Source organism: Stegodyphus dumicola, chromosome 8 (genome assembly GCF_044657685.1).
Source record: "Stegodyphus dumicola isolate Sdum_Otavi_A_Nest chromosome 8, ASM4465768v1".
In the NCBI taxonomy this organism is placed as follows: Eukaryota; Metazoa; Arthropoda; class Arachnida; order Araneae; family Eresidae; genus Stegodyphus; species Stegodyphus dumicola.
The window spans coordinates 68586720-68820270 of record NC_140775.1 but is presented as its reverse complement, the minus strand read 5'-3'; the positions used below and the strand labels follow the sequence as shown (position 1 = coordinate 68820270).

The 233551-nt window shown below is 30.9% G+C and overlaps 3 protein-coding genes, 1 long non-coding RNA gene and 1 pseudogene across 11 annotated transcripts; 1 reads left to right on the top strand and 4 right to left on the bottom strand.

Moving 5' to 3' along the window:
• Positions 1-5723: 5723 nt before the first annotated feature.
• Positions 5724-71722, bottom strand: LOC118198382 (renalase-like). 3 transcript variants are annotated; one of them, XM_035370045.2, is made up of 8 exons: positions 71490-71680; positions 69141-69225; positions 62754-62859; positions 61116-61261; positions 32916-33083; positions 29701-29865; positions 14879-15054; positions 5724-14266 (listed from the first exon to the last, which is right to left on the bottom strand). In XM_035370045.2, exons 1-8 carry the CDS (start codon positions 71535-71537, stop codon positions 14057-14059), a joined length of 1104 nt encoding a protein of 367 aa, XP_035225936.1. In that variant the 5' UTR covers positions 71538-71680; the 3' UTR covers positions 5724-14056. The 3 variants fall into 3 exon arrangements, with proteins under 3 accessions (XP_035225936.1, XP_085678087.1, XP_035225937.1); XM_085821961.1 differs by having other exon boundaries at positions 69141-69220; positions 71490-71555; XM_035370046.2 differs by lacking the exon at positions 69141-69225 and having other exon boundaries at positions 71490-71722.
• A 223-nt stretch (positions 71723-71945) lies between these two features.
• On the top strand, positions 71946-164591 carry LOC118198381 (uncharacterized). 5 transcript variants are annotated; one of them, XM_085821958.1, is made up of 11 exons: positions 71946-72183; positions 74087-74135; positions 83310-83330; positions 86491-86513; positions 94706-94793; positions 94920-95071; positions 105028-105071; positions 115057-115146; positions 122648-122777; positions 147860-147982; positions 149376-164591. In XM_085821958.1, the coding sequence occupies exons 1-10, from the start codon at positions 72137-72139 to the stop codon at positions 147957-147959; spliced, it is 744 nt and encodes a 247-aa protein (XP_085678084.1). In that variant the 5' UTR covers positions 71946-72136; the 3' UTR covers positions 147960-147982; positions 149376-164591. The 5 variants fall into 5 exon arrangements, with proteins under 5 accessions (XP_085678084.1, XP_085678083.1, XP_085678085.1 ...); XM_085821957.1 differs by lacking the exon at positions 147860-147982; XM_085821959.1 differs by lacking the exons at positions 94706-94793; positions 147860-147982 and adding an exon at positions 91325-91358.
• Positions 126472-128847, bottom strand: LOC118198384 (uncharacterized). Of its 2 annotated transcripts, none has more exons than XR_004759752.2 (2): positions 128831-128847; positions 126472-126696 (listed from the first exon to the last, which is right to left on the bottom strand). It is a non-coding gene; the product is annotated as an uncharacterized LOC118198384 (long non-coding RNA). The 2 variants fall into 2 exon arrangements; XR_015042848.1 differs by lacking the exon at positions 128831-128847 and adding an exon at positions 128023-128297.
• Positions 164592-172432: 7841 nt separating the features above from the next.
• Positions 172433-229891, bottom strand: LOC118196957 (SPARC-like). The gene is made up of 8 exons (XM_035368425.2): positions 229734-229891; positions 205955-206067; positions 203108-203252; positions 197326-197441; positions 191157-191295; positions 188368-188578; positions 186119-186267; positions 172433-172699 (listed from the first exon to the last, which is right to left on the bottom strand). The coding sequence occupies exons 2-8, from the start codon at positions 206033-206035 to the stop codon at positions 172653-172655; spliced, it is 888 nt and encodes a 295-aa protein (XP_035224316.1). The 5' UTR covers positions 206036-206067; positions 229734-229891; the 3' UTR covers positions 172433-172652.
• Positions 222741-223202, bottom strand: LOC146995868 (uncharacterized; annotated as a pseudogene).
• Positions 229892-233551: the final 3660 nt, after the last annotated feature.

Here is a 233551-nt window from a genome sequence, read left to right as displayed (position 1 = left end):
ATACAGTTTCAACATAAGAAAAATAATCCCCTTTATCAGTTTTATCCAAGTAGTGAAAATAAAATGCAATAAGAGCATCCCACAGATCTTTGATTCTTTCTAAAACACATAAAATGTACACCCACCTATGGTCTGGTCTCTTCAAGGGCTAAAGTTTTTTAATGGCAAGGGATTCACAGATTTTGAAAAAATTTTCTCTTTTACTGCAGCTTTTCATATCAAAATAGATGTCATCAAACAAATCTAAGTATCTATCAAAACATGAAGCAATTTTTTTTGCACAGTTATTAGCTGTGTGACATGTGTCACCATCAATATCTAATAAGTGGGGTGCTTTGTTTGATCGTAGTCTGGTTTCAACACCCTTTTTTTTTTCCACGCATGGTGTTACATGAGTCCATTAATACACTAATTAAGTTTGCCCATGGAATATTATTATCTTAAATAGTATTAACTGCTTTAAAAACAGCTTCTGAATTGCAAGATTCCATCTTTAGAGATGCAAAATGATGAACTACAACTTCATTTTGATTGTTGTCATAAAACTGCACCAATATTGCCAGTATACTTTCTTGAGCATTGCTAGTACTTTCATCCAAATTTAGAGAAAATGGAGTCTCCTTTAAAGTTTTAATGATATTTTCCTTAATAGTTTTTGCGAGCCCATATTTCATCTTGTAACATGCAATAGTCCTGGACATTTCCAACAAGTTTAGTGCCGTCTGATCACAGCTCAACTGTTTGCAGAGTTTAATTAAATTGGAAGAAAGAGATTCTTGGCAATAAACGGTTAATAATAACGATAAACGGCGGTTATTAATACCTCTTGGCGTGCTTTTCTTGTCACTATATCCAATGGCCGAGCATCAGTCTCCAGCAAGTCATCAGTATTTTTTGAATTAGCATAATTACTTAAAGTCATTGAATGTCTAATGCACTTTGAATATTTTATGTGCGTCACAGTTTTAGAATGATTTGTGAAAGCCTTGAATCCTTCCCCACCATACTTCAGCAGTGAGTTACAAAAAACACAATATGCTTGTCCAGCAACATTTATTTTCTTGCACCATGTGCCGATGGTATCCCCATTACCATCTCTCCGTTCAATCCAATTCCACCTAAATGCATTCCGGACACCTTCTAATTGTATAATATCACTATTTATATCGAGAAATTTCATAGTGAAATTCTCTTGCGTACATAAATAAATATATTTCAATAAACGAAACGAAAAATTTACACGTGCATCAATAAATGAAACGAAAATTTTACACAGCGGAGGAAAAAAAGTTGAGAAGCAATCAATGACAAATAGCTAATACGGCGAAAAATCCCCTTCTCTACTTATTGGCGCCACGCCAGGAGAGATAAGACCTTTGTACCCAGAGTCACGTGATCGCACATCTGGTCGAACGAAGTCTCTCCCTTTTTTTTATGCCGCGCCTACTTGCCGAAAAGAATCTAGAAGAGAATGTCCGAGAACCGGAGGAATGAGTCATAACTCGCAATAAGGAAAGAACAAAAAAAGAAGTTTTTTCCCCCTTTTCACGCATTATCACTGCCTTTGGAGAAAGAAAGGAAAAGTTTTCACCACACACACTGACCTTGCGTTTTCTGCTTTCAAAGCAAACAAAATTACCCAGATCAAAATAAATAATTCATTATTATTCCTACTTCCTTTTGAAGGACGATCCCCGGAGCACAAACACCCCTGTTCCTCACATCACGAGGAATGTACTTGACTACCATAACTCTTCTATGCTATCCAAGAATTATATATATATATGTAAAGAGCTTCTCGTAATTGTAATAAATATGTTTTTGAGTTCTGAGAATTATGCAACCTTACAAACTCATTCCTCCTTTCTTACTACAAAATTATCTAAAATGTAAGCTTTTTGGAATAGGCACAATTAACATTCCAACTTGATTGTGGCCGCAACAAGCTAGCTGAAATAAAAAAATGAAGATTTAATCTGCCTTCGCCTCCAATTTCCTGTTCATTATGGATCAACACTTCTACGCCATCAAATTTCTGCTAGTCTTCATTTCTGACTTTGTATTTAATTTCACTGCATACTGCATGACTTTAATAATTTATTATCTTGATTTGTAATTTCTAAACTTTTGTTTATATATATGCACACACACAAATCTTTATAAACTTATTTACATAATAGGTTAGCAATATGTTAAAATTTTTCCTCATTATATAATGTTTTTTAGCATATGATAATAAAGTGCTGTAATAGTTTTGTTTACAATTTAAAATAAAACAGGAATTTTTTATGCAAATTTCTTTATTGAATATTGTGATCATATTGCACAATACAAAAATTCTAAAAATAACATAGTTATTTTTTAAATGTGTCTATTGTCTGCAGGCAGTTAATTACAGTAAGAATATTCTCTTTCTATGACATCAATCAGTTTTTAAAAAGTAAATCTAGTATATTATAATAACTTTTACAGATTACTAAATTTCTGTATTTTTTCCAAAGATTTTATAGGCACATCTATGAGTATGCTAAAATAATTAAGACAATCGTTTACACATCTTTCTTTAATTATGTTAAAATCTACTTTTATAATAAAAACTACCACAAAAAATTCTGCATTAAATTGCTCTATATTTAATTATGCAAAATATCAGAGAATTTTCTGCTACAGATTTATCTATAAAAGTATAGTTGATCTTAAAAGAGCTTTACTTATGTATATCAAATGTTGCTGCATCAATCAAGTATTTTATATAGGTGTTCTACAAATATATAACAAATTTAATTATTTAAATACTGGATTTCCAGAAATTGATACTCATAATTGAACCAATGAGTTATTACAAAAAGTATTTTCAAATATGTAAAAAGCATCACAACAAAAATTTTTATTAACAATTTGAATTATGAAAGATGATTTTAAGATTTTTAAATATTAAGGTGGTTGTTCACTAGAAGATTATAATATAATACATATATAAAATGAAATTACATCATCAAACATGTATTATGCTTTTAGTATGCATTTCAATGTCGTGTAACTACCTCAAAATCTTTGTTTTCATTGCATTTTTATGTATAAACATTACAAATATTACATAAATGAAAAGCTCATTCATTAAGTACTTATTTCTGCTTAAACACATTATGGAATATTAAAAAAAGGCACTTATTAAAAAAGCAAGCATATTACAATTGCATATTTCAGTAAGTATTTTTTATATATGGGAAAACACAAATTGTACAAATATAATTAAAAACACATTTTCTCCCTTAAATAATTCAGTCAATATTAAGTATTAATTGTGAATAGCATTACATGTACATGAATGCTTGCACAAACAATAAATAGTAAGAAATAACTATCACATTGGCATCTGCTGAAATTTTAAAAATATACATCAACAGCCAAATTATCATGAATTTAAAATAAATAATAATATATTAACAGCTACATACGGCATCTCATTTAAATGAATTTTACTAACATAACACTAATTATATTTAACTATCACATTGGCATCTGCTGAAATTTTAAAAATATACATCAACAGCCAAATTATCATGAATTTAAAATAAATAATAATATATTAACAGCTACATACGGCATCTCATTTAAATGAATTTTACTAACATAATACTAATTACATTTAACAAACATGGAAAAATAATAACACTTTTGGTTTTTCAGTTTTATACCATATTTATTTACATAATTCATGGCCAAGAATTTTTATCATAAAAGGATCTATATATTTAAATACTTTATATATACTTAATATTTCAAAAGTCTTTCATAAAATTAGCAAGCACTATATTGATACTTGAATAGCCTTTCAAGTATCATACATATTGAATTGTGATTATACAAATAGCTTTGAAATTTTCTTAAAAAGAAATACATATATTCTAAACTTTTATAAATACTATTCTGATCTTTGAGTCATCCTTCTTTAAGGTTACTTCTAGTAAAAAAGGGCAAGAATTATGCAAGTAAATGTGCTATATTAAAAATAACAATTTTCTAAATTTACTGATTTAAGACTAACTGCAGATAATTCTATTTTCATTTAACAGAATATAAATCATGACTAGAGTTATTAAGGCAATGTTTCATTACCTGTGCCAAAAATCCAGTAATATAATTTGGATTCCAGTTGATGAATAGTCCAAGTATATTAATGGAACTGATTAGAAATCAAAATACAGGGTTTTTCAGTAGGTGCTTGCTTCCCTTACAAACTGCCCACCACTAACAGCATGCATAAAGGCTATTGCACACTGATAGTTTCTCCTATGCTTAAGTGCCAGCACATTGACTAGCAGCATGAAATTCTTATGTCCTCAACATGTGCAATGCAAAAGTGAACCAATCTGCATTGCACCAATTAACTAACCCACTGAAACCTTCATAATTAACACATCCATACATAAAAGTGACACAATTCACAATAACTGTATTTTATTAAATGTAGCAACATTTATAAAAAAAGGCTTGAGATGCTCATTCTGGCATCCAAACTCATTTCAATGTGGTACTCCACATTATAAAACCTTTTACAGCATGTTCTGAACAACAATGCAATCAGCTTCATTTATGTTATCTTTTAAATCTTCCAGAAGATAAAGCTTATTATAAATAAAATAACTCAATCCTTATCATAAATACAGTGTTATTTTCAATAAGTAAATCAGTTTCTACTATGTATATGTAAATATCGTTATTTCATTTAAATTAACACTAAGTATTCATTTATAATTATTTCACTAATTTTAGGTATGCGCTGTATATGCATGTTATAGGTAAATAAAGTATATTAATAAGCAGTTACTTATTAAACTATTTTATTGATTCACATGTTTACTGCACTTCACACCACCTAATTTTTAATGCAATTTATCATAGAAATGTATGAATTATGGATGAGAAGCAACATATAATTAGGGAAAATACAAAAGAAAATACATTTAACTGGCATCTTTGAAATATATAATACAATATTATTAGCATTTTCTCATGAATTACTTTTTTATTTAATAATTAATTAAATTCTTTTTTTAATCACACAACGATATGCATTGACCAACTTTCTGTGGATTTTCTAACTAAAAATAAAATAAAAGAAGGTAAATATGCAAGTACATATATGTGTCTTTTTTTTAATGTGGATTTCTGATTAATATTCACAAAAATCAACAGTTTCTGATTGTCTGCATTGAGTTTTATAAGGCTCATAGTCAATTAAAAATAAAATTTGACACTTCTAAGTAGTGTATGAGGGAACTCTTTGAAAACACTATAAAAACTATGTTGTTGTCTTGTCAATATTACATGGAACAGTAGTTGCAAGAGCCTACTCCTAAGAGAGGTTGGACTTCTGTTTAGAAAACTATAAAAATTATAAGTGAATAATAAATTAAGAAGCCTTTTTAAAATACAAATAAATATTTATTTTCCAAGAATATGCAATAATGGTAAATAAAGAAAAATACAAAACTAAATACTTATTTTCTGAAGAAATTTAATTATGGAGATTGACTAATAATAATCCATATGAATGTATATTTTTATGTAGTGTAGAAAAAAAGTTTACTTTCTTTGGGACAATAAAGAAATCTAGAAAAACACCCAGTACTTATAAGAAAATGGTAATTATTACTGAATAATTTAAAAAAAATCAAGAGACTTGTTTTTAAACATGCTAAATATTTTTAGCAGAAAACAAAAATGCAATCATGGTAAACTCAGTAATGATACTGTATAGTTTCCCCCCCCCCTCACATGATCAACTTATGTGAAATATGTAAAATTTATTTTATTCACTTAATACATAGGTACAGAAAATCAACAGGCATAAATTAAGGAAAAACCTCACAAAAATAGCTCTTATACATGTATTAATATACTATCAGCAATCCAAGACAGCACAGCTAAAAATTCTTAAGTCCCAAATTTTATGGTAGAAAACATGAGAAAAGAAATAAGTACAGCTAAATGGAATCTTTTTTTTAATGCAGATTTTTATGATTGTAAACAAATTTTTAAAATAATGGCTTTTAGTTCCATGCCATTAATTAATAAATAAAAAACAAACTGTTTTACCAAATTTTTAGAGATATCAGATGATGTATAGAATTTGAATATTTTAAATAAAAAATTTAATATATTCTATAACAAAAACAACCTCAATTTATTTAACAATGATAAAAATTAAATGAAGAGCTATTAAGAAATATTATCTCATACTAGGAAGCAGGTCTGTTCAATTTAGTTTCATTATCATTATCATACTAAAATAGTTTTATTCATTTAAATACTTGATAATCTTTGAAGTACAATAACATTTTTCATACTAGTTCTTGATCTTGCTTAAGCAGCTGGTAGACAACTGGGTAAAACTTTTGATTATCAGTAATTTATCTAGCAAACTGAATGGCTATCTATATGAATTTCATGGTTCTCACCTTGTATAATGTGAATAGAAGCCAATTTCTCTTCTAAGGCAGACAGCCCTTAAAATGCTTTATCATAACAATTTTGCATTACATGAGTTTTTTTTTTTTTTTTTTTTTTAAAGAATCCAATTACTATTGCATGAAGACTATATAACCAGTTTACTGCATATATAAATATATGAAATACAGTTTTTGTTATAAAAATCTAGTACTGGAAAGACTTATTTTACTTTAAAATATATTTAATACAAAATTCTGGCTTAAAAATACAAAGCAGGAATAAGATATTGTTAATTGATTTTAAAACACAGTTGCTATTGTTTATTGCTTTTATGGTCCCATGATTTAATGATGCACATACAGGAAATTTTTTACATTCCTAAAAACTTTGATGTGGATTAAAATCTTTGTATAAAATCTGAATAAAGGGAGCACATTTATCTTCAGTTAAAAAATTCGATTTTATTACAAAATATGAAATATGTTAATAGCAACTTAGAGAGAAAAGGTTCTATTATCTCCTTAAAATGTAGAATAAAGCGGGGAATTATTTTCTGTTGATTTTTTTGAGGGTCTTAAATCTAGAAATATATTTTCACAATTTAAAATTATACCTAAACTTCCAGACCTTTTTATATATAGGTATGATATTGCTTTCTCTCTCTCTATATATATTTATATACTGAATAAAAATGCCGATTATCATATTATGAAATACTTTTAAAATATCAATATGAATATTACATACATTATTTCTAAGAATATATACATTAATGTTTAGTATTTTCCTAATATTAAATCTATTAATATAAAAAAAAACTACTATAAAATCGCCCTAAATATATTTGACAGAAATAGACATATATATAAAATTGTGATTTGCAGCATCAGAAAACAAAAAGCAGAGCTTATGCTTTAAAAACTGGAAATAAAAATCATATTTATTTATAGTCATAATTAATTTTCCCATTAAATATCTATCTGACTGCCTCTAAGTCAAAAATAGCGTATCATGTAAAACATTTTAATTATTAAATGGAACATGATCAATTCTTTAAAAAGAACAATTTTTGCATAGTATTATTGCATTTTTTTCATAGTAATACAGTTTTCTTAAACTTTACTAAAAATATAATCAAGCTTCTTTCAAAAAATAATATTTTGTACTTTGTTAGAAATGCAGTTAAAAAAAAAAAAATTAAAAGTACACATGTAAAAGTTCTCTCATAAAAAATTCCAAAATTTCACAAATTAAATTAACAAAAACTGCATACAATGGAAGACTATATTATTTCAAATACACAAGTTGAAAATTTAGCACAAAACAATAATATTCAAAAAGTGCAAATCAAAAATACAATATCCCACCAACATGGCACATAACATACTGCATTTAACTATCCTATATATTAAATACAATACAAGCTCTTAAATTTTATGCAAATTACAAACAGAATGAGGAGGGGGGAAGTATCAGAGTAGTTATTTCTTAACTGTTCAGCCTATGAAAACACTCTGCTTTGAAAAAAATATTTATAATAAATTTGTTTAAAAAATATATATAATAAATTTGTTTAAACATTTTTAATACAAATTTAACAAAAACTTAATAAAACACTCAGGAATACATTTTATTCAAGAATGTGATGACATCTGTATGTTAATAAAAAGTTCTATTTATGTAAGGGCATATATTCACAAGAGCGCAAAAACTATACAATCATTACATATATATGTGATTAACATATACAATCTAATACAGACTTTAATAATCTAAAATTTTCTCTTACAAAAATATGAATACACTTGAACAACAAAATTTGATATTTAATTGTTTAACAATATTTCATGACGATTAATTCAGGAAAAATTTAACCCATTAATTTGAAAGTAGGCTATAGCAATCCCTTAACAATATTTCTCAAATTGGATTACATTTCTATCAAATACATAAAACATTAGATAAAAACTTCTATACAGCACATTTTGTATTAAATTAAATCATTCAAAAGTCGATAATGAATAAACTATTAAAACATGTAAAATTTTATTTCATAATAACAATTAAAACCCCAGCTGGATAAACATATGAGAAGGTAAAGCCCGACATAACACTTATACTGATTAAAAGTAGTTTAAACTAAAATACAAAACTATGAGATCATATGAAAATATATATGACCTATAAAGCACAAAGTAAAGTTATCAGAGAGATCACATGGGATTAAATAAGGATATGTGACCTTATTTTAAAGGTAAAATTTATATTTCAGAAGTTTACTAAAACATCTTCCTTTGTATGTTTTGTGATTTATAAAACTTCCATATTTCATAATATTATTAAGTAGTTATATTTAAAAAAATCATTCACTGTTTATTATGGGACTTTAAAAAATATATTATAAATATATTAATGTTCTGTAACATAAGCAATATAAAAATATTAGAGAAATAAAAAAGATAACAGATATATTATGATATATGATAAAAGAAATATTATGATAAAAGAAATTCAAAAATATACCAATATTTCTATTACATAAATGCTAAAAAAAAATCAACAAACATTTTATGCATTGCAAAAAAATTATATATGTAAATTTACAATGTGTAATTAAAAATGTCATAAAATGTATCATACATACGAGGGCCATCCAGGAAGTAGATTACGTTTCCGTCTGTGTCCGCTAGGGGCGGGGCTAGCGCGGCCATCTTGGGGTCAGAGCGTTGCGCAGCTCAGTCTGCATCTAGCCGTGCTAGTGAGAGGTTCGTGCTGTGCTCCGTTCAGATACTGTGACGGTTTGAAATGTCTGCGTTAATTGAAAATCCCGCGAGCTGCGAGGTGCGCTGAGTAATAAGGTTTCTGACTGCAAAAAACTGTAAACCGATAGAAATCTATCGGCAGCTTCGTGAAGTGTATGGGGACAACATTATCACTGAAGGTGGAGTGCGTCAGTGGGTCATAAGATTTCAAAATGGCCGAACCAATGTTCACGACGAAGATCGAAGTGGGAGACCCAGCATAGTGACCGCCGAACTTCTCGAAAAAGTCGATGCTAAAGTCCGTGAAAATCGAAATCGTACAGTCCCGACCTGGCAACGAGCGACTTCCACCTATTCCCAGCAATGAAGAAGTGGCTGGCTATGCAGCGTTTTGATGACGACGCACAGCTGCAAGAAGAGGTAACGAAGTGGTTGAAGGCGCAGGCGGCCGAATTTTTCGACGAAGGAATTTCCAAGCTCGTACATCGCTACGATAAATGCCTTAATTTGTATGGTGACTATGTAGAAAAGTAGTATTTGAGTGTGGCTTTCATCTGTATATAATAAAATTTGTTTCCTATACTTTGTTTATTTTTTTATTCCAAAACGTAATCTACTTTCTGGATAGCCCTCGTATAAGACCCTTAGCAAGCATTTCTAATTAAAAGTATGTATGATATCTTATTTATTTTGCAGTTATAGCTACATAATTTGAAAGATAAAAGCAATGATTAATCAACTCAACTTCACTTTAGCAGAGAAAGTACAATTTATCTAATATTTAAAACAGTTATGCACACAACAATTATTAATTTTAAACAATTTTACAAAATATTAATGCAAGTGCATGTAAATTAAATAGAAAACTATTTAATTCAAAGTAACCTTGTGTGTTAATATTTCTTAAATAAATTTCATACATTTTTTGTACAATTACAATTTGAGCCCTAGTTATGCACTGCACATATTTGATTCATAATGTATCAAAATTTCCCTTTATTAATCATCAAAGCACAGTTCTGTAAGATAATGCTAGTGACAAAACTGTTTTCTGCAACTTCCTTTTTTTTTTTTTTTTTTTTTTAGCTAGAAGTTTATTTTGCTATGAATTTCAGTTATATTTTAAGCTACATATAACAGACATATGTTAAAGTATATTCATAGTCCCTTTAAGACTTGGGTGAAGGGGATAATGAAAAAGGAAGAAGGGGGGAAAAAGAGGAATATTTTTAAAGGTCAATTATTTAGGTTAAAGAAATCATCTTTAATTACTTAGAACTTCTATCGTTTTTATGGTTGAATACTTTGAACCTACATCAGGAAAGTAATCAATGTAACACAATCGGAAGATATACATACTCTAACGAAAAAAAACATAAATAAATAAAATAAAAATTTGTCTAATAATTTATTTAACCCTTTCTTGGTAGTCATCGGAACTCATACGTTCAGCGTTTTTGTGCCCGTAAGGTTGGCGCCACATGCCATGAGATGAAGTGAAAAATTCGATCCTTGAGACTGAATTCATCACTACTCATACGTCACTTTAAATTCCGTGATTATTTTTGTATTTTTTAATATTGCTAAGAGATAATGCAACTAGTCCTAGTTTCTTCACAATTTTTGCTGTGAGATTTCTTGCCTTGATTATCTGTTATTGAGTATTCGCGTGATATCTGTTAGAATTTAAACTAAAAAAAAACATTTGAAACATTTTGGATATTTATAGCCAATTTTTTGGATAAAGTAAGCCCCCCAGCAAAAAAAAAAAAAAGATTTTTTTTTTTTTTTTTTTTTTTTTTTTTTTTGATTAAATAAATGATTTTGGCTTTGTGATAAATGTGGATTTTTTTTTGCTCCGATGTCCAAGGCAGGTTGTAAAGCTGTTTTAACGGTATGGCTGGAAATCCATTTTCTAAAGCATTTTTATGCAATTTTAATAATTATTTTGATGTACATATTTATATTAAACACATCAAAACAATAAAGTTAATAAATATAGTATCACATTGTATTTTTTTTTCTTTAATTTAAAATTTGGGTACATTGCAGAGAAAACTGGAGATCAGTGGATTGGATATCACATATTTGATCACTCGTAGGTCCATCGAAAGCTGCTTACTGTCAAAAATATTTTGCATTTTTGAATTTAGGATAGAACATATATTAATTTTTAGCAATAAGAAAAATTTTTTTTGGGGGTCAGAAATTTGAAAAAAAAAAAAAATCTTACCAAGAAAGGATTAAAATATCTAATTTTATTTAAGTCCTTTTTTAGGTTAGGCACTGAAAACAATTTTTCTTAGATTCTTTTAATAAACTGAAAACAAAACACATTCCTAGTTATAGAAAATTTGGATTTTTCAAGAAATCTGATGTTCGCTCTCCTCTAATTTTATGTTTTTAGAGTTTGTTGCAACTTTCCGAGCACAAATTTCACTGGGATGCCTCGTTCTAGAGAATTTTTGTCTTTTGCAGATAGTGAAACATCTGAAATTGGCATGTATAAAACATAATGTTGCATTATTAGCAGTCTGCACCATTTGTTTCATTCATTCCTTTTTTTTTTTTTTCTTTAGAGAGGCAAAGGACAAATTGATATATAAAAATGAAAGTCAATGATTAACTAATATGGTTGATCTTTACAATATGGTAACTGGTAGTTTGGCGATATTTTGGAGGCGATAAAGGTTACTACCTGGGACTTTGGTAATAATGTGAGCAGTACTCAGTTCCAATTACGCATTATTTTGTGTGAGCGAAATGAGAGATCATGGGATATGTCATGTGATATTAATGGACGAATTACGGTTCTTTAATCGGAAAAGGGGGGAAATCGGGAAAAAATCTGGAAATTTTGTATTTGGCTTTATTCTGTGCTGTGTGAAACAGTGTTCGTGAATTTCTGGATCCCATGGCCGTAACTAAAGTGAATTCGAAATGGGTATTTATATATGTATTAATTTAATGTATGTGCTCATTTATATTTTAAGTAGTGTTTTTGAATTTAATTATATTTTAATTAAATGATAGTTATTTTGTGAATTTTATGTTTGTAGGAATTTGGTATACGTTTTAGTTGAAGTAAACGTGCATGGAAATAATTTAAATATCTGACACTAAGTATTTGTAATGGTTGCGGTATGAATTCGTTGGTGATGTGTATAATGTAATAGATGATTTAGAGGTAAAAGTTTTTGGATATTTTATTTATTTTATATGTGGAAATGTTCATATTTGGAAAGGGTAAATACTTTTTCGCGATCAGGTAATTTCATGTATGTTCTTTTTACCGGGTTTAAAGATTGAGAAAATTGTCATGTATTTTCGTGAAATTTTTCTAATTTATGAGAAAAAAGCAGTGTATATGGATATAGTGAAGAGTGTGCGCAATGCCATTTTTGTGCAATTCTGGGATGTTTTTTTAAGTAAAAATAAGTCGGCGTGTACATGGTTTAGTGATATTTTAATTAAATGATAATTATTTTGTGAATTTTATGTTTGTAGGAATTTGGTATACGTTTAAGTTGAAGTAAACATGCATGGAAATAATTTAAATATTTGATACTAAGTATTTGTAATGCTTGCGGTTACGAATTCGTTGGTGACGTGTATAATGTAATAGATGATTTAGAGGTAAACATTTTTGGATATTTTATTTATTTTATATGTGGAAATGTTCATATTTGGAAAGGGTAAATACTTTTTCGCGATCAGGTAATTTCATATATGTTCTTTTTACCGGGTTTAAAGATTGAGAAAATTGTCATGTATTTTCGTGAAATTTTTCTAATTTATGAGAAAAAAGCAGTGTACATGGATATAGTGAAGAGTGTGAGCAATGCCATTTTTGTGCAATTCTGGGATGTTTTTTTAAGTAAAAATAAGTCGGCGTGTACATGGTTTATGTGTATGTGTTATTTTGAAAAACGCGTAAGGAGTATGGTATTATGCACTTTTTCCCAATTTTGCAGTGAATATTTGTCATGATTAAGCAGTTTTGTTAGGTAAAATTTCTAGCATAAGTGTAATTCAGCTAGTAGATCGTTGGAAGAAGTGTTCAGTAGATAAAAAGAAAAGAAACATGTCTTTACTTCGTGAAGACAAAATGGCGGCGGGAACAAAAAAAAAAAGGGTTGCTGTAGGAGAGTTGGTCGCCAAATTTTCGCCAAAAAAACGCCAAGTTACCATAATGTAAAGATCAACCACTAATATTTCAACACACAGTTTCTGGAAGATGAATGAAAATTTTAAAGATTCTAAACCCAAATTTTAATTGTTTAGAAGCCTCTAAATTTCTTATTAACATGAAATAATCTTCTTCACAACATGTCATGAGGAATGGTTATCTATAAAACAATAAGGGGAACTACTATTTTAATTAAATAGACTATTTCAATTTGTAACAATACTGCTGTATATTATTATTGCATATTATGATGTATTTAAAATTTAAATAAACTTTAATCCAAACTAAAAGATTTAAGATTTGTTATATGAATTTTTCCCAATCTTACAAATTATAATTTAAAAAAATACACCCTTTCTAAAAATACATTTTTCATCAAGAATGCTAATTTTTATTTAAAATGAATCGAATACACACTTGCACATATTTCGAACAATGATGCAAAAGAAAAATATTTTTCATTTTCCCTCTTTCCTAAAAACAGTATGTATTTTATAAGGTGAGAAAAGAGATAAATCACATATTAATCATTTAATATAAGAAAAAATAAATAAAAAAAGACATGTCATAAAAACAATTATACAACCAACCAAATTCAATTATAAGTGTGACTACACCATATACTTAAACAAAGATCAATTAAAATATTTCAAACATCATTAGCAGTTGCATGACCTCTCTTGTGGTTTTTCCCAGACTTGGCAATTGTGACATATTTTAGAAGCTCTTCAACGATTCTCAAAGCAGATGTTAAACAGCCATTAAAATTAGATTCTGTAAAACCATCACCCCCACAAATAAGACATGGATGGTCACTTAAGATGATGCAGCCAGGATTATCTAGGTAAGCATCAACAACCTGAAATAAAAATTTATATACATGTGAATAAAGATATGGATTAAGAATGAACATAGCATATAGATAAAAATGATATGAAGATCAACACCCATAATAAAAAACACCTAAGAAATGAGAAATTACGAAAATCATGGAAAAAGTCTCCGATTGAGTATAATCATGCAATACATTTCCATAAGCTATCGCTTCTCAATATACAGCCCATTTACACTGAAACAAGCAAAAACTTTAGACTTTCCTTCTGACTTTTAGATGATCCTAATCATACTATTTATTAGATGTTATTTACTATATGTATCTACAAATGCTTTACTAGCTTAAATACAGTACTGCTGCTTGTTTAAGGAGTTTACCTGCATTATAAGCAATGGTACAAGTTTATAATGTTTTTTGAACAAATAAAATATACTACACAAGACAAAAGAAAACTAAGGACTTACAAAGCTCAGTATTAATTAATGCCTAGCAGAAAATGAAATTTAGAAAACAGCTAAATTATACTAGTGAGTATAGTTAATATTATCTACAATAAATTAAAATATATTCTGTAAATGAAACTACTGAATTCATATGATGCTTTACATCTTCCAGTCATTATTACAAATTAATTACTTGTGAATATGTCCACTTGATACATTTAATAAAAGAAGGCTCTGGTAAATCTGGTACAAGGCACTTAAAATGAGTAAGAATTTCTTTCTGGGCTTCATCATCACCAAGATCACATTTTTTCTGACAGTATTTAGTAGTAGTGTGTATCAAAACAGCAGGAGGATCTTTAGGTTTCCCTGGAAGAAGAAAAATGGATAAAGTAAATTATGCAAAGCCAACAGCCTGAAAATGAAAAACATTTATTTCAGAGCAAATTACACTACAATTTAAAATTATTTTGTGCACACATAACATAAAATAGCCACTTAATAAGAGAACTATAATAATTCTTGGTCAGAGAGTAAATTCCATTTTTAATGATACTTTTCCATATTTTTGAGTTTTTCATTTTTACAATGATATAATTCCTTACTATAACTCAAGTTTTAAAGTTAGCAAAATTAAAATTGAAGTTGAAATTTATTTCATTTCCTCTAATTTTTTAACATTTGTAATTTGTATTATTTAACAGGTTTAGAAATTATTATTATTATTTTTTTTTTTTTGAACAAGCTCTTTTTTTATCCCCCATATTAAATGCTTCTTAACAAAATATGCATTGATCTTTTATTTTCTGACTGAATACCGAATCAAAGCTACGTACATAACCTGCAGTTTCCTCCATATTCAACATACAAGAGCGCAGAGTATATTAATTTTATCTGCTACTGGATGGATACCTGCACATATCATTTACTTACGGATATATTACCAACTATAGGATAAAAATACGATGAACAGGAATTCACAAAGACTCAAGCTATTTGTTAACTCACTTAGAATTATTAGCTAGTTACCATTTATATTTAGAATTCTTGGTTCCAAATCATAATCTAGCATTTGACCTTTTTAGTAGAAAACTTAGAATGTATGCTATAAAAAAAAATTAAGCACCAAGAAAGGCAGTTCCAACAGCCTTTCTTGGTGCTTAATTTTTTTTTCAACTGGTATTTTTATTAACAATATAGAGAAATAAGCAGATCTTAAACACACAGTGATCCAATACATGACATAGAAGAAATCATATGCCAGTAGAACATAGGACAGTATGGCATCACTTGACATATGCCTAGATAAAAACTGAGATCTGACATGCATTACAATATATACAGTATTTACTCAAAAATAAGGCACTCGTTTTTACTATAATTTAGTTTTAAAATTTGGTAAGATCTTATAAATGACATATGATAAATGAAATTGTAGAATGAGAGAAGGAAGTTTAATTATCATATTATATAGAATAATTACCCTGTTTAAATACTAAATAAACCACATAGGTAATTACTGTATGCATATACAGTGGATGGACAAAAATATGGAAACACCTTGTGAAATGCATTTTTGAAAAGAAAGACTAATTTTAATGAAATATGTAGGTGGCACTAGTGCTTTTGACTACTGACGCCACCTATACAACTTCGTAAATGTGCTAAACAGTTCAGTTGTTGTCGGAGTACTGTTATGTTAGGTTGTCGTTGCATTATGTCAGAGTTAACAGACTTTGAACGTGGGCAAATTGTTGGAGCTTGTATGGTAGGTGCTTCCGTAAGCAAGGTAGCCGAGGTGTTTAGTGTTTCAAGAGGTACTGTATCGAAGATTTATTCCGCATATTTGAAAAGCGGAAAAACATCATCTGCTAAATCACAGCGCAGACGAAAGTGTGTCCTGAGTGATCACAACAGACGATCATCAAGGGCAATTGTGACGAAAAATAAGAAGACCACAGCTGCAAAAGTTACTGCTCAAATGAATGTTGTGTTACTGAACCCTGTGAGTACCAAAACAATTAGAAGGGAGCTTTATAAACAGGGAATTGCTGGCCGTGCTGCAATTGAGAAGCCACTCATCAGTGATGCTAATGCCTGTAACAGGAAAAGGTGGTGTTTAAGTCATAAAGCCTGCACTATAGAGCAGTGGAAGCGAGTAATATGATCTGACGAGTCTTCTTTCACATTGTTTCCCACTTCTGGCCGAGTTTACGTCTGGAGAACGCCATCTCAAGCCTATAATACAGACTGCTTGTTGCCAAGAGTGAAACATGGCGGGGGGTTCTGTTATGGTTTGGGCAGCCATATCGTGCTTCTCTGCTAGCCCCATGATAACTGTGTCAGGGCACATGACTGCCAAGACTTATGTGAATATTTTGGCCGATCAAGTTCATCCCATGGTGCAAACTTTGTTCCCCGATGGTGATGATGTCTTCCAAGACGACAAAGCCCCTGTTCACACAGATCACATTGTCCAGGACTGGTTTTCTGAGCACGAGGATGAGTTGTCCCATCTCCCCTGGCCACTACAGTCACCAGACCTGAATATTATCGAACCTTTGTGGTCTACATTGGAACGGAAAGTGCGTTCTCGTTATCCACCGCCAACATCGTTATCTGAACTTGCCACCGTTTTGCAGGAAGAATGGTATAATATTCCCTTGGCAAACATACAGGAACTGTATTTATCCATTCCGAGAAGACTGCAAGCTGTTTTGGATGCCAACGGGTTTCCTACACCATATTAAGCAAAGAAACATGTTTTTTAAAGGTGTTTCCATATTTTTGTCCAATCCCTGTATGTAAGAAACTTAATATGAGGCTGAAAATTAAAAAAACAAACATTTTATACTTGTCCTGCGCTATAGTTGCAGGATTGATGTATAATAAACTTAAAGCATTTAAATTTAAAAGTAAATTGGAGTCAAAGCATGGCAATTTCTCAACAATATTAATAATTGCAACCATGCATAAGAGGTAATTGGGTACCAACCAATTTTTGAGGGTTCTTTAAATGACAATTTGGTCTAAAGTTTATTTGTATTTGCTTTTGAATTTTGGATTCACATATAATGATTTTAGACCAATTTGATTTTTATGAATGGTCATTTTACATAATGTAAAAATTTAAAGTATTTTGAGTAGTCAATTTGACACAACATTGTGTTTTATTCTTTTTCCAAATGTTTCAAAGGCACGTATGGAAAATCCCGGTATATTTGAGATTCGATTTTTCTGTTTTATATGAATTTTCATGTCTTAAATGAAAATTTAATTGATTCTTTTTTTGGTTTTTGATCTCAAATGAACCAGGAGAATGAAACACGTTTAGGCGACATGTTAATCAACTTTTATGAAACTTTAGTTCATTTTCCCCTGATGAATTCTGAATTAGAATTTCAGTAAAAGGAGATTAATTTTTAAATTGTATTATCTTATATATTTTTCCCTTTTGCACTCTTTTTATTTAGCGAATTTGTACTACTATGTATTCTTATTTTAATTTTCATTTGTTTAGATCTTGTGTTAAAACTTTTACACACGGTTGCAATTACTAATATTGTTGAGGAATTGCTTTGACTCCAATTTACTTTTAACTTTAAATGCTTTAAGTCTCTCTGTCTCTCTCTCTCTCTATATATATATACATACTGCATAATTACCATTAACCATTTAACTGTCATGCCCGAGATCACTGGTGTTCGAAAATGTCACGCCCGAGTATTACTCAGGGCAATTTTTTTTTTTTTTTTGAGTGCATCATATTGTTATACCCGAATATATATTGGGAGACGTTTATTTCGGCTTCATCTCTTTGTCAAACCCGACTGTATCTCGGTAAAAGTTAATGTGCGCTCAATTTAATAGATGACAGCACTTTACTGAAGATTTCAATGATTAGAGGTTATAAGTTCTTTGGTTCAAAGTGCACGGGATCTTTTTGTTGTAAAATGGCGTCCAGTTCTTTGAAACATTAGTTATATAGATGATTTAGATTATTCAACCGAAGATGAAGGATGTGTGTTTGATGAGCAATATTCATGATACTTCCATGTTCAGCCTCAAAAATAAAAAAAAATGAAGATATACTCAAGCCGAAGATTGTTTCTGACTACAGTCTAACTATGGGTGGTGTAGATCGGTGTGATCAGGAAATATCCTTTCATCCAACAATCTGAAAACGTCAGAAAAAATATTATAAAAAGATATTTTTACATTTACTAGACAAGGTACTCTGGAACTCATATTTGCTCTATAAAAATGTAGTTGGGAAATGTATATAACATTAGTTATATAGATGATTTAGATTATTCAACCGAAGATGAAGGATGTGTGTTTGATGAGCAATATTCATGATACTTCCATGTTCAGCCTCAAAAATAAAAAAAAATGAAGATATACTCAAGCTGAATATTGTTTCTGACTACAGTCTAACTATGGGTGGTGTAGATCGCTGTGATCAGGAAATATCCTTTCATCCAACAATCTGAAAACGTCAGAAAAAATATTATAAAAAGATATTTTTACATTTACTAGACAAGGTACTCTGGAACTCATATTTGCTCTATAAAAATGTAGTTGGGAAATGTATTACATTTTTAGAATTTTGAATCCAAGTTGTAGAAGAGCTTTTACATAAATATGATGATGCAGCTTCTGGACAAAAGAATGCTGGCAGACCACCTACAATAGATAACCCTGCCTGTCTTACTGAACAACATTTTATTTCCCATATTCCTCCTACTCCTGCGAAATCTGAGCCTACAAGACAGTGCAAAATGTGTTGTTCGAAAAAGGATAAAAATGGGAAAAAGATAAGGAAGGAAACATGGTTCTGGTGTAATGATTGTGGAGTTGGTTTGTGCTTGGAAAAGTGTTTCCAGTTGTACCACACAAGACTGAATTACTGAACTACTAATAGGTATTCACTTTTATTTATTTATTTATTTTCATTTATTTATTTTTTAGAAAATAATTAATTTTTTTCATTTTTTAGAAAATAATGCTCCACTAGAAGCGAACTTTACAACTGCCATGTTGAGTGGCAGCCACCTCAAGCAAATATGCAGTGGCTACAAAACTTTAAAAATTTTACCCATGTACTTCAAAATATCAGTTTTTAACTACTTAAGTATATTTTATTTTGTACTAAACATTTGATTTTTCCAATAAAAAAATTGACAATTTGTGTACCCAAATCATTAAAATAACTTGACAGTTAAAGGGTTAATTATAATAGCAATTATAATAGCTATGTCTAGTTGAGTAAAAAAATCCTTGGGTCACAGCTAATGGTAATGTTACTTCAAGAAAATTCAAAATAAAGGAAAAAAAGCTAAGCTGTTTCTTTTTTTTTTTTTTTTTTTCTTTTTCTTCAAAATAACTGCACAAAAATATACATTTACATATTTATTTCTTAATTTATCTTAAAATGTAAGGGTCTTATTTTCAAGTAAATACCATATGTCCCATATGGGGGACTGAAAGATAATATGCCAAAGAAATCCAGATGATAAGCTAAGCTGTGATCTTAGTAAGAAAAAGGTCACAACTTATGAAGCAACTAGAGGCTGAGTCTTTCTGTCTGTCCACCATTTCACATGATCATTCTTGCAGCTGATCATGCAGGATCATATGTTTTTTGTTAAGTTTTAATTTTGTCAGAGTAATATGTTATTAATATTTGATCATTGGTGTGTGTTAAATTGAGATCCACTTTAGTTGGAAAAATAGATGATGTAAGTGTTTATCAGTTTTTGAATGAAAAGAATATGGTAATCTTCCACTATCCTTAACATCAAAAATTTAAGTGCATTATTTAGATATTATAAAAAACACAATTTTAAGAAATATTTTTGCTAAATACACTCTGTTGCAAAAAAATATATCCACCCAGAAAAAACTGAGCTACAACTATGAAACGTGGCATGCAAATGTGGTTTAGCGAGTTGCATAAATGATCAATCAGCATTGTGAAGTGATGCAACGTGAAGCTGAAGTGTGCAGTTGGTAGAATGTAAAAGGACAGGTGCTAAGAGAGATGGACATTTAAAAACCACACTGACGGATTGGCTACATGACATTATAATGAAAGATTTTTTAAGACATACTCGACGGCATTACAATCAATTGTCAGATTTTGAGAAGAGTTGCATCACAGGGTTAAAAGATGCCAGTTGGTTGAATAGGCAGATTGGCCAGTATATAAGTCAAAGGAATAAAGTCATCGCATGTCACTGTATTGTTAGAACCAGTGGCTCAGGACATCCCTGGTCTACCAATGTGTGAGATGATCGTGCAATTAGAAGAGCTATCACATTGGCACAAACAGTTATGCTATCATCAATTCAATGGCATTTGCCAACTCACAAGGACCCTAGAATATGATTCACAGAAGGCTATGTAATGCTGGCTTCAGATCTCGAAACACACTAAGACATTTCCTACCAACACTCCACCATGAGCAGTGTTGTCTTGCACAGTGCCACTCCCATTCAAGCCAGACAGCGTACGATCAGAGAAATGTGATCTTCAGCGACAAATCACACTTTTCTCTTAATGCTGATGACCACTACATACGAATCTGGAGATGGAGAAGTGATCGGTTCAATGTAACATTTGTTACCAAGTCAAACAGAGCCAGAACACAGGATGTTACAGTCTGAGAAGCAATCAGCTGCGACAGCCATTCACCATTATTCGTACTATGAGGTACTTTGATGACATTTTGCAGCTGATCATATTGCCTATGCTAGCAGGTCATTTTAGGTTCTGTTTTCCAGCAGGACAATGGTTAGCTATATACAGCACAAGTTTCCCAAAAAGGTCATTGACTGGCCTGCCAGATCTTCAGACCTATCACCTATCAAACATGACATACTTTTACATGGCCAGACAAATTCAGCCATGTAAAAATATGTTTAGACTCACTAACCGGTTGCTCCATTTATATCACAATCTACTATAGAGTGGCAGTGGCAACTTAACAGAATCTAATCCCACAGAGTATCGGTTTGTATAGCTGCCAAGGGTGGCTTTGCCATCTACCGATTTGTCACATTCTTTGTATTGGGACTTGTAAATAAAGCACTTTCCTCACCACAGTTTTTGATCATTTGTTTATCTACTTGAACACAATACTGCTGCCAAGTTTTGTAGTTGTGTTTCAAATCCTTCTGGGTGTATATATTTTTTGCAATAGTATACAGAGTGCTTCAAACGTTAACACTTTAAAATTTCCTGTAGCCAAAGGAGTAATGTTACAAAGTAACAAAGTACATCATTTTTTTCAACAACACTCATTTTACAAACACTATACGTGGAATTCATTTGTGATCCTACAAATATCAACATGATAATCTAACTTTTGCCACACACAGCCCAAAGTGTCTTCCAAGACTGTGGCTGCTACTTGTTCAATTTTCCTTTTCAATTCCATGACATCACCTGGAAGAGGAGGAACATAAACAAGGTCATTACATAACCTCACAAAAAGAAATCACAAGGGGAGATATTCGAGGAACTAGGAGGCCATTTTAGCAGACATTGGTCTGTTGCTCCATGACCAATTCAACGATTAGGTAGCTCTGTGTTCAGATATGCCCTCACATCATGGTGAAAATGTGAGTGCACCATCTAACTGAAGGATAAAGTTCTCTGATTCAGTTTGCAACAATGGCACTAACCAGGTCTGCAACATCTGAAGGAAGGACTCTCCAGTAAAAGTTTGTTTTTCAAAGAAGAAAGGCCAAGAGAATTTTTTGTGAGACATGGCACAAAAAACATTGATCTTTGGAGAATCATGCTTGTGTTCAACAATGTTATGTAGATTTTCTGTTACCCAAATTCTACAATTGTGTCTGTTTACCTTCACATTCATATGAAATGTTGCCTCGTCCGAAAAAATTATTGAATTTACAAAAGCATTGTCTTTGTCCTGCAATGCACAGCAAAACTGGAACCACTGGATATAACTTTTGCATTAACTGTAGTTTGCATGGTTTCATGTTTAATTTTTTACACAAAACATCTCACACAGTTGTTGACATTTCTAACTCATGCAAAGTTCGGAAGACACTTTGTGCATGTGTGGCAATAGTTAGATTATCATGTCGACATTTCTAGGATCACACATGGTTCCCACATACAGTGTTTGTAAAGTGAATGTTGTTGGAAAAAGATTAACAACTTTACTCTCTAAAATGATGTACTTCATTACTTTGTAATGCTACTCGTTTGGCTAAAATAAATCTTTTATAGTGTTCCCCAACTTTTGAAACACTGTATTATAACCCAAAATTATTGCATTTTTAAAATACTAATATCAGGAAAACATGAAACACATCTTCAAGTGTGTCAAAATTAGTATTTGGTTCTTTTCTCATGTTTTTAAATTTTATACTAATAATTGTGGATCCCTTGGTAACAAAATTTTAAGAATTTTTCAGTTGAGATTTTTTTTAATGTTGTCATGAAATATTGAATACATTGCAAATATTTTTTTAATACTAGAATGGCAGTAGGGGTCATTTTGACCCCTGAACACTTTAAACCGTTGATTACTTTTGTTTTATTGGAAGAAATCATTTGGAATTTTTTGACTCTTTTTAAATACATAATAAATATTTGTACAAAAAATTTCAGCATTCTAGGTTTGTAGTTTTTGAAATATTGGCATGTATTCCTAGAACAGTGGACGGGAGTCATTTTGACCCCTTTACTTTTATTCCTCTTTCTGCTCGAGGCATTGTCAAATAACCTATAAAAAATATTCACTGATAAGGATTTTTCGATTGCATTCATACTATCTACCAAAGGAATAAAAACCTGGGTGGTCTCACTACTTTGTAATGTCTACATAAGTTGTTGTTCCTTTGTTTGCAATTATCTATTCGTTTGAAGGAAATACTGCAAGGAAGGTAGATGCAGGGTTTATCATGCTTACATTTCTTTTTAAAAAAAAGTTTATTTTTCAGATGTATTTTCTCCTGTTTGTTAGTTCAGCTTACTTACTGCAGGTGATAATAGTTAGGACAGATGTTTTCTTAGTAATCTCAAATCAGTATTTCAGTACATATGAATTCTGCCATCAAGCTCATTGTCACCTTTGCTTTACGCTGAGAGAATCATATGCTAAAATATATTCCCTATCGTTGTCTGATATTTTTCTACTTTTTCAACCTTTACAAAATATGTCTAATAAGCGGAAAAGAGGCTTATGGATGAAGAAATTAAAAAATTGTTGCAGGAGCTATCTGAAAATGAGTCTGATGGAGGTGAAATTGATAATTTTTCTGTAGAAACTAAGGATGAATTCCAGACACAAACTATTAGTGAATCCGAGGACAGCGAAGTAAATGAAAAAGAACTCAACATAAATAAACGGGCAAAAACGGATCAGGGTATTTACAAAACTGTTTTTAAAGTTCCTGATAACACTATATGGAATGAAATAAATTCCACAAATTCAGTCTGTGGCCGTGTTCTTGCTTATAATGTTCTAAAAGAAACAGCAGGACCAACATCTTTTGCAAAGAGACCTGTTTCTGAGGACAAAGTGTCTAGTGCTTTCAAGCTTTTTATTGATGATGATATCTTGCTGCATATAAAGAAATGTACAGAATCCGAAGCTCAACAGGAACTTGGAAATAAGGACTGGAAGTTATCTCTGGCTGAGTTAGATGCTTTTGTCTCTATATTGTATGTTTAAGGAATAATAGGAGCAAAGGGCTTAGATTTATATTCCTTGTGGTCCGAAGCGTGGGGAATATCATTTCATAGCAAACTATAGCAAGAGATAGATTCAAAGAAATAAAACAATTTTAAGGTTTGATGAAAAGACAAAAAGATCTACTCGATTACAGACTGATAAATTTGCTCTTGCATCAGACATATGAAACAAATTTACTGAAAACTGCAAAACATGCTACCGGCCAGGACAAAATATTACAGTTGATGAACAATTATTCCCATCTAAAGCTAAGTGTAGATTTACACAATATATGCCTAATAAATCTGGCAAATTTGTAATAAAATTTTGGTTATCTGTCGATGTTGATATTAAATTCCTCTTGAATGGATTTCCTCATCTAGGAAAAGATGAACCAGCAAATCCTCAATTACATTTCTCTGAAAATGTTGTCATATAATTAACGGAGCCACATCTAAACAAAGGGAGGAATATTACCATGGATAACTATTTTACTAGCATTAAATTAGTAAAAATGCTAAAATAAAAAAATACAACTATGGTCGGCACAATGAAAAAGAACAGAAGAGAAATTCCTATATTTTTGAAAAATATGAGTAGTAATCTTTATTCATCCACAATAGTGGAACATAATAATATCACATTTACCATCTATCAAGGCAAAAGAAACAAAAGCGTTTTTCTACTGAGCTCATTACATTCTACAGTAAAAACTGAAGACAGTCTCAAGAAGTTGCCCGATTCAATAGCATTTTACAATGCAACAAAGTATGGTGTAGATATTTGTGATCGGATGCGCCGAAAATATTCAGTTAAATCGACTTCTAGATGATGGCTTGTACATATCTTTTTCAATATTTTGGATCATGCAGCTTTGAATGCCTGGATAATTTATAAAAGTGTAATAGAAAACACCATTAACAAGAGAGATTTTCTACTGAATATTAGTAGAGGAGTTAAGAGTGGTACATATGGCTTCAAAACTCTCAAAGATCCATCCTGAGTCTACAGAAAAAACACACGAAAAGAAAATGGATATAAAGAGAAAAAAGTGTCAAGTACAGAGATGCAATGGAAACAAATCTCAAGAATATTGTGCATCTTGTTCCAAAGGTGTATGCGGAAAATGCACTGGAAAAATTTTTAAAAATTATTTTTGTATCAACTGCATTAATTCTTAATATGCATGTATAATCTCTAATATTTTAAACATTAAATAGAATTGAAACGAAATGCTTTACATATTCCATTCAGCTACACATATAATGATATAAGTGAAATATTTCTCATTTCTGGATTTAAAGAGTGAATCATCCTTCGATTAAGTACATAAAAAATTATTATTATATAAATTGTGTTTTATTTTAGTTAATATTAGTTTTAATTTGTGAAACCATTTATTTGAAATCAATTCTTATATCAAATTAATGAATTATTTGAGTAATTGTAGTATGTTCCAATTGATCGCCATGTACTCGATACATTTACAGTATTTTAAAAAGTCAATAAATTATCAATAAATAAAATTATCATAAATTATGAAATGCATATAAAGTACATATTTGTGTCAATGTATGGCATTTAAAATTGTTTTACCATTGTCATTTCAGTACTTTCATCGAAGGGTTAAAATGACCCCTTACCGCCTTTCCAACTTTCCAATAGGTAAGATTTTCCTGCCGTTCAACGACTATACAAACAACTATACAAACGATTTTAGGAGAAAAATCTTTAATTTCAAATAATCATAAATTAAGAAAATATTTAAAAAAGGAATAAATATTTTTTTATTAACTGCAAATTCCAGTTTTATTTATTTACAGTTACACAGTTTAAAGCTTTAACAAATTACAATTTTTCTTTTGGTATTTATAATTTCAAACATAGCATAATTTATGCCACTAAAAATTACTGTTACGTTTATATGTTTGTTAGGACACTAAAATCTGAAAAGACTTATTACTGTATAGATAGTTTCTCAATATAATTACTTGCTATGTGTATGCCAAATTATTGGAACATAAAGTTCACCATCAGACATCCACTTTTGTTGATGCTTAATAGCAACTGTTCTAAAGCCCAGAAAACCTACATTCTACTATAATTTTATTATGGATACCTTCATAGAGACTTTTGGTAAAGAGATCATAGCCACATGTTGGATAAATATAGCAGGAATTCTAGTATTTCCCAATGCTATTTTCCTAGACAGCACATTGTTATGGAAGACAATAGGGCTGATTACCCAAGACATCGTCTACATCTAGCACTCAGAAATTAATGAAACCTGTGACAGCATTCAAATTCGGACATTATATCATTTCCTATAAGCTAACATGTCATTTGAAATAGGATCAGCACAATGCATGCATATTTTATAGCTTTAATGACTCAACTACATCATCTGAGATGAGAAGAATCTATCTAATCAATAAGAAACCAGCTTAATCGTCTACTATCTTTGTAAGATACACACAATGAGTGTTAGAAATCCAGTTTTTATGTCTTCAATTTTATATTAATAAATAGTGGTAAATAATGACATTGCAACTCGCTTGAGACTGCAGACTTCTTATGCAGAAAATTGCAAAAGTCTAACCATGCATTCAGTGTTGCCTATTTTTTTTTTTTTTTTTTTTTATTTTGTTCTTTTTTGCATACATACTTTTTTGCATATATTGTTTCTTTGAGCAGTTCTTCTGCCCATGTGCACAGCACTAAACAAAAGAGAGTTTCTGTTTCCACTAAACAAAAGAGAGAGTTCCACAAACATGACACTGCACACAATTTTGGCACCAAAATCCTGAAATGAAAAGGGAAAAAAAAAAAAATGGTGCCTTTAAGAAAGCCACATTGTACTCTATGTAGAGACCTAAATCCAAGATTTCGCCAAAGATGAAAACTGTATGTGATCCACCATTATGCAAAAACTAAATTTTCATAGGATGGATCAAATTCTGCAGCCATATTGGCAAAAATTTCAGAAGTGGAAAGCCATCTATCAAGGAGACTACCAATAATTTAGTGATAAATGATAGCACTGCAATTGGCTTAAGGCTGCTTACTTCTTGTGCATAAAACTGCTAAAGTCTATTTAGGAAATTTAAGTTACACATTCAATTTCTCTTTAGTTATACAGGTATTTCAATTTATATGCACATCTAACACATCAGAAACTATTAAGTTCATTAAAGAATACCTCAGCCATTACTTATTTACTGTTATTGCATTTCGGAATTTGGTACTTCATTATGTTTGATATTTTTTTAACTGTACGACGTTTACAGTTTTATTTCATTAATTTACTGTTTGACATTTTTATTATTATTTGCTTGCAACTTTTATAATTTACCTTTTTGCAGCTCATTTTTCTTAATCCTCTGCTAACCTGTAACATTGCATTATCTTGTTCCCAAATATTCAAATTCCCTTTAAGTACATATTTCTGTAACAGAACTTTCAAGCAGATATATAAGGTTAGGAAAATTCTTTTCATATGTATCAACGTATGCTCAATTATTAGAATTATATTCATAATTGCAGTACACAATGGTGCAATTCCAAAAGAACTCCAAACTGACTTAAATTCTTTTATAATGCATGATTCAGACTGCTGAACAAATTAAAAATATTATAAAATATAAATAATACAAATAATGTAATTATATATTAACATTTAAATAGAAATTCTTAATTTTGTGTTGTTTGGCTAATTTCATTTTGTAGTTTTCTTATACTTTCATACTGAGAAAATCCAGATTAGGAAAGAAAAGCTTAATCAAAGTACTTTTAAATGTGATGAAAATAAAATTTAATGAACATACTATTATGTGGAACTTAGTAATGTATTATTTATTGATTTAAAACAAATACAAATATTAATTAACTAAATAAATATTGGGTGAATCTTCCTATAAATTACTAGAAAAGTCTACAGTAGATCAATTGAGATCTAATAAAATTTAATAAGAAAAATTATATTGAAAATAATTAAGTATAGGGCAATGGAACTGCACTATTTAAATTTCATTAGTTTAATATTTTTTTTTTTTTTTTATTACTGGGAATATTTTCCTTAGTGAAAGTTAAAAATTAAAAATGTAATTTTTACTACTTCTCCGAATAAAATCAGCGAAATTGGCAGCTATGATATTCACTTATCAGCACCAGAAATACTATTCAAATTATAGGCCTAATATAATAAAAAGTGTAGGGTTTCCCTTATTTTGCATAACAAATTTATTTAGTTTGATACCTTTCCTGACCTCCTCAACTTCCCCTTGCATTTTCTTGGCAGGATGTAAATTGAAAGTTAAGTGAAGTGAGTTTTAAATAGGTGAATATCTGAGCTTATTCACAATGTGGTTTCGGTAGTCAGCGCACGTTTCGTTGCTACCTCGATGTTTCGCTAGTACACCTCTTGGCCATTTATTATTATTGTCACGCCTGTTAGCCTTTGCTAAGTCAACCTAAGTAAAAGTAACTTAACATGCCAGTCCAGCCCTATTCTTTTTTAGATTTGAATTGATTTATATTCTATCACCCCAAGTTGACAGCATTTTTGTAAAACACGAAGATTGGGCCTTTCTGTTAATTGCTGGAATTAAATAGAGGGTTTTTTTCACCCTTCTTCTGTGCTGGTAATTCATTTACGCTTGTGTGAGAATTCGCCAGGTTCACTGTAGGATCTAGTTAGTTTATGCGGAATACAAGAGACAGATCTTACAAATGGTTTAATATAATATTATGAATTATAAGCCATATATAATAAAATGAGTAGTTTTTTTTAACTATGCATAAAATGCAATTTAAAAAAAAGGCAAATTTTATCAAATAATGAGTTATACATTACTTTATCAAATACTCAGTTATATCTAAATATGCCTCATGATAAGATTAGCAAATACTTATTAATTCAGAAATAGTTTAATGAATAAATAAATATTTTAATGTAAAGTTTGAAATTATAAAAGTAAAAAAATTACACTTAAAATTTAATAATCACGTAATAATATTCTGAAATTCAATACTATTTACTAATGTTAAAAAATTCACATATATACATGGGTTAACATAATTTTATAGAAATATTATGGCTCTGGTTAGAAGTCATGGGCTGTCTGCCTTAAAAGGATGCTTTTTAAGGGAAAGTGGCTTATGTTTATGCTACACACAAAAAAAAATCCACAAAATCCCAATGCAACCAGCCCATTTAAATACACAAAGAACCAAACCTAGGATGAACTACCACCATTATTATAGTAATGGCATTATACTGCATCAAATCTATAACCAGAAAGTACCTCTTTTCAGGTTATCTACGGCAGCAAAGCAAATTATTTCATCTTCTGGGAAATATTTCATAGACCAAGGCAATTCTCCAACACCATCATTATACATAAGGGCAACTGAATAACGAGAGGAATATTTAACTTGCTCCATGGCCATTTTCATGTCATCATCTAGGTCTACAAAAAGAGGAAAACATATAGTTAAAAGTTAATAAATCAAAAATCACTGAATTTTTTAAACATTTTTACTGTTATGTATATTGCTTCACGAAGATTAGCGCAGGAAAAATATCTTTTGTTTAAATAAAAATTAACAGATATACATTAGAACAAAATAAATAAAACATTATATAACAGCTTTTTTTTTTTTTTCCAAAATAAAATTTCCTTCAGAATAACCTCGTTGAATAAAAGATTTTACAGTTCTTTCCATATTTTACACAAATGTACCATATATTCTAGCACAAACTTTTAATACAAAAAATAGCATCGAAATTTATGGGTGCTCATTATACGATGGATGCAAAAATAATAAATTTAAAAATGTATAAAGATGAACATACAAAAATTAGATTTCTACATGTACTTAAATGCTGTTTATTTAAACAAAATGACATACCTTTTGAACATAAAAATTTTCATTATCACATAACATGAAATTTCCTCATATTCATCTTCCATTATATCTTCAGGTACATCACTGAATTCTGTTTCATCTTCACCGTTACTCTGATCCATAAACAATCATCTTCCGTTCCATCTAGATTATTAGATATACTACATTTTTTAAATTACATAAGGTTTAATTTCATTCCATGCTTTTATTATCTATTCACACATTATTTCTAGACTGGCTTGAAGCATTTTCCCTCCTTTTGAAAATGTTATTTCACCTTCTAACATTCATGTATTCCACTGCCTTTTTAAATTTTTTTCAAATGTTTATTGATACACACATCTAAAGGTTGAACTAATGATATTAATTTGCCTGGAATAACTGCCATGTCTGTATCACACTTTTTGAAAAATTTCTTCATATTATTTATAAGATGGAATCTGAACATGCCAAACTAAAAGACTTTCTGGATTCTTAATGGCAACACGATGCTTTTACCAAACATGTCTTCTATATAATTTCACACTGCTTTTATCCATCCATTTCTCATGGACATAAATGAAAAAATTAATTTGGGAAATTACATTTCGGCATCGTCTTTCTTTTAAAAATAATCACGGGCTTAAATTTTGCACTCCCATTGGTCAGGAAATCATTACCGTGTGGCGAGATTTTTGTGACCTGTTATTTTTATATTAACAGTTTTTATCTCTTTCACATCAATTATTTTTATGTCCTATTATATCAAACATTAATGGAGTTTCATCCATATTTCTAATATGTGACAGTAAATAATTTTTTGGCCTTTATAGTACAATAACATACTTCTCGATGCAATTTACTAAAGCCTTTGATGTTCACTTCAAAAGACTACAGAAAGAGAAAACATCTGAACCTAATTCTGTGAATTCATTTACGTAAGTGCATTCTTACGCTCAAACTATGTCCTCCTGTTTTTGAAACTCTAGGAAAACATTCCTTTGCACAGCTACATTGAATACAACCCACTCTCTTTTCAAAATTATTTACTCCTTCAAGCATTTAGCTCACACACATGTATTTCCCCTTATCGTTTGTCAATGTATGTATTTCCCTTATACACAATGGGAGTAACGCTCTAGCACTGGTTGTCAATTCAGTATATCATTGTTCGAAAGCCTAGGAAAAATCCTCAAATGAATGTCTTCAAAAGATAAGAGCATCGCACATTTATCTTTCAGGTTTCTTCATAAAGAAAAGGGTGTGCATTATACAGTGTGCCTAAAATTTTTTTTAAAAAATGTATGTGTGTGTTTGATTATGGCAAAGCCTCGAGGGCTACCTGCCTAAGGGGAGGGATGCCTTCGTGGAGTACTTTCTAAGGGGAACTGACTCGTATACACGTTATACATGGGAAAAACCATGAAAATGCCCATGCAGCCAGCCCGTCCGTGAGATTCGAACCTTGGACCGAACTACCAGTGTTCAGTGACTTTACCGCTCGGCCGCTGGTGGGCCCTTTTAAAAAAATGTAACTTGAAATTATAGATGCACATTATACACTGGTGTGTGCTATACCCTGGAATATATTATGTCAGCATTCTTGGAAAGTTTTCCATGAAGAAAGATTTCTCAGATTTCTTTTGTATGATTTAACATACAAAATAATCATAATTATATATATAAAAAAGTGTGTTAAGCATGATTGTAATTTGTTAAATAATGTAAATTCAGCAGAAAAAATTAAACAAATTTTAATAATGACTCACTTTATTCCTACAATAGTAACTGGAGATTTTAACAAAATGTTTAAAAGAACTACAGCATATTTTCATGCCCAAGCAGCTACTGAATTACTACAGGTTTCAAGGACATATTTTTTAGTATAATATTGCATATTGAGAATATACATACATTGCATGATTTTATACTTTTGAAATACAGCTAAAATTTTTAATTCTTTCTTTTAACAAATCATTTTTCTGGAAAGAAGTAATAAGATATTTTATGGCTTATTTATTAAAAATTCAACTACATATTTTAAAACAAAGCTAGGATTTATATCAATTACAGAAAACACAACTTTTCAATGTTCTTCTCATACTCTCTTGTTTTACACAGATTTTTTTCTGTGAAATAACTACATCTTAAGACCAAATTTTGCTTAATATTATAGCCCCTTAATGACTTTCAATTCTGAATTGACTATGTTTAAAATCTCTAAGTACACTTTTATTTTTGTCATACTTATTCATCTGGCTTCTCAAGTTTTTTTAATTTGTCAAATTACAAGAAAAACTGATTCATCTTTAAGCAATAAATGTCCATTTTCAAAAAACTGTTTGGACTCCCTCCTATAACTAACTTCCTTATCTATTGATTAGTTATGCTAAATTTGTGAATGTGTACTGGATTAAATATTACAGCTCCGAGAAAATAGCATGTTCTTTAATGTAATCAAATATCATCCTTTTAAGTTTGAAATTTCTTATAATGAAAGCCGTGCATAAAATCATGTAAAACATGTATTGGATTTATTAATAAAATTCTACCATAGCATACAGTTAATTTTAACAGCAAAAACAGCTTTTAAATACTCAGTTTATTCCAATAAATATATGGTAAAACTTACATTTAGTGAAGAAATCTCCATTTAGCATCAAAATTTGAGGAACTGGGATAGTTAATATAACAGCATCAAACTCTTTGACAACACCATTACTTGATTTAACTTCCCATAACTTCTTATCTTTCTTTAGGTTAATTTCAACAACATCATGTTCCAAATAAACTTTAGCACCTGAAAAAATTTTTCATTACAGTATAATTTGGAGAATTGCTAAGAAAATGCCTTAAAATATTCTTTAGAAATAAAATATTTGCTTTAAAAATGTTCATTTTGGGACTACTAGCATATAAAATTAATTAAAATTTCATCTTTGTTTTCATGCATAAATATGTTCCATGCTGAACTAATCCTTGCCGATGAAACATGAAATGTTATTTACATGTTAGTAGTCCATAGAGCACTAAAATTATTTTGCTCATGAATATATTTAATATTTTGATAATGGATATTTTAGATGCTTAATGTGACTTTTTAAATGACCAGTACCTGTTTTAAGTAAATTATATATTTAAGCAAATTATATACAATATTTAAAATTATCTACAGAAATCCTCCACGAAAATAAATGACACCACACTTCAGTCTTTTCCAAATTGCCAATTAAAAATAACCATTTAATGTAATATTTAAAAAGCACCATTTAATTACAAATTAATACAACCATTATTGCTACCTTCATATCCTTGTATCTTCACACTTTGTTATTTATCAAAAGTTAGAATTTAATGCACAGCGAAAACTAGATTTGTTCTTTTTGAATAATATGAGGTATATAAGTGGGGATAGTGATTGAAGGAAAATGATTAAACCAGAACATTTTTACACAGTGTAAAGATGTAACATATTAATAATAAATTACATTTGTAATGTTCAACATATGTACATTAAAAGATTTTAACAAAAATGTTATACATTATTCTTTGCTCCTTGGCTAAATTCTGCCTCAACTGAAAATGATTTAAGATGTTTTCATGGCCTGCATCACTTCCATTTTGCTCACAGAAAATTACATTTTGTAAAGCTTTGTTAAATCCTGATGAAGCTCAGCACCTTTACTTCATTTTTTCTCTCCCTACTCCACAAAAACTCAAATTGAAAACTGATCATGAAACTCCTTAAAATTATAGAAATAAACTAATCTAAATTGATAAAAATTAACTTATTACATTCTGCAGTGACATAATTTTAAAAAATGATGGTAATAATACAGATATGAAACCACATGAATGGAATTACTGAATCATTGTGTCATCAGATTTATAAGCCAAACAGAAGGTAATGCATATAATTAGCTTCAAGAGAGGGGGACATTTTTTTTTCTTTCTTTTTAATTATCTATGTGTGAAACATTGAATTAGAAATAAGAATTCAACAATTAAGACAGGAAAATTATAATTCAAGGAACAATGGATGTGCAATTAAATAATGTTACTTATACAAAATTTCCTTCAGGACTAGAAACAGCAAATGATATAAGTGAAAATGTGGGAATTACAGATCAAGGTTTTATTGTATGCCATTTTTTGCAGTTATAGACACAGAATTTCTATGCATTTGACTTGCAACAGAGACTTATAACTTTCTTTACAACAGAGTTCTGTCATCTCAAAAATATTAATTTTAACACTTTTAAAATGCAGATTTGCAATCAGCAAAGTAAAGAATAAATAATATTCTGTAAGGACAAGTATAAATTTATCAGATTAACACATTGAGCATTTTCATCATATAGTTTACAAATCCTGATATTCTTAATGTTTCCATTGCTCATCTGCAACAGCGTAGCTCAAGATATGAAATGCAGGCAGTATGTCCTAGGTTCTGTTCTGAGGTAACTGCAAAGCTTCATTTTTTCCATGTATAATGTAAAGAGTAATATCTCATGAAAATCCCTTTCACAGGCAGATTTTCCAGATCTGCTGTGTCATAACTTACTAGCCTAACCAACCTATTGCTTTTTTTTTTTGTTGTTGTTGTATATGAATATTTGAAATATGTAATTACTACAATATATTGCTTATTTGAAAATTTATATTTACACCATTACTTTTAGGTAATCACAAAACACAACATGACTTAATATGTGAGTTACAAACTTGTAAGAGGGATAGGGTATACTCAGATGACTAATAACAATGTAATGCTACAAGCTGGAAATGACAAATATGTTGTAGTGTACATAGAAAACACCAGAAATGAAAGAACACAACATAAGTAAATATGCCTTTTAATAAAACTGTACATTTGCAAAGTAACTGAGGTCAAAGCATTTTCTGAGAGCAGTAAACGCTAGCCTCAACATCTTCGAGGCATGAAATTATGAATATTATAGAAGATCCTGACCTTGTTTCAGACTACCCTGGCAGCTACTATTATTTGTGCAGTTCTTAGCACTGTCAATAAAGATGTCATACACCAGTTTTCATATGCATATGCAAAGTATTCAAAGGCATGAAAATCTCAATAATCGAACAGGCTAATGCACTTACCATCACACTCATTCTATAGTTGTTTCTATAGTTGGTTTATTCTATAGTTGGTCAAATATAACATCTATGTAGTTACAGCATTACTGCTGAAATGAGTATAGGCCTCATCATGCTGGAATCCACAATGAAGTTCACATTGAGCCAGAAAGCAGTTACCACCAGCCAGATGAAAAATGCAACAATAAAGTCTAATGACGTGATGTCCCAGAATGCCACCAACCCAAACATTTATTCCAAAATGATTTTCATGTCCCAGTAGATTCGCCATTGGACATGAAACTGGTGTTTCTGTAACAGCAGGATTCACTAAGGATCCAATTACATAATCTGTCAACAGTTTTACAATTAATATTTCACTGTCTGCATTGTTCCACATGCAACAGAGCCATTTCTATCCAGCTAACTGCTCACTATCATAAATAATCAGTTAAACTATTCTTCTGGAATTTCATGCCCTCTTCATACATGTTAAGAGATTTTAAGAATCATTTATGCATAAATGCTTATGATATTTAAGCATAAATGTATATTTATTATACATTTAAATTATATATAAATTATACATTTATGCTTAAATATCATAAGCATTTATGCATAAGAGCATCATTAAAGTTCCACTCCTCTAAAATTGAGCACCTAATTTACTTGCCTCAAAAATAAACTCATTCAAAAGTGATCAAACAGTTTTTGTTAAGCAAATCAAGGCATTATGTCATCTGATAGTGAATAAAGGTTTTGTTTGAAGTGAATATATAAGTGTATTTATACAATGCAGTGTTTGATTTCAGTTTGTAAGGATTCAAAATGGATTGTTATAGCTTAGAACAGCGGTTCTCAACTGGTGGTACACAAAGAAACAAAGTATATTTAACTGTTAAATTAAAAAATTAAACACCCCAACATTCTTTTTAAGTTTTTTCCTCTAACATTCCTAAATTTATGTGATCCGAGCTTTGTTCAAGATCAATAGCCGCTCGCAAAATAATCTGTTTCTATTTTCGAAACTATTATTTTAGCCATACACATAAAAAAAATTGTCATAAATGATATTTTTGAAAGGAGTAATAGAAATAGATGTTGTACTTAATAAGAAATAAAAATAAGTTCCTATCAAAAGATAATAGTATCTCATTAATTCTTTTAGAGTTTATTGATTTATAAGGATGCCTATACTTTATATTGCCACCATTTACAGGCTATTTTTAATTAGAATCTTTTTTTACATTGGTTTGCTGTCTCTAAGAGTGAGTATTTTGTCTTCGTGTTGCTTTGTATTTCTTACTTCTCTGCATGATTTAAGAATATCGTCGTTTGTTTTTGAAAAACTCGTAATATATTATGCATTTAACTATTTGTAAAAAAACAATAAAACAAACCTAGATTTTTAGAATGGAAAAGTGGCTGGGATTGATTAAGCGGAAAAGGTATTATTCACAACTGATAGATCCAGGACAATGTACTAGCACTAAGCATATTGAAAAGAAATCTGCTTATAGAAAATATAATGAAAGTAAATAACTTTCATTATATTTTTATATTTATCATTTGGGTTTACTTGCAATATGGACCCTCAACCTCGAAGTGTCGTTTGCGATGAACTACTATTATCCAATCAAAGTATGAAACCATCGCTTCTTAAAAGACATCAAGAATCTAAGCATACCAATGCAAACAATAAATCTGAAGAATATTTTAAGGCGAAATTATCGGAGTTAAAAAATAGTAAACAAGTGCTGAAAGGTTTTATTGCTTCATGTGAAAAGCTTTGAAAGTTAGTTGCCAGTAAAAGTATATTTAAGGGTACCCCTTGGCAATTTTTGGTGGCACATGGATACAGAGTTTGTGCAATTCTTTGACTTGTTATTTTGGCTTGTGTAGGGGCGATTTTTGTGCCAAAAATTAAAATATTAAATTCATTTTTTGGACTGCTGCTGAAATTATGAGGATAATATGGAGATTATTGTAATGTTATCTACCACTTTTTAAAACAACAGTTGATTATGCATTCAGTTTAATTATTCAGCAACAGTGGTAACAACTAAATTCGTCAGAAGCATTTTAAAAAGATTTAACAGTATTGTTGTCTTCTGTTCATCTTCATCACTTCAGGTACACAAATAGCACACATACTAACACACAAAACATAAGCAAGCATGTATCAGAAAATTAGGCAGTCCCTTGTTAAAAGGCCTTTAGACTAAATTAGCAAATATTTAAATTGCAAATTTCAAATGTCAAAAAAGGCTTAAGTGGTGGCTGCTTTAACAAGAAATTATCAAAAATTAAAATGTGAGTAGGAAACTGTGTAAGTGCTCTGTGAAAAAATGCCTATTAGAAACTATGTGAGTGTAACTGTGTATAATCTTTCTGCTGTAAAACTGTTATAGTTAATGATTTAATTTATGATCTAAAAGTTATTTCAGCTAAAATGTATAAAATCTGCAAAGGAAAAGATATATTTTTTTTAAAGCTGATGATTTAATTTATCATAGAAAAGCCTTACTGCAGCTAACATATTAATTTCAGGGTTTATTATTATTACTACACACACTTTTGGCCCAAAAATTCAATTTAAAATTAAAAAATCTAAATGTTTCAATACAACATTATATTAATATATGTGGGAATCATCAATGCCCGATGCCGACTTAGCGAAGTACCAGCTGACGTCATCAGCATAGCTCAGTGCGAATCATTCCAGACAGCGGGAGATAGCTTCCAGACATGGATGTGAGAGGAGTTGCGAGCAGACGACTCGCATGCCTTCAAGAGTTGAAGAAGACAAACGGTCTTCTTACGTCTAGCTGGAGTTTTGATTCTTCTTTTGATGTTTCGCCTTTCACTGTGATGACTTTAGACGATCATACTATTTAAAACTAGCTGGGAACTAATATATTCTATCAACGCCAGAGGAACTCTGTGTGAAAGGACTGTCTGTGCATCATTATATGAATCTGGTGGACTGTTAACTTAATCCTGCATACTCTTAACTTAATCTTTACTTAATTTATCTTTATTTTTCTTTATTTCTTATTGTTAAATAAAAGCATGTACAATGCTGCTCTCCTGCTCTGATTTAAAAGAGAACCCTCTACATATATATACATATATATTTATTTATTTTAAGATCAATATGAAAAACAACGTGAGCAGGCAAGCACAAAAATGCATGATAAGCGTCTGAATGCAAATACAAATGATTATAGCGCAATGTCTGAAATCTACACATCTAGTATACAGGATGATTTTAAATACAGAAATCTAGACATCTAGTATACAGAATGATCTAAAATACAGAAATCTAGATCACAATTTTTCCCCCTTTATGCTTCATCATTTGATATTATTTCATAAAAACATGTGGGGAGTCCCACATGTTTTATGAACACAATTCTTAATTTCACTTTGTCACTAATGACAAACTTGGCAAATCATTATTTATTATTTTTTGCTTTCATCACAGCATGATTATCAACACACTGAAGCTGAAAAATGACTTTCAAGCTGCAGTGTAAACTAAATTATTAAAAATAATTGTTTAGACATCACTGCTGTCTAAACAATTATTTTTACTGTTAGCAATTAAATACCAAAGAGCATGGTAACTTTTCATGTTGACATTACACTTGATAATGATTACAAATTTCAGATAACTCCATTGCAAAATATTGGATGTGCTGATAAGGAGAAATTTAACAGAAATTTCTTTCCATTAGGAGGAAAAATTATAAATGAAGTCATAACATAGGCCAAAAGATTATATTTAGTGCTGTTTGAATTGAAAACAACTGTTTCAATTAAGTCCAGGACCAGTGCCAGAGTTGGTGTAGTCACATATGGCAGTAGAATTTCATGCAGGCAAAATTTTAGAATGTATAGATAGATGCACCTAGCAGCAAAATTAAGGAGCGGGAAAATTTTTAGAATTTAAAAGGGTTGCTAGGAAGGCGTTCAGCAGCAAATTTTGGACCTGCAAAGATTGCTCCAGGCCTGAATAAGTATATGTGGGAATTTATTTATTCGGGACTCTGATAAGTCTGTGTAAGAAATTGGTTACGTATAATAAATAACTAATATAATTCAATCTTAACTCCATCAGTGCACAATAGAAGCAAGACAAAATTTAGCCAAACATCTCTTTAGCTGTCAATATCATGATACATCTCAAATAGCTAGCCAAGCTTCATGATGATTGCTGCTAATTTGAAGGTGCTTAGATATTAAAAAAAGTGAAATTTTCCACTTAATGGATTTTTTTAAGAAATGTACAGAAATGGTAATGAATGAAGATGCTATAGTTGACCCAAGTAGAACAGGAACGTCGTTTGTCAAGGATGTCATCGCAAAAACGTTGCAATATGTCGACTTTAAGACGCCCAGATGTCCACGAAACTCCACTGTTTTGCAACCCTTACAAAGATGTCTATATTATGTCTTTGCAGATGAGGTTTTTGTCACATAGATGTCATTATTACATCTTTTTGCAGGTGATATTTTGGTTGTGAAAGCATTATATCACGGCGTCTTAATGACACCTAAATGTTCGCAAAATTCAACCTTTTTGCTACAGTTGTGAAAATGTCGTTATTATGTCCTTGTGTTACGTATTGATTTATGCAGAAAAAAATGCTTAATAATTAATACATTTTTTTCGGTACTTTTCCGTTTTGCCGGCGCAAGCGATAAAGTCGCCAATAATGGTACAACCGATGCCAAATGGAATATTCTCGCTGGTAACCTTTTAAGCCTCATTTTCAAAACAAGTCGCAGCTTTTTCTTATCAGATTGACTGTTTCTTTCAATACTGGCATATAATTACATAGAATTTTTATCAGATAGTTCAGTTTTATGTCTAAGGCCATTTTCGGTAATTAAGTCAATCAGGATGCAATCACAGCGCTTAACCCAAAGCCGAAAATATAGAAAAGGTAAAGTGAGTTAATTCATCAATTCTAACGAGACTCCATTAGCGAAGTAAAGCACTGCAGTTTTACATAATTTCTGAGTAAGCTATTCGTACGAATTGAAATATTTCTTGCATTTAAACTTGTATTCCAAATTAAGATTCAACTTGAAATTAATGTAGATAATTACTGAGAGCATTAGATTTTTGTAGAGTAGTTTACGTGAGATGAGATCGCTTGGTGTCACGTGATATAAACCGGCGAATCAGGATGTTGAACCATGAAAGCATAGTAAATTCTTAAATTGATGTCTTTTTACAAATTTATTGTCTTTATTTATTGGCTTTTTATAAAATTTTAAGCGATATTAAAATGTTTCTGCCTTCAAAAAAGGAATTCTTAGAACTAACATTTTTTTAATATTTTTTATGTGTATACTGTATGTTGTCGCCAATAAAGTCTGCTTGGCGAGATTTGCACCGGCGAAACGGAAAAGTACCTTTTTTTCTTTTTTAAAATTTTGTATTCCTTGTATTTTTCTAAAGTTTAAATATTTTATCATTTCCTGAAAACCAGAAGATAATACAATTTTTTCTCTTTAGACTAAATATGCATAATTAATAATAGCCTTAATTATTTTCAATACTTTAAACTATATTTTTTAAATAAAATTCTAAGTTACGATTATTTAGGATTTCATAATTTTTTTTCCTTAAGTGAGAGTAATTACGAAAGTGGTTATTATAAATATATAACATTAATAGTAGGTTTTAAGTAAATAAAACTCAATTAGACATACATAAAAGTAAATATAAGATATATATGTAAGTTAAAAAAAAAAAAAAGAGGCATTTCTGATAACAGCATTATCACATTTATTTCTGTTAAATCTCAGAGACATTGAAAATTGCTTCTGTCGTGATAAATTAGGAATCTGTTCTTAAGGTAACATAATTTTTTTTACCTGAATTCAAGTATAAATTTATTCGTGTTTCACAGTAAGAAATATAACCATTAACTTCTATATCTTTAACTTTCTGAAGCCGGCTGGTACAGCAGTTGTACCAGGAAAATGACCTTCACTAATGCCAGCTATGGTACAACTGTAGTACCAGCATTCCCTCCCTATTTTAGACAATCGCCTATCTGTAGATCTCGGGGTGATCCATTGTCGCTGCTCAGAATAGCCACTGACTACACATTCTTTCCCTCTTCTTATCAGTTTGGCTACATTTTGGCAAAAACCACAGGTTTCGTCTCGCGCCAACATACTTGAAAATCAAATAGAGGCCATCTGTAATTTTTTTTAGTACTGACTTTTGCTATGATTAAAACATCAGCGATTTTGCACGCTGTTTAAGCTTACCAGATTTAATGCTTTTTAATCGTAGCAAATAAGAATAGATTCATTTTTTAGATTTAATGCCCTTCTAGAAAATAGCTAAAACCGCTTTTATCGTTTACTTCCTTTTTATACTTATGAATAATAAGATTTTTTTTTTTTTTTTTTTTTTTTTTTTAGTGCATCTTTTAAGAACTATTAAGTCTTTCAAAGTGCTTCTATTATGTAGGCAATTTTGTCTGATTTATCAGGAGATAAATAAGAGACAATTGTATGCATAATAGTTTTTGTGATTTTCATTCATTCAATGATTGCTTTCAATGATTTTCATCGATTGTAAATTAAATAAAATCAATTTATCTTTAGACCCTCTTTTAGGATGAGATCTGCCAAAATGTATTTAAATATCAGTAAAGCTCACGTTACTTCTGAATTAAATCCAAACATCAGTTGCATTGTATTAAATTTCGGCCAGTTTTATTTTCTGAAATTCTTATACTTCTCAAGAGATAAATAGAATTCAGACAAGTTAATAAAAAAAAATATCTTTAAAAAAGGTTGTTATTTTGTCAGTAATAAGGTGTATGTCAACTTACTATTAAATGTATGAGAATTAGGATTGGATTACGGAGAAGCACGCGAACACTATCTGCTTAAGGGGACGGATGCTTTCATGTAAACCTTTTTAAGAGAAAATTGCTCGCACTTACGTTCCTGGTGGATAACTCCACATGTAATCAACCAGTTCTTTGGGTTTGTTTGGATTAATTTTGTACGCTTACTGAATTACATCAAAGCACACAACAATTACCTGTGTAAGGGAAGGGATGCCTTCGCAGAAGACTTTCTAAGGGAAGCTGGCTTGCATTTACGTTACACAAAAACCATGAATCCAACCCTTTAGCCGGGATTCAAATCCGCACGAGCTACGAGTGTTCAGCCACCTTTACTGCTCTACTGAAGAGCCCGTAAAAAAATTTAGAAAGAAAAAGTACTGAAATAACCGGTTTAATTTACTAACCTATATTTCTCCATCGACAATACATAAATTACACATATGAGGGGTTTATTTGTGACTAAATAAACTGTATTGCACTTTTCTCCACTATTTCATATTATGATGGAATTATTGCATTTCAAAGTTATTTCTCATGAATTAATTTTGCTCTGTTCATGATTTTTTATATTTTCAAAGAGAAAATTTCACACTTTAAGTAAAAAAATGCACAAGATGGTACTTTATGCAAAATTTGGTGTAAACGGTTTTCTTAATTTTGCTTTGAAAATATTCCAGGGTAATTGTTTTCATTACTGGAAGAAAAATGAAAAACAGATTTACTACATTGTGTCAACACCCAATATGTCCTTATTCTTTTGAAAACGTAAAGATTACTCTTTCAGGGTTCGCACACATTTCCTTACATGAAAATTAAGGACCATCAAAGAAAAAATTAAGGACCGATCAGCAAACAAAAAAACAAATAGAATAAAGCAATTATCCATACAACCGACTTCATGCTTGTAATTTCACTTTAAGAAACCAACAGAAGTGTGTATTATGCACTATTATTAAATTCAATTTAATACTTACCATAAAACAATTTTGAAAATTAAACTAACTCCCTACAAGTTATGAAGTAGATAACATTAAATTAGGAACATAATTTCTTGAAAAACATGTATAAGTGTATTTTACACTAATAACAGTCACTATTTTAGAGATTTACATGATTATTATTTAACTTATTTGATATTTATTTAAACACAGTCAACTACTACTATAATCACAATGTAAGAATATTTTGCAGATTAAAATAACTGATTTGTAAACATAAAATTTATTTTCTTGGTTTTTTGAAAGATACTAGAATAATAAACTGTACAATAAAAAATAGAAAACATTTGTGCTTTTTTAAAATCTGAAATCTTTTCAGCTATTTTGACATCTAATTTATTTATGTCTATTTCCTTTTCTTTAACTATTCCTCTAAGTTCATTTGCTTTGATAAACAAATCAATGTTCCCACTGGTCTCAGCTTCATCTGCTAAAGCATCTACTTCTTCATTAATATCTTAAATGTCCGTTTGATGAATTTTTTTTTTTTTTCTGCTTCATCTAATCAATTTCTTCCTCAATAATATTTCTTTTCCTCTTTGAATTTTCAGATTTAGTTAAAGATTTTTGTTCTTCTAAATACTGCATATATTTAGACCTTGCAGAAGCTGCTGCTGATCTCATTTCTTTATTAATTTCGATATTAAGAACACCTCCAGAAAATTTTATGTAATCAAATTCTGTGCGTTGAAAAATGCATGATGAGTCACTTAAATTTTCAATTTCAATTGCTTTATTTACAGAAAAGCCCCTTTCCACAGAGGCTGTCCATGTGACAAGATAAGAATCATTTTCACTATTTTCCATACTTTTGAATAGTGAAAATCATGAAAAAAAGAAGTGAGAAATGTGTCAAGAGAAAGATTTTGAGGATCAAAAGTAGAAAATTCATGTAAATTTGTCTTAACTACTTTGTCTAGAAACTCTCCAAACTGCAGCAGAATTTCATCACAATCATCTTGTAAAACCCGTTTATTCCGCATTAATACCATTAGAACTATTTTCATTTTGTTCTGGGCTTTCTCTGGACTTTTAACCATCAATTACGGGTCTATACAAGATGCATTTCGAATAAGAGAATAATTTATTGGACATTTAGATTAAGTGTTGCACCATTGTTAAGACACATTGTTGACCTTGTTTCAATGCAAAACTTTCAGCTTGTGAAATATCCTTCTTTGGCATTTATCATTCATTAACTGCTCAGCAATGAATCCCAAATAAACTTTACTTTTATCATTATAACAATTTGGATCATTAAAATTAAATTTATAAAGATTTTCTGCTGCTTTAGTTATTTTTGAATATTCTAGTTTCAAAATTTTTAAGTGCTGAAGGCAATCATTTACAAGTTTTAAGATATCTTCAACAAAAAAGGGAATAAGCAGTTTATCACTTTGATAATATTCAAGGAAAGGCAATAATATTTTTGACAGAGAGAGAAAAAATTTAATTCTATAAGAAATGTTTTATCTTTAGTTGCCTCCAAAATATTTGAGAAGGATTTCGATGAATTTTTTTAAACTTCCCAATTTCAACTTTTTTAATGTACAGTAGCAAGTCATCCCATATTTCAATGGCTCTTTCAACTGCTGGGACATTTTGCAACCATCGGTAAAAGCAGAACTTCACAGGTAGCTTTTTTAAGCCAGATATACTTAAAAAATATTCACGTCTTGCAGGAGAATCTTTAAAAATCCAATATAAGGAGGATAAGAATGATGGAATGTCCCAGCCAGTGGATGACATCCCATGCTTGAAAGCATTGTTAAGAATGTGTAAACCACATGTCCCTAATGTCAAGCATTGAATGTTATATACCTTTGTCAAGTCCTGTTGCAATAAATCATAAAATTTCCCGCTAACTGCAGGACCATCCATCGATATTTGTAAGAGTTTTGACGAGTCTAGTTTTTCAACACATTCATAAAATTTGGATAAAATAATTTCACTTGTTGTATGCCCTATAAATGCAGAAGTAAGGTACTGAGTTTCGACCTTATTTTCGTGATGCCAGTATTTTATATGAATATCTAGTTGCTTCTTTTGATTTGTCAGATTAAGAGTCTCATCAAATAGTAATGTAAAAAACTCAGCATTTTTACAATGCTTTAGTAACAGAGTTTTAAAATAAGGGCCAAGACCAAAATTACAGATATAAGCACATTTCTTTGCCCCACATGAAAACTGTTTTGCAATGGAACTATCCGGGAACATTTTAGTGAATAACGGCCCAATATCATCGCATGATTTAAAAGAATAGTGGCTTTTGATGCACTTAAAAGCTCACAATATTTCTGCATCTGTAACTTCAGATTTGAAAAAAAAAAAAATAGAATTGATTTTATTATTTTCTACACTTATTGATGTTGAATTAGCAGTTACATCTTTTCCTGAAGTAGATGGTTCTTCTAACTTGACAAAATTCATGATACTGTTAGAAGAAACTCTGCAGTTGAGAAGGGAGAGATGTTTTGCACCTAAAAGGGGCATTACATGCAAGGCATTAGTAAAATTAAGTATCGCATATATATGTACATAATGTATATATAACATATATATATATATGTAATGTTTTCAGTTATTCCAACACATCGTGGGCGAATGGTGAGGCTATTCCATTACACGTTCTGGCAGATGGTTAACGAAGCTGGGGTGATTGAAACACGGAGAAAAATGACGACTCAGGACTTTTCACTTTTAACAGCAAGCATATCTTTATTTTAATTTATAGCAGATGACTTTTTCCAGATGAAGTTAATCAAATAACTTATTCAGTAATTAAACTATTAGATATGACTGACTTTAAACTTTAATACATCATAACGTTCTAACAAATAAAGAGGAGCATAGCGGAAGCGTTAGCAGGACGAAGGCGAGAAGGCATCTGTCTAGGAGAACTTATGACGCAGCATTTATATGAGGAGGTTATGTAATAAAGTAGCTTCTAGAAAAATGTAGAAAAACTTATGACGCAGCATTTATATGAGGAGGTTATGTAATAGGTGCGAATGTTCTAGAAGGTAATGGTCTAAGGGGAGATGCTGAATTGCAGAAAATTAATTAAAGGATGCTGGTTCGCAAAGAGCAAAGCCATCATATTTTTTTTTTTTTTACATCCCCCCCCCCCGTCAAAAAGAGAGGCCGGGGTGAGAAAAGCATTAGTATAGGAGTGAAGCAAAAGTATGAGAAAAGACATGAAAACATCCAGAACATAGCGTACATGCTTTAACTATGGCCTATCATAGTTCATGACTTCTCATATAAAATTTTCACTTTATAGCATATGAAATTTTGAACATTAAAACAATGAGTTATAAATAAATATATAATATATGACTAATTTTAAGACTATAACATAATAAATATGGAATTCTGATAAATAAATAAGTTATAATTACAAAAGTCCTCAATTTTGTTAAAAATGTCCATTTTGTGTTTTTTTTTAAAGTCAGCCGGTAGGATAGTTTCCTGCAGCCTGAATCCTCAATGGAAAATTTAATTCAGCTCTTCAAATCATCGTTTTGTGATAAATCCAAGATAATGTGAAAGAAGTGAATCATAAAGTTTTTTTTTTTTTTTTTTTTTTTTTTTTTTCAGTGTTTAAAAAATAACAGATCATTCTTCTGCTGTGGTGTTTTGCAAGTGCTTCAAAAAAATAATCTCGTGTAGTGTTTACGGATTGAAAGTCATCTCTCGATAAATTGAGAAGTTTGAATGCCTAGTGAAAAGGAATATTGAATTTGCTTTGCCGATCTCTACAATATTTAGAAAAAAAGTGCTTTAAATCAGCAGTGAATTACCGCTTAGGAATTCAGCATTGCGGCGGGTTCAAGGTCGATCCGAGTTAATGTTTGCAAGTATGTGCGACAGAAAATTATTTGCACTTCCGCTTTTTCAACAGCTCAAAAATTATTACATTCGTGTGAATCTAGCTCAGGAACTAAATTATTTAATGTGCTGCAGATTCTATAGTTTTCATTTCAACTTTGGTTAAAATTTCTGTAATTTGTTTTGAGAAAATCTGAAATTCTTGTTCATTGATTTTTCTAATTTTTCATAATTATGTGTGAGCAAATTAAGTAATTAATTTTAAGCTATTTAAATTATTCATAGGGAAGGGTATAAAGATAAGTTTTTATGTTCTTGAAATTTTGTTGAGAATTTTGAATACGAATTTTATAATTATTCTAAAAATAAAGATGTTAAAAATAAGTGAAATTAGTACAGATAAGTAATATGAAATTATAGTAAATGCATGTTAAAATTTATGGGTTATTGTGTGTTAAGTATAGTATGATGAGGGTGTACTGGTTCCTTCAACAGAGGCCTGTAATTACCTCTGTACAGTTGTTCCCTTCACCCTCTTCAAGTAAGATAATGTTGGAGGCTCTCATTTTATGAATGCATGTAAATTTTTTATATTATTATTATTATATTTTTTTATTGTGGAATGTATTAATGCAGTTCTCAAAGGCCAGTTACCTTAATGCAAGGAACGGAGGCCTTTTCAAGTAACTGCCTAGGCGCCCTGGGCCACCAGTGCATAAAACACACTGGTTAGCTCAAGAGGACAGCCCTATTGATGGATATGTTTGTTTAGAAGTATTGCGAGGCTTCCAGTTTGGTAAAATACAAGAATTGTAAATGAAAGATGATAACGGTAAAACCATAATTTCTGAAGCTTACTCCTATTATTATATGGTATTAAAATATAATTTATCAATATGAAAATTAATATCATAAATATTTATGTGCATTACATTTAATTATAAGTAATGATTATGTAAAAGTTTATTTTGTGATACTATGTGATAACAAGAACCTTCCCTGAAGAATTATGATTATGTGACTTCTCAGACAAAAAGACTTTTGGATTGAAATGTTGAAAAATTCAATAGGACTCTAAAAATTAAGAATCTATTTAAAAAAAAAAATATATATTTATAAATAATACTTTACAGGATCAAAATTTTATTATTTATTTATATATATATTTTTTAAATTTGCTAGTGCTTTAACTCTCTCTCTTTAAAAAGGCTTCTCTGTCGCTACGCCTTTTTCTTTTTGAAGGGGGGGAATATGTAAGATAAAAATATATGAATCAAAATTATAGATTAAACTATAAACATTAATTCTTCCTCTCTATTCTAAAATCGTAATAACTTCTTTGCATTGCGTCATTTCTAGATCACTCTATGATCGGCGCAGCTCTGATGACGTAATCATTGGGAACTGAAACTGTCCTTGTAAAACCAAAACTTTTCTCTTCGCATGCCTCCATCTTGCATAACTACACACTTCAGCTTTTGCCCGATTGTGGCCACAAATATCAATTGGAAATAAAAAATGGAATTAAAACTGCCTCGACTGCCAAGTTCTTTAAATACTATGCAATTAAAATTCTTCTTCAATATGGATCTAATCATGCATCTACACTGCTCCGTCGTTATTTCCTTTGCTTTTATTATGACATATATATATATATATATATATACACATATATGTATATATATATATATATGAAATGTAATTTCTCATACATTATTTGTTTTGTGCAGCCGGGGCAACAGGAATGAGACAAATTTTGGAATATAAAGTGCTAGGTTTATTTTAGCATCCATCTCACAAGTGTTCTCCTCGTACCTTGAGCAGAAGCCCTACTTATACATAGGTGTGCGTCACGAGGCTCATCCATTCAGCGATATTAATTGAAATCACGAGGTGACGCTATCTTCTCATCAGGAGTGTTCTTAAGTACTTTATGTAATATGACAGATTTATGAGTTTGGCGATTTGGCGGGTGCCAATATATTTTATACTAAAGAAAGGATTTCGCCAAAATTTAGGAACAGGGATGCAATTTAGGTAGAGAATCGCCAACACATTATTAATCAATATTATTAGAATTTAATTTAATCAAATGATTTAAAAATATCATTACAGATTATCCCCCCCCCATCTGAAAAGGCTTGCAGTCGCGGCCGTCGACCCAAGACAGTCCAGATAATGAGGGCAGAAAATTTAGTTATTAGGAAATTAAGTGAGTAGGAAAACTGATTGGATTTACCTCAAGGCACACAAAATGTTATATAAAATATGACATAAAATATTTGAATATAATTAATACAGTATATAAAATATAATAAATGATTAATGAAATTATAATATAGTAAGTGCAGAACAAATAAAGCACTAATAACATATTGCTGGTTAGCTACGCGGCAATAGGAAACAGTAATATAACTGAATTTGTAAGTTTATATCTTAGGGCATGCCATTCACAGTTTGTGTATGAGTCCATACAATCGTTAGAGTTGTCATTCAGGCTCATCTTCAGTCTTTTACTGGTCTTTGGAGATCTCCGGATCATTTAATTAGCGCTAGAATCATGGATTAGCATTGGCACTGAAAACATTTGAGTTTTTATGTCACGATACTAGAGCTCTTACACTCTTGTTGAAAATACACATTTTGCTAGGTTTTTAACATATTTTGTCACTCTATTTTTCTCTCATTAATGATAACAAAACAAAATTTAACTTCCAACATCCATACCAGTTTTTTGTACACGATGCTGCAGAAACATAAAATGAAATTCAGAAGTTTCAACAACTGAAATTTAACTTTTTCAACTGTTGCTACAATTTATAACACAAACATAGGAAAACATGAGCTCAAGGAAATGTGAGGGTATAGTACTCTACTTGTAGTATAGCCTCAATTGAGTGTTTCCCACACGGAAAGTGCATTGAACCTGAAACTCAAGTTTGAAGGAGCCGAGTAAAAGAAAATAGCAGACAAACTTTTCAGACACTGAGAGATAAATCAACTATTAAGGGGAACAACAGGATGAAAACTAAAAGAAGGGTTATGGATAGTTTATTGATTTATAAATTTTGATTTATTCATGATGTAATTTAAAGTTCTCGGGTGGATTATAGAACCTTAATTTTGACGCATGTACAATCTCAGTTGGTTTCTTCGTGTGAAAATTTTCCCTGTCGATTTCATAATTAACTTCAGATAATTTATTCATAATCCGATAAGGGCCTGAATAGGGTGAAGTCAATTTTCTAGTATTTGGGTATTCGAATTCCTCGTAAAGGACAAAATCTCCAGGTTGAAATTTAGATTCTACAAATCTGATGTCATATCTAGTTTTATTCTTTCGGTGGTATTCGATAGTTCTTTTCTTTGCTAAAGCCCTTGCTTCATTTAAGGAAGGGTATTTATTTTGATCAATTGGAGATTCAAAAGGGAGGTTACCAAATAGTAAGTATGCTGGGGTGAACTTAGTTACCGTACGAGGGGAGTTGTTATATTCGATAACAACTTGCTCTAACACTTAAGTCCATGGTACTTTTTTAGAAGAAGAATTTACTTTACATTTTAGTCGACTTACTATTGATTGATTTACTCTTTCTACTTTACCATTTGTCTGGGGATGGTGAGATGAAGTTAAAAGTTGTTTAACATTATGCTTTTTAAGAAATTTTTTGAATCTAGAGGAAGTGAAGGCTGCATTCCTGTCACTCAGAATTTTTTCGGGGACTTGTATTTGAAATGTTTGTTTTAGACAATTCGCATAGGTTTCTGAAGTTACACTTTTAGAGGGAAAAGCCCAGACATATCTTGTTGCATGGTCAATAACTATATGTAAATATTTTTTTGTAGAATTATAATAATTAAATCCTCCCACAGTGTCAATAGAGAGACATTCGAAAGGTTTGTTGGTTGGGGGTACGTCTTGCATAATACCAAATTTTTTCTGTTTTTTCTTTTCATTAAGTTGACAAGTATGACAATGTTTAACAAAATTTCCGATATCTTCGCTAATACGAGGCCAATAATATTGAGGGGTGATTAAGTTAAGCATAATTTGAACTCCCGGGTGACCAAAATTTTCATGGGTTTTATTCAACAATTTTAATCTTAAAGATTTAGGTACTACAATTTTATAAAAATTCTTTTTCTTAATTACCATCATATCATTTATCTCTTGGTAATTTTTTCCGCAGACAATATCAGTTTTTTGTTGTTGGATTATTTCATTTCTATCAAGTAAATGTACATCATGTTGGAGGTGCTGTGAAACAGGATGTCTAGAAAGCATGTCAGCTTCAATATTGGTAGAGCCCTTCTGATACTTTACTTCATAATTGAACATACTTAGTTTGAGTGACCAACGGAAGAGTCTACCTTTTAAATTTTTAACATTTTTGAGCCAAATGAGGGCCGCATGGTCCGTATGTATAACAAATTTTTGTCCATGCAGATAGTAATAGAATTTGTCTAGGGCACCTACTATGGCCAAACATTCTAACTCAGTAATCGTATAATTTTTCTCATAATTTCTTAAAGTTCGGGAATGATATGATACAGGGTGAAGGACATCATTTTCATCTGGTTGTTTCAAAACAGCTCCAACAGCAGTTTGAGAAGCGTCAACAAAAATATGAAATGGCCTACTGGAATCATACAATTGTAAAACAGGTTTGGAAATCAGTATTCTTTTCATTTCGTCGAAAGCTTTTTGACATTGGTCATCCCATTCCCACTTGACATCTTTTTTCAAGAGTCTGTTTAATGGAGCTCTAATAGTTGCATAATTCGGAATGAATCTATGATACACATTCACACTTCCCAAAACTCTTTGTAACTCTTTGGTGTTACTGGGGTTTTTAAGTTTCTTAATAACTTCTATATTATGGTTATCGGTAATTATTCTACCATTTTTTATTTCATAGCCAAGAAATGTGATTTGATCTCTGGCGAACACACATTTGTTTCGATTCAATTTAATATGCTCCTCTTTAAACACCTCAAATAAAATTTTTAAATGTTCTAAATGTTCCTTCTCAGAGGAAGAGTAAACGATTATATCATCAAAGTAACTGCAAGCAAAATTAATTTTATTTTTTGTTAATATTCGTCTAATTGTTCTGTTAAAAATTGCAGGAGCATTTTTGAAACCAAAAGGGAGTCTTAACCATTCGAATAATCCAAAATTCGTGCAAAAAGCTAATTTCTCAGTATCTGCAGGGTGAATCGGGATATGCCAGAAACCAGATCTCAAATCAATTGTAGAAAATACTTTTGCTTTACTTAATTTGTCTAACAAAGTGTCAATGCGAGGAAGAGGGTTTGCATCTGTTTTAGCCAGGGAATTCAATTTTTGATAATCTATACACAATCTAATTTTCTTACCTTCCTCACGTTTAAGTACTAAAGTCACGGGGGCCGAATATGGGCTACAACTTTCTTTAATTATACCTGCTTGTAATAATTGATCAATTTGGGTCTTAATTTTCTCTTCTTCCATAGGGGATGTTCTATAAGGTCTTAATGATACAGGCAAATCAGAATTTAAATTAATTCGTTGAGGTTCAATATTAATTTTTCCTACATCATACTTATTTTTAGAAAACACAGATGAATAATCATTTAACAATTTTTCCGAGTTATACTTTTTGTTATCGACAGTATTAGAAACAGCATTTTTCACATAAATGTTAGACTGAGAAACTAATTCCTTTGGATTTGTAGTCCGAGATTTACAGGTTGGAAAATTTCTTACATCATCATCATTATTAACACATAGATAAACATTTGTTGTACCACCTTGAAGTTGGAGGTGTAGAGATATGGGTCGGCTGTCAAAATGGCAGTCATCATTAAGTACAATAGCTCTCTGTTTATTTTTTAAATTAGTACAATCAATACTCAACTCAAATAATTTGCATTCATAAAGTCCTAAAATTACATAATTCAAATTATTATCAAGAACAAACAAGGTGATTTGGTTACTAATCCGTCCAATTTTCATTTGTATACAACATATTTTGTTGAAGATTATTTTTCCTTTAGTTTGGGTTACTGAAAATGATCTAACTCTTTGTACTTTTAAACGTAATTGTCTAGCTGTTTTGGAAGAAATTATTGATATGGTGGCACCAATGTCTACAACACACTCGAGACGTTTCTTATTGGGCAAATATCCCGACACCTTTAATAGTCAACTACTGTGAGGGGTTTCTGGGGTTGGTTCTATTGCAAGGGGCGTAACATTAGGTGTATCAGATCTCTCCCCTCTGAAAGGACAAACCTGAAACCAGTGAAAATCATTTGGGATTCCGTTCCGGGTGCAAAGTCTACAGGGACTGGGTGGCAATGGAAATCTATTTTGAGAATTATAATTATGATGGCTTGTAAATCTTGGACCACTGAACCGATTATAAAAATTACTTGGTCTCTGAAAACGTTGGAAATTGTTGGGTGTAGGTGAATCTTGTCTCACAGTAGTTTCATAGCTTGAAGCTGAAATTCTACTTCTATTAAATCGATTGTAATCTTGGGGAGTGTTCCCAATCGGAGTAACAAATCTGGGAGGTGCACTTTTGATTTGTTGATTTTCGCTAATCTTAATAAGCTTATGGACATGAGTAAGCCAAGAGATGGGGTAAGAGGGTGCGTTGATCGTCATTAAGGATTTTAATTCTATAGGAAGGCCATCCGTCAGACCCTCCAAGATCATTTCATGAGTTAGATTTAATTTTTTACCAATATCTAATTTTTAGCGAAAATATTGCGTTATGTCCTCTTTATGATTGTACTTGTAAATTGGCAAAATCACCAAACATAGTTAAAGTGGGGTCGAAAAAATTTTCCTTTAAAATTTGGACTAATTCCACATATTTAGTAATTTTATGGCAGTTTTTGACATATACGCTAAGTGCATTACCTTTTAGATATTGAGCTACATTATTAAGCTTCCACGTTTCATCTTTATCTAAATGAGTTTCGTTAAAGTACTCAAGCCATGAATTTATATCCATATCATTCTGCGCGTCAAAGGGAATTATACTTGTTTCAGGTTCAGCGCTAGCTGCCCTTAATGAATCATCAGGATCAGAGATGTTTTCATTAGCCATTATTCTCTTAATAATACTTTCATAAATAAAACTAACTCAAAAATAATACTCTTTAAATTTTCCCAAAACAATATTAAAACCAAAATACATCCTTTAAATACCAAATTTAAAATACATTTATACCAAAATAATACTTTTTTAAAATTTTCAAAATAAAAACACTATTATTAAATCAGTAATTATAATTCAATAGTAATAATATCATTTGCATCGCCAATCTTTTTACTAATTGCTTCTGTTTGACTTATTGCAAGTGGTAACAGAGTATTATCCAATTACAGATTTAAGTTAAGATATTATGCGCTAAAATGTTGATAAGATATTATGCGCTAAAATGTTGACAAGGGGAGATTTAACAGAAATTTCCTTCCTTATGCTAAAAATAGATTTTGTTGATGATACTCATAGGACAAACGATTATATTTAGTGCTATTTGAATTAAGAATAACTGATTTGTTATTTACATAAAGCCAGAACCAGTGCCAGAGCTCGCATGGCCGCACCACGCGGCAGAATTTAGGGAAGTTAAACAGAAGTTTTTCATTGCGATGACAATGCCCCAATCATCAAGCAATTAACGGAGGGCGAAATCTGTAGTATGGTTCTAAATCCAGAAAATACAGCTACCGATAGTGAAGAAAGTAACAGAGAGGTTACTGAACGAGAAAAAATTTTGATTGACAAGTTATTCGGAATTCTCGACACAGCAATTACAGGACTTGAACAATGGAACTTAATAACTGAACAAGAAATTATATGTCTATAGTGTTAGTCTAAAGTATTAGCAAAGAAAACAAATCAAACAACTCACATTGAAAGAAATGTTTAATAAAGTAAACATGTAAATATTAAGCTCTTTTCTTTTGTAAATTTGATACCCTTTAAATCATAAAGATGAATGAAGTAGCTTCATTATTTCATAAATCACGATTTCATATTTTCAATTTTTTAATTTCTACGTGCCATCTTAGTAGATTTTAAATGATCTAATATCCGGAAAAATCTCAAATCTGGGATCGCTGAAGTCCCGACGAGTCCAAACCTCAATACAGAATGTATATTTTCAGTTAAACTTCTACCCAATAACTTTAGTAATTCATGAAAGTTAATTTTGCATCTAGTTATTTCAAGAAAATTAGTTTCAGTTAGTTGTTTTCAGCTTTAAAAATATCAAAAAAATTTTAATTAGTTGTTTTCAACTAATAATTGTATCGTCATTAGCAAAAATAATGCATTACTATCAGCATAGTATTAAACCAAATACTTAATTGTCTATTGAAGCTTCAAAACGTATTTCCGAACTTCACTTTTTCTCGGCTAGCGTTACCGAATTTGCCCTTGGCAACCTAAAATTGAAATGGAGCCAACAGATTTCCCGCGAAATCGATAGCAGACCCTCTGCAGAAATAAACTCATCCCGATATCCCATACATATAGTTATGTGCAAAAGAGAATAAACTCCGTAGAAGGTGATAAAAAATTAATTTATGCCTTAATTGAAACAAACACAGAAATTAAGCTAAGCAAAACCGTGTAAAAACAAATTGAAATGATAAAAAGAAAATTAATTTTCATGTGAATTTTCAGCACTGACTCTCCCATTCTAGAAATTTCAATTTGTATCAGACAAAGACCACATTTAGCTTTATAAGGATTGTCATCCATCAATATCCAGTCTTTGTAGTCAGCTTGATGAAGCCACAGTTTATTGAAAATGCACTTTCCAGGTATCTCGTTCCTATTGGCGTCGGAAGGGTTGTGGCCTTCCAGGTTGGGATTGCTCTAATTTTGGCAAATATTTTCAGAATCCCCCCCTTTTTTTCCCTCGAGCACCTTCATCATCACTTTCGCCTCTTAAAGAACTCCCAGCTACATGCTTTCGTCACAATCTGCCTAAATTTATGGATAACAACTGTTTAGAAAGATTGGATGAATAGCCAATCAGACACCGATACTTTCGTTCGGGTAGCTAGTTTTTTTTTTTTTTTTTTTATCGTTTGCAACGCAAATCCGCCAACAGATTGGTTAAGAGCCGTGTAATTTTAATTCCATATTCATGAGAAATCGCAATTCACACTTAGAATGGCAATCATTAGAAATGATAAGAAATGTCAAATGAGCAAAATTAAGGACCGTTTATTCATTTTGGCCAAAATTAAGGACTTTTAAGGACCAAAAATCATTTTTGAAAAAAATTAAGGACTTTTAAGGACCGTACGAACCCTGTCTTTCTAAAATAAATTAGAAAATATATTATGTGCAAATAAAATATTCGTTGAAAATGAAATACACTTCAACCTTTGGATATAACGATGGTTTTAGACGAAATTTCTACCTATGAAAAGAAATTGACGTGTAATTAATTCTTCATAAACATTTAAAACTGTTCTGAAAAATACTTTTGATGACTGCATGTATAGGTCTTGGATTTTTTTTTCTCTGCTAACATAAACAAAAGCCAATTTTACAAAGGAAAATTCTCGTTAAAGATATACCTCCTTTGCTTCCTTTGCCAATGTAATATTTGTTAAAATTAAATGATGAAATGCAACCAATGTATCTCGGATTTTCTGTTTTATATTAAAATAACAAAATTGTCGAAAAAAGCAGATTTAAAGCTCTGTTATTGTTATGTAAAGCTTTATTATTGCTGTAAGTTCATCTCAAAATCTAATTGTATTGAATTTCATTCTAATCATCTAATGGTAATAAATATTATTATTATTATTTCATTAAATTAGTCATTACCATTATTTTGTTAATGAAAATATGTTAATAAAAACCACATTCCAGCCTGCAGACTTAGAAAGCTAGTTCGTATTTATTATATTTTGTAAAATTTTGTTCTCGTTTTCTAATTTCTAATACGAAAATACGCGAATATAAATGAAAAGTGAAAACAAAGTTAAAAAATTCCCAAATTATTTATGAGATTGATGAGAAATAGTGAGTGAAATATAAACATTGCATGTATTTTGTTCTAAATAAATAATGCACTGTATATGCATCCAGTACTGCATATTTATTTATGCACTTTTTTATTTAGAACTTCATTTAAATGAAAGCAAAATAATCATCGAAAAATCGCAAATCTAGCAACCCCTCTACTATGGGATGTAAGTGTCCGACAAACATATAAATTTTACTGCATCCATTGAGGGGGAATAACGACTTTTCTCATCAGGAAAATGTCAAAGAGGGGGGCAAAACTGTTTCGGATCACGCCGGTCTGAAGGCTATATTATGAGAATTTTAGCCCGGTTTTAGAAGGTTAAGATATGCAAATAAAAGACAGTATAAAGTAGTTAACAAATGTGATCAAAAATATACCTAAATCTAATAACTTCCCATAATTATATCTAAAATGAAATAATAACCTAACAAAAACAACATACATGACAGCACTATTTAAGAAAAAACATAAACTAGTAATGTTTGAAAGTATAAATAGCAGAAGGAAGGTAACAGAACTAAAATTTCCAATTAATAAAAAAATGTTTGTGTTTTTTAAATAGTAAGCAATTAAAAGTGCAATGATTATGGATTGCAGCATTTACTAGTAATGCTGATGTTTCTTAACACCATTTCTTTTGATCATATGTTAATGTATTTACTTATTTTTAGTTTCTACATTTTAGAATAGTGGTAGATTACAATGATTATTTCATGCACTTTTTATAATCAATAACTTTCCTTTTTGTTACTGTACGGAAATAATTAAAATAATAAAGTATATGATAGTAAGATAAGTACGTTAAATAGCACACGATGAAACTTTTTGTTTCTATTTATTATGAATTTCTTTGTTATCACAAGCACATAAAGTGAAGAAAATAGAATATACTTAAATTTAATAAAAAAATAAAACCTGATTTCCAACATTCATTTATTGAGATAATCTAATAAACATACATAACGGCAATATTTAAAAAAACGGGAATTACACAGCGTTTGAAAGAATAGATACCAAACGAAAAGTAACAAAACTGCAATTTGCAATCAATAAAAAAAATTTTTTTGGATATTACACAATTAAATATCACTTAATTATAGATTACAATATTTCATAGAAATGCTGATGTTTCCTTAACACTAGTTTTTCGATCATACATTTCATACACTGTTTAAAATCATTAACCTTTCCTGCATACTGTACAAAAGACAATATACTATAGAATGTGCATTATTATTAATTTTAATAATTAATTAATTACTTATATACATATATCTAATTCATCTTCAGCAGTCATATTAAGTACAGGTACCAGTCCAATAATTTCTTTGTATTTTGAAAATAATGAGCATACCATAACAGCTCTAATTGTTGTTGCTTTTGTATTGATTGCATTTTCAACAAAACCAGAAAGTGCCTTACCGTTGTATGTTATTTTTGGTTTTATGTCAATTAATTCTGAAAGCCAACTTTTTAATATGAACACAATAATCGATTTATATGAATGATATGCGATATAGCACTTATAACCAAAGCACAAAGCTAGTAATTTTATCCAAATATTGCACTGCTAAAAACCACAGCGATTGGAGACAGACACTATTTCCACAAAGACACTATTTCAGTTACCACACAGACACTATTTCATGAACACTATATTCCACAGACCACTACAGACCACAGAGACACTATTTCACGAACACTAGATTCACGATAGCAAATATTCACACACAAAATAAGTACAAATTCTGCATTCTGACGATAATTTCACTCGCTGAAGGCTGTTGAAGTAAATAGATACAGAACAATGAGAAGATTCACAATGCGTTTTTTGATTGACAGTGCATTACATTTACTTTTAATATAAGCAATATTATTCATATCAGCCATTGTTTGATTCAATTTCAAACATGAAGTAAATCTTTTCAAATGCCTTACAGATGGCATCTTTACCCAATGACTTGAAAGAACTGCTAGAATCTGAATTAATTGCGCAATTGTTCGAATTTGGCAGCTAGTCAAAATGCACAAATCTCGAGATGTTCGTTATATAAGGGCATCCAGTAAATAATGTACAGGTCTGCTTCTCCTTCCGCCATATATATTGGACAGCCGTGAATTTGTCCTTACTTCAAAAAATAAGAAACAAAGTCATATTTCAGTAGTGAAATAGTTGCCAACACATGATTTGCATTGATTTTGGAAATATGATTTTTTTAGTACATAAAATGCATAACTTAATAACTTACTTTATAAATTAGTTTCATTTTTAAATATTTTGCTATCATATTTATAAAAAATATTTTAAATATTAATTATTTTAAAAAATTTTAAACAATTATTTAGCATGTATTTTTAGTACTAATTAAATTTAATAAATCAAAAGTATTTATATTAAATTTACATTTCATTAGATGAATCTACCTTAGATTAATATATTTAGATGAAATATATTAATCAAAGGTAGATTGTAAATGATGGTAAAGTAATGAAACACTGCAAAGTAAATCTTATGTGGAATTCAGATTCTTGAAAGGGCAGATTTAGTTTCTTTTCATTCTAAAAATAATGCTGATGAACTAAAAAAAATGCTAAAAAGACCATGTCTAAAAGCAGTAATATCATGACGTTTCAGCGACGTTGACAAATTGCCAAGACGCAATGGCAAATATTTTGCGTCTTTGTAACGTTGTAAAGACGTCATAAAAGTTACCACAACCACTTGCAACATCTCGAACCAGTCCGAAACATCGTATGCTACTTGGGGAAATTTTCCATCGAGATGACAATGCCTCAATCAACTAATGAATGGCAAAATCTGTAGTATAGTTCTAAATCCAGAAAATATCACTATCAATAATGAAGAAAGTAATAGAGAAGGTTTCTGAGAATGAAAAAAATTCAATTGGAATTCTCGACATGGCAAATACAGGACTTGAGCAATGGAGCTTTGTAACTGAACAAGAAATTATACCTATCAATAGAATTTTTTTAAATGTTTAATAAAGCAAACAAACAGATATAGAGTTGCTATTTTTTTTGGGGGGGGGCAGATTTTGATTCTTTTAAAATTACAAATGCTTCATTATTTCATTGATAATGTTTTTTTTTTATTATTTTATTTTATAATTTATACATGTCATCTTATTGATTTAAACTGATGATCTAATATCCGGAAAAATCCCAAATCCAAAAGTGTCAAAGTTTCAACATGTATGGATTTTGGGCTTTGTATTGCATAAAATAAAAGACATTTTGCAGTGGCAACTGGCAGAACAGAGTCATAAATGCAGAAATCAAATTTAATAAATTATAAATAAATCTTTATCACAACCCAAATTTTATTCTATAGAAAAAATCACCTGCATGAAAAGTATGAACAATCATGAAACACATGGAAAGTAAGGAATGCAACAATTAACAGGCTGTTGCAAAAAGCATTATGCATTTCCTCAGATAAAATATTTACACAATATCAAATATTCTGCTTAATATGTCATAAAAGCTATGATGTTATTAAATAGAGTTTTTTTTAAATCTCATATTTTTGCTGTGGTAACTGGCAGAACTGAGTCATAAATGCAGAAATCAAATTTAATAAATTATAAATAAATCTTTATCACAACCCAAATTTTATTCTATAGAAAAATCACCTGCATGAAAAGTATGAACAATCATGAAACACATGGAAAGTAAGGAATGCAACAATTAACAGGCTGTTGCAAAAAGCATTATGCATTTCCTCAGATAAAATATTTACACAATATCAAATATTCTGCTTAATATGTCATAAAAGCTACGATGTTATTAAATACAGTTTTTTTAAAATCTCATATTTTACTTTATTTCATGAATATGAGCATTGTATAAAACAGCATTAAATACTTTTTTATTATTAGTCTTTTCTAATATACTTGTACTATAAATAAACAAAAAGGTTACTTTAATTAAAATACCATAAATTACCTGCTTTTGAGAGAAAGTGTTTGATAAGGGACTCTGTGCCCTCTGGAGCAACAAAATTTGTTTTGGTTTCAGATAATTTCCTGAAGTTTTCAATCTTTTGTCCTAGAGGCACTAAACTATCTTGATCTAAAAGTTCATCATAAAACCTTCAGTGAAAAGAATTTTTAAAGTAATTAATTATAAATATTTAATTTGTTTTACAAATTAAACACTTTAAAGACTAAATCAAATATTCTTAAAAATCTCAACTGTTACAGTTTAACAATATTATGGTTTTCACCATAGTGTGATTTCAAAGACCATGTATATGAGATACAATATGAATTTTCTAAATAAAATAATGTCAACTTAATAAAAATAATAAATTAACCATTTCTTCAAGCTATACAATACTGAAGGTAAGAAAGTGATGGTTTATGTGGATTTTGAATAAACTAGGGGGAAAAAAAATTTTTTTTTGTTTCAATATGCTTAAAAATTTCTCATTTTTCGACATATTTTTCATTATCATTAAAAATGTTTTCCCAAAAATTTTGGCCTTCTTACCAGTTTTAAAAACTGCATGCCATTCAGTTTAGTACTTTATTTCTATACATGTATGTAATATAAAAACTCTCTCAAGAGTTTTTGGCATTGAAAGTTGTTAATAATGGCATAACTATAAACAGTACTTGTAAAAGGCATAACTATAAACAATATTTGTATTCTTAACAAGTAACAGTATAAACAGTATTTGTATTTTTAACAGCAACTTATATTCTTAAACAAGATTTCTCTCAGGAATTCACATAGATCACAGAATTCCTAAGATTTCTCTTAGGAATTCTCTTCAGCATAGCATATAGTATTAGAGTCTGACATCTATTGTCATAAGTCTGACATCATTAATCTAAATCCAAAATGAAGACACTTCAGTAATTTTAAGTTTAGTTGATAACTTGGAAGGTTTACAACAAAGAATAGATAACATTAGTTACTGGTTTATGTAATTTTGAAAAAATTAGATTCGTGAATTAAATTCTGGTAGGAAAGACAGTTGAAAATGAATAAAATACCAAGGTTAGGTGAATTCATCGAGTTTAAAATATTAAGCATGAACATAACAAAACGTCAAGTGTCAGGAGGAAAAAATTAATACATTTATGGCGAATTCTAAATGTGTCTACTGTCAAGAAGTTTAAAATATGTTAAAAATTCTCTTAGATGTTCCAAAAAAAAAAAAAAAAAAAAAAAAAAAAAGACTACATTTTGATTTATAATCCTATGCAGAGTATATTACTGGTACCAGTATACTTTTATATTTATATTTAAATGAAGAATGTATGAAGGATTTTTTTGGTTTCTCCTATGCAGAGTATAAACGCAAGTCAGTCTTCCTTAGAAAGTTAATTTCTATCAAATACTTAGTCTTCAAATTCTTTGCTATGATAAATTAACCAACTAACCGTAAGTATATAATTTTAAATTTTGTAATAGTGTTTTGGAAATTATAATTTTATTATTCATGACTAAAAATAAGCTAGTAAAATTCGAATGACAAAATGGACAACAAGTTAATGGGTAAAAAGCTAAAGTGCAAAAATGATAGATATCATAAAAACAGTTTAGAAGACATAAATAAAGAATTTATTTACTAACCTTGCATGACTACGAATAAACTCCAAAGTAGCACTAACATACTGGGCACCTAAATCAACAGAACATTTTGGTTCTGATGGATGGTGAAAAGTATAAAAGCGCCCACCTGTAATAGTTAAGTATACAACTAAAGTATGAATGGCATTTATTATATACAGATATTCTTCTATAACCTTTAAAATGTTAATGCAAAAACAGTAGTATAAAAATATCACATTAAATCCTATTTCAATTACGCTTTTTTTTTTTTTTTTTTTTTTTTTTAATTTCATTATTACTAAACACTATACAATAGTACAATCAAAGCTATTTTTTATATTCATTTCCCATAAAATTTTATATATATATATAGCCATTTAAAAATTTTTTTTAAATAATAAATATTGCCTACTTAATATATATTAGGAATTGTGAAATTGTGCAGTAAACAAACCATTTGTAAAAATGATAGAATTAAAGGGCTCTATTACATAAAATCAAATTGAAAAAAAAAAAAAAAAAAAAAAAAAAATACAATTTTAAAAAAAATATTAATGCAAGTTAAAAAAACTTGTATTAATGCCAAAGTTTAAAAATTGAGGAAAATATTGGAGCTGTCTAAAATACAAGTGTGCAAGACACGGTTGTTTTAATAAATGTTATAACTGAATAAACAATTATTAAAATAAATTTTATAAACATTAACAAATAAATAAGCAATTTATTATACAGTACAAAGTCCAAAATTCGGACTCGTCGGGACTTTGGCGATTCCGTATTTGGGATTTTTCCGGATAATAGATCATCAATTTAAATCTGGTAAGATGGCATGCAGAAATTATACAATTAAAAATATGAAAATTGTAATTTATGAAATAAAGAACAATTATGATCTAAAAGGTATCAACATTCACACAGAAAAAAAAGGACAAAGTGCAGAATCGCCCACTGCTTGGAGCATTTTTAAGAATTGCACATACTCAGTATCCATGTACACGTCGACCTATTTTCACTTAAAAAAATATCCCAGAATTGCACAAAAAGGCATTGCGCACTTCCTTGACTTTATCCATGTACACATCGACTTATTTTCACTTAAAAAGTCAAAGAAAATTGACAAAAAATTAAATTCTTCTTACTCTTGTAAAAAGTGCCAGCAATTCCAATTTTTGCTTAATGGACATTGAAACATGGTTTCGCTTTGCAGATCCTTTGGCAGCTCCAAAACTGGGAACTCTTTTCGATATAAAATTGCTGTAATAACAGAGTGCAAAAAATAATAAGCTGGATCACATTAGAAGATCACGGAGCAGAGCAGTCTGCTACATTAACTAAAATGCCTTAGAATAAGTTAAGATAATTTTAGCCTAACTTAATAGTGTCTGTTATACATTATTGGCTGTGTATCACAAGCTTGGCGACGAAAGCCAAGTTGTTCTGCTAAATTTTGTCTTGCTCCTATTTCGTACTGAATTAAGCCTGAATTGTATTAGTTATTTACTATACCTACGTTTATTGCACAAGCTTAAAACTAATCTCAGTCCCGAATATATAAACTCCCACATATACTTAGGGCTTTATCTAGGGCCGGCACTAGATACTGGTGCAGTCTTTAAATTCTGCTACAAATCTCCTTCCAAACGTTTATTTCTTGCACAAGCTTAAAACTAATCAGAGTCCTGAATAAATAAACTCCCACATATACTTAAGGCTTTATCTAGAGCTGGCACTAGATACTGGTGCAGTCTTTAAATTCTGCTACAAATCTCCTTCCTAAGTTGTAAATTTTCACTGTGCCTAAACTTTGGATCCCAGTGCTTTCCCCCCTAAATTATAAAAAACTTCTCATCCCTTAATTTTGCCGCTCAGCACTTCCCCAAATAAAAAAAATTTTGTCTTTCTTAAATTCTGCCGTCTAGTGTCTTCCCTAAATTTTCCCACTGCTTCCGAGTTTATGATGAATAACATATCTGTTATTCCGAGTTAAAATAGCATTAAATGTAATCTTTTGGCCTATGAGTTTTATTAACAAAATCTATTTTTAGCATATGAAAAGAAATTTTTGTTGAATTTTTCCTCATCAACACTTTTTAGAGCATTTAAAAAATCTATAATCATCGCCAAGCATAATATTAGCAGAAAAGGTTGCCTTACTCTTATTATTCAATAACTAATATAAAAAAAGTTTAGACATCACTGCATGAGTTATTACTGAATCTGTCATGTATTGATAAACATGCGGTGTTGAAAGCAAAATATAATAAATAATGATTCGCCAGGTTGGCGTCAGGAATATAAAATAGATGAATGTTTCGGTTTGAGATGTAATGCCAAGCAGACACTCAGCTGCGGAACCAAATTATTAATCTCGCAAATGTATGCTTACATGATTGTTTTTTCACAACGATGTATTTTATTTAGTGCCTAAGTGAAATTAAGAATAGGAATTTTTAAGTGAAAATCTCCACACGTTTTATTATGAAAGGAAAAATCAAATGCGTATGCGTACAGCATACCCCCTCCCAAAAAAAAAAAGTTTGTGGCTTTAAGGTCCGGATTTTAGATCATTCCGGATAATGGATGTCCGGATTTTGGACTTTCTACTGTATTTATTTTCAGTAAAACAAAAGCATAGTTGTTAGAAATATAGATTTAAAGTGAAGAACTTAATGTTAATTTACAGTAATAAACAAATAATTATAGTAATTTTCAGTAGAAAATACTAACTAAACTGTATATGACATAAAATTTAAGATCACATTGTGATGTTGTAACCTTAGTCCCACCCATTTATGATATCACTAAGCTAGCCTTGACAGTTTTGTTTACATTTTTCACCTTTAAGCTAATACTATAACATATCAGCAAAAAGGCACTTCGGCAGTGCACCTGGTACATTTGTACCCCCCCCAAAAAGTTATTTTTCTATTATTAAGACTGGATTCAGCCATTGCCAAATGCTAACGTTTTGGCGAAAAATTTGATGAATAAAAATAATTTCCAAAATATTTATGATATAGTTAAACTGAAGAAAAATCCATGGAAAGAATAACATAACAGATATTTAAAAAATTATAAATTTCTAATATAAACTAAATTACTTGCCAAGGAAATGAGGGGGGGGGGAAACAAATTTTACTCAGCAAATTAATATTAAAGCGGAGGCATGAAACTGGAGATATCATTTAAAACATCTGAAAATATCTGCATTTTTGGATGCAGCTGCTGCCATGTAAACTCGATTAAATAAGAATCTAATTGGTTATAGGCAGTGTCATGCTGACCCTTATATGTTACCTGCCCCATAACCTTTTAATAGTTTGTGTATGTCAATGAGTATTGGGATCGATGAAATTATGGTTAATGCAGAAATATTCAAATCTGGTTTTAATTCTTCAATGTTCTACACTTTATAACAGTCTGAGTATATTATAGTACCATCAATAATTTTTAAACAAAGTTCTGACAAAGCAATTAGGCACAACTAATAAACATTCTTTTGTTTCTTAGAAATCCTGTTGCACAACCAATGGGATGGAAGGATATGCGGCAATGTTTTTTCGATGCAAAAATAGACTTTCAACTACAACATTACCAATGCCGCTATTTTAACTGATGGTTCAGACATTAACGCATAGCCACAAACTTCCATTATAAACTGTTCCAATCAATAACAGTGCAATGATTCATATTGATTGACAGATTTCAATGGAAGATAATTCTAAACACTATGCATAAATGAAGAAAACTGTCATTAAAAAATTATTCTCAATTCTTCAAACTGGTTTTCAGAGCATAATCCTTTTTTTTTTTTTTTTTTTTTTTTCTTTTTTCTTTTTGGCAAATTGTACCTTTACATCTTCATTTTGACACTTCCTTGGAATCGAAGAATTTCATCATCTCTTTAATGTACACTTTCTTTCCCAGCGAATAATTCCTCATTCTTGTAGAAATCTTATTGAAGATGTTTAATCATTCGATAAGTTCCAAATTTTCCTATCCATGATAAAAATTCCAATAAAATTAACTTCACAGAACATTACTCTAGCCAGTAAGGCACAATTTCAAGATGGCCGTTACACAAAACCAAAATAACAAGTCAAAGAGTTGCACAAACTCGGTATCAATGTACACATAGATCCATTTTCACATTAAAAAAATCAGAGAATTGTACAAACTCGGCATTGCACACATCGATCTATTTTCACTTCCAGAGGAACGTGCATCAAGAAATGTTACCAGAGTGGGTACATGGGGTATCACATACCCCAATATTTAAAATATGGTAAAAATAGTTTTATCTAGTTTTCAAGCTGTTTTCCATTTACAATATGTGAATAATACTTGGGTTACAAAAAATTCATTTCCAAAATAAGCTTATAGAGAGTTAAAATAAAGCTAAATGAAAATAACAACAAAATAAACATCATACCTCTAAGTTTTATTCCTTCTCTAGCATACAATGCTTATTTGTTTACATTTGGAACAAAATACATACCTGTGTTCTTGGAACATAAAGTTTTCACACTTTAAATACTGCATTCGTGTCCTTCTGTCCTTGGCTCGAGAGCAATTCATCACATCTTTTATACTTAGTTGTTTCGAATTTCATATATTCGTTTGAATTATTCATCCAGGGGCATAGCTAGAGGGGAGCAAAGTAACAGCAGGGGCGTAGCTAGAGGGGTGCAAGGGGGGCATCTGTCCCCGGGCACAGAATCCAAGGGGCGCCAAATTGATGTTACGGCATTTTATAATTAAATGTTTTCCATCCTTGGCAATCAGTAGGGGCACGAAATCTTCAGTTGTCCCTGGGCGCTGAAAACCCTAGCTACAACTCTGTATTCATCGAAACTTCTGTTCTTTTGTTTGCAGTACATAAATTTCTAGGTAAAGTAGCAATCTCTGATCATTGTTTAGTATGTTTTTTTTATTAATTGTAGACATATGCTTCTGCACCTGGTTGGTGGATTAGCAAATGAAAGTAATCTAATTCGAGCATTTATTGCAGCAACATTCAGGGCAGAAAAGAAAATTACCATTGGCCACTTTATTGTTATTCCGGCAATTGAATAATTTGCTGCCATTTCATCCACAATATCCACTGCTCCCTTAGTCACATTATAAAACATACAATTCCTGCTGCTTTCTGTTCTCCAGTAGTGTCATTTATAGCATCATCGTTATGTAATGCTGACAGAATAAGAACAGTTTTTCCTTTTAAGGAATGTAAGAAATTAATGTTTCGTTTCTGTCGAAACCAAGCAGTGCAGAAAATATTCCTATTTTCTACAGTTTCTGAAATGCAGTCTTCATCACTCACAAATATTTCTAATAATCTCACAGCTGTTGCATCTCCAATTCATAAGGAGTCATTCTTTTTGACATAATGCACTTAGAAATCTTTAAAAATTTAATTTCACAAACTTTAAAATCGTTTGTGAGTAGAAACATTTACTGTTATGCTCTAGAAATAAATTCCTCATATAAATATTCAGTTAGAAAAACATTTATGTGGATAGGCGTGTGGGTGTCATTGCCCAGTTTCAACAAAACACTGATAAAACTTTTTCTGAAATACAGAGGCAACGGAAAAGCAGTGCTGAAAATCAACCACCACTAGAAACTCAGCTACTCAACGCAGCACAGAATTTTAGTTCCTTAAGTTAGGAATATTCCACTTTTTTTGTAGGGTGGGGTATGCTATACTCCACATGCTTTCCTGCAGGTTAAAAAAAATCGAGAGAATGATGATGTCATATAATGTTAAAACAAAGTTACTCATCACTAAAATTGAACAAAATTTGTACCCAATCCAAGCTCAATAAACTGCATTTTAAATCACACAATGAAATAACATAAAAACAGAAATAAACGTTATCGCATATACACACTACAAAAAGGAAATATCAACTTACTAGAAATATCAACTTATTTAGAAATTCCTGTGTCTGTGACACACAAAATTCCTCAAGAGCATCCAAACACTTTCTAAAATTGTCTGAATTAGAATATGCATACTGCCATCACCACAAACATTCACAAAACTAAGATTCAAAAATACCTCACGTAGTGCCAGACTATCGGTAGCATTTCTTGCAACAAATCTATTCAAAGCCATCTGAACAACCTTTGCATTCGACCATACACATATTTTTTATTGCAAACAGGACACTTATAATATCCATGATAAAAATTCCAATAAAATTAACTTCACAGAACATTACTCAGTAAAAATATATTTCAGGGTGCGCTTTGGCGAAAATTAGCAATTGGCCACTAAGGCACAATTTCAAGATGGCCAGCACACAAAATTAAAATAACAAGTCAAAGAATTGCACAAACTTGGTATCTATGTACACATTGACCTATTTTCACTTAAAAAAAAAATCAGAGAATTGTACTAACTTGGCATTGCGCACTCCCTTGTCTTTGTCCATATATACATCGATCTATTTTCACTTAAAAAGTCAAAAGAGCAGCCAGTTCTACACTAGAGCAAATAAAAAATATATAATCTCAATAAACTGCATTTTAAATCAAACAATGAAATAATATAAAAAAGGAAATTCACCTTAGCACTACATAAAGGAAATATCCACTTAGAAATTTCCATGTTTCAGTCAAACAAAATTCCTTAACAGCATCCAAAAACTTCCTACAATTATCTGAACTAGAATCTGTATACTGGTGTCGCCCCGTAAATTCGCAAAATTAACAGTCAAAAATATTCTCAGACGTTCGACCATAAACATTTCCTTCATACAAACAGACAGGACACTTATAATGACTACTAAGTAAACCTTCATTTACACACCAGTCAAGTAATGCATTTTTCCCTTTCGTTCCAAATCGTATAGAAACTTTAAATTCATCTTAGCACATTCACCCATTTCACCGTGTAAACCACCCACTGTATTTCCTAACCAATATCCAACACAGAAACAAGTCCTTACTCTTTATTAAGTTTATGATTATGTATCCTTAGATTGCCACCAGATGGTGGCAGTGTTTGTAAAAAAGAAACTGTGATGTTATAATTATGTATATGTATCAGTTCGTTTTTGATGTTTGTCAATAAACGTTGTGTGGAATAACGCTCCTCTGTTTATTACCTTACACTCTTTTCCCATCATTCAAATTCACCACAATCATGCAACCAATTATGTCATAATAGGGTTTCCATAACATTAAACTACTTGGATTACCACAAATGAAACAACAACTTGGCGATAAACGAAACAACTTAACGATACTCCAAAGGGCATCCTTAAATATACTATAATCAGGACTTTATTTGGAAGATAAGATCCTATAATATAATTCCTAAATATTATGTAAATATATATCTTCTATTATTCCTGTAACTTTTGTAATGCAACGTAGGTGCAGCATTTTTTTGTTGAATACATAAGAAATGAGATGGCTGGTCAGATTTTTCACAAACTTTTGGATAGTATCTCACACCTAATAGACCTTTTATTCTAAAATATCAATTAATGAATCATTTAATAAAAATGCAATACATTTATTAAGATAGTAATTACTTTCATTTCTAAACTATTTAAAAGCTATTAAAATTTCTTTTATTTCTAAACTATTAAAAAACATTTTAAAATACTGTACTTACTTGCATATTTTTTTCCCTTTTCTTACTAATTTTACCACTTGAAAACCAGGAGGTGAAAAATATGTGGTATAAAATATTTCTAATGAGAGAGGTTAGATGATGAACAAACACAGTGCATTAAAAGGCATACACCGACATTCTAATTTATTGCATTATTTCAAAGGCCTTATCAATTTCAATATTCTTTTTACTTTCACAAAATAACTTCCCATTTGGCATATATTTTACATTGTACTATATATCAAGTTTCTAAATCATATGCTAAAAAAAAAAAAAAACTAAACGGAAAAATATGCTAAGGAAAGAAATGTATGAGCAAATACTCCTAATAAGTATTAAAAACAAATATATTTCATGAAATAAATTTTCATAAAACAATATTTCAGCAATGCTCGTATGGATTTACAAATTTGTAATGTTATATAACATAAAGAATGGAAAAGTAAAGAATGAAAAGTATGTCTCTCTGTGACTTTGATATGTTCAGTAAAACTATTATCACCCAGACTATATGCCTTTGTCAGAAACCTGCAAAACATATTTTCATGATACCAGGATTGACCTTAAACACAGAATTCAGAAACACGGATCTGATTTGATAGGAAAATTTATTTAATTAAGGAAAACCATACACAGGCTATCCACTAAGGAAGAAGGTTATTCCACTAAGGAAGGGAGGTTTTCATTGGGGACTTTCTAAGGGAAACTGCCTCGTACTCACAAGATGTCACCATTTCAGAATATGCACACTGAAAGAAGTTAAAAGAATGTTTTCAGCATTTACTTTTGCAGTTATTAATAGTGTAAATCATTAACAAAATTTATTCCTGAAAGAAAATGATATGGTACATAAGCAAGTCAATTTTTTAGAAGTATTCGGAATAAACAAATTAAATCATTATAAATTAATTGCAATTTTTGCTCGAAAATTCAATTTAATGCGACATAATTCAAATAACCATAAAAAAAACGCATTTTCAAATAAGAATAAAACGGACAATATTAGAAAATTACACAAATTTCTATGAGGACTAATTAATCTATGAATGAAACTTAGGTTAATACAAGGCACATTTATTGAGGATATTGTACTTTTAGCAAAACAAATATTAATTCTTAATGTTTACCGATATGATTTTCCTTTTCCCAAATGGATATATCAGCCGCAGCTTCATGTTTAATTAAACTAGCAGTCACACTACCTGTTAAACCACACCCTACTATCAAAATTTTTGAAATAATAGATTTTTCCATTGTTAATGAATTAAAAATTTAGTACATTTGCTTAATGATTAGTAAATAGAATATTTCAGAGTTGCAGTTGAAGTTCAGTATTTAAATATTGCACGTTGCCATATTTACGGAATGTTTTATTGTGTTGCCAATATTCTATCCAAAACATTTATTTAATTAACACATGCCAATATTTGTAAACAAAATATCAGATGACAATGACTTATTACATAAAGCTTTAATTCTATAGAGTACTTTTTATCTGCTTATTTTATCTAATTTATCTAAATCGGTAATGTAGTACTCATAATATTATAACTACTTTACATAATATTGGCAACAATCCTTTTTTGTTTTGTTTCGGCGTTCGTCTGTTTTCTTCAATGAGTCATTATCATTCTTCTTGGCGTAATTCTTGGCTAAATCGTGAACTGAAAAAACTCATATTTACAGGGTGCAAAATATGATCTTTATTAAGAAACATAAATATATACGATTGTGATGATTTTCCATTCTAATTTATTTTTTTATAAACTATAGAATGGGTGTTTGTATGACCCGGTGTTACACAGAATTTCGCCGCCTTAGGTAAAATAATTAAATTAATCTCAATATGCGTTATATTTTTTTAATCTGCATCAAGAATCAGTCATAAAAAGAAAGGTTATGCGAATTTTATAATTATATGATAGAATTTATAATCTATAATCATATTATAGCTTGTTCATTAGTTAAATTTTTTTAATAAAGTGTTTAATCGCTTTTTCTTTAAGTATATGTACAGTATATATAATTTAGTTATGTCATGTCTTTACAAGTAGAGCTATTTATGAAACATATGTAGAAAATTCTATCATGAAGCAAAAATTCCTGAAAATTTCATAATTACATGATAAATTGCAATTTCGAAATAGAATGTTATTTTGAAAATGTAGATTTTTTATGGAGGATTTACATTTCAGTAATTCTAAGTGTGAGATACACAGTATATAATTTAGTGATCTAATTTCTTCACAAATCTAATTATTTATAGAAAATTTTTCTTCTATGTATTTATTACTTGGTTTTTTTTTTATGGTGTTTTGCATATGTTAACAGTTTTGTTAAACCCTCATGAAATTTTGAAATAAATCACAGTTCGAATTAATGCATTTTTGTACGTCAACAGGAAAAACAGATTCCCTAATTGTCCTTCATCAATTGATGAAGGACAATTAGGGATCCTTTTCTAGTCATCATTATTGAGTAATATTCATATCTTTGCCATTAGAAAAAAAAAAAAAAAAAAGAATCACCGTACTTAAATACTGTAAAACAGTGACATATGACAACATGAATATGGTAAAACATGACATACTGTAATACAGTGACTATGACATATAAACAGTCACCGTAAAACAGTGACATAAAACAAAAATGTGTTGTATTGATATGTTATCAAGGTAAATGTGTATGAAATTTGAATAAATTAATTAAAAACCAAGTAGATAGTGCTGCTGAAGACAGAATTTGATCTGGTCCAAATCCCTGTGAATGAATTATCTGATTTTTAATTTGAATTAAGAAATGATGATGCAGAATCTCCTAGTAATTAAAAAAAAAAGTATTTATTTAAATGACACTTTTCCTGTATGTGGTGGGTGGCATTAATTTTAAGCAATAGAAGTACTTAAGTATAAAAAGAGAATAACAGAAGTATTTCATTTATGTATATAATTCCTTTTTATCTGAAATAAAGACTAATATTAGTCAAACTTTTAAAAATGCAAATTTTTAATGTTGGTGTGCATCTTATGTATTTATTATAAGTCTTAGTATTTTAATTTTTATTTTATTTTGTATGATTTGCCTTACATAATTTTATGTTTATATTTTATACCTTTCTTGTTAATATGTATATTTCCCCCCTCTGAAATTTTAATTACAGCATCTTTTTACAAAACTCCGGGTGACATGATTTATGTTTATTAGACAAGCACTTGACAAAATACTTTGAATATGTTAGTGAATTGCAAAGTACTTGAATAATTTTTCATTAAGCATTTTGATGCAAATCAATTCAGGTATATATATATTTTTATGCTGTCATGCTTATAAAAATATATTCAAACTTCTTTTGAAAAGTCTCATTTAACAAAAGCTATATGGTTTCTGAGTAATTGTTTTGACTAATTTTTATATTTAATTTGAAACTAAACTAAAAATTAATTCAAGTAAGAATAGTATTTTTTTTAAACATAATATGGTAAAATTTTACTGCTGTTACAGTGTGAATCACATACATTATTGTTCAAGCATTAGGTGTTCACTTTGTCATGTATTAGTTGCTTAGTATCAGATGTATGCTTTTGACCCTTCTGCAAAATTGGATACCTGGGAGTCCACTTTTCTGGTTGCATCTGGTATAATAAGCTGTAGCTACATGTAACATATTTATGGGTTACGTTATATATACAATTTTGAATAGCTTTTTTGTTATTCGTTTCTCTAGTTGCTGGCAAGGTAAATCTGGCTTGGAAGACAGAGACAGGTTGATAGATGTAAGTATTGTTGAAAAGTGTTCATTTATGCTTTTAGAGTTCCATATGGACATTCTTTATATTATCATTTAACCGTAGATAAAATATATTTTACTGTATGCTATCTTAACTCCAAAACATAGTTATACATTGACACATTGAAAATACTTGTCACATGCAAGGTTATAACTCTTATACAGTTAATCTTTGGATTATGATAACTTGGCGATTTTTTGGCGACCAACCCTGCTACAGCAACCTGCTAGTTTTTCTTCGACGCCATTTTGTTTTCACGAAGTTTAAAGGCATGTTTTTTTTTTTTACTCAACATTTTTTTCCAACAATCTGCTAGCCGAATTACACTTATGCTAGAACTTTTATGGAACAAAAGTGCTTAATCATGACAAAGATTAGATGTGAAATTGGGAGAAAGTGCAGAATCACCCACTGCTTGCCGCGTTTTTAAAAATTGCACATGCACGGTATCATCCATGTACATGTCGACCTATTTTCACTTAAAAAAACATCCCAGAATTGCACAAAAATGGCATTGCGCACACTCTTGACTTTATCCATGTACACTGCTAAAGTCCTAGCTAGTAACCTATCGCCTTACCAAAATGTCGCCAAACTACCTGTTACCATATTCCAAAGATTAGCCCTTTTATACAAGACGTTTTATATATTGACTTAATAAAAGATTTTTATCACCCACAAATATAAATCATATTGCAAGTAAAAAGACAGTTAATATTTTCAGAATCATCTGTACTGTGAATTGTTCCAAACATTGTGACTGATCTTTTTTCCAATCCAGATCTTTGAATTTTAATTTTTTTTTTTTTTTTTTTTTTTTTTTTTTTTGTTTTGAAGAAGGATAAGTTTCGCTGTTTAGAAAACCATTTTAAAATATTTATCTTTTGCTGTTAGAAAGAAAGCAGTGATATAGTTAGATATATTTGCATTAAATAAAGAAAGTAGTTGAGGTTAGATTTTATGGATTGAACTTACATGCCTTATAAAGTACTTATCTTTAAATGAGGTAGCCATATGGTCAAATGTAAATATTGTCACAAAACATTGCCCAAACAGTAATAGTAACTCCCACTGGTATGTTTGGACTATTTTAGTGGCTGTTAACACATTGACTTGTTCTTGTGTTATTTAAACAATGTCTTTCACTATGGATCATTCCTTTTCCTGAAAGAATTTAATGGCAGACTGTGCATGATTTGGTTATTGCAAAAATCACATAATTTATCTCAGTTTCTTTGTCAAAAAGTCAGCAGTGTGTTAAAATCTCAACTGGAAAATGTGTCCGAAGTGAAGTGTCACAGTGTTTGGTATTATTTAAAATATAAGGTATTGTCGCTGATGCACTTGTATACATTTTGGCTATTCTCCATTAATAAAGAAGTACCCTTCTTTTTTTCATGTAATTCATATGAAATATATGATTTATTTTTGTATCTGAGTAGTTATATGATCAAAAACTGCTTAGTTTCAATGGGAAATTTTTCCATATCTTTTTTTTTTAATTAATAAAATTTAATATATTGATCCTAATTATTAAATTATTATAAAATTTTCAAATGCCCTTTGTATCCTTGGCAACAGAAGGGTATTATTCCTTTAATTCAGCAGTACCCTCACTTCAAGAAAGTCAGTAGTTAATAACCAATTGTCAAGACTTAAAATCCTTCACTTTATTTTTAATAACAGAGAAGTGCAAAGTGAATCATATTAAAAGTATTTTATCTGTACTGTGAGTCATATAATTAATGTATTGGCTTTATATGCGCATTAAGATCATCAAATGTGGCGATATGTATTCTGCGCTGGTTTTTGGCGCAATTCCGTGCTGTGGGATGGTTTGGTGGACAATGCTGTTTGTATGGCAGCGAACGTTGAAACTTTTGACGTTGAAACTTAGAGGCGTTGTGGCAAGATTTCAGTTGTGTATTTCAGATTGTATACAAAGTAAATTTAGTATTAAAAGGTACGATGTTGTTGTTATTAATGAGTCCTTTGTTCATGGGTGTGTTTATGCATATAGAAGTGCATTTTTGGAATTTCTGTGGGAATCAGGACTTTTAAAACGGAGTTTGGTGTGTTCTAAATGTGGAGCTGATATAAGAACTTGGACGAAGATTGGTGTTTCTGATAGACTTGTGTGAGTTTACAGTCAAATGGGTACTGGTAAAGTATGTGGCTGTCAGCAGAATATAAGATTTGGATTGTGGTTTTCATGTATGTAGTACGTTAACTTTGGAGGAAGTTTTTATCGTTACTTTCAAAATTTTGAATCGCAGAAAGACATGTGATATAGCAAAATCGTGGCACTTTTGTTGACAGACGTTGTGTGACTGGCGAAATTTTATTCACGTATGTATTATGGTAAGTGCATTTTATTTTATTGTTTTTATTTTGTAGAATGTTATGTTCATTGTTTTTTTTTACTATGAATTTCTGTTGTTATTTGAATTATTTGTAATTTATTTTAGTTTATTTTGTTGGTTTGTGCACAATGCCTAGATTGTGCAATTCATAGATTTTTTTTTTTTTTTTTTAAGTTTAAACAGAATGCTGTGTACATGGTATTCTTTGAAATTTATTGTTATGTTAATTTATTAAATTGTGTGTTCAATACAAAAACCACGTTTTTGGAGACATTTTAGGCTTAAAGTTTAAAATGTACACAAAAAATTTAGATAGTAATATGGCACCGTGGAGTTTTTTGGTAAGAAAATTGACAACCTGAGGGTGCATATAAGAGTAGTTCCAATGTATTTAATAAGACTATAATATGACATGGCCATAGGGTCAACTTGATTTCATTTGGAAATGGGGGGAGAAGAAGTGTATAAAATCCGGAAATGGAGAAAAACATTTAAATTTAGCATTAAAATTGTTATCAGCATATTTTTTTGGCTCAAGGTAAATAGTTGAAAAATCAGCATGAAACTTTTTTTTTTTTTTTTTTTTTTTTTGCTTAAATAACAAATTTCTATTTTTTAAATAAAAGTTCTGGTTTTGAAATGTTGTAGAAATGCAACATTAGCTCAGTTCCTTGTACAGATTCATGTTTTATTATGTGAATCATTTCACATGAATTAAAACTTCATGCACTGTATGTGGTTCTCTGACTGCTGCAACATATATACATTTTTCTTTTATTTTTAGGATTTTTTTAATATGTGTAATTTATCAGTTTTAGTTGCATTCAGAATGTGCATTTGTATATTAGGAGATTATGCGTATCTTCTTACTGTAATGTGAGTTTCCCATGTGAGTACACATATCATACATTTTCAGAGCTATCAACAAAGACAATGCATAATACAAAACATAAATAAATAATACAAAAACATTTGTCTCTTGGAATGGCCTCATTATTATCGACATATGCTACTCTTACCTCATATACATTCGAGTGCATTCTTGGTTGACATGTGACGTGGATGATAGATGGATGATTCTATATGTAACATGCCACCAGATTTAAGTAGGGTTTGTTCAAAATTTGACACACAGAGCTAAAAAGGTTTTTCATCACCTGATATGTGGTTCCAAAAGTAATATTGTAGTAAAAATTTAAATCTTGGAATTAGAAGATGACACAGACTCATCTATCTTTGGTTATTATCTTTGGATACTTCTGGAACTCCACTCTTATCAGCTTCTTTGAAAATCAGGAGAGCTGGAGGTGGACATATGCAGCTATTATCAATTATGGTTCCCCATCAACGTATCTGGTGGACATGTCACTGCCATAGCTGACCGTCTACATTTATAGTGTTATGTAGCTGTCCATTTTTGGATTGGATGGTTCCAGATCTCCATCTTCTGTCACCTTGGCGATAATTTTTTACTGCCACTTTAGCACCAATTCTAAATCCCCAGTCTGCAAACTCGTAGATTCCTTTTCTAACTCTATCTTCCACACTCTTTTCGAGATCTGGTCTCAATATGTCAATTCTTGTTTGAATTTCTCTCTTCAACATCAAAATTGCTGGTCTCTGTAGAGTAGAAAATTTCAGAGCCTTTCTGTATTGCATTAAAAATGTACTAAGTTTTTGTCACAAAGTTCCCGGATAATTTTGCATGGTTCTTAAGGATTGTTAATTGATTTACTGTAAACGTACATTGTCCAGCCTGCCCATTACTAGATGGTTTAAATGGTGCTAGATTCCGTTACTCTGTAGAAATTATCTTAAACTCAGGTGAAGCAAATTGCGGCCCGTTATCACTCACTAACAATATTGATAATCCGAATCGTGCAAAAGAGTCCTGTAAACATTCTATTATTTTGAAAGATGAGCCTGATTTCTTTGGATAGGCTTCTAGCCATTTTGAGTGAGCATCAATGATTATCAAAAACATATACTCAAAAGTAGGTCTTGCATAATCAATGTGAATATGTTTCTTTGGAGTACTCAGGTACTTCCAATGATGAATCTTTACTTTCCGTGGATCTGTTTTATGTTTTGCACATTCAAAAGTGTTTTGGGAAGTATTTTCGATATCATTATCTATACCATTTTAAAACAAGTAAGATCTAGCAATTGCTTTCATCTTTACAGTCCCTAGATGTCTGTGGTACAAAAGGGGGAGAGATTTGGTGTATCTCTTCCAAAACATTCTCATGGTATTGTTTTGGAATGCAAACGCGTTGGCCATATATTACACAGCCATCTTGGAGACAGTACCCCATCTCCTTTCCATTCAGTTCACCGCCACTTTGATGTATTCATAGCGGAGGACCGAGTTCTGCATCAGTTTAAGTTTCTTTAGCCAAATCTTTGGCAGTGACGGAAGAGTTTAACTCTTCTGTAACTGAAAAATAGTTGAATAAGCTGAATAGACAGTTGGCCTGAGTTTGTCGGTAATTGGGATAGAACGTGAGCATTACCATTCTCGTCTGTTTTACGGTAAATAATGACGAATTGGAATGACTGTGAGACCAAGATACAGTGCAAGAGTCTTGTTGCTGCCAAATTCAGCATGTCTTTGTTTGAGCCGAAAATTGCAACTACAGTTTTATGATCTATAAACATAAATTTCCTGCATTTTAATTAGAGAAAAAAATATTTCCCCAGATGATTGGCAAGGCTTCTTTATCAGTTTGAGAATACTTTTTCTCCATTTCAGTGAGTGTTCTAGAATCATATGCAATTGACCTTTCCATTCCATCAGGAAGTTTGCAAGAAAGCACCACATCTAATCCCACTGTTGATGCATCAATTGCCAACGTTAAAAGCAATTTCAGATCATAATGCATCAAAACTTTTCATGAACACAGTTCTATTTTAATGTTTAGAAAATCCTCTTGATTGTCCCTCATCCAAACTTATTTTGAGTCTTTCTTAGTTAAATGGTATAAGGGATTTGTGATTGTCGCTAAATTTGGGCAAAATGTCCTATAAAAATTAACTAATCCCAAAAAACTTCGAATTTCTTGGACATTTTTGAGTCTTAGAGCTTTAGTAATTGCTGATATTTTTTCATCGGCGTTATGTAAACCATTAGTATCAATTTTATGACCCCAAAATTGTACCTTATTCTGAAAAAATTTACTTTTCTCCAAATTTAATTTTAATCAGCGAGTTTTACATTTCTCAGAGAAATTTTTAAAAATATTTAGATGAGCATCATCATCAGACCCTGTTAATGGCGTATCATACATGTAGACTTTACACCCTTCCATTCCTTGGGATAGTCCATCAATGTAACATTGCCTGATTGCCGAGGCTGCATTTAGCCGGAACATTAATCTCTTATATAATCCCTTCTGTGTGTTTATTGTTAAATATTTTTTAGTTTCGGGGTGCACTTTCATTTGTAAATAAGCATGCTTAAAATAAATTTTTGAAAAATGCTTTCATCCCACTCAAACATGAAAATATTTCCTTGCTAGTTGGCAGAGGGTGTTGATGCATAATGATATTTGGGTTTATTGTCAATGAGTCATCGTCACGCGGTCATATGGAGCTATTCGGCTAAACAACTGGTACTACCGGATTTGCCCATTTTGATATTTCAACCTTTTCGATTATACTCTCCTTTTCCAAGCGATCAATTTCTTCACCTATTTGGCCTTTTAATGTAAATGATACTTGTCTAGCTTTACAAAATTTTGGTAAAACATTAGGTTTTACTTTAAGTTTAACCTCTTAATTTTTATCTCCCCTAATTTTGTATCAAAAATCTCTTTATATTGCTTTAATAATTTATTCAAACTACTCTTTTGAGCAACAGAAATTGCCTTTATAAAGGTCTAATCTAAATTTATCTCTGAAAGCCATTTGTGACCAAATATTGTATCAAGGTTTTCTTTAACAATATAAAGATTTAAGTTTTATTTTGACCCTTATATTCTACATTAACTATAGTTTTTCTTCGTTTTATGTTTTAAATATTAGACTTGTATTATGAATTTTCTTTTTCGAAATTTGCCGTAAATTTTTTAAACTCATTGCCAATACTGCACTTCTTGTGTCCAGTTCTATAGCTACCAGTTCTCCTTCTGTGTTCACTTGGACCATTATGGGCGGTTTTCCTATTTTTCACCTGATAGGAATTTATACTGTTTATGGGAACTGTGTTTTCGTTTCTTACATCTAGTTGTTTTTGTTTTGCTTTATTTCTTTCAGCATTGTTAGCATTAAAGCATGCTCTTTCAATGTGCCTAATTTTCTTATGAAATCTGCAGATACTTTTTTTTTTTTTTTTTTTAATTTACAAGAATTTCTATCATATTTTGTTTTGGAGTGACAAATTTAGATTTAGCTTTATCTCTGGCACTAAACTCCTAAATTCCTACTGGTTTCCCAATTACTTCATTTGCACTTTTAATGCTTTTCCTGTTGCCAAAGCTATTTTTAAAGTGTCATCTAAACTAATATTATCCTGCTCAAAAATTCTATCCAGAATAGCTCTTTCTCTTAGCTCACTAACAAACATATCCCACAACATATTTAGCATGTTCTGATCATAAGGCAAGTGATCGTAACTCTGCCGTCTGTAACACACTAATTGTTTCCCCCTTCATGCTGTTTTCGATTTTAAAATATATGCCTGCTAGTACTTATAATTAACTTTGGATTTAAATGAATTCTCAGTGTTGTTTTTAACACATCATAATCTTTATCAAAAGGATTATAAGGAGCCAGCAAGTTTTTTAAAAGACTGTAAATTTTTCGGACAAACTAGGAATCAATAGTTTCTCACATTTATCACGTGAAACATTTTGTATATCTAAATAACTTTTGAATCTTTCTAAAAATGAATCAAATTGTTCCTCATGTTTGTTATATTTTTCGAACTGAACAGAAAATTTCGAATTATCTATTTATGGAGTATTAGCTGAAGTAAGTTTCTCCATGAGAGCTTTATTCTGCTCTGTAAGCTCAGTTACAAGCTACTGCATGCTTGATTCCTCTAAAAAAAGTAATTATAAAAGCTTTACCTTGAGCTGTCTTTGGGCAATCCCCTAACCCAAAACTACTGATCCGATAGCTGTATAAAGCATTTCACGACAGCACTTCTTTTCATTATTTTGAAATCCACAGTCCTCATCACCAGCATTATTGTGTCTTTAGTGGGTATTTATAGCACAAGATACTGCATTTAGTTTACATGACACTTTATACAAAACACATCATCACTCGCTTACACATATACAACTCCAATGACTGGCATTCACAGTCTCATTTCTGGTTTCAATCACTTCGTGCTGTTGGCGATACTGAGTGCTGCTTGGAGAGTGCGAGCTCTGAGTTTGATTGCGATTAAGTTCTCAATACACCACAACCATCACCATTTAATTTTAATTTTATTTTTAATCTGTAAACAGCAACACAATTAAATTTCAACAGTGTTCATGTTCTTGTCAAAAATATGCTGTCATTTATGGTTGTATAATGGTGTAAGTTTTTCGCAATTCTGAAAGGCGAAGTAGAAAATTGAAATTTGTTTTTTTGCTGCCTACTTTTTAGAGTAACTATATATTCAAAAAGATTTTCATTGATTATCTGCCAAATCTTTTCAATTAATGAAAAGTTGCCAATTCTTGTCAATAAATCTTTCTATTCATTCTTTGTTGTGGTAGTATTTTTCTTTTCCTGGCTCATTTGAAGGTGACAAAGTAAATGAAGACTATCTGCATAAATGGAGAATGGCTTTATAGAAGATACTCTGAGGCAACTGGCTTATATGTGTTACTGAGAGAAACATTAAAAAAGCTGAAATTAATTATCAGTTTTCAATGGAAGATTTGACCTCTGGAGTGCTTTATGCTAGTAGTACTAATTGAGAATGATGTTAAAAATTTTTCTTTTACTCTATAAGCTCTTCACTCATTTTGATTATTTTTTAATTGAGGAATTTTTTTCACCTTGTAATTGTTTTGTGTGTATTAGCCTCTCAGCTATATTTTAATGTAACACTATACACTGCACTGTATTTATCATCGAGAATTCTTCATTTCAAAAGGACATGAAAACTGCCCTTTTTATCTGTAACAATATTTACTTCTGATACAAGAATAACAATACAAAGGGTCTCAAAACTCCATGTATGAGATCTGAGGTGAGATAGAGAACATCGATATGCACGATATTCACATAGAAAGAGAACTGGAAGTAGCACTTCTGGTTGACATCTGGGACTTTCTAATTTATATATTGTCAGTTTCTTTCTCCAGTGGCCAAGCAGTAAAGTCGCTGAACATTGATAATTCAGTTCAGGATTAGAAGCCTGTCAAATGGGCTAGTTGCGTGGCCGTTTTTGTGGTTTTCCCCATGTGTAACATGTATAAGAGCCAGTTTTCCTTAGAAGTCAAATAGGATCTTTATCATTTTAATTCTTTATTGGTTAGTATGATATTTTCGAATTTCCCAGATTTTTTTTATTCAAAATTTCTTTTTTATACTCTTTTTAGGAGTGTGAATGTTCACATGAAATATTTTTAGATTTTTGCAAGTAGAAAGTTTCCCCATTGAGTATTTTCAAGAATAAATTGCAAATTGAAAATTAGAAATCTGTGCATAATTTTTTAAACTCGCAATCATATATACTATTAATATTCATGATGTAATATATCTCAATGATTTTTATAATTGTTATTTTTATTCAGAGAAATATCTAAAATTTGATTAGATTTTTTTTTTTTTTTTTTTTCTTTTCTCTTTTCAGTTTGACATGTTCCTTGATGAGGTAAGTCTTAAAACTTATGAAACATTGTGTGATAGTTAAAAGGAATTATTTCATGTGGTAATTTCTTTTTCATGCATTGAATTAAAGTAACTTTATATTGGACCTTGAAAAGAATTTTATTACAGTTATTTAACATGTTTTTATTTTTATTTTTTTTTTTTTTTTCTATAACAAAAATAGTATCTTTAGAATAAACAGCATGCATAGTATTAAATTGGTTAATAATAAAAGTAATCAAATTTATTAACAAAAATAGTGTCTTTAGAATAAACAGCATGCATAGTATTAAATTGGTTAATAATAAAAGTAATCAAATTTATTATGCTAAATTATGTTGAAATTACTTTTGATACAGTGAAGTGAAGCTTTTGCTGATTGACTTGTTTACTCTCATCCAAAATCCCCAAATGAATGATCTTTTTGTTGCAGCTTTGCCTAGGGTTGCCCTACTTTTTGTTATATAAAAATAAATTGAATTATAACTTCATCAATATTTAGGAGAATGGGAAAAATGAGCATTCACAATGCAGCAGTGATCAACATTACTACAACTCTATAACTGAAGTTCAGAGCTTAAAGTTAGCAGATTGCCCAAAAACATAGATTTAATGTTCTGAGAAAATTTAATGTTCTGAGAGGCGAACACAAGCTAATAAAGAAAAGGAAATCACATTAATCATTGCATCTCCTGACATTCGGAGGTATAAAATCCCTTTTCAATGATTAATCTCTAGTAAAGCAAAATAACATACCTTAAGATGCATAAAAACAATAAATCAACATATAATATGAAATTACACTTTTAACATAATCCAAGGTTTTGCCTAAAAGCTTTTAGTTTCTTTGGGCCTAATGGCTTTGTTAAAATGTCAGCAGTCATTTCATCAGTGCACAGTTAGTAATTTTTACTTTTAATAAGATCCTTAACAAAATGGTATTTAGTGTCTATATGTTTGGTTCTTCCACTGTCTCGTTCGTTGTTTAACATCTTGATACAACTTTGGTTGTCCTCATAAAAAATGCAAATGGTAATCGTTTCATGGAAATCCTATCAAAAGTCTTTTGAGCCAAACTGCCTCCTTTGTTGCCTCTGCAAGTGCTATAAATTCTGCTTCAGTTGACAGCAAAGTCACCCACGGTTGTTTTCTGCAGTTCCATGTAAATACATTGCCTTGATATTCAAAGAAATATCAGTTAATATAAGTTAGATTTCCTATCGGTAGGGTCATTTCGCCAATCTGCATCCACATAACATAACAACAAATTGTTTTCCTTCTCATTTATATTTCCCAGACGCAGTTTAAGATCTTTGATTAACTTCAAATATCTGAAGAGCCTTTTGACTTCGATCCAATTGGCTTCCATTGGTTTTGACACCTTTCGGGCTAAGATGAAAACAGCAGCTGCTATGTCTGGTCTAGTATTGACTGCTAGGTACAGTAAGGATCCTATTGCACTTTTATAGTCCTCAACTTTACTGTACGCTTTTGAATCTTTCCTTTGCTTATAATATCCTGGATCAATAGGAAACGTAGATTTTTTACAATCGTTCATGTGATAATGTTTTAATCACTGTATCTCCTGACATTTGGAGGAATAAAATATACAACACTTTTTGTGGTTCCATGCAAGATAGTTGTATTTTCTTTTAGTAAAATATTATGTTGTAATATTCTTAGACAAAATAGATACATAGAATGTATGCATCATCCCTTTTCATGATGAAGCATTAGAAAAGGGTACATATTGTATTGGTTTTTCATTCTGGAAGTTAGCAACAAGAATTTAGAAAGTATATATAAAACACTCTAATACTACATTATATGTAAACACTCCAATAATGAATATAAACTCATACAATGAACATAAAGCATAATTATAGAATCAAAATAATACATTGTTATTAAAATATATTTAAAAGCATCTAAACTGTACAATAGAATGGGACAAAGGTATAATTATTATCAAAACTTTTCACAAAATTGGCCTTAAACTCGAAAAAGCCATTGAAATTCAACAATGTCATGTTGTAATAAAGAACTTCATTTCAATCTTCTGTATATCTATATGCCTGTTATAACAATGCAACAGTCTTACACGAAACTGCCAAAATATTGCTTCTGAATGTGGAAACCACCATAAAATAAGATGAGCACAAAATGTTCATTCATTTAAAATCTGACTATTGAAGTGCACAGATTATCTGGGAAAGCTTTTCTTACTGGACTTTCAACACAGCTTAGTACATGAATCAGAATTATTTATTACTTTTATTTAATAGAAATCAGCAATTGTCCAATGGCTGTAATTGCCCTTTTTATTGCAAGATTTTTGTAATTTTAAATTAAGATTGATTGCCTTCAGAGCCATCATAAAATATTCCAAAACCATGCTGATAGCTTATTTCTTTAAGAACAAAAAATGATCAATAGAAATTGAAAAGCATTAGCAAGTTTTCTGACATTTTCATCAACATAAATCATTTTAGTAGAATATTATGTTGTAATATTTTTTTAAAAAATATGTGATTATGAAAATTTTAAAATATATTTTTGATGTGCAAATAGGATAAATTAATGATGAATGAACCAGCCCTTCTCTATACTAAATGCTATAAATTACTTTAAGAAATAGTGATATGATTTTTTTTATAATAATGAGATTTTATTTTTTGAATGTGAATGAACCTACTTTTATCCTTGTGCTATTAAGAAAAATAATTTGTTAATGAAAAAATTTATTTAAAAAAAAGATTTTTTTCATTAGCAGGATAAGAGCAACGGGCACAAAAAAAAAAAAAAAAAAAAAAAAAAAAAAAGTCTGCCATTTTATTTATTGCTATTTGTTTATTGAAATAATTAACTTGAGATGCATTTTATCTATTTAGAAAATGTTACCATAAATGAGTTTATGATGAAAACAGGTTTTTTTTTTTTTTTTTTTTTTTTTTTTTTTATGGGCAGTATCAAATGGCAGATATATCTTTCTAGGCAGAATTGATTTTCATATCATATTGCCCTTTAACAGCAAAAGTCCAAAATTTTATAGCAATATCCAAAATAATGGGGAATTAACTATTTTATGTGTACTATTATTTTCACTAATTGTTTATTTTCAGTTGTTGACTTATTTTGTATAAATTCTTGTTTATTTTTTTCAGCAACCTGCATCACGACCTCTCAGGTAAGATGAATTAATTGCCAGAAAAATAGATATCATTTTGTAGTATTTTCATTCCTAAGTATAGTCATCATTCATAAAACTGAAGTAAGAAAAACACTGAAATTAAAAGAGTGACATAAAAATAGTAGATACAGGTCCTTAGAAGTCCTTAGGTTTTTTGGAATTGATTTTTGGTCCTTAAAAGTCTTTAATTTCAAACAAATTCAGCAGGAGGTCCTTAATTTTAATCATCCAAAATTTCTGTCTGTTTTTACGACTGCCGTTTTGAATGTGAATTAGCATTTTGGACAAATAATTTTGGTGATGCATTGACAAATATATTTATCTTTTGAAGTGATAAAGTTCATGGATTATAATTTGTTCCAATTTAATTTAAATATAAATGGTGAGATTCTTAAATTTCTGAGCAAAAAGTGAAACATAAGCATTTCAAAATTATTTCATTTTTTCTAATGAAGAGTTCTTAAACAACTCTTTGTGATTGGGAATATCAATTCTTTATTCAACTGTTCAAATTTGGCAACTTACCTTTATTTTGGCAATTTTAAGATCAGTTTCTATGGAAAATATTTAATTCGGCAGTCTTTAAATTTTCGACGATATTTTTTTAAATATTATAACATTGATCGATTTCATTAAAATAATGCTAATATATTGAAATTGTATTCAAGAAATAACATTAAAATGAAACATTCTTATTTTTTGCTATCAAATAAAGTGACATTACTTTCGATTTTGGCGACTTATTATACAATATTTTGAATCTGAAAAATAAGCAAGGTAATAAATGTTTTCTGCTTTAGCACAATTTATGAAACTTTTCTTAGCAAAAGCAAAATAGATCAGTAATTAATTAAAATTCTTTTGTTTTAATTTTTTCATGGTGAGAGTTTTCCTCATGTAGTTGTCTCAATATGCGTCAGCTTTCTTTATAAAAATAATTTTATACTTTTTTTTTTTTTTTTTTTTTTCAAAATATTTCTGCTTATTTGCTGTTACAGAATTGGTAGGGGTGATTTTTCTTTAGGATTTTAGATATTGCAACCTGGAAGTTTTAGAAGGATTTGAAGGCAAGATTTACAGACCCACGAATCTAGAAGATTCCAGAAAAATGCCTTCATGGTATTAACATGTAATGGATGCATTTTACAGAAAGTTTGTGATGAACTTTTACTTTTTGGAGGATTTTCTGAACAACAATGAAAACATAATATTTAAATGTTTTACTTCTCTTACTAGAAGTCTTTTTCTTAATATGTTTATCTTCCCATTGTTTTCTCTACTTTTCACTAGACACAAACATGGAAAATATCAAAAATGCTTCTAATCTCATCACATGGACAGGCATTTATAGAAAGGAGTTTTTCTATAAATGCCTTCTATTAATAAAGAAATTGAAAACTGACAATTTAAAGGATTTGTCTTGTATGTCTCAATGCATTGTCAGTGGCATAGCTAGAGTGCAGAAAAGGGGGACATAGGTCCTCAGGTGCAGCATCAGTGTGGTGCCAAATTGATGTTACAGAATTTTAGTTTCATTGTTGGCATACAGAAGGGAGGTGCAAAATCTTCAGTTGTCCCTGGGTGCTGAAAACCCTAGCTACACCTTTGTCTATTTTCCCACTTAATGCAATCTATGTGGATCCTAAATTCTAAAATTTTGCCATTTCAAGATTTTGTTGCTCGGTGTGTCACTAAATTCTAAACATTCTGCTACACCGGCTCTGTAACCAGCCCTTACCATATATCATTTCATATTTATTCTGAATGTTCGTATTACTAAGAAATAAAATTAGCACCTTTTCCTATACAATCTACATGCATTTAATTTTTTTAGAATAACAGAAATATTTAATTAAATCCAAAAATTTTAAAATCAAGAGAAAACTTATTAAAGAAACTGAATACATAAAGATAAAGAAAATTATTGTTCAAAGATATGTACAGTTATTATTATGCAAATTAAGCAGTTGTTTACAATTTCAGCCTTTACTATAATTTTCCCTTTCCGTTTCTTCACCAGAATGAAAATCACTTAGTTTTTAAACTAAGGTTTTGGGGTTGTAAGACAGAATTTGTTTCTGGCCTCCTCTTGCACCCTGCATTGGTTCCTACCAGCTCTGGTAATTTGTAATTATTTGTCTTTACGTTATCGCTGCCGATATTTGAATTTGTTACACAATAACTATATTACGACAAATTACGAGTTTGTTACAATGTGTTACTGTAGTCTTAATCTTTACTGTGGTCACAAGATACAGCACAAAAGTGTAAAAACAATGTGAAACTTAATTCTTTGCATCTAGTGAGACTTAATACAAACAGGGTTTAAGAATAATTTGAACTTCTAGTGTCAAAGTAGATTGATGCAATTGAAGACCATTTCTATTTTGTTGCTGTTATGACAAAGTTGAACAGATGATGACTTAAATATCCATTATAAAGCATCAATTATCAGTATTTTAGATGAGACATACTTTTTGAGTGATCTTTGTAGGTCACTAGTTCTTAATCTTCATTGCTGCATTCTCTTCTTTTCACTTAATGACAGTTATCTCTCTAATTTTTAATAGTGCTTTTCAAATGATATGGAAAGTTTATTATTATTATTATTTTAATGTCCTATAGAAGAACACATAAAGTAACTTTTTCAGGTCTTTTGGGTCATGTGTTTCAAACGACTTCTTTCTATGGAACCTTTAGTCTGACAGACAGTCCTCCCCTTAGGGAAAAGGACTTTCTACCATATGAGAACCCTTGACATAGGTTAAGGGTCCCTAATCTTTTTATATGCCTTAATATATTTAGAATGTTTTGGTAATATCATGGCCACTGCCTTTTTTGAGACACGTTTACAGTTCATTGTAATGAATAATTCTAACATATATGTACAAAATTCATTATTTCTGGTAATATAAATTAACTGAAAGATAATAAAAACTAAATTAAAACAAAAACTGAAAGCTTTCAGATTTTATATTATGCCCAAAGGGGAGTTCTTTTAATGTTTTGTGTGTTACCTTTATTTATTAAATAACAGGTTTTTCATGCTTAAACCATAAAATTCCATTCAACAGCAATATTGCAAAATGATTTAAAAAGAGAATACCTTTAGAATTTCCGATACACAGTCTCGTGCGCTGGAGATAAAATTGTTTTTTTCCTCCGTTCAGTGTTGCCATTGCTCGCTTTGAAATCCTTGAGTTTCTTAATCAAAAACTCATAAGTGCTTTACAAAATATGAAATAGATAATAAAACAAATTCCAAATTCGTGCTTCCAGATGCCCGTATTCAAGTGAAGATGAAAGAATTTTTCATCATTTTAGAAATGAAAAATCAAATTTTGTTTTTTCTATCCTGACATGAATAAATTTTGCAATTCATTCATTCATTTTACTTAAATAATTAAAGATGATTATTATTAAAATAATTTGCAGTAACTAGCACACAGATAAATATCTTAAGAAAGGCGTGTTAGCACCATAGCACAGTTGGTCGTCAGATTAGACATCACTCATGCAGTATAAAGTTAGTCACAGAAGTTGGACAAGAATCTTTTATTATATGTCTCATAAAAAGCTAATGCTTTTGATCTTGTAAGAATCTCAGCCACACATGTCTGCCTGCAATGTGTTCTGATCGCATCTCTTCATATATGCTTTTTTTAATATTAAAAACATATGAGCCAGTTTTCGGATTGGATATCCCATGCTTAAGAAGCTGCCCCAAAATTATAACACATAGTTATTTCCTTAGCTTGTTATATGATTAGGCCATTTATTTATTTCTATCATATTAACTACTGTATATATTTATGGTTTATCTAATGATACATATTGTATTCAAATAGTCCTTCGTAACTTTAAAAAGTGTTCCATTTTTAGGATGTTTCTCTTTGAGGTCACAATTCATAACTGGGTTAGCAAGCAGTTTTTGGTGGGTTAAAAAATTTTTTAAAATGCTTTTTTTTTCTTAGTATAAGGTTATGTATATCTTACTCAAAGGGTTAAGGCTCTCTCTCTCTTTTTCCTTATTTTTTTAAAGGTAGCATCTATTTAGATGTGGGCCACTATTCATCTCAATATATGAAGGTTTATCACAATAAATCTTGATGTTGCAGTTGGCTGTGATAAATCACAAATATGTGTTGGAGGTTCATGAGCTTAAAAAATGTTGGGGAACATTGTTTAAAATCGTGTATATGTAAAATACATATTATTTATAAAATAAATGTGTTTCTGCTGGTATAAAATCCATTTATACTGATAAATAGCAAAATTCAATTTTATCTTTTTGTTTATATAAATTAGTATGGGAAGAAATGCTTCAGAATTATGCTTTAACACATTGACTGCCACGGCACTTTTCGGATTCCAGTCCGATAATCCAAATTGATTTAATCATATTATATTATTAAAAAATACTAGTTATGATTCGTAACAATCATAAAAAAGTTTACAGGATATTTTTTCCCCTTTTTTGTAGAAGAAAGTTTTCTACAAATTACCTTGTTGTCGGCTTCTGTTAGACAAAGCTCTTTGCAGAAGCCTGCTACGAGTTGAAGCCATGCTTCAACTTATCGCCTCGGTACGGCTAAAACAAGCTCTAAGCGAGTAAGTAACTCTTAGCAACGCAAAAGTGGCAAGTCAAGAAACTACGAGATAACTCATATTGGGCGTCCTGAAGAATGCTAATACGAGTTATCTCGTGTTGGGCAGTCATTGTGCTAACTATTATGTTGGTTCTTATGTGTGTGTGCTTTTGTGTATGCTTTTGTTTTGTATTTTTCACAATTTGTAATTTTCTGTAGCATATCATCATGGCTGAGCTGTGTTAGAAGTCAGGTGAGTAAGCTTCATGCTTTTGTGTTTTATTCTGTTTAGCATCTTGTCCCGTAAGCTGCTCTTTCTGGCTTGCTTATGTAAAAAATTCAGAAATTTCTGTTAGTTGTGAGAATAAAGTTGAGTCATAGAATAAGTTTTATGATAAGGTGCTGAAAAACTGAAATTTGTTTAGCTAAGATAATTCCATCTGAGAAATAGCCATGGAACAATTTTGGCAAAACACTATGAGTAGCTGTCCTGGATGGCATAATATTTAGAAAATACTACTGACTGCTTGTCCGAATGTATGAGTTTGACTTCTGCATAAGGCTTATCTGCTGTGTTGTCTACCTTCTCTGTTTTCATGCGTGTAGTATTGGTTAACTCCTGTAATGCACCCTGGCTATCTTCAGAGATGAAATAGTAGCTAAGGTTTAGCAATTCTTGATACATGCTTAACAAATAAGCGTCTTATTATTAGTGCACATGAATGTATGAGAATACTTAATTTTTCTATGGACTTTTTGTGTAGTGATTTTTGTAAAACCTACAAAATCCTTAAAAAATTGTAAAAATTTACACTTTTTTAAGGATTAATTAGTCAATGGATGAAAATAAATCAATGGATGTGTCATGTTGTAAAGAAAGGGGGGAAACTGATAATGCCATTAGGCAACAACCCTGGCTAGGAGGAATGTTTGGTAGCTGGAAATAAATAGTAACAACTCATTTCATTAAATCAGACTAAATTATTTATTTTCTAATTGCATATTATAAAACAGATAACAAAAAGGAAACCTTCTGGGAGCTATATTTGGAAACATTGCATTAAAAGCTTTTGTTTGAAAAACCATTATTTACTAATGTTTGAAGAACTATTATTTACTGATACATGAAAAACTATTATTTTCAACAATTACATAACTTTAATTTACTGAAGTTCAGGCAATTTACTGCAAGCTGTTTATAGTGGTAGAATGTCTTAAACATCAATCTAATGCATATCTATAGCATGATGAGAAGTTTAGAGTTCTTAAACAATAGGAATTTAGGTGATTGAGATTCATGGAAAATTTTGGAAGCTACTCATCTGCACACTATGTTGATGTAGTATTGATGCAGTCTTCTCCCAGTAAAAGCTGTTAGTCTCAACAATCTGGTCCCTGAAAGGGAATGGATGTTGCAGGCTGAAAAGTCTACTGAAGAGGACCTCTGCTCATCTGGTGTTCTTTTAGGAGACAATTGTGACGGGCATGCAATTCAGGGGCTGATGAGAAGCCCTAAATGGGACATCGCTGGGGTATTATGGGTATGCATCGCTAGGGTATAAACGTATTATGCGCAATCGTAAATGCATTATGCATTTATGCATGCGCAGAAAGTTTGTAGCTTTGAGGTCCGGATTATAGATCATTCCAGATTATGGACATCCTCATTAAAGACTTTTTTATTTATTAAATTTTTTTATATAGTAAATTTAGTTTCAGGTGCGACTTTCTCTATTTGAAAGAAAAAAAAAAAAAAAAAAAAAAAAAAACCTCCAGAATGTTTTCCTGTTAAAGCCCAAGCCCCATCACTGCATATAGCAATGCACTTGTTCCAAGGAATGTAATTTTCAGACATAAAATTGCCAATTACTTTGAAAATTCCACTTGTTGCTCTATCATGAAGAGATTCACAAAATAAATACTCTTCAACAGTTAATTTATCTTCTTCGAAATGTATGTACACTAATAATTGAACAAAGTTCACTATATCAATGCTTTCATCCAAGTGCAATGCAAAATACTCTGGGTTTTTTTTTTTTTTTTTTACCAAATGTCGCTTTTATGGAATTTTCCATTTCATGAATTTTCCAACTTACTGTATTATTTGATAACGGAATATTATCAAGTTTATTATCCTCTTTTTCGGTGAATAATGTTAAGGTTTTTCTCAAACAGTGTGAGCCTGCCCAGTCTTAGCAATTCTTAGGCTTACCAGGTAACTAGCTTCCAAAGCTTTTTTGCTTGAAGTAGGAAAGCCTTTCATTACTTGTATACTATTTTTGAACTCCTCTTAAAATATTCTTCAGATTTATTCTTTAAATTGGCATGCTTAGATGCAAGTTGTCTTTTAAGAAACGATGGTTTTATACTTTGATTGGATAATAATTCACCGGAAATAATACATTAAGGTTGAGGGTCCATTTCATCTCCCATTCCATGTAAACCCAAATGATAAATAACTTTCATTATATTTTCTATAAACAATTTTTCTTTTCTTTTCAATACTCTTAATGCTAGTAGATTGTCCTGGATCCAACACACCTGGGTGAAAAATCACTTTTCCGCTTAGTCAATCCTAGCCATTTTTCAAATTTGAAAAATCTAGGTTTGGTTTATTATTTTTTCACAATTATTTAAATGCACAATGTATTATGAGTTCTTCAAAAACAGACGACGATATTCTCAAATCGCATAGAAAAGTAAGGAATACAAAGCAACAAGAAGACCAAATATTTGCTGTTAGAGACAGCAAACTGATGCAAAAAGTGATTCTCATTCAAAATGGAGCAATATGAGTCCACAAATGGCAACATAAAGTGCTATCATGCTAATAAATCAATAAACTCTTTAAGAGAATTAATGAGATACTATTGTCATTTTTATAGGAACTTATTTTTATTTCCCATTAAATAATGTGTCCATTTCTATCACTACTTTTAAAAACACCATTTATGGCAGATTTTGTTATGTCTATGGCTAAAAGAATATTTGTAAAACGTACAACATGGAAGAACCACAAAAACTGCAATGCAGGCAGATTGTTCGCCTGTTGCTAAATTAGAAGCATGAAAATTCCTTGCCATTTCTGATGAAAATATAAACTTATTTACAAATAATTTCTGAACTAATTATGCTAGATTAACAAATATGAGTCATTAAATGTAATTACTGATGGAAAAACTTAAGATATTATTATTATTATTATTATTATTATTTTGAATTGCTATTTTTATCTTCCAAATTTATTATTAGTTGCATATTTCAAGTATCACAAAAGAAAAGGTATTTAGCAACATCCTGTTTCATTATCAAATAGCTACATATAAAGTTCTTTTAGTATATAATATTTAAAAAAACTGTTGGATTTTATAATGCATTTTATATTTAGAAAGGATGAAAAGAATTTCATTTTTATATTTTTCTCAGTTTCATGAATTCTTCCCAGTTTATTATTATTTAAATGTTTTAATACTTATTTTACTTATTTTCTGTTTCATATGTTTAGCCAAAAAATTTTTATTTATTTCTTACTTTTACAGTTGCTTCAGTTCTTTTTTTTTTTTTTTTTTTTTTTTTTTTTTCTGCTTATGTCAATTTCAGTATGGTTTCACTTGAAAAAGAGTTAAACACTAGTGATGTCTCTTTACTGCATGAATCTGAAAGTGAAGATTCAGATATTTTATTTCAGGTACTTCTAATAATTAGAACTATTATATGTTATTGTTTCCTTCAGTTACTTACTTTAAATTTATTGTAAATTCATCTGTTGTACTGTTTGGGGGAGAAAATTGTTATTTCAGTTTCTTTTGATTAGTTGGGTGCTGAGAATGAAGAAATGGAACTGCAGGAAGAAGCAGCTGCTGAAGCTTGTCAAGAAGCTTTGAGGATAAAAAAACTTGCAGAAAATTCCACGGAATTAATTAATCCAGCTAAACTTGCCTTAGATAGTAATGCCTTGCGAAAAGCGTGAGTATTAATTATTTTTATATTTTGTGATTACTTTGAATTTCCCCCCTTTATAGTAAGTTAATTTTATTTGAAAAATATTAAATAGTAGTTCTCTAAAATGTTGAAAAGTCCATGAGTTTTTTTTTTTCTTTCTTTTTTGGCTAAATGTAATGCCTGCAATAAAAAAGATATGACTAGAAGAGTATCATAGGGATAAATATCTTAGAAATCTTTGTACATACTATACTTTTGTACTAAAAATATTCAAATGTAAAATATTTGTCTAATTAAAAATTGTTATTTTGTATTGAATCTATACTGCATAGCACATTTTTTGTTTTAGCTCAACAGGTATTACTAGTTTGGTTTGGCTTCTTTCCTGGCAATTATTAATTTTATAACCATCATTTGCAAATTGCATTTTCCATCTAATCATATTTTCTTTCTTTCAATGGATTTCACTATTTGGTATATGGAATATGTAATAGCAAATCATTCTATCATTTCTCTTTTCCAGACTCTGTAAGAAAGTATGAATTTCAGATATTTCTTCGCCATCTGTGATTGATGCTTTCTAACAGATTTTTAGTCGTATGGGTTTCCCAAAAGTGATCCAAACAGGTCAGGGACCTCTTTTATCAATGCTTTGACAGTGAAATTTTTAAAAGGTACCAGCTGAGATCGGATAATTATGCATATTTTTATTTTATTAGTTCATCTCTGAACATAATATTTAATGATACCAGGTTATTCCTGTTAATATTGAATTGCTTTATTTTATTAGTTTGTCACTGAACGTAATATTAGTGTACCAGGTTAATGCTGTCTCTACTGCTCAAAACTCTCTATGCTCAAAGGAAAAGAGAATTATCTAAAAACGATAAAGAAAAGTTCTTAGAACAGATGAGGGAAGAAAATGGAGCAACCAGAGATGCCTTTGAAGAGGTTAAATTACTGGAATTAAACACAGAAGATAAGCTCTCATGGAATTAGTAAACATTGAATCAAAAGAAGTTGCACAACTTCAGCATACTGATAAGGAACTATCTAAAATCAACCAAGAAGTTAAGGAAGGTACATAGAAAAATGAGAACTATAGTCTGACAGGAACGGACCTTTTATTTTAAAAAAATGACAGATAAAATGGGCTTTAAAAGACAGATTGTAGTTATACCTATAAAACTCCAGTTGTCAATTATAAAGATGGGCCACGAAGGAAGTTCTGATCATTTGGGTGTTAAAAAGACCAAAGATAGGCTGATCGGTTTTTTTTTTTTTTTTTTTTTTTTTTTTTTTTTTTGATGAGGTGTTACAAAGAAACCAAAGATTTTGCAAAATCCTGTGATACTTGTCAGCGTGCTAGGAAGGGAAATTTCAAAAACAAGGCTCCGATGATGTTAGTACCAGTTATTTCCAAAGTACTTTACTAAAATAAATATTGATGCTGTTGGTCTACTACTTACTTCAAGGACTGGAAAAAAATGTATTATTGCAGCTTTGTGTATGTCGCCCAAAAATTCAGATCCTGTTGCGGTGACAGACATTTCTTTGCCTTCTCTTAAATAAATAAGAAAGGCGAGCTCATAAACTTTTAAATTTTACAGAACTTTTTCCTTCAGAAAAAGTCTCTCCATTGGGGAAGAGGTCATAACAGCTTTAAATATTGTTGTTAAACTCTTGTACAATTTAAATAGATAAAAAATAATATATATGTTAACAGCAATGTTTGAAACACAGGCTCGAGAGTCGCATGCGGTTCTCACATGAAGAAAGTATTTATTTTATTTTTAAAAAGTTAGAATACGTTTTCTCTTCTTGTTTGCATGACGCCTTTTTTTCCTGAGTATATCTTTCATTTTGTGAAATTTAAGTGTTAAATAAAGTCATTGCTGTGTTCCATCAATGCAGTTTGCTTCAACTGTGGAAACAATTATCACAGTGCTATATATACCCAATCTGTTGAATGTCTGGGGGGTAGTACAAGATGATGTGATAAATGCCGAAGAGAGACTGCCTTGCCAACATTTATAGACTGTAATGTAATGGAATGCATGTGGTGCAGCATGCATTCTAAAGCAGAAATGTTCTGTGTTATGTTGAATTACATTCTGATGTATTTTCTCCTATAAGTGAAATGGTTGTTAGTGTTACTTTTTATTTTAACTTTGCAAATTTTTTTAGTCCTTTTAGAAGCAATAAATTTGTCTTTTTTTTTTCTATATTTAAAAAAATAAAACAAAAACTATGTGGAGAGGGCGCCAGAGGAAGGAGGAAGAAAGAAATAAACCAAAATGCACCAGTATGGTGCTGAAAATGCATAATATGATTTTAATGGAAAAGTACCAAAAAATTATAGCTTATCTCAAAAACTATAACTTAAAAATCTGATGTGGATAGAAGACTTCCTTGTATGGCATATTAAATTATACACATTTTTTGCTGCACTTTATTTTAACTTATTTCCTTGAATAATTCTAACTTTCAGTTAAATTTCTCAAGGTAAGTTGAAAATGACATCAAAAATGCAAATTTGAAATTAAATATCCTGGTCAATTTTTTCTCATAATTTTATATTTTCATAATGACTATAAAACGTTCTCGATATAAGAACCAGGAGACAACATGAAAAGTTAGATTTTGCTATTTGACAATTTTTCGTTTTTCTTTTCTTTTCTTTTTCTTTCTTTCTTTTTTTTTTTTTTTTTTTTTTCCTTCCCCTTTCTCTCTCTTTTTTTTTTTTTTTTTTCCGCCCTGTTATGGTGTGTGTGTGTGTGTGTAAATTGAAATTTCCAAATCATGAATATTTTTGTTATTTAAAACATTCTGTATGTGGAAGTTTATGTCTAAAATGATGTTTAAGTTTGTGTCTGTTTGAAATGGGGAAGGAAGGCGTAATGATATATTTCATGAAACAAACATCAGTTTTGATTATTTTGCTTGTTTGTAATAAGCATTCAAATTATTTTATAATTTGATTCAATTTTTTATGTTATTGTTATAATTTAATTTAATATAGGTATTTTTTTCAAATGTCATGACGAAAAAGTGCAGTGCTTATCTTTTTAAAAGTGCTTGTGCAAAACGTTGTTTTTGATGAATTTGGCAGAATAATGGTTTTAGTCGTGTTTAGGGGGTACAAAATTCTGGATTTTCTGGTATTCTGTTTTTGTGTGATCGCGCGTAGGATTTTTGTGTGTTGGTCACTTTTTCCTCGGCCGTCTTTGGTGCTAGTTACTTGTTCCTCAGCTGTTAATGAAGCAGTAGCTGCAATTATGCTCCCTGACCAAGACTACCATTGGAGGTTCGGGGAGTCGGACTTGATAAGCATTCTTTTGGAAATTGTGGTACTTGATACATAATAAGAAAAACTTGAAAAATTGTGGCATCTGGGATTTTTCCTTGATTGAGCGAGAACTGGCAAAGTGCGAGTTAATTTTGAATTGACTAATGGGAGTAAGGACGTAACCTGACTTTGTAGGCGAGGTGAATTACCCCTTAAGTGCATCAGTTTTTACTTTCGAAGGAAGGGTCTGGTGTGCATGTGTGTAGCCCGATGGAGAGTACGAGAAGAGCTGTCATCCCCCCCCCAAAAAAAAAGAAAAAAAAAAAAAAACAGAAAAGGGAAAATCATCTTAAGAGTATCCACTAAGAAAAGAATGAAAGAAATTAAATTAAATTGTCAATGTTATGCGAGAAGGTGTTTTTGTGAGCTCGTGCATTTGCTGGTTTCACGGGTAATGTGCTGGTTCCATGTGGTGAATCCCTTATCCAGCTGCATCCAGTTGAAATTGTATTGCTATGACTATAAATCTTGGATATGTGGTTTCCCTCCAAGCGTTTGATAAAAATATAATTATATTTTACCAGCAGGAATTGGTAACAGCATTTTCTCCCGATTGGCATGTTCCACATGCTGTTTAACTGACCCGGCTTAGTTGAGTTGAGAAGGCATTATTTTTTTGCATTTTAATCTTCGTATTTGAATGGTACACAAGCTTCTTCAGAAACGCTTCAAGTCACAGAGTTGGATAAATCCGGACAGTTCTTCATCTAGTTTTCGGCCAGGAACTTTGCTGCCATGCAGGATTCTCTAGTTGAATTTGGGTACCCTTGGACTGCCGCTATGTTCCGTTTTCCGACTTCCTACATTCCCATACCCGACCCAGCTGTGAGTGATAACTGCAAATTGTCTCTGTCAAGATAAGTTTTATATATATATGTGTGTGTACTCTGTTTGGTTTAGAATTTATTAAATTATCTTAATCAGTGCTTAGTCAGAGTAATGTCAAAAGGGCCTGAAATGTATAGTCAATTTAAATTTCCCTTCGCTGACCTTTTCCTGAAATCAGTAATAATGAAAATAACTTAGTGCATAGTCTTTTATTGAAATATTGGTAAATGTAAAAATGTAATAAATTACTCTTAGAACTCAAATTTTATTGTGATGAAGTGGTAAATGCCTCATTAAAAATGTAATGAACTATTATGGGGTACCCTTGCCTATGTGAAGAATAATAATGATTTCTTAATATGTCTAAATTTTTACTCATTTTTCATTAATGTAGAACTCTAAAGTAAATTAAAATAAAGGTGATTAATTGGCAAGACGAGGTACTGAAACTTATAATTGTGAACCTTTGTTAAAATCTGGTTTTTCTTGATTTCATGTTCTTGTACTCATTTTGTTACTCGTAACTTTACCTTAGGCCCTAACTTTAATAAATAATATTTATAGGTAAAAATGTTCTATGTATTATTTGTATTTTCGGTACTACAGTCAAATATCACAAATCTGCCAACCTGAAATCCGCCAACTCCTGAAATCCGCGTTGCCTCTCAAAATACAGTAAACATTCAGTTTATAGGTTCTGGAAACCGCAAATTTATTGAAAAAAAATCGAAGAAAAAATACTTACTGAATAATGACATCATAATTACCGAATAATAATAAGTCATAGCAGAAATACCTAATTATTGACATCATGATAAAAGTTTTTTCCCCCTCTAATCTGCATCGAGGTAAAAAAGCAGATGATTCACTCAACTCTTCTTTCAAGTTCACGATTCACGTTGTTGTATTTTCTAAGCTTTGTTATTTCACGAGATTATTTGGTGCTGCCTTCTTTTTTTATCCGGAATTTTGGGGATAAATTAAGAATATTTTAAATTTCAGCCCTTTTTGATACAATTACAGATAAGAAACGCACTCATGATTTTACGGCTTGCAGCGTTGAAAAACATAAACATGTTGCATTGACGGTAATGCAAAAAGTGCAAATTCTGCAAAAGATGGAAGCAGGTGCTACTCCTCGGTTTATAGCAGAATCGTATGGAATTGCGACACAATTGTGTGATATACGAAAAAAATAAAGAAAAGCTGTTAACATTTTTATTATTTTTATTATTTATTAAAACAGTGATTATAACACTGTAATCCAAAACCGGAAATCTTTGCATGAGGCGAAATCGGCAAACCTTGATGCTGTGTACATATGAATGAATGATACATATAATACAATGAATAATATAATCAATTTATATATGTAATAATAATTTAATGCATATAATAAGTTATTGCAATAATATATATAATAATTTAATTAAATGTGTCTAATATGCCTTATTTATTTTGCACTTTTAGTCTGAATATTATGATTTATCTTTTCTGTCCTAAAATCCGCACAACCTCTGGTCCCAAGCTCTGCGGATTTCTGGACTTCTACTGTATTCGGTTTTAAGGGCCATAAAAAATCCCCGAACTATTGATGCCAGTGCTGCCAAAAATAATTTTGGCAACCCTAACGCAAGAAAGAAGTATAATAGTAAATAACTATCTAAGATTGATGTTTTAAGTTAGATGAAAGGTTAATTTCATATAATGCTTTTTTATTATTATAATTTATATAAAAAAGGCTAAACATGATTGAATGGAAGCATAAGAGTAAATAACTATTTCAGATCAATATTATAATTTATATAAAAATTGCTAAACTGAATGGATGCCTGCATTGCTATTTCACCACTGAGTTATCGCTAAAGCATAATTTCATCTCTCAAACATAATTGTCTATAATGAATGCTGCCTTTTCTTCTCGGTAAAGTGCAGAATCGCCCACTTATTTGTTTGCTGCTTTTTACAAGGGTAAAAACAATTGGATTTTTGTCAATTTTCTTTTACTTTTTAAGTGAAAATGTGTCGATGTGTACATAGACAGGGCTTAATTTCTAACAGCAGAAGGGCCGGAGCCCTATGAAAGACCATCACGAATGAGGAACAAGAGTAAATAAATAAACAAAATGACTATTAAAATCATTAATAATTTTTAAATTAAATAGATAATGAGTAGCAAATTAATTAACAATTATTTAATTGATATTAATAATCAATATTTATTAATTATTATTTTACTTGTTAATTACTATTCAATTAATTCACAATTAATTTAATGTTATTTATTAAAATAATTAAAGATTAAAGTAATTAAATAATTAAAATTAAATGAAATGCAAAGAGATAAATTAAAATTTAATAAGTGATTTTTTATATAATTTTTTTGCTAAAAATAAAATTTTCTAGATCAAATTTCTACTAAAATAATTGTTCCATTACATAAAAAAGTACCAGAGCCTTCTTATTTAGGGCTCTAGTGCGCTCCGACTAGAATTAAAATATATCCCAAAAACTAAGAAGTACCAGAGCCGGGCTTCGGTGGGCTCCGGCTCAATTTAAGCTCTGTACATAGATAAAGTCAAAAGTGTGCACAGTGCCATTTTTGTGCAATTCTGGAATTTTTTTTAAGTGAAAATAGGTCGATGGATACCGAGTATGTGCAATTCTTAAAAACGTGTCAAGCAGTGGGTGTTTCTGCACTTTACCCAAAATTCTATTGCAGACTTTCCGTCGTTGGCATTTCCCAAATTGTTAAATCCATAGGATATCAAAAAAGGATTTAAAAATTAAACTAGTATTTCAATGGCATCTTACGAAATATAGAACTATATAAACTTACGTAATCTGAAATCTGCGCATACGCTAGATTTGGTGCGCTGTTAAATGGGCGCGTTTGCTAGATTTGGCGCTTTTACGCATACATTTTCGCTGCAATTTTTTTACTGTCCTCAAAACGGAATAGTACCGTATTTTTTCTATGGATTTTCACTATGCATGGTCCCGGTATAGGAAAAGATACAACGCAAATGACTTTCTTAACTACTAATATATTGTGAATTTTTGTGAAAATGAATTACAAATTAGATATAGGGAATATGTTCCTTTATGTTTAAGTAATTTTTAAACATTTGAGTTTATTTTAATAAGTCAATATCGTGGCAGTACTTTACTTCGTTACCGTACCAGTACTGAATTACCGTACCAGAACTATTTTATTAAAATGGGATCTTACATTCTGCTTTTAATTTGGGTGTGATTCAATGATAAAATTTCTTGCTGTTGAAGTGATTACTGGTTTTAAGAGAAAGAAATAATGCCAGTGAGGCATTTGATGAAAAATAATTCGTTGATAATTTAGAAGTTATAATGGCTTAACATTCTGAAGTATAAGATTTTTTCATTTATTGGCTTCTAATTGTGGAACCACATGTAATTAATTATTCAAAAGTATTGAGTGAATCAGGAATTTTAATATAAAATTAATGCAGTAGTTCATAGAATAAACTAAATATTTTATCTAATTATTTTATGTTAAATCTCACTTTTTATTTGTTTGTTTTAGTTAATACATTGTTCTTTCATTTTAGCTTTATAATTTTTAAACAACATCTTGCTTAAAAAATAGAAAAAAAAAAGTACTAACATTTAAAAATAATTCAAAAAGTTATTCATAATCTGACTCAACTAATTTAAACTTTCAGAATTATTAGACAAAAAACTGGACAAAATTTAACATTAGACTCAATTAAGGTTTAATTTTACCTAATTTTAAAGTTCAAGTATGTTTATCTTACACATGTTGAACTATCTTCACATATCAATAAAAATCCAAGTTTCAAAGAACTTTACATTTTATTAGATGATGTGTTTGTTAATGATTAGTGCTATAAAATTTAATGTATTTTTAACATAGTAATGTAATTAAACTGTTCTTTAACTGAGTTTAGCATTTTTTATTAAAAATATTTGTACACATAATTAATATATGTCTACTTGGAATTTTATATCATAATTGAATTTTTAAATATGTAAATTTAAATTTTCTGTTTCTATAATATAAAATGCATTTAAAAAATAAAGATGATGTGAATTTTCATAAAATATAAATTCTACTTTTCATGCTTCATGTGAAAGAATACAATTGCATATCAGATTAATAAAAATTTTTCCATATCTTTGTGTGGGAGTATTTATTATTAAAATATTCTTGTTTATATTATAGGTATTGCACTAGCATATGAATTATTCTTCCTTCTGAATAATTTATTATCATGTGATCCTGCTCATTTAGTTTCTTAATATCATTGCTATTTTATTCATTTTGTTCTATTACATAAAGTTTTATTTATTTATTTATATTTTAATATTGTTTATAGAATCGATTTTTACTTAGGATATATCAGAAAGTATAGTGGAAATTTTGTAGTATTGTATGTATATATATATATATATATATATATATATACACACAGGGTATGTCCCAAAAGTTTCCAGAACAATTTTTTTAAAAAATAATTTATTTAATATCAGTTTACATTCTTTTCAAAGTATTCTCCCCCTACTTTGATGTACCATTGCCAAAGCTTCGCCCAATCATTAAAGGTAGTCTGGAAGTCGTCGATTGGAATCTCCTTCAGTGACATTGTCATGGCTGCTTTTACCTCCTCCAGCATCCCATACCAAGTTCCTTTCAGGGTTCTTTTGATCCTTGGGAACAAAAATCTGCTGGTGCCAGACTGATGCTGTATGGTGGCTGGGGCAGCATTAGTACACCCATTTTGGCCAGCAACTCAGAGACAGTGAGTGTGGTGTGGGTTGACATGTTGTCTTGGTGCAAAGTCCAATTGTCACAAATTTTGTTTCGGATGTGTCAAACCCTGTTGTGCATCCGTTTGAGCACTTCACAGTAAAACTCTTTGTTGACTCTTTGTCCTTGTAACACAAATTCACTGTGAACCAACCACACCTTTTATGTCAAAAAACACAAAGAGCATTGTCTTGAATCACTATTTGCTCATCCTTGCTTTTTCGGGCGAAGAGACTCCTTCGTGTGCCACTCACTGCTCTGACGCTTTGATTTGGGATCATATTGAAAAATCCATGTCTCATCCCCTGTGATTACTACGTTCAAAAATTCTGGGTTCATTTCTTAGCATCCATGCAATTCCTGGCACTTCAACAAGCACTGCTCCTTCATCTCACTCATCAGAACTTTTGGTGCAGACTATCTTCATTTGAAGATCCTCTGTTAAAAGTGATGAATAATTGTTTTGGGTATTCTTCACTCCTCTGCAATCATCTGAACACTTAATCCTCGGTCATTTTAAAAAATGTGATGCACTTTTTGCATCGAGTTGTCCGCTTGTGATGTAGACGGCATCTCAAGCGGTCATCGTCATTGATGGACTCCCGACCTCCCTAGAACCATTTATGCCACATGAAAGTTGAGCTTTTTTCATCGCTCTGTCACCATAGGCTTTCCGAAGCATTTTGAGTTTCTCTGCCCTGTTTTTACCCAGTTTAACACAAAATATTATTGCATAATACTGTTTCAAAAACTGGTCCATTTTTGTGCTCAACAGTGTGCAGTAAATACTTCTGCACGGAGCATAACCCTGCATCAACAACTGCCCACTGGTGACTGATATCAGTCTCATTTCCAACCTTAGATCCCCCACCAACTTCAAAGCTCTGCCACCATTGCCAATTACAAAATATCATTCTGAGAACTTCTGGGACAAATGCTGTATATACATATTTTATTTATTTACTTATTTTTGTGTATTTATTTATTTATTTTAAGTGAGAAAGACTATTTATATAAGGAAGCAGATGTCAGTGAGAAAGGTAAATCAAATTTATACTTGTTAAAAGTTTTTTTATAGTAAGTTTATGTGTTATGTAACCTATGATATTAATTTTCATTTTAATTACCTGTATAACATTCTCTTTCATATAATTCATTCACATTAAAAACATTTTGGAAAATATCATTTCTCTATATTTTTTAAATTATACATTTTGTGAATTAAGATCATTTTCTTGTATATTTTTTATGCTGTTACCAATTATAGTCAACAAAAAAATTTTAAATATACTAATCATTTTTATGAATATCATTTAGTATGTAACAATAATTAATTCAATAGTTTCATAAGAATTTATTAAGGTTAAAAGGTAATTTCAATCATTGTAAATTATTAAGTTAATATTTGGTGAAATAATAAATATAAATCTTTAATATCAGCACACTTAATTGTAAAGAAATTGTAAATACATTTTTATTACATATAAAAGATACTCAAAAATAACTGAAATTATTTTTAAAGAATTATATTATGCTTCTTCTCGCATACTTTAGTCTCCTTCAAAGGTCACTTTCATTATTTTAGTCCCTTTTACCAGCATCAATAATACACTTTTGCCAGTGTTTTGCTACTGCTGTAAAAATGGAAACAGCTCTGAAACTCTTGACACAGAATATTATTTATTCAAGGGCAAGCAGCATATTTTCTTGCATTTCATTTGCATCACTAAATTGCTTCTTTTACCCTTTGAATTACTTTTTGAAAACTTTCTTTATCCATGGACAGAGTTGCTAACTCTCCTGATTTCCAATCATACTCCCACCTACCTGATTTTCAATGTATTTCTCACGACTTTCTCTCATTTTTAAAATTTCTTACGATTTTTATGTAGCTTGGCTTAATACTTCGTTATTTGCACCCCAAAAAAAGTGATTTGTGGCATCTGAAAATGCTTGTTTTTCTCTAAATCCATATAAAAAAACTGAAGTCGTTTCATCACTGACATATGGCATGTTTGTGCTTTGTGTATGAGAGTCCAAAAACATCATCTTCCAGTTCTCCAATGAGAATCAAGTCCTGCTATGGGTCATCTGGCATATATTAGCCAATGTGCACAAAGCAAGATCAAGGTTGTTTATTTCATTTGTCTCGCCAGTGAGCAGCAAAAGTTTCACGTGCTTTCCAGAACAATATGCGATCTTTTATTAATTTTTATTATTTTATTATTTATCTATTTGCAATATAAAATATTCATGATATTTTTCAAAAATCATACACAGGTGAATTTCTTTCTGTTATTATTTCATCAAGGAGGAAATGTAATATTGCAATGTGTGTGGTTTGTTACTGCCGATCTTTTTATTTTACATGGTAAAAGGGCTGATGTTCTTAAACATGTGCATGCACAAGGACATGAGTTGTGCTGGGAAAAAATTCAATTTTTCTATAGAAAAAAGATAAAAAATTACTAATGCAAAATGCCTGTTCCCTGCATTTTACTGGAGCACTTGCCACTGAATATATCGTATCAGATCGTGCTGCAGCTTTCTTAGGAAAAAAAAAATTCCTAGCAATAAAATCGCTAAGAAATACTCAAGTGCAAGGACAAAAACGGCTGCAGCTGTAAAAATGGCTTCAAAAAATCGGTATGGAAAAGTAAATCTTCCGTTATTGATTCATTAAAACAGTTCCATTCTGCCTGTCTGTGGATGGAAGCAATAATACCAAAGCAAAATTACATGCAGTTTTTTTTTTTTTTTTTTTTTTTTAAATCCAGAGTCTTCAGAAATTGAGTGTAGTTTGCTCTACTTATCCTACTTTAAAAGAGATTTGACAGGCTTTAAGATATAGCTCAGCTAATTATTAAAACTTTAAAATAAAATGCAGTTCTTCAAGGTAATTGCATAGCACTTATTGCTGCACCAGGAATTGTAGACTGATGTTGCAGGCATCTTGGAAAAAAATTCAAATTTGCAAATTATGAAACGCAGCTATCACCTCTTAAATTTAACAGTGAAGAAGGGTCAGTTTCTTTGCCAATAAATGTGAATGAACACATTGTTGATATTTATTATTATCTTGGAAAGACTGCTAAAAGGAGGGGAAAATTGAAACAATTCCAACAGCTGCTTAACACTGAATTAAGAAAAAATTTGAAATACGTATGTGCACGCTGGTTATCTTTAAAGAAATGTTTATTTAGAATCCTCGACCAGTGGACTCCACTTCTTACATTTTCTATATGCTTCTACAGTTAAGATAAAAGGCTTTGTTGAAAGTTATAAAATACCTTAAGTAAATGAAGATGTAGTTATCACTTTCACTGTTAAAAAGAGATATGAGAAAAATTAAGTAATTTCTACACCTGCGAGCAATTTAATTGGCAGTGCTCAAAACAGTACTGCAAAATAAAAGCGTAATGCTCTCCCAAAATGAAAAAAATTGCTTGACAAGGGCTACATTATCCACTTATTGTAAATTTATTTTGTGAAGAACGAATATTTATGTTTTTGTCTTTGGACCTTAACGAAGCTTTTTGCCTTTTTGCCTTCATTCAATGTTCTTAACACGATTTTATAGTGCAAAATTACATTAATTCATGTTTTGCAAGCAATGATTAGTGATCTGATTAAAGTACAGTCAAAAGTCGTTAATCCGGACTCGTTGGGACTTCGACGATTCCGGATTATCGATTTTTCCGGATTATAGATCATCAGTTTAAATCTCGTAATATGGCATGCAGAAATTCTAAAATTAAAAATATGAAACCGTAATTTATGAAATAAAGAACAATTATGATCTAAAGGGTATCAAAATTTACAAAAAAAAAAAAGCTTAATATTTATTTGTTTAATTTATTAAACATTTCTTTCAATGTAAGTTGTTTAAGTTGCTTCGTTTTATGTGATCATACTTTCTCTTTAATTCTATAACAAGACATAATTTCTTGTTCAGTTACAAAGTTCTGCTGTTCAAGTCCCGTTAATTGCTGTGCCGAGAATACCAACTAACTTGTCAATCGAAATTTTTTCGGTTTCACTAACCTCTCTGTCACATTCTTCATGTCTTTATCCATTTTTTGAAGCAATTCCACTTTTTGTTTGTTGGACATCGAAACATACTTTCGTTTTGTAGATCCTTTGGAAGTTCCAGCATCGGAAATTCTATTTGACATAATCGAAAGTTCAAGTTTACTTTTATAAAATTGCTCTTACAGTCTGCAAAAAATAATAAGCGGGATCCAATTCGAAGATTAAGGAACAATGCAATCATTAACATTAACTGAAATAGATAATTAGATAATTTTAGCTTACACCGTCCGTTATACATTAAACACGCAGGCGAAAACGTATTCTGCACTTGCGCACACGCATATGCGCAGTAAGTCAAGGTCTTACGTGCACGTGTAAAACGTCTGTGCGCATGTGCCAACGCGGCGCATGCGCAGAAAGTTTTTAGCTTTGAGGTCCGGATTATGGGTGTTCGAATTAACGACTTTTGACTGTATTATTTAATGATTAGGGAAAGTAATTAGAGTATTTTTCTATTATTAGAAGGTACAAGTAATAATACTGTTTTTTTACATGTATGTCTTTTTGCATTTAAGAAATAATAACTGAACTTTCAGATATTAATTAGGTACTATTTAAAATTAATTCATTATTAAAAAAATATATTTTCTTTCTACGTATTTTTTATTATTTAAAAAAATCTTCTTTTCTTTGAGAAAATTCTCCTGATTTATTTAAAAAAAAAAAAAAAAAACCTGTTTTTGAGTGCCGAAGTTTGACAAGTATGCACGGAAATAGAACAAAATTGCATTCAATAAGAGGTGAGAAGAATGAAGAGACACAAGTTCTATTCTTCTCCATATTTGTCAGATGATGAAATTTTCTCAGAAAACTGCTGAATATCTTTGTATAATCTTCTTTAATAATCTGTCATGCTTTGTCAATGTTTTTCTCATTTCTGCTCATTAATGTATGACTGAGTTGTAGCTGTCTTCGTTTGACAAGTCGCTGTTTGTTAATCTCGAAGGCAAAAAAAACTGATGGACTTGTGATTTACTGAAAGCATCATTTTTAAAAGTTTATTAAAGCATCATCTTTAAAATTTTATTAAAGCATAATAACAATCTCAGCTGCAGTTCTCCTTAACAAAAAACAAAACTTCATGCACACTTTTTGTTTTTTGTGGCTGCTCATCAAAAAAATGGCAGGATGCTGTAAGTAGAAACACAACAAACCTGAGCTGAAGGTGTATTACACTATTCAGATTAATGTCACTTGGCAAACAGGCATAGGAAATCCTAAGCTAAGATCTAGTGGCACTAGCCTCACTATTGGCTGAGTGAGTTAAGTCCTCTAAATCCAGATGAACAAGCTGGTTACATGTTTTCCCTCCCCATGGCTCTCTCTATGTGTAATGTTGAATATGAGCAAGTTTCTCTTAGAAAGTCCTCTACAATGTCCTCTTAGGCAGATAGCCTTCATGCACTTCACCATATTCAAATAACCTAAGCTAACCAAACCTAGTAGCATGATCCATGATTATGAAATGCAAAAATCTTCTGGTTATTTTCGGGTATCCTTTTATACAGTCAAAAGTCGTTAATCCGGACTCGTCAGGCTTCGGCGATTCCGGATTATCGATTTTTCCGGATTATAGATCATCAGTTTAAATCTGGTAAGATGGCATGCAGAAATTACAAAATTAAAAATATGAAATAAGGAACAATTATGATCTGAAGGGTATCAAAATTTACAAAAAGAAAAAGCTTAATATTTAGTTGTTTACTTTATTAAACATTTCTTTCAGTGTAAGTTGTTTAAGTTGCTTCGTTTCATATGATAATACTTTCTCTTTAATTCTATTAAACTTGTTTAGTTGCAAAGTTCCGCTGTTCAAGTCCTATAATTGCTGTGTCGAGAATACCGACTAATTTTTCAATCGAAATTTTTTCATTTTCAATAATCTCTGTCACTTTCTTCACTATCAGAAGCGAATTATAATGACAAGGAACTTGTTTTAAATCATATCAAAGACGGAGTACATCGAGATGAAATACTACATTTAGTAAGGAATTATAAACCAAATAAAATAAAAACATCTGCCCTGGAGATAAGGATAGTGCTGACAGATCAACTTCCAGTTCATTGCGCGCCGCGGCGTTCCCCCCGCCGAGCAGCGTGAAATTGATAAACAGATTTCGGATTTCGAAACTTACTTTCGCTTTAGATCCTTTACACATTAGCAAATATATATCGGAAATTCTATTTGATATAATTGAAAGTTTAAGCTTACTTTTATAAAATTGCTCTAACAGTATGCAAAAAATAATAAGCCGGATCCAATTCGAAGATTAAGGAACAACGCAATCTGCAACATTAACTGAATTAGATAATTTTAGCTTAGCTTATACCGTCCGTTATACATTAAACGCGCATGCATAAACTTTTTATGCGCATGCGCACACGCATATTCGCAGCCGTAAAAGTCTTACGCGCGCACGTAAGCGCCTATGCGCAGAAAGTTTGTAGCTTTGAGGTCCGGATTATGAGTGTCCGAATTAACGACTTTTTACTGTACATTATCATCAGTTCAGATATCACAATTAAGTTATACATCTGTTTTATTTATAATTTAAATCTCACTTGGCATATCATCACTAAGCAGGTTTTTTTACATATTTATTATATGTTTATCCCAAAAGCTACATATCACGTTATGTTATGCTTTACAGTAGAATATTTGTTAATATGAAAGAGTTTGAAAAATGTAGTCTTGTCCTTTTTGATGGTCATTCATTGCTTCTTTCTGAAATCACTCATTTATTGAGTCAGCTATGTATCGTAAACTTTTATCTTGTTGGAAAATCCAAACGCTGGAGTATAATGTTCTGAAAAGAATAGAGCAAGGTTGGCCAAACTTCACATCAGTAAGAGCAGCACGTTTGAATTCAGGAATGTTCGAAAGCCGCATCTACATTTTTTAAAAGCCACAAGTTCATGTTTACATCATTACAGAAGTAGTGGAGGAGGTTTGAAATAGAAAAAAATCGTTGATGACTTTGTAAAACGAGTCGAAACTAATTAATTACTTCCTTTTGGACACTGAATAGTTTTAGTTTACTATATTTCATACATATATTTTATATGCATGAGCCGCACAAATTGTCTGCGAGAGCCACACTTTAGCTACCCCTGGAATAGAGTGTTCATAGTATATAAATGAATACTATGTGATGCTATATGTTGAGCGATTTTGACAGTGGTGGATTTGCAATCATATCCAGAACGCACTTTTATCATTAGTTCACTTTCTATTTATCTATCAAATCTCAGGATTCTAGCCATACAGGCATGATCTGAGTCAGAAACCTAAGAAATACAGTCTCAGAATTATATATCTGGTTGGAACAAAAGTTTCCATCAAATTTTTATTATTAATATTGGTTTTCCATCAAAAAACGTTCTTAATAAATTTAGGAAAAAAGAAACATGAAAGCAGTACCTTTAATGTAGGTAGTAATCACCACCCAAATCTACAATTTTCTTCCAATGCTTTGGTAGTTTTTCAAAGCCTTTGTCCCAGAAACTTGGTGGCTGCAAGTCCAAAAATAGATCAACCTAATTTTTGATGTCCTGTGCAGAATGGAACATAGCACCAGCAAGATTTAACTGCAGGTGTGGAAAAAGGTAGAAGTTCAAAGCAGCGATGTCGGGGCTGTATGGTGGATGTGGCAGAAGATCCCATTTGAGTCCATGGCAGCCGGTCCGAGTTCCAACCGGTAAATGCAAACAAATGTGGTCTTGCATTATCTTGAATATTACCTTTTTTGTGCTGGAAGTCAGTTCAGCATTTTCCCTTGATAGCAGCATCAACACGGACTAGTATCTCGCTGTACACTTCACTGTTGAGGGTTTTACCTTTTTCCAGATACTCTTTGTTGGTAGTAACATGGCAATCCCACCAGATACAAAGCGTGATCTCTTTATTAGTCAAATTGCACTTTGTACTGCAGCCATGTGCAGACCAATTTCCTTTTCGGCCTGTGTTCTTCAAGTAAATTCACTTTTCATCACAAGTGACGATCCGGCCTAGAATTTTGTCTTTGCATTGATATTTTAGCAGATTAGTGCATATCTGAATACGTCTATTCGTATGTGCTTAAATCAGCTCATGCGGCACATAGCAATTGAACTTGTACACTGCACAAAAAAAAGGGGGGAACAGTTCTATATCTTTTGTTCTACTGGGCCGATTGAGAAAATTCAAGTTGCATTTTTCATGTCTCGAAAACGCAACTTAAGATATATATTAGATTTAAATATAGCATTGTTCTAACATAGGTATTTTTCCATATTTCGATTCTACAACTCAAATTATGCCTAGATATTAAATTTTGTAAAATTTGGTGTGAAATTTACGGAAAATTTCAAAAATTAATATTGGCACAATTTTTTCAGTTTGCACCAAGAATAATTCACTTGACAACCTTCTTAATATGTGGCAACCAATTTTCCTTTCCCTTCCATTATGCCGAAGCGAAAAAAAAAAGGCACTTTTCCTACCTTTTTACATTGTGCATGAGCGGAAAAAAAGTTACATCTTTTCTATTTCCAAATAATTTTAGCAAAGTGTCTAAACCACATTTGATGTTTTATCACTTTCAACAAATATGCCAAATTTCAAAATGCACACATATATAAATTCATGTATATCTTTGAAAATTGTGACTAAAAAACTAATTTTTTTGCAGGTATGTTTAGAAATACGTCTACTTTAAGATGATGGTAAAAAATTTATAGATTATAATTAAAAAAATTTTTTGAAAAATTTATAAAAAATATTAATTTAAAAAATAAATCATAAAAAAAGTGAATCTTATTTGGAATAAACCTAAATTTCAAAATATGAAAGGAAGAATCAGATATGTTTAATAAAAAAAGAGAAATTAATAAATATATACTAATCTCAATTTACATTGAGGAGCTAAAATTTTGAGAGCTAGGGTTTTAAAAACTACTCGTGCGATTTTTTTTTTTTTTTTTTTTTTTTTTTGGCGTAATTTGAGTCGTAAAATTGAAATATGGAAAAAAATTGGTATGTTATTTCAGAAATAGTCCAATTTTGTGTCAAAATGCCTATATTGGGACAATGCTATATATAAATCTAATACATATATTAAGTCGTGCTTTCGATACATGAAAAATGCCAGTTGAATCTTGTTAATCAAACGGGAGATATAGAACTGTCCCCCCCCTTTTTCTTTGCGCAGTGCACATCAAGTTTATGCAATGCATAGTGTGACTAAGAACATGGCACTAATGTCTAACTCCTTAGCAAGCTCTCAAGTGGTTCTTCTCATCAACATCAGTAGTCTAGTCAGAGCGATGTGCTTCTTGAATAGTCATGGTCCTTGTTTTTGAACTTTCGGTACTAAATCTGCACAGTGTCATATGATACAACATTAGTACCTAAAGCTGTATACATGATTTAGTAACATTCTGTAGCTGACTTTTTGGCAACAGAAGTGGAAGTAAATGATGGTTCTAATCTGGTAGCATGATGGTTCCATTTCAGACACCTTGTACTTAATGATAATGATATTTAACAAATTTCACAGCATAGTGTTATAAAACAGTCTCTTTCTTTCAAATACCAAAAATTGTTTGACAAAATATGATTAAACATGCAAACGCAAACAGCGCAGTGGCGAGAAACTTTCATTAAAGCTGGATAGGTTAAATATTTCCACATGTAAGAAAACAATAATCTTTAATTTTTCTGAATGACAGATGAAGGAATTTTACAGTTTTTGCCTACCTTTATCTTCAACTTTGTTTTCTACTGGCAAATGTTTTTCTTTTCTTCATTTTAATGAATTTATTTAGCATTTAAAGATTGATAAAGCTGTATGCAGTAAATAATTCATTATATAGTAAGCACTTTGTGTCATTGTTTAGCACTTGTCTCATTAACACAATTTTAACAGTTGCTAGATAGAGCCCTGTCTTTTTTTTTATTTAATATGCAGAATACTTTATAGTTCTTTTCTTTTTACTGCAGTTGTTCTACCCTTTCTTTTGATATTTTGAAACAGGTCTGTGAATAGTTTAGCAATCTCCTTGCAAAATTTTTTGCTAGCAAGTTGTTACTTTTCTTTCTCTCTTTAATATTGCTTTTGGTATCTTAACATAGCACATATTTAACAAATAATGAATAATTCTTTTATGTTTCTGTGCAGTGAGCTGAGGAGAGGGGGGTTGGGAAGAAAAAGAGAAAAAAATTTTAAAATTTTGAAGTCATGTTTAAAACGCAAAAATAATCATAATTTTTTCTATAAAAACCATTGGAACTCAGAATACAATGAAAAGAATGTGAATGAAAATGGCAACCTTTTTGGAAACTGTGTATTTACCATGCATGGTTGCTTCCATGGTTGTTATGTGCTTGGTTACCAGAGTTTGGTGTGTTCTGAAGCTTTGGTGAACTCTATTAAGATGGTAGTGATAGTACATAAGTACTCAAATTTTAACAGAATGTACAAATTATGGTACGAATGTGTAGATAAAGGTATAGTACTACTACATAATATTTATCACATTGTTAATGTGATAAATAATTATGTGTAAACCAGTTAGACTGTTTAGTCATAAAAGGGATCAATAATGTTTTTCAATGAGATGTTACTGAAGAATCGGTATTTATTGCATATAGTGATAAGCATTAAAATGGAGCAGTTCTTCCATGAAAATTGAGACAATTAAATTTCTTCTTTTGGAGTACCTTTAAATATTTTCATATATAGCTAAAATTTTATATAAGGAGGAGCAAGCCAAGGAAATTAAAAAATCTTTTTCCTATACAGATAAGATAAGCACCACTATGTGCAAAGTATGAGAACAATTAATTATAAATGTGTCTTTATGCTTTTAAAATGATACTCTGTTTAATAGTAATGGAAAAGTTGTGTATAAAATTGCATTTAATTTTTAAAAAAATATGTATGAAATATTTAGGTGCTTGTTCAAATGGAAAGCCTTTGAAAGAACAGGCAAGCTGTAGCAGTCCGTCCTCTTCTGTTGAACTTGAATGGGAAAATGAAGATGGTATTTTTTTCCCCTATAATTTTAAATGATTAAGATGATTTTCATCTGTGAAATCAATACTTTTTAATATTATATCTCCTTATTTCTAATTAATTAAGCTAATTATATTTTAGCTGCATTGCAAACTATTACTGAATAAAACTAGAATGATATTGTTACTGCATAGTATTTACTTGTCTCCCTTTATTCTCCCTTCCCCTTATTTTAATTGGGGAGGAGTATATGCATTATGGTGCAGAACTGTAAATATATAGTTTTTGAAGATGAATAAGTGGATGTAATATGGATGTGTGTAATGTAGATTTTGAAGACGTATAATATGGATGTAATTTGGATATGTATTTTATGTAAACTGTATTACTACAGATATGTGCTATAATCATATATTTATTACCTTTGAAACAATTAATTACACTTACATCTAATTAGATTTACAACTGGGAAATTAAAAACAATTCAGTAGAAATTGTTTATTTGGTGTTCTAAATATAAGTGCCCAAGTCCTGTTAATAATTTAAGAAAATTTTCCTTTAATAAACAAAATCTGTTTCCTTAGAGCTTTGTTAATTACACTAGTGACTGGCTAGTGTAATCTTGTGACTGGTGTCATCTTGTTGAAATTTCTAGTGACTGGCTGTGCTCAGACAGTACTTTTTCTCAAATATGTGTGCCAGTATCCTGCAGAAAATCCTCCCAAAGGTAGCCCTCTTAATGTAGATAATGCTGACATGCTTAGCTTGAAAATCATTATGGGTTTTGGAGAAATTTCTTTGCATAACAAAAAGAAAATATTTATCAATCATAATTCTCTTTTCGAAGTATTTCTCTGAAACTTCAAAATCCAGTTTTTTTAATCAGTTTATATCTATATAGTGTCACATTTTTTTTATTAAAAACATAATTATTCAAAATATTTTCACGCAATATGCTGCTGAAAATTGATCGCTGTAGACAAAAAGTAAGAAATTGAGAACCCATTTTACATAAAGACCTAAAAAAAGTGAAATTTAATGCCAATAAATTTCAAAATATCCTATAAATATGCAAAATGAGAATTAAAGATATGGGAAATTAAAACCTAAAAATTATAAATACATAAAAAAATACCAGAAAAATAATTAAAGAAGAGGAATTCAATTAAATCTGATGTAATGTTATCAAGAGGAGGCTACATCAGACTTAATTACAGTCCCTTTTCCACTTGAATTCCCTTTCACTCCTTTTATATAAATTTTAAAAAAATTTCTTACAAGCATTAAATTCACCTTTTAGGAGATTTCTAACTTGCCTTCGCTAATTTGTTTCACTAAGCTAAACTGGCAACCCTTAGCATCAATTTTGAATCTAACAGCTCATTTCAGCGTTTTGAAATTTGTACTTTGATTATGCTGTTCCTGCTTCATTTCTAGTGGATACCATTTCTACATTTTAATTTCAATTTATTCAATTTTAATCTTACGTTGTGTAAAAAATGGCTTAACTACACTGCTGGCCACCCAAATTGCAACACCAAGAAAGACAAGAGATATCATAACAAAATTTATTTAGTAGATAACATGTTGACCAAGTATCAAATGATTAAATTTATAGACTTCTGTCAAGTGTGGTCCCTTTCCAGAATCAGTAGCCAGAGTAGCCGCCATTGTTGGAGATCACCGCTGCCCACGCCTCGACATTGATTAAAAGAGACTTCAGATGTGTTCTTGGGGTACAGCAGACTAAGCAGCTTCCACACATTGCCAAAGTTGATCTGGTTTTGCAGCTTGGGATGAAATCTGGGTCAATCGTTCAGCAACCATGGACCACATGTTTTCTATCGGCGAAAGATCTGGAGAGCAAGCCGGCCAGGGAAGCAATTCCATCTGGCGATTGACGAAGATCCCTTGGACAATGCGTGCCACGTGTGGTCACGCATTATCTTGTTGAAATATGGCTGTGGGCAAGCCCTGAAGGTAAGGAAGGATAACTGGCTCCAACACCTCGGAAATGTAGCGCTGGCTGTTTAAAATATCGGCAATGCATACTAGAGGAGTGCGAGAGTGATATCCAATACCGCCCCATACCATAATACCGGTGCAGGACCAGTGTGGTGGTGCATAACGCAGCTGTTCAGCATCCTCTCTCCACGGTGTCTCCAGACTCGAATCCAACCATCAGGGTGTTGCAGACAGAAGCGTGACTCATAAGTAAAGACAATTTCATTTCATTCTGATGCTAAAACAAAGTTTAAAGTTTAAAGAAATTAAACATTTAGCAGTAGTAGCAATGAAAGCTCCCTGAGATATGTTGTGCAGACATTGAAGACAATAAAGGATTTTGAACTTAACCAATTTATTAACAATATAATAAAGAATAAAAACACAGAAAAAAAATAAATGTCAACAATATTAGAGTCTTAGGAAAAATATAATATAATCATCATTCATCCAAAAATATTTTTACCTGGTCTCCAAAACACTGGCATTCTATACAAACAAAAAATGTCTTAAACAGTGACTATGCAGCCTAAAAATAAAGCTGGCTACCCATTCAATAAGTCCATAATCAATGGTCAAGAAAAACACCTGAAAATTTAAATGTGAAAACACTTAAAACCGGCCTAACTCCGTTTGCACAAGGAGTCGTCACCGCTCACGTATTTTTAATTCCGCCTTCATTGAAGAAACATGGATGCCGCCCACGGCAGTCACTCACAGGATAGCCTCTGGAACCGAAGAACTTTAATCTGGAACCATCATCTCGCAAACCGGAATCAAGGCATTTTTTCACCGGACTGCATGCATCCTTTTGAAGGGGCTGGAAACTGCTCACTCACTTGCCGGGAAACCAGGAACTAGAAGCGTTGAGCCAGAGCGACGCGAGATACTTATAGCAGAAGTAGGAATGACGTCATCTCACAGCAACCAATCAGCTATCGGCACGAATCGGCTTTTCAGATGACGTAACATCATGTTTCGTTTTTGCATCTCAATTAGGTTGAAACAGTCCGTTCTCAATGCAAACAGTGGCAGCAAGAAAAAGAAGTAGAAGTAACTACTATATTACATTAAAATAAGGACTAAACTAAATAAACATTTCAAGGAGGAGAGATGATGCAGTAAAAGGTTTAAAAATAAGCTATATTTTCCAACACATTCTGCCATCCACATCCTTCTTTCATCACACCATTGGTGGCGGAGACATCTGTGGTTCTGCGTAAAAGGTAGATGAAGCAATGGACATCTTGTGGACAGACCACTCTGCTGTAAACGGCATCGAATGGTATGTGCAGATGCTGGATGATGTATTACAGACTGAATGTGCTGTGCTATGGTTCATGATGTGACTGAGCGATCCGTCACTGCCATGCGCACAATGTTCCTGTCATCACGTGAAGTGGTGCACTGAGGTGAATGCGATCAAACACATTGGTCCGTCATACCCTCCTGCATCCAATGGTCACATATCCGCATTACAGTTGTTTGGTTTCATCCAACACAACTACTGATTTCCTTGAAAAATAATACACACTCTTGGTAGGCCACTATCCTTCCTCTCTCGAACTCGAATACTTGACCAAATGATGATCGCTGTTTACTACGAGGCATAATTGATCTTTTTTTTTTTTTGAAAAAAAACCACAAGAAAAACACAATTTTTGAACCTGAAATCGTTGAAAACTCCAAGCCTTAAATAGCACTTTGAAGTGGCGCCACAGGCACGCGTGATATCCGTCTGCGCTGAAATTCTAATCATTTGCATATCTTTACTCCGCTAATGCATGTTGTAAATTTCATGTTATTTGCATGCTTCCGACAGGGTGTTGGATTTACGGTACCCAGCGGTGTATTTACTTTAATCAAATTTGATATTTTCTTGAAATGGATGTATTTACTATTTTTCACTGCCAAATTTCTACTTCTTCCTCTGAACTAAGTTTTAAATTCATGTACTTGTTTTATTTTTGTTATTTTTTATTTCACTTTTAAACTCAGTTGAAAAGTCTTAATTTTATTCTTTTACTTGATTTACATTGAATTTTTCCTTGCATTAAGGAGGACTTCAAAATTTTCGGATGAACTGTTATAATTAAAAAACTTTAGAATAGTTCTTCAGCCAATTTTGAATACAGAATGCAAGGGTCTTTAAGTTGAAGGGAAATTGTAATAAGTCTGGTGTATCTTGAGTTTGATGAACTCTTGATAATATTACATCAGATTTAATTGAATTCCTCCTCTTTATTTATTATTCTGGTATTGGTTTTGGAATATTTTTTAGGTATTTATAATTTCTAAGTGTTAGTTTCATATTTCTTTAATTCTTATTTTATATTCTTATTTATTCTCAAAATATCGTATGTATAGAATATTTTGAAATTTGTTATTATTAAATTTCACTTTTGGTGGGTCTTTGTGTAAATGGCTTCTAAATTTCTTACTTTTTGTCTCTCTCTCTCTGTGTGTATATACACATTAAACATGATAGATTATTAAAAATGTTTGTCATTTTTGGGCAATTGGTTAGCAGTGATTCGAGCCTCATAATGGCAGAAAAAACAAAACATGTTTGGCACTCATTAATCATCCTGGTTTAATGTTTTAAATACTAATCCCTTGAAAATTTATATTTGATGCATTAAGCAGAAGGTGATTAGTAGTGTTTATATATTTTTCCTATATATATGTTTTTCAAGCTTTTAATAACTGTTTCCAGTTATCATTTTAAGAAATTTTGCTTCTGTCCTCAGTATTAAATCTAATAATTTATTAATTGCACTACCCGTATTAATATCCTAAACAGTTTTTTCTAGGATGGGAAAATCTTTTTAATGAAAGTTGCTTTTAAAATATTTCTTATAATAATATCCTTAAAATTCAGTCCTTTGTAGCTCAAGTGCAGGAATTAAATAATTGATTATTTTTATTTTTTATATATTCTTAACCTCATATGTATGTGTATATATATGTGTATGTGAAATCCTTTGGATTTTGGATGCATGTAGTTTTGCATACATAAGAGAAATAGTTGTAGTTTAGAAAACACACTTATTTTAATTCTGTAGAAGAACATTTTGCTGAAGCAGAGATTTCCCAACAAGCATTGGATATCCTATTTAAGCTTCAATAGTTCGTTGTAGAATTTGATGGTATGAAACAGAAAGCAACGTTCATAGCAATTTGAACTTGTTTTATTTCTGGACCAAACAATTCTTGACATCTGTGCACATCTTAATGATTATAATATGTACACCTGTTCTTGATCACTTAGTGCATATTTTCACTATTATAACAATAGTATTGATGAAAGCTAAGTATATGGTGAAATCTTTGCAGCACAGCTAGTGAAGGCAGGATTGTGACATGCCTAAGATGAAAGCTTGATTTAAAATGATTTAGGTTCAGATGAGTTTTGTTTTGATTGCCTAATATCAAGTTTTCACACCCAAATCTGAAATCATTATATATTAGCTGTGAACATTACATTAGAATCACATCAGTAACGTTGCAATGCTTAATTTAATGCAAAATGCAAAATGGATGCAAAATGCTTAAATGCTTAATTTTAAATTTTCAGTAATTTAAGTTATTATAAATAGTAACTAATTTTAGGATGGAACTGAGAATTACCTAAATTAAAAGGGAAAGTTAAAGAGTAGTTCCAAATTAAAGTTAGTATTTTCTCTCTCTCTCTCTCTCTCTCTTTTTTTTTTTTTTTTTTTTTTCTTCCCCAGTTTAGTGACAGAAAAGCCTTTTTTAGAGAAAAAGCTATTAGAAAATGAAAATCAATGTACAAAATATACAATATTGAAACAGTGAAAATATGAAAAAGAATGATTTTATGCTATTATTTCTTCTCTTTTTCTTCTTAACTTTCTCATATTAATGAAACAAAATTATATATAAAATTATAGTTTTTAAATGACTATAAAATTATGCAAATATATAAACCAAAACAGAAGAGAAAAATGCTTCAAATAAATCATAAAAGTGAAGCAACAACTTGTGTTGGGCATAGATTTTTAGCATAGAAACTCTATCAATTTTGTGGGTGAACTGTCCCTCATCACCATGATTTCTTTGCTCCTGATGAAGAGGGACTTTGTTCGCCCTCAAAATCGATAGAGCTTCTATGCTAAAAATCTAGTCCTAACACAGTTTGTTGCTTCACTTTTATGATATAAACCAAAATAATAAGCCAAATGAAATATTTTAAAGTTTTTCAAATTTTCTTTAAAACTGTGCTCAGTTTTTGTCTTTCTATGTGAACTACCTTTTTTAAGCAAATTTCTAAAAATGGCTCTAATTTTGGCATAATTAGAATAAATTCATGATATATGTTAATACTTTAAAGAAATTTTTATAGTTCTTGAACATGTTTTGGTGGTTGATACTTTCTGGCATGGCATATTGAATATTTTATGTTTTCCTTCTCACATATATGAAGTATTATTTGAAGACGCTCTAAATGTTCTTCAGAACTTTGGGAGAATACTATGATGCCATCAAAATAATTTAAAGCAAACTGAATTTGATGCTTGTGAAAATTTAGTTAAAGAACTCTTTGAAAAACCCAACCAAAAAGTAATCTGTTGAAATCATAAAGACCAAAATTTGTTGTGAAGGCTAATTTGTTAGTATCCTTTTTATTTAATTTTAAATGTCAAGAATTAATTGCTAGATCTAATATGGAAAAAAAACTTTTGCATTTGTTAATTGGTCTAGCACGGTATCTATTCTAGAAATATGTTCTGAATTTGTTTTAGTAATTTAGTGCAGCTTACAGTCTGAGGGTAATTTGGTAAAGCGTACAATCTGCAGGTAAAGAAAGTGCAGCAACAAAGAGCAAGCAAGTTGGTAGGAACAGAAGTGCGAGAAAGATAATGCAGCATGCCTAAAATGAAAAGTTTCACTTCAGTTTTATTTTGATTTCTTAGCATTATGTTTCAGTTCCTAAATTTGAAATCTGTATTGGCTATCTACATCATAAGCATTAAATAATTATCATACTGGGAATATAAATTTTGAAATGACACAGTTTAGAGAGATTTGTTATAAACTGTTACTATTTTTAGGATTGAAAAATGAAGCAAACAGATTAAAAAAGAATGTTAAGGGGCTATTGTATAAAATTAGTATTTTATCCAAATTATTTTTTGTCATACATATCTGTGTATATTTCAAATCTGTAAGCATATTGTACCTTAAATTATTCTTAGAAAACTGTAAATGCTGACAATAATATTTTGATGTAACTGAAAATACTTCATTAATCCAAAAACATTTTAGTTAAAAAACACATCTATTTGTTATTGAATTATTAGTGAAGTAAATTCACATTTAATGTATTTACCTATTAACTTGTGCATCATTAATTAAATATATTAATCCAAAGCATGAGTTAGATTATTTTTATCATCTTTGATTATTTAATTTTCTTTGGCTATTTCTGTTATTTCCTTTTCTTTTATATGTATGTGTTGTATGAATTATATTACAGTTTTGTAAAATATTTTTATTTTTAGGTTTGTCTCCTGTAACTCATATACCTGGACCTGACGACATATCATCTGATACAGCTAGTTGTTTATCCCAGCTGTCAACTCCAGTTTCAAATGGGAATGAAGAACTAGAATGGGATGGCCATTTTACAAGGTTTTTTTTTTTTTTTTTTTTTTTTAATTTTTTAATGGAAAAGTTATTTTGTCAAATGCAAAATTCTGTTATGTTGAATTGTTTTTGTGAAGTAATTTGAGAAATTTTATGATTATTTGAGGCATTGTTTTTGTTGTCTAATGAGCATTATTCGGGTGCTAATTTCAACTCTCTGTAAAAATAAGCAAATAAAACCGAGAAGAATTTCAATGTTTACATCCATTAAATCAAATACATTTTTTTATTTTGTGGGAAATGTAAACTTTTTAATTAAATTTGTCATGCCAAACAGGCTTATATAGAATTCTTTTCATTTATTTTTTAAAAAAAAATATTCTGTAGAAGTTTTCTTTAAATTTTTTCCCATCATGGGTGGGGTAAAAAATTATGCTCAGTACTAAAATAGTCTTATTATAAATGTAATTAAAGCATATAATTGTTTAGAAGTTCTTGTGGCCTAAAAGGTAATATGCCTAATGTTTCACACAGATTCGGATCTCAGTAAATAGGCTGGCTGCATGAGCATTTTCATCATTTTCTTATGTCTAATTAAGTCAAGTCAGTTTCCTCCATCTCTTTCTTTAGGAAGTTAACCCTCATTTACTTAATGCCATTAACTAAATGAAACAAAACAGTTTACAAGCATTATCTTTAATTTTTCTTCAAGCTCTTTGATACCGTTATTATTTTTAATCTTTTCTATATATAATGGGTAAAAAGGCATCTCATGTGGCATTTGGATAGGCAAGATTGATTAATTGAATATAGTTGACTGTTTTCAAATTTCATTCATAATGTATCAATTTATATTATTATCTTGATTTAAATGGTAAGTAAGATGCTTTTTTTATGTTTCAGAGATAAAGATTTGAAAATAATGTAACTAATAATAAAGTTTTCACCTGTCATGTCTCACCACAGAAACGAGTAAAACCACAGAAACAAGTAATTTAAAAGTGTGCAATATATTAAAGTACTGACAAATTCATATATGAAGTTACTGAGAGTTTCTAAATTCAATGCTAATTTTAAAATGCTGATTATTATATTGATATGCTCCCAGGCAGCATGCATTCGTAAATTGCACGATATTGCACGAAAAATACGTGCAATTTACGAATGGCCTTTCGTATAAAAAACGTTCAAGTTGAACGTAAAAATATCATAAAAAGTGTCCAGTGGCAATTACTAAATATTTACGTATATTTTTACGTTATACTATACGTAACTTTTACGTAAAATTTAGGTATATTTACGCGAGAGACTACTGTTCATTCGCTACTTTTACGTATAATATACGTACATTTCAGGGATTTACGTATATTTTTAGTAAAAATTTACGTATATTTATCGCATATACGTAAATCTCAAATTTTTTGCTTCACGTATGCGTATATATTTAGTAAAAATTTACGTAAATTTTCCCGATTTTTTACTGTATATAAACGTATATATTAGGTAAAAATTAAGGTAGATATTCCCCGTATTTTACGGTACAAAAACATATATTTGATAGAAATTAATGTATATATTTCCCGTAATTTACGGTACAAAAACGTATATATTTGATAGTAATTGACCTAAATCTTCCCTATGTTTTCTTTGCATATGCGAATGACTGGTAAAAATTTAATCCGATGTATTCTCCACTTTACTGTGTATAAATGCACATTTTTTGGTAAAAAATTTGCATAAATCTCCAATTACCTTTTCACTGCATTTTTCATAAAATGTACTTATTTTAATCTCATATTTTTTATATAAATCTATGCAAAAACTTTCTGTATGCTATGATTAAAAGGTAAAATAATTTTTATATCAAATTCTTACATATCTGCCTTTTAGTTATGTACAGCAATATGGAATATATATAACTGGAAAATTTAAATGCACTAGTAAATGAAAAAAAAAAAAAAAAAAAATTCTATTAAAAAATTATGCAACACTTAAAGGCTGAAAATTACTTTTAATATTTCATTTCAAAGTGACTACAAAATATGCAATAAATTTTGTAAACATCAATTCTGTGTTTTAAATCAATGCTATCGTTCATTTGCATTTTTGTTTACTAAATTCATTTCATAAATTTAAATTTAGTAAACAACTGTAGCAAACAGTTGTTTACTAAATAACACTTTAAATAAATTATTTGCTTTTCCGAAGGACATTTTCTTATGCCATGTAAATGAACGATAGCATTAATTGATTTAAAACATAGAACTCAGGTTTACAAAATTTATTGCATATATTGTAGTCACTTTTAAATGAAATATTAAAAGTGATTTTCAGCCTTTTAGTGTTATGTAATTTTTGAATAGAAATTAATTTGTTTGCATTTAAATTTTCCAGTTATATATATTCCATATTGCTGTACATACCTAAAAGGTGGATATGTAAAAATTTGATATTAAATTAATTTTATCTTTTAATCATAATATGCAGAACATTTTTGCATAGATTTATATAAAAAATAAGAGATTAAAATAAGCACATTTTACAAAAAATGCAGTAAATAGGTAATTGGAGCTTTATGCAAATTTTTTACCAAAAATGTGCACTTTACACAGTAAAGAGGAGAAGACATCGGACTAAATTTTTACCAAAGTCATTCGTATATGCAAAGAAAACATAGGGAAGATTTAGGTCAATTATTATCAAATATATAAGTTTTTATACCGTAAAATACAAGGAATATCTACGTTAATTTCTATCTAAAGTACAATATAGTTAATTAACAAATTCAGTAAACGAATGTAGCACAAAAGAAAACATCATACGTTTAGATTATTTGAATGAGTGTGCTAAATTTTAAAATTGTTAAATATAGACCAGGAAATTGTATAAAACTTACCTTTTCCAATAGTTTACCAAGTTGACTTTGTTATTTTCCTTGAAGATGAATGTTTAATGTCACAAATATTTCATTCATATCTTCAGATAATACACAAATATATACATATTTATTTATTAAAATTCAGTTTATCCCAAACATGTTAAAGAAAATATTAATTAGCATGCAAGTTAATCGAGTAGCTTCTGTTTTAATTACACACATAATTATGATATGTAAAAATTTTACATTTATCAGTCAATCTTGCAATGTATTGTAATCTATTATTGTTGTCTTTTTCAGTTTAAAATCTTATAAATATATTAGATCAGTACTAAAAGTTCACCTCTACAAAAAAAATGCTTTATTGAGGTATTTTTAAAAAGTTCCCTTTTACAAGGTAACTGTTAATTTCATAAATAAGTTCATAAAATTATGCAAATTCAAAATTACCTAAATATGTTCTTTATTTTATCTTATATACCAGATAAAATTTCAAAAAGTTAATTTGTTTAGGAATATTGAATTTTTTAATATTTATCTCATGTGACTTTTTCTATAACATCATTATAAATGTGCATGTTGATGTGGACCTATCAATTATTTTTTTCATCAAATAGTTTTATGGTATTAAATGATTTAAAAAGAGGCAACTGGACAAAAGAAAGCAATTAGAAGTTGGCTAATTTTTTATTAATTTGTTGTCAAACGCTGTGCATTTTAGATTATGCTCATATGATGACAATGAGTTATTTAAATTATAGAATTATTATGAACATATCCCACATAAATTAACAAGTATAAAATTTCAAGTTGTTTGAAGTATTATGAACTGTAATACTTGCAAAAGAAATACACATGAAATTAATTTAAGAATTAGGTTTATTTTACAGGTATTCAAAAACTGCAATTACTGTTAAACAATAAAAACTAACATTAAATCTGAAGAGCATATTTTTTTCAATAATAAAATTCAACATAGACTTCATGCAGCTTCGCCATATTTGTTCTATAGTTCGCTGTCTTTAATATCCTGCTCGATTTTTGTAAAAGTGAATTCTTTGTCACCCAATGTTTTGAGAACAGCTCCTAAACAAGAAAAAGAAAAATTTGTAATAATTTCACACTTCAGAGGTTTTCAGTTTTTAAATATAGTTGAAGTATTAAAAGATGCATATAAAATGCACTGAGTATTTCATATTTAAAAATTTACATTTCAGTAATTAAAAATTTAATTTCACACTATCACACAGTAAGCTTCAATTATATACCTTACACAATGCCTATAATTTCAAGTGAAAAATACTTAAGATTTGTTTAGAACTGCAAGGTTGAGAAAGTCTTTAATGGCTATGTTTGTATTTAAGTACATGAGAAAAAACTTAATTTTGTATTAATTATATTGCATTAGCCTTTTCAATTTTACTCCTACATATAGTAAAGAATATTCACTTTCTTACAGATAACTTTTTCTTAAATAAAGAGTAAGCAGAAAACTAATCACAACACTATATACATATAACAGAATACTTCATAAACATATACATGTCATTAACATACGTATATGCATTAACAGGCTATTTTACACATTTCAATAAACCAGAAACCAATACACAATCAAAAGTATTATCAGTAAATTCCTCCAAAATCAGAGCAAAAATCTTTAATTATGATAACAATGGCATCTCAGTTTGCAATATAAAATATTTCAAGTCTACATTCATGTGCATTCTAAGCAAACAGAATGCTGAATAACAATAAAATTATAAATACCATAAAAAAGTTAAGAGCCACGTAGAATGATAGCAAGACTAAATAAGTCTTCCTTCAAAAATCAATTTAAATTCAAAAATTTGCCTTCCTGTTTAACATCTCAAAATAGGGTTACTGCTTTCACTAACTAAATTTCCTGTCTTGGCAAAATGAAAATTGTCACTTCTGTTGCAGGAAATATTTGCTGCAAACTTTGTATGCAAATAATCCAGTGAAAAAATTTTAATTGTGGCTTGAATATTTTCTTTATTAAATAAATGAAAAATTTCCACATAATATTAATTTATGATCCACATGAAGCTTTTTACCTCTACCATATCATGCAGCTATTTTAAAATATATACTCTCATATAAAAGCCACGGAATTTTTTTACCAATATTAATATAGTATAAATCATTAATAAATCTTGTAAAAACAGCCCCAAATTTTCTGAATTTGATACCCAAAGCATAATTCTACGTAACTGTTAATATATGCATTTGCTTGCACATACTTAAAATGAATTATACACACAAAAACTTAACATATTAACTTTAATAAATTCTTAATTAGCAGGATGACTCAATTAAGGCAAAATATGAAAGAAATCTACCTGATAATAGTTGTAAAAGATATATTTAAAAAAAGCTAATATTGTTTACCTTACACATAGCAGAAATTGAGTAAACTGTATGCAGCTGGATTATTTATTAGGAATAGAAGTTAGATCAAAGTACCAAAGTCACACTAGGGCTTTAACCATTTGGGTGCAAAGAAGCACCTGAATTTCAAAAAGAATAATTTAAAAAAGCTAATAGAATTATATAACTTTTACAATCTAGTACAAATATTAGACACATAAACAACACTAAATGCCATTATTTACTTGCATATTTTCCTTCTTTGTGTACTTTACTCCTTAATTTTTCAGGATATGATTTAGAAACAGAATTATGGTAAAAATGTATACTGGTAAAAAAAATATTGCTGAAACTGATAAGTCCTTTGAATTATATACTATAGTGCAAAGAGGGATGGAATATGTGACTAAATATGATAAATCAGATTACAATAACATTAAACAAATAACATGAAAAACTGAAAAAAAGAAATTTTATTTGAAATTATTTTTAACTCATGGAAAGACAGACAGTATTTCCAACTTATTAAATTCAATTATATTTTACCTTCGTCAAACCAATATTGGTAAGAGAGTTGTATTTAAAATCGGTGCTAAGCTAAAACTGCTTTCTTGCCTAATTTTATACTATTGAAAATACCGGTAATTGTCAAAGTTATTCGTACTCAATATGTGTAGGATTATTAATGAGTTGCCAAACCTCAGTTAACCATCTAATATACTACATTCAACATTATTATTTTTCTTTTTGAATGTCAGGTTTTCATTATTTCTGCCAATATATCTGTAACAGGACATAAAGATTGAGTTAATGTAGAATAGAAAATTACCTTGCAAGTTAGCACCTTAGTGGCAGTACTTCATTCTCTAGAAAAAACATTTTAAATTATTATACATAAACAAAAAATTCATATTTGTTACAGCAAAACATCATTAATACAATAAACCAGAGTTGAATGCAAATCTAGTTGAACTCCATTCTTGAAAACTAGTTTATTACTTTCAATTTAATTTAAAAATAATAAAAAATAAGGTACGTATTATGATGACTACCTAGATATCTCGCCTAAACTGGCAATCCTTGTAAGTTATACAGGTTAACCCTAACATAGGTTACAGAGGGCACTAAGATAGAGAGTATTAATCCCACACTAGGGACTCTAACATTTGGTAGGAACAGTTTGAAAAGTGAAACAGATATTTATAGTGAACCAATGCAAAACAAAAACAATAGTTCTTTAGGGACAAAGCCCCTTTGGACTAATAAATCCGAGTAAATTAACAGCTTTTAGCTATTTTTTCTTCTTGTAAAAAATAGACATACATAATATTTTTAGAAAATAACAGTACTTTAAGCATGGAATTTCCACATATTTAACACAATAATTCATTCTAGCTCTGTTGCAATACTGGCAAAGGTACTCCTCCGTTATTAGGATGGGATTCAGAAATGTACAATGAAACCTCGAGATACGAGGAAAGTATGAGCAAAATACGAGATTAATTCGAGTAACGAGCAATGAGCCAGGCTGTTGTTATGGGTGGCGCCATTTCCCTATCCGGCTCAACTCGGGGAATCCCCTCGTCAGATCACTCAGTGTTCTTTTATATACGTGTTTGTTCACTTGCAAGTTAATTGTTTTGACATTTAACGTGAAAATAATTATTTCAAGATGCCTCGCAAGAAGATTGTTGCCTCAGTGCTGCAAAGAAAAATAAGGAGGCCATGGCCGTCGATATCAAGAAAGAAATCGTAGATAAACATAAGCATGGTGACCGAATTGGCGAAGACTTGCGGCCTTTTAATATCGAAAATCTATACTATTCTGAAGAAGCAGGAAGAAATTAAGAAACCTGATGTAGCCAAAGGAATTATCGTTGCTTCCAAGCACCATAAAAGTACTCCTAGATGTTGAGAAGCTGTTGTTGGTGTGGATTAATGAGAATGAGTTAAAATGTTGGTAATAAAGTTAAACTATAGTTATATTATTTACCAGTGTTATTTATTAGGAAAAATTGACTTGATATTAAAATGTTGATATTTTTTGGGGTGTGGAACGGGTTAACTGAATTTCCATTATTTTCAATGGGGAAGCTTGTTTCTAGATACGAGAAATTCGCTATACCAGTTGAATGCTGGAACGAATTAAACTCGTGTCTCAGGGTTCCACTGTAGATATGTAAGCATGTGTATATGCATGTATGCACATATACACAACATACATACATAAAGAATATACACATGCACACACGAGCACCTACATTTAAAAATGCATGCATATAAACACACATTTCTGAATCTCCTGATAACAGAAGAACACCTACATGAATCATAGGATTTACATTCTTCAGTTTCATTAGAATTCTTAAATGCAGAGGATTTACATTAATCAGTTTTATTAGAATTCTTAAATGCAGAGGATTTACATTAATCAGTTTTATTAGAATTTTTAAATGCAGAGGAATTACATTAATCAGTTTTATCAGAATTCTTAAATGAAATCTTCACTATCCGAAAATTCAGTTTCATTTCCAGCTGAAACTGTATCAGGACAATCTCATTTATATTATTTCCCTCTAACAACTGAACATTTTGAAAACCTTTTCTATTCCATGGAAAACTAATGCTACATTAAACATACATTTTCTAAATCTGAAAATTTTAAGTTAGCTTAGAAACTGTAATCATTCTTAAAAAAGTTTGATTTATGCAGATGTTAGATCAATAAAATTACTTTCCTGTGAAAAAGTAATATGGCATTGAACAACACGATTTTACACATCAAGATATACTGAGTGAAAATTCCTGAAATGTTTTATTTCTTGGTATCTCTGCAAGAATTGTATAAATAAAACTACCTCCCTTTTATAAAAAAAAAATGTTTAGTAAATATACTATGAAGAAAATTGGTTACATTATTTACAGTTCGTAATTAATAGAAAATAAATCATTTCTTATCTTATCAGAATTTATTTTTATCACATTCATAAACAGTACTAATTTAAACAAACATACCATTACGATTTCAATAACTATGAAATAGAAAATCCAAATCTGCAATTTCGCCAAGTGCCGGTTATGGAAACATCCCCGCTGACTCCCCAGACTGTAATATATATATATAATTAATTTACAAGGGAAAAAGCAACAAAAATATAAACAATTTCTTGGTTTTATATAAGCATTTCTGCACATTTACAATTAAAAGTTTTTTAACTATCTAGTTATATCAAAATACATGATTTAGTAAAATATGATTCAAATAATTTAAGGTATTTTAGATCAAATACTAATTTTTCAATAAATTTTTTCATGCAAGTCTAATAATCAACATAACTATCAAGTTTTGACTTCGAAAATTATGTTTAGAGAAACTTGAAGCTGCAGTAAATAGTAATAAATTTATTCAAAACTGAAAGTAAAGCATTCTTACTTTATTTTCTTTCTTTAACTATGGCAGATCTTTTAAAACAACAAAATCAAACAAACAAAAAATAAATGCATTCATGAAAGGACTTAGGACTTACTTATTATTCATGAAAGGATATATTTCAGTAATTACTAGTGCATAAAAATTCAGTATATATATAAAAAAATGAACACAGATTTGGAACAAAGTACCTGTGTTTCTATGGCATAAAGTTTCCTTTTTTAATAGCACAATATCTTTGAGTTAAAGATTATATATTAAAGCAAATTTATAAAACTAAATTCAAAAATAAGAAATTAAATTATTTTTAGGGAAAACACTAAGCAAATAAAAAATTTTGAATTTCATAAATAAATGAAAGTTACATGCTTTATTTTTTGGCATAAGGTAGATAACATTTCCATAACAGATTTCTGAACAATTAGTTATGTTAATATTGCCTTTCTTTTTCCATTAAAAGCTATTTCCTGCTTAATTACAGTATGCTTTAAGATAAATATTAAAACGTTTGAGTAAAAATAATATAGCTATAAAAAGGTGAGACACATACAAAAAGGAGTGACACAAACAGTAAGAAACAGACTAGTGCAAAATTTAACAGTACCAAATCCTGAAAATTAATCATTAGGCACGTACACAAAAGAACAAACAACACATGGAAAATCACATTTCCTACACAGACGCTATTTATAAAATTTTATATAGGTGAAAAAAGTACGAGTATTAAACACTGAAAATATAAAATATTCACTTACTTTCTTCAAATAATTAGTAACTTCGATGGATTCTGTCACAAACGCCAATCCACGAACAAACAGTATTCTTTGCGACTTTACCATCCTTTTCAACCGCCATTGCTGAGTGCTGACTGAACACAAATATCCCGCCACAACCGGAAGTAGAAAGTGTCTGCTTTGCCATTGGTCAGTGAACAAGAATTGCAACGCTTTTTTTTTCTTTATAATTAAACATATTAAGAAAGCCTCTAAATTAGCATATGAAATAAACTTACTTTTGCATTATATAAATTTATATTCACAGCATCTCTGTATTAAGGTAATAATTAAATTTTTCTACGAAAAATAGAAATGTCTGTATATGCGCATGCTCAGTGTATAATCGTAAATCCGGTTAATTTTTATAGCGTAAAATTAACTATGCAAATTTTGAGTTCATTTAACTGGACCCTTGTACTTATTCTGTAGATCTCCATATTAAGAATGTCTTTAACTGTTTCAGGAAAAATATAAAATATAATATAATTATTTATTTACATTATTTATTAATTTTTTCCTCATATAAAAATTATTAAAATCGCTATATCATTTTTTCCGTACATTAAACAAAATTTTAAAAAATTAGCCTCATATGATTTTTATAACAAAGATTAAAGGAACTGAAATATATGTAAAATATCAGGATTCAGCTTGCAATTTCGTAGAGTTATTATTATTATTATTAAATAAAAATATTAGTATATCTTTGATTATAATTAATGTTCCTTTGGTCTACATTAAACTATTGTTCAAGAAGTTAAACGTTTTCGAGCATCTTCTGCTGTATTTATTATTATATTCCTCGACAAGAAAGATTTGCTAGTCTTATTCCAATTCAATTGCCCACATTTGCTAAATAAAATAAGGAGAGTATTGTACCAAACTCAGTAAGTACACAAATTTAATATACAGCTTATTCCAGTTAAATGGGTAATAGGATTTTCATAAAAGAAATTAAATTGTGTAAATTAATATAAGTGTTGATATGAATAAAAATAACAAATTTGATATAAGAAAATAAATAAGTTATTTTGAAGATGTTTAAATTAAGAAAATATAATTTTTTGCAAAAATGCACGTAAAGATTTAGCTCACATGTTAAAATTTATAGAAAAATTTTAGCCTCATATATGAATGCCCCTTTTTTCATGTTCGTGGACAAGGAAAACAAAGTGAAATGCCAGAAATACACTAAATATTTTGAATTAATAAACTTCATTTTCAATCTTTTTAGACTTCGTATAATATCCGTAAAAGTGACGAATGAAATATACCATAAAGGCAGTAGTTTCTTTCAGAACATTCGGATTCATATAATATGCGTAAAAGTGACGAATAAAATATACCATCATGGCGGTAGTTTTATCAGTACATTCGGATTCGTATAATTTTCGTAAAAATAACGTGTGGAAAATAACGATCAAGAGTTAACAGTAACTTCAGCCTTTTCCATTCGTATAAATTTCGTAAAAGTAACGTGCAAAAAATACCATACCCTTATTTCACCAAAATTATACGTATATTTTTGGAGACGTGCTGCTTGGGCTCTCTCCAAGACATTGTCTTTCTTACTTTGCTACATTATGATTTCTGTAAAGTGAATTTCAGGAAATAATTCTGGAAAAGCCTGCTTTCTGTGGATCTGTATCTGCTATCATAAATGGAATAAAAAGGTTAAGATCCGCATAGTTTTCAAGTGGAAAAGCATATTTAAAAAGAAGGGGGATGACTGCAAAAAGTAAAACATAAAAATAGAAAAGTTTCAGTATTTTTTTTTTTTTTTTTTTTTTTTTTTTCTTTCTGTGTGTTGTAACTTACTAAAAATAAATGCTTAAGCTGTATTTTCCTGGAGATTCATAATTTATCATATGGCAATAAAAACTGTACTAAGTTTACCATTAAAAATAAATAAAAGTTAGAACACATATAAAAAAGCATTACAGTTTATATACACACATATATACGTTGTAGGATTCAGAAGTTCTCGGACTGAACCTATAATATAAAATTTTTTTGACTACAAGGATGTTTTTGTGTTACTATGTTCTTCCCCTTTTCTAAAAGTGGTTTGTTCCAAACTACGTGGTTGAAAGCTCTCTGCGACAGCATTTTTTTGTAGGCAGGTGCATTTAGTAACCGTCGATAGAAAGAAATGGCATCAGTTGAGCTGAGAATCAATATCAGATTTTGTGTTCGCTTGGGAAAGAGTGCTACGGAGACTTCTGAAATGTTGAATCATGTGTATGAAAGTGAAACGTTATCGAAAGCGCAAACCTTTGAGCAGCATTGTCATTTTAGAGAAGGCAGGGAAAGGGCCAAAGACAACGAATGCTGGGGCCATCCCGTGACTTTGTACACTAATGAAAACATCAAAAAGGTGTTTGTGGGGGTACATGCAAACAGACAGCAAACAATTAGCCAAATAGCAGAATCAGTGGGATATCCAGAGACCACATGTCAGTGGATACTAACTAAAGATCTTAACATGCATAGAGTGGGTCAACACATCTTTCCCCTTATGTTAAACATAGACCAAAAGGGAATTCAAAGGGAAGTGGCGGGAGACTTAATCTTGGCTCTAGACAAAAATCCTTCCCTATGTGGCAGAATTGTTACTGGAGATGAGAAATGGTTTTTGTACGACACTCAAACCAACAGAGCATTGGCAGCTTAGAAATCACCACAATCTCCATAGAAGCAGAAATTATGCCAAGATTGCTCTAAAGGAAAGGTCATGCTAGAGGTATTCTTTGTTTTCCAGAACATTGTGCACCTGGAATTTATCCCTGAAAGATGCACTGTGAACAAACAACTCTATGTCAAAATCCTGCGTCGTTTGCATGAGTCGATCCGGAAGAAGAGACCAAAAATATGGGCTAAGTAGTCATGGATGCTGTTGCATGACAACGCTCCTGCTTCCCGATTCCTACTCATCAAACCCTTTCTTGCGAAAACAACTATTTTGCCTCATCCTCCTTACTCACCTGATCTTGCAACTTGTGATTTTTTCCTATTTATTGAACTGGCAAGATGCTTGCAGGGTCGTTGGTTTCAATCTTCAGATGAAATTAAATGTGCAATGCAGGCTGAATTAAAGGACATGACCAAAAATGGATTCCAGACATGCTTCGATGAACTCTACAGGCACTGGCAAAATTGTGTTGTTGCATAAGGGTCTTATTTCGAAGGAAGATCTGTTTCTGCAATTTAATTCATACTATTTTTTACGTTATAGACTCAGTCCAGGAACTTTTGAATCGTACCTCGTATATCATGTCATAAATATAAAAAAATATTTTCAAAACCAATATCCAGTTATACCTTATAAGCTGCAATAATTGGTGTAATGTTAATAAATTAAGATGAAAATTTAAACTTAATAAAGGGTTTAACTTGGAATAAAGGGTTGATAAATAATTTCACAAACAAAAACAGTTTATGTCTGTAGGTGTTGAACTGATGAAGGTACTAGTTGTTTTGTAATTTACTGAATTTTTAATTTTAATAAATTTGTGATACTAAGTTACATTAAAATTTTAATTTTAATAAATTTAAGGCATTATCAGTTTACAAATAAGCTGATCCTTTTACTTTTCTAGATACACCAGCCCCCTGAAAAAAATGTACTGCACGATGTAAATTCTTCTTTTATAGCATTTAATTTTTAACATTTATGCACTTGTTATTTATTAAATTTCAAAACTGGACATGTTTTCATTTTTTTTTTTTTGTTAAATTTAAGTTTTTTATTTTAATTTATTAATATATTAAAAGTAGGCACGTCTCTTTTCTCAGAGGCTTCTACAGTACTGTAATGTAAATTGCCAACAGTGCATCTCTTCTTTTTGTGAACTCTTCTGGAAACAGAAAAGATGGTGAAGGTAGAATCAATACTAAGCAATACAGGATTTGCATTGAGTATTGTTCAGAGTGTTATTCCTATCACCATTGAAACAGCATTTAACTAGATACTAAGTCAGAAGTCAAACAGCAAAAATCAGCATTATTTTGAAAATGTAACGCTGATTTTTGTTGTTTGACTTCTGACTTAGTATTTGTTCGGCGTGTTATTGTGTCTTTATTTAACTGGATGCTAATTATCAGTGACTTTACTGTAACAGTATGAATATTAACATTATAAAGCTTCCTGAAACCATTGTATTTTGTATACATAAAAACTGAGAGACAGTTTTTATGTATAAAAAATATGATAGTTTATTCTCTATGCGAACAGGCAACCTCTAATTAACTTTCTGCAATTTCGGAATCTTCCCACTAGATCCGTAATTTCGAGAACATTCTGGCATATTATGTAATCGCTACTATAAATGCAGAGTTTGTGCCATTTTTCGTCAGACTGTTCTCTGCCATAAGACCTTGCGCTGCTCTGTCCCTTCTTCTTCCCTTTGTTAGAATAGCTATGATGTCGAAAGCTTAAGTTTAACCTTATTTTAATTTAAATCATTATTGGATATGTAATTTTGGAGAATCTCAAAGAATAGTGATCTGCCATTCCAAGTGAATAAAGATATGGATTTTTTTTTTTTTTTTTAATGAAATTCTTCTGTATCTTCAATTCGGCTGCCTTTCACTTTGCAACGACTACACCCAATGTCTGATGTGACCAGATTACCAAGCTTCATTCATGTGCCTAGCTGCCAAAATATCATGTATATCTGTGTGTGTGTGTGTGTGTGTGTATGTGCATGTTTATATATATATTGAATGAACTCAAATTCATTGATATATATTATATATATATATGTGTGTGTGTGTAATGTTTTTTGCAGCAATTAACAAAAATTACTGATGAGCTTCTTAGTAAAATACAGATTTTATTCAGAGTTCACAGAGATAGATAATTTAAAATACAGTTCTTTCCGTTACAGCATCACACTCCAGCTCATTACTACATTTTCTTTCTTTAATAGAAAAGCTTTTTCAGCATTTTCTGACATTGCTCAGCAACGGTTACACAATACAAAAATATGGCATTGCCACTCTAGTGTCAAAGATAATAAGTATATATATTTGTTAAATAAGGAAATATTATAACCTCTCCTTCCTAAACTTTGAAATTTTTTAAATTAAAGTTTACAATTTTTCTTTCAAAAGAACATAATATTATATACATAATTGAAATACAAGATACAGTCAAAAGTTTTTAATCTGGACTCGTTGGGACTTCGATTCCGAATTATCAGTTTTTCTGGATGATAAATCATCAGTTTAAATCTGGTAAGATGGCATGCAGAAATTATAAAATTAAAAATATGAAACCGTAATTTATGAAATAAAGAGCAATTATGATCTAAAGGGTATCAAAATGTTAAAAAAGCTTAATATTTATTTGTTTACTTTATTAAACATTTCTTTCAATGCGCGCATACATAAAGCATGCATTACACATAGTCGAAATTAGAAAATTGCAACTAGAAAACTATTTGATGTGTATTCATGATATTTATAATGACGAGGAATTGATTTAAATCATATCAAAGATGGAGTACATCGAGATGAAATACTACATTTAGTAAGGCATTATAAGCCGAATAAAATAAAAACATCTGCCCTGGAGATAAGATAAGGATAATGCTGACAGATCAATTTCCAGTTCATTGCGTGCCACGTCCCCCCCCCCCCGGTCGCAGAGCATCGTGAAATTGAAACATATTTCGGAATGGTTAGAGAATCAAAGGATATGTCTTTATCCATTTTTTGCAGCAATTCCACTTTTTGTTTGATGGACATCGAAGCTTTCGCTTTGTAGATCCTTTGGTAGCTCCAGAATCAGAAATTCTTTTTGACATAATCGAAAGTTCAAGCGTACTTTTATAAAATTGCTCTAACAGTCTGCAAAAAATAATAAGTCGGATCCAATTAGAAGACTAAGGAACAACGCAATCCGTAACATTAACTGAAATAGATAATTAGATAATTTTAGCTTCGCTTATACCTTCCGTTATACATTAAACACGCATGCGTAAATGTATTATGCGCATGCGTGAAGGTATTGTGCGCATGCGTTGATGCATGCGCAGAAAGTTTGTAGCTTTGAGGTCCAGATTATAGATCATTCCAGATTATGAACATCCAGATTAAAGACTAGTGACTGTATAACATAATAACATACAGTCAGAAAGAGAGGAAAGAACAAAGTAAATTTCCATCTAAATAGAGAAACATTCTTTAATCAGGCTAGGAAGTACAGCTTAATGTATCTATATTTTGATGGGTTTTACCACTTCTATTAATGAAAGTGCAATTATAGGGTTGTAATAGCACTGCCCAAGTTTGAAATTTAGACTTACATTATTTTTTAGCTAAACTAAGGAAATATGATCGGTTATACTGGATGTTCATTGTCTTGTTCATCTTTCTGAGCTACAATAACACTGATACCAGAACTTGAAGCATCAGTTTGCAAAATAAACTCTTTATTGAAATCAGGTGCGTGTAGTATAGGCTTTTGTGACAGTTTTCCCTCTAGCTCTTCAGATGCTTTTGTGCACTCTTCTATCCATTTTTATTTTTCCTTGTATCCATTTTTATTTTTCCTTGTTCTATCCATTTTTATTTTTCCTTGTTTTCCTCCATTGTTAGGATTCCTTTCAAAGTTTTAGTTAAAGGTGCTGCTATAGATGTGAACGTAGGAATGTAATGATATCCCACTAGTCCTAAAAATGCTCCAACTTGACTTTTTATAGATGGTGCAGGAAAATTAAGAACAGCTTTTATTTTGAGTTCAGTTGGCATTCTTATACCATGACCTACAATATGTCCTAGATACTTTACTCTATTTTGAGCAAATTTACACTTTATAGGTTTAATGGTTAAACCAGCATCATTTATTTTTGGTAAAATGCCATTCAGATAACTTAGATGTTCTTCCCATATGTTTTAAAAAATTACCAATCATCTGAATACAGAACAGCAATGTGTTCACAACCGCGAAGAATTCCAGCCATCATTTTGCTAAATGAAAATGGTGCATTTTTAAGTCCGAAAGACATCCGCAAAGGTCAAATGTACCAAAACTTGTAACAGAAGTCGCTAATCTTTAGGCATTAGTTGTTAACGGTATTTGCCAGTATCCCTATGTTAAATCTAAAACAGTTATATACTTTGCAGCTTGCTACAGTTTCTGCCCATTGTATGATATTAGGCAAGGTGAAGAATTGTGTTTTAGTCAAATTATTCAATTTTCTATAATTGATGCAAGGTCTAGGATCTCTTCCTGCTACTTCCATTAAAATCATCGGAGAAGTGTAATCTGAATCTCCTATATCAATTATTTTATGTCAAATCATTTTATCAATTTCTGTTTTTCATATATCTGTTTGTCTGGGAAATATTCTGTAAGGTTTACAGTGAATCAGTGTGTTTTCTGTCAATTGAATTTCATGTGTTATTAAATGCATTTTTCCAGGCATATTAGAGATTTTTGTAAATTTCAATAGCAGGTCATGCAATTCTTGAATTTGTCATTCATTTAGCTTATCATTCAAGTAACTGTTTTCTTTAATTTTTGTAAAATCGAACAATATTAGCTCAGAGTCAATTGTTGAGAAATTCTCCTCCATATCATCAATTTCAGATTTATCTTGTGTAATCATAAGGCTAACCGATTCTGCTCACTTATGAAAAGTTTTTGACATGGTGATTATGGTCTTTTTTCCCTTCAAAACTAATAACATATTTAGTTTTGGATAATTTCATCTCAACCTTTCCAGGACCTTTCCATTCAACTACTACTTCATGTGGTTTACTCATTGATACAACTAATGCTAAATCTCCTTCAGAGAATTCTCTTTTGATAATTTTATGATCATACTGCGCTTTTCCTTTTGTTTTGCTTTTCAAGCAAAAAAATTCTGTAGCATGCATCGAATGCATCTTTTTGCATTTTTTTAACCACTTCAACAATTGGAAAACCATATTCAACAACATTATTTTCTGCATTTTCAGTATTTATTCATTGTTCATATAATAATGTTACAGGTGTTCTAAGATTTCGACCATATACTCATTCTGAAGGTGTAAATCTCGTGCATTATTGTTCTTAAAGCAAATAAAACTGTGGGAACTTGCTTCTCCTACTCAGGGGCTGCTTCAATACATAAGACTTTTAAAATTAATTTGTTTGATTAAATCTTTCAACAGGATTGCTGTGCGGATAGTGTATTGTACTTCTAGTTACTTTTATTCCAAATTTTTCTACAAATTTAATGGCTTGATAGCTTATGAAGAAAGTACCTTGATCAGTTTCTTTTGGGAAACCCATTCTAGTAAATATTTGTAACATGGCTTCAGTTATTGACATTGTGCCAATATAAAGAACTGGTACAGCATCCAGATATTTTAAAGCTAAACCAATAGCTGTAATTAAATATCTGTTTCCATATGGTGTTATTGGTAAAGGACCACATGTATCAAGATTAATTTTTGAAAATACTTCTGCAGTAATTAGTACTAAAGTCAAAAGAGCTTTGGGTTTAGAACAATTAATTCCCTTTCATTTCCAATTTTTATCTCTTTTCTTTTTCACAAACAACCTGTTTTCTTTTACTTTGAAATCATTTGTCTTGCTGAAATTGTCATTTTTAGCTTCTCTAAGCAATGAGGCTAGATCTCTAATGTTGAGATTCAACTTAATTCCTTAGAATTAACACTAAATGCTTTCTTAATTTTCTTATCTTGCTCATCAGCTTGTGGTTTCTTCACAAATATTTTTACTTGAGAGCATGTCGAAACCCCTTTTACCTTTTCTAAATTAAAGAATGGTTTATCTATGAACAATTTTGTTACCCATTGCATATCTGCCAGGATCATTTGTAACAACAGCTGCCTCTGTCTTTATATAACCAAGTTTACAATTAATTTCAGTTTCCGCTAATAAGAGGCACACTAACTGGTCATTTAAAAAATATTATACCCAGAACGTGTTCTCCAGTCATTTTTGCATTATCTATGTATTTTCAAGAAATAACTTCTACTGTGGCTCCAGCATCTCGAACAGTAGGCATTTCATACCCAGTACCTAAACTGTTAATTGTACATATCTCTAATAAATCATCATTCAAAGATATGTAATTTATTTTTTCATTTGATTTTAAGCAAGGGCATTGAGGCTTAAAATGTTTGTATGACCTGCACTTGAAACAATGCAGTGGATATCTTTTATCATATAAATTTTCTTAGTTCTTACTTTGGAACTAATTTCTTTGTCAGATATCTTCTCTTTGTTGGTGATCTTTCTGGTATCTTGAATCATCCCATTTATCAAAATGCTTAAAATGAGATGGATGCTGTATTTTTTCTCATGAAATTTTCATAATGAGATTTAAATGATCCTGTGTTAATTCTCTCAGTTAGATTGGCAGAAAATTTTGCTTTTGTTGTTTTTCTCACATCTTCAAAATCTTCAATTTTCTATTAACCATCTCAGTAGATGAAATGATGCTATTCCATTCATCCATAAAATGCTCTTTGAAATGAGCAGAAGTATGCTTTTTAATTTGATCAACCAGCATGAAGTCTCTTAGCTGTTCAAAAGTTTTTATATTTATTCCATTAAAGCCTTCCTTCTAAATAATTCTTTAACTTATAGTAAAAATCAGGGCTTCGAACCAGAACTGAACCAAAAACCAGGAAAAACCGTTATTTTGGTTGGAATGGAACTGAAAAAAAACTATATCAGTTTGTTTTGGTTGCATATACCTTCACTCATTTTGTTACTGTAACCAACTTATCAATATTTTTTAATTTAACATCAAACATAATAAATACCATCGTTACATGTACCTTGCTTCTCGATTTCCTGTTTTGATGTTCATTAGTATTTTTCTATTTCAGTTTCGCATGAAACTACTTGTAGAAAGCAGATTTAATTCAGTTGTATGAACTAGAAGTGTAGATGGTGTTTTGAGAAAAATATCAGTCTCAGTAATATTTTTCACATCTCAGCATGTGATCATCCATGGATGTTTGTATAGATTGTTTAGATAGACAAACCAACTGCTCAGCGGGAAGTTCTCCAAGACAACAAAAGTATTCTTAGTGAAACCACGTTAAAAGCTATATTAATACTTAGAGGCAATTTTCATATGTTAAATAAATAAACATATTTTTTACAAAATTATTGCAAGGCCAAGTGCACAATGTGAGTGGCAAGCATCAAGCAACGAGGGTACACACAATCGACATAATCACGAACCTAGTTGTCAAATGTGATTTTGATAATGGATAGCAATGCCAATGCTCGCCATTCTATGCTCACTGCTCATATCATACATACTGGTTAATTGAATCGATTTGCGCAGTATACCAATTAAAAAAGAGTAAAATTTGCTAAATTTTGATAGAATTACATTTTTAATCCAAATATGAATGTACATAAAATAAAATTATTCATTCGGAACTGAACTGAAAACCGTTATTTTTTGGCGAAACAAAAACCAGAACTTATAAATTTTTTTAGTTGAACCGGAATGAAAAAATTATGAATCGAAGTCCTATGGTAAAAATTATATTAAGTACTTTCAGAAGATTTTTTATGTTTATTAAATAGTTGTCAACATTTTTCTGCACTCAATTTAAATCATTGTAACAGTAAATTTTTTTACATATTCAAACTTTTTTGTGTCCTCTTCTGGTTCTCTAGCAATAAGCTGAACAATATCAGGAGGCATTGAGCCACTTCATTTTCAACAGGTATATTCACAATTTTTGCTTGATGCTGAAATAACACCAGAAATGAATTTATTCCATGTTCTTTAGGATTAAAACATGGCATGATGTCATGAATTTTGATTTTCAAAGGTTTTGCTCAGGTAACTGCCTAATTTCAGGTTAATGTTACTGAAAAATGTTACGTGGCTTTACAGCTGTGTTTTTGCAGTCATTGCTTAGTTTCTGCAGCTCAAAGGCTCTAATTCGCTGTCTTTCTTTTCAGTCTTATCTTTCATGTTCTAGTCTTTTTTTTTTTTTCGTTCTTTTCTCTTTTTTGTTTTTCATCTCTTTCTCGTATTGTTTCTCCTTTTTAATGTTCTCTTCCCCCCCCCCACTCTTCTCTAATTGCAGCCAGTAATTCTCAAATAAACTCTTCATCATAATCGGGACTTTCAGTAATCAATTTATGCAGCTGAGCAATCTTAAATTCAGATCTCACACTTAAACCTAACTCTTCTGCCAGTACTTTTAAATCCTGTTTCCCACTTCTAGCTAAGAATGACATGTTGAACAAATTACATTTAATAGGCTTTCTTTTTAAAAAGGAATCATAAAAATCTTACTTGTATTAAAAAATATATAAATTTTATCAAGATTTACTTGTCAACTCTTTTAGGTAATACTTTTATGCTCAAACTCTAAGTATACTTACACTGTTTTCTCATAAGCCTTCATCAAAAAACAATATACAACAATTATAATATGCAATGATACTAATATGCACTGCACAATTGTTATATCAACTTGAAATATAAACTATAACATTATAGTACATTATAACTAACTCAAAAAAAAATATGTCTAACACACTTTTTAAATTAAGTAAAATATTAAATATGCTACTAATCTCTTGTCAAGTACGAAATTCACAACTGGTGAGAATTATTTAAACAACTTTGCCAGTTTGGCAACAAAATAAAATGGTACTATGCCGGGTTGACATTTTAACTTACTATTGAAAAGCCTCATTGGTGATCACTATATAAACACCTTTGTGAGTTTGGCAATACAATGGAATTATATTCACGTCAATCTGACAATTTTACTATCTATCTCCACGCCTAGTTGGCAATAACGAAAACAATTTTTGCCAGTTTGGCAATGCAGTTAAGCTGTAATACGTTGGGAGGAACTTTTATCTATCACATGCCTGCATGGTAAGAACTAAGAAAAGACTTTTACTAGTTTGGCAGTACAATAGAAAATCACACTATGTCAGCCTGAGGTTATTACTTATTTTTCACATGCCTGATCAGCGACAAATATAAAACACAGTTACCGCTCTTTTTTTTTTTTTTTTTTTTTTTTTTTTTTTTTTTTTTTAATAAATTCTGGAATGGCTTGCACATATCCATTATCTACATAAAAAAATCCAACTATTCCATAAACAAAAAATTGTATACAAATAAACAGTAAAGCTTAAATAATATTTTTTTTAATTGTTCCTTACCACAATATCAATTATAATTTTAGGTCTAATATTTTTAGTATCCATTAATTTAAACAAAAACTTATATACCATTTATATATAACTCTGAAAAAAAATATTAAAATCCAATAAATCTTTTTTTAAGAAAACCAAAAGTTAATCTTCCTTTGGAGATCAACAATCCTGTTCTGACACTTCTTCGCTGGGATGCAAGTTATAAAAACACAGAAGATGACCTTTGAATGATTTGCTTCAATAACTGCCGTTAAAATGGCAGACTTCTGACTTTAGCTCACTGCTACATTTTCATTTTCAAAATTAAAAAAAAAAAAAAAATTTCTGAAACATTTTCTGATGTTGCTTAGCAACAGTTACATAATACAGAAATACGATGTCGGCCGTCTAATAATATTAAGGACAATAAGTATATATATTTGTTAACTAAGAAAATATTACTATGTCTATCTATCTATATACACTACAAAATCTTTAATCCGGATGTCCATAATCCGGAATGATCTATAATCCGGACCTCAAAGCTACAAACGTTCTATGCATGCATAAACGCATGTGCATAATACGTTTATGCATGCACGTTTAATGTATAACGGACGGTATAAGCTAGGCTAAAATTATCTAATTATCTATTTCAGTTAATGTTGCAGATTGCGTTGTTCCTTAATCTTCTAATTGGATCCAACTTATTATTTTTTGCGGACTATTAGAGCAATTTTATAAAAAGTAAGCTTGAACTTTCGATTATGTCAAAAAGAGTTTCTGATTCTGGAGCTGCCAAAGGATCTACAAAGCAAAAGCATGTTTCGATGTCCATCAAACAAAACGTGGAATTGCTGCAAAAAATGGATAAAGGCATATCCTTTGTTTCTCTAACCATTCCAAAATCTGTTTATCAATTTCATGCTGCTCTGCAGAAGGGGGGATGTCGTGGCACACAATGAACTGGTAGTTGATCTGTCAGCACTATCTTCATCTTCAGGGCAGATGTTTTTATTTTATTCGGCTTATAATTCCTTAATAAATATAGTGTTTCATCTCGATGTACTCCGTCTTTGATATGATTTAAATCAAATTCTTCATCATTATAAATATCATGAATGCACATCAACTAGTTTTCTAGTTGCAATTTTCTAGTTTTGATTGCACGAAATGTATGCTTTACGCATACGCGCGTTGAAAGAAATGTTTAATAAAGTAAAAAAATAAATATTAAGCTTTTTTTTTGGAAATTTTGATACTCTTTAGATCATAATTGCTTTTTATTTCATAAATTACAGTTTCAAATTTTTATTTTATAATTTCTGCATGCCATCTTACCAGATTTAAATTGATGAGCTATAATCCGAAAAAAAAACCTAATCCGAAATCGCTGAAGTCCTAACGAGTCCGGATTAAAGACTTTGTACTGTTTATATTTAACAAACATTCTCTATTCGTAAAAAGCAAATGTAAAGTTAATTAAATTTTAAATAATGAAATTTAATGCAAACAAATAAATGATTAATTATTGCTGCGAACCAATCTACAATATACAAGAAGAGAATTATTTAAATTTAATTTAACTTTACTATTTTTTTTTTATTATTATTCTTTTGAAACAATTTATCTCTCTCTCTCTCTCTCTCTCTCTCTCTCTCTAGCTGAATTAGCCATTTTCACTTATTTGTAGCAGTTTTGTTCTTCTAACAACTTGACTGATGCCATTTTGAGTTCTTTCCGTGTCTTTACACGTCTGTCACACCCTCTATAAAAAAAGGGGGGAACAGGAGTTCCCGCCAAAACTACAATCTCAGCCCATTGGCCTATGCAGTTTTAATTGTTTCTCCCACCAACGTCACACGACGAGGAAGAAGGTTGGCAGGACACGTAGGGGATTTGCACCCTTTTCAAATTTTTTTGCGATGCTAAGGACGGCACCTCACAGGTCAGTTTTTTTCATTTCTTTTGTCTGTGTTTTTTTGGTCCTAATAAGACCCAAGGACGTTTGTTTTCTTGCAAATTTAATTGCATATTAATTTGACTACAGCACCATTCTCTTTATAAAAGTTCTATCTTCTTTAAGCTGTGCAGGACCAGCCCGTACGTTGTTGTAATTTTTTGACTAATAGCAGACCGCTATTTATTTTATTTTGATTTTAATTTTACATTGCTCGGAGTTGCAATTACATTCTTATCACCCTAATGTGTTTTTCAGCGGACGCGTCGGGAAAAAGGAACAGAGCAATGAAACTCCAAAAAAGATTTATTCGGGACTATTCATGTTTTATAAAAACATTTTCACATCAAACAAGAGCTTCAATGGTCTGTTTTGGCGAAACGTGTAATGGTAATTGGCCCAGTTCGTACACTCAGTCACTTTTCCCTTGAAAAGCCTGGCAGAGAGTACGAGTGGGTTAATTTACCATTTTCCGCTTTGTAATTATTGTATTTTTGTATTTTAGCAATTTATGTTTTCATTATAATTTTTCCATTTTCTGTATTGGTATATTTTTTTTTCCATCACTCTATTTTTTATGTGTATTAACTTTTTATATATATTTTTTCTGTCAATCTACTTTTTATATGTATTAACTTTTCACATATCACAACGGTCAGATATTTTTCGTGCATTCACATGTCTTCCAACATTAATTTTAACTTTTTATTTCGCGTGTTTACAATTTTTTCCAGTTTTTCCAGATAAGTTTTTTAAAAAATTCTTCTTAGTTCATATTTTAGTAATACAGCATTGAACTATTTCGTGGAGCTACAGCTCCTAGTAACTTTTTAGCAAGATTGCTGCAATGTTTCTACCTACTATTATTTCGTATCATTTTGCAGCATTATGTGCAAAAAAATTTTTGAGACCAAATAGGTCTTACGTCTCATTACTAGTTAGCTTTACAATTTATATTTCAATTATATATAATATATATACACACACTCACACACATAGTGCCAATGTTGAAAACCAGATGGTGCTCAGTTGCTCATCGTATAATTCACTCTGATATTTTTCGTTTAACCGTTCGACTAAAGATGTATTGAAAGAAAGGCAATGATACTATTCTATTGAAGTGTTAATTCTGTTAAAGGTTTATTGTAAATATGAGAATGTGTATTTATTTCAGCATGATAAAGCGTATTTATTTCAGCGTTCCAAGATAAAGATGTTTTGTAGGACACATGCTAGTACTTACTATATGTATATATTAGGTTTGGTTTATTTTATTATGGCAAAGCATGCAAAGGCTATCAGCCTTTCTGTATGTGTATTAATAAATATTACATTAATATAAATATATATGGGTCATTTATGACATTTGAAAATTTTTATACAATATGTAGCTATATGAAAATAGTTTTTTCTTTTTTGATGCAAGCTCAGTTATAAAAATTTTATCTGATGTTTATTAATCTTTTATACAATACATGCATGCATATTATTTGCTTTTTATTATAATATATATTAATGTGCAGAAACTTTCCCCATAGCACTCACATAACTCAGCTAGATATGGAGACAGAGCATTTAATATCAGAAATAGAACGTTTAACTTCTGATGCATTAAAAGGGCAAGAACCAAATAGATGACCCTCTTAAGGAGCTAATCTATGGTAATATTGATAAAATTGCAAGATAATTCTGTAGACTACATTTCTTCATAAAGCATGTTAAACTAAATAATTGTACTTTAAGTTGTATCCCCCCTCTTTTACTACTTTAATTCAATTAGTTTGATATTGTGAATGATATAATCTGCTGTCCTTTTTTTTTTTTGCTGAAATTTCTAGCATTTATCAATAATTTTAAGCAATAGTAACTCAGAGATTAGCTGTTGAGAACTTATCAGAAGAGCATATGCTTTTCACGGAAGTCCACTGAAGAATATAACTTGCTGAATTTAAACATTCCTCTAGCATTAATTTTGTAATCACTGTATATGCATTCACATTGCAATACATTAACTGATATTTAATCACTTTCATTACTTATTGTATGTTAAGAGTAATATTTTTCCACTGTAATAAAAAGAAAAGTTTCTGTAATATTAACATGTATTAAATAATAGATGCATCTTGAAATTGCATGTATTAGGTAATGTGCACAATAAATTTAATTTTCAAATGTCTTCTCCTCCACTTTAGAAGTAATTAACTTATGATTACATGAATAAGATTATACTAGGAATTCAAACCTTTAATATTTTGCTGTTTCCGTTTTACTCAGTATGTGTTTTTCTATATCAGTAGGCTTTAACAGTGCATTCTTAAAATCATCTTTTAAAAATGCAAAGATGCCAAATTTTAAAGCTATGTAAGCAAAATCTTCTCTTTGCCTCTTGCCTTGCATCCAGTGTCAAAATTCAAATGCATTTTTCATTAATATTATACAGTGCATATGTCGCATATGCAGGGTATATACAAATTAAGTAAGAATATACAGGGGTGAACAGTGAAGCTGAAACATTTACATCTGGAGTGTGTAGTACTGTATTAATACAGTTTAGGCATTTCTTGGAAATGACCAATAAAAATCTTTTAATCGTTAAAGATATTTTTAGCCATTCCTTTTATAAAGCTGTGAATATTTCCCTTAATGATGTTAAAGGAAGAAAATTTTTCAACTTTATTCTCTAGCACATCCCAAACTGACTCAGTGATGTTGATAGCAGAGATTATGCATAGTTTATGCCATATCAAGATGAAATCTTGAATGGCTTATGTTTCCTTGGATCATACCTTACTACTTGGATCAGTGAGGCAATTCTGGGTATCATAATTTGAATAGAAAAGCTTTCTTGAAAACATTTTTAATGATATACTGAAAAAGTAGAAAGTTTTTTTTAAAAAGCATGTACTTTTTATTGCATGATTCTTTTTAATTGCATTGAAGTCATTGTTGTCTAATAATACAATAATTGCAAGCAGATATCATAGCAAAATTAGAAATTGTTAATTATTATGCAAGTAAAATGAATTAACTGTCATTTTTTTTCTTTTTATATAGGAAGTGTCCAGTAAAATTCACATCTTATAGATCAGATTGCACTCTTCAAAGGCATTCAAGTGTAACTGAAAGGACTGAGCAAAAACGCAATGACTCTTTATGCCTTAGATCTCTGCTGTGATTATAAACTTACTACACTGATCTTCCAATTTATTTGCAGAATTTGCAGCATATTTTCAAATGCTGTTACTCCTTTTTATGCTCAACTTTTTTTATTGTGTGGTGCAAGATTATAATGCGCATATCTTTCGAAAGTAAAATGGTGCCATTTATGTATGTATGTTATGTAATGAAGTGATTTTTATTCATATCACTCTAATAAAGTATAGTGATTATGGTCGTATGTATGGAAGCATCCAGCTGTCTTTTTGCTACCTCATTTATTCAAATAAATATTCCTGTAATATGGATTGCTGTTGTTTTATAGTAATTTATATATTTTTAATTGAAATGAAATAATTGTGTTTTGGTGCTTTTTCCAAAATTTCAAATGTATTTAAATAATTTAATTGCTTATATAGTATAATTAACATAGGTACACTGTGAAAAAAAATGTGGCAGTTCTATATCTCCCGTTCTAGTGGGCCGATTGATGAAATTCAACTTGCGTTTTTCATGTCTCGAAAGCGACTTAGGATATGTATTAGATTTATATATAGCATTGTTCTAATACAAATTTTTGACAGAAAATCGGACTTTTTCTGAAATTACATGCATGTATTTCTGAATTTTTTTTCAAAATTTAGATTCATTCCAAATAAAATTCTCCTATTTTTTATGATTTATTTTTTAAATTTGTATTTTTAAATAATTTTTATAAATTTTTTGTAAACAATTTGAATTATAACCTATAAAAGTATTGCCATTATTTTAAAGTAGATGTATTTCTAAGCATACCTGCAAAAAATTAGAGTTTTTTATTCAAAATTTCCTTAGATGTACATGAATTTATATTTTGGTGGGTTTTGAAATTTGGCGCATTTATTATAAGCGATAATAATGAAAATGTGGTTTACATACTTTGTTAAAATTATTTGAAAGTATGAACAATGACTTTTTTCCCACTGATGGACAATGAAGAAAAACGAATGTAAAGTAGGTTGTTATAAATTAAGAAGTTTGCCAAGTGAATTATTCTTGACGCAAAGTGAAAAATATTCCCCAAGATAGATTTTAAAATTTCTCACAAGAATTACAAAATTTGAGTCATAAAATCTAAATATGGAAAAAAATTGGCATGTTATTTCAGAAAAAGTCCGTTTTTCCTGTCAAAATACCTATGTTAGAACAAAGCAATATGTAAATCTAATATATATCCTAAGTCACACTTTCAAGACATGGGAAATGCAATTTGAATTTCATCAATCGACCCAGTAGAACAAGAGATATAGAATTGTCCCCCCTTTTTTTTGCTCAGTGTACATGCAATTTACCACTAAAATTACTCAACCAAAATTTTCTGTAACTACATGCTCAAATGTATTCATGATATTTATACATTTCTATTATTTGTGTAAATTTACAGAAGGCCTTGGTAGTGATATTATTTTTATTTCAGCTTACGTTAAAAATAAATTTTCAGAAAACTATATGTTTTAGTTTATATGTGATGTATGTGCTATCACATTTTAAGCAGAATCTTTTTTCGTACTGTGATTATGTTTCATATTATTTTCAAAGTTTATGTAATTGATTTTTTAATATATTCTAATTGTTTCCAAACATTTATACTTTCATATGTTAGGCTTTTTTAACTTATTCATTTCTTCATGTCTCATATTACCTTTAGTAAGTACAAGTCATCCCTTGTTATTGAAAGCATATTCTAAAATATAATCATTATCTAAAAGCATTTACTAAAATATTTGAACAATGAATAGTAATTTAGCTTTTATATGCTAGAAGTTTATCTGAAAAGTTGATTTGTTGTTTGAAGATATCAAGTTATAAATAGCATGTGTTCAATCAAAAAAAAATTCAACTTTGTAATGACTCGTTTAAAAAAAAACTGAAGATTTGAAGAGGACAATACATGGTCTGTATTCATCAGAGAGGAATAATATTCCATTCCTTAAACATAGCTGCCAATTTTTTTTTTTTTTTTTTTTTTTGGGGGGGGGGGTATTTCCCGATTTCTTTGTAGGGAACACTACCCAGGGAAATGTTTCTCACAGTAAATAAAATATGCTGGAAATTTATGTTCAAATTCCATTCCCTACCTGACTCCTAGTGATTTCAGGCGAATATTTCTTATTAAATTTTAGTTGATCTGAATTATCTTAATATATTGTAAACATTTAATAAATTTTATATTAACAACATTTAGTCAATAATAGTTAGTTAATATTTTTAGTTAATTTTACATTTTCAGTATATATTACACTGCAAAATTTCTTCACACAATAATTTGTGCTTTTTTTTTTTTTTTTTTTTTTTTTTTTTAAGTAAGTATCGTTCTTTTTCTACTCAGAATTATTTCAATATATAAAAGAGTAAAAAAAAAAATGTACAAAATGAAATTAACTAAAAGAACGTAAAATTTAGAACATCTATTTAGGTATTCAAATATTTTACATCAATAACCTTTATTATAAAGGGAATTTAAGTCAATTTCATAGTTCTTATGAAGTGGTGGTGCTGCACAGTGCAAAAAACCTCCCAGAAACTCTTGGTTTGGAGCATGAGAACTTCCCAGGTTTTCATATTTGAAAATTGGCAACTATGCTTAATGAGGAATTAGTAGTAATCAGAATTTAAATTTCGGCTTCCCATGCTCTGTCTCTCTACAAAATGTATTAATGTAAAAATTTTTACTTTATACATTTATAATTACTTCCACTGATGGAGGTGTAGAATATATTCAAAATTAAGTAGTGTTAAAACTTCATTAGATAATTTTAAAATAAGGTATGTTTTCTCCTATTACTGCTGTTTGCTTTCCATTGCCTCTGAAATTTACTTAGCTAAAACCGAATAACAATTAAAAAAAAAGAGAGTGAGAAAGTAAAATATATGTTTGTTGCAAATTAGTAACTTAACAATAATTTCATTCTGATTATTAAGGTACAAACAGATATTTATTAATTCTGTACCATTTTGTTTATCTTTTGTGTATAAATTTGTTTCATGAATTTTGATTGTAGTTTTAAATTTATTACATTCAAGCTTTTTTCTTTTCTGTAGTTTTTATTTTTTAACTGCCACTTTTTATATGCAGTACAAAGTTGAAATCTGGATGTCCAGCATCTGGAATGATCTAAAATTCAAATCTCTCAATCACCAGAGATTTTTTTCCTGTGTTTTACTCTTGCCCGTTTGATACTTTCTCTTAGTTAACCTTTTGGAGAGTCGATGCAAACCGGTTAATCATTATTAGCCCAAAGGGTGTTAGCCCCAAAAGAACTATTAATTTCATTTTGGCGTTGTACATCGAATCACTATAAATAGCATATCACTTTTCAAATTGTTGCTACCAAATATTATCTCCGTGTATTATATTTAAAGAAATTAAATAATGAAGAATCTGCATAAATGTATGCATGTTTCTCGCATTGTGATAAAAAGAGAACGGCCATAAATTTTGAATAACTTAATTCTCCATCTGGAAGCCCAAATTTGGAATTTGTTTTCTTATCTATATCATATTTTGTAAAACTTTAATGAATTTTTTATTAACAAACTCAGGGATTTCAAAGCAAGCAAGGCAACATTGTGTGGGGGGGGAACAAGATTTTTATCTCCAGCGCGCTGACTGTGTATCAGAAATTCTAAAGATATGCTCTTTTTAAATTATTTTGTGATGTTGCTGTTGAATTGAATTTTATGGTTTAAATGTGAAGAATATGATATTTAATAAATAAAGTTAACACACAAAACATTAAAAAAACCTTTTTGCATAATATAAAATCTGAAAAAATTTCAGATTTCTTTATAATTATTATTTTATTTTTTGCTTTCATCGCCTCATGACTCAACACACTGCAAACCAAAAAATGACTTGTGCAATGATGTCTATATATATATATATATATATTATATGAGTAATAGGAAACAGCATGGTAACCTTTTATGTTGATATTATACTTGGGGATGAAGCTAACTCTGCTGCTAAGTGTGTTGACAGGGAGAAATTTCTGTCCACATGCACAAATTAGACCTTGTAAATGACACTTATAAGCCAAAAAATTATACTTAGTGTTGTTTGAATTGAGAATAACTGATTTTTTATTGAACTCAAATGAACTCTGGACTGGGGCCAGAGCTAGTGTGGCCACACCAGGAAGAATACTTTAGGGGAGTCTAAATTTTTGAATTCAAAGAAGCAACAAAATTAAGGATGGCAAAATCTTTAGAATTTATGGAAAGCACTGGGATGCAAAATTTTGGTCTCGTAGAGAATGCACCAGGCTGCAAAATGTTTAGCGCAAGCCCTAGGTAAGCTTTTGGTATATGTGGAAATTTATTTATTCAAGATTTCAGCTAAGCCTTAAGCATGTGTGGGAAATAGGGCAAGTGTAATAAATAACTAATATAATTCAGGCTTAACTTTGTCAGTGTTGGATAAAAGCAAAATAAAATTTAGCAGAACAACATATTTTTAGATGTTACGATAGATCACCAATGGTGCATAAAAGATACTAGCTAAGCTATGATGATTGCTGCAAATTGTAAGGTGTTCAGATGTTGCAAACAAAAGAGCAAAAGTTTCCAAGTAACGGAATCTCTGAAGAAATGTGGGGAAGTGGTAATAAATAAAGATGCTATAAACAGATAATTTTCACTGCAATGACAGTGCCACAATCATCAGTCAACTAATGGATGTTGAAATCTGTAATATGGTTCTAAATTAAAGTGACCACATTTTCATTGAGACAAAGCGGGACAAATAATATGAAATGAGAATTGTAATTTAGTTATGAAAGCAGACCAATAATTCAAAAAAATGTATTTTATTGTATACATTCATTTACTTATAAATAAATATACAAAACTATATTTATTATTAACTATAAATATATTTGTAAAAAACTATAATTTGAATATTATGTTTTTTAATTAATTTAAAATTTTATTTAAAACAATGTATGGTTTTCATTCACGGTCATATTTTTTATCCGAGTGAATATTTTGCAATAGATTCGAATCATTTATTAAAATGTGAAATTTCTCACATGAATTGGTCAAATTATATTTTACACTTAATACATATTTTTAAGTTTTAATGTTCAACTGCATTTTTTCAATTGTCCTTATTTTATTGATACTAGAAAAAACACGCTCTATTGCTGCATTTGTTCCTGGAAGGGAGAGCGCATGTTCTACAATTTTCAAAATATTTTCATAAGGAATATTATTCTGTTTAAAATGAAGGAATAATTCCATCCCCCCGCCTTTTTTTTTTTTTTTTTTTTTTTTTTTTTGTCTGTTTCCACATTTGCAGACAACGAACATTTAATTTTTTCTTCAGTAACATATATTTTTAAAAATGAAACCTCATCAAAAAGATCATTTTCGCAAATATTATTTTTCGGAAAATGGTTACTAATATATTAAAAAGATTTTTCTGCATATTCCCATAAAATCTTCTTTTTTAATGTCACCCAATGAAAATTTTTAATATCCTTGAATTGAACTGTCTGTTCTTCAAGATATTCCAAGCAGTTATTGTAAAAATTTCTGACTTCTTTCGGAAAATCAGGTTGTTTAATGGCACCTTGTTCTTCCAACCTAGTGATGTCCTTTCGATTAACTAAAGGAACGTAATCGTTATCAATTCTTTCTCACAATTTTGTTTTTAAAATTACTGATTTCATTTTACACTTCCATAATTGAACCCCTTCAATAATTTTCACAGCATTGTGAAATAATGTAGCTTGGTTGTGGATTAACTGAAGCCAAATTTGTGATGTGTCATTTTCAATAAAGAACTGCAATATTCTTGGACATTTATCTTGTGATAAAAAGTATGATTTTAATGGTTCATATATATTTAAGATGTTTTATACGGCTGGTTAAAGAGCTAGCCATCGTATTTTGCTGTAACCAATAATTCTTTTATATTCGATTTCTGCACTTTCACAAAAATCCTTCAAACTTTCAACACGCACAGTGTATATATATAAAAATACAAATAAATTTTTACATTAATAGTTTCAAGATTCACTGGAAGTAAGTCAGATGCTGTTTGAATAGTACTGTTTAGAATATGCACTGCACAACCTACCCCAATAATTTATTGGTTCAAACGTTCGTTAAGTTTCGTAAAAACGTTATTGATGCCTCTTCTAGCTTTTCCTCCAAACTTTGCATTAGGGTTATCCTCACAATAGGCAATAATTTTATTGTTCAAATTATTATTTTTTAAAATTGTACTTATTGAATCAAAAATTATTTGTGAAGTTTCACCCGGCAGTGAAACAAAATCTAATATTCTAATTTTAATTCCTGTTTCTGGATAAAAAATTCTAGCAATTGTGGGAAATAATATTAAATATTTGTGGTGGGAAACATCATAATATATGGATATAAATGTGCATTTAATCTAATTCTTTCTGCAATTGTGAAAACGAATATAGTGAAAAAACATTACAAATAATTGCTTCGGTTTTTGTCCTTGCACAAGCAAATGTTTTGTCGTACAATGTTTTGATCATTTGCAACATACAATCAATTGATCTGAAACTTTGATTGTGTTTATGGTGTGGAAAGCAAATAGCCCTTCAGCTAATGCTAGCTGTTCCTCCATTAACAATACATATTCCTTGACGAAACGTAACGTTAATGATCGAACACCACCAAGTAAATGTAACTCGTTACATCGCTTAATTTAGTTTACTCTGCATGCATTTTATGTGTTTTTTTATTTATGTATTTTTTATTTCTTTATATTTACTATAATAATTAATAAATAATAGGTAATATATTTTTACAGTACATTTAAAATAGGAAATGCAGATGTTTTCTAAAAAGCAGAACATTGTTAAAAATCGGCAGGACAGTCCTCCAAAAAGCAAACTGTCCCGCTAAAATCGGTATGTGTGGTCACTTTATTATAAATCCAGAAAGTATCACTACCAGTAGTGAAGAAAATGACAGACAGGTTGTTGAAGGTGAAAAAATTTCAACTGAAAATTTAGTTGGAATTCTTCAACCGGCAATTGCAGGACTTGAACAGTGGTACTTTGTAACCGAACAAGAAATTATGTCCATTTGTAGATATAAACAGAAAGTATTTGCATAAAAAACAAAGGAAATTAAACAACTTAATATTGAAAACATGCTATAGCAAATATTTAAAGCAAAGACATAAATATTGAGCTGCCTTTTATAAATTTTGACTCTTTTAAGGTTTAAATGCTTCATTATTTCAGATTTTTAGTTTTATAATTTCTATATCTCATCTTACTAGATTTAAACTGATGGTCTAACATTCTGAAATCACTAAAGTCCCCACCAGTCTGGATGTCGGACTCTGTACTGTAAAACATTTTTATAAATATTGCCAAATTATGTTTTGTCACTCAACCTAAGGCTTGTATCTAAGTCTGAAATCTGATTAGTGTATCAAAGAAACATGTTATCAGTATCATTTAAAATGTTTTGAAATAAAATTTCCTCCTCTTCCTTTGAAATACACTTATTGTCTTTTAGTTCTTAAAAAGAAATGAATGTGATCAGTTTATGTTCCAGTGTCACTGTTGTTCGATGCTTATTTTCACTGACCAGAAACTCTGCATTAAGATGAAAAAAAAATTGCAATTGCTTGTTATGTTTCTGGTAGTGCCCTTTACTCAGTATATTTTTCATAATTTATATCATTATTTGAATATTCTTGTAATTTAAAATTAATATGGCAATTAATAATTTTTTTAACTAATCTCACTTCAAAAATACCTTGATAATTATTCAGCATGCTTCTGAAAATAGTCATAAAGCATTTAATTATAATTATGTTAGCATTTTTCAGTCAAAATTATACATATTACTCCTATAGATTATGTTGTTTTTGAATGAGAAATCATTTTATTAATTGATTTAATTTAAGACTGGATTTTTCTATCTGTAATGTCCAAATTAAAAAATGGCAAAACTACGGTGTTTGAAATGAATGTGATTAAGTGTGCATGGCATTAAGAAATATTTTTGTAATCTGGAAGTGCATTTACTGCCACAATTTGTGTGTGTTATTGAAATTAGTGTGAAAGAATATTTGTAGTTTTCCAATTTCTTTTCATTTTAAAGAGATTTTTGAATACTGATCTTTATTTCTATTAGCTTAAGGTCAGGCTTAACTTTTAGTGTAAAATCAAGCCTGAATTGAGCTAATATTTAGAGTATTTTTAACATTAAGTGAGTATCTGAGGCAAATGTAAATGTTTAGCTAATGTGATTTGTGTTTTAATCAAGTTTAATCACCTCTGATTGATTTTAATTACCTGTAATTTGTATGTAATGTTAGCAGTTCCTTATGTTGTGTGAAATATGTAATGCCAGTTTTAGCATGTGTGAAATATGTAATGCCAGTTTTAGTTATGTAATGCCAGTTTTAGCAAAAAACATAGTTTGCAGTCGTAAAAAAATATTTTTAGCATAAATAAAAAAATAGTAAATGTTATTTCTTAAATATTTTAGCATTAGTTTATTTTTAGCAATGCGGTCTGTATTCTGGATTAGTTGAAGTAGCATGAAAGTAGTTAGGTATAATGAGAGTCAATATTCAGATAGGTAAAGTAATAAAAATATTGTTTAATTCCTCCTTCTTTCTTTTAAAGTAATAATACATAATAAGTTAGTGTCATGCTGCAAGATAATTTGTATATTTATTGATTTCTTTTGCTTTTATGATATTTCTTGTTTTATAATATTTCTCTATATCATTCATTTCAAACTTTGTTTCATCAAGAACTTAGCATTTTCATATTTGCATTGATGGTTTGATGAAAGATCAGAAATGCAAGAAACGGAAATTGCAGTACTCTAATTAAAAATAATCTGTATTAAATTTCTATTTTGATGTTTTAAAATATTTCTTAAATTGATTCAGAATATTCAAAAGGAAAAATGTGTAATATTGTGTAAATTGCCTTGGAATGTTTGATATTAATTTTGTTATAAATCACATAAATATTTAATTTTTATGTTAGAGCATTAGAGTTGCATTATTTAGATGCTTTTAGTTAAAATTTTGAATGCCACAAATTTTTGTATTGTCTATTGTGTAATTTGGTGAGGCTGGAGAGAAAAAAAAAATTTCAAACTCATGGTGAGATTGGAAAGAAAAAAAAAAAATTCTGTGGCTTGAAGAAAATTGTTAATTTATTTACTACCAAATTTTTAAATTAATTGTATACAATGTACCATAAGAAATCATTTAATTCCATTCATTATTTAAAATATTATCAGATCATGCAGGGATATAGGGACTTACCATATAATCTATAAGAGATTTTCTATTTTTAATCTAAGAGCTAATCTATAAGAGAACAAGATTAAAAATTATTGCTTAATTCTTTTATATACAGATTGAAATTTGCAGTTAGTTATCAGCTACGGATAATTCTTTACTCAAATCATACATCTTGTAGCATTCAGAAACTTTTTCAGTGATAAATAAACTAAAAATGCTCTAATTTTTTTTATGGTACTGCATTAGTCAAAGAATTATTTTTTAAGTAATGCAGAATTGTATTTAAATTTAGATTAATGTGTTTGGATAAGAAAAAAACCTATAGTAAAAGATGCAGTTTGTATTTATGCCAAGATGAATAGAACCAAATTAAATGTAAACAATTGTAAATGTAAACATTAGTTTTAATTAAATTTGGTTTTAAAAAACTGTTTAGAGCATTGGAATAAACTGACATGTTCTCTAAAAAATTTTTAAAAAGATTTTACAAGCTACTGTGTTAAGATACACCAGTTTATTTCAGTTCTATGTAGCGTCTTTTAATTCTTTTACTAAAGTTATTATTGTTATATTTCATAGTTTATATAACCTGTGTCGTATAAGTTAAATATTTATAATTATGACAAGTAGATTTTCATATAGTATATTTAATTATATTTGAATGTTAGGTTTAGGCTTTGTGCTTTAAATGTAATTAACATCATCCATAGCTATAGTAATGACAATATTTTAAAATTTTATTACATGATTTGTTGTGTATGAAAGAAGCTAATTTTTGTGAGAGCAGATTATTTGCCACTGGATTGTTCTAATACTTGTATTTATATTTCATCATGACTCATTTCTTTCTAAAATGTTTTTCTAAATTCATGTTGGTCATCTAGTTGCCTTTCTTAAAACTGTTTCTTATACAGTTCATACTTACAATAACAATCACATGTTATACTGATGATTTCTTACAAAGGCTGGTGTAAAAGTCTCAGTTAATGAGAATGTAACCACTTACCATTCCTTGTGAGGTCCTTTATTTGTAGGATATGACAGGTCATTATAATGAATGTCACCTGTATGGATTTTTACTTTTAAAAGTACTGAATAATTAATGCACTAGCACAATTAATTGATTATTTAAACTAATTTTGTTCATTAAGCACATGTACATATATATGTAAAATAATAATCTGATGAAATTAATTTTTACTATTTCATTCAGTGTACTTTATTATAAATCTTAATATTATTTATAACATTACATCTGAAATTTTATCGAGATTTTTAGAGGAAATTTCAATTGTTTATTTTTTTCTATGAATTCATTTGAATATTAGTTTGTTACTATAATGTTACATATCTTTATTAAATAATATTATTATTATGCATTATTATAGAGCTGGGGAATGGATGCTGTAAAATTATATTTTAGAAGGAAGTAAAAATAGAGTCCATGTTTGATGAACTATATTCACTGAAATCTTATAAATTATTGTCAGTTATTAAAAATGCAATTAAATTACACTATTATGGAAATTCTTGATACTGCACTATGTAGGTTAGGGATTTTTTATAGAAATAGAATTGAACTTTGACAAGCAAAAACTGGAAGGAGAAAAAATATTTTGAATACTCGAATATTCAGCTTGAATTCCAATTTAAAAAAAAAAAAAAAAACATGAATTTCAGAGTCTACATTTCAACATTCATTTTGACTTGCTGAAAATATAGACATATATATATAATTTATTTCCTAAACAATATTGATTAAATTATCTCCTAAGTTTAATTAAAGTAGAATTATTTTAAAAGAGTGAATCCATACTGGTAAGTTATATTTTGAAAGATGTTTTGAAGTAACTTGAAAGTAATATGTTAATAATGTTTTAATGGGGACTGGAATTAAAAATTATGAAGAACAAAATTTCAATTGTAAAAGGAAAAATGAAATTAGAAGCATGTAATCATTGTCATTGATCGGAAATTAGTTGACTTTTCAAGGGGAACAAACCAACTCCCGTTCAGTGAACAATAATTAATAAATAAATACGTAAATACGAAGCTGTTTCGTCTTTACTCAAGTAATAAGGTTAAGCCAAACCGGCAATTCTAGTCAGGCCAAATATTTCCGCGAATAAAAGGGATTATGAACCAATGCTGATACTCGAAGACCTTATTCTTATGAAGTATTTTAGCCAATTCAATTTTGAGTGAAAAGCAATTTCTGTACAGAAATCCGAAAAAACTCGAGTAACCATCCCCGACACCCTCGTGTTTATGCATTTGAGTTCTATATTATTTGTAAAAATTAAACATTGGAAATTGTCATTATGAAATAGAATTCAAAGTATGAAGTTGAAATAAACATAGAAGATTACAAAATAAGATAAATAATGTATACTTTGTAAAAACAAATCAAAAATAATATCGCTCTAAATGAATTTAAGATCATACAACATTATATATATATATCATTTACATAGGGATATATACAAACTGTGTTATGCAGCTTTGTTTCTTCTCAAGGCATGTGTTATGCAGTTTTGTGTCTTCTTTTGTCTCTACCCAATGTTTTTGCATAACTCTAATCAAAGCTCTGGTAAATTTTAAATTCTTTTAAACTCTTTTCCCTTTTTTATTAAAAGATTCAATTCAAGAATGCAATTAATTTTCTTTCCAGAGAATGCATTACATTAAATGATTTTACAAAGAAATCCTGATTTGCAGCTTCCACTGATTTTCCCTCTAACACTTCTTTATTCAGAGCAAAGATAAGCTTTTCTAGCTCTTCTGGTGTCAGCTTCTGATGATAAGAATACAAATATGGCATAAGATCACGTTTTAAAACATTTTCCTTCTGGTTTTTATGTTATGGTTGCTGAATGAGCTATTGTTGTGCTCTCTCTAGTTCTATCATTAATTATTAATTAGCTCATATTTTGTGGCTAAAAAGAATTTATTTTGGAAGGTTTTTATATTTATTATAGAATTTATGAAATGGAACACTCTGCCTCAAGTTCTAAAGTAAACAGACTAAGGAAAACTGGAAGTCGAATTGCAAACAAATATTACACATGTAAGAATAATCTATTAAAATAAAACAATAATTGTGCAAATAACAATAAAATATGTAAACATTTAATAAGTGGAAAAATGTGTGCAAAATTGTGCTAAACTTCATAAGTTTTTCTCAAATAGATAAATAGGGATTTCTGTATTTCCCTTTTCTATGCTTTTTGCTATGTTTGAATTAAACCAAAATTTTGCTTTTATTTTGTATGAGCATAAATAAACTGATTTGACTATGTTAAGGGTTCCACAAAACTGCCAACTTTCAAAGCTGTTGTTCAAAAGCTCCCAATGGAACTCTTTATATAGCTGCAGTGTCTGTTTTAGTTTGTTTATTATGTTTTTGAAACTATGTTTATCAGTCTCCTACTTTAGGCATGTTCTTTTTATAATATTTAATCTCCAGCTTTTCAGTGTTCAAGACATTTTATTAATTGGTTGTCAATAGAAGTATTTATTATTGTTTTCAAAAATATTTTAAGTTATTTATATGTGTTACAAATACACGATGATTCAAAAATATCTGGTAAAAATGTAAAGGTAGGTAAAAGAGATCATTTTATCTGTGAGGCTACAGACTTATATAGAGTAACTGGTAACTGGTCTAAAGGGGTACTTGGGAATTTTTCTCTGTATCTTCTTTAAGCAGCTGCTACATTTTAACCACAGTCCCGTAGATAAAATGTATAACAGCAGTCTTTGTTTTCATGTAGTAATGCATACCACATAAAATCTGCGCAGTGAATGAATGATTTTAAGTCTGCTACCTCTGAAACCTTGTCCTGCATCTCAGTGTGCAGTTTTTGCACTCGCATTCCATGAAAAGATCTGTTTATCCCAGGCCCTTCTGCTTGCCTATATGTTGTTACCAGATATTTTTGAATCGTTCTGTATTGAAAAATTAATTTCTAATCTAAATATATTGTTATATATTTGTTTGTACATTTGGAATATAGTTTCTGTTTACAAAAAAAAAAAAAGAAAGAAAGAAAAGAAAAGAAAAGATGTTGTCTAAGAAGTCTGCAAGGGCAGTGAAATAAGGGGGGAAAAAGTCAGATACCTCATTACTTTCCTTGTAAGCATTTTAATTATCAAATGTTAATATTATTGTTTTAATTCAGTTCCTTGTGATAAATTGTGGTTTGGGAATTATTGCTGCTAAACGTTTTCAAGGAGATATACACATATAGTTCAATGAAATATTGTTGGAGCTCTAAAAATAGTGTGATTATAAAAGCTTCAGAACATTAAGTAATACAATTTTTACACAAATTATTTAGATTTTATTTATATATGCTTGGCTTTTTTTCAAATTTATTTTTAATGTTCTTTTTCTATCTCAAGAAGAAAAATGGTAGAGAGAATACTTTTTTGACTGAATATTTTAAATAATTAAGGGAGTATTCTTAAATGTCAAAGCTTATCTAAAATGTTGTAAATTTTTGACATAAGGTAGCAGTAATAATTTAAATATATAATTTTGTTGTTAAAATGTGTGAATTTTTCAACAAAATATTATTATTTTTTAATTAGTACTTAAATTTAATCAATTATTTTACTACTATTCTAAATATTTTAATTGGAAGTCATTGACTTCTTAAGGTGGGTTTATAAAACCAACCAATTCTGTGTCAAAGTATATAATGCATGACATTTAGAAACTGCTTTTATTATTTACAGTAATACTTCAAATGTTCATAAAAATTGTCAGATATACGTATTAAAAATTTTACTCTACAGAGTGTTTCATATTGAATGGGACAAAAAGAAAGTGTACCTTTGAATGCTATAATTACTTTATTTTGATAAATTTACAGTTAAACTATAGTTATCCAAGTTTCTGTTGATGTCTTATGTGTGCCCTTCCGGTGACATGACTAATATGTATGTGGCATTAGAGCTCCTGCCACACTTGTAATAGAATATCTTTTGTTAATGATTCGAGTACTTCAGTTACCCGCTGCTACAGTTGCTGTACGGCCTTAGAAAATGGAGGGAAGAACACTTTGTCTTTAACAAAACCCAACAGGAAAAAATTACAAGAGATTAGATTTGGGGATCTCTTTGGCCAACAAAACATGGCATATCGTTTGACCCAGAACGACCAATCCACGATGAGGTAGACTGTAGTTCAGATACTAGTGCACGTTTTTATGCCAATGTGGTGCAACGCAGTCTTACTGCAGAATGAATCCAGGAACCGCTTTCTCCAACTGACGGAACAACCACTCTGATCTTGAAAAATGCACCCGTTAATTGACTTTTCCACGAAAATAAAAGGACCAAAAAACGCAGCTGTATGGCGCAGTAAACGTTTACCACTGGAGAATCACGCTCATGTTTCATTGCACCATGTGGATTTTCCGTGCCCCAAAATCGCAGGTTATGGCAATTAACTTTGACAGAAATGTGAAAAGTGGCTTCATCCCTAAACTTAAGTCTGTTTGCAAAACCATCTACTTCCAGCATATTTTGCAAATTCTCACAGAAAGTTCTATGTTACGGTTTGTAGGAAGGTTTTACATCTGCACCATCTAAAAGGTGTATGTCCGGCATTGTTGATATTTCCGTAACACACTCCACATGAGCCACATTGAGTTCAGAACGCATAGCGTTGATTTTGTGGGATTTCATAAAAACGTTTCTCGAATTTTTTTCAACCACTTCAATGTGGGCTACTGTTCTTCATGGGATGGTTTTGTTACACAAGCAGCCCTGAAACTGCTTTACTCACCGTTCGTTGTTGTGATGATTCGGTGGTTCTTTGCCAAATTTCATGCGAAAAGTCTCTGAAGGACATTATACGATGATGTTTTGGCATATTCCAAAACACAATACGCTTTCATTGTACATGGATTGCGCCATTTTGATTAATAGTGCCCAGGGGCGTAGCTAGAGGGGGGCATCTGTCCCCGGGCGCAGAATCCAAGGGGCGCCAAACTGATGTTACGACATTTTAGAATTAAATGTTTTCCATCATTGGCAAGCAGTAGGGGGCGCGAAATCTTCAGTTGTCCCTGGGCGCTGAAAATCCTAGCTATTACTCTGACAGTGCCTCTAGCGGCAACTTCATTATCGGACCACTTTTCGTTGTTGCCAAATAAAACGTGTATGATTGTGTTTCAATCAAAATTAATTTGTTTCGGCTTAATCAATCAATTACCGAATTTGTACTATACCGTTCTTTCACTAGGAAACGCTCTGTACTTTAAGTTACATTGATTAAATTGTTACAAAATTAAATAACGGATTTAAATCAATAAGAATAGCATTTAGTTGCTTCTAAATTGCTTATTTTGCTAAATTGTGCCGTTATTATTTCAAAACTAAAAATTTTTAGATCACTTTGAATGACACCCTTCTGGAAAAGATTATTTGCTAAACCCAATTAATAACAAGTTAACAATCTTCCATTTGGCTCAACAGAAGCATTTTCTAAGTCACACTGACAATAAATGAAGGTAGTATAATGTAAAAAATCCTTGTATGTGTGTGTCATAATGTAAAAAAAGTCTTCACTAAACGCATTTCTAATGTCAAAATGAGTTTCTTTTCCTTTCTGTTCAAGAGCAAGACTTTAAAAAGATTTTTAATTTCATTAAGATACAATCTAATTTTTGCAGACAAAAGAATATCAAAACTAAATGTTATTAAATAAATTTTTACATGCTCTTTCAGGTAGCAATTGCGTAATCATTTAGTTCTCGTTTTTCTTTGAATGGGTTTGTAAAAGTTTTCCTTTGGGGGGATGTGGTACATTGGAATGATCAAAGACTTTATATAACATTATTCTGATACATATTTTTATATAATATTATTCTGATACATGTTTTTACTATTTATCTTAAAAGTTCTTCTGTTACCTTATTCAGTGTGCCGTTAAAGCTGGTCTTCATATCATTACCATAGTTTCAACAGAGAGTGAAAGTAACATGTTCTGCCAGATATATTTTTAAGTCATTGAAATGCATGTTAACTTTTGTATTTTTTTTTTAATTTTATGAAAATGAGCTTGAATATGTGCATAAAGACGGTAAATTTGTGTATCAAATTCATGATCTTATGTTTGATTTCATGTGTAAATATAAATATCATGTACAAAAGTCCAAATGCCAAATATAAGGATAAATAAATATTTTTAAGAATCATTTTTGTTAAGAAGTAATTTGTGAAATAAAATTTTCAGTTCTTGCCACCAGTGTATGATATTTTTATGACATTTGAAAGTTAATATGTGCTATTACATAATAAAAGCAATTTCTATTGAAGAACATATTTTAATAGAAATTGTTTGTGTTGCTTAAATCAGTTCCTTATCGCATATCATCATCATTTTCATTTTTTTAGTACCTGGGCTTTTTATATGTTGCGTTTCTTTAATGCCATGTTATTTATTTGTACTAAAATGTCCTGAAAATTTTTGTGTAATTAAAAGAAAAAAATAAAATTGGCCATATTTAATTATGTACAAAGTTTTTGTCTTTTGATTTTAGTGTGCAGCTAATAATACAAATGAAAATATTTTTTATTCCAATAAATATCTTCACATTCACAGGATAAGGAAGTTTGTCATGCTAAATATTTAAAAGTTAATAGCTAGTGTTACTATATTATTTTGCATAGGCTCCTTTGTACCAGTTTTTCTAGCACTTCAATTAATTTATACCTATTTTAGGAGAGAGTCAAGTTTGTTAATAAAAAGATATTTTTTGAAGTGTATTCTTTTCTGGTACGTGCGAATGTAATTCAACATTTGAAATGTGATTCTAACAATTAGGTATTCTATGAAACATATCTCAGTCATTTAATTGACAGAATTTAAATTTTCTGAAAATAATCGGTGAATTTCAAAAGAAAATATTGCTCCCTTCCTTCAAATAGAAATCATTTTTGACAAATGCATGCCGAAGATTATTTTTGGTATAAGATCCAACCGTAAAAGCTTCTTTCATTTTGTTACATATTCCCCAAGAAACGTTAAATGATGGAATCTGCATAGTCCTGCCACAAGGGGAAGGATAAGGGTATCGTTTCTCATTATCAAAGAAAAAAGCAAGGAATCTATTACCATTCTTCGTTTCTATATGAAAGGTGGTATATGGCAATTGTATTGTCGAACTAATACCACAAGGTTTTAATTGATAATATATTCATAATGGCAGACGTCTGACAGAATTTGATGCATCCACGATAACTGCAATATTTTATTTTGTAATTCTAATTGTACAGGGTGTGGTGACACTTGACTTGCTTTAGTCGATTTCATGATGCAGAAATGAAATTTATTCTTTATTTCCTTTAATCTTTAGATATCCTTCCCATCACAAAATAAATACTCATTAGTATAAGAACTTTATCTCGTAAACATATGATGCCGTTTAAACTGGCACTAAAGATATTACAGTTAGGAAAGTCAAGGCCTAAAATGCCTGTGTTCCAGATTTCAATCTACTTCATTGTTTTCTTGAGGGCCATCTATTAAGTCACCGTATTTTGTTTTTAATCCAGCGCCAACGCCATGTTTTCTCTTATTCTATGTATAATAATAATAATAACCTGCAACTCGCTGTACCTTAGAGTAACCCCCCCCCCGATTTATGTAAGTTCGCAGTTACGTAAATGCGCAAAAGTTGTAACTTTCAAAGAGAAACTTACAAATAAGAAATACGGAACACTAAAGAAGTACTGCTTTCTGGACTGTACTTCTTGCATTCAAACAATATTTGCGTGGTTAAACTTTATTTTTAAATAATCAAGAATCTCTATATATGTTTGTTCCTCGCACTGAGTAAAAACAGCGGTTTGAGCTCTACCAAATAAGGGCACCTCGACGCCCGAATTCTGAATTTCGAATTTGTTTCTTATTTATTTCGCATCTTGCGCGAAATTTAATGAATCAAAAAATCTAAAAGATAAAGTTAATGTCACCTTTTTTTAACGCATTTTAATTACTTTTGTAGGAATCAGGTTGTTCTTCAAGATTGTTACAAAGTATAGTACTTCTTCTTGGAGGTGTTTTGTTGTATTGCAAATTCTTTTAATTCTAAGCAGTTGTGCGTAAATTGTATTGAGGACGACTCTTTTAGAAATATTGGAATTCCAGTTGGTTAATTTAAGAGTAGGAAAGTTGAAATCTCTTCGTTTATCGTAGATTTTCAAAAAATTGTAATCTTCTTTATATATATAAGCGGCTAAAGTGTGTGTCGCCGATAGTTTATTGTTTCCACTCGGAAAAATGAGCGCGGAAATTAACGTTTCCGCAGTTTTTAATTAATACCTCGGCCGATTAAAGTCGTACGAAGATGAGAACGGTATCGATAGATTCGGAGAATTTTTTGGAATCCGAGGATTTGCGTCTCGAATTTCAACTCGGTGCCGTTCCGTAAATATTCGAGAAAAAAGAATTTGGCACGTAGCCAAATCCCTCTAATAGGGAAAACCCAAGAAAGAAAGTGGAAAACGTAGGGGAAAATCAGTTTTTAATTGATATCTCGGCTAATTAAAGTCCCAAGAAGACGCGAATGGTCAAAATGGCGTGCCGCGGACCTGCAGAATCCGACGGTGTGCTTCGATAAGTCCGGAAGCCAGCCGTTTCGGAGGAGATGATGATACTTCACCCCATATATATATGCGGCTTAAGTGTCTGTTTGTCGCCGATATTTTATTGGTTGCTTGCGTAACTGTACTAGCCAATGGGGTGAAGTTGCCACGGCACAGGTTTGCCGTTTCAATTGAGACGTAGACAATTTTTACCTGAGCCTGCATTTGGACACGGTCAACTTTTCTAGATGCCTGTTCAAGAGTTCGTGAAAGAACGGACCTAAAATTAAAAATAATTGATGGTCCTCTGCAAGAGCTTAAAAATGATGGAAAGATCTACACAAGAAATGTTGTGTACAAAGAGATCTTTGACATATGAATTAACATTTCATTATTTAAATCACTTTTATTGATTGAGCTAGCGGTGGGCTATTAAGAAATGTTCCGCCAGTGGTTTCCTTCATTGCACTCTACTTTAAGCAATTAAGCAAGTAGAAGGGGGAAACCCCGTGGGGCAGTAAGCAAAGGGGCGTCCTCGCCGCATGCCCTGGGTTATTCAGTTTAAATTAGCAAACACTTTTGCACAAATCATTTTAATTACAATTTATAAGATCTAGAACAGTGGTCATTTCGTATGACCGCCGGGCGTTTTAGTCTATAATATGCAAATCAAGGTAAACTATATCATGTTGGACTGTATTTGTAGTATTAAGTTGTAGGCAGGAAGGGTAGATATTAGCTTTTTCTATTTTGTTGAAGTTGTTGAAGGCTATTATATCATCAATATAACGAAAGATGTGTTGGTAATATTTATGATCTTCATTATTTAGCAACGTACAAAAGTAAATTCTTTTGTAAAAGGGAATAATTCACAGATTGCAGTTGAAAAATTGCCCCCCATAGGTATTCCCTGTATTTGTTTAAAAATGTTTTTATTAAACTGAATATAATTATTGAAAAGTACGTTTGAAAGAAAAAGTTGCCATTTTTCAGCATTTAATATTGTAGAAATTTGGGGAAACAATTTTGGAAGAGTAAGTAAACTGCTATAAATTTCTTCAAGTGGTAAAGTAGTATAGAGGTTCTCAAAGTCGTAGCATTGAATATGTTCTATTTTAAGTGAATTTAAGGTTTTAAGAATTTCTCTTTGCTTGATATCATCCAGTTGCAATGTTGATCTTTAAAATCATATAATCTCGTTTGAGATGAAGTTTTTGTGCAAAGAGATAATCTACCTCCTTTAAATAACTTCTGGTACTATTGGCAATGAATCTAAACTTAACAGGAGTCTTATGAAATTTTGGAAGTGCAAAAAGATTAGCAAACCTGTTATTATACTTGCAAGTATGGATTTTAAGTTTTTTAAGAAGTGCATTAAATTTATTGAAAAGTATCTTAGAGCTGGTAGAGATTTTTTGATAGGTACAAGTGCTATGCAATTCCTTATGCAGAATGTCGAAATAAATTTTTTTACAAATGACACTGAAATTGTTGATAGCTTTGTCACCTTATGCAGAATGTCGAAATAAATTTTTTTACAAATGACACTGAAATTGTTGCTAGCTTTGTCAATCTTTGTGATGATAAAGTTATCTTGCAGTTTCTGAATAAAAGTTTCTAGATGACTTTGATTGTGGATATGATTGAAATTGGGTAACTTGAAAAGCATATAAGGTATTTCTCCCACTTTCCTAGGTGCCTTCGTGGTGTAGTGGTTCTGCACACTGGGCCGGTATTCCAGATGTCTGTGGTTCGATTCCCGGTGAAGGCGTTTGCAAATTTTTCATCTTTTCTGCTTCCAATTAACCACTTGACTCTACAAGTGGCGCCCGAACTAAAAGGGTTGTGTATGATGATTCTCCGCACCCAGGAATTGGCGACTAGGTCCCCTAAAACCCTAGTCGCCCTTTAAAAAGGGGAGTATATAAGGTATTTCTCCCACTTTCCTAGCGTCCTTCGTGCTGTAGTGGTTCTGCACACTGGGCCGGTATTCCAGAGGTCCGTGGCTCGATTCTCGGCGAAGGCGTTTGCTATTTTTCATCTTTTCTGCCTCTAAAAAAATCCTAATGACTCTACAAGCGTAAGTTGAAATCCTTTAATAAGAGCTGCTTTTAATTCAAGAAAAGTAGTCGTAGGCAATTTGGTGCTATTACTAGCTAAAGTAATAAATTTATCAAGATCATTACTGAATTGTTTAAAGCAAAAGTGCATATTAATACTGAAAGTTGGACGAAATTTGGTACCTAGTTGCATTAGTTCTCGCAGTTGCACATCTTCAGTGATATTGAGAACTCCTGTGATAATATGTTGGTGAAACGGATCTACATATAGTCTTTTTAGCATTATTAATTATTAGCATCGTTTTCTTCGTACTTACGCCTCACAAACTGAACAGCAAAATCACAAAAGTTTTGAAAGCAGCATATATTTAGAACTCCCGATACAGCGTTCAGTGATAACATTATTTTTCTATTCCCTCTTTTCTCAGTTCATCATAGCAATGTTCAGTTTTCTTAGCAAGATGGCTTAAAAAACTTTTTGTGTGTAGCTTTTGTCATTAACGTTTGTTTGTTAACTTTATTTATTACATATCACGTTCTTCGCACTCTTGCCACTTAAAATTCAATATCACAAGATATTTAAAAGCAACATACCTTGAGAAATTCCGATAGACAGTCTGGAGATAAAAATGTTTTGTTCCCTACACTGTTGCCACTACTAAGTCGTTGAGTTTGTTAATCAAAAATTTATTAAAGTTTTACAAAATATAAAATAGATAATAAAATATAAAATGTCTTTCTATGAAAATGTGAATATTTTTAATTAAATAGATCTTTAATTAAATACATTTTTATTATTTAAATCAATCCGATTTAAAAGAAACGAATATTCTTAAGAACTGCATCTACTGCTTTCAAACAGCTAAATTTCTTAATCCACAGCAGATAGATTCAAAGAAATACATTCCGATGACCTCGGAGATCACGCAACTTATGCATAACTAATGTAAACAAAAAACGTCATTCTTACATTTCTCTAGCGGAATTTATTTCATTTGAAATATAAATATTAAATAAATTAAATAATCATTAAAATAAAATATATTTATTTCATTTGAAATATATATAATTATATTTTGCCAAATGGCAACAGACTCGAATGAAAAACGTAACGACGCATTTAGAGTGATTCGATGCAAAATAGCATGTCGAGACTATAATAGCCCGTTTGGGCTAAAAATCAGATTATGAGCTGCAGCTTCACTACATAAATTTATAAAGTGTACCTATAATCGTTGGGCCAGAAAGATTAAGTTAGCGCAGTCAAAAAAGCAATACGTTTAGTTTATTATTAAAATCAGTAAACATTTTTATGAAATTATATTAGCTGTTTATAATAAATTAAATAAACTGGGCTCATTAAAGTCATTATATATATATATATATATATATATATATATATATATACACTATATACTATTATGGTCTGTAAGCTGCGCAATCGGCCTGGTTTATAATGTACTATGAAAATAATACATTTAATATTGTATTTTCTTATGAAATTACACTTACACAATTTATAGATTAGATTTATCACCACATAAAATCAGTACATATAACTACTTCCCAATTACCACAAGGATCTAGGCCATTCAAGTTATTTAAAGGTTTAAGAAACACAATACCTACGCAACTCGGGGGGGGGTGTCGGTACTATATAAAGACATCAAACGAGAAGACCTGTCGTTAAAGACAATCCAGTATGTATAATAGAGTTCCATGGGCCACAATTAAGGTATCTGAATGATCCTTAAATAGTGATATTTTTGTTAGCAGACTGAAAATCACAGGTTGGCGTTTGTCTTCAAAACTGAGTAAAATTATATTTGAAATTAACACATAAATAAGGGAAGAAAAATAATTACTAGAATTAGCATGAATTGTTTGTAATTAATATCTCAGTCATAATATCATAGTCGATTATATACTGTTTTGGAAATAGCAGCAGCTTGAAAAAATGTAAATATATGCAGAAATAATATATTCCAAAATTCATATTTTAATTTTTATTTTATTAAATTATGCGAAAGAAATGAAAAGATGATTTATTGCAAAGCTTTCAACAACGAATCAATGACACAAACATTTTGCCATTTTTGATAGAAACTGCATAAGATACGAGTCTTAATTCCATTGACTTGGCTAACAAATTGACATGGCAGTGATAAAGCAGGCTTTTTCACAGTATGTTTTTGTAAGGCTATTATATTTTTACTCGTTGTTTTCTCGAATATTTATGCATTTATCTTCAATTTCATCTGAAAAAAAAATATGAAATATATTGCATTATAATTAGATCACATATTATCTTTTATACATATTGTTAAATGGAAGTATAAGTCATAAACACCCGCAAATACTGAAATTAAAGCTGAAAGAAAAGAATACTGAAAGAAAAGAATAATAGAAACAAAGGTGAGAACTTTAGTTCTGTTTCAAGGCATCCAACCAGGAATTTCCGCACTGAAACATGAATTAGCTCCTAGTAGAATTAATTTACTCTGGTAGAACAACATAATTCTGTTCATATTTGTTATTCTGGCCACCATGAAAAAAACTTTGTAGGGTCTTTCTTATTTCTACAGAAGTGATGATGAACCTTTTCGCATAGTTCTACAAGAATAACACGAAAAGCAGCTCATAAAACTAGTATTCGAATCGACCGTCTCAGGCGTAATACAAAGTATTTCTATTTGAAACAAAATAGGATTATCAAGATGCAAAAAGTACTTATGCTGATAAGGAAACTAAACATGTCAAAAATCGTTTGCATGAATATAACATCGAATGGACGAAAGCGAGACATTAGTGGACTAGATCAGCGGCGTGCCATACTTTTCACCTCGCAAAAGCGTTTGACTGTATCTGGCATTGAGACTTTGTTTACAAATTAATCAAACTTAAATAATTTTCAATTAATTCGGATTTAATTCGAATTATCGCTTCTTTTCTTCGTAAGAAAACATTCAGTTTCCGAACGGGAAATGCACACTCGTGGCATAAGACTATTAAAGCAGGGTGTACAAGGTTCAGTTTTAAATCCTTTATTAAATAATATACGTACTTATGACATCCTCCAATTCAATTAGAACACTTCGACGACGATAAAACTGTTCTGACACAAGGAAAAACACTTACTGTTATCTTCAGCATTATCTTGATTTGCTAAATGCACGGCTTACAGATTGAAGAATTTCAAATGATATTAATAAATCAAATGTGATTCTATTTCGCAAAAAAGTCAGTCTCAATTTACCATCTACTCCCACATTATTTGAAGAAGAAATACACTAGAACCAAGAAGTCACATACCTTGACATCATACTTGAAAACAAATTCATTTTTAGATGTGATGTTACCAAATTAAAAAAATAAATATTTCCATAGTTAATTTTTGACCTCTTTTCGGTAAACATAGCAGCCTTTCTCTCCAAAATTCATAATATTGTATAAAAGAATAATTCGTCCAGCCTTACTTTAAACCTCCCGCATATGTGGTCATGCCACAAAAACAAATTTCTATAAAATCAAAATTCTGCAAAATAAAGCTCTCAACGAAATAGCCAGTGTTCCTTGATTTATAAGGAGTAGCATATTACATACTGATTAAAAAATCGAAACTATCAAAAAATACGTTTCCAAAACTGCTCGCAATTTTTACTACAATATTATACATCATCAAAGCACTGCAATGTCACTTCAAAATCACGAACCACGACCACAAGAAAAGCAGCCGTGCCTAGCTGCTATCCTTTTGTGACAATTAGCATCAAAGAAAAATTTTAATGTTTTTGACGGATATCCCACTGTTTTTTACTACATCACTATCTGCAAAGTCTCGCTATCTGCAAAGGAGCAGAGGGGCTACTCGATGAAACTTCAGAACAGTGTATATTCTTACACCTTTCACCACAAGGGTCCAGACGTCAACCCACATTACATTTTGAATCAGAAATCTAAAAAGTGAAGTTATAAAGTATTTCTGCCTTCTTCTTAGCGAGTCTTCGTGGTGTAGTGGTCTGCACGCTCAGCGCGTAGTTGAGAGGTCCGCGCTTCGACTCCCGACGAAGGCGTTGCTATTTTTTCATCCTGCCTGCTTGCAAAAATGCCTAATGTCTCTACAGTGGCGCCCGAACTAAAAAGGTGTTGGATGATGATTCTCCTCATCCAGGATTTGGCGATTGGGTACCTTAAAAACCCCAGTCGCTCTTTAAAGGGGGAGTATATAAGGTATTTCTCCCGCATTCTTAGCGAGCCTTCGTGGTATAGTAATCTGCACGTTCAGCGTGTAATTGAGAGGTCCGCGGTTCGATTCCCGGCGAAGGCGTTGCTAATTTTTCATCTTGCCTGCTTCCAAAAAATATCTAATGTCTCTACAAAGTAATGTGTAATATGCTACAGTAGAGTTCTGAAAATACGAACGGCAGAGGGAAATCTCCTTTCTTCTTCGTGGAAAAGTAATCATATCACAATAAATAATAAAATAAATAAATCTTTAATTTCATGAATGCCACAATAAATAAAATAAATGAATAAAAATACATGTCTCAAAAGAGTACAAGACTAAAAAAACACACTATTTCTCAATTTGCCTATCGTTAAACATTTTGAAATTACAGTATTCCATTTTGGAAAGCCGTGTCTAATATTTCTTTCCCATTACCAAATTAGATTCACTTTCCTTGAGGAGTCGTTTCTCACTTAGAGTCTCTGTCCACAGTTTAAATTCGCAGTTACTGCTCCAATATATTTTACTCTGAATTCTTTCACGAATTATAAGAACGCTTTCAAGAACACCAGTTTAAATTTTTAAATACTTTCAAGAACACCAATTAAAATCTACAAATAAAAATTAAAAGTAATTTCACTTTTAAGGAGCATAAAAATTTCTTATGACCTGCAGCCATTTAGTAAAACACACATTTAATATAGCATCTACAGATACACATATTGATCAGATTAAAGAAATATTCACTACTACGTCACATTTTAGTAATATTAGTGCCTTAGTTTTTAAGTTTTCGATAATGCTGAATTAGATTTTGGAATCAGATATAAACTAAAAAAAAAAAAAAAATTTAAATCATTTCTGCAATTAGTCTTCTCGCTTATGCATAAAGACGAATTAATTATCAATCCAGCCGACTCACTTATGTATCAGTTATCAGTTAATTGTCATAAATTGGTAAATCTTATTTGTCGTTATTTTATAGTTCATAAACCATTTATACAGAGCATGAAAAGATATTTCCTCACTTTAGTCTCCCCATAATAAACACCCCTTTATAATGGGGAAAATATTTCAATCATTAATTCTAATTTTTTGCTTTTTTATACAAATGGTATGAGAATTTAACTCCTGGAATGCACTTTAAAATAGGCATATGACAGAGCTTAAATTGTGCTTGTGCCCACTAGATCACGGCTCCGGTACTTCTCAAATTTCGAGATAAATTATAGTTTCAGCCGGAGTACACCGAAACCCTTTTATTTAGGGCTCCGGCACTTCTTTTATGTAGGAGAACCACAATTTTAGCAGATAAATTTTGTTTTAATAGTAAAAACATGCCTTAAAATTCAATTCTAACTTCTGAATGCATGCTTGTCTTTCTCTCGCACTAAAGCTTTGCGCAGAGGTTGACTTTTAAGGAAACAAAAGCTCGTAATCATATGTCAAAGGCTTATTCTCCAGGATGTGCGATGGATTTTCCGGGCAAATTTTATGTTCCTCAGAGTACTAAAAGTGATACCCTGGTCGTGCACGTTCCACGCTAGTGACTTCTTACTGCAGAGCTCCTGTAGATTTTCTGAATGATGTAACCAAACGGGGGGGGAGACCACTGTTGTCATTTGTATAGAGAAGTTTTACGTTTATTCTCACGTTGTTACCGAATCGTATTCAGAGAAAATTTCTGCTTGACGGCTAGAAATTATATCGACATGGCATAGTGATCAGAATGTCTTGAACTCTTTCCTCTTTACTTTCAAAGCTACACTTTTCTGTTAAAAATTCCTTCCATATGCTCATGCTGTTTCTAGAATTCTCATTATTCTTCAAAAAACGAGTGATACCTGTCATTCCTTGGAATAGTACATTATACGTATAATCAGAGCTTAAATTCAGACGGAAATCAGCTAAGCTCCTTCTTAGCTTATAAGGTATTTCTCCCGCCTTTGTGGTGTAACGGTATCACACTGGGCCGGTATTCCAGAGGTCCGTGGTTCAGTTCCCGGCGAAGGCGATTGCTCATTTTTCATCATGCCTGATCTAAAAAATCCTAATATCCCTACAGTGGCGCTCGAACTAAAAGGGTTGTGGATGATCCAGTCGCCCTTTTTATAAGGTATTTCTCTCACCTTCTTGGCGTGCCTTCGTGGTGTAGTGGTTCTGCACGCTGGGCCGGTATTCCAGAGGACCGTGGTTCGATTCCCGGCGAAGGCGGTTGCTAATTTTTCGTCTCTTTAGCTTCGAAAAAAATCCTAATGTCTCTACAAGCTTCTAAGTGGACTTGTAATGCCAAGCCAATGCCTTAAATAAGACAAGGTCCGATATTTTTTTTCTATTTAACTATTTAAAATTAATTTAATAATTTATTAGATTTCTTTTTATCTCCTTACATTTCTCCTAATTTAAAATTAATTATTTTAATTTTTATCTATTTTATTCATTTATTTTTTCTTTCGTTCCTCAGAGTTTTCCATAGGTCTCCGGCACTTCTAATTTTGGAAATTAAGCCGTGTTATATGGAACTGTTGCCTTCGAAATACTTCCTTTATGTAAACTATACATCAATTTAGATGCCGGTCTCATTTCTTAAAGCAAAAGTGGATCTCTTTTCTGAAACACTACTAAATTATCTATCTCACATTCTACTATACATCAGTCATATTAGAAAAATCTGCATCCCTCCAGTACATTTAAAATTTTAAGAACAGTATAAGAAATCACAGGGAGTTAATCCGGATAAAACGGTAGTTAATTTAATTTCGTGATCGCTTTTCAGTCCAGAAATGTCTCACATTTGGAGCTCTTTTATTTTGAATGACAGGCACAAACTTCGCAGAAAATTTTTGCAAGCCTTGATCTTTAGCTATAATTAATTCGTTACTTTTAAACTATAATTTTACACTTAATCATTGTTGGAACTTCTCGCATCTCACACTCTGTTATTATTAATATCCGTGTTATTTTTATCCTCCGCATCTAGGACTAGGGCAATCTATCGCATCTTCTGATTCATCTTTAAATCTCTTATATCATTAAAATACATTCTTACTGTTTTATGTATTCTACTTGTGGTCCCTTTGTCATGCGACGATTTGAAAGGTTCTAACGTTTCATAAGAATGTTTTCCCAAATAAAAAATAAATAATAAAAAAATTAACGTTAGTAGTTTGTTTTGAATTTACTCGTTCATTTTCACGCCGAATAGAGCGCATAGACATCTGTTACTTTCAAAATAAATATTTCTAATTAATTCGTTTCTACCAGTTTGAAAATTTATATGTACATTGGCTAAGACCTGTTCAAGTACGCCATTTCCATATAATATGCTACGGATGATACTAGGACGGATTACGGATGAAGGCTGAGAGACCCTCGGATTCCTCCCGGGTGCTCTCCTCAAAATTGGGAGTGGAAAGTAGATTCAAACCTCTCTTTGGAGTAGGCTCTGGCTACCATTGTTCCATGTAGCATGGGCAAGACAACAACAACGGATGATATTAAAGCAGCCGCTGCGAGAACTAAACGATTTCATATTGCTCTTGATCTTTTCCTATTTTATTTGACTTATATCTAAAACAGATATCGAATAATTTGAGTTAAACCATTTTCTCTCGATAGTGGTTTAACTCAAATACTAGTTTTGATAATTTCCCCCAATTCTTCATAAATAGAATTCTTTCCCTTAAATGAATAAAAGGATAAATAATAACCCACCAATCAAAATTTTTACCTATAGAACGGACTCTATGAAAATTTAAATTTCATATATTCATCAACACAGTATCATATGACAAAATACCTTTATTTTTAAAGTTTATCTTATTTATTTTATTTCTTAAACTGTAACTACGAGTATATGAGCAACTGCTAAGAAGAAATTTAGTCACGCTGTAAGGATCTTAAGTTTTACTAACGTTTATTTTATTTTAAATCTTTACTATCACTTCTTATTTTCTACTTCCGGCCAGAATTATAAGCGTTAAGGTTTTTATGCAAAGTTTGTCTGGCGAACGCCAAGTATTTAAGTTGTGGCCTTTTGCCAAGCGAGAGAGAGGAAGCAGTGAGTTCGAAGCAGGCCGCTTACCTTAGAAGTTACGCAGTTGCTGTTTGCCTTCCAGGCCAGAGGTTTTAATCCTCTTGATAACTTTTAAACGTATTGTAGTGTTCTCAGTTATCTGTACTACATACGCCTTCCTGTTAATATAAGGCCAATCTTCCACGTTTATTATTCTAAAGTTAAATTAGAGTTTAGTTTTATTTTTTATACTTTTACGTTAGACCCCGAGTAGCGGGTCGGTGTATTCCGAAGTACGGAAGTTATTGTATATAGAGAAAAATAAAGGGTTTTGTATACCCTTCGTCTGTATCCTGTCTACTTACCACAATTAGTGAGCATAGCTTTAGTAAGCTCTCTGTTCCGAGTCAGGTCCTTGTATGTTCCCGAAGAAAGTAACAAGGAACATTGACCCTGATAGTGGCGCCCAACGAAGAAGAATAACCATGGCCGAGTTTCAAGAAGAACCTGTGCTGCCTGCAGAAACGGCTCAGAATCCAGAAATGCCAGTTGCCGCCCTGGAAGGATTTGGTTACATCGTCCAGACCATGCGCGCTTCGATGAAACCAGAAGCATCATTTAATGGAAACTCACCGGTAACCAGTTTTTTGGAAAAATTGGATGACCACTTCATGCTCTACCCCGTGCACGAGTTTCAAAAAGTTACCTTAGCTACCAGCGCTTTGAGGGGCCAAGCGCTTAACTGGTTCAAATGTATAGGCAGAAGTCTCTTGGGTCAAGCAGGAAGTCCCACCTATACTTACGAAAATTTCAAGACTGCCCTACTAAAAGCCTTCCCTGTTGTAAGGGATCGTGCGAAATTAGAAACGGAACTTTTCAGTATATATCAACAAAGAATCGAAAACCTCTCGAGCTTTATTTTAAGAAAAATTCACGTTTTCAAGCTCTTGTACGGAAACCGTCCGGATCCTGAAATAATTCAAGTGATTTTGCCGAGGTTATTGCCCCAAGTGCAAGACTTTATTGAATTAAGAAATCCGACTACACTGGAAAAGTTATTTGAGCTAGCAATCCAGTTTGAAAGTAGAAGAACGGCGGACGTCGAAAGAAGACGCCAGTATCAACAGCGAAACCAATTTGGTACGCCAAGACTACAGCAAACTCAAGCACATGGCTACGGAGAAAAAGCGAATCAGTGGGCAAGGAAACCCGAGCATTCAAAAACAGCCGGCGAACGTCGACAGTTCAATAGCAACCCAGGAAAAGTCTCAAGGCCAGCGGAAAAAGAAGGAAAGCACGGAAAGGAAAAATAATTTAAACTAAAACGGATTTCTGCTGACGAGAGGGTGCGGAAATCCGAAGGCCACGAAAACCCCTCTTCCTACAAGTTAAATACAGTAATGGTGAAAAATTTGACTCTTCCGAAGATTGAAGTCTTGGTGAATAATATCCCAGCCACCGCACTCCTGGATATCGGCGCGCAGTGTTCCTGTGTGGCAGAAGAGTTTTTTAGGAAGTATTTTCGCAAATACCGCATATATAATGCGGATAATACGACAGTGTTAGCGGCGCAAGGAGAAAAATGTAAGTGCGTAGGTAAAGTACCTTTGTATATCCGTATCAAGGACGAACAAGTAAAGGTGATGTTTTTTATAGTAAAGAATCTGCAAGCACATTTAATTTTAGGAATAGATTTTCTTTCAGAAGCACAAGCTACGCTGGATTTTAATGAAGCGTCCCTTAAGCTGACATTGAAACCAGTTCGTACAGAAAACGCTGAACCGCCGATGTTAAAACTTGACCACCTCCCTAATGACGAGCAAGGAAGAATCCGACAAGTGGTAAGTGAATTTGCTTCGTTATTTAGTGATATTCCAGGATTTACTCAGGTTACTAACCATAGTATTGACACCGGAGATGCAATGCCAGTTCGTCAAAAACCATACCGGTATGATAAGAATAAGAAAAAAATTATAGAATGGCATATTACCGATATGCTACGTAAAACGATCATAACGCCCATCTCAAGTAGTTATGCTAGCCCGGTGGTTTTATGTAAGAAAAATAATGACTATCCTTTGACGCATCCAAAAAGATGGAGATTCGCTATTGATTACCGTAAATTAAACTCCATAACTAAATATCCGGTATATCCGTTACCGATTATAGAAGAAATTCTAAGGAACATAAAATCAACCAAATTTATGACGACTTTAGACTTAACGACCGGTTATTTTCAAATAGGGGTGAGGCCTGAGGACGTGCCTAAGACTGCTTTTAAGCGCCGTTCCCACTGGGGTTTATCTGAGCTAACGGAGTCAGTTCCCTGTGTCGACTAGCTCCGCTGTGCCTGCAGTTCAGATTTTTCAACTTGCTGCTCTATGGGGAAAAACTGGTTTTGGGGATGTGCCGACTACGTTAGTTGTGTTCGCTAGCTCAGATAAACCCCAGTGGGAACGGGCCTTTATAACCAAGTCTGGCACTTATGCATTTTTGCGTATGCCGTTTGGCCTTTCAGGGGCCCCGGCAACATTTCAGCGATGCATGGACAATGTGTTAAGACCTGTTCTTGGAAAGTCCACATTTATCTATTTAGACGATATCATTATTACTAGTGATAATCTCGACCAACATGTACAGGATTTAAGACAGGTGTTTTCTTTATTAAATGAGGCCGGTCTAAAAGTTAATGTCGAAAAGTGCAAATTTGCAGCCCCTGAATTAAAATATTTAGGTTACAAAATATCTCAAAAAGGGATCGAGACAGATGAATCAAAAATAATCGCTGTACAAAAGTATCCGACTCCAAACACGGCAAAGAAGCTCTCTTCATTTCTAGGACTTTGTTCATATTATAGGTCCTTTATAAAAAATTTTGCAGCTATTGCTGAGCCATTGTTAAAATTAAAAAGGAAAAAGGCAAGATTCTCGTGGACGGCCGAAGCCAATAGTGCTTTCGAAAAATTAAAAAAAGCATTAACGCAAGCCCCTGTGTTGAAATTTCCTGAAAAGGATGAGAATTTAGAAATTTCAGCGGATGCTTCGGATTATGCGGTAGGAGCGGTACTTTCGCAAAATCAGCAGCCCGTGGCATTTTTTAGCCGAACTTTAAATCAAACACAAAGAAACTATTCCGCGACCGACAGAGAGGCACTTGCAGTTCTGTTAGCAGTGCAAAAGTTCCGAGTCTATTTTGGAAAGGCGCCGATAACAGTGTACTCTGATCATGCGGCGGTAACTAGATTGTACTCAGGAAAAAATTTATCCCCAAGGTTAATAAGATGGGCACCCAAGCTGCAAGAATATAATCTGGTAATCAAGCATACCCCCGGAAAGGAAAATATCGTAGCAGATGCCCTATCAAGAATTAAAATAGATGAACAAGGGAATACCGTAAAGGTGGTAATGCTCACAGCATGTACAATAAATTCCCGAGAAACTGTAATAACTGAACTGGGTAAGGATCCTGAGTTTGGAAGCATTTATGAATATTTGAAGGATCCTGAAAATTTTAGCCACCAAGATATTGTGGCGATAAAAAATAGGGCGGCCCATTACGAACTAATAGATGGTCTATTATTCTATACAAAAACTACGAATTCCAACAACGAATTTCGACCTGTTATCCCAGCTAGTCTTAGATTAAATATCCTGCAGGAGCTCCATGACAGCCCTTTAGCTTCTCATGCTGGTATTCGAAAAACTATCCAACGCGTACGCGAGGCAGTCTACTTTCCTGAACTGCAAAAGTTAACAAGGGCGTATGTCCAGTCCTGCCCAACATGTCAAGCAGTTAATTATATTAATTTCCGCCCGGCCGGGTTTCTAAATAGTATTAAATCCGAATTTCCAAATGAAATAATTGGCATCGATTTATTGGGCCCTTTCCCAAAAAGTCAGTTAAATAAAAGTCGCTATCTCCTTGTTATGGTTGATCATTTTAGTAAATGGACCGAAATTGTTCCCTTAAAACGAGCCTCCGCGAAATTAGTTACTGATTCTATTTTAAATAAGTATAGTTTAAAATACGGGGCGCCCCTAAAAGTTATATCGGATAATGGTCCTCAATTTGTAAGTAATATATTTGAAGACATGTGCCAAAAACTGGGCATACGTCATTTAAAAATGGTCCCGTATCGGCCGCAATCAAATATAGCGGAACGGGTCAATAGAAATATAGTGAAAATTATCCGTAGTTATGTTAAAAATTTTCATAAAAGCTGGGATAACTATGTCAATGAATTTGCTTTCGCCCTTAGGACCGCAAAACATGATACAACGGGCAAAACTCCTGCTGAGTTATTTCTAGGCAGAAAGATTATAAGCAGAAAGATTATAACACCGTTAGATAAATTATTTTATGTGCAACAAAGAGCCCCAGAATTTAAAATGGGTGATATAGAAAAACTAATAAAAATAATAACTTATAATAATAATAAGCAAAAAAGAATACTACTTCCGCACAAAGAAAACAGAAGCTCTATTATGATTTGAAACGACGGGGAGTAACTTATAAAGTAGGGGATGAAATTTTAAAAATTAAGCATTCACTTTCTTCAGCACCAGAAGATAAAACTGCCAAATTTTTTCCACGATTTGAAGGACCATATGTTATAGAAAAAATAACTCACGCTGTAGTAGTGTTAAAAGCCAGAAATGGTGAAACCTGTTCCGCAAACATTGATCAAATCAAGCCCTACTTCGATCGTAATAAAATGCAAATATTTTCAGATCTTTTGCAGGATCCGGCACGGCAGACACCGCAGGCACAAGCTCCAGAGGTGGGAAAACGACAAGTACAAGGGCAAGCCAATAAGAGGCAGGAGCAAGTGAAAAGAAAATTGCCCCGCTGAAAAATTGAAGGTAGCAAGAAAAAGAAGCCGTTCCACCGTCCAGAAAAGAGAGTTCACGAACACCCCCAGAATGAAGAAGGGAGAAGGACGACGTATGTGAAGAGAACCAGGAGAAATGACGGCAACTATAACCCGGCTCTAAAACGGAAGATCGACTCATCCGACAGGACTCTCCGCAGTAAATGTAGCCGAACTGCGGAAGGGCCATCAGCGGCGGAGGAAAAGTTACAAGGAAAATTTGAACGGCCAACAACGAGGTCCAAGCAGGAACACGACAGAAGTTTCCCGGTTCCGCCAAGACCAGCTGCCATCAAACGGCCAAGACCACAAGCAGAGGAGAAAAAGAAGGTATTCAAGGGTGGCCGAACTGGTGAAAAAAGGAAGTTTCCAGAGGAAAGCACTGAAGGGCGAGCCCGTACAAGAAGGAGGATAAATCACACAACTATCTGCAGTACCTTTAAAGACTGGGCCCAGAAAAGGATGTCCGAATATCACAAAGATAAGTAAAATTTTATGTTACTTTGCAAACTTAAGTTAATCTTTCATTCTTACTGCAAGTGGCAGATTTCAAGAAGTTTTACCTCATGCGAGGTCTACCTTTATCGCCAAAAGGGCGAGAAATGTGTTGTTACCGATTTTCGTATTATGTTTTTAAATTACTCGCGCGTAAAACTAAAGTTGATGTATAATAGCGTTGTGTAAAGACTTAAATATTGAAAAAAAAGTTATTGTATAAATTTTATTTAAAACATTCTAGCAAGAGAGAAGTTTTAGTCTGAAAGACTTTTTGAAATGTAGTATTTCAATGTAGAAAGAATTGGCACTTGCTTTGAAAAGAATAGAAGTTAACAATGTACTACTAATGTATGTTTTCAAATGTGTAAAATTAACGGCATGTTGATATGTTCTTATATACAATGTGAACTGTTAGTTTAAATGTTAAGAAATACCGTGATATGGTAAAAGTGAAAGTAATGTTAAAATTTTTTTTATTCGTGTGACTGTAAAAAGACTAAAGCATGGCGAATATGTGTTAAAGGTTGAATGATGTAGTTAGGCTCTCTGACGCTACACTTTAGAGTTAGCCACTTTTAGAATAGTACCTCAGGGTTTAGAGATGAATATAAGGTGTGTTCTGAGGTCTTGTTATGTTGAATTTTAACACGTTAGTGTTTTGATTGCAGGCGGTAGTGTTGAACACTTGTACATAAACACATTCGTGTTTGGTGTGTTTTCTTTTACAACACATGTCAGAGAGCACGGGGAGAGATAATTAAATAAAGTCATGAATGAAATAAGAATGTTAAGAGAAATATAAATATTCATGTTATTTGCCATTTAATTGTGTAACATTTCATTAAACTAGTTTTCCTTCCAGATCTCTGGAAGGAACCAGATTTCAACTAACAACTCCTGTTTAGATGCAGTACAGATGAAAAAAAAAAATTGTTCTATATCCTGGGAGCTGCTATTGTAAAAAAAAAAAAAAAAAAAAAAAAAAAAAAAAAAAAAAAAAAAAAAAATTCTTTCTTTTAAATTTCTAGTTTCTAGCGAAGTATGTTTGTAAAAGATTGGCCTCGCGTTAGATTCTAGAGCTAAAGGTTTTCAACAAAGTCGTTTTAGACCTCAGTTTCAAACTAATTAACTCTGGCGGGAAGTATGTAAGGATCTTAAGTTTTACTAACGTTTATTTTATTTTAAATCTTTACTATCACTTCTTATTTTCTACTTCCGGCCAGAATTATAAGCGTTAAGGTTTTTATGCAAAGTTTGTCTGGCGAACGCCAAGTATTTAAGTTGTGGCCTTTTGCCAAGCGAGAGAGAGGAAGCAGTGAGTTCGAAGCAGGCCGCTTACCTTAGAAGTTACGCAGTTGCTGTTTGCCTTCCAGGCCAGAGGTTTTAATCCTCTTGATAACTTTTAAACGTATTGTAGTGTTCTCAGTTATCTGTACTACATACGCCTTCCTGTTAATATAAGGCCAATCTTCCACGTTTATTATTCTAAAGTTAAATTAGAGTTTAGTTTTATTTTTTATACTTTTACGTTAGACCCCAAGTGGCGGGTCAGTGTATTCCGAAGTACGGAAGTTATTGTATATAGAGAAAAATAAAGTGTTTTGTATACCCTTCGTGTGTATCCTGTCTACTTACCACAATCAGTGAACATAGCTTTAGTAAGCTCTCTGTTCCGAGTCAGGTCCTTGTATGTTCCCGAAGAAGGTAAAAAGGAACATTGACCCTGATAACGCTACCTTTCTTAAATACCAATCTTATTAGGCTGCTATGATACATCGATTTATTGCGAACTCTTTCAAACAATTTTTCTGCATGCTTTACCATTAAAAGAAAGACCCATGGACTTTTCCTTCCTTACACAAAAAATTGTAAGCTGTTCGTTTTCAACAATCAATCAGCTATCAGCATTGAATGCTCCATCATCAATCATCATTTATTATGGAGAATAAGTTTTCCCTTTACATAGCAACCCAAAAGTGATACGTGGTAACTGAATGTTTTATATCATGCGACCAATTGTACTAAACAGTTGTACTTCCGAAAACAAATTGTTTTTAATACTTACTTTCGTCAAGTCCTAAGCACAATCCCCATTCTTTCAACGATATGCGATGATCATCATCAGCATCACATTTATCGAGGAAAGGAGCGATACAGTGCTCCATAGCCAGGAGTGGTGCACGGATGGGAAACAGCTCATGACGAGAGACGGATCTACATAAAATAAATTTAAAAAGTTCTCTTACTTATATTTAACAACACTTAAATTTGAAATTTTATTACAACCTCAATGATACGAACCGAATGTTTTTGGCTTGATTACTGGAACTGACGGTGATTTGTATGGGTTTTGGGTCTCGCTTACACGAACGATCAGAATGGATTCGATTATCTGAAATGAATGCCATCAAGATGGTATGGGCCTCGATTATAAGAAAAGATTGTGATAGAATGGATTCGGGCCTCAATTATGAAAAATGACTGCAAACAACATGGCTTCGGCTAATGGATTTTTATGTTAAAGATATGGATGTTTCGAGTATAAGATTTATTTTCGACATTACATGTAGAACTGTAGAACAACTAGATGGACATCGATTTTCTAGCATTAAAAATTTTATTTCCATAATGAGTTAGATTTTTTTGCAAACTGAAGAGAAAAGAAAATACGAGTAACAAATACTCATAATTGTTACCTTCTCACATTATAATCCTTAACTAAAAAAACTAGCTGTTTCACATTTTAAAAATACAGTCATACTTTGCATAACGAACGTAATCTGATCATTACGCAATACGCCACTATATTTTCGTTATGCGAAGTCTAAGTCGTTCATTATGCATTGTTCTTTCATTATTGCGTTTAAGTTAGATTAGTTGAACATGGTAAAGCACACAAAGCCTATTTGCCTAAGTGGTAGGATATCCTAAGGAAAACTGGCTCGTATTCACATTACGCATGGGAACTAACCACACAACTAGCCCGTTCGTGTGGGATCGAACCTAGGCGAACTCCCAATATTCAGCGATAACCACTTGGCCGTTTAAATGGAGTATTAAAATAAAGTGTGCCTGTGATGAAAAGTTAAGAGCACTAAAAGTGATACAATATAGTAATTCTTGAATAGTTAGCTAAGATTACGTTGTGTCTGCAAAAACCTATTGATACTTATGAATATCAGATGGGATGTGTGACCTAAGAAAAGAAACTCTCTCTAAAAGAAATTCCTCTCTTCTGACTATCAGTGGATAGTTTCCTTATCAAAGTCGAATAAAAAGAAAACGATTTCAACGAGCTATCAGATGCAATGATTCTGTTAGCCTCGATTCTTTTCAAAGGTAACACGCACATTAATTTCTTTTATTTATTTTTACTTTATATGTACTAGCATTTAAATATAACTATATACTAGCATTTACTAGCATCTATATATACTAGCATTTTTCTTTTATTCATATTCATCTAGCATTTAATCACTAAACAACTAATGGACCGTATCATTTTCAGTCATTAATATCACATTGCTTACGGTGCTCATATAGAATGCATTGTAATATTTTTCAAAATCTTTGCTCGTTAGTAACTGAACTACAAATATTTCGATACGTGAAGCAAATAAACTACTACTATAACTTTTTGATCATCTCATATATTAATTTTACTGTGAATGTTAGCAACATGGGAATTCTTTCATTAAATTTCAAGAGGCTATATAAAAATTATACAAGTAATTTTCCAACATGCTACCCACAATTAATAATGAACAAATTATCAACAATTTCTATGCTTTCCTTAAACTTTTAAGAAGATTAAATTCGTATAGCCTTATAGAACTTTATTTTTAATGTTTATGCTTCATATTTTCAGGAATTTAAGCACTATAATGTTGTAGGTTTCAAAATTGGACTCAGTTCTGAAGAAAGAATTTGTATTTTTCCTATTCTAGAGATCATATTTTTTATATTTTTATTCTTAAAAAAGGAAACATTATTTCGGGAATGAAAAGAGTAACAAAGTGTTGAATGATACATATCCTTTCTGTTTCGCTCGTCGAGGTTCAAAGAAATAGCTGCAAAATCTCAATATTTGATAAGTTAAAATTTGAATTTTCATTCATGGTTTTAAATTTATTTGTGTTTCTTGGAGATGTTATATGGAAAGATTTCTTATTATATATATATATTTTAGATTTAAAAATAATAGCTTTTCAATGTACTAGAATGTGAGTATGAAATAATTAAATGGTACAATTAACTTAATAACGTTTAGTAAGAGCACTGCAATAAAAGTTATCAGTTATGAAATACAAATACCTGTCAAAAGGATGTGAATCTAAATCGCAGAACTTCCAGATAACTGCATTGGCCCATTTCTTTGCTAGATCGCGTTCAGCTTCTTGCTCTAACTGAAGATACTGATCGTCCAATTCTGACCTTTGAGCAAGGTCATGCATGATGTTGAAAAGCCATTCGCGCATACGTCTTGGAAAATCTTCCATTTCTTCTTCGGAGCACTTGGGTATATCTGGATGGAAAAAATCTCATATTAAGAGGGAAGATACCAAAAAAAAAATTAATCTTGACATCTTAAATTATAGCTTAGCACGTGAATAGATCACAAGCAATTAATTCTCAATTTTAAATATACGAGTAAAGAACAAACGGACGTTTAGAAAATGTGCGAAGTAGTTACTCATGCATCACAATATATAAATCAGACTGGAAAAAGTGTGAAAAAAAAACCCTCAAGCTTAATTGTGTTATCGCATTTATCATAATTAAAATTTTGAGATATAAAATTATGATCAAACAAGATCGAAATTGCCTGGACTAAGCATCTTCCTTGTGTAACACTTTTCTTTCTCTTCATAGAAATTTCTGAAACTACCAAATTAAAAATATTCTAAATTTCCAGCGCCAGCGTATTATCCAACCTGAATTTCCATTACACAACACCCGCGTATCCACCAGGTAAATCCAAACATAAATCCAATGTGACTAGTGTATCCTGAAACACCGTGAAACCAAAGTAACATTACATTACAAAATAAAAATCCTCAAGCACAGTAGCTTTTAGAATAGCTCAGATACCAAAAAATATTCCGCAAAAGTCTATATTCCCCAATCTATATCCCATTATAACTGATACAAGAGTATAAAATATCTTTCGTCTCGGAAGGAGGGAACTCTAAAAATGTTTTTTAAAATTGCTGTACTTCGAGCAGATTAAAGGAATAAAAAATACGATTCTTAGAATGGTTTTCATGACAAAACCAGCATAACAAAACCAAGAAAATCTTCACAAATTATTGAACTAAAAATAATAAAAAAAAAGAAGTATATAATTCTGCAATTTATATATTGATACAAGACATTTAATTATTATTGTCAATCACTTTAACGCATATAACAATATATGGATAGTAGCGTTAGAAAAATTCTGCAGCCGACGTTTACAATTAATTTTGACATAGTATTTTGTTCATTATAGTAATGGTATAAATATTTATAAAATAGGTAATTTTTACGAAAACACAATACGCTATTGAAAATAACAATGGAATTTCTCCATGCAAGACGCATTGCAACTTTGAAATGTGTTGAACGGCCCTTATTTAAATTACTATTAAAAATTGAATTTCGAAACCTTATACCAATGTGTGAACATAACAATAAACAACTTTAAGGAATACTATTATTGATACAGAATCTTTTTCGTTCCTAAGAACCTAAGAATAGTTGCAGGAGTTGCATTAAATACCTTAAAGATTGTTTTCTCTGGCCTGAATCTCAGGAGGTGACCTGCCCATCTCATTCATAGAATACACAGGAGTGTGAAATTCATTGCATCTTTAGCAGTTTGTAATTTGATAATGTAAGGACAACAGAAAATTCTTTATGTCGTAAGTTAACAATCATGGTGACAATTTCGCGCTACCCGTTGGAAAGAGATAATGCAAAAACGAACATGATGTATTTGAATAAAGAACATAATTTGCTTCCGGTTCAGATTGACAGTTAATGAAGACGAAAAAAAAGCGATCAATCCTTAAGACCGATAAAACAGTAAAGAAAAAAAAATGATGCACTTAAGTGTAAAATCGAAATATGTTAAAGCAGTTACAGATGTTTCAGCTGCTAGGGAAGTTGAATAATTGGGGTGAAGAGTAGTAGCAGTTATCGCTTAGGAACTCAATTTCCAATTGCATATTCTTCGCTTATGCTCAATTTAAGAAACGCAGAAAATAGAAGATTAGTACTTAAACTCCCACTGGTCAGAATATGAAGGCGGAATTACACAGACTATATATATGTGTGTGTGTGTGTGTGTGTGTGTGTGTGTGTGTGTGTGTGTGCGTGTGTGAAGGATGATAAGAGCGATCCATATGCTTTGAATGGCTAATAGTGACCAATAAATTATAGGTTCAACGTTTGATAAACCACCAAAGTAAAGAACATGCAAAGAAATATTTCTAAAGTTTCAGTATAACATACCATTGTAATATTTGGCGAAATTTATGTATTCACAGCGCGGTTTTGAAGTTATGTTACGATTGCATGCAGTCTCTGATTTTTTTTAAAAAAAAGAGGCGGAGTATAGAAATACGCAAAGGTTAACTTGCAAATAAACAATTTGGTAGTACGTAATGATGAATCTGCGATTACCAAAGGAATAAATTCGTAATTTTCAATAACATGCGCAATTGTTGCTTTTCTAAGGACTGCTTATATTGCTGGAGAGGAGTTTACTTCCCTTAACCTTGTATTGTGTTGTAGTACATAAAATATAAAATAAATTCCATCAAGGCATGAAGGAAACTAAAGATCAAAATTATGCTTTCAACACGAAAATGCTTGCACATCAGCATAAACAAAAATAACAGATATAAGACAAACACATAAAATAATTAAAATACAAAAATAAAAGTGATATTTTTAATGCATTCTTTTATGCTCTGTTCTTTTATTGTTTGCTTCTTAAATGTAATTTATTACGCATTTAATGAAACGTTTTAAAATAAAATCATTTTCGACTCCATATTTACAATTTCATCCTCTATAACAAAATGATGAAAGAAAAACAATTACAATTTTTTTTTTACCTCTGCATCCACCATAGTAATCGACATGCACATGCTTGTACTTGTCTTTAGTGCATTCTTCAGAGTTTTCGCTGCAGAAACATCTCATTCTGTAAACTTCGCAGTCACTGCTCCAAGTTTCATTGTGATTGCTACATACCTAATGTAGGGGAGGGGAGACGCATTAGAATCATATTCAATAACTGCGTATCCAGCTAACAGTTTTGGAATCCGTAACTTGTGAAAAGTACTTTGAATGTGTTCGCAACGTAATTCGAAAAATCATTAAATGTTTCATCATGCTTCACTTTGGGGGAGCTACGATTTTACACCAAAATACATTTAAAAGATAAAAATTAAAAGGGCGAACTGAATATATATAACTGGCAATATTTTGCTTCATTAATAACTGAAATTTTCCATGCATTTTAAGAGATAAAAAAGCACTTTTAATTTTTTTTTTTTGGAAGTAAAGGAGGTAATGTAATTGGGAAAAATTTCAAGTATCATATTTCAACGGAAATACACAATTTACGGTACCTGAATTTACTGGGCGATTTTTTTTTGTGTGACGTCTCTCTTGCAAATCGAATAACATTTTTTTTCCAAAACAGATTGTAAAATTGATTTAATATGGATTCAAAAAAGATTTTTTTCGTGACTTCTCTACGTACATCTCGCGTAGCTCAGAAATGATTAACGGCAGAACTTTGAAATTTTGTATACAGGACTGCTATAACATCTAGTTGTGCACCTTCCTTTTTTATTGCAATTTACAGTACCAAACAACTATATGTATATATATCCACCATCTTACCTGGCTTACAAGTCCTTACCCGGCCCTTATTTTAGTAATCATTGGTCGAGGTCATTTACTTCCGTCAAATTTGTGCAACGTCAAATTAAAAAAAAAAATCGACAAATAATGAAATCTAAATTTTAATGCGTCTCCCGATTCTTATACTTATATCTGGAAAAGTTTTATACTCGTTATGAAAAAAATAAAATCATAAGAAGTTTGACTACCGTGACAAAAGATGAGCGGGTTATTTAATTTCCTAATTTGCCATTTTTACGTCATTTTCAACTTCCTTAAGAGGGATCGTTTAATCAAGTTAAAATAATTCGAGGAATAAGTTTAGCAGCCAAAAAATGTGTATAATTTAATAAATCCTACGAGGAAGTCATGTGATACCCACAACATTTTTTTTAAGAGCAAAATTGTAGTTGGAAAATGTGAGAAAAAATACCAGAAAAAAATTGAAATAAATAATATAAAATTTTTGAAGTGATACAGCTTTGAAGCTTTTGAACTACAGACAGCTTTGCAAGCAATTTCATAATTTTTTTAATCAATAATGAATCCTACTGGTTCTGCTATTCAATTCACTTTCGAACTTGAGGCATCCATTTCTGTTCCGTTCTTTTACATAGTGGGCACATGTAATATATCCAACTTCAGTACTACTTTTACCATAAACCTTTGTCTGTTTGCCTTCAATTACACCTCAAATCATGTCATTCAACCAAAGAGAGGTAAGCTTCATTTTATTCTTTCGTTTTCCGTGCACTTCAAGCTTGGTCTTCCAGATCGGCTCTTGATCAAAAGTTTCTTAAATGCAGCTGATATTGACCAAGGCTTTTCAATTAACATTATTGACCAAGTGATTAAAAAATTCTCATCTTAACATGTCAAAATATACCTTCTCGTTTTAGGAGATTATAAGAATTATGTTGTCATTCCTTTCTTTCCATCGATTACTTATAAATTTGCATGTATTTTACACGTTATTTACTTTCGGGTCATTTTGTCTTCTGTCATAAAATTCACAATTCAACACTGAAGGACCCCATTCGGAATAGGAACCCCTGGCGTATATGCAGGATTCTTTGCCAATTTGGTTTAATTTACATTAGTTAAACTAACAAAATCTTAAAATTTTGCTCTATGGAACATGCGACTTGCGTTAGGAACAATAAAACACACAAGTCCTCTGTTGTCCAACGTTGTTGGTCAGAAAACCACATTTTCCCATTTCTATAGTCAAATTTATTTAAAAAACATCTTCTGTTCGAGAATTATATTTTCTCGAGGCGTTTCACACTCATAAAAATCTTTAAGTTCTATTTAAAGATCCCAATTTCATTTCATCTTTACCTCAGCTTTTAAAGAAATATCTATATTTCATAGTTGTTTCCATTTTTCATCAATGTATGGTGCCAGCAGCTTAACTTCCTTCTTCTCACTCTTACCAGCTTATCTTATCGCTGGCTTCCTTTTCGTCATTTGCACTTCTGCAGCTGAAGGAGAAGGTTCCATATTTAAACCTTCGAAACTAGCCCTGGAAAATTTTAAATATTACGCTCCTTTAAATCCTCCGATAATTTCACTATTTGCTCAAGCTTAGGGAAAGTTCTTGTTTTTCGTGTTGGTGAAAGCATGGCGAAGTTCAAAGCATAATATTTTCTTTCCAAAATAGATTTCATTACATCCAAAAGACTTCTAACATCATGCACATACACTTTCCCAGGAAACCTGAGTCAACTTAGTAGTAAATTATACAGTATATGAATTTTTTGGCCTAAAGACATTTTCTAGACTTCTCCAAAGATTAGTTCTTTGCTCCCTTATGTCAGGGTTTCTAACCATTTCCCCCCGCGCACCCCTTTCACTATTGCTAGAAGATCATTGTTCGCCTCATTTCCAAAACTCGAAAAGTAAATATATACTTTTATCTAGATTTAAATGATTTTATAACATATTTTATAATTTAAACAACAAAAAGAATAGAAAATATTAATAAATACCAAAACTTGAATAAAAAGTCATTTTTGATATTCTTAAACTAAAACTAAATACTTAACAGCTAAAGAAAAGGCTGACCGCATTATTCCCTTGAAACTATGAAATACCCCCTCCCCAAGGATGAGAACTCCCGTCTTGTGATATCTGTCATTTACCCAAGAAGATTATAATCATTCGAGGAGGTATATACACAGAAAATGCTGAATGCTATAAAGGCCTCTCCGCTTCTTACCGTGTCTCGAGAGGATCAGCGTAAGGTCCAAACGAAAGTTATACACTAGGGGACATTTTCTGTTTACAGAATATAGCTTCTTTGTTGCACGTTTTTCGTATACTTGCCAAGTTTTTCTTATGCTTTGTGTACTATTGCCAAAAATCTGCCCGCAGTGATGATCTGGCTTTGTTCCAGAAGTTTAGAGTGAATTTTACGCTGCTCCATCCAGAACGCCAATGAAAACAATCTTCTACGAGTGCAGCGCTAGTTTTGAAATGCAGCGGCTCACCCTCGGACGGACCCTTATGTAAAAATCCCGTTAGATCATAAAGAATCCATTTTGGCTGTCACCACTCTGTTGCCACCCTGGATTTCACTATGCTATGAAGGTTCCAAAGTCCTGCGCCGAGTAACAGCTGTACATCAAAAAACGCTGTTAACATCAGCCTAAGTTCAACATTGGTATTGGTGAAGGAATCACTTTGTAACGTCGGTAATGATGTAATTACTTATATTCCTTCGCTAAAATAGCAAAGAATAGCCTGTCAGACAAGATCTTCCGCTATCTTCAGAAAAATCATGCGGAATCCATCTATCACAATCCATAAATCTTCCACAGTGTACGCAAGTGATACTGAGCTGCTGCTTCCGGATATATACATTGATTCTAAACTATTTTCAAGAAATATGAGTTATAGTTATGTTACGCTGTCATTCACTGCTGAAAGTATGCATGTATCTTTCAATGTTTCCTCTCCAAAATAAAATTTGCTAAAGCAGATTTTAATGTTCCTAACATTTGACACATTCACATTAAACACTCGAGTTACGGGCTGCCTCTAACCTCCATTTTCTTTTGGCCAGATTAAAAAATCGTACGGAAATGCCTTCCGAATTTTTACCGTATCTGACGCCTTTTACTGCGGGACTTACGGTCGTTGTATCCGTTGATTTGGTATCGACGTTATCCACGGACATACTGAAATAAATGGCTCAAACACATCTAACACTAATAATTTGCCACGGAAAAGTGCACCTGCGAACATTTCGGACTGATGCAACCAAAAATTATGTATAAAAACGATCACTTATGCAAAATTATATTTTTGTTCTCAGCTTCAACCCACGAATTCCGAAACATTTCTTCTCTCCAGCCACACGTGATAGCTATAATTATATCGGCAAGGAAAGCGTAGACAGGAATATATCTCTTCTTTCTTTGCTTCCATACCCGTGTTTTACTATTAAAATATTTTTTCTTGCTCTCATATTTTTTCCAGCATTCTTTTTATTTTTATTAGTGATAATTTAGCTGTTTTACTATTTCATTGTTATGTTGGAAAAAGAATAATTCGTGTTTTTTTCTACCAAACCTTTTTTTAAAAATAACACATTTTACTGAATATTCAGAGCTTAAATTTCGCTGGAAGCCTGGCCAGTATTTTTCAATATTTGAGTGAAATTGTAAATCCAGCTGCAGCTTCATGAGATTCGCTAAATTATTTTACTATTTAACTTGTAGGGTTTATATTTATTTTAACTAACATTTATTTTAAGCTATCTTTCCTGTCAAGCCTTTACTTTCCCCTGGAATTGCCAATGCCAGAGTATGTAAATTTTAGTAGAACGCGCAGAATATTCAAATTTTTAGCAGAAGTAATTTGAGTTAAATAGAAGGGAAACGAGTTTGTAGGTGTGCTTTCTTGATTCACGAGCGTGAAGGTTGCTAGGTAGAAATTTAAGAACCGCGCGTTTCGGCCTGTGTGTCTACTCAGGCAGTTAGTTGAAACTTTCAAACTCTCAATCCGAAAGTTTGCTGAATCTCAGCTGTATCTTAGAACGCGGTTAAGATAGTTGCAATTATAGAGCCTCGTAGATAGTGACTTCATTAGTTATGCATCCTGTTATTTATTTTTAGTTGTACTTTTCTCTTTTTATTTAACCGCCGGGTAGGCGTAGTTTGTGAGCGTCAAGTGAACGCATCTGTAACTTCTAAAGTGGAATAAAAAGGGAGTTAAACCCTTCTTAAGAGTTTGTGTAATTTCCAGTTCATAGCAGTCACTACTACTGTTGCGGACAAGTTGGGGCTACGCAACACCACAAACTATTTGTCATTAATTTAATTTTTTATGTATTTCTCTTTACGTTTTATTAAATGTTCATTATTAACTATTTATTAAACTGATTAACTATTTATTTATTTCATTTATTTATTTTTAATCTATCTTGACGCCTTCTCAGAGGCATTTCTAATTATAATAATCAAATTTTGCTCTAGTATACGGTTCGTTACATTTACAGCGAAGTGCAGTTACAGATTACACATTACACATTGACACCACAGCAATCGTTCTACTTTTCTATCCTATCGCTTTTTTTAAGTGCACACACTCGAGAATGCCAAATCAGAGAGCAAAATGGAGGCTAACTTTTAGCAGGTTGGATAAATAAAGAACAACGTAGATTCGAAACTTTCCGAGCTTCAGATTCAAATTAAGTAATTTAGCAGATATAAACTATTTATGCTAGTTCTAAATTATAGCAATAAATATGGCTCCATTTCAGCCAACTACTATCGGCGAATTTGCGGAAGGTACTTAACATTTGTACTAAAAGTTGAACATTTCCTACCTCCAAGGTATTACAAACTGTACCTCCAATTTACAAGTGGAAAACGGCATATTCATAATATCTCCTATATTAAAAACAAACTTAAGTATTATAAACATATATACAATGCGAATATTTATAGATAATTATGTAATTTTATAGCAATAAAATTTACTAAATTTAAAACTTTCCCCTGATCTGCCTTAAAACTTCGACAATTTCCTTCATCTAACATCACCGATAAATCAAGTGCAAAAGAAAATTCATGTAAGACATATAAACAAATCATGTTTTTAAATTATTACAGTCTCTTAAGTGGTACGCTAAGAATTTAAATAAAAGGGTAAATATCTGAATATTTGACTAAAAAGATAAAATTCGGAGATAAAGTCAAGAGATTTTCGTAATAATTTTAGCACCAGTTTAAGTTTGAGTTTAGGAAAACCAATGCACATACTGAAATTTATTAAGCTATTGATGTGTATATTAGAATTAAACACACTTAAAACATATTTAAAGGGCGTCAAAGATGAATGCCTTAAGAGAGATTTTATACTCACCTTTCTCCTATCGTCCGTTTCCTGAGGGCATTCTGGAATGCAAACACATTGTCCTTGGCCTTTCTCATTCACTTCACAAACTCTGCCTGCTCCGCACCGTACTTTCAAACAAGGATCTAGAGAAATTCATATAAAATACTTTTTGAATACTTTTATAAAAATAATATTTTTCACAAAATTATTTTTCTATATAAATACTGCTAAAGTAATGAATGAAAAGAATTAAGTGTTAGCAGAAAGCTGTATGAAAATAAATAACGCGACTTAAATTATTAAAAGGAGATTTGGAAAGAAAACGAGTTTTCTGAAAAAAGATATAGGATTTCAATGCAGTCTGATTGTTAGCTCAGTATAAATGAGCAAAAGCTATTCCAATTTGAAATAAATTTGAAACAGAAAGGTAGAAAATTTGGAAGGATTCAGTTTTAATGTCGCGCCAGAGGATTTGTTGAGGTATTTTATGCTTTTGCTAGCTCACAGTTTATTAAGCTGTTCTTAGACTTACTGTACAACAAAACATACACACACACACATACAAAAATACCACCCCCCTAGAGGACAAAAGTAAATTAATGAGAAACTCAGATTATTGGACTGAGGTCCTTTAACTATCGCTTTAGTGGTTTTGCCGAAGATACTTGAATACTTGCATTTATAAACCCGTTTTCATTTATAGAACAAACATTCTTGACTCTGAGCAGCAATATAGAATTTATTGATCTTAGAACCAATTTCTCGTTGCACAATTAAATTTAACGAACTTTTATCACTCCCATTCACACAGAATAATATAATTAATTTCTGGTGCTTGTGCCCTATGAATATTTTCTAGACCTGAGAAAATTTTCTGAGAGTCACATTTGTCATTTTGGAACAAAATACAGATGCGAACAAGCGTTTCCATCATGAAAATGATTAAGAACAAATTATGGTCACGACTGACTGATTCAAATACGAAAAAATGATTCTTTCTGTGACTGATATAACTCCAAACATAAGCTGAGCAAAAGCAAAGCAATTTCAAAATCTGATTAAAGCAATTAATATTTATTTTACCTTTGAAAGAAGTCTTTTTAGTTAAAACTTCTAAAATAGTCTATATTACCATATGCATAATAAAACCATCTCATGCATAACTCTTAAATCCATATTACCATACTTTATAAGGTCCCGTTAGGTTTATGTTATTTGAATATGGCAAAGTACACGAGGGCTATATATAATGCCTACTAAAAGGGATGCTTTCATAGGTACAGAGTACACATGAATAAAACTATGGAAAAGCACCTATGCAAACATCCCGTTAGCCTAAATTTGCATCCGGGTGTAATTACTAGTATTCATTGGTCTTTAACCACTTAGGCGATTGGAGGGGCTTTTAAAAGGGTTGAAAAGAGTATTGGACCTCTCCTAAAATTCCCTTACTATTTGGAAGGAAAGTTTAAAATTACTTTAAATTCGGTAGTTGAACATATTAAATTCTTGAACTAATTTTAATGCATTTTGTATATTTTTGACACTCACTGATAGGTATTTGCTTCGCTTTGCACTTTTTTTTGCTTGATAATACTTTTTTAGATAATTAATTAAAAGTTTTCTCCAATTCTTATTAAAATTAAGGAATTCCAAGCGAATCTTTGGATTCCTTTTATGACTATATCATTAAAACTCACCTCTTTGAATTAGAAAAAACCTCAAACCGCTTTTCTTCAGGAAATTAACACTGCACCTTTGTTAGCATTAGTTCTGTATAATATGAAATTTTAATATTTTATAGGGTTATTATTATTTTACTTAAGCAGTTAGTATGATTTAGACCTTTAATAGAACATCTCCTCTTTCATTTCCTCACTAGAAATGCAAATGATTTAGAGGGTATTTGAGCTGAGGATTTTTAATTGTAAAACAGAGCGTGTTTCTGCCTTTCGAGGCCACGTTACTAAATTTCGCTAGTTCTCATAAAATTAAAATTATTCGGCTTTCCTGCCGTCATTTAAACTGTTCTCCAGTGAGAAGTTTAGAACCAACTTAGAATTAAAGTTAACTTTATTTACGCTTAGTTTAAATTCGGAAATTTCGGAAATTTGCTGTTACTTTAATCGCTGTTTTACTGTTTTAAATTCGGAAATTTGCTGTTACTTGCATTGCTACAAGCGGTGATTAATTCTGTGAGTACCAGACGTACGTTTAAGTTTTATAAAGGTTATTTTAACCTTTTCGAGATTCTGTAATTCATTCCAGACATAGAGATAATTCGCTTAACGTATGTTAGAAATTTGATACTATTTTATGAAAACTAGTATCAAAGAAAGTTAAACTCTGTAACTTATTGGTTCATTTGAAAATCTGAAGATAATTCAAAGTCCCAATAATGTAATATTCCCATTTATGATACTGAAAACGCCCCTTAGTTATTTTTATCATGTTTAATAGGATTACAAGAGTTCTGCATTCGGTTTATCGAAGAAATTTTTAGTTAGACATTTCTTCTTTGATATTGAATATTTTTAAAAATCACAAACAAATTAGCTGTTTACCTAAGTAGACCTAAGTTTAAAATTTATAAAACATAATTTTAAACATAAACCTATGCTGATATTTATCTACAATTTTTTCCACGTAATGTTTCTTTATTCACTTTCTAAATTACATTAACATGCAATGCACAACCTTATAAGTCAGTCTTTACACCTTAACCTTTATCCAGTGGTGTTTATCACTGAATAAAATTTATTCAAATAAATTTAAATGTCAATCAGTTTCATTCATATTTAAATTACCGATACAGTCCGGTAAGTCTCCGATTACACTCAGTTCACGATTACCGAAACTAGTAATATTTTTCTTCCCTTGGCTTTTCAAATTGTTTAGCTTTCAGATGAGTTTCTTATGATTTGAATTTTACTACTTTTCCCTGTGCGTTTAATATATTATAACGTGTAAAATTTTATTTAATAAAAAGCAAACATTCCTTAGTTTAGTACAAACAATATTTCTTAAGAAAAGGACTTATTGAGGGGGGATATTTGCATTTTAATTACTATAGTAAAAAGATCAGTCGACTGTAATTAAAGTAAAAATAAGGTGAGATTATGCTTTGAATTACAATTGCGTACCACCTAACTTACAGTAACATTATACGAAATTTCATCAATAGTGTTTTCCATTCTAATAAATAAGTCTGGTCTTAGGAATTTTGTCGCCTTGTACAACAGCACATTTCTCGGCTTCTTTACTATTATTTAATTATACGTTAATTGTGCAGGGTAGGCCGATTTTGCCCTGCCACCAAAACTTGCTGCCTCGCGTAAATGTACGTATTGCACTTTCAATAGTGCAGCCTCTGATAACAGTACAGAAAATTCTCGACTGTCTGGAAAGCTGGGGAATTACCAAATACCGAATATGTGAAAATTCCAGATAGTTAAGTGTATAAACAATGCTTTCGCTTCACAAAAGCCAAATGAATATAAGAAATTTTGGTTTCAAAATTGAAGTAAACTATCGTTAACGTGAATCTCAAAGGGTCGAAAAGTCAAGAGCTCGTGTTAAAAACATTCGTGTGAACTGGGGACTGAAATGCTATTTTTGAAATATAGTTACGAAGTACTACAATACATTATGCATGTCGTCAGAGAAAACACTACAGTACTACATTAATTACTATCCTGTAACTTGCAAAAATACATCCACTGATCACCAACTTCACGGCACAGGTACTCATGGTTTTCCGTAAAACTGGTGGTGGTTTCGGATGTTGCAACAAAACGTTCTGCAGTGTCCAAGGCCTGTAACATTTCCATGCGGGAGGGCGAAATGATACTATCCTCCACACTTTTAGCGTTATTTGTTAACCTCAAACAGAACTAACTAACTGCACATCAGATTCTAAAGTAGCACACACGGTAACGTCATCATCTGTATTAACAAATTCCTCAAAACTCATCATTGAAGCAAAGGTTGCGATTGCAGAGCAACGCTGGCTATATTTCAAACAATATACTGTATTCTGTGAAGTTTTCAGTTAAGAGAGACGGAAAATTTCTGAACGCAGTCCTAGCGGAGAAGCAGCAGGAAAAAACATAAACCTATGTTCAAAAAACTTTGAAAGTTCGTTTTAAATGAGAGGATTTCACGACGCAACGGTCTAACAAATAGTTGGCAATTCAAAATAACTAAAATTCGCGTTAACCGATAAACGTCCTATAATATCATAAACATCGGTGCGTGACAGAAATTTTGTTCATGTTAACCGATTGTTCGCCTTAAACAAGTTCATGTTAAGGGGTGGTTTACTGTAGAAAAATAATTATCTTATTTGTTGTAATATGAATATAAAAAACATACCTTTAAAATTATGTAAGATTTCGGGAGAAAAAAGTGCAATTTTAGGAACATATTTCGTAGGCCTTAAACATATGAAAATGAAGCATCTTATCCATATGGAATATCGTCGACCACGAAAGTTGGCGGGAGATGCAGCTAAACTTGCGCCAATCGTTGTGACAGAAGTTTAGAGTTTTCTATTTTAAATTAATTTAGATAAGCAACAGGTACCAATTACGGATCCAGCATGGAAAACATTTAAATCGCTTATCATTATCTTTCACGATGCGTCGACATTATTTGTCCATTTTCAAATATAAATTTGCATAGCGTGTCCATTAATGCACACTTTGTTTGATGCCAGGATACCGTAATTTTAAAAATATTCCATTGATCCTATTTAGTCCCAAATTTCAATCATTTCTTCGAAACGCAAGGGAAAAACAGGTAATTCCATCTGTATAGAAATTAAACCGTCTAATCGAAAATTCACTGTGTTTACATGAAGCAAGGCTTTTATAATTGTGTTGTGATATCACGTATTATTAGTGCTAATCACAATAATTTATATTACTTAAATCAATAATCTGCATAATAAAGAGTACTGTAATATTTATAAAAATTTCATTTTAAATAGAATACCACTGTTAACTTATTTACGCTTCCTGTCATGTATTTTAAATCAGGTTCCTAAGATATTTAAAACTCATAAGATGTCGCAACTGTTTCAGCGGTTCAAAGTATACCGGTGTTTAATATTTACAGTAATGAGGATTATTTTATTATACGTTAGGCTTTTAAAGAGAAAATAATACATTTTAGCATAGTTTTGAGTTAAAATGAAGTTATTACTATAAAATAAATAATTAATACTAACCTTAGAAAATTTAAAATTCACAACAGAAAACAACTACTTCTAAACGTAGAATAATGAATTGTGTTTTAAATAACAGTTGCCGTTGTCGCTTAGCTCAAAATAATAGTTCTAATATGAGGTTAGAAACTACGTTTATCTCACACTAGTTTTGAAAATCGCTAATGCATGCAGCATGTCTTCAGATATTCGAAAGCTGGTTGCAGAAAAAGATGCCTAACATCGGGAAACCAGCAACGAGTATTCATAATCTACTACCAGGATTTCCTTATATTCTTTCTCTATTTTTTAAGAAGTACAGTATTATGTAATATTTTATATGTTTACCCACTTTTTAATTACATTATTAAGCATGTAAATGGCCTTTTTTTGCAGTCCCTACTATTGTATACCAACGCCTATTTAATCTCCTTGCGGTACTGAGTTTGACTTATCTGCTCTACGATAAAGGACAAATTTACGATACAATACTGTTTTCGTAAAAGCTTTCTCAATTTGGTTAGAAAGGAAAACACCGATCCTGTTATAAATGGCTATTTTTCTTCCAAGTTAATTTTAAGAATAAAAATTGCTATGACTCACCTGCAACATAACCTCCCCCAATTTCATTTTCAGCGTTGTCCGCATCAACTTCATTTTCATTGCTGTTGCTGTCGATTTCATTCAAACTTTCGTCTTCAGCAATCAAATCCAACTGGTCTTTTTCTGTATTATCCACTTCGTTGCTCTGGATAGAAGTGGGAACAAAAATTTATCAAAAAAAAAAAAAAAACTTTATTACATTATTATGCTAAACTTAAATTTTTGTGAAGGTCATTGAATCACTTTTAAAAGTTTGTATGATGGAACTATCAAAGGTCTGTTGACTCTCAGTAAAATCGGCTATAGATAATCAATAAAATTTTCATGGTATGCTGAGATATCTGTTTCATCCGCTTCTGACTTGTGTTTCTTATAATTCCAAAAAGCTGCTACTTCTTGTTTTTACAATTTCAGAAGTCAGGTTTTGATAATACTCATTTCTGCTTTAACTAAACACTTCTCATGTACTAATACAGTTGCATTATCCATGACAATTTATAAATTTTGATATCATTTTTAATGAAATAATGATGAATTCTTAAAATTTCGTGTAATAGAAAATTAGAATTAATTAGATTTTCAGTAAACTGACCTAAATTCACCAAGGATACTAATAACAATGCAAGATGAAGTAATCTCTTACGTTAATGGTGACAATTATTTTGATATATTAAGGAAATAATAAAATGTCATTAAAAATTAAACATTCAACTTTTACTCATGTACTTTCATTAGATATGTGTTAGTTATGAGAAAATTGCAGCAGAGTTAAACAGCTTACGTCAGTTGAAAGTTGCATTTTGTAATATTCCTCTCTCTTTCAATAAAAATATATTACATAAAAATATTAACAGTGTAAAAGTAATACCTCATAAGATATTTTAACTTTTGACTAAAATGCTTCAAAACACAGGACAAAACTGTAGAGCACAGATTCCCAGTGGAGTCGGTATAGATTTTAGGTCGATGTAGATTACGGTCGATGCAATTTTTAAGGGATCATTGATGATCAAGGGGCAGATTGGGTTCGATAGCCGAATATGAATGGGAAATTGATCAGCATAATGATGATCGCACTGATTACAAAACTATCATGCTGTAAAACTGTTAATTAATTGTTCATTGATACAAAACTAATTCATGTAGTAAATATAAAGTAAACAACTCATATTAAATATAAGGGGAAAATACATAAAAATTATTTAATATATTTTAAAAACCAATGAGACTTTTTAAAAATATATAAATGTTTCATACAAAAGTGCAATAAAATAGTAAAACGCAGGAACACACACACACAAAGTAGAAAAACTACAAGGAACGCAAAACTTCCTCAGAAAATATTTGTTACATACAAGATGTTTGCAAAATTTAAAAGAAGACTGAGTCACTTTCAGGACCCTGAAAATTTGAGTCTGCCAGCACAGTTCATAGAACCTCTGATCGCTTGAAATCAAGCACAAGTTTTATTCGAAGCCTGTGTCAACTAAGTTTTGGAATTTAAATGTCATCCATGAGAAATATTCCAAACTAATAGTTATGACTGAACAACATGATAACGCTCCTTAAGCAGGCTTCTGTCAAGTGAATAATTTTTACTAATGGAAACAAGGAACACAGTTAATGCTTTTGAAGAAGGTTATTTAAGAATTAAGCAGTTTTATGGCAAATATTTAAAAACGTGCATCAATAAATCAAGTGCAGCCATCATATTTGTTATAATCGAACTTTTGTGCAATTTGAATTCGTGACTTTGTTACTGAGAACTTATAGTTGTAAAATTAACATTAATAGAAATAATAATACAAACAATCTAATAAACCATTTTTTAAAACTTTTTTTCATATTCTTAATCTCATTGCTATCTTTTAAGTTATTTATGTGCAATAGCGTATTTGTATTATGATTATGTTGTATGATGTAAATTGTAAGTAAAGGGGTTGATGAAGAAAGCCATTCTTTTAAAAGGTCGATGAAAGAAAACGTTTGGGAATCTCTGCTGTGGAATATTAAATAATTCCTTCATTCCGAATAAAAATTAAGACAGCATTGCTGAAAGAAATTTTCATCAAAGTGCAATTTTAAATACTCATAAGAACTGTGCAGTTGAGAATCCCAAAGAGCAAATTTCTTAGTGTAAGAGACTTTTACCACAGAGAACTAAACTACTTTCAATAGTTTAGTAACAAAATTTTACGTCAGATATTATCCCTGAACCATATAGCATTGAAAAAAGAACGAAGCGGGGAGGGGAGGGAACTCATCGTCAATCAGAAATGTTCCACCTTATCGAGTATAAAGAAATCCTGTTTATCCAGAAAAATCAACATTAAATTTTGACAAATTCTTTTTGCACAAAAAATTATATTGCCCTTATAAAAATTTTGAATTATCGAAGTTCAGATTAATCGTAATTTTACTATCTCATTTTCAGTGCATAGAAAACTCACAAACTCACCATTACTTTACTTTAAAACAAATGTGAAAAAAGGAAAAAAAAAAAAGAAAAAAGAATGAAAAAAAAATTCAACAGACATCAATCTAAAGTATAAAATTCGTAGTTTTACGAAAAAACGCATTTAAACGTTTAGCATGAATCTGATAGGTCGACGTATGGTTTCTGTATAATTATGATCATATGTTCAGCTTAATATGTGTCTGTTTTATTTAAACACAACGACGATAAACATCGGAAAAATAAACACATATAACTTGGAAACAGCAAAAATATAAATTCTTAGTTTGGCCATGCTAAGTATTTTTTAAGGGTTAAATACTTTGTATTTTTTCACGTTAAGATGGATACAGACAATTTATATAGCTAATTATCAGAAAATCAGTACTTACTTGAGGGAGATCTTTTGAAAGTGTACATGATATGAGTGCTAGTGTTGCCAAGAAAGACATCCAACGGATACTCATCTTCATTTTTTTCAAAGGTTACAGAAACGTCTGTAATGCTTTGAATATAACAAACGATATATTACTATTTCTATCAGATGTGCTAAATTTGTATTTAAGAATTAAGCAATTTTATCCAGTTTATGGCTAAACTGTACTAAATTTGTACAATAAAATAATGAAATACTATAGAATCAAAGTGATACTAATTTAAAAGTGATTATTATATAACTTTTCACGTTATATAATTACTTTAAGAAAACATTTCCTATATTCAGTGTAACATTACAAACTATTTAAAGATATAGTAATCAAAACATTGTTTGATTTATGAATACATATAATTAATTTTGAATGGATTTAATGTATTGTGAAGTATTATTTCTTGCGATTACCGAACTTGCACGGTATACTTTAAATAAGAAAATGTTTTTGCATATTTTTCTTTGAGAATTTCGTTTTGATTTAAAAAAATCAGAAATGATTCACTTAAATTATACACATGCAAGAAATCGCTTGCAAAGTTTCAGAAGTTTATATTGCATTTATGAACTGACAATAGTCAGTATCTCATTTTCTCATACAATCAATTTTTTTAACTTTTTAGTATTTTAATTCCTAAATTAATAGCACGGATATGCATATGAAAAATTCCAAAGCAAAAATTTTCTAATGCAGATATTTCTTAAATTTTATCAAGTTCAACTTTTAATCAGTTATATGATTTCATAGTTCAACAGCTTTAGAAATTTACTCAAAAAACGAACTACTCTTCATAACTTAAAAATTTCTTAATTTAATAAAAAAAAACTAAATTAAAAAATGTCAAAGGACTATGGTAACAAAAATGTGTTTTACGATCAAAACAACGTATAGAATAATAAACATGTTAAAGAGTACTTCTAGCTGAGAAAACAGAATGATGCTGGGAGCATTTTAATAAATGTCAATAACACCTCTTTTTTTCCCTTCTTAGTGTAGCATCAAAGAGCTTATTGAAAGATGGTGATAAATAAGAGTTGTGATATCAAGATATCAAATTTAAGTTGGAAATTTTAGGCCATTTTTTTGCTCATATTCGATTTGCTACAAAAAATAAATTTATTTGCAGTGACATTTATACCTAAAAGCAGTTCTAAAAAGCACTGATGTTCATATCTCTAAGTTCTTTCAGTTTTTGATTATATGTTACTAATATAAATTACACAGAGTATTAGGAGCTAATGTAAAAAAAAAAATGAATCACCAAGATTGCATTACTTTTCTTGAATCAAATTCCAATCTATTCCAGTTTTTGTATAAGGCTCTACATATAAATAACACTTCTGCGCATATATTTTTTTCTCTTTAGTAAATTTCCCATCTAGCTTTTCCTCCCAAATTTCTAACTTATCGTAACAACGAACAAGGCATCAACAGCTAACAAAGTACATTGTGGAAGTATAAAGAGCTGTACTAAAAGTAATAATGACAATTGATATGTTCATTTGTTAAGTTTTTCCTTTAACCTCTTTCTTCAGCTGTAAGAAGGTCATGGTATACAAACTTTTCGGCGATTTGACCCCATGAAAATGCAACTAACCCCCATCAGAGCGTCGACCTTTGTTGTATATCATCAATTCAGATATTTTGGGATTTTTAACTGCCTTCCGACCATACTATAAGTTTGAGCGATCCCAAACGGGGTTGCGACCCATAGTTTGAATGAGTATCACTGCTTTAAAGAATCTCTGCGAATATCGGGCAGTTCTTTAATGTAATGCCTTAAGGGCACATCATCTGCAGCTAAAGTTTTCAATGAGATGGAGAAAGAAGGTAGGGGTGCTGTGCCATAATCCCACAGGCCTTTGAAAATTCAAAGGTAAAGTCAGAAAAAAATTATCAGAATATGAACGAAATGTGTGGGAATTAAGTCGAAATATTAAATAACAATACGATAAAAGCTATCGCTGGTTGAATGAATGCCAAAAGCTGCACAGCAATGAGATACAAATACAAAAAAATACCAAATATACAATGTTAAGAATCAGTACAATAAGGAAAACCTATGTTGTACGCAAATACAAGGAAAATACGTAAAATACATAATATGTAAAAGTCAGTGTGTAATATTACAGGTTATATCGAAATTCATTGTTGAAAAAATAAGACGCAAAAGGCTGATAGTGTTTGTCCTCGTTAAGTGTCACATAATTGAAAAGATTAAAGGATTTAAATGCCCACAGTTTAGTGCCTTTTTGTAGAAGTTTATATTATTTTCGTTTAGAAAATCTTAGTGTTTATCTGCAGATCTTTATGCAGCTGCTGCTTACGCACAAAATAGTGCGCATTTGTAATTCGTAAGCATTTGTTGTGAATTTTCTTTAAATATCATTATACCTTTCTTTGTTGCAGTACAACGAGCATGCTGATACGTTAAGTGATGATTGGAAGAATCATGATAGTCTAGATTAAACGTTTTTTTCCTGTGAGATAAAGCTGCGAATATTTTCTAATTGTCAGAAGAAGGCAAGTAATTACTTATCCTGTCTTATTTTTGTGGTATTTATACAGTCATTCCATTGTAAGGTATCGTTTATTGTTACTCTTCAGTATTTTGCTTCAGTAATAAATATATTATAGATCCCAGTATCGAAACTTCTGGAACACCTGCCCTAATTTGTCGAATACTGGACTGAATGTTTCGTTTTGAAACAAAAAATCTTTATTTCTCGATCTAAATTCAACTGAATTAATTTATAAATTACTCCTTCGTGTCAAACGGGGTCGAATTCTTTCGCCACGTCTAGCATGATTAAGTCACATTTTTGGTTATAGTGCAATCCTCACGAATTCAGTCAGTCTTACCAGTTGTTTTATTGTCGAAAGGGTTTTCCCTTCATAAATCCAAACTGTTTCTGTTGCTATAAATTCAAATAAGACAACATACGAAGAAATATAATATGCTCATAAATTTTACTTGAACCTGCACACCACAATTTATTATTTTCCTGCACACACAAATTTTACTTAAACCTTAATAGCACAACATCCTTCAAGTTTCGTGCTATCTTTATCGAGCTTTTCCTACTATCCAGAAAACATGAAATATATAATTAGGGTGGTAGTAGGTGTGCTGATAACACTGCTAGGCTTAATTCTAACTGCAACATTTGTAATGTCGTCATACCTTTTTTTTTTTATTTAACCCCACCTCTCGAGTTTTAAGAGGTAAAACTAAAAGAAAAATTTGTATACAAGCAAGTAGGTACGATATGCATATTTTTACAACTGAATCTCGGTATTTTTGTCATTTGATATAAAAGTTTCTAAATTTGATAAGCTGTTAAAAACTTTCCTATCGAAAGGAGCTGGCGTTAATAGTGAGTCGCCAGTTTTAGACTATAGATAACTTAGACCAGTACCTAGACCTACTTGCAACCTTATGCAGAAAATTCGTAATTTGTTCTTTGTTAATACAGTAAACTTTAGTAATGATATATGTTGGACTTATTTCATTCTTTAGTAATACATTATATTAAAAAAGAGAGAATTGTCATACACAACGATACATATAAATTAAAAGCTGTTTTGAATACATTAAATTAATAAAAGAGAATTATCATACATGACGATACATATAAATTAAAAGCTGTTTTGAACTTCTAAAATCTGTGAAATCATAATTAATGAAAATCTTAATTTACCGACCCTGAATGAGTCATAAGAATGACTTGAGAGAACCCAGAGAAACTGTCTGATAATTAACTAAAATTGAATTCCTACTCTACAAATATAAAGTCCTTTATATTTATAACAATGTTGAATCTTTGTTAGTAAAGCAAGATCCTAAACATGATCTTCAATAGAAATTTAGCACACAAACGGAAAGAGCTATTTGAGTGGGAAATAATTTATTAAATTAATAGTATGGACTTGTAATTTTGTGATGCTAGGGGAAAAATGCAAGAATATCCATTAAAACTTATTTTTCATTATCAAAGTATGACTTGATTTTAAAGGAATGTTAGTATAGGAATAGAAAAATGTTAATAATTTTTTCATAGTAAATTCAGTATTTCTAGATTTCATATCATCTGTATGTAATCCAAAAGTAGAACAAGATTTGGTAAATAGTTAACACAAATTTTAAAGAAGAAAAATTCGGAATGGCCCTTTTAGGTATTCTAACAGAGATGTTCAATGCAGTAAAACTATTATACAACATGGAGGGATGAAGAGAGTATTGTGTTCCCTCACATACAAATATAAACTCTAGTATACGTCTAAATATGAATTATTACCTTACAATATTTTTATTTAGTTACAGTATGTATGCCATAGTTCCCTTATAAATAAACTGGTCAAATTTAGAACCTGGAATTTGTTTTTAATTATTTTCCTATCTATGTTGGGGAACTGCATTATAATGAAATATTTTAATAATTGAAAAGTTCTGTAATGTTCATAAGCTTGCATAATATTATATTCGTATTAGTTAAGTACTAAATCAAGATGATTATTTTCAATTAAAAAGACAAAAAAAAAGTAATTTTCATTAAGTGTTTTCGTTAAGAAGAAAAGTGTAGCTCTAAATGCTTTAATACACGTTCATTAACATTTTATTCTCAATACTTGATTTAAAAATACAGAAACTGCATCTGTTATCAATAATCTGAATACTTTTATTTAATAAGATTTCAATATCTTTGGATTATGGAAATAAGTTTGGGTGAAACCAAGCTGTTTGAACAAAAAATTACACATTTTCTAATTAGCTGAAAAGCTTATGAGCTCATTAAAATAAGCTTGATAATTTTCTCATTAGTCAGGCGCACTAAAAAATAATGACGCTCTTCTCAATAGGATTTTTCTATTATCCTACGACATAAATAAAACTCCACAATCCATGAGTATAAGTAAAATATATTAGGCTCTGTTGTTTTTAATATGTATATCTTTATATCAGAAAAAAGATTCTTCTAAGTCTTATGGTTTTCAATGCGTTAAATATACCTCAAAATTACATTTTCTAAAATGATGCTTTTTCGATCATAGAAAATTCCTGCACAAAATAAGAAACAAAATTGAATTACGGCTGATTTTCAGTCAGAAAGTAATTAAAAAATAATTTTGAATTCCTTTTTAATACAAACTGTCGATTCTTGCAAAAATTAAGCATAGTAATATAAATGCTGAACAGCCAACCGTAAATAGTCGAATCCGATTTTTGCAAACCTAACATCTTCTTAAGATGCCTTACTGTAAGAATTTTAAACTACAGCCCATGAACTTCTCTTTCAGTATTTCTAAAATATAAAATAATGGGATTTCAGTTAGAACTTCGATAAGCATCATTAATAACACAACAGGAACAGCTTGAAAAAGTAGGAAATGAAAATAGAAGTAATATGCAAATTAACTATACATGTGCATTAGCTAGAAAATGCAAGAGTATTATTTTTGAAAACAACGCTTCTGTTTTGCACGTTCTGCCTGTTTTCGTATGCTTCAAAGAAAGCGGAAGTTTCTGTTTATCATCAAAAGCGATGAACGCTACTCAGTTTGACTGGTATTCTTATGACGTCACAGGTGCCCGAATGAGAACGCCATCTTTCCCACACGCTTCACTTTCTCCACGAATTTTTTTCTTTTCTTTTCGTTTTTTTTTTTTTTTTTTTTTTGTCTTTCAATGGCTAAGAATACAAGACTACATTCACTGTCATCTACACTAATATTTTCCTGCGTGGGGGGTTGGGCTGTTAGCCTTGAATAACAACCCACAACGGAAGTTCATTAGACATTCAATATTCATATTCTACCCAATGATAGTCTTTCAGAATTAATTACATTTTCAACATTCCTATAATTTAAAAGGAGTGGAAATGAATAATCATCAAATTACAAGGTTTCCTTTATAAGCACTTCCATTATAACAGAATAAAAAAGATATTCGGGACATGGTGGTTTCGAAAAACAATTCATTTAACCATGCAGTCATCTAGCACTGAGACATCTTTCGTTGTTTATTTATTTATTTATTTTTACAACTTTTTTAAAGAAGTGTCGAGATACCTTCGAAGATAGTTTTATTTAAAGTTTAAATATTATTAGCGGCTGGCACATATGACTCCGCTGGAATCAAGTAAAAAATGAGTTTTTTATTGATAAATGCAAAGGATATGTATAGAACAGTTTTCGGCGTAAAATATTTGCATAATACATATATTTTTTACTAATGCAACACTCTGTATTCTACGCTGGCTTCCGAAAGTTAAGCATGCTACGATAGCACCAGAAATGGAAAATTAAAGCATTGATTAGCAGCAGACTGCACATAAAGGTAGAAAATGGGTTAACACATGAAAAAAAAAAAAAAAAAAAAAAACATTATATATAAAGAAAAAGATAACTTTTAATTTTCGTAAATTATGTGATGATGCCAAATTTGGGTCATTAGCAAACTGATGTTTAAAGTTAAAAACCAAAACACACAAAACTTTCATTAATAAGGTGTATATGACTAACCTGGGCCTTCACATAAACTTCACAGCAATTGCCCGTATTCTCACAATGAGGTATTCAACCATCATTTATGCTAGCAACAGCCATTTGTTTGTTAGGGCAGTTTTCAACTGTCTGGAAGAGGTAAACGTGCGGACACATCACGTCCGAAGGCATTCCAAAGATTTTCAATAAGGACGGGGGAATACGGTGACCACTCAATACGAGAAATGCTCTAACTCTCCAGGTACTCGTTAACGATGGGCATAATGATTCATAAGGAGGAAACAAGATCGATTGCTACAGCGTAAAATCTGACAATGGGGGTGTAAGACTTTTTACCGATACTGCGCAGCCGTCACATAACCGTCTTTAAAGATGTTCAGATGGATGCCATATCCCACTGAAGTTCAACCCCTTACCATGATACTGCCATCTCTGAATGCTAGATTTTTTATGGTGTTCTGGACCTAATACCGTGTGTCTTGTTCTCTTCAAATCGTGAGGCTTTTATCATCTGATTCCAGGGCAAGCTGGACTTGTCCGTTGCGCCTATTATGAGACAGACCAATAGAGATGCTGACGACATCACTTTAATCTGTCCCCTCTGGACTGGGAAGTTAGGTGAAAACAAACTCTTGATACTCGGGTGTACAAGCCTTCCATGTGAAGCCTTCGGCGCGCAGCATTGGCAGATATTGTCTTACCAAGTGACACTGTAAACATGGATCTAACACTAATTCAGAAGTCAAACAAAAATCAGCGTTAATTTACAAAATTTTCACAGGACTAGTTTCGATGGTTTTACCGAACCATCATCTTCAGCTGCAAAACCGCAAATGAACAAGATAGGAAATAATGTTTAGATAATATAAGAAAGCCTGGACAAGAATAAGCAAGTGGCGCCATCTGTTGGCGAAACCAGAACTAAAACATAATTTCTCTAAAAGCCGAAGGCAAATTTGGATTGGAATTAGGATCGTTAACTAGAACAGAAAGATTTTTATGAATGTGAAATGCCTCTAGAAAATCCAGTTCTCCAATGGAAGATGTTTTTTGAATAATTTTGGCAGCAGAAAAATTGAAAGTGTGATTTTCGGACCAACAATGTTGAGCAACAGAAGACTTCTGTGTTTCCTTTTTTCTAACATATGCCTCATGTTCTTTGACGCGAAATTTTAAGGCTCTCTTAGTTTGGCCAATGTAAATTAAACCGCACTGGCAAGGAATCCTATAAATACCCCAGGAATTCATATCCGGAATGGGGTCCTTGAGTATAGAAGTTGGAATTTTATTGATGGGAGAGTAAACAACCCGAAAGTTAAATTTCTGCAAAATATGTGCAACTTTATAGTTAATTGATGGAAAGAAGGGAATGACAACAGAATTTTTATAATCTCCTAAAATAAGAGTGTGGCTTTTAGTGTGTTGAGATGAGAATTTTTTAACTGCTTGATTAATAATGTTGGGTGAAAAGCCCCTGTCAATAACTATTGCTTTTAAATAATTTAGTTCTTCATCAAGGGCTAGTTTGGAGGAGCAAACTTGAAGAGCACGGAAAACATAGGAATAAAATGAAGCTAACTTTTGTTTAGTCGGATGACATGATTTAAAGTGCGGTGGAAGGCAAACCGATGAAGGTTTACGGTAAACTGTAGTACTGAAGTTGGATGTGTTACGTGTGACCAGAATGTCGAGAAACGGAAGAGAATTGCAAGTCTCAAGTTCAAAAGTGAACTGAATAGCAGGATCAATAGAATTCATTGTTGAAAGAACTCTATTTAAATCATCTTTATTACCTTCAAACAGGGTAAAAGTATCGTCTACGTAGCGGAACCATGCCGGGAAGTTTAAAGTTTCAAATAATTTTGATTCATAATAATGCATGTAGATATCAGCCAGGATGGGACTAAGGGGGCTTCCCATGGCTAATCCCTCAGTTTGCTTGTAATATTTATTTTGGAAAACAAAATGTGTTTGTTTCAAACAGAGTTGAGTGAGAGAAATTAGCTCATCAATTTCGATGCAAGAGAAATGAAATTCGCGAAGTCTGGTTTCTAGACATCTTAATGCACCCTCCACTGGGACATTGGTGAATAATGATTTTACATCAAAAGAAACCATGAGTAAATTACGAGGAGAAATGTTTTTAACCTTTTTTACAAACTCTATTGAATTTTTTATGGTGTAAATGTTATTGTCTAATAGAGTGGAAAATCTAGAAACTAAATATTTAGCTAATGGATACGAGGGTGCATTAAGATGTCTAGAAACCAGACTTCGCGAATTTCATTTCTCTTGCATCGAAATTGATGAGCTAATTTCTCTCACTCAACTCTGTTTGAAACAAACACATTTTGTTTTCCAAAATAAATATTACAAGCAAACTGAGGGATTAGCCATGGGAAGCCCCCTCAGTCCCATCCTGGCTGATATCTACATGCATTATTATGAATCAAAATTATTTGAAACTTTAAACTTCCCGGCATGGTTCCGCTACGTAGACGATACTTTTACCCTGTTTGAAGGTAATAAAGATGATTTAAATAGAGTTCTTTCAACAATGAATTCTATTGATCCTGCTATTCAGTTCACTTTTGAACTTGAGACTTGCAATTCTCTTCCGTTTCTCGACATTCTGGTCACACGTAACGCATCCAACTTCAGTACTACAGTTTACCGTAAACCTTCATCGGTTTGCCTTCCACCACACTTTAAATCATGTCATCCGACTAAACAAAAGTTAGCTTCATTTTATTCCTATGTTTTCCGTGCTCTTCAAGTTTGCTCCTCCAAACTAGCCCTTGATGAAGAACTAAATTATTTAAAAGCAATAGCTATTGACAGGGGCTTTTCACCCAACATTATTAATCAAGCAGTTAAAAAATTCTCATCTCAACACACTAAAAGCCACACTCTTATTTTAGGAGATTATAAAAATTCTGTTGTCATTCCCTTCTTTCCATCAATTAGCTATAAAGTTGCACATATTTTGCAGAAATTTAACTTTCGGGTTGTTTACTCTCCCATCAATAAAATTCCAACTTCTATACTCAAGGACCCCATTCCGGATATGAATTCCTGGGGTATTTATAGGATTCCTTGCCAGTGCGGTTTAATTTACATTGGCCAAACTAAGAGAGCCTTAAAATTTCGCGTCAAAGAACATGAGGCATATGTTAGAAAAAAGGAAACACAGAAGTCTTCTGTTGCTCAACATTGTTGGTCCGAAAATCACACTTTCAATTTTTCTGCTGCCAAAATTATTCAAAAAACATCTTCCATTGGAGAACTGGATTTTCTAGAGGCATTTCACATTCATAAAAATCTTTCTGTTCTAGTTAACGATCCTAATTCCAATCCAAATTTGCCTTCGGCTTTTAGAGAAATTATGTTTTAGTTCTGGTTTCGCCAACAGATGGCGCCACTTGCTTATTCTTGTCCAGGCTTTCTTATATTATCTAAACATTATTTCCTATCTTGTTCATTTGCGGTTTTGAAGCTGAAGATGATGGTTCGGTAAAACCATCGAAACTAGACCTGTGAAAATTTTGTAAATTAACGCTGATTTTTGTTGTTTGACTTCTGAATTAGTATTTATTCGGCGTGTTATTGTGTCTTAATTATGGATCTAACAGTTGTAGAAGTTGCTCGTCGATTCACCTTTGGCTACTATTGGAGTATACAATATGCAGTATTCAGGAGGGGTTGTAACCCTTGGTCAACCGTGCACATGGTCTCCAGACAGCTGTTTGACTTGTCTGGAATCTTGCCTCATTCGAAAAATTACCGAATGATCAACGCCAAAGAAAACAGCAATATCTTTGATTGTCTGTTCTCGTTCATGCATTCTTTAATGTGTCCGACAGCACGCCAGCGCTCACTGTCTGCCATTCGTCTTCTTTCATCCATGAAAACGCATATTAATAAAAATAATCTTGCAAAAATTATAAAAACTTGAATCTCCTCAAATCCTTCAAAATGCTGACGTCTTCAACGACCACCTATATTCGGGCAGTCAATAGCGATTGGCTGTAACATGTATATTTGCATACTGCATACTTGCATCCACAGAGATTTTCAGACCATTGCGTGCTTAACTTCTGGAAACCAGTATAATACACTTGTGAACCTCTAATTAAATCAAAATTTATGAGTATCATTATTTTGTTTCCAGTTCTTTCCTGAAAATTTTCTGTGAGTTTTAAAAAGAGATCGTTAAATTTTCGTGGGGAAAATGTCCAGGGCACTTTATGGAAAATTATTTTCAGTGATTAGAAAGCGTATTTAGTGTACGTTATACAAGCTTGTATTATATGTAAAAGTTGGTATGAAGGAATAAAAGAAAATTATTCTGCACTGAATAACAAAATATTCGAGATCCTGAAAAGTAGACTATATTTTGCAAACGAATTTCTACTCTGAATATAATGTAGATGGCTGGAAATCTTGTTTTTGCTCCACTTTCCTGCATATTGTTTTAGTACCTAACATTTTCCTAAAATCTCTTTGCTTGATTTTATATCTTTATTATTTATTTAGTACCTAACATTTTCCTAAAATCTCTTCGCTGGATTTTATATCTTTATAAAAAGTCACTGCATGAATATTTGGAATTCACTTTCAAGTTTAAATACGCTTTTAGTCTAATGCCAGTAATCGATTTCTATCTTAAAAATATTGTGCCTGAAAATGTCCTTCATACAAGAGCGGCAAAACTGATTAAATGGATGTGCAATAAGCCTAATTTAAAAATTCCAAGCATTTTTCAATCCTCGACGCAACTGCAAATCCCAGACTATTCGGGCTAATTCCGAATGTCCGGTAACCACCTACGCATGCTCCTAATAGAACCTCCTTCCTAAAACTTAAATGCGTGATAAACTAAAGACTCTGTGTCAGGATGCTAGCATTACATTCAAAATTTGGGAATATATGTAGGAATGGTAAATAGTAAGTTAATTCTTAATTTAATCCAAAATTTTAGTTATATGATAAATAAATAAAAGGCGAAGTTAATCTCGCTGATTATTGTTGGTGTCCCGACAAGTCCTTCATTTTTGAATTGATTAAAATGGAGAGAAAAAATAAAAACCTTTAATTTATTATTTATTAATAAAACACTAAAATAAAATTATAAATAAAAAAATGAAAGAGAAAAGAGGGGAAAAAATAAAAAAGAATTGTCATAAAATTTAAGTCTTGAAAAAATCTGAAGGGTTTCAGATTTTAAATTACGTCCAAAGGGCCATTTTTTTAACATTTTGTGTGTTACCTTTATTTATTAAATATCATGTTCTTCGCATTTAAACCATAAAATTCAGTTCAACAACAATATCGCAAAATAATTTTAAAATGAGCATATCTTTAAAATTTCCCATCCACAGTCTCCCGCGCTGGAGATAATTCCCCCCCCCCCGAACAGTGTTGCCATTGCTCGCTTTGAAATCATTTAGTTTGTTAATGAAAAATTCGTTGAAGTGTTACAAAATATGAAATCGATAATAAAACAAATTTTAAATTCCAAATCAGGGATTCCACATGCCCATATTCTATGGAAGATTACGATATGAATTCTTAAAATGTCCACAAATTTAAGGTTGCTTTTACAGACACCTGTTACCTAATGCATAAAGAATTGGCTTCGAAAGCCAAAAATTGTGCGTTCAAGTACCAAACGTTAGTGGGGATATATCACTAACAATTATACTAATTAAATGTAAATTTTTTAACTGGTTATCAATGTTTAGAAAGCAAATATATGAATAGGGCATAATCTGCTGTAAAATTCACCAGTAAAGTGCAGAATCGCCCACTTATATAGTGCGTGTACTCAAGTTTTGTTGGCTCTAGGTACCATTGTTTTATCACGATGCGAGAAACATATATACATTTATGTTTATGATTCTTCATTAGTTAATTTCTTTTTTCATTAGTTAATTTCTATTTTCTTTTATGATTCTTCATTAGTTAATTTCTTTAAATATAAGACAGGGCGATAGTATTTGGTGGCAACAATCTGGAAAGTGAAACAACGCTTATCGTGAATCGACGCAAAATGCCAGAACGAAATTAATAGTCCTTCTGGGCAAATTTCCCCTTTGAACTAAAAATTGGCACTCTGATCTTCTAGTATTTAGATTGCACTTCAGCAACCGAAATCAGATTTATTTAGTATAAAAGAAAAGGTTGGGCGTCGTTGCTAATTGATTATCCATGTTCAATTTCTTCACATAATTTAACAATCATACTTGAGTAAGCGTTCAGGTCTCAATTAACAGTTCAAATAACAATGTTTGAATAGTTGAATTTGTAGATAACTGCAGCCATGTGCGCAACGTAATGCTTATATATTACAGAACAAGTTGCTCGAAACTTACCACGACCTATTAGTAATAGGTTATCTATATCCAAAAATTATCGAGATGACTCCTTTACTCGAAAGCTAGTTTCAACAACTATCGAGAAAGGGCAGTGCGCCGATTAACTGAAAATTCTTCCGGATTTCATCGAATGCCGTATTGAAAAACCTGGCGTTCTGTTTTTAATAAATGCTTGTTTGTATTGGGAGTCGATAAAAATAATTTTTTTGATGTTCCACTAAAAGAAGAAATGATGAAAACAGAAAATTTCAAATCTTTTTGAAGATTCGAAGATCTAAGAATGTCTCAACCTTAGAAAAAATAAAATGTTACTGATAATCCGATTCTCAACTAATGAATTAATTCAATTACTTACGGTTAGATTTCATTTCAATATGCTGGTCGTTGTATTAATTGTGTGAATAAAAAAGACGAAATTATTTTTTTCGGAAAAGTCTAAAAAGTTAAAGATTTGTTTAAAAATAATTTCAATTTCTCGAGCAGCAATTTCACAGCAGAGCACGCTGTCTTGAGTCACTTATTTTATTTTTTCCAGAGGAAAGCCGTATGAGTTAAAGAAATATAATTGCATCTGTTTTTCGAATTAGTTCTTTACTGCGAAATAGCATTTAACTGCGCACGAAATGATCGCATCTGCATCATATCTGGCCATTCGTTGCTTAGGGATATGTAAACCTAGCCCCTTGCACCTACCTGAGTGTGGTGAGAATATGGCTGATTTTTCGTGTTCCCTGCTCCGGGGGGGGGAAACTTAATATCTCTGCAACCGCGAATGTTTTTGAACCGCTTTATTTTCGACGAAAATATTTGTTTTATACCACATGTTTTAGAATTGCGATGTTTTCCCCTTGCTTTCTTTTCTCCCACAATGTTTTCGCCCTTGCTTTGTTTTTTCCGGGACATTTTCGTCTGTGATGTTTTCGGCGGACACTCTACCGCCTTATAATCGGTTTAGTTCTTATTAAACTTCTCTTTTGGTTCCAGATGAGGTGCTCTGAGGAAGGGGTCATGTTAGAGAGATGATGTTCAGTACCGAAGTTAAAAAAATTCCCAGTGAATGCAATATTTTCAAGCCGAATTACTGTGCATTAATGAACAAATTAAGGGGATATCTAATTATTGTTCGTTAAGTTGTAACTTCCTTTTTTGCACTGATTCTCTCTCATCGTTATATTTTCTTATGATTATCTTCTGCAATAAATTAATTATCGCTTCTTACGTGATTCTTAAAGATCTCAATAATAAAGATGCTAATGTCATCTTTCTCTCATGTGCGTGGCCACACTGGCAATCGAAGGAATGAAAGGGCTGATTGGAGACTGGTAAAAGCAAGTTTCAAACCTTCCGGTTAACATCACAATTACATTGTTAAGCGATTTTTCAAGAAATAAAGTTATAGCAAAACATTTCTGAAGTGGAATGAATAATACAAACATTCTTCTGCTGCCTCTATGACTATATTATACTTCCCACCCATTTTTCATAGACTCAAAAATAAAAAATTTAAAAAAAAAAAAAAAAAACTGCCATTTTGAAATTACCGAATTTTTAACTGAGCACGATAATTTAAATTCATATTTGAAGAGATTTGGGTTATCTCCTAAGGACTTATGTTCTTATAGGTTCGGAGAACTATAAATTGTCAAGCATTCTTGTTCTACTACTTACAGCTTATACAGGAAAGAAAAGAACCCATTCTTAAGTTTTAATTCTTTAAAAATTTTCTTCCCCTCTCCATATGTTTGTTTAAGTTAACATGGCAATCTATTCTTTCTGAGCATTTATTTCTTACGTTTCATCTATGAACTTGTAAATTTTATTTTATTTTCTGTTATTTATTTTTTTTTGTTTGTATCGTTTTTAAGCGCAAAACAGGCTATTAGTCTTGAAATGAGGTTTTGCGTTGGTTCGCTATAAACTGAGTATTATTTTTCAAATTGTTGCCACCAAATATTATCGTTCAGCATTATTTTTAAAGAAATCAAATAATGAACAATCCGCATGTATGTTCCTCGCACTATGAAAAATGAAAAAACGACGGTACATCCAGCCATTCAATTTCGAATAACGTACTCCTCCACCCAAACATGTGCACCTGGATACCTGAATTTTAAATCTGAATTTGTTTTTATATTTATTTCATATTTTGTAAAACTTTTAATGAATTTTTGATTAACTAACTCAACGATCTGAAAGCAAGCAGTGGCAACACTGTACCAAATAAAACATTTTTATTTCCGTATGACTGTTACCATTCGGAAAAATGTTCGGAAAATGAAAGGGAATTTTAAACATATGCTATTATGCAGATTTAAAAAATTTTCTGATTTTGTCATTGACACGTATGTGGTATAAAAGCGAAGAAAGCGATGCTTAATTATACAACTGCTAAAAAAAAAAAAAAAAAAAAAAAAAAAAAAAAAAAAAGAACGAAAGAAAGAAAGAGCAGGGAGTGCAGGAGTGGTGCAAGAGCAGACTGGCAGATTGCGAGCTCATTGAGAGCCTAAAGGCTTTAACAAACCCCTTTCAGGCGACCATTTAAATTTCATTTAGATTTTTTTCTTTTTCCTTTTTTTATTTATTTATCTCTGTAAGCCTTGTATTATATAGTATGTGATGCATAAGGAGTTTAAATATTTTTTTTTAATTAAAAAAGTGCCGTAGTTCACTTACGTTTAAAGTACTTGCCACTTTTGGAGGTGATTGTTTAATCAGACGTGATCGTAACGAAAGGATTCAATGTATACTGCGAAAAATAAATAAAAATAAATAAATAAAAAATCTGAAAGGTTTCAGATTTTAAATTACGTCCAAAGGGGAGTTTTTTTAACATTTTGTGTGTTAACCTTTATTTATTAAATATCACGTTTTTCGCACTTAAACCATAAAATTCAGTTCAACAGCATTATCGCAAAATAGTTTTAAACTGAGCATATCTTTAGAATTTCCGATAGGCAGTCTCACGCGCTGGAGATAAAAAAATGTTTCTTTCTGTATAACGTTGCCATTGCTCGTTTTGAAATCCTTGAGTTTGTTAATCAAAAATTCGTTAAAGATTTACAAAATATGAAATCGATAATAAAACAAATTTCAAATTTGATCTTCCACATGCTCATAGTCGTACGAGGATTACGTCATTCAAAATTCAATGGCTGTATGTACCGTTGTTTTATCACAATGCGAGAAATATACATACATTTAGGGAGATTTTTCATTACTTAATTTCTTTAAATATAATACAGGACTCTAACATTAAAAATTTGAATAATATCAATAATTGTTGGTTATTTAAGATTGGCATATATATAACATTCTCAAAAGAATCATCCACTTCTAACAAAAGTACATTATGGCAATATACAAAAAGAAAACTTTATTAAAGAAAATCAGACATAAGAAATCTTACCACATTCTACCAAACCATCATAATAAAAAACTCCCTCTTCCAGATACATTTTGAACTCATTCTTTTTACAATTTCATATCAATGTTGCCAAAATATTAAAACTTAAAATTATGCTTTATAAACAAATACTATCAATTCCCCCCTTATTTGTATTTAAAGATATAATTTTAATCAGTCAGTCATGTCCATACTTTAATAGTTCATCTTTTAATTTCACCCTAGGTAGATACTTTGTTAAAATATCCGCTTCTTGATTTTGTGAACACACAAACTGAGGAATGATTTGATTCATTTCATATTCATCCTTAACAAAGAAATATTTTCTATTAATGTGCCTTGAACTGCTACTTTGTTTTGGTTTTTTAATCCAATCTATTAATGCTTGACAGTCTGTTTTAATTCCTATTGGTTTGTCAATTAGATCATCTTGACCCAATTCTTCAAGTAAAAAGATGTACCATTAAATTTCACATGCACATTCGCAGAATGCTAAAAGTTCAGCTTCCATTGTAGATAGAGCAACTATTCTTTGTTTGTTGCACTTCCAATTTATGAAATTTTTGCCTAATTTAATGAAATAACCTCCAAATGATTTTCCATCTTCAGTGGTACACCAACTTGCATCTGATGTAGCATTTAATTTCCCATTGTCTGAAGTATACACTAAACAAGTATTTTGTGTTCCTTTAATATATCTAAATATCCTCTTTACAGCTTTCCAGTGTTTCTCTCTGGGATCTTGATTATATCTTGACAAATTACTTACTGCAAAAGCTAAGTCTGGTCTTGTGCCTGTTGCTAAGTACATCAATGAACCTAATGCTTCTTGATATTTTGTCTTCGACACAGGTGGTGAAGATGCTATGTCATCAAGATTTTCACCCAATATTCCTGGAGTCTTGATAGGTTTACATTCATCCATTTCAAAGTTTTTTAAGATTTTAGTTATATAGTTTTCTTGACTGAGTATAAGTTTTCCAGATTCTTGCCGGATGTCTATTCCTAAAAATTTTTGTGTTTGAGTGACTTCTCGTAATGTGAACGATTTAGATAGTTGAGAGATGATGTCATTTATCTCAGAATTTGAATTTCCAACACCATTAAGTCATCCACATATACTGCTATGATAAAATATTTAATCTTATCTTTATAAATATAAACACACGAATCTGACTTTAGTCTAGTTAAATTCGTTTCTTTAAGAACTTTACATAATTCATCATACCAGCATTTTCCTGATTGTGGTAATCCATATATACTTTTGTTTACAAGAAATACTTTGTTCGGATCTGATATAAAGCCAGGTGGTTGTTCCATGTAAATTGGTTTATCCAAATATCCATTTAAATATGCAGTTTTTACATCGAAAAATCTTATTTTGTAGTTTTTGTAAACTGCAATCGATAATAATGTTCTAAAGGTTGCAAGTCTCATTACTGGGCTAAATCCATCTTCATAATCAATTCCTTTTCTTTGATTAAATCCGGTCGCTACTAGTCTTGCTTTGTAAATTGTTTCTAAATTACCCTTTTCATCCCTTTTTGAGAATATCCAGCGGTTTTTTAATAACTTTCTTATCGATGGGTCTTTCAACTAATTCCCAGACTTCATTAGCCTCCATTGAACTCAATTCTTCTGTCATTGCTTGTAGCCAGAATTCACTTTCAGCAGATTCTATAGCTTCATTATACGTCTTAGGTAATCCTTCATTTGTATTGTATACTACATAATCTTTTAATTTTTCTGGGGGCTTCGTAATTCGCGCTGGTCTTTTCTGTACAGGATTTCCATGATTATCATTTCCAGGTTCTTCATTTATTTGCGGATACTCGGTTGGCTTTGCCAATGAATTTTTATCATCGTGTTCATCATCACTATTGGATGGCAAAATTTTCTCAGCTTCTTCATCTGTTGTATTATCTTCTCTATAGTATCTGTTAGTTATTTCTGAATTATTTACATTTTCATTAATTTGTTCCTTATAAAAAATAATAAGTTCTTCTAATATTTGATTTTTATCGAAATTTAAATAATTTTCTTTTAGTAAAGGTGATCCAAGTTTCTGTTCATCAAATTTTACATCTCTCACTTCTTGAATTTTATTTAGTTCAGGGATATAAATTTTGTATGCTTTTCTCTTCATGCTATAGCCTATCATAATTCCTTTTTTAGCTTTTAGATCCACCTTTCTACGTTTTTCTCGTCTTATATGAACATATGCTTCACATCCAAATCTTTTAAGATAAGTAATGTTAGGCTTGCGTCCTTTATATAGTTCATATGGTGTAAACCTTTTATCATTTTTGTGACTCCTGTTATTCACATGTACAGCTACTTTAACGCTTTCAGACCAAAATTTTATCGGTAATTCTGCATCAATTAACATAGTTCTAGCAGATTCAATTATAGTGCGATTAAAACGTTCAGCTTTTCCATTACTTTCCGGAGTATAAGGGGTTGTAAGTTCATGTTTAATTCCCATTTTTTCAAAAAATTCTTTTATATTTTTAGCTAAAAACTCACTATTATTATCACTACGAATTCTTTTTAGTTTCTTTCCTGTTTGTCTTTCTTCTTGAATGATAAGTTTGATTAGAGCTTCTGAAGTTTCACTCTTCTTCTCAATTGTTATCACAAATATGAAATTACTATAATCATCTACCACTGTTAAAAAATAACAACTTCCATCTATTGATTTCTCAATTGGTCCAACTAAATCTATGTGCCATAATTCTAAAATATCTTCAGATTGCTTAAATTTCACACTTTTATAAGATGTTCGTGTTATTTTACCTAATGTACAAGGTTCACAATTGTTTTCAGAAATTTTTACATTTTCTAATCCAATGACCGATGAGTGTTTTTTCATTTCTATGAGCCTTTGATAATTTATATGACCTAGTCTCTGATGCCATAGTACATCATTAACATAACTAATTTTACCTTCTTCAACAATATTTCCTTCAACTTCAAATTTATTTCCATTTCTGTTAGCTATATATAGAATGTTTCCCTGTTTATTGATCACTTCTGCTTTATTTTTGGTAAAAATTACGTTTAAATCATGATCTACAATTTTTGATACTGACAGCAGATTTTCACTTAAATTCGGTACTTGCAGAACATTTTCTACTCTCAAGATGATGTTCTTATTTCTATCAGTTTGCATTTTAATGTTACCAATACCAACTGATTTGATCATGGCCCCTTTTTCAGCCGTCATTATTTGTCGTTCTTCATCTTTAAAATTAGTAAATATTTCTTTATTAGTTGCCATGTGAGATGTGGCTCCTGAATCAATAATCCATTTAATTTTTCCATTCTCTTGTTTATTTATTTTATTCTTTTCATCATTTCTATCTTGATTAAGATATGAGCTTTCTATTTTCTTAGATACTTCAAATAAGCATGTAGCTGATTCATATTCTCTTTCCTTGCTTGACATTCTATAAGTTTTATTTGTTACATTTCTCTGCTGTCGGTGTTCTTGTTTAGTTTTCATTTTACATTCAGTTGATTTGTGGCCGAATTTTCAAAAGCACATCAAAAGCACTTTATACTATTATTATTATTACGACATTCTTTTATTAAATGTCCTAATTTTCCACAATTAAAGCATCTTCTTTCATATTTCGATTTTATCCAGTTTTCTTTTGCCTTAGAACTTACTTCTATTTCTTTTCTTCTTTGTTTATTTTTTCCTTCTGTTTCTTTTAAAGCTTGTCTAATTGAAGCTAGATCTTTCTCTTTATCGCTTTTAATAATTTTAAAACATCAAATTCAAATTCTTTTCTAAGTCCTTTTAGTATGAAGTAAATTAATTCTTTATCTCTTATTTCATCTCCAACTTGAATACTTTTACTTTTCAGAATAACAGCTCTATTCATATAATCATCTACTGATTCATTTTGACTCATTTTCAGTTGAGCTAATTCTATTCTGCATTTGATTTGAATATCTTCTGTTCTTGCCGCCATTTCATTTTTGATTTTCTCCCATAACTTCTTTGCGTTCTTTTCATTCGCATATTTTAACGCTTGTGGAGCTGTCATAGTTTGATTCATTATATTTCTTGCTATCGCGTTATTATAAACCCATATTTCCCAAGTTTTTATTTCATTTTCGAAATTAGCATCATCCTTTTTATATGGTTTTGGTGGTTCATCAGCTTCTATCACACTTCTCCATATCTTTAAACTTCTTAATTCACTTTCAACTCTGTTGGCCCAAATAAGATAATTATCGTCACTTAATTTTTCTATATGACTCAAATTTATCATATTATATGCCATATTTTCTAATTTATATTCACTAATTATAATACAAGTCTAATTTATCTCTTAGAGAAATTGGCTATTTTGTTAAGCCTAAACAACATCAATGTTCTATCTAAAAGTTTATTAACAGAGGGGCAACCACGATCTGCTACCAAATGTTGGTTATTTAAGATTGACATATATATAACATTCTCAAAAGAATCATCCACTTCTAACAAAAGTACATTATGGCAATATACAAAAAGAAAACTTTATTAAAGAAAATCAGACATAAGAAATCTTACCACATTCTACCAAACCATCATAATAAAAAACTCTCTCTTCCAGATACATTTTTAACTCGTTCTTTTTACAATTTCATATCAATGTTGCCAAAATATTAAAACTTAAAATTATGCTTTATAAACAAATACTATCAATAATTTTTAAAAAATAGCTTTTCATATAGTATTAATAAATATTTATTACGCATCATTGAGGGAAAAATTTCGTATAATTAATTCTCCGTAAACATTTATTTGAAATTTAAGGTTAAAAATAGCTGTGGCAATTCAAATAACAAAATCAATTACCGCATTTTGCGTTATTATCGCTCAAAAAAAAAAAAGATGCCAAATTTCAAAGCGCGAAAATATGTAAATTCGTGTATATCTTAGAAAATTTGAATAAAAAACTCTAATTTTTTACAGCAACGCTTAGAAATACACCTATCTTAAGATGATGGTAAAACTTTTATAGGTTATAATTATTTTTTTTTTCGAAAAATTTAAAAATTGTTTAAAAATAGAAATTTTAAAAATAAATCATAAAAATAAGTGAATTTTATTTGAAATGAACCTAACTTTCGAAATGTGAAAGGAGAATAAAAAAAGTTTAATAAAAAAAGAGATATTAATAAATATATACCAAATTCAATTAATACTTAAGAGCTAAAATTTTGAGAAAATTTTTTAAAACCTAACAAAACTTGCCAATCTGGCATAATTTAAGTCGTAGAATCGAAATATGGAAAATGAGCATATCTTTAGAATTTCGGATTCACATTTCTGCGTGCTGGCGATAAAAAGGCTTCCCCCCCCTCGTAGACTTTTGCCATTGCTCGCTTTTAAATCGTTGAGTTTGTTACTCAAAAATTCGTTAAAGTTTTACAAAATATGAAATCTCTACATATAATAAAAGAAACAGTCTGTGTGTATGTGCGTCTTTCGTTCGCGCTGAGCGTAAGCTAATAGACCCACGGCTACGAAATTTGGTACATAAATGCATCTAAGCAAGAGCCACTCGAAGCCACCTCGAAGCGATTTTTTTCGAAATTCGAATTCGATTTTTTTTTTTTTTTAATTTTATGTTTTGTGACGAAATCGCGTGATTTTGAGACATAATGGGCTTTAGTAAAGCGAGATTTTATTCTACACACTCCATTTTCACATCGTCATAAAACGTAGGCACTTAGCTATTTTACGAACTTAAAATAAATTTCGTGTTTCAATAAATCGATTAAACACGAATTTATTTAACAAAGGGAGCTTAACACCTTTTCAACGGGATTTTTTTTAAAAAATTTATTTTTAAAAATGTACAGTTTATTTTTCTTTGATTTTTGGACACGTTAAACTTTCATCCTTGCGACTGCTTTTACAAAAAGAATTTTGGAAAAATGATAATACTTTGTATTTTTAAAAAAATTTTAAATGAAGCTTCCGAGTACACTTCTCACATCTCACATCTTTAAAAATGTGATTTTGGCAACAATTTTCCTTTCTTATTGTTTGTTGATTGATTATTGATGAAATCGCACCATTTTGAATAGTTTCATTCTTTTAGAAATATGGGTTTGGCAACAATTTTTCATCGTATTTCTTATGTCACTGTTTTTAAGAGATTGGCATATTTCATTGTCATTTATATATATATATATATAATACATTTTTATTGATTTTTTTTATAAAGTTGTTCTGCAGAGTAAAATTCTGCGCGGAATTTGATGTTTTTTGAGTTGCTTTCATGTTATTTTTTGCTTATTTCACTATTTGTAAGATATTGAAAAGTTTTGCATGATCTTTTCTACTTCAACGAAAAGTTAGTTAAATTTTTTATTAGGATAATTAATATTTGAATTAAGGGATATAGCTCATTTCATTGTAATTTTTTTTTCTTGAAAATATAAGATAAAATATCATTAATTATATTTTGCTTTTCAGAATTTTTTGTTTTTTGTATTCTTTTATGTTATTTATTGCTCATTTCACTGTTTTTAAGATATTGAAAAGTTTTGAGAGTTTTTTTAGGAAACAAAGTTCTTAACCTCCTTTATACCATTTGAGTTCTTAAGATTTTGCAAAGGGAAGTTGGTTAATTTATTTATTAAGATAATTAATATTTGTATTAAGGGATATTGACTTATTTCATTGTAATTTTGTTATACGAAATACTTTTTTTATGAAGTTGTTCTGCAGATTAAAATTCTACGCAGTTTTTAAATTTAACGTTTGGTGTTCCCTTCAGCCATTTTTCCGGTACATTTAAAAGCCAGCCGAAGGCTGGCAGCGAAGCTACTAGTAGATAATAAAACAAATTCCAAATTTCAGATTTGGGCTTTCAGATGCCCATATTCGCAGTAGGATTACGTCATTCGATATATGTGATATATTCACATATTCGATATATTCAGTATATGTGATCGAAAAATTAATTCGTTTTGCTAATATTCAGTACTTGAGGTTTGCAAATAAAACTGAAAAAACAAGCATCCAAAAACAAACGTGAGCCGCTGTAACTTTATAATAACAATTCGAACTCATTCTACGAGTAGAAATGTTTCTGGGACTGTCTTTTCTCATTTCAAAGGCTGTTAGATTAAAAATTCCAAATGCACCTTTTGTCATTTTTGTACTTGTTTACTGACTTAAACTATTTAAATTTTTTAACTGAGTATTTTATATTGCTGTTATTTATATAACTTAAAAACGCTATTCTGGATTTTTTTATCAAATTATTAAAAATTAAAAAATAGAGAGAAATTCTGAAATATGATTTACATAAGAATTGCTGTCACTTGAATGCAAGTAAAATAATAAAAAAAAAAGGTATTCAAACTATAAGAATCAAATTTAATAGTTAAATTTTCTGCAATTTATGGTAATAATAACTAATCGTTTAATAATTTTTAAACTTACTTTCTGTCAGTCTCAGTCAGTATTCCTAAGCTGAATCCTTCTCCACAGAACACACCAGACAGCTCTAATTAAAGAGCATCTCTCCGTACTCTTCGCCTCCTCAGCGCTCTGTCACGTGCTCGCTGGTGTTGACCTCGGAGCTGACTTCTTTTCGTCTTTTTTCTTCCGTAGTTCAATTTTTGATGATCCTCGCCTTTTCATCTCCTCACAACTTCTCCCTTTACTTGACCTTTGACATCTGCCGGCACTGAGTCAGTCTCGAGGCCCCATCCGGGCCTTGTCATTCCGAGAAATCTCAGAGCTGTCCAAATGCTCTCTGAAAGATGATATCCAGGGATTTTAGCATAATTGGCGCAAGGTCGATTACATATGTAGATGGGAGATGGGAGACTAGCTTGTTTTGAAAATTTTGTCACATCTATTCATGGATGTAAGGACCTATAATCGTTAAAATTTCATCTTTTAACGAAGAAGAAAGTTTTAAATGGCTAGGGTTGAATATTCACATTTCCAATTACGCGGTGATATGGTCAAGATATATGTCCGTTGCAAAATTATCGTTTGATTATTTAAATAATTATTAAATGAAAAAAATAAGGATGAAACAGATTTATAGCTGAATTTATTCTTAAAAAGCAAGTTTTGCGGAACGTGATAAACGGTAAAATTCCAGTTATTCGGATTCCAGATATCTGAAACGCCAACTATCTGCATCAATTGTTTTCCTATGTCGGCAAAGCAAAATTAAGCTTACTCTCACTTTATTTATATATATTTTAATCGTTTTATTAATTAAGTAATAAGATATTTCTCCCCCTTCCTTAGCGTGCCTGCGTGGTGTAGTGGTTAGTACACTGGGCCGGTATTCCAGAAGTCCCTGGTTCGATTCCCGGCGAAGGCGTTTGCTCATTTTTCATCTTACCTGCTTCAATGACTCTACAAAGTGAATGAAAATCTAGTTAAGTATTAGAATCTAAACGATGAGCAGCATGCCATATAAATCGGGCAGAACAGGATTTAAAAGATTGCAGTTGAGGAGTGATTAGTTCAAAAACTCATGAAAATAGTCAATGTATTGCTTTTAAATTTGCGCATATAACTAAAATAAGTCTAAACTATTACTCCTAGATTTTTATACTACCTTTCAGGCACTCGAACTGCATATCATATGATTCACGGTTTTATTTATTTAAAAAACAATAAATATTTCAAGATAGAAAGTATACTAAAAATAAAGTAGGGGCACAAATATAACGTTAAAGCTTAATATTTTGCGTTTAACGATCGTGAAGGTAAAAAATGAATTCCACAAATATAGAGGCTTTCTTAAATTGGCTGAAGAGAGAAAACTGAAATTTTATTTTTTTCTATCGAAAATTTACTGTAATAAAGACATTCATAGTAAGTACTTTAAAGACATTATACCTAATTTTATTTTTTAAAAACATCATAGAATAGTCACCAATGTGTAGTTTAATACATATATTGCTTAAATTAAGAAATTTTTTAATATAAATGTTGCATCAGAAAAGGACTAATTAATTGATCATTCATCGACAATCATTGTTAATCTTTCGATTATTCTCTGAATATTTCTTCTCTTATATTACTTTAAAAGATTCAGTAGCTAACAGATCTTAAACTCGTTCACATACTTTAAAATTTTTTCAATATCATAAAATTTTTCTCAAAATACGTCAGTTTTTTTTTCGGATTTCAATTTCAGTTTTTCTGTCAAAGTATTTATAAAAATCTTATAATTTTTCTCTATGTATGTTGTAGAGTCATTAGGTTAATTGGAAGCAGAAAAGATGAAAAATATGCAACCGTCTTCGCCGGGAATCGAACCACGGACCTCTGGAATACCGGCCCAGCGTGCTACCGTTACACCACGAAGGCACGCTAGGGAAGTGGGAGAAATATCTTATAATGTTACCGACCGAGGGCACCTTGTATTGTGTTTTAAATTAATCTTACCAACACCATTGAAGGGAATGACTCTGTTTTATATTACGCCCAAACGGGTGTTTTTTTTTTTTTTTTTTTTTTTTTATTTTTATTTACATATAGACATACACGTTTCGAGAGCATTTGGGCTAAAAATATATAAAATCAGCGTAGCTTTAGAATTTCCGATACACAGTCTCGTGCGCTAGAGATAAAAATGTTTTATTCCAGTACAGTATTGCCACTGCTCGCTTTAGAATCGTTGAGAGTTTTTTAATAAAAATTTCTTTAAAGGTTTACAAAACATAAAATAGATAATAAAACAGATTCAAAATTTGGGCTTGCAGGGGCACAAATTCAGGTGGAGGACTATATTTAAAATTTGGTGGGACTAGGTACCAATGTTTTTTTTCCCATGCGACGAACATACATAAATTCATGCAGCTTCTTCATTATTTAATTTATTTAAATATAATACAGGGCGATAATGTTTCATGGCGACAATTTGAAAATTGATTCAACGCTTTTAGTGATTCGACGCAAAATGCCGTAGACTAATAGACCCCCTGGGCTAACGCCTCTTTGGGTAATAAATAGATAAGCAAAAAATAATGCAAAAACATTTTTAATAATGCATAGCATTATAAAGCAGAATATTGTATTCTAAAACTAAGTCTTTGACAGTAAGACGGCTCTAAAATTTATTCAAAGAAATCAGATAAAATAAAGTATAAATTTTGAAAGGTTCATAAAACCTACCATAGACTGGAAAGTTCACGCCGATTACTAAGTGTCCAATCGATGAAAACAAAATTATACTGTAATAAATATTTCAATAAACTGCACTATTTTCATGATGGTCAAAAAATTGTTTTGTTAGATAGCTAGAAAAAAAAAACAGTATTTTTAAGTACAGAAAAAAAGCAGTATTTTTACCTATCGATATATATCAATATATACGTCAATTTGCAGATCGCTTAGATTTTATCTTGTAAACATTTTGAGTTATGTTTGCGTTTTACTCTATAAAAAGCAATAATAAAATTTTTATGTGACGGAACTATTGTACTTATCTCTCTCAAATGCTTTGCAGACATAAAGTAGATGCATTCGGACCTGAAATTTGTATCTTAATCCTTAGACTCAGAGGAAGGAGAGTATATTTCCAGTTAACCTCAATTCACCTTTTACATATTTCACGTATTTTTTTATATAATTTTCCGACAAACTACGAAACTTTCAGGAGTAGTCAAGCATGGGAACGAAATAAATTAGGAGACAAGGTCTTGCATTTCGCAATCTTTCTTAGCTTCCAACACGGGGCGTATAAAGTGCCTCGATGGCCCACAATTTTTCCAGCAACGGACTGGCATTTATATCTTTGGATTACAAGATAAATGTGCGATATGACGCATTTTGGGGAAGTGGCATGCGTATTATACGGCAAGGACTATTATCTGTGTACTGTAATATAGTAGAACACTGGTATGTTCGCCATCTGACAAGTAGTGTGAGGGAGTAGTAAATATGTTTAGCCAAATGGCTTGTGGTCTTCATGTTTGTCGTACAAATACTATAAAGAATGTGACGCAGAGATACCCAGCCGTTCCAATATGTATTGATATTGATAAGCGCCTTTCACTGGAATTTTCCTATGTTTGAGAAACAAAGTTTTTTATAGCAGCTGTCTGAAAAGACAACACAGTACAAAGTACGGAAAATAGTCATTGCTTTTGAGATAGATTGATATAATGGCTGGCATTTAAAGAAGTAGGCGAAAGAAGCAGTTTTCCCAGTTTTAAATCCAGCATATATTTTTATCACAATTTCAAACATTTCTTGTGCAACCCTCCTACCTGTGAGTCTAGTGC

Coding starts and splice junctions, on each gene's coding strand:
- LOC118198381 (XM_085821957.1), top strand. CDS start 72,137: ATGGGTGTTTGTATGACCCGGTGTTACACAGAATTTCGCCGCCTTAG. Junction 74,136..83,309: donor ACAGAGACAGGTTGATAGAT/GTAAGTATTGTT, acceptor TTCTCTTTTCAG/TTTGACATGTTCCTTGATGA. Junction 94,794..94,919: donor ATTCAGATATTTTATTTCAG/GTACTTCTAATA, acceptor TCTTTTGATTAG/TTGGGTGCTGAGAATGAAGA.
- LOC118198382 (XM_035370045.2), bottom strand. CDS start 71,537: ATGAAGCTGCGGCTGATATATCCATTTGGGAAAAGGAAAATCATATCG. Junction 61,262..62,753: donor TTTATTCGTAGTCATGCAAG/GTTAGTAAATAA, acceptor TTTTCACTGAAG/GTTTTATGATGAACTTTTAG. Junction 33,084..61,115: donor ACACTTTCTCTCAAAAGCAG/GTAATTTATGGT, acceptor AAATTTTTTCAG/GTGCTAAAGTTTATTTGGAA.
- LOC118196957 (XM_035368425.2), bottom strand. CDS start 206,035: ATGAAGATGAGTATCCGTTGGATGTCTTTCTTGGCAACACTAGCACTC. Junction 203,253..205,954: donor TTTCAAAAGATCTCCCTCAA/GTAAGTACTGAT, acceptor ACTTCTATCCAG/AGCAACGAAGTGGATAATAC. Junction 191,296..197,325: donor AAACGGACGATAGGAGAAAG/GTGAGTATAAAA, acceptor CCCCTACATTAG/GTATGTAGCAATCACAATGA.